Genomic DNA, 286,988 nt, shown 5'->3' on the forward strand with positions numbered 1-286,988 from the left:
AAAAACAGGTGTAAATTTACAGAGAATAATGTATGAATTGGACCTTAGAGGCATTAACACAGCTTGTGGAAACTCCCTTTAGTGATGGAACTTGGGAGGATAGGGCTGGTAGGTTCAGCTTTCTTTTAATTTGCCAAAGGTCATGAATACAGGTGTGCTACCGAATAAAAAAGGCAAGTTGGTGAGTGAAATCAGATGAATGAAGAAAGACAGCCTGGGTGATACCATGGCACCAGCACTTGTCTATCATAAACTACTCTTTGCATTTGATTCTTGATAACTCCTCCAAAAAAGAATAACATTTGTGGGGAAAGGCAATTTTAGAAGGGTTATATTTCACCATTAGAGGCAGTTACTACATTTATATGTGTTCCTACTGATATGGTGAGAGTACCTGCCATTCAGGTATCTGTCACTAGTTTTTACAGCATTTTGATTTTACTGTTAGTGGTGAGGTGTAATTTACTATCATACGGCCATTGCTTAATTGTAACCTGCGTATTACGAGTGAAAATTCTAACTAAATTATTTTATTTGTTGGAGTGTATTTTTTTTCTTTTTAACATAGATTAAATTAAAGCTGAAGCAGTGGCACAAAGAAAATCAAAAGCAGTTCTTTGCATGGAGGTGTGATGTTGAAGCATTCATTTTCCTAGGTATATATATCAATGATAGATACATCGTATTTCCTATTACTATGTATGGGTGTGAAAGCTGGACAGTGAAGAAAGCTGATAGGAAGAAAATAGATTCCTTTTAAATGTGGTGTGGGAGAAGAGTGTTACGGATACCCTGGACTGCCAACAAAATCAGTGGGTTGTAGATCAAATCAAGCCTGAACTGACCCTAGAAGCTAAAATGACTAAACCGAGGCTATCGTATTTTGGTCACATCATGAGATGACAAGAGTCACTGAAAAAGACAGACATGCTAGGAAAAGTTGAGGGCAGCAGGAAAAGAGGAAGACCCAACAAGAGATGGATTGACTCAATAAAGGAAGCCACAGCCCTCAATTTGCAAGATCTGAGCAAGGCTGTCAAAGATAGGACATTTTGGAGGACTTTCATTCATAGGGTCACCATGAGTCGGAAGCGACTTGACGGCACTTCACACACACACACACACACACACACACACACACACACATATCAATGGCTCGTATTTATATCTAGATCCCTGATGTGTGTCTGTCCAAGGCATGAGAACATTTAATGCATACTCTTTCTTTCCAAATGAAGGAGTTATTCCAGGTGCACAGTTTCTTTGCACTTGGATTGGCCCCATCGAACAAAAGAGTCTCTCTCTGCATGCTCATGGATATCCATGTACACATAGGAGTAAATACAGATCTATTCATTGGAGCAGCTGAGATTATTCCTGTTCCAAATTAGGAGACTCTGTTACCAAAGAAGGGATCATTCATGGCAGATCAAGAGTAGATGAGTGAGACAGAAAACAAGTGTCAGAAACTCTTTATTAGCATATTAATATCCCATATAGTGAAAAATCAGCAAAAAAATATCCAAATCAGTTTTAATTCTGGAATGAAATACAGTCCCAATATCTGTATAGAACTATCTGATATTTCTACAGAAATCAGCTCAGGTAAAATATCCTTAAGTATGTTACAAGCTGGAGGTGAAAGGACTTGGCCCATGGTATTGCAAAGTGTCTGCTTAGGTGGTTCTAAATAGTTTCCTTTCATCTGAGTACCCATCATAAACATCACAGGAAACTTTCCAGCTGACTGGTACATGATACTATGTATACACTTGATATAAATATTTCTTCCTTTCTTAGATAAAAATACTTTATAAATCTTTATAAATCCAGTTCTGCACACTGGATGGTTCCAGACATGTATTCATGACATTTAGTGAACAGAGAGAAGAGCATGTGGGATAGTTTGTCTCCTGATAAACTGTGAAAAGCAATATTTCTGGAACTATTGGAACTATTGAGTTCCATTAACATTTTTTCCTATTGCATTTGAACTAACTCTTCTACCAAGCCATGTGATTTGACTGGTTTTGTGTTGTGCACTATTTGAAAGCAATATTTAGGGTCTGCCTTTGCTTATCAAGGATAGGAGCTTGCTTTGTCTTATGTCAATAAGCAGGGTAAGGACATTGTGGATGCATGGAAACTATGCTGATTGTAGGCAGATTTATTGACTAAAAATCCTGTAATGCAGTGGGACTGTGAGCAGATTTTGCACTTGTGAAGACATTTGGGGTTGAAATAATGTTTTAAAACTGCAGTGCAAACAGAAGGTCAAATGGATTTTATGCAGTGATCTATGGTTTGTGGTCAAAGTAATGGAAGCTGAAGTAATGGGGCATCCCCTGCCCATACAGACATCTATGAGTACAGCTTTCTGCTTTCACACCTTTCACACATTTATGTGGTGTGATTAAGGCATTTGAATTCTTTAGAAAAAGTGTAGCCTTAAATGCTTCTAAATAATAATTCAGATAGTTGTAACATCTTTTTCGCAGTAAAATGGAAACTAAACTTTGAAAAGTGGAATTTGGGTTGGGGGAGGCTGATCTTGGTAGACCAAACAAACCACTCATTAACCTTTTTCCCATGATTTCCCATTCAAAATTGCGCTTGCCAAGCTATTGCTCTATCCACAGGAGAAAAGATAGAGACCAGAGGGGAAATGATTAAGGAGCCTCTCCTGTTTCATTCCTGTGGTAACAAACTCATAGCCTTCCATAACCACTGTTCAGGGGTAGGGAGGAGATGCATACATCTCTCATGTAATAGCTATGCCCTAATTACATAGGATTGGTGTCTATGTGCCACCAGTTGAAGGTGCTGGCAGAAATAGATTGTGTCTCTGTCCCGGGTCGCCCTCCTGCCCGGGCTCCCGGGCTGTCCCAACCACCCCAGACCCCAGCAACAGCCCCCAAGGGGGGGGAAGGGCCCGGGAAACCCCACTCACCGGGGAAGGAGTCGGGAGGGGCGGCAAGCAGAGGCGGGCCCGAGCCTCCTCCCCGTGCCCCGGCGAACGGGCCAGAAGCCCCCGCGACCGCCGACGGCCCCGCTCGTCTAATGGCTGGAATGCATTATTCCTTTGGTTCCAGGTTACTTGCCATGCCTTTCAGCCATGCCTTAGGAGATAGTTTGCATGGCCTTTTGGTCTAATTACCTTGTTCTCTGTGGAGGCTGCTTTGAATATATGTGAAATGGTCATCCTTATATCAGTTGTTTGAACTTCATCACAGGATCTTCGCAGGACCCATAATTGGGAAAGGAGCCATTTGAGTTTAGCAAAACTAGCACCAACATTTTTAAAAACCTATTTGTGGTCACAGTGATCAAACAATTTTATCTGAGATTATAACTTTTAGGTTTGCCCTGTGGGGATGTACAGGCACCACATCACATTAAAATGATCTGGTAGACACTCTGTGAGGACTTCGCTGCATCAGAATGTAAAACTAGGTTTTAAAATCATTTGATAAACTCCTATTTTGATTTTTTTTTTTTAAACAGCCATTGGACTGGTTGAATCCTGGTGCTGCAAAGCCCTTTGTCTCTTTATCTACTGTGGCAAATATTTTACAGAGTGCTTTGAAATGCAAAGCACCATTGGTGCATAAACTGGGGTCTTGTCTGCTTTTAAGGCAATCTGTATTTATAGTGAAATGTATTATCTTGCTTAAATGTGCAAGTAAACTGGTAACTTGGAGATTTGATCAATACAGTACATTTAGGATACTGCATCTTCAGGATGTACTTATGGAAGAGTGGGATAGTCAAGTAAGTAATGATATGTTTGCCTTCAAAGCCTTGATCCAGTGATTCTTATTAAAAGACTGGTTGAATGCAGCCTTAATAGATTGATGTTAAGTAACTCTTACTGCAGCTGTTGACTTTGTAATTATTCCTTATGGAACATCGTCATGGTATGTGGTGCTAAGACTAATGGAGGAGGAGGAGGACTGAAAGGCACCAGATCTTACACATCAAGGTAAATAAGTAAATGAAGTTGTACATGAGCCTGTCTTTTGCACTGATTTCTATATAGGTTAAGTACGACTTTTCATTAAAAGGATCATCAATTGAATCTCTGGTTCACACCTGTACTATATAGCATAACTGGCAACTTTCATATTTCAGAAATGTATTTAAACAGGCTTTTGCAAGAGATGAAGTGAAATATAGAAGGACTAGTCATTAGCTATGGTGCAGTGGGTTAAATTCAGTCACTCAACCCAAAACAAGTCAGATATTCACTTTATTCCATTAGAAAAACTTATCAAGGATAGTTTTCTTAATGACTTGATATGCTAACTAAAAATGGGAAGCAAAAGCCAGTATGTGTCCATCTGCCAGATGCGAGTAACAATGAACCAGGGGTCACTAACCACAACATGCCATTAGAGCTGGTCTAGTGAGACTTTTGTTCTCACCCACCATGACAATTTTTATATCCTAACTCAGGCAACTGTACAACTATAAAAATGTCACCAAGTTTTTAAGAATAATGTTAAATAAAGACATGCCATGCAATTTCCGTCTTGGGCACTTCTTCAAACTTTGTAGACCGATTGAACCACGATCTGTCACATTTTACCTTTGTCCTTGATTTGCAAAAGTTCTTGAATCTTTGTGATTGGGAGTTTCAGAACAAATTTGTCTTGAGAGTAAAGGCCTGCTGTTGTTAGTACTAGTTAAACATCTAACTGTCTTCACTGAAATATGAACATAGCCACTCTTTAGCCAGTCAGCTGCTACTAATGCTTAATCTATAACTGTGAGTATCTCAATAATGAGACCTGGATGTCTGACAACTGCTATCACCCTTTTGATGGCCCACTATTCTATGCTGAAAAATAATTATTAAATCCTAATGGGAAAAAATGGCCTCACATGCGCATTCACATGGTGATACTTTCCACATTCATGGGTACTTCTTGCATGTGATAAAAGGTGGCACAACTTTTGAAGAGGTACATTCTGTGCACTGAAAGTTGTTGTAGAAATTATAATATATATATTTATTGCCAGTTCACTGAGATGTCTCTTTGTCATGTGGGGCTTCTGTTGTTCTCCCCCTGAGTTCGGACTACATCTTCATCAGCGGGTTTTGTCGTTCCTATGCTCAGGGAGGCAGGATCCAAAAAACCTTTGCTTCCTGTCACATGTGCTAGGACCGCCCTCTGATATCCAGTTCTCTTCCTGCCGTAGAGGGAGAAGCAGCATTTGTGGTTAGCTCTGTAGCAAACCTTCTTTCCTAGCCTTTGCACTTCAATAATTATTCCTGTCTAACTTTATTTCTGTGTTTTTTCTTAGTCCTAATCTTCTGTGTGCACCCAGCAGCCTTTTCCTCTTGTATCTACTGTTTTCCCTCATCTTTGCCTCTGTCTTCCCCTCCCCTCCCCCCTCCTCCATTTACAATATGCCTGAGAGTGGAGGTAGGGCTTCAGAGGAATTAATGTCAGGAGAGGAGGAGCAAGTACATCCTAGAGATTAGATGATCAGTATTATCCAAAAGTGTCTGTTGTAGAATTGATTTTTCTTTAAGAAATCCCTTTTTCATATCTTGGATGTATACAGATTGTACTTGATAATATTGAAGCCATGTTAAGTGGTCTTTAACCTCATCAAAATCCTTCAGGGCACATTTATTCTCTTCCCATTTTAAAAGATTTTGGTATATTATAAATTGTGATGGTCTTAACGGTCGCAAAGTTAACATTTCTTGAGAAGATATCCATAGTGGTGTCTTTGTCTCCAACAGATGTTTATATCTCAACCAGGTTTTTATCAATGATAATCTAATAATATGGTGTTGAAAAGCCACATGTATTTTAGTTTTGTCATACCACAAATACCCATGCCACCCAAATCTATTGTCAAAGCCTTCCAAATCCAGTAAAGGTGCATTTTTCAACATTATCCAATCTTTTAACCATACCATAGCTGAAGCTTCCGCATAAAGTTTAAAATTAGGAAGAGCAAAACCACCTCTCTCTTTTGCATCTACCAAATATTTATATGCAGTTCTTGGTTTTTTCCCTTGCCAAATAAAGTTCAACAGGTCTTTCCTCCATACATCAAAGTATTTTGTTTGCGTTAGTATTGGTAAGTTCTGAAACAAAAACAACATCCTTGGCAAAATGTTCATTTGTGTTACAGCAATACGACCCAATAAAGAAATATTTTTATTTGACCACAATATCATATCTTTTTAAACTACTTCCCAAAGTTTAGAATAGTTATTTAGCAATAAATCCTTAGTTGTATTTGTAATCCAAACTCCCAAGTATAGTACCTTACTCATTTTCATCCAATTAGAGATCTCCAAAAAGTCCTTCTGTTGTTCTTTAGAAAGATGCTTAAATAATATCTGAGTCTTGTCTTGGTTCCTCCCATTTGGTCTCTCATTGGCCCCGAGGTTCTTTACCAAGGTCCTGGTGATGTTGGTGGCTCACCTGAGAGAGGTAGGGATCCTCGTCTTCCCATATTTAGATGATATCCTGGTGAGCGCTCCTTCAGAACAACTGTCCTTACAGCACACGGAAACCGTCCTCCGGGCTCTATAACTCCACGGTTCCCTGGTAAACCAGATCAAGAGCACCCTCTCTCCGTCCCAGTTCATCCATCACCTGGGGGTGTTAATAGACACGAACCAGAATGCAGTCTTCCTTCCGCCAGACAAGATTTCCTCCATTGTCAAATTGACAAGGACAGTGATTCTTTCCAAATCCTTCGGCCTGTCGTCCTTAGTCAGACTGCAGGAGAAAATGGTGGCATGCATAGGGTTTGTGCCATGGGCTCGCCTCCACATGAGGGACCTGCAATGGTTTCTCAAGCCATTTCAACTGCCGATAACTCAAAAGAGGAACCCACTCCTCACCGTCCCAAGACAAGTGAAGGACAGCTTAAGGTGGTGGACCAGGTCCCACAACCTAGCCAAGGGCCAGAACTATCTCCCGATCTCCACGATCCAGATTTTCACCGATGCCAGCTTGGAAGGCTGGGGGACGATTCTGCACCAACAAGTAGCACAGGGTCATTGGACACGGGAAGAGAGTCACCTCCACATAAATCGGCTGGAGTTACAGGCAATCCAGAAAGCCTTGATAGAGTTTCAGCCAAGAATCGAGAACAGTCACGTCCTGCTGAGAATGGACAATGTCTCAGCAAAAGCTTACATAAACAAGCAAGGTGGTCTCGTTCCTCCTCCCTTCACGCAGAAGCCATAACAATTCTGAACTGGGCAGAGGCTCACTTGGCGTCCATCAAGGCAGAGTGCATAAAAGGAGTACTAAATGAGCAGGCAGATTGGCTCAGCCGACAGCAGGTGGACAAGGGGGAGTGGTCCTTGAAGAGAGAGACCTTCCTTCAAATAACGGAGAAATTCGGAAGACCCATCATGGACTTCTTCGCAACAGGCAAAAATCACCAGCTCCCAAGGTTCCTGTCAAGATTTATGCATCCAAGGGCAGAGGGAATAGACACACTGTTGTCCCCGTGGCCACGGGGTCTCCTTTATGCATTTCCACCTCTACCAGTGATCTCCAAAGCTCTACAAAAAATCAGACAAGAGAGGGCCCTGGTCATCTTCATAGCCCTTCAATGGCCCCGACGACCTTGGTTCGCGACACTGAGAGAGCTATCGATCCAGGAGCCATGGTCCCTACCTCCAGTCCAGGACCTTCTCAAACAGGGCCCCTTAGTACACCCAGATCCAGCCTGGTTAAAGCTGACCGCCTGGCTCTTGAAAGGTTAAGGTTGCTAGAGACGGGCTATACCTCAGAGGTCGTCGACACCATGTTGGAAGTCAGGAAACACTCCGCCAGGTGCATATACGATTTTTCCTGGAAGGCCTTCGTTAGATGGTGCGGGAGAAAACATACTGATCCAGTGACCATTTCCACTGGCAACTTGCTTGACTTTCTCCAGGAGGGATTAGCTCAAGGGCTGAAGGCATCTACTCTTAAACAACAGGTGACGGCGATCGCGACAGTTGTTCCACAACTGGATGGCTACCCAACGTCAAGGCATCCCCACATAGTCACTTTCTTGAAAGGAGCCTCGGCCATCTCGCCTCCAACAATTCATAGATTTCCGACTTGGAGACTTCACGTGGTACTCCAGGCTATGACTCGACGCCCATTTGAACCCTTACAGGAAGCTTCCCTGGGTCACCTTAGGATGAAAGTTCTCTTCCTCACGGCTGTTGTATCAGCTAGAAGGGTGTCGGAACTGGTGGCTTTGTCATCTAGAAAAAGCCTCTGCGTCTTCCACGCGGATAAAGTAGTACTACGTCTAGATCCGGCCTTTATCCCGAAGGTAAATTCTAAGTTCCATAGACAAAAGGAACTCCATCTTCCATCCTTTTGCTCTCACCCTTCTCATCCAAAGGAGAAAAACTGGCACACTCTGGATGTGAAAAGAGCTTTACGCATCTTTTTGAGAAGGACGGAACCTTTCTGGTGCTCGGAGTGTTTATTCGTTTCTATTTCATCACCCAATAAATGTCAAAGGCAGCTATCAGCAAGTGCATCAAGCAGTGTATCCAGCTGTGCTATCAACTTAGCAACATACCAGTGTCGTTAGGAATTACCGCTCGTTCAGTCCGCAGTGCCGCTACTTCAGCAGCATTTGATGGCCATGCATCCATGGAAGAAATCTGTAAGGCTGCGACCTGGTTGAGCCCTTCTACGTTCATAAGACACTACAAGATAAATGCCTATTCTTCATCTGGCATGGCATTCGGCAGGAGAGTCCTCCAGAATGTTGTATCAAATGATCAATGAAGACTCCCTCCCAGTAAACATCAGCTTTTGAAGATCCCGCTGATGAAGATGTACTCCGAACTCAGTGGGAGAACGGAACCTTGGCTTACCTGTGAAGGTTCCTTCTACACTGAGGGAGGAGTACATCTTGCCTGCCCAGGGTGAAGAATGGATCAAGATGAAAAATGTCAAGTGTCCAGATAAAGCTGAATTAAAAAAAAACATCAAAAATGGGAAAACAATATGTTATATATAGGAATAATAAATAAGGGGAATTAGAATAAAGTATTTTCATGTTCTACTTGTTACTAATTCTTGGTTTTAAGCTATGTTTTTTGCAGTGGCTGCTCCTTGTTCTATTGGGTGCACATCTGTCTTTCTGTTTTTAAAAATTCTGCTATGGAAGTCCTCGAACTGGATATCAGAGGGCGGTCCTAGCACATGTGACAGGAAGCAAAGGTCTTTTGGATCCTGCCTCCCTGAGCATAGGAACGACAAAACCCGCTGATGAAGATGTACTCCTCCCTCAGTGTAGAAGGAACCTTCACAGGTAAGCCAAGGTTCCGTTTCCAGCTTGGTAGAACATAAATGCAGTATATCAAATCTGTATTTCTCACTGAGGTGATAAATCTGTGTCTGGGCTCCCCCCCCCCTTTTTGGGTGCCGTCAAGTCATTGCTGACCTATGGTTACCCCATAGGGTTTTCAAGGCAAGAAACATTCAGAGATGGTTTGCCATTGCCTGCCTATGCGTCACAACCCTGATATTCCTTGAAGGTTGCCCATCCAAATACTAACCAGGGCCGACCCTGCTTAGCTTCTGAGATCTAATGAGAGCAGACTAGCCTGGGACTATCAGGATAAGGGTGTAGTTTGTATTTACGATAGAGCATCCACGATTGAATATTTTCCCATATGAAACATTTCCTTCACACAGAAGGCTAGACATTAGGGAGATGAGTTCTAACCTAGTCTTTCCCCTGTTTTCTGTATGCAAGGATTTTTAGAATGTGAAGGATCATTTGATCATGTTTTAGACTGAACACAACCCAAACACAAGATCACCACAATGAGAACTGGGACATTGTGAAGGTATTTCATTAGTAGGTAATCTGTCATAAACAATTATACTAAACCTAGGGAGGGCTATTCTGCAAATACTTGATTTACTCAATGGAAAGAATGTGTAAGTCCATTTGAAGAAGAAAAGGGCAAGAGTCCCGTAGCACCTTAAAGACTAACAAAAATATTATCTGGTAGGTTATGAGCTTTCGTGAGCCACAGCTCACTTCTTCAGATACAGCTAGAATGTGAATCCATCTGTCTTTAAGTAGAGGAGAGTGAATTCAGACAAGCATTAGTATGTAATTGTTAACAGTATGTAAATGTGAATAGCAGGCATGATGGGATTAGGTGTGGTATGCAGAAGAGTCTGTGATGTCCAGGGGAGAGATGGGTGTGGAGAAATCAGCATTGGTAATGAGCCATGAATGCCACTGTGAATTATCTCCATTTGAAGAAGTATTGTTAGAATGATCCTTTTGCTTGCCTGACTGTAATGCTGTTCAGTCATTAATGTTTTTGGGTGCTCTGCATTTCATTCTAGGAAAGTGTTGTGTGATTCTATCAATATATGTGGTTGCCATTTTATATGAATAGAGCAACCCACATATTTTTAATCTTTGGTATGCATGAATGTAGGAGCTCCGTGGTGCAGAGTGGTAAGCTGCAGTACTGCAGTCCAAGCTGCTTACGACCTGAGTTCAATCCCGACAGAAGTTGGTTTCAGGTAGCCGGCTCAAGGTTGACTCAGCCTTCCATCCTTCTGAGGTCGGTAAAACAAGTACCCAACTTGCTGGGAGTAAAGGGAAGACGACTGGGGAAGGCACTGGCAAACCACCCCGTAAACAAAGTCTGCCTAGTAAATGTCGGGATGTGACGTCACCCCATGGGTCAGGAATGACCCAGTGCGTGCACAGGGGACCTTTACCTTTTATGCATGAATGCATACCTGCAACAAACCTGGTTTTCTAGTCACGCATATCAAAATCTGAAAATATGCCCATTGCCTATTCACACAATGGTGACTTCACCTATTGAGAGGATCACATATAGAACACTCTCCCAGTACATGAGATAGGAGCTCCTAAAAAGTGCGTGTTTCCAAAAGGTATGTAAAGGAAAAGTCACATGTGGGCACTTGCATGCAGGTGCAAACATACCATAAAGGATGAGCTATATATTAGCTTGCTGTGTAAATGCTGATGTGTTAAAAAAAAGTCCAACATATTGTCGAAGGCTTTCACGGTCAGAGTTCATCGGTTCTTGTAGGTTACCCGGGCTGTGTGACCGTGGTCTTGGTATTTTCTTTCCTAACGTTTCGCCAGCAGCTGTGGCAGGCATCTTCAGAGGAGTAACAGTGTTACACCTCTGAAGATGCCTGCCACAGCTGCTGGCGAAACGTCAGGAAAGAAAATACCAAGACCACGGTCACACAGCTGTGGCAGGCATCTTCAGAGGAATAACAGTGTTACTCCTCTGAAGATGCCTGCCACAGCTGCTGGTGAAACGTCAGGAAAGAAAATACCAAGACCACGGTCACACAGCCCGGATAACCTACAAGAACCGAAGTCCAACATAGTTCGTTCATTAGGAACAAGTCACAGATTCATAGAATTGGAAGTGGCCATATAGGCCATCTAGTCCAACCCCCTGGGTTGTTACCTGAGATCCTTGTGAATGAAGTCTGTTTGAAGGAATCCAAAGGTGCAGAGTTTTTCATATTTAATTTTGGTACACATGAAGCCTATGTGCTCCAGCGGTCCACTGGAATATTCTGAATTTAGGGAGCCATTTGCTTAAAAACTGGCCAACTGAATAATGCAATTTTCACAGATCAGAAATCATTGTGGTGTTAAATTACTGTGTGTTTTCCACTATTCGCATAATAATGATTCAGGAGAGAAGAAAGCTCTTTGTTAAAAGACTTACTCTCCATTAGTTAAATGCAATTTTCTTAACTGTCTCTTAGCTGATTGATTAGTCAGTTGTCACAAGAAAAATATGGCTTTGGTTTCTGTACGTTTGTAAATACACAGGTTTATATATCTATTTTTTGTGAACTGAGTCGTTGGCAGGTCCAACACCAAAATTTGTGTTGTGAAAGTTGTGATTTTTTTTGTTTATTTTTGCACGTAGAAAATGTGGATGTTTTGTGATTATTTCAGTGCATGTACAATGAAAGCAGAAGGAAAAATACACAATAAAAACGCAGTGACCAACAAAGGGTTTTTTTCCTTAAAAGATTTGTTTCCTGTTGAGATTTGTTTCCTGGTTTCTTGCATCTTGCTACCAAAGATGTTCCTTTCTGAGTTAGCTTTTGTTAGAAGTTATTGCATACATAACTTAAATTATATTGTAGGGGGGAATGATCTGTCACCCACATGTAGCCCCTGCCAATTAACTGTTCAGCCCTTTGACCCTTCCTTATGTCTTGGAAGTGCTGTTTCTCATCTGGTAGATGCCCCTTCCATGGTAGTAAATGTGAGAACATAAACAAGCAGCCTGCTGAATCAGAACAAACTGGTCCTGTTCCCTAAAGTGACCAGCAAGGCTCTTGTGGGAAACCCTAGAAGGAAACCCTTCTTATGTTCTAACCCTCAAGTAGGGCATGAGGATACCAATCCCGCCCCACTGTTTGCCCTCCAGCAACTGGTATTCAACAGTATACTGCCTATGAGCATGAAAGCATTACTTAACTATTGCGGCAACTGTAGACCCATCCTCCATGGATTTGTCTTTGTCACCTTTGAAGCCAGGTGCCATTGTCAAGTCTGGGAGCCCACAAGGACTTGTGGATGGCATCTCATTTTCCCTTCCCCATTATTTCTTTTTCCCCCTTGGCCTGAGAGCCCCTTTTTCTGCTTCCTTCTCTCCTTCCCACCCACCAGCCAACCGATCTGCCCCCATTATCAGATTTCCCTCCTTCCCTCCCTGGGCAGCCTCTACCTTTGCTTGGTGTCCGCTGCAGAGCTGAGGCAGGCCCAGTTGTACCATGCCGGATGCAGAACTGCGGCGTGCCAGTTGTGCGGTGCCAGCTTCTGGGCTGAGGTGGGCCCAGCTGTGCGGTGGAGAACCTGCAGGGCCTCATTGGGGACATGTTTCCTCTGTATCCCCCTCCCTACACTATTCCGTCTTTTCCTCCTGGTAGCCCCCCTATTCTCACAGGGTTGTTGTGAGAATAAAGCAAAGAAGGGAGAGAATATTGTAAGCTGCTTTGGGTACCCATTGGTGAGGAAAGTGGGGTATAAATATCTAAATAAATCAAGTGGCAGCCCACTTAAATACTTCCTCCTCTGCCTTTTGTAACATCCTAGCAAATACCACTGCTTTAAGAAAGCAGAATTATCATGCAAAGGCCAGCAGCTTTTATTTCGTTATTGTGCAAGCATTTGGTTTTGTGTTTGCTGTACAGCCCACAGAGAAGCAAAACACCACATCTCCCTGTAGAGCTGGACATAGCATGACCAGCAAGATTTTTTTTTACTACTTTGAACTGTGCCTGTTTCGCTTAGGTTTGTTTAAAAAAAAAACACCCAGGAAGCAACTCTTCAAGATGTAATTGGGGGAAAAAATTTCACAGTGTGTTTCATCAGAAGAAGTGCTTAAGAACTGAAGATTTCCCGTCCCAGTTTTAGAGGGGATAAGCTGACCTTTTACTATGGATGATAAATTCGCAGCTGAGACTAGGGAATCCAGGCGGGTGCTGCCATTGCATTTGATGGAGTTATAAATAGCAGCTGCAATAAGGAGCTGGGATTCTCTCATTTGGCAGGACACAGGGGATGCATAATAACAGTATGGCACAACTTTGCAGAGTCTTGTTCTTCTCAGGCCCTCTTTGCAGTGCGCTGTTCAGAAATGTCCTCTTACGCTCCAGCAGCAAAGGAAGCTAAATGAATGTCTGAAGCCACTCACTTCGTCTTGAACAGCAAAGACAGGCAGAGGCATTTCTCAGCTTTGTTGTTTCTCACGCTTCCAAGTGTTTGGGTTCATCAGGCTGGAGTTTGTTGAGTTTATCGATGCAGAATAGGATGAGAGTGAGAAACCACAGACTCCAGCCAACCGCAGCGGCGACCCAGCCGTAGTCATCTACCCCGAGCGGGCAGCATTTGGCTGCTTCTGGGCAGTAGTCTACATCTGATGGCGGAGAAAAAAGAGGCCTACATAACTAACTGACGGTGCATGTGTCTGTACCTCAGCTGAACGCAGAATGTTGGGCCCATATATCACTGACTTGACAGTACCACATGTCATGGCCCTGCCTGCACTTCTCACACAGGAACTAGGCGGTTCTCCTACACCATGAAGGCTTTTGCAATAGAGTGGCCAGAGGGGTTGTATTTCAGTGTAGAGAACAGTGTAAAGGCCCTCCTGGATCAGACCAAGGCCCATCAAGTCCAGCAGTCTGTTCACATAATGCCAACCAGGTGCCTCTAGGAAGCCACAAACAAGACGACTGCAGCAGCACCATCCTGCCCGTGTTCCACCGCACCCAAAATAATAGGCATGCTTTTCTGATACTAGAGAGAATAGGTATGCAGCATGACTAGTATCCATTCTAACTAATAGCCATGAATACCCCTTTCCTCCATGAATATGTCCACTCCCCTCTTAAAGCCCTCCAAGCTGGCAGCCATCACCACATCCTGGGGTAGGGAGTTCCACAATTTAACTATGCGTTGTGTGAAAAAAATACTTCCTTTTATCTGTTTTGAATCTCTCGCCCTCCAGAATCAGGTGCAAATCCTCACTTGGCCATGAAACACATTCAAGGAGTTACCGTGGGCTGATCTGTAAGTTTATCTGGTGGTGTGCAAATTGTTTTTCATATGACTGGAACCCGTTTTACTCTAGTGCCATGTGATTTGGATGTATGACAGTGTTCTGTCCAAGCCCTGGTTATATATATGCAAACGTATTTGTCCTGAATAAAAGTTTTCCTTATTTAAGAATAGTTCTGAGATTTGTCTTGGAGATTCATACACACTCCTCAGTTCTTCAGTAGTGTTCCTTTCTTTAGCAGGGGTACGTCTGGAAATCCCTTTTATTAAATAAGAAAGGCTTGGTAGCAGTTTAGTTTCTGTTTTGTGGTAATTAGTGACAAATTGTAAGGTGTGCTGGTAAACTATATCCTGCCCCTGTCATCCCAGAGTTGTTTCTGAGCACAACAGCCATGGCTCTTTAACTAGATCAGTATCTGAGCTTTCAACACTGGTGTAAACTTATAATTCTGTATATTTTGGGTGAAGTTCTTTGGTGACTGGGGTATGGCATATATTTTGGGGAATCTGGTCATCAGTTCTGTGAATTTTCAAGGTGGTTTAAGGTTAAACAAACCTAGATCTGAATGAGAAGCAGAGACAGAATTGGCAGGAAATTAGTGGCAACGAGAAAGACCTTGGGTGTTTATAAAAAGGGGTGCTGGCAGGATGAAGCAATTGATTAGCTTTAAGGTATGATTATCTACCATGCCATCCATTTCAGTTCAGGTCTTGAAATAACTAGGATTGTATCATTGACTCTACAACAATTTGTAATGTTGTGATGGTGTTCTATTGGAAAAAATATATTTTTCAAAGCTACCTACCATGCAATCAGTGGCTGATTCTGCAAAGAAGCACATTGCATTCTACCACAGTCGCACCATAGGAGGAAGCCCTAATCAGCAGTAAGTTCCCACAATGTGTGTACCTTCAGCAAAACAGATCTGTGGTCATTTATCTCACATGTGGTTGTGTGCACATTATCCTCTAAGAAAAAGTGATATCAGTGTTAGAAATTAATTGCTTGTGGAGCAGCCCTCTGAAACAGCAGATACTTGGAGGATTTGGCGAAACCACAGGATTCTTTTACCTAAGTGCAAGGCAATTTCTGTTAGACACACACGTACACACCAGTTTTTTCAGAATGTGTCTGTATCAAGAACACTGCGGCACATCAAGGAAGACACACTTACGAAGGCATTCGATCACTTTTGAAGAATTTTCAGAGTGTTGTTCGGTCTCTAGAAAGAAAGAGAAGAAAGGCATTTTTGGGACGAGAAACTCAAGGCTTAGGCTTGTAGGATATAGTCATTCCATCCCAACCCATACATATCAGGGAAAGAACGAATTCAGGAAAAGTGATGGGTTTTGAGAACGAATTTAAAGTAAAAGAGAGCTGGCCCCATGGGAATTTTGTATATATATATTTTGTATAACTGGTTTAAACAAGATGTAGCCAACAGGATTTGACAGAATCCAGAGATGTCCACATTGCATCGTAATAATTTCTCAGTCCTTTCATATGTTCAATTGCTTTGCATTACTCCTCACTAAACTCTGCCAAGTGATTAATATTCTGTGATTAATGCTCACATGCTCTCTCCTCCCTTTATGCCGCACATTAAGACTAAAGACAGTGTTGGAAAAGCAACCAGCATGTGAGCACTTTAACATTACAGGGTGTGTTTTGTCCACTAAGAAGCGTTGGCTGGGGGTTGAGGGTGGGATAAAAATAGAAAAATATATAAGTCCACAATTTCTTTTTGAGTAAATGTATGGTTCCTTTCCAGGCAAGTGTTCACACATCCAAAGGACTCGTTTCCAGTACCACTCCATTAAGCATCCTGTGTGACTAGAATTTAACCCCTTCTGGGCAGGTACCAGTGTACTTTGATGGGAGCATTGGTGAAGGAAAATGTTGTCGGGTCGCAGCTGACTTATGGTGACCCCGTAGAGTTTTCATGGCAAGAGACTAACAGAAGTGGTTTGCTATTGCTTGCCTCGGCACGGCAACCTTGGATTTCCTTGGTGGTCTCCCATCTAAGTACTAACCAGGGCCAGCCCTGCTTAGCTTCTGAGATCTGATGAGATTGGGCTATCCTGCGCTATCCAGGTTAGGGCTGATGGGACCATCAGCATGCTCAGATTTGTGCATGTAAATCCAAATCATTGCTTTGTAACTAACTACAAACAAGAATACAACCACAGAACACCAGCCCCAAATTAACCCACAAAGAAAGAAAGTTAATCATTTAGAGAGAGTTGTCCTAGACTTCTCCGCATTTCAGATCACGTAAAATTATTTGTCAGACTCACAATTAGATCTGGTTATAATAAACAACCCCAATATTGCTTACACATTAGTGGTGGAAAGTGCTTTCAAGTTGCAGCCGACTTATGGTGACCCCATAAGGTTTTCAAGGCAAAAGGTGGATTTCCATTGCCTCACTCCATGTCATGACCCTGGTACTCCTTGGAGGTCTCCCATCCGAATACTAACCAGGGCTGGACCCTGCTTAGCTTCTGAGATCTGATGAGATCAGGCTAGCCTGGGCCGTTCACATCAAGGTGCTTACACATTATTTCATTAAACCTTACACATGGAATAGATGGCCTTATTTGCCATTTGAGCTTTAATGTATCCAGATTCAAAACTTGGAGTTTTACTGTGACTTTTCCTATCATTCCCACCAAAATTTCTTTGCATCCTCTGCCTACACAACTGAAACTTGAAATAGTGCCCAGTCCCGTTAGTACCAGCAATATTTTCCAGCTCCTGTTCAGTATCACTGCACCAAAATTATTTGTCCCATGCTAAGGGCAGTTTTCATAAACCCTATGATCCCCAGAAGTAAACATTGTAGGATAGTCCAGGCAAACTAGTACTCAGAGTCAAGATCTCATTGCCAATCACTTTTTGCTAAATTTGTTTTTTTTTTTAAAAAGATCATCAGTAATCATTACCCCTACGACTAATTGAAACACCTGTCTGCTTATTAGGTATCTTGGAGCTCTTTTACTTGAGCCTGTTGCCATGTGGTATCCCCCCAAAAGGCTGGAGAATGACAGCCGCAGTCCTTGGTGAGCGAATCATGTTTTCTAATGTGTACTGAAACCTGGGGCCGATTATTACTCCTTTGTTCTCATCCTCCCTCCAGATCCATGATATAACTTCATGAGTCATTGAAAAAAAAACCTGTATTATTTCCAAAATGTCTTAAACAGACCGTGTCATAATAGGCATGCAAACTGGGCCAAACACCCCCTCCTCAGATTCCACTCTCTCTGTTATCCCCTCCCCCATTCTTGGCTGAAACCTGAATTTGACACCTGACAGCATCCATGCATGAGCCATGAACTTTTCATACATTTTTCCCCTATGAGGGCAAGGCGAATATATTTTTAGTTACAATGCACTGGATTTTTGTTTTATCTAGCCTGAATTTAGACAAATGGAAGGGGGGACACCCTTTTTGAGTCCCAGCCTTTTCAGAAGAGACGAATACTTGCTGCACTGAACAACCCCATAAATATATTAAGATGGTAAAATATTCCAGGCATGTTAAAATGCTGCCACAGTGGTTTCCTCTAGTTGTCCAATTCCACTCCCTGCCCCCAACCCGGTGCTGATATCCTAATTACAAGTATAGTTATGATAAAAGGATCACCTTTTGAAAAAGACAGCCGGCAAGCCAAGGACAGCAAGAGGAAGGCGACAGCAACACGGTTCAGTAGATGCATCCTGGAAGTTCGGATCAGTGGGCCTCCTGATCGGGACTGAAGCCGCCGGCAGCTGGCAGATAGGTGATTCCAGGAATTCTAGACAAAGTCAAATGCTGTGTTCCCAGAGCAGGGGGTGGAGATAATTGCATTCCTGCAGTACTCGGGACACCTTGAATTCACCTTTTGTATGTTGCTGGAAGGGTTTAACCCAAAACAAAGAAATCAAATACACATACACACACACAGCTGTGTGCTGTTGCCAGTTATAGGAAAGTTAATACCAAAGAGTATTAAAAGCGCATTCCTTTGGTTATCACTTTTCTGCAATTATGCCTCCACCAAGCTTTTTGATTTTATTTTCCTTATCTAAGGGTATGCTATGGGCACCATCCTAATACATTTGCAGAACATGTAGGAATCAGTGTATGGGTTAGACCCTAGCTCGGGGTGTTAAACTCAATAGTTATGAGGGCCGGATATGACATAAATGTCACTTGGTTGGCCTTGCCTCACCAGTTTAGATCGAGAATGGGGGAGTGGCTGCCTCGACCAGCTCATGAACTGGATAAGAGCTCTCAAGGGGCTGGATCCGGCCAGTATGCTTTATGTTTGACACCCCTGCCCTAGATAAAGACCAACAGCTCAGAATGCAGGGTGTTTTTTTTTTTTAAGGCAATAAATAAATGCACCTTTGCCACTCCTTTATAGCTACTGTAGGAAGTACTTCTGGGTTTTGTTATTTTCCAGAGAAAACACTTCTGCTATACTTCAGATGGCAAGCAGGGAGGTTTGGTATTCCCCCCCCCATTATGAAAGGGGCATATGTCTATGTCAGTCTTAATAATAACTGCACGAATCTTACTGTTCATCAGAGTGATATCAGAAGTACCCCACAATGTACTACAAAACTGCTTCCCCCCTTCCTCTGCCCTCCAGCTCTCTCCAGATGGATTCAGACAATCATTTGTGTATGTGTAAAGCACTGTCAAGTCACAGCCGACTTACAGTGACCCCAGCTTTCAAGACAAGTGAGAAGCAGAGGTGGTTCGCCATTGCATTCCTCTGCAAAGCCTTCCTTGGTGGTCTCCAATTTAAGCACTGACCCTGCTTAGCTTCCGAGAGCTGACAAGATCTGGCTATACCATGCTGCCTTCCCTGACAATCATTTACCAAGTAGTAATTTATCACTGTAGTCATACAAAAGCAATAGGGACACTTTTACCACACAACTGTACCTTGTTAGAATAGCAAGGAGACCTCATGATTTATCTACAGCACCTCTGTTTTCTTTAGTTAATATACTTTGAGCCCACCTCAATAGGCTACAAGGGCAGCTTACGACAAAGATGACACATACTGTGCTAAGATTCTTAAAGCAGCAATAATATACACAGCAAAAGCAGTCCAGTAGAAGGTTAAAGTCAAACAGCTGCTGTCAACTAAAACCATTCTAATCTCTTTAACCATCCTCAGAGAAATGATGCCACCCGAACAATTCTGAGGAGAGGTCATCTCCATTTTTCCTCAGATGAAAATACAACCATTACTTCTAAGTTCTATTCTTGCACCAAAGTGGTTACAGAGTTGGACTAGGCTCTGTCATGGAAGATTGCTGGGTGAACCTGGGCCAGTCACGCATTCTTGGAGTTGCTGATGATAAAGTGAAGGAGGGAAGAATGATGTTGTAAGCAGTTTGGGGGCTTTTTTGAGGGACAAAATTAGTATAAGCATAACAAATAAGGACAATGACTTGACTGCCGGTCCTTGCCACACACTGCTCAAGGCTTTTTTTTCTACCTGCTGTACATTACTATATCCTGTGCTCATTTCAGAATAAAGTAGAAGTGGGATTAGTAAATCATACACCCTAAAGTTTCTTCTTTTCTGTAACAGAAATGTGTGTAGGGTTTTCAGGGAGGGAAGGCTGCATGGTATAGCCCGATCTCGTCAGATCTCAGAAGCTAAGGAGGATCAACCCTGGTTAGTATTTGGTTGGGAGACCACCAAGGAATACCAGGGTTGCTATGCAGAGGAAGGCACTGGCAAATGATCTCTGTTTGTCTCTTGCCTTGAAAACCCCATAAAGGGTCACCATAAGCCAGCTGTGACTTGACAACACTTTACACACAAACAGGGTTTTCAAGGCAAGAGATATTCAGAGGTGGTTTGCCATTGCCTGCCTCTGTGTCACGACTCTGGTATTCCTTGGAGGTCTCCCATCCAAATACTAGCCAGAGCTGATCCTGCTTAGCTTCCAAGATCTGAGGAGATCGGGCTAGCCTGGGCTATCCAGGTCAGGGTCAAGCATGCCTATAGCAAACCTATAAATGAGATTGACAAAACAGAGCAGGAGTCATTCTGGAGAGCTTCCCTCTGGACTGATCAATTCTGTTCCAGTTGAAATGTCACGTAATATACAGATGATGGTGTTCCATAACTGTAAGTCATATTGTGTACTTCAGTCCCAGATAGCTACTGCAAGGATGTGGACTGGGGCCATCAGGCTAGAGCAGGGTGGTTTAACTCGTCCCCCCTGCCCAGCTCATGCTGATTCTCTATTTTAAAAATGGCCCCCTGGCTGCTTTTAGTGCAGGCAGGGGGAAAGAGAGGCACAGTACAGATAGTGGAAGACTTATTTCATTACCAAGGGTCAAAGCAACTGAGGTGTGGGTAGTTTTGATTGGGGAAATGGTTTGTGAGAAGAATAAACCCCCTTCCCCAATATTGCAACCTGAATCCACATCCAAACTACCCACTGAGGAATCGGTATGAATTCCCCCAGACTCCCATGTTCCTTTGCCCTGTGCAAAGCAGAGTGTAAGGACATTGCATTTAATGGGTTTGGGGGTAAAGTCCTTGGTGCCTCACCTCTTGGGAGAGCTGGCAGAAAGAAACTCATAACACGCTGATAATCAAGCGTTAGAACAAATGTATTACAAGTCAAGGCCTCAGTATAAGAAAGGGCCATTATTATGGACCCGATGGTGCAAAATGCAGCTCACGATATGTTCAAGACTTCTTTGGCAGCAGCACAACCCAGAAGAGTTGGGCAGGAGGGCAGGCCTGTCTCTATGCTGCAACCAGGCAAGTAGCCTCTCCTCCCCCTGGCCAGGAATGCCATAAATTCTGGCTGTTTATGCTGTGGGGTAGACACATGCCATGGAAGAGGGAATCGAAATATGAGAGTAACACGCCTTGAAAAGTTCCCTATGGGGTTGGTCCAGCAATACCCCTTTGCCAAGAGGTGCTGTGCATGAATACTGCCACGTGTGGTCATTTGATGGACTGAAGAGTGCATATTTGGGCCACTGGTGAATAGTCATTTGTGGCTAACAGCAGCCAGCTAGTGATCTGGTTCCCTGTGTTACTAATGACTGTAAGTAGCACCATCCTGCATTACTCTGTGTCCAGAGAGCACAGATCTTTGAATACATGAAGCCACCTTATACTGAGTCAGACCTTTGGTCTTTCAAAGACAGCATTGTCTATTCTGTCCGGCAGCAGATCACCTGGGGCTCAGGCAGAAGACTTTCACATCTCTGTCATTCTTCCAATTTGAGATGTCGAGTGGGACCAGGGACCTTCGGCATGCAAACTACTGAGCCACAGCCTCTTCAAATACCCTCCAAAACCATCTTTGGCCTCTTTATCAACTGCACTCCATGGGACAGGTGTTTTGCGCATGCCCCTTGGGAGATGGATGCAGAGGGTGATGGGTTTTTGTAATGATGATTTGAAACCAGCTATTTCCTGGCATTTTTTTTTTTTTTACACAAAGAAAATAAGTGTCCATAGATCACTGTGGAAGGCACAGGTGTTCCCTCTGTGTTTGGTGTTTCAAATGAGCTTTGTTTGATGTTTCACCTTGTTGGCTCTGCTTAAAGTGGTTGCAGCTGCCTCCAGCCAGACTCCAGTGGGCTGTTCTAGTCTGGTTTGTTTTTCTATTGATATTCAAGCTAGTTGAGGATGGCTTTTATTTGGGGACATCCATTGCACAGAAGTTGTGATCCAGTGGACATAGTGAACACTCTCATCTCATGAAAATCTAAATGACAAAACTTAAAAAACAAAAACCACCTAAAATTCTGAGCTTTCTCACTTAAAAAAAATTAAATTAATATTTTAATATAAACATAAAGTGTTTTTGTGTGTGTGTGTGCGGGGAGGCTTTTTCTGTAACCTGCTCCTAAAATTGGCAGGGTTTCCAACAGCATAAGTACATTGCATCTTCCAGGCAAAGAAATATTAACATTCACTGTGATTTTAGGGATGTAAAAAGAAAGCATCATAGTTTCTGCTGCCTTGATCATGTTGCCATTTGTGCATTTTTCTCCCCAGCAGAAAATAAAACTGCATCGTTGGATCCTTTATACCAAAGCTGATTTCATCCCATTGTCCCTCTTCTCTTTCTTAATGTTTCCTGTTCTGTTAGAGTCAGGGGGTGACTTTACACAGTAGCCCATGGAGGGGGTCCCTAATGCTAGATTCCACTTGGCTGCATCATCATAGTGAAAGGTGACAGTGAAGCTTCCTCCGTCAGCCTGTTTGATGCCAATTACCCTTTGGCTCCATGCCCGCTCGGAAATGTTTGCCCCCTTTTCCTTTGGCACTGTGTGCATTGTAGGTATTACTTTGAATTGTAAGCTGCCTTGAATGCAATGGCGGAAAGGCAGTATAGAAAAGTATCAAATAAATAACAGTGGTTGACTAAGGAGTTGACAAAGGGCAGCTGCCATTTGGGAATTCTTGGGTTTTTTCCCTTCAGAAACCTGATTTGAGGGGAGGGACCCAGCCTCTTCCTGTAGCCTTCCTCTTTCTCTCACCATAAGCCATTGCTTGGAGAAGCACAGCTGGGCTGCCCCATTCCTTGGAGATTTTTCCCTTTTCCACACAGACAAATCAGCTGGCCTTTCATTCCACCTAATTTAAAAGAATATAGCCTAAATAAGCGAGGAAAGAACTGTCCTTTGCACAGCAAATCACCCTTGTTTGAAGGAACAGTAGTAAATGGTTATCCAAACCTGGAACTGATGCCATCATTTGAGAGCCATGATTGAAAGCCGTCAAGTTGCAGCTGACTTATGGGATTTTCCCAATGGGAAACCCCAATGGGATTTTCAAGGCAAGAGACTAACAGAGGTGGTTTGTCATTTCCTTCCTCTGCATAGCAACCCAAGTTTTTCTTGGTGGTCCCCCTTCCAAATATTAACCAGAGCTGACCTGGCTTAGCTTCTGAGATCTGACAAGTATAGTGTCCAGATCATGCGAAGTGATGGTATCGCTTTACTCTGCTCTGGTTAGACCTCACCTAGAGTACTGTGTTCAGTTTTGGGCACCACAATTTAAGAAAGATGTAGACAAGCTGGAACATGTCCAGAGGAGGGCAACAAAGAGGGTGAGGGGTCTGGAGACCAAGTCCTATGAGGAAAGGTTGAAGGAGCTGGGTATGTTTAGCCTGAAGAGAAGACTGAGAGGGGATATGATAACCATGTTCAAGTATTTGAGGGGCTGTCATATAGAGGATGGTGCTGAGTTGTTTTCTGTTTCCCAAGAAGGCTGGACCAGAATCAATAGGTTGAAATTAAATCAAAAGAGTTTCCATCTAGACATTAGGAAGAATTTTCTAACAGTTAGAGCGGTTCCTCAGTGGAACAGGCTTCCTCAGGAGGTGGCAAGCTCTCCTTCCATGGAGGTTTTTAAGAAGAGGTTAAATGGCCATCTGTCAGCAATGCTGATTCTGTGACCTTAGGCAGATGAGAAGGAGGGCATCTTGGCCATCTTCTGGTCACTAGGGGTGTGTGTGTGTGTGGGGGGGGTAGTTGTGAATTTCCTGCATTGTGCAGGGGGTTGGACTTGATGACCCTGGTGGTCCCTTCCAACTCAATGATTCTATGATTCTAAGATCAGGCTAGCCTGGGCCATCCAGGTCAGGGCAAAGCCATGATTAGGGTGCCATTATTATTTACATTACAAGCTGCCTTATACTGAATCAGACCCTTGGTCCATCAAAGTCCATATTGTCTACTCAGACTGACAGCAGCTCTCCAGAGTCTCAGGCAGAGGTCTTTCACATCACCTATTTGCCTGGTCCCTTTAACTGGAGATGCCGGGATTGAACCTGGGACCTTCTACATGCCAAGCAGATGCTCTACCACTGAGCCACAGCCCCTCCCATTCTATATTGTCAGCCGCCCTGAGCCTGGCTTTACTTGGGAAGAGTGGGACAAAAATATAACAAACAACCAAACAAACAAATAAAATGGAAAAAAAAACTAGCAATCCAACTATTTCTCCAACATGTGACTTGTTTGGACACTCCCTCACTACAGGATGCATGAAGCTCTGTGATTGGCTGTCCCGACTACATGGCAAGAGGATGCTAATTTCTTGAAAAGCGAATTTCCCCGATTAAAACTGTACATACATGGTTGTGGTTTAAATGTTACATATATAGTCCAGCATCCTGTCTCCCAACCAGTTCCTCTGGAGATCCAACAACAGGGCATAGAGGCCAAGGCCTTCCCCTGCTGTTGCCTCCTAGCACTGATATTCAGAGATTTACTGCCTCTGAACTTGGAGGTTCCCTTTAGTCACCATGGCTAGTAGCCACTGATAGATATATCCTCCATGAGTCTGTCTAATCCCCTTTTAAAGCTGTCTGTGCCTATGGACATCACTACATCCTCTGGCAGCAAATTCCACATTTTAATCACTCGCTGAGTAAAGAAGTATTTCCTTTCATCTGTCTTGAATCTACTGCCCATCAGCTTCATTGGATGCCCCCAAGTTCTAATATTTTGGGAGAGAGGGGGAAAAGTTCCCTTTGTCAACTCTCTCCACTCCATGCATAACTGTGTAAACCTCTTTCATGTCTAAAGGGGGGGGCAGAAGCCCTCAGGAGGCAGTGTGTCCCCGGTGCCAGTGTAAATGCCACTTGCACCAGCTAAATGGGCATTTACGCCAGCACAGGGCCACTTACGCCAGTGCTGGGGAGCAACGTGGCACCGCAACGGATGGGTGCCGGTGCAGCCGCGGCAACAGCGTACCTCCAGTGCAGGGGCTTGCACCAGCGCCAAAGGGAGTGTTCCCAGGGCAGGGTTGACTTTAGTCAGCTCCCTGAGCCCTTTCACCCTGGGAATGCTCACTTTTGCTAGCATGAACTTACACCAGCAAAAATGGTGGTGCAGCCCATGCCACTGCATAGAGTGGTTGCACGGGTTTGGGGGGAGTTTTCCTGTCATCTTGCTGTCTGTGGCGCAGCAAGCCACCCAGGAGGCATCTCGGCTGTGCCATGGCTGTGCCATCCCCGGTCAACTACCACCCCCCCTCAGGATTGCGCTGTTAATAATCTTGCCGAGAAAGCCTTTCGATTTACAACTCTGCTCAACAGGGACAGTTAATTACAGGTTTATTAAGCAAATAGAAGCAGAGAGATAAGACTGGAACTTTACAGCTGTTTCCTTGGAGATATAAAACAGATAGAAAAGGACAGATAAAATGACACCACTACCGCTGCCTCCATATTGGCGGGGGAGCAGGGAGGAGATCTGCTGTCAGAGACTTTTTAAAGGTCAACTAAATAAAAAACAATTATCCGGGACCTGTTTAAATACTAATTATATTTTGTATACTTGGGCATGCATGGCTGGAATCTCTAACTGCCTCCTGAGTTGGTGAAAAAGCAAGGAAGTTGGATTTATAATGCTCTCAGACTGTCTGAAGACCTCTCCCCCCCCCTTTATTTTATTTTCTGCAACTGGACAATTTTTGTTCCTATTTCTCTTTATTACTTTCCCCCTTTTTCATTTCCAATGAAACGTTTAATTTGGGTGTGTTTTAAATAAAGACTTGATCCAAAAGGACCAGAAAGGATTACACAAGACCAAGACGGAACCATATAGAATACAGTTAAAAATTTATGTCGCAGTGAAAATTGCAGCTGGCTGGAGCAGACTTGGAGAATGGAGATCGATTTTGAAGGACTTGTGGGCCGTCTGGTGGGCAGATAAGTATTTACAAGGAAGGCTATTTTAGAAATGAGACCATCTTGTAGTCATAGAATCACAGAATCATATAATTTACTTTTTTATAGTGTTTGGTTTTTTTTGTTTTTGTTTTTTTAACTACACACACCCCACCACTACAGGACAACCTGGAAGAGCGGTGGGTAAATGCATAAAAGAAAGGGGTTAAAGACCCCCATTGCCAATGCGCTGGAGAAAGTGACAACATCTATTGACTCTATTTTAATGAAGACAAAAATCATGGGAGATCCACTTGTGGATTTCGTGTTTAATGTCTAGCTTTGCTCTCGATCTGTTCACTCTAAGGGCTGCTACCTCACTACCTGTTAGAGCAGTCCTAAACTCTGATATTTATGTGCACAGGTGCAAGATTCTCTCCTGCTTCGTATGGAGCGCCTTGATTATTATTCCATGTCTGGCAAAACTGTGGTTAAGAAGTCACTTCAGGACTTAGAAGAATGTGACTCTGCTTAGGACTGCACCGGAAATCTCTGAGGGCCAGGATAGACACCACGGCATACCCAGTAGAGGCTGTGGAGACACCGCTGCCATTTTAAAGTGATTTTAAAATGCCCTGAGACTCAGCATGGTAGGTTGAGGCACACTTGTTCCCTCCCACATGCCTTTACCAAGTGCCAAAACAGCTGTACACAGATACACACACAACACAGAAGAAGAAGAGCTGGTTTTTATATGTCGACTTTCTCTACCTTTTTTAAAAGGAGAATCAATCCGGCTTACAATTTCCTTCCCTTCCTCTCCCCACAACAGACACCTTGTGAGGTAGGTGGGGCTGAGAGAGTTCAGAGAGAACTGTGACTAGCCCAAGGTCACCCAACAGGCTTCATGTGTAGGAGTGTGGAAACCAACCCGGTTCACCAGATTAGCATCCGCCGCTCATGTGGAGGAGTGGGGAATCAAACCCGGTTCTCCAGATTAGAGTCCACTGCTCTTAACCCCAACACCACACTAGCTCTCTCTGCTTTGGCATTTGAAAAGGTGTGTGTTGGGGGGAGGGGGTAAGCACCATGCTGTATTTTAAAATCTTTTTAAAATGGTCAGTGGCATCTCTGTGCCGGCCTGGAGGACACTGTCACATCTAGTTTGGTCCTAATAAGTGGGGAGTGGGCTAGGGTTGCCAGGTCCCTCTTCACCACCGCTGAGAGGTTTTTGGGACAGAGCCTGAGGAGGGCAGGGTTGGGGAGGGGAGGGACTTCAATGCCATAGAGTCCAATTGCCAAAGCAGCCATGTTCTCCAGGTGAACTGATCTCTATCCGCTGGATATCAGTTGTAATAGCAGGAGATCTCCAGCTAGTACCTGGAGGTTGATAACCCTAGAGTGGGTGCTTCTTATCTCTAGCACAGATGCTAGTGAATTTGCACTCATGAACACTGGGGCCCTTCCTGTCACTTCACACCTTGTAGCTGCCAAGATAGGGTCTTAATTCTATGATATGATAATTCTATGATATGTTTTTTCTAGGATATCCTTGCCAAAAATCACTCGTTTGTCTTTCAATCAATTGTGTGGGAAGGGGTAGACCATTTCATAGTGAGCCAATGTCCCCAGACAAGACCTTCAGAAAGGGCATTACAGAGGATTTGAGCAATGATCCTTGCGATGAGAAAAAGGTTGTTAGAAGAATGTCCTATTTTCATTGATAGAAAGTTGGAGGGTTTCGCTGTGTATAGAAACATACCTGTGCCAACAGAGTACGGCGAGTCTGTTAGTAATGGCAACACTGCTTTGCTGACACAACACTGGTAGTTCTTGGCACACAAATAGGAGGTGGAAAACGTAGGCCAAGCAGGCTAACTCCTGATCCTTCCAGCGACAGTTAACAGCATCAAACGGTGGTGGAAAGACCTCTTTTTCTGGCCAGGACCAGTTCAGCTACACTAAGGACACACAGCTAAAAAAACGCCAGGTAACCCACTGTTTCATTTGCTGCTCAGTTAAGCTGGAGGTAGTTGCGGGATATTTTTCAAAGTCAGGCTACACAGAACAAAGGAAACTGGAGAGGTGAGATCCTAGTGCGGATAACCAAGGTAGTTCCTTAGGAGGCACAGCGGTTGATCTGCATGCCTACTGAATTTTCCTAAAAAGGGGAATCGCTTTATCGTACGAAGGTTGCTGAAAGATTTTGCCTTTCACCTAAAAGGAAATGGCTTACTAAAAAAATTAATGTAGGCCTTGACTAAATAGCTAAATATGTATTTTGAAACTAGCAATTAACATTTAACAGCACAGGATTTTGAGGCTCTCTAATTGCTGGTGTGTTTGATCTAATTATAATTCAAGTGCGAAACAGGGAACAGAGTGTAGCAGTCGTGAAGGTGAGTGATTCTTCATTTTCATCCATTGATGTGGATGAGGAAGCTAGATGGTATCTTGAATGTGATGAGGAGCAGAGAGACTAAGTGTGGTAATATTTACATTGTAGTGGGCAATATATAGGACACCTGTGAACTTTTAGGCTACTATCTGCAGGTCATAAATGCTGTAAGCTGCCCTGAGGGCTCCTGGAGAGCAATGTAACAAAGGTACAAATCTTGGCTAAATTGAACATTTTCTAGAGTTGTCTCCATCTATTGACTTTTCTTGAGCAATCAGGCTAAGGAATGAGGACTTTAATGTCCTCAAGTTAAAGTGTGGCTTCCTCGAGGTACCTGGCTGGCCACTGTGTGAACAGACTGCTGGACTTGATGGGCCTTGGTCTGATCCAGTGGGGCCTTTCTTATGTTCTTATCCTACGGATTTAAGGGGGTGTTCTTTTTGTTTGACATTCTGTTTGAAGCTATAGTGGGCAAAAGTGCTAAAAGTTCTGAAAAGCAGAGAACTGTGATAGGTTGGAAGCCCATAAAACAATCTGGACCCCTTTTCTATGCGTTTTCCCATAGATGGTAGAACATCAGTCTTTAGATTGGGGTTCAAATCTCCACTTAGCCCTATATAGCTCACTGGACTTGTCTCAGTATCTCAGCCTACCCTACCTCACAAGGTTGTTGTGAGGATAACATGGAAAAGGGGAGAGCCATGTGTGCCACTTTAAGCTTCTTGGAGGGAAGGCAGGATTTGAAAAGGAGCAATAAAGATTGTGAAAGTAAAAACCACTTCCACCTGCAATAATTGTGCTTTTCAAATGTTGCAAGTGGAGGACCTGCAAGGACTCACAGGCAAAATGTCATATCCTCACTCCCTCTTGCTTTTCCTTGTTGCCTCTCCCATTTTTCTCTCTCCCAACCACTCACCTATATACTTTTAACTCTTTCTCCCACTGGCAGCCTTTGTCCCTTCCTTCTCTCCTCTACCTTTTCCCTTTCCTCTCCCATCGTCATCTTTCCCTTTTTAGTTTTTCTGCTGCTCTCCTTCTCTGCTCCTCTCCTTCAAGCTTTACCTTCCCCCCTTTTCACCTTTTTAGTATCCCTCCCCCCAGTGACACAAATTGAGGCTTGGAGTCTTCAGCATTATTTTTGTGTTGCCTAGAAATCCCCCAAATGGTCACCAAGACATCACAACATAGTCTTGTGAGATCTCAGAGGCACACTTTTCTTAACAAGTTTTAGGTTTTTTAACCCCCATGTATTTTTTTAACATTAAAAAAAAAATTCCTGCAAACCTGCAGTTCTACCAGCCTAGTAAAACAATACCTGCTCTCTGTCCCTGGCCTAACTATGTGAATTTTTTTGATTCACACTCTATGGCCTGGTTCAGAATCAAATATAATGGTTTGTGTCCCTATTCCATATGGTGCACCCAGAGCTAAATCATAATGCAGCAACCTTGCTGAGGTTGGGCCATTCTGGGTGAGGATGGGAGACTGCCTGGGGAGCCTAAGTACACCAACCTCGATATATAGGGTTGCCAACCTCCAGGTACTAGCTGGAGATCTCCTGCTATTACAACTGACCTCCAGCCAATAGAGATCAGTTCACCTGGAAAAAAATGGCCACTTTGGCGATTGGACTCTATGGCGTTGAAGTCCCTCTCCTCTCCAAAACCCGACCCCTCAGGCTCTGCCGCAAAAACCTCCCACCGGTTGTGAAGAGCGACCTGGCCACCATATTGATATAAGAGTTATAGAGAAATCCCAAGATTCAAGTGGTGAGTTTACATTTGGGACTATTAATAGGAGTATTCCAAGTCTGTTACCTCCACCATGGTTCGCATCAATCATGTTGATGCAAACAATATTGTTACGTGTGCTCCACTTCTTTGAGCAGCAAGAAATTGCAGAGGTGGTCATTCTAGGGCTGGTCCTCTTTGGAGGAGCAAACCGAAAAAGGAAAAAAGATGGCAGGTGAGAGGTGACAGCTTTATTGTCATGTAAACCCCCTTCATGTTTCATTGTTCAAGCTTCATCCGAGGATCAGAGTTCCTTTGTGCTGAACAAAAGAATTATGATCCCCCAGATAAAGCTTGAAATGTGGGGTGGGGGGGGGGATTTACTGCCACTTATCATCAGGCATCTTTTTTCTTTTTTTGGTTTGCCGGCATGTTGCAGCCCTATTTTTCTTTCTCTTTGGAGGAAAGCACACTGGAGTTTTGTGGTATTTTTGCAAACTTTTCTTTATTTGCACATAAACAAGTAAAGCATAAGGGGGAAAGACACTCCTGTAGGGCAGTAGATCTACTACCCCACAACTCCTAAGAGACAGAAATCTTGTATCCTATTTGTACAGAATCCCTTCCTCTCTCTCTCCAACTCAAAACTGCTGTTTCTTTCTCTCATACACGCTCTCTGTTTTCTGTAAGATATGATGGGTCACTTGGGGGTCATCTCCTAATAATTAGGGCCCATTAAAAAAACTAGCCAAAGGTTCTGAGCCATTAACCTGACAAAGGAATGGTCAGCTAGCAGCTGCTGTGATCTAACAACTCTGTTACTTGTTCCTCGATTATCTGAAGTCCAGAGTGATATTCTGAAGGCAAATTCTTTGTCACAGCAAGAGAATTTGACTGGAATCTAGACTCAAACTCTTGTCTAAATCATGGGTGGGGCGGTATTTGTCAGACGGGGGTGCACTTGAAACACCCTTGTTTTCCTACCAGAGATCCCTTTCAGAGATGATACTCTTCACCACCATCTCTGCATTACAGAATCCCGAAGGCTCTTCTCCACCTGTTGTATGCTGTATTTATTTACTGTACAATAGTCTGTCCAGCAGCCTGATCTCATCAGACCTCGGAAGCTAAGCAGGGTTGGCCCTGGTTAGTATTTTGATGGGAGACCACCATCCAGAGTTGCTATGCAGAGGCAGGCAATGGCAAATTACTTCTGAACGTCTCTTGCCATAAAAATCCTAAGGAATTGCCATGAGTTGGCTGTGACTTTATACACACACACACACACACACACACACACACAGAGAGAGAGAGAGAGAGAGAGAGAGAGAGAGAGAGAGAGAGGGCTTTCCCACATTCTCAATTTCCTCACTTGTAAGTTCCTGTTTCTTCAGGGGTTTTTTCCAGTTCCACTTGTATTTTACTACCTTTAGTGGTCGATTCGATATCAAATAAGTTTATGTGCAGCGTAAAAACCTGCAGTTTAAATCTGCAGGGAGATGTGCTGGGTATAAACTTGTTTGATATCAAATCAACCACTAGAGGGAGAAAAACATGTGTGGAACTGAATGCCCCTTCCAAGAAACAGGAATTTACAAGCGAGGAAACTGAGAATGCGGAAAAGCCTACAGTCTAGCTTTGAAAGCAGAGGGTGTGAGCAAATTGATCATAAATTTACTAATACATTGGGTTGCCAGGTCTCCTTTTTTCACCAGCTGAAGCTTTTTGGAGTGAGGCTGGAGGTGGTGACCCCACGTGTGCAGCAGTGCATGACATAATGATGTCAACTCCGGTTTTACCCCGAAAGTGTTGACATCACATGGGAAGCTCTATGGAACCTATAGAGTTTTGGGGGAGCATGCTAGAGCGTCCCCATCATGATGCTGACACTTCCAGGGTAAACCCAAAAGTAACATCATCACATCATGCACAGCTGTGGGATCGCTGCTGCAAGCAGCCCGGTTAATTGGAGGGCTATTGCCCACTGGAACTGGCAACTCGGTAAGCCTACTCATACCAGAGGGCCTCAGAGATGATTTAATAATACTTAGCATTTCTCAGTAATCCTTACAATAACCCTGTAAGGTAGGACAGGTTGAGAGTATGTGATGGGCCCAAGGTCACCTAGTGAGTTTCCTTGGCAGAAGTGGGGATTGAAACCCAGGCTTCCCAGGATACTTGTTCAACACTTTCTCCATTATGATGTGTCAATCCACCAAATAGCCTGATTAAAGTGGACAGTTGTAAAATAAAATCACACTCTTAACTAAGCCTGTATAAAGGTAAAGGTCCCCTGTGCAAGCACCGGGTCATTCCTGACCCATGGGGTGATGTCACATCTCGACGTTAACTAGGCAGACTTTGTTTACGGGGTGGTTTGCCAGTGCCTTCCCCAGTCATCTTCCCTTTATCCCCAGCAAGCTCCGTACTCATTTTACTGACCTCAGAAGGATGGAAGGCTGAATCAACCTTGAGCCGGCTACCTGAAACCAGTTTCCTTCGGGATCGAACTCAGGTTGTGAGCACAGCTTGGACTGCAGTACTGCAGCTTACCACTCTGTGCCATGAAGCCTATAAAACCACAGCCCAAAATCACAAATAAGTAGCTGACTAGGGTTCCCAACAATGCCTTGGGAAAACACCAGGAGATTTGGGGGGGGTGATGCCTGGGGAGGGTGGAGTTTGGGAGGATTTGATGTCATATGCAGGTGACACTGTAGGCTACCTCCTTAGGTTGTCTCCCCTAGTCTGTGCAGTCTACTGTCCTATCTTTAGAATGTGAGGGCACAGAGACCAGGGCCTCTGATGATGACCACAGCTCATGGGCAGGTATGGATGGATGGTGGCAATCATCTGGGAAAGTCCAGCTTCCCCTCCACTAAATGTAGAAAGGACCTGAACATGTGGCATCAAGCCAACCTCTCACAAGCTGATACCATGCTGGGCTTAGAAACATACTCATAGAGTTGGAAGGGTCTGCCAGGGTCATCTAGTCCAACCTCCTGCACAATGCAGAAAATTCACAACTACCTCCCCCCACATACCCCCAGGGACCCCTTCTCCAGCCCAGAAGATGACCAAGATGTCCTCCCTCTCATGATCTGCCTAAGGTAATAGAATCAGCATTGCTGACAGATGGCCAGCTAGCCTCTGCTTAAAAACCTCCAGGGAAGGAGCGCTTACCACATCCCGAGGAAGCCTGTTCCACTGAGGAACCACTGCAACTGTTAGAAAATTCTTCCTAATGTCTAGACAGAAACTCTTTTCTTTCTTCTTTTCTTGTCACAAGTGATGTTATGTGCGTCTTTGCAAAGCTGAGAGGATTGTAGTGATGGGATCTCTTGTGTGAATAAGCCCTTAGATAAAAGTTTTCAGTATATATTTTTAACATCCCCAGAGAAGAGTGTGCAAGATGGCATCCGTCTTCCGGAGCGAAGAGATGTGTCTGATGCAACTTTTTCTTCAAGTGGAATCTGCCTATTGCTGTGTGGCGGAACTCGGAGAGCTGGGTCTGGTTCAGTTCAGAGATGTGAGTAGGCTTTGGGCGGACACCGAGTGTGGTCAGTGCTGCTTCGGGAACCAAGAGCAGAGCAGGAAGTCCTTCCAAAAGATTTCCCTTCCTTATTGTGCACTTCCTTGTTGTGCACTATTCCTTTCCTTATTGTGCACTAAGGATTATCAGGGAATCCTGTTAGGTGCATACTATTCTATTACACCTTCCTCAATATCATTACAATGGCCCTTGCGGAAACAATTCTGCTTTAACTGAGTAATGATCAAATTGGCTTTGGTACTTCCATATGTATCAAGGGAAGCTATAAAATTAACAATTGATGCTTGAAAATATACGTGTTCTGGCTAAAAGCCTGAACACAGTTGCATTATCTAAGTATATAGATAGATGATAGTTAGATGATAGTTAGCTAGACAGACAGACAGACAGACAGAGTAGGAAATAAGTAGGAAATGTAACAAAACTCTAGAACAGGGGTGTCAGACTCAGTTGTCACGAGGGCCGGATATGACATAAATGTCACTTGGTTGGGCCGGGCCATGCCTCGCCAGCCCAGATTGAGAGCTGGGGGATGGCTGCTCGGCTGGCTCGCGGGCTGGATAAAAGCTCTCAAGGGGCCGGATCCGTCCCGCGGGCCTTATGTTTGACACCCTTGCTCTAGAACCTTTACATTCAAAACAAGCCAGAAATCTTTTATTAGCATTGCCCAAGTTGATCCATCTATGTAATCCAGTTGTGTATGTAACAATGGAAAATTTCATTCAGTACAGTATTCCTTTTTTAAAAATTGTGTTGTGTAAAACTTCCACAGTTGAATCAAAATGTGAACAGCTTCCAGAGGAAGTTTGTAAATGAAGTAAGAAGATGTGAATCCTTGGAGAGAATTCTTCGTAAGTGATTTCTGATCATGTTCTAAACAAGCAAGCCACTGAATGGCCATATACATATATACATACACACATACACACACACACGCACAAGACTGAACTGAAGGTGTACAAGACCGAACCGAAGGTGTACAAGACCATTCTTTAGGGATGCCAGCATCCAGGTGGGAGCTCATTTCCAGACTACAGAAATCAGTGCCCCTGGTGAAAATGGCTGCTTTGGAGGGTGGGCTCTGTGGCACTGCACTCAACTGAGCTCCCTGTCCTCCCCGGGCTCCATCCCCAAATCTCCAGGAGTTTCCCAACCTGGATCTGGCAACCCCACATGGCCAGGGGGGACCTGGCAACCCTAGTTCTGTTCCAAGGGCACTTGGTAGGGTAAATGGTTTTAGCCATGTCAGTTCTGGGCTGAACTACACGTTATACCTACCACATGATTGTTACGGGGACTTGCAGCAGGACAACAGCTGTGAGTTCCCCTTGGGCACTCAATTCAAAAACACCACAGTCACCCTATTTGGATCAGAACTGCAGTGTGTGGGGGAGGAGGGGGTCCTACCTCCCCTTTTATTTTCCCAAACTGAACTGGCCCTGGGGGTTATTTACCCATGGGGCCTGCACATGACAACAGGGGGTGAACATACAGTCCCCTGAAGGAGCAAATAATGCCCCCTTGGCAAATTCAGGTCAAGAAAATGGCATGGGGGGAGGGAGGCAGGGACCAGCAGTCACCACACAACTGGGCCAAGTTTGGCCCTAGGGACCACTGCGTAACTCAGACTTTTTCCAGGAAGACGTTGCCAGGGGGAGGGAAGGTGGGAAAGCTGGAGAGAAGGGGCAGATAAAGGTAGGTTGGCTGGTGAGTGGGAAGGATGCAGCAAAAGGGAAGTGGCTATGGGGGCTTTCAGGAAAGGGAAAGAGGAAATAGTGGGGAGGAGAAAAATGAGATGCAGCCCTGCAAGCCCTTGTGGGTCCTCTTCACTTGTCATTATATATTTATGAGAAAGGTACCTAGCATGCCTCTGTTTGGTTTGCCTGCAGGTTTCTTGGAAAGCGAAATGGATGATGATGTACAGCTTCCCAAGTCTGAAAAGTATCCAGAGACTCCTCTACCTCGAGAAATGATTGACCTAGAAGTAAGGGATTTGGGACTCCCTCATACATGCCTCAGTCATGTACCAGGGATGGACAGCAAGGGAGGAGCTATTGGCTTTATGCCCTATTTGTGGCTTCCTGAAAAGCTAGACTTGATGGACCCTGGTCCAGTTTTTCTGACTTTCTTATGCTGATTTGGGCATTACACATCAGCGTTGGCTCATTTCATATCTGGGAAAATAGTACACTACTTAGAAAGCAAAGGAGCCAGTTCAGAAACGCACTAGGGCAGCTCCCAACCTTGAGAGGGAGAGCAGAAATTACAAGCCAGAATGATTTTTAAGTCAGAGTAGTTTGATCACTAAAAGACCTTTCGCTATTAGAAATTAACCAGCTGGGATTCTATAAGGATTCATAGATAAGAGAGAAACAATTTGGAAACCCCCCCCCCATCCCCTTTTAAGATATTCTAAGCTCTTGAGCAGGCTAATTTCTTTCCCCTGCACCTTTTCCTGACACTCACTTTTTCCCAACATGCCACCCTTTCTGTAATATATTAAGTGCCCATCAGGTTGTTTTTTGAGTGTCCCCCCCACCCCGTTTAGGTAATTGACAGGTCACATTTCATTTGCATCCCTGGGGAGTTTCCCAAGTAGCTATGTGGTCTAGTGGTTAGAATTCCGGACTAGGATAGGTGAGATCTGGGTTCAAATCTGTACATTTTCATACAGTTTGCTGGATGACTTTGGACTGGTCAATCTCTTTTACCTTCACCTACATCACAGGGTTGTTGTAAAGATAAAGCAGAGGAGGGGAGAATGATGCACACTACCCTGAGCTCCTCTGGGCATCACCATTGCGTGTTTTTCACTATCTGCATAGGGCACAACTAGTTTACTCTTTTGCACGAATAAAGCTGTGCAAACTCAATTAAATTTACAAATCTCTCATTGCTTCTCCTTATGCAGACTGGAGAAGGTTTGCTGTGGGGTTTTTGTGTGAGTGCATGTTATTTGATTAATTCATGAATTTTTCTCAGAAACAGTGATTTTAATATTCACTACAAGGCTGCCGAATACACTGAGACATATGTGGAGATATTTGCCATATAATAATCCATCTCCGTAGTAGTCTGCTTTGCCGGCAGTGAGGTGTGCAAAGGAATAATCGGGCTTGACTTTTTGTTCTGCTCTGGCTTCAGACGATTCTGGAAAGATTGGACGGGGAGTTGCAAGAAGCCAATAACAACGTGCAAACTTTGAGGCAGAACTTTTTAGAACTCACAGAACTGAAACATCTCCTGAAGAAAACCCAGGACTTCTTTGAGGTGATGTAATCTTTGAATATGCCATTGGCTTTCCAGAATATTTTTTATGTGAAGTGCCACCACTCCATTGCTGTTGTTGTTTGTAAATACCAAGCTTAGGGTCAAAGTAGACACGGTATTAATAAATTCATGTGTTTAAACCAAGGCTGGTTCTAGATTTTGGGGGCCCATAGGCAGACAGTGCCCAGGGACTCCCCATCTGCTCACCACCAGCCCCTCTTATGCCTTCTTTTCTATCTCCCACCTGCCCAATCATCCTTCTTCCACTTGCAAGCCCTCCCACAGTCCATTCTCAGTTCCCCTGCCCCATCTTAGCTAAGTTCCACAGGGCCTGCAAGATGGAGAGAATTAGGGTTGCCAACCTCTCAGAAAGTTTGGTAGGAACCTCACGTAGCACATTTGAATCAGATTATGCGTTGGCTGATGAAACTAATATATTAGCGAAAACGAAAGATCAATTCCGGAAAGAGCGTTTTTGTGCCCTGCGGTGTAGCTGCCGTTGCTGCGCGCGCCGCTTTTTTCATCACCGCCAATCGGAACTGTAAGATCTTTTTGTTCCACCCACACTTTCACTTTCCTGGATTGGGACCGGTTAATTCCGTCTACCTCCATCTGTCTATGAAGATACACAGGAATTAGCCTTCCTTATTAGGACTGTTTGAAAATTTGTGTTTATAATTGCATACTTGCCTTAGACACTGGATTATTTTCACTGTTAAGTAATGTAATCTTATAGGATTTTGTAAGCTGAATACAGCTATTTATTTTCATTTGAGCTTCGTGCTGTATTTCTTCTCTACTACTTCCAGTTGCAGCATTGGTGTTGTTTGTTAGTACCAGGAGGTTGGCAACCCGAAAGTGGGGCCTTGAAATCTTTTGGAATTACAACTGATCTCCAGACCACAGAGATCAGTTTCCCAAGAGAAAATGGCTCTTTTGGAGGGTGTATTCTATGGCATTATACCCCAGTTTCCTCAGGATCCTCCCCCCAAATGTCCAGGAATTTCCCAACCTGGAACTGGCAACAGTACTATCCCATATTTGCTAGGGTTGCCAGGTCCCTCTTCACCATCGGCAAGAGAGTTTGGAGGCGGAGCCTGAGGAGGGCAGGGTTTGGAGAGGGGAGGAACTTCAATACCATAGAGTCCAATTGCCAAAGCAGCCATTTTCTCCAGGTGAACTGAAGATCTATTGGCTGGAAATCAGTTGTAATAGCAGGAGATCTCCAGCTGGTACCTGGAGGCTGGCAACCCTACATATTTGCACAACCACAATTTTCAGGGTTCTCTATGAAGGACATGTTACTATTAAGCCAATTTAAGTCTGAGTTGCAGATATCTCACGTGACCAAAACCTGCCCTAAACAGGGTGGTCTCCTTTTCCCGCCCCCCCCCGGTCCCCGGCTCGCTCACCTGCTAACTCATCGGGCTCCAGCGTCGATCCTCAGCCCCTTGCCGCTTCGCCCACTACTTCGTGCTGTGCGTGATCGACGAAAACCCATTTTCTGTGCTGGTGGTTTTCAAACTCGACCAGGTTTTTTGTTTTGTCTTTCTAATTGTGTATCTTTTATTATTATCTTTAGGTCCCTCTGGGGAATAAAGCAACCTTTAAAATGCTTAAATAAATAAAGAACATATCATTGTTTGCTTTTAGAGGGAAACTAATTTGCCTGATGATTTCTTCAATGAAGACACTTCTGGCCTATTGGAATTAAGAAGCACTCCTGCAGCAGTTGCAGCAAAACTGGGGTTAGTAGCATTGGAGCAGATTTGGTTTAAGGAAAAAAATTTTTTTCCCCCTAGGGACATAATGTGTAATTTATTGGGGACTTTTCCTTGAAATATCTCATTGAAATGGAAGGCAATATGTTTCTGGCTAGCCCCAGAAATGGTTGAGTAGGCCTTCTTTTGGTTACCTAGCAACCACAACACACTTGACTCTTTCTCTTCCTCCAGCTGCAATGGTTCTTAAACATCACTCCACTACCGTTGATCAAATAAACAACATTATCATCACTACCCAGGCCCACTGAGCCACAAATAAAAAATTAGAACATAGAGACTGCACTCCAGACATGACAATATATATATTGTCTCAGAGCTCAGACATACATTCAGTGAGACTTTTAATCCTGACGGCCAGCAGTGAACTCCTTAATGTTAGATCTGATTCCAGTTTGCTGTGTGCCACTTTTTTAAGGGTCTGGGGGAGAAATTTAGAATCTGGGCTTTTATCCTCAGAGCGGGGTCATCAACATAAAATAACGGTCCTCCATTGACTATCAGAAGTCTTTGCAAGTGGGAAGATGGGGTTGGCTGAAACCCCAAATTGCCCCCATTTTCCCTCAAGCGTTCTGAGTTCCCCTAAGATTTGTAGATTGCCTTGTGGGATGCTGTTTGGTTTAAGTTAAGAATAATAGGGTGTGTTTGAACCACAGTTGTGAGTTGAATAAGTAGGTCCATTTCATCAGGAAAGCTGGGGAACTGTGGTTCTACAGACTGATTGTAGGTTAGAGATTTCAGCCAGGGGATTTTCTGTCCCCTCACCAAACTACCATGCCTAGGAAACGTAGGGGAAGTCCTGACTAGGGTTGTGCATATCGATATACCCAAACTGAAAATAAACTTGATATTTTGGCAATATTCGGGTTTCGGTTTTACTGACTACCAAAACCTGGAAAGCTTCCCGAAGCCGAACAGGCGATTTCTGAAAAAGCTGAATAATTATTTGGCTTTTTCGGGTTTGGCTATTTGCCTTTGCTCAGATGCACAGCTCTGTGCTTTCTCCCATTTTTCTATCGTTTTCTTTTTTGGACTGGTTTTGTTAGGGCCCCATAGTTGGAGCCGTTTTTCTCAGTTTGGAAGCTAATTTGCCCGGAAATCATGCTATGTGCCCCAGAAATGAAGGGAGCCCCAGACTTTGAGGTTCCAGCCTGCCAATTGGCTCTTTCCCCCAGTCCTCAGCAATGCAGACCTTCTGAACCTGAAAATCGATGGACAATTTGGCTTGCAAATGCCTGGAGCAGAGGTTCTCAAACTGTGCTCCAAGGAGCACTTGGTGCTCTGCGAAGCATCTGCTAGTGCTCCATGAAGAGATTGGAAAGAAAAATACTACTGTCATTCAGTTTAGTATATAAGTGCTAGGTGAAAATTAAGTGCTCCGTGATGAATTTCTCTCCTGAAAAGTGTTCCATGGCTCAAAAAGTTTGGGTACCTCTGGCCTGGAGGAATGGGGGCCCATAAAAATTGGACCCCCTGTCCCAATGTTTACCTAACTTCGTTGACCATCGAAGGAGAGTCCCTTGCAGCCATGCTGCCAATTTGGTGACTACCTCCAAAAATGCTCCCACAGGAGCTTTGAAAAAAATCCCCATAGACTACAATTGACCTGAATTTTTTCAGTAAACCTGGAAATAAAGCCGAAATCAATCTTTACCGATATGGCTTATTTCAGGTTTACTGAAAAAAAAATCAGGCCCAATAAACTCGAACCGAAATTTACCCCCCTTTTTTTTGTACAATCCTAGTCCTGACAGTTAAACTTGTATAAAAAACAATGTAAGTGCATAATGTAGATATAGCTTGGAAGGGAGAAATGAAGCAGGGCCAGAGGTGACATTTTTCTTTTCTAAACCACAAAGTTTTTATTGACCGCACTGTACCCTAACTGAGAAGCTTCTCATCTACACTGTATTGTTTCAGAGTCTGGACTGATGAAGCTTTTGTTGCCAGGCTACTAACCCTCTTTATGCAGCACATAGTTAGACAAATATCTAAAATATGTTATATAACTTTAAAAAGTCTGAAATGAGTATGCTATCAACCTATTCTTACTATATCTATTATTAATAACATACCAGCTGTTCTCACTTCAATCACCAATTGGATACCACTGGTATGCAAAGGCATTGATGATCCTTGAGTAGAGAACATGTGCTCCAACATTTTGGTTGAGTCACAGTGCCATCCTAAGTGGTGTTTACACTCTTCCTAGCCCATTGACTTCAACGCTCTTAGAAGGTTGTAATTCTGCATAGGAATGGATTACATTGTAAAATAGGTATGCTTACTTGACATTACACGCATATGGGGGTTAGGGAACGGAGGCAGTTTACTTGCTGATTCAAAGCTGGTGTGGGTGGGTGACGAATTAATGAATGATGCGTAGGCAAATGTCAAATCAGCCCTGAGATCAAATGCATAATTAAACATTATGCAAACTTAACATCTAGTTTTATGTAAGATATGGAGCATTATTAATTGTGTGTTTTACATTGCCTTTTGATCAAAAACATTTTCCAAAATGCTTCACAGCTATGAAGATCTATTACAAATATCCATTACAAACAAAATATAATTCTAGTGACATTCTTGCGTGATGGGAGGGTGCCTGACTGCTTCTCTTTCTGGTCCGAGGAATGGCAGTGAGTTAACTAGGAGGAGGGGAACTCTCAGCTGGAGCACCTGGTAGGTGGGAAGGCGGCATCTCCTTAGTATGTCATGGTGCAATTCTTTGCAGAACCCTATGAAATCAATGGGCTCAGACTGGAGTAACTCTGCACAGGACCGCACCATTATTACAACTTAGTCCTGAGTTCAGAAACAGTATAAAGGTAAAAGGTAGGTAAAGGTAGTCCCCTGTGCAAGCACCGTGTCATTACTGACTAGGATCGCCAACCTCCAGGTACTACCTGGAGATCTCCTGTTATTACAACTGATCTCCAGCCAATAGAGATCAGTTCACCTGGAGAAAATGGCTGCTTTGGCAATTGGATTCTATGGCATTGAAGTCCCTCCCCTCCTCAAACCCCATCCTCCTCAGGCTCCACCCCAAAAATCTCCTGCCGGTGGCAAAGAGAAGCCTGGCAATAGGGTTGCCAACTCCAGGTACCAGCTGGAGATTTCCTGCTGTTACAACTGATCTCCAGCTGATAGATATCAGTTCACCTAGAGAAAATGGCCACTTTGGCAATTGGACTCTATGGCATTGAAGTCCCTCCCCTCCCCAAACCCTGCCCTCCTCAGGCTTCTCCCCCAAAACCTCCCACTGGTGGTAAAGAGGGACTTGGCAACCCTACCTGGCAACCCTATTACTGACCCATGGAGTGATGTCACATCCCGACGTTTACTAGGCAGACTTTGTCCAAGGGGTGGTTTGCCAGTGCCTTCCCCAGTCATCTACACTTTATCCCCAGCAAGCTGGGTACTCATTTTACTGACCTCGGAAGGATGGAAGGCTGAGTCAACCTTGAGCCGGCTACCTGAAACTGACTTCTGTTGGGATTGAACTCAGGTCGTAAGCAAAGCTTTGACTGCTGTACTGCAGCTTACTACTCCGCACCATGGGGCACACATACCTGCAGTTTATCCATCTTGTTTGTGCTATGCAGATTCATAGCTGGAGTGATCAAAAGGGAAAGGATGGGCCCCTTTGAACGTCTGCTGTGGAGAGCCTGTCGAGGAAACATCTATCTGAAGTTCAGTGAAATGGACACTCCCCTGGAGGACCCGGTCACTGTAGGTTTAGATGAGTCTTCCATTTTGTTACCTCTGGGTTTATATTTGCATTGCCTGTAAATTTCTAACAGGCTGTTTGGTTATGACTATTTTAAAATTCTATTTGTGTTGCATTTCTTTCTCTCAGAAAGAAGAGATGAAAAAGAACGTCTTCATTATCTTCTACCAAGGGGAGCAACTCAAACAGAAAATCAGGAAGATTTGTGAAGGGTAAAACAAACAAACAAACAAACCACTATTGAGACAACAGTAGACTGTGTTTGTCTGTGTGATAAGCCAAAAGGGTCTGGAAGAGAAGTAAGAGTTGTATGCGGACGTTCACTGGGAAGGGTTGTGGCTCAGAGGAAGAGCCTCTGCTTTGCATGTAGAAGGTCCCAGGTTCAATTTCTGGCATCTCTGGTTAAAAGGACCAGGTAGGAGGTGATGTGAAAGATGTCTGCCTGAGAGCCTGGAGAGCCGCTGCCAGTCTGAGTAAACAATATTGACCTTGATGGAGTAATAGTTTGATTCGGTATAGAGATGTAAAAGCCTAGGAAAAAAAACCCCTGGAAAATCATAAAAATATTTTTAACATTTTTCCTGAGGTGTTTTTTTCAATTTTTCTGATGGAAAAATAGGAAATTTGGGGGAGTATTGGGGGGGGGGAACCTCCTATGAAATAATCTCTGTTTTAGAAGAAGTGAAATGCTTTTAAAGACAAGGTAGGCATGCTGTCAACATATACAGCTCTTAAATCCAAGGTGCATTCCTGTACCTAGAAGAGCACCTCAACAATTGCACGCCTTCTGTTCTTTTGAGGTGACTTGGTTGACTTTTTCACCTCTCCCTCAAACCACTGTGACACAGACTGGGTAAAAAGTAGCTTTTTACGATATGGAGTAGGGGTCATTGGGGGTGTGGGGGGAGGTAGTTGTGAATTTCCCGCAGTGTGCAGGGGGTTGGACTAGATGACCCTGGTGGTCCCTTCCAACTCTATGATTCTATGAGTCTATGCATCTATCCACCCAGGAGCCCCACACTGAATAGCAATGCACTCTGAGTTATGGAGTACCGTAGACAGGCAGCCAGCTGCATTGCAGAAAGCTGCATTAATAGGAAAGAGCTCTGGAAGCGCCATGCAGTGAGCCAATGGGTGCCTTTCAGAGGAGGTACTCCACCATCCTTCACTTGATCAGGCACAAATAGACCCTGACAAATATCAGAGCTTTCCTATCAGTCCGGAAAAAGGAGTGTGTGCACGTGGACACACAAAGCCGTGATTCAGATCCAAAGAGAGAAGGGATTTAATGCTTCATTCCCTGCTCAGTTGTGTTCATCAAAACTTTGCTCCCCGCGCAGTTGTTAGCAGTTTAAAGTGAAAAAATGGTGTCCTTAAAAATATTTTTTTAAAAGTCACTACTTAGTCTGAGTATAATCAGTGGGGACTTACCTTCATGAGGTTTCATTGCTCCATTGGGTTCGAGGTTGCTGCGAGGGGGGAGAAGGGGTTTCAGGCTTCCCTCCCGCACTGTTTTTACCCATGGAAACAGCTCCAGGGGGTTGTTTGCCCCTTCCTTAGGCACCACATATCTAGTGCAGCACACATGAAGCCTAAGGAAGGGGGTAAACAGGTTGGTAAAAATGATGTGGGGTGGAAGCCTGCATGAAAGGTGAGTTCTGATCATATATATGACTACAAGTCAGGTAGGGCAGTTGGGACCCAATACTTGTCACACTTATCAAGCATTTTGGCCCTTATAGCTAAACTACAAATGCTTTTCTTGGAGATGCTGTTGTCACATTATTTTGGTAGAACTGAATGCAGCCATCATCATCAACCAGAAGAGAGAATGCAACCAAGAAATGGGAAAAAAGATTAGACTGGGACGGGCAGCCGTGAAGGAGCTAGAAAAGATTCTTAAGGGTAAGGTTGTGTTGCTGGCAACCAAGATCAAGTTAATTCCTTCCCTTCCTCTCCCCACAACAGACACCTTGTGAGGTAAGTGAGGCTGAGAGAGTTCGGAGAGAACTGTGATTAGCCCAAGGTCACCCAATAGGCTTCATGTGCAGGAGTGGGGAAACCAATCCAGTTCACCAGGTTATTTAAAAAAATTTTTTTAATTGCTTTTTATAAGTAAACAAAAATAAAACAAAAATAAAATCATAATACAATACAATTCAAAAAAAATACAAATACATATATATAAAAAATACAAAATCACACAAAGAGCACTATTACATCCATTGCTAATACATAATAAACTATCCTTTATAAAATATATAGTGCCCATACCTCCACCACCCACCTGTGTGCCCTCCACCCTAGGACTTCCGGAGCGGTGTTATAACAGTATTTTTTTTAAATTATTATATTATTATATTCACTTATTAACAACACTTTAGTCTATAATTCCTTAACAATACCTATAAAATCCGTTTTTGCCAATTTATCCCAATATGCAGCGGCCTTAGACCATATTTTTTTTAATTCATCCATATCTTTAGCATGTAAAGAATCCGTAAGTTTGGCCATCCACATATATATCCATAACTTTTCTCTCCATTCTTTAATTGAAGGTTTATTTGTTTGCTTCCAGTTCTTAGCAATTACAATTCTTGCCGCAGCAAAACTATATTGACATATGACTCTATCACCTGTTTATCTAAGTTCATTTTAGGAATACCCAATAAACCAGGTTAGAGTCTGCTGCTCATGTGGAGGAGTGGGGAATCAAACCCGGTTCTCCAGATTAGAGTCCACCTCTCTTAACCATTACACCACACTGGGAAGACCCAACATAAGATGGATTGACTCAAGGAAACCATGGTCTTCAGTTTGCAAGACCTGAGCAAAGCTGTTAATGGTAGGACATTTTGGAGGTCATTAATTTGTAAAGTCTCCATAATTTGGAAGCGACTTGATGGCACTTAACACACAAATGCAGCCATAAATAGCTAATGTTTGGTAGAAACAGAAGATAGCAGAACTAATTCAAAACAGAGTTATCAGTCTGTGCCACATGTTAGCCAAAATGCCCGGTTATGAATTGTTATATGGGGGAATTAGCGAATCAATAACCGGCAATGGGCCTAACTTGAGCTGGGATGCAACCTTTATCTACCAGAGTCCATACCATGACCAGTAAAGAGGCAGAAGCAATGGAATTAGGCTAAAAGTAATTTACTCAGATTATATGTTCACATGCACATACAAAACTACACATACACATCACACAACATACAGAGTCTAGGAATCAAAGAGAGGAATAAAGGGACTTTTGCCATGTGGCAGGCAGAGGAGAAAATATACTGTACCTCTCTTCAGATTAGTTGTCCGTCCTGAATTCCATGCAGTTTTGGGGGATAAAAAGGGGACAGGGGGGGGGCTAGGTGTCCAAGCATGAACACCCACTCTGGCAGAGTGCCAGGCAGTATGGAGGGGAAGGCCCAAGGAGAGAGAGAGCGAATGGGCTCAGAGCACCCCAATTATACTGTTTTTCTGGGGGCGGGGAGAACTCCTCCTAGGTTCCCAGGTGGCAAAAAGGTGACAAAGGATTAAGCTGTGGGGTAGTGAGAATTTGGAAATCTATTATAATTCCAATGGCTTTTGCAATCCCAGGAGAAGTCAGGAGTCTCACTGATTGGCTTAATGGCTTGAAACAAAAGGTGCGATCACTGCTAATGTCTGGAGATCGTTGCTGAAGAGCGAGTCATTGTTATCTTAATGTCTGCTGAATGGCTTTGCTGAACTAGTCTGATGTTGCAAGAGGGGGGGGGGTGCTGGTGCAGGCTACATGCCTGGACATATTCCCTACAATATGGCTTTCACTAGAGCAGGATACACAGGAACATGGTTGCCCTCTGGTTTGCTGGAGGGACTGCTTTGGCTGCTGCTCTTTGACTGCTGGTTTCGAGGGATGAAGAGAAGTCCTTTCCATGGCGGCACAGGCTTGCCACTTGGTCTGGAGAGGCTGCTGCACACATCTGCCAGGGTTGCCATGACCAGTCCAGGAGATTGGCAACCCGTTAGGCTACAATTCCCCCCCTTGTTGACGTCGACACTTCTAGTGGAGATGTCAACACAACTGGAGAAGACGACCTGGATACCTGCTTGAAGACCTTGAAGATGCATAAACCTGAGATGCACAAGCCAAAGGGGTCTGGGAACCATTTGACTAATCTAAAACCAGGCCAGGTTAAAAAGGGGACTGCCTATGGAACTCAGTACACTTTAGAGAGGAATATGAATTCTTGAATTTGCAAGCCTATTTAAAACAACTACATTGGATGGCTCAAAACAGCAGGTTCAATCTTCAATACATTCAATACTGATAAACAGCAAATAAAGCAATGCTCTTACTAAACTCAAATTACATTTCTAAACTATGAAACTAAAATCTGGAATGTAGATATCATACAGGCACTTAATGATTAAAGAATAACATGGTTAAATATTGTGCAAAGAGAAAAAAACCTTGGGCATGATTGCTGGCAGGAGAAAAAAACTCTGTGCACTTGAAGTAAAGGATAGTTAACAAAAGAAAAAGAAAAAAAAAAAACCAACCCGCTGGTTTCCGAATGCATTGTGGAAAAAGGAAAAGCATAGCATCTCCCCCCCTGGAGTCTCAAAAGAGCTCAAAGTTCTACAGTCGGGAAGGGTTAAACAAAATCTTAATGGTTGCTTTCAACTGGCTGGAATTGGCTCTTCTTCTCGAGGCAGATTGGCTCGGGCACTGCACATCTCATTTTCATTCTTGATCATATGCCTTGCAAGAAAACGATTTTATTTGGAAAAAAAATAAAGACTTAAACCTCAAAGAAAATTCACACGGAAAGTGCATGTCTCTAGTTGTAGGGGACTAGGGTCTTATGCTTGAAAGGTTACTACACAATGATATAAAAACATATGGGAGATTCACAGACTTAAACTAGGCAAAACAAACATAGTGGCTCCAAGGGGCAGTCCCTTGCAGCCTGTATTGTACACATTGAAGAATACACATATGAAATCACCCCTCTCCCTCCTTGGCGAGAGCAATCAAAGCAGTGGCCGCTGGATCTTGGATGTTTTCTTTGGGGCATGTCCAGGTCTGTCCAGGAGGTTGGCACAAGAGAGAGCCCTGGATATTAATGTCAGCGCAGGGTCCCACTTGAACTGGTTACAGCAATGCATAGATACGAGGGTTACACAGAAACTGCTACCCTGGCTATATGGGAGGGGGAGACACTTGGTTTTAAAGCAGAGATCCAGTTTTTAATCATGCCCTGTTAGCAAGGAAAGATTTCTTAGTTGTTCCCTTCCCTGTGTATTCTCGCAAGCCCATTGTTGACTATTCTCCCTCCTTTGGCGACCTTTGGGGCACCTTGCCCACAGGCTGGCTGCAGCAGGATTGTTGCTGATCAGGAGTCTCCTGCCTGGAGGTGGCATAGAGGAACAAAGGAGGAGCATACAGCAGGGAGTTCCAGTAGTAGTGGTGGGTGCTCGGGAGCAGAGGCTTGCATACTTAACAATATTACTTAGACACATTGATGGATTGGGGGGGGGGTGCTCTGCACTAGCATTGCACCTGAAAGCAGAGTCAATAAAACAAAAGTCATTGCAATGGAGAGAGCTGAATGCAGTCCGTTCTTCTGGTAGAAGGGACCCTTGTAGGGAGAAATCTAGCCAAAAAGGGGCTAGCAGGCATACATAACTAGCATTGGTTGCTGAGAGCAGTGTTGCAAAGCTAAAATAGAGCATGAAGACATTTTGTTCCTCTTTCCCTTGTTTCCCAAGGAGAGAGAGAGTACCTGGTTGCTATTAAGTTTTTTACAAAGCAGGCAGATATTCATATGATAGAGACAAGTGTTGTTAGGAACAAGTTAGAAAATATCAGGGAGCAGCCTTCTGTAGGCTGCCATTAATAATCAAAGACAGTACACATTGTAGTATGCATAAAGCATTGAGGTTTCTTAAAGGAGAGAAAGTTGAATACTGTAAACAGAACAAAATTGGTGGGGGGTTACTCTTCTTCCCGGTTCTCCTGGTTGGTTGGCATTGATCAGAAAACAAGACTGTTAATGAATACCATGCAATGTGTAGGAAGAGACCCTTCCATTGGCGGTTTGTTTCTCCACCCCCCCTTCATATCCCAGATAGCCTTGTTAGCATACCAGGGAATGAAGGAGCTAGGTTGAAACAAACAAAAAGCAGGGCTTTTCAAAATTCTCAAAAATAACTTAAAAACAGGAAAAAAAGATCAAAATCATACAACAATTCAAAAGAAAATGAACCCAGCTCAAAATCTGATATTTCTCTCTAAAAAAGTCCAAAGTCAAAAACTTCAAATCAACTTCAAATCGAGTAAAAACTTCAACTCAACTTCAAATCAGGCATAAAAACTTTCTCAACTTCAAAATTAAAAAAAATTGATTATATTTCTTTCCTTTAAAGAGTTCCAAGTTAAAAAAAAATAACAGTTTTTCAAAAATAAAAGTAGATTGTATATCTTCTCCCCCCCTCCTTTCCTCTGAATGCATGAGGAGGAAAGGATTGTTTCCATGAGGTGTACCCCGTGCCAGAAGGCTGTGTGGCACCACTGGGCATATGCAGAGTGCACTTTGGAAGCCGGGGTGGGTTCCAGTTTGTCTAAAGAGCGAGGGGAGGGAGAGCAATGGGGCTTCCCCTGTTCCTAATGAGATTTTGGTGAGTCTTGATACTCAGGGGTTATCCACACAAAAATCAAATTCAAAACTGTTTACCAAATTAAAGCAAAAATCCATCTTTTAAAAATAGAGCACCTGGGTTTTACGTTTAGTGAGGTCCTGGTGTGAGTTTGCTAAAACTGAGCAAATCACAAGGTTCTTACAGAGCTTAAGTTGCAAGCAAGCATGAGAGCTTCCTCCTGAGGAAGGATCAAGGGTGAGAACTAAAGGGTTACCAAAAGGGACTGTATCTCTGTGCACGTGCAGAGTGCACTATGTACATTGAGCTGCATTTAATGGGATCTGCCATGACAGGCAAGAACCAAAATGTGCAACTAGAATGAGAGCTTGGGGGTTGCTTCAGGGGGCTATAGAGCCCAGGTTGCTGTTTTCCTGAAACAACCCTAACATTTTGGAGGAACAAAAAGATAAAAATGGGGGGGGGGGATCCTATTGCTTGGATTACAGATTATTACCATGTTGGATGAATTCATTCAGCTGCTGCATCACTTAGGGTTGCAGCCCCAACTTATTTTTAGTCACCACTCTCGAGACCATCTTATTCATGTACACTTCAAAACTTTTCACTGACCTTCTTATAACAATACAATCCTTTTTGGCCGCTGCTTATGGGCTGCAGTCCCAAAGCATTAGCCATACCATTCTTTTATCTTTTATATTCTAAACACCTTTTTTCCTCACACCATGTCAACATACTTTCACCTTCAAGTTTCTCCAACACAGCAATAATAGCTATAAAACCGAATGAAGAGGGGCTGGGAGCTGTGGGGGGAGGTTGTGGGGGGGAGGGGCAGAGCACACGGGGCTCTCCCCTTCATTATTCACTTTTCACATATTTACACAAGGCAGAATCTAGGTTTACAAATATACTACCATTTACTAAAGAGGAGACTTTTACTGCGCAGTAAAATTTACTTTATATATATATATATATATATCTTATCCTATGTGCAAACAGAAATAGTTTCACACACATATTAGTTTCATTTGCAAACATACAGGCACTCGGGGAAGCGCGCTCCCTTGCATATTTCCATTTGGTGCCCCATGCCAATTTTGCGCAAACCGCACTGTACTTTTGGGGAACCAAGGCAGATGTTTTTGTGAGATTGGCCGGATCTTCACAAAAGCATGTACCCTAAATATCAATTTATCATATTTACCACATACACAACTCTATTTCCTGTAGGAGAAAAACACGTTATATAACACAAACTGGATCAATTAGGTCAAAATAACACAGTCACACTTTCAAGAAAGTTACACACTTAGGAAAGAAACACAAAATTAGAGAAACCAAGAAGCTGTTCTACTAGGGTGCTTGTTTAGAACAGCTCTATAAATTTGTTTGCTGAAAAACAAAGTTGAAAACATTTGAACTATCAGCAATAACTTAGAATGAATTTAAAACGTTAGACTCAAAGTAAAAGGATTAAAGCAAAATACAACACATGAGGTATTAGCTTCTTTCAGAACACCTATAAAATAAAAATCATGGCACACGAACTATATTCCTAATGAGGTTGCATCTCTGTGCCTACACAGAGTTCCTTTTAGAAGACAGGCAGAGGAGTCTGTGTATATCCAAGTGAATTCTGTAAAGCAAGGGTTAAATAAAACACAAATTCAAGACTCTGCCATGTTTGTGGTGGCTTCTTCCACCAGGGCTGTGGTCCTTTCCATGTATCGAGTGGGTCCAGTAAGCAAAAAGGTGTGTTCTGGACCCGTGCTTTCCAGCCTTTCTCTTGCACTAAGGGTGAATAGCTCTCCCAAATATGCTGCTTCAGTCCTGGGAGGCTCTGAGGCATAGTTTTTGCGTTGGTCCTTGAAGGTTCCACTTTGCATCCTCTCCCATTTAGGCTTGTAAGGTTGGGAAGAGGAAGAGGCTGACTTGAGTCAGAATTCTGGTCTGACTGAATGGCTGGTTTGGGCTGGGTTTTCTTTAATGCATTTGGAAACAGAGAGCCTGCCTGAGATTTGGCAGGCAGTCCTGTTTCTTTCAGGACTACCTCTGCCACTGGAAATCCTGCTTTTGCTTTGCCACCTTGTAACATTTTTGACTCCATTTCCAAGTAGGATTTCTCTAGAGTTTGTAATCTAGCCTCTGTGGTTCTATGGCACTCCAGAACACTTTGCAGTTGTGATTTTAAATTGTTAGTCTCCACTCTGTTCCTTTCTAGTTGGAGGTGTGTTGTATCAAAGTCAGTTTGGATTTGTTCTGTGGCTTTAAGAACATCGGAGTCCTGATTTTTCTTGGTGAGACTCTCAGTCTCCAAATCTCGTTCCTTGGTAAACTTTGTTAATTCCTGGATTTTATTTTCCCTATGGGCTAGTTCCAATTTAAGAGCCTTGTTCACTTCCGTTAAGGTTTTTAGCTGGTTCTGGGTTCGAATTAGTCTTTTGATTCTGTCCATTCCCTTAAGGGGAAGACCTTTAGTGGTAGGGTCAGTGGTTGGAGCGGGGCTGTCTAGATCAGCAAGAGCGCGGAGTAAGACCGCTGTGGGCTGCATGCAAAAGCTCTCCATGTTTGCCCCTCTGCTTTGCAAGCGACCCCATGCCATTGATCGAAGGGGATCCTGACCTGCAGCGGAGGAGGGCTTATACACAGAAGACCTGCGTTGCTGTGGGAATTCTGCTTTGTGCCCTGTCTCTGCAGGCAAGGAGGGAGCGTTTGGAAAGGAGTTGGCTGGGCGAGAGTCGCCTGTGGGGTAGGGTTTCCGAGAATGGAAGGAAGAAGGCTGCGAGTGTTTAAAACGTGAGCTTCTTTCTCTCCAGCCTCGGCTTGCCCCTTTTCCCTGAATTTGGTTCCAACCTCTCTTTTGTGAATGCTGTGGAGTCTGATCTGGGCTGGCTTGAGAGGGGGGGCTGATATTGGAATATGTGGTGGCCTGGATAAGTTCTGGAGGATGCTCCCCTTCCTCAGTGGTTTCGGCTTGTATTATTCTTTGAAGCTCAGCCGCATCTCTAATTTTCTGTTTTACTCCTTCCCAGGTCATGTCCCCCACATATATCAGGTTGGCCATAAATCTGGTGTCGCGGTTCAACCTCTTCACTAACGGCTCTGTGAATTTTTTATCATTGTAGTCTGGCTCTCCATGTGGATCGTTATTGACTATCTTAGCTAAGCGTGCCAGCAGCTGTTTGCGCATTACATATGTCTCAGGGTCCTCTTCTGGAGCTTGGTGCTCTTTGCAAAAGAGGATTGGGGGCGTTTCTCCGGGTTTAATGAATTCCAGCACCTCCCTCATCCAGTCCAGCACCGGTTTGTTGCGCAACTTACGGCTGGCAATGAATGAGAAGAGCCGTGCCTGCTCATTGAGAGAGGTACATTGCAGAGCTAATGCAGTTAAGTCAGCCTCGTCAGCTGTGGGGTAGGAGGCGGAAACCGTTGCGAGCCATGAGACTGCTGTGTCTTGGTTAAAGGGGCCCACGTAGGAGGCTATGGTTTTTAATTCCTCCACTGTCCATCGCTTAGTTTCCTTAATCTCCTTATTAACCAGATCCTCCTGTCTAACAGTGGTTTGCACTTTCCGGGTAGAAACCGGATTGATGGGGAGTGGATCTACAACAGGGGCAACGTTGGGGGAGTGCTGGGGGGCATAAAAAGTCTCGCTCTCTCCAAAAATGGAATGTATGGGGAGAGACTCCATTTGCTGGGGCTGCAGAGTGCTGATCAGCGCCTGTTTGAGACCTAATTTATCTCTGAGGGAGTTGATTTCCCTTTGGCATGCTTCATGGGAAGCAGCCTCATATTTTTGCTGCGTTTGATTTGCTAGAAAGCTGGCAGCTTGGGTAGCTTCATCCGTTTGGGCTTTTGCCGCTTCTAGTTGCTGGGTAAGGTGATGGACTTGCAGAGCAAGCTCATCTTTTTCTTTCCCAGTTTTAAGGAGGACTTTGGTTAGGCTTTGTTTCTCGAGTGCCATTTGCTGGCTTTCCGTATTGAGCAGGAGCTCCATACGCTGGTTCTCAGCAGTTAGCTGCTGGACCTGGGCTGAGAGTTGCTCAGCTTCATCAAAAGCTCTGTGTGATTCCTTGAGCATGGTCATGCAATCCTGGAATGCCGTGAAGACACCCCAGGCAATGAATCTGCCCTTTTTTGAGGAAGACGGTTTTTCCTTATTACAGAAAACTGTTAAGGTTTCCTTCAAGGTGGCCATAGGATCGGGGCCCTGGAAGGCTCCTGCTTTCCATGGGCATTCGCCCTTCTTGGAGAGCCATTTCTCTAGTTCATCAGGTTCCGGGGCATGTTTAAACAGGGGGCTCATTTTTAATGCGAACCGGTTTCAAGCTCTCAAAAAAAAAAAAAATGTCTCCGCAGAGGGGACAGGCACTTGCACCTTCCCTGGCAAGATTGCTAACTTGTGCTGTTGTCTTAGTGGACACACAGGAAAGTTCACCTTCCTGGTCTCCAATAGACTTATTCTCTCTCTGGGGAGCCTTACCAGAACTGCCAAAATAGTTTTACCTGTGTTCTGTTTCAGTCTGCAAAACCTTGGCAGAAGTGGGGATTTTTTTTTTCTTCCCACTTTCAAAAAGACTGGCTACTCTGGCACTGAAGTATCTGCAGGACTTGGGGCTATTTACTTTGCCCAGTCCTGAAAAGACTATACTCACTCTCTGGAAAGTCTTGCCACCCACCAGGGTAAGGCTCTTTTAATCTGTGGGGGGGGGCATAAGCTATCCCTTTGCTTAGCCCTTGCTGCAAAGTCTCTGCTAGGGGGTTCTGAGTTATATCCTTGGCTCAGCCCTAGAGACTATTTCCTTGGCACCTAGCCAGCACAAAACAGAATAACTACTCAGGCTCTCTGGCAGTTTAAAAGGGGTAGCCTTGCCTATCTCCTTCAGCTAAGGGTCCCTGACAATTCAAACTGCTCTCCTGGCTCTCCTGGCCAGTTTGAAATGGACTCCTGCTTTATTTACTAAGCAGGCTTCCACTGGGCAGATTCTGTGCTGTTTAGAATCTGGGCTCTCCTGGCCGCTTAAAAGAAACTGGGGGCAGGTATTTTAACCCTAGTAAAATGGGGGGGTTTCCTATCGAGCTATCTTCCAGGAAGGGGATATTATATTTGCCTACATGTAGGTGCAGGATGTCTACGTGCAAAACCTACTCTGCAGTAACCCATCCCAGATAGCCATTCAAAATGGGGAATCTCAAGAAAGAGATGCGGTTCCCAGGGCGACACACACCCGTCTCCCTTGCATTGCCGGGAAGGTGGCCCGGCGGGCGGCTGAGACAAGTGGTGGGCAGAGATGAAGGGGGGAAAAGCCAACCCACAAAATAGTGCTCTCTAGAGCCACACACACATACACACACACGCTTCCTTGCCAAATTTACAAGGTCATGGACTTTCTCCTACGTCTGTGTGCCTGAAATGCTCACAGGGTTGCCCCGCAATCTCCACCAATAATCTGTTAGCCAAAATGCCCGGTTATGAATTGTTATATGGGGGAATTAGCGAATCAATAACCGGCAATGGGCCTAACTTGAGCTGGGATGCAACCTTTATCTACCAGAGTCCATACCATGACCAGTAAAGAGGCAGAAGCAATGGAATTAGGCTAAAAGTAATTTACTCAGATTATATGTTCACATGCACATACAAAACTACACATACACATCACACAACATACAGAGTCTAGGAATCAAAGAGAGGAATAAAGGGACTTTTGCCATGTGGCAGGCAGAGGAGAAAATATACTGTACCTCTCTTCAGATTAGTTGTCCGTCCTGAATTCCATGCAGTTTTGGGGGATAAAAAGGGGACAGGGGGGGGCTAGGTGTCCAAGCATGAACACCCACTCTGGCAGAGTGCCAGGCAGTATGGAGGGGAAGGCCCAAGGAGAGAGAGAGCGAATGGGCTCAGAGCACCCCAATTATACTGTTTTTCTGGGGGCGGGGAGAACTCCTCCTAGGTTCCCAGGTGGCAAAAAGGTGACAAAGGATTAAGCTGTGGGGTAGTGAGAATTTGGAAATCTATTATAATTCCAATGGCTTTTGCAATCCCAGGAGAAGTCAGGAGTCTCACTGATTGGCTTAATGGCTTGAAACAAAAGGTGCGATCACTGCTAATGTCTGGAGATCGTTGCTGAAGAGCGAGTCATTGTTATCTTAATGTCTGCTGAATGGCTTTGCTGAACTAGTCTGATGTTGCAAGAGGGGGGGGGGTGCTGGTGCAGGCTACATGCCTGGACATATTCCCTACAATATGGCTTTCACTAGAGCAGGATACACAGGAACATGGTTGCCCTCTGGTTTGCTGGAGGGACTGCTTTGGCTGCTGCTCTTTGACTGCTGGTTTCGAGGGATGAAGAGAAGTCCTTTCCATGGCGGCACAGGCTTGCCACTTGGTCTGGAGAGGCTGCTGCACACATCTGCCAGGGTTGCCATGACCAGTCCAGGAGATTGGCAACCCGTTAGGCTACACACACCTTTTTAATACAATGGCTCTTAATCACTAACACTGGGTTGCTGGTTATGTGTGTGTATAAAGTTCCATCAAGTCGCAGCCAATTTATAGCGGCCTCTTAGGGATTTCAAGGCAAGAGACTAACAGAGGTGGTTTGCCAGTGCCTACCTCTGCATAATGACCCTGGAATTCCTTGGTGGACTCCCATCCAAATACTAACCAGGACTGTCCTTGCCAGTTACAGTGGTGGTAGAAAGTGCCATCAAGTCACAGCCAACTTATGGCGACCCCTTAGAGTTTTCAAAGCAAGAAACATTCAGAGGTGGTTTACTGTTGTCTGCCTCTGTGTTGTGACCCTGAATTTCCTTGGTGGTCTCCACCCAAGAACTAACCAGGGCCGACCCTGCTTAGCATCCAAGGTCTGACATGATCAGGCTAACCTGGGCTATCCAGGTCAGGGCTTTGCCAGTAGTGACAAATTAACATGCAATATTTTCATTCTTTTTAATGCAATGGTGCGTAATTGTTAAAGCTGGCCTGCCAATTTTGCAAGTGGTAGTAAATTCATATGCAGATTTGTTAAAAAGAGAAGGTGGTATAAAAAACGTTAGTCATTTCCACCCAAACCTGCTCTCTTTATCTAGTGAATGCTCAGATGCTAATGTGAACGTTGGAGCAGATTGATCAATGTGAGGGCTCCCTAGTGAATTCTCCTCCAGCTTTCCTAGATGTATGTGTCATTAGGGTAAAACTGACATTTTGTATGCAAAAGGACTGCTAGGAGATCAAAGCCGCACTGCTGCAGTAACGTGTGGGGGGGAGTGTGAAATCTGTGGAGTGCGGTAAGGAGGAATAATCTTTCAAGCATGATTAAAAATTCCCATTTAAATACGGGCTAAGAACTCTGAAGCATATGAAACTGAAATAATAATGAGGAAGAGCTAGGAAGCTTGAGTTGTCTTTTCCCCCCCGAACAAGATGATTTCATTGGAGATCCAATTTCAGAGTTGGAAAAGGAGTGAAGAAGATGATTATGATTCAAAATCTTCTGCCTGAAACGAAGGAGGCAAAGTAACCATGTGACAGATTGCCTTCCCTTTGCACACAGAGTAATGCAAATGCAAGGATGGCCTTGTGATTTGGGATTACCTGTGTTTAGCTTGGCAAATTATGGTCAATCCGAACCTAATGGGGCAAAACACAAGAGGATATTGGGGGACATTATTGCGCCGACAGTCTAATCATGAGTCACACTGTTTTAATTGCTTAATACCTATTGAGAGATAAGAGCATGTTATCAAGGACATGGTTAGCCAGCGTGGCATAGCAGTAAGAAAGTTGGGTCTAGGACCAGGGAGTTCAATTTTTTTACTCAACACTGAGTGACCTTGGAGCAGGCTCGTTCTCTCAGTCTAACCTACCTCACAGAGCTGTTGAGAGGGCAGAAGGGGAAAGAACTGTATGTACAACACTGAGCACCTAGGAAAAAGGATGGCATAAAAATGGATGGATAGATACAGGGCTACCATTGAAAATGTCGGTTCTTCCCTTCCTATTCATAATATTTAGTTCCCCATTATAGCCAATGGGGAATCTTTCTGGGGCTCTGGGTTTTCAAAGATAGAAGGACCAAATTTGCAGCATTGCTATGGATGGCTCTCCTTAGAAGAACCCCCAGGTTTGGGTGAAGATTGGGCCAGGGGGTCCAATTTTATGGGCCCCCCAAAATGGTGCCCCATCCACCCTCCGTTCTTTCCTCTTTTCCTGCTGCCTTCAACTTTTCCTAGCATTATTGTCTTTCCAGTTACTCTTGTCTTCGCATAATGTGACCAAATTATGATAGCCTCAGTTTAGTCATTTTAGCTTCTAGGGAGAATTCAGGCTTGATTTGATCCCCCAACTCTCTGATTTGTCTTTTTGTCAGTCTACAAAAAAAATCTGTAAAACTCACTTCCAACACTACATTTCAAATGAGTTAACTTTCTTCCTGTCTACTTTCTTCATTGTCCAATTTACATACCCATACATAGTAATGGGGAATACTATGGCATGAATTAACTTGATCTTGATTGCCAGCAACACATCCTTACACTTTAGAATCTTTCCTCTCTCCTTCATGGCTGCCCCTCTCAATCGCCTTCTGATTTCCTGGTTACAGTCTCCCTTTTAGATGATGATGGAGCCAAGGAATAGAAAATCTTGAACAATTTCAGTTTCTTCATCATCACCCTTAAAGTTGTATAATCCCCTAGTAGTCATTACTTTGTCTTATTGATGTTCAGCTATGATACAGTTTTGGTCCTTTCTGCTTTAACCTTCATCAGTAGTTGTTTCAAGTCTTCACTATTTTCTGCCAGTAATGTGGTGTCATCTGCCTATTTTAAATTGTTATTGTTCCTTCCACCAGTTTTCACTCCACCTTCATCTGAATTGAATCCAGTTTTCCTTATGTTATGTTCTGCATATAGAATGAACAGACAGGGAGATGAAATACATCCTTGTTCTACAGAACAATTTATTCTTGGTAATTTTGATGTGGAAAGTAGGGCTGTTGAAAAACAAATTCGGTAAAATTCAGATTCGGCAAAATTCGGCCCGTTTTTATTTGGGAAATGCCGAAGTCCAAACTCCCCCACCTTGGGTCCCTGCAATTCGGCATGAGGTCCGGAGTTCAGGGGAAAATTGGGCCGAATAAAGCCATTAAAATCACAACAGCACCTTTACGCGGCTCCGGGGGGCATTTTTGGGGGTAGAGGTCCCAAACTCTCAGCGTAGCTTCAAAGGACCATTCTTGCAATAATCCCCAAGTTTTGCAAAGATTGGATCAGCGGGGGCTGAGATATGGGACCCGAAAGGGGTCCCCCCTCCTTAATGTGTATTTGCAATTAGCAGAGCTTGCCGCCCACTTAAAGCTCCCAGCCCCGACAAACAGCTGAGCTGCAGGGAGCAAGGGCGGGACAGGTGCGAAGAAGTTTGCAAACCATGAAAAGCAACACAACCATGCAAACCATCACGTTTGCAACCATGCAAAGCAACACCTGACACCTGGGAGTTTGCAAACCATGGAAAGGGACAGAAGAAGTTTCAAACCATGCAAAGCAACACAACCATGCAAAGCAAAATGTTTGCAACCATGCAAAGGAGCACCTGACTCCTGGGAGTTTGCAAACCATGGAAAGGGACAGAGGCATGCTAGCTAAGCATCAGGAGCAGGAGGGGGTGGAATTTCCCCTTTTGCATCAGACTCAGGACCAGGCAAATGCATTCTTTAAGTCACAATTTAAAAACAATTTTTGAGCAAGCATCAAAATAGACCTAACTGATCTTGTGAATGAGGGAAAACCTGAGGACACACAACTGAAGCCCCCCCTCAAACCAGGGAGAGAGAGACTCGAGGGGGCACCCCCCCCAAGACAGAACGGGTGAAAGCCCCCTTTGGCTTCCCCCCCCAACCACAGAAACTGCTCCCTCCCCCCACACACACAGACTCTGCTCCCCCCCCCCCCCACACACACAGGAGAAAATTATAGATTAAAGCCCCAAAACGGGTCTTACTGTGGATGTCTTCTGGGCTCATGCACTCAATCGCTCAAACTGATTGGCCAGAAGAAGACCCACCTTGGCCACCGATTGGCTGCAGGAGAATGCTGCTTACTAACTGACGGTTATGCTGCTGCGCCGAACCCTGAATTTGCTGAATTTATTCACCGAACACCCCAAATTCGCTGAATTCGGCTCCCCGTTTTCCCGCCTTTTTTGAGTTCGGTTCCATCCAAACTAAAAACCGCCGAATCAGGGGAAATTTGGCTGTTTTTCGGTTCGGGACGAACCGAATTGACAGCCCTAGTGGAAAGTATATTTGCTGTTATTCTTTACAGGTCCTCCCCCTTCCCTCAACACGTGTTTTTCAAAAATGAAGGCATGTTTGTCTGGCTGCTTGGTTATAGGTCATTCATATTTTGGGAGCCTAGGGTTACCAACTCCTGGTTGGGAAATACCTGGAGACTTTGGGGAAGATGAGGTTTGGAGAGTATAGTATGGCATTATAATGTCCTAGAGTCCAACCTCCAAAGCTGCCATTTTCTCCAGGGGAACTGATCTCTGTAGTCTGCTGATCTGTTGTGATTCCAGAAGATCTCCAGGTCCTTCCTGAGGATTGGCATTCACAGGTAGGCCACCGTATCATTGAATGCACCACAGGTTAACATTGTTCATAGCAGAAAAACACTGCATTTGGGAGCAATACTGAAATGGTGATGGGGAGAAAAGCCCACCCATTACCCCTGGTAGTACATGGCCCAGCTTTCCTCCCATCCCCTGTGTAGCTCTGTTGTGCCATCAAAGGGGGGGGGTTATTTGGGCCACCCACAGCCCACTGTGTTGGGTCCTGAATCTTGAATCCCATTTTAAGAAACTTGAGATCTTGTTTGAGATAATACATGAGATGCTGCAGTGGCCTACACCCGCCTTTCCACTGCTGCAAAAAAGGATTGCCTTTTCTTTCTCTTTGTAATGGATGGGGTGATTGCAAGAAGAATGACCTAGCAAGTACAGACTGCTGGACTTGCTGGACCTTGGTCTGATCCAGCATGGCCTTTTCTTATGTTCATAAGTAGCTAGCTATATTTTTTTGCAATGAAGGCATGATGTGATGGTGTTGTGAAGACCTGGTGGCTAGGTAGAAGCATCTTTTAACCAAGGACTAATGGACACACATACTAATTTCCGAGGTAGATCATGAGTATATTCTTGCTTTATTGTAGAATTAGTGCTACCATTTTCCCATTGGGAATGGGGGATTCTGTCAGGCCTCAGCAAGTCGATGTGTTCCTGGCAATAACTTTCCTCCAGACGATACAGCGAGTTAAAAGTGGGGGAAACCATCTTGTTTCTATCCGGGGCCGGCGGAGAGCCTATCTGACAGATTCCCTGCCTCCAGCTCCTGTTTCCCACGACCATACGATTTTACCATGGTGTTTCCAGCGAATTCTAGACAGATATGATGTTACGTCTGGGTTTTCCCCAGAAGTGACATCATGCTTGCTGATGGTGCCCTTCCATGTCCCTGCCCCCCTGGACTCCCACGTGTTGTCAAACCATGTTTGGCAAAACTATGTCGAACAAATAACTTTGCACACAGTGGCAGCTGTTTCTTTGTCTTTCTTCCTCACCAGATTCCGTGCTACAGTGTACCCCTGTCCTGAGTCCGCTGCAGAACGTCGAGAAATGGCTGATGGGGTGAATACAAGGATTGAAGATCTGAACACAGTAAGTGGCTTTGGCCTTGCAATTGTAGTCCTGGCATGCTGACATTCAGCTGATCAGTGGGCAGAAACCAGGGCCAAAGGAGGGGGCACAATTGTTGTAGGGAGAAAAATCACAAAGAAAAATAAGACCTTGTATGCTTACAAGAAGTTCTGACCATGAAGTGCTTGGTGATTCCTAAAACTACCCAGAAGTGATAAGGGTAGCTCTAGCAGTCTCCGGAAACTCTATGGTAGACCAGAGTTATTAATCCTATATTGTAGAAGTGAGGATGTGGCTTTCTAAGACCACCTAGTTAATTTAGAGCAGAAGCATACTGGATTATTAGGGTTGCCAGGTCCCTCTTTGCTACCGGCAGGAGGTTTTTGGGGCAGAGCCTGAGAAGTTTGGTTTGGGGAGGGGAGGGGCTTCAATGGCGTAGAGCCCAATTGCCAAAGCAGCCATTTTCTCCAGGTGATCTGATCTCTATTGGCTGGAGATCAGTTGTAATAGCAGGAGATCTCCAACCAGTACCTGGAGGTTGGCAACCCTATAGATTATACTAAATGTGCTCTTAGGCGAAAAGTTGATAGAACATGCTGAATAAAGACAGGAAGCGAAGATGGTGTCAAGTCATTAGAAAGAATTAATGCGGAAAAAGATGGTTGTCAAAGTGTTCAGTGACTCAAGCTATCAGCTTAATAGGTGGGCCAGCCGATCAGAAGCGTATACATCTTCTGTGGGACAGATTTAAAATTTGGGGCATATTCCGAAGATAGCACAACTGTATTTGATATCACTAAAATCAGTTAATTTGTTTAGCACTCCTGTAAAATCCAGCTGAAACCACACATATTTAAAATGGTGCTGGTATCAGGTAGTACCCAGTCTTTCTGGGAGCAAGAAGTAACCAATGGTGTCTCCCTCTTACAAAAAAAGAGGCCAGCAAATGTCCCTAATATCTAGGGTTGCCAACCTCCAGGTAGTGGCTGGAGATCTCCCACTATTACAACTGATCTCCAGGTGACAGAGATCAGTTCCCCTGGAGAAAATGGCAATTGGACTCTATGGCATTGAAGTCCCTCCCCTCTCCAAACCCTGGCCTCCTCATGCTCCACTCCCCAAATCTCCAGGTATTTCCCAACCCAGAGCTAGCAACCCTGCTAATATGCCTCTAACACTGGGCAAGGTTAACAAATCCCTTGTAGACTTTTTTTTGGGAGGGTCCTAATAAAATGTATTACAGGGATTGCATTCTTGGTTTTGGTTTCTGCAGATGAGAGACATTCTTTGGAAACTAGTATAGAATCATAGAATCATAGAGTTGGAAGGGACCACCAGGGCCATCAAGTCCAACCCCCTGCACAATACAGGAAATTTACAACTACCTCCCCCCCACCCACAACCCTAGTGACCAGAAGATGGCCAAGATGCCCTCCCTCTCATCATCTGCCTAAGGTCACAGAATCAGCATTACTGACAGATGGGTGTACAGGATTCTTTCTTTTGGTGTACAGGATTCTAATGTAAAAGAATGGCAAATTGTGAAGGAAACATGAACCGCTGGTGATATTGGCAGGGGTGAAAACTTCTGGCAATATTTGAGAGATCCCAATAACTGTGGTTTAGGAATGGGGGAACCAGAGTCAGGTGATCCCAAGGATGAGAAAGGTGTGGCAACCTGGAGGCACACACATAACTCTCAAATAAGTGTTGAACCTTCATTTCTAGTGAAAAGTTTGACAAGTCCAATGCTTTCCTTCCAGGTGATCACCCAAACAGAGTCCCTCCGCCAGGAGCTGTTGCAGCAGGCATTTACAAACCTGTGGACCTGGGAGATCAAGGTGAAGAAAATGAAGGCCATCTACCACATCCTTAACTCTTGTAACATTGATGTCACACAGCAGTGTGTTATTGCTGAGATCTGGTTCCCCGTGGCAGATGCTGGTCGGATAAAGAAAGCTCTACATCAAGGAATGGTAAGATGCTGCATCTGAGACGCGCTTTTTTGAAAGGTTTTTTGTTTGTTTTTGCTTTGGATGAATAGCCACCAAATCCAGATTTCCAGATTTCATATAACTTAATGACAGCATAAATTGAGTCTGCATATGTTGGGATCATGTTCAGTTCTGGGCACCGCAATTTAAGAAAGATGTAGACAAGCTGGAATGTGTCCAGAGGGCAACAAAGATGGTGAGGGATCTGGAAACCAAGTCCTATGAGGAAAGGTTGAAGGAGCTGGGTATGTTTAGCCTGAAGAGGAGAAGACTGAGAGGGGATATGATAACCATCTTCAAGTACTTGAAGGGCTGTTATAAAGAGGATGCTACCGAGTTTTTTTCTGTTGCCCCAGAAGGTCAGACCAGAACCAACGGGTTGAAAATCGATCAAAAGAGTTTATGTCTAGACATTAGGAAGAATTTTCTAACAGTCACAGCTCATTCCTCAAATGCGCTGGCGGCAGAGGCGAACGGCCTTAGGAGGCTGACGAAGGCCTCCACCGGCACAGGGGCCCACACTGCTGGCGCCTGGATGGCACACGCCAGTGTGAGTTGCCCCAGTGCCGGCGTGCAGGCCCGGACGCTGGTCCTCAGCTGAGGTGGCGAGCCGGAAGGCGTTCCCAGAGCGTTCCGATGCTGGCCGGGGGGTGGAACTGACGTTAGTCGGCCTCCCGACCCAGTTCACTCGGGAACGTCCTTTTTTGTTTTTCACCCTATGAAGGCTGCATGGGTTTTTGGCGCCGGGTAGAGGTTTCAGCGGTGCCGAAACCTCTTTAGGAGGCAACACCGCTGGGTTGCCTCCTAAGCCCGGCATGGGCATTCCTTTCAAGAATGTGCTGTTAGAGCAGTTCCTCAGCGGAACAGGCTTCCTTGGGAGGTGGTGAGCTCTCCTTCCCTGGAGGTTTTTAAGCAGAGGTTAGATGACCATTTGTCAACAATGCTGATTCTATGACCTTATGCAGGTCATGAGAGGGAGGGCATCTTGGCCATCTTCTGGGCATGGAGTAGGGGTCACTGGGAGTGTGGGGGGAAGGTAGTTGTGAATTTCCTGCATTGTGCAGGGGGTTGGACTAGATGACCCTGGTGGTCCCTTCCAACTCTATGATTCAGTTGTGTAGGTTTCATGCAAACAGGATACCCATTTGTGGATGTCCAGTAGACCTGAGTAGGCAGGATGGAGCAGGCACAATGTTACAGTTTCCATCGTGTGCAGCTGTATCTGAACCAGACACTTTTGCCGTTCTTCCTACACAGTAAAAAGTCTTTATAACAAGAAAAAGAAAACAAAGGAAGCAGCTGCTGTCAACTCGATGAGATGTAATTGTGGGAGCTTTATAAAAGAAATTAATGATCCTCAGAATGTGCCAGGCATCAAACAAATAATCTGTAGACTCTGCTGACAGTGGCTGTTTTCATTTTCATTTTCTTTTTGCCATTACCATTTTACAGCTGTTTGACCCATGATTCGCTATATATAGAAAAACCTATATCGCAAGCATTCCATCATAATAAGCTGCTGCTTTTGATATATGAGTAGGCAAGCTGAGAATTTTTCAGCAAACCTGCTTGCCAGGTGATCCTATCTTGTTTGAATTCCTTTGCTTACACTTAAGATGAGCTCCTTATTGGGTCCCCTCCACATTCCCTGGTGAAGTTTGACCCAGTCAGCTTTTTACCTGTGCAGTAGCTGATTGGTCACTGCAGCCTGCAGCTTCTCTTGTCCAGTCCAAGTACTAAATTATCTTATTTACAGGAAGAGAGGCTATGTTGCCCAAGGACATGGTCATTCAAGTTATTACACTGACTGACTTGTATACAGCTTAGAATTACTTCCCCTCTTTGTATCTGCACAGTCAGACGCAACATTTAAATGACTGACATCACATGGAGTTCTTGGCTTTATTTTATTTTTTTGCACCTCTGCAAGCTGTGGCATCTATTCAAGAAGAAGCCATCTCAACTGATTCATAAGATTATCTGGCTTCATGGGCACAAAACAGAGGCACACTGAGATACCTAAGTAGTAAGTTTCAACTCAAAAATATCTAAGTTAAGTACCATGTGATTCTTAAAACTGGAGAAGGCTTCAGCAGGCCAGCTGTAGTGGCAAGGGCACCACTATCAGAAAACTGTCTAATCATGCAAGAAAGAAGTGTAATCAAATAAATGAAAATATATAAATTCATTCAGATGCAGTTGAAAAGCTCACTGAACGATTGGCACCTTGCTAACTGGGCAGCAAGATGTGAGCCAAACCACACACTTTTGATCTCAGAGAAGTGATCCAAGCATTTAGAGAATCATCTCTAAGTGCAAGGATCAAGTCTGAGACTTGAACCTGGTCAAATGGGGGAATGGAGAACTTGTTCATTTTGTGAATCCTATCTAATCAGATTTTATCATAATCACTACTTGAAATTTGATACATTCGAGACCTCCCTTATGCCCATGGTGATCTGTACAATAAACAAGAGTATGTTGTGATTATAATTTTTAATGTTATAGATTTTGAAATTTATGTTGTTGCTATTTCTTAGCTTTGTCAGAATCCACTTTGAATCTTTGAAGCAGAGTTAGTTTACAAATAAACAGGTGAAAAATATGAATACTTTGAATGGTTTACTGTGCAGTCCTAAGCACAGTGATATCCTTCATGATAATGTACTGATTTCAACAGACTTAGTAAGGCTGCTTAGAGCAGCACTATTAGTCCCTTATGATAGAGTTTGGGCGTATCCTCAGTACAAACTTATTCCAATTTAAGTAAGGAATCCTAGGAGTTCATTTGAGATGCCTTTCTTAAAACTCAAATTTTCCCAGGGTTCCTTGGTAGATTCTATGGTGGTCAGACCAGGTTTTAGATTGTGATGTATGACCCTAGTTATCAGCATCTTATTACAGGAACGTAGTGGCTCTACAATCAACCCTATCCTGACAGCAGTTCAGTCCAGGATGGCTCCTCCTACCTTTAACAGAACCAATAAGTTCACTGCAGGCTTCCAGACAATTGTGGATGCCTATGGTGTGGGAACTTACAGAGAGCTCAACCCAGGTAAATTGAATGTTTTATTTTTACTGTTCCCTATAATTGAAGATTTGGGATGATGGGACCTCTCTTCTTGTTGATTGCTGTTGCTTCAGCTAGGTCGCTTGTCTGATATGCATGAGCATTTGGGCATTGGTAGATCAAATGTTGTGAGGCAATGTGGATTCAAGATTGTTTTTTATTCCAGCGAGATGTATTTCATTTTATCCCAACTTTCCTTCAAAAAGTTGAGGGAGAACATACATGATACCTCCTCCTCTATTTTATTTATTCTCACAACAACCTTGTGAGGAAGGTTATGGGGGGAATTTGCCTAATGTTACCCAATGAGCTTCATGGCAAAAGGAAGATTTGAACCAGGGTCTCCCCATTCTGGGACAACATTTAAGCACTAGTAGCCATGCCTGCTGCAGTAAAAACAATAGATCCTTGTGTCATCATACAAAATAAGAACTATATTGTGGTGTAAGTTTTTATGGGCTAGAACCCACTTTGATAAATGCATGAAATACTGCTAGGAAAGCAACTTAATGTGGCCTGCAAAACATGCTTTTTTCTAACTCAGGTTAGCTTGGAAAGTGGCCCCCTAACTTGACTCATCTGATCTGGCCACCTTGATCCATGCCACAGTAACACTGAAACTAGACTACTGTCATGCACTATACATAGGCCTCCCCTTAAAATCAACTCGGAGACTCCAGTTTGTGCAGAATTCTGCAGCTTGGTTATTATCAGGAGCCAGGCAAAGCATTACACAAAGAATTACACAACTTTAAGGTAGACAAGGAGGAACTTGAAATTGTTGAAGACTTTCTGTTCCTTGGCTCCATCATAAACCAAAAGGGAGACTGCAGCTAAGAAATCAGAAGGAGATTGAGACTGGGAAGGGCAGCCATGAAGGAGCTAGAAAAGATTCTGAAGTGTAAGGATGTGTCACTGGCCACCAAGATTAAGTTAATTCATGCCATCATATTCCCTATTACTATGTAGGGGTGTGAAAGCTGGACATTGAAGAAAGCTGATAGGAAGAAAATAGATTCCTTTGAAATGTGGTGTTGGAAAAGAGTGTTACGGATACCACGGACTGCCAAAAAAAAAAAAAATCAGTGGGTTATAGATCAAATGAAGCCTGAACTGATCCTAGAAGCTTAAAATGACTAAACTGAGGCTATCGTATTTTGGTCACATCATGAGACAACAAGAGTCACTGGAAAAGACAGTCCTGCTAGGAAAAGTTGAAGGCAGCAGGAAAAGAGGAAGACCCAACAAGAGATGGATTGACTCAATAAAGGAAGTCACAGCCCTCAGTTTACAAGATCTGAGCAAGGCTGTCAAAGACAGGACATTTTGGAGGACTTTGATTCATAGGGTCGCCATGAGTCGGAAGTGACTTGACGGCACTTAACACACACGGGAAAAGCATGCCTATTATACCCATTCTGCAGTCACTCCATTGGCTGCCCATCACTAAGCTCAATTCAAGGATTGGCTATCCTTCGTGGCCTTGATCCCTTCGTGACCACATCTCCACCTACGTCCTGCAATGACAGCTTTGCTCATCTGAGCAGGGCCTTCTGCAGGTGCCACCCTGCAGATGGGCAAGATCAACAACTGCCCGTACCTGTCTTCTCTGTAGCTGCCTCGTTCTGTGGAATGGCCTGGCTGAGGGGGTCAGGAAGGTTCCTGTCCTCCTGGGATTTCACAAATCATGTAAAACAAAATTGTTCAGGAGGGCATTTTTGTAAATTAAACTGGGCTACATCACAGCAGATTGGCCCAGAAAAATGCAGTGTGTTTCTGGTGATGCAATACGGCGTCCTGAATTTTTTTTAACATCATGTTTAATACTTATGCTTTGTTCAGATGACAGCTCTGTTTCAAATTTCTACTGTTCCTAGCCCTATTATATTGCTTATTAAATGTCTCATCCCATTAGTTGCATTGATTAACATTGTGTAATCCACTTTGCGTCTCAGTGAGAAAGGCGAACTATAAGTAACATGAATAAATAAATGGTTACTCTTTGTATTGTATTCTCTCCTTGAAGGGAAAGCAATGCTCGGTTCTCAGAAGGCAGTTCTGCATCCAGAATTAATTTCTGGTACAGAAAAAACACGCTTCTTGAGATATCTTGTTTGAAAAACAAACTTAATTAAATAGCCTTCCTTTACTCTTAAAGAGCTCATAACAACTCTGTATAACAGCACCACCTACTGATTCTAGGTGAGACCACTTTTTACAGTCCTCTTCCTATGATCCAGGTACATCTCCCCAGTATACTCCCAGTACTAGCTGTGTTCCTCCAACAACCTTCTGTTTGTGGTGTTCTTTTTTAAGATTATCTGTAGGGCAACATTTAGATCGCAGACTTGCTGGCCTAGCACCAAATTGGGGAGTATCTTGGAGCCGGCTACTTACTGCAGCCCCCCAAACCTGTCCATCCTTGGCACACAATTTCCACCCCTGGACCTTTTTCTGTGGTTGAGCTAGTCTTCTGGAAGGTCTTGCCAAAGTGGATGAGAAGGGAGCTTTTTAGGGTTGCCGGTTCCCCCGTCGCCACTGACGGGAGGTTTTTGGGGCGGAGCCTGAGGAAGATGGGGTTTGGGGAGGGGAGGGACTTCAATGCCATAGAGTCCAATTTCCAAAGTGGCAATTTTCTCCAGGTGAACTGATCTCTATTGGCTGGAGATCAGTTGTAATAGCTAGTACCTGGAGGTTGGCAACCCTAGTGCTTTAACTTGCTGCATTTGAAGAGGCATGTAAAATGGTTTTGTTTCAGAGGACACTGGGTGGAGGCCAAATTGTTTTGGTCGATTTTCCTGCCATTTTAATCTGTATGTTTTTATCTGTGCAGTGTTTTCCTCTTGTGAGGGGACTGGTAGGTTGTGTCATGTCCTTGCAATTTGTTGCTGCATTGTTAGCTGCCTTGAGTTGAAGGACATAAGGCTAGATATAAATATTTCCAATCAATCACTCAATGAATAAAGACAACATGACTTATAGCAGGGAATGCTGAAACTGTTAAAAGCTGGGCATGGACTTCTGGAGGGTTTTGGCTCAGGTCATAATGGCTCACTGTTTTCTGAACTAGGTGAGTCTGCTTCTGACCCACCCACAAAATCTGAACGTTGGCATCATCACTAGGGTTACCAACTTCCAGGTAATAGCTGGAAATCTCCTGCTATTACAACTGATCTCCAACCAATGGGAGATCAGTTCACCTGGATAAAATGGCCGCTTTGGCCATTGGACTCTATGGCATTGAAGTCCCTCCCCTCCCCAAACCCCATCCTCCTCAGGCTCTGCCCCAAAAATCTCCCGCCGGTGGAGAGGGGGGACCTGGCAACCCTAATAATCATACATGTTGTAGTAGAAGCCCAGCATGTCCAAAGGACAGAAGTCTGTTGTATCTGACCTGGACATTTGCTTTTATGCTTACCATTATAATGCTTTAACAACCAACTTCCTTTTTAGGCAGTAATGTTAAAGTTTCTTTTTTTCTTTCCCACAGCTCCCTACACTATAATTACCTTTCCCTTTCTGTTTGCGGTGATGTTTGGCGATTGTGGTCACGGTGCTGTTATGCTTGGTTTTGCCCTCTGGATGATCCTGAATGAAGAATCCCTTTTATCCCAGAATAACGATAGTGAGGTGAGTGTCCTGAGTGAAATGTCAAGGATTGTTCCAGGACTGGTGAACTAATTCCTTTCAAAACTGGCAATATGGGGTGGAGCAGGGATAGGAAGAAGCACAAAGAGCTGCCTTTGCAGACAGTGGCAGGCACCACTGACTATTCTAATGATTCCTTGGATGTGCTGATCATCACCAGGATGTGGGGATGGCTGCCAGCTTGGAAGGCTTTAAGAGGGGAGTAAAAATGAACACATGAAGCTGCTTATACTGAATCAGGCCCTTGGTCCATCAAAGTCAGTATTGTCTACTCAGACTGGCAGCTGCTGTCTAGGCTCTCAGGCAGAGGTCTTTCACATCACCTCCTTGCCTAGTCCCTTTAACTGGAGATGCCAGGAGTTAAACCTGGGACCTTCTGCATGCCAAGCAGATGCTCTACTACTGAGCTACCACCCTTCTCCATGTTCATGGAAGATAGGGCTATTCATGGCTACTAGTAAAAATGTATACTAGTCATAATGCACTCCTATTCTCTCCAGGATCAGAGGAACATGTCTATTATATTAGGTGCTGTGGAACACAGGCAAGATAATACTGCTGCAGTTGTCTTGTTTGTGGGCTTCCTGGAGGTTGGCCACTGTGTGAACAGACTGCTAGACTTGATGGACCTCGATCTGATCCAGCATGGCTTTTCTTATGTTCTTATGTTTCTGTGCAGATCTGGAAGACCTTTTTTGGCGGTCGCTACCTGATTCTGCTCATGAGCATCTTTTCCATCTACACTGGCTTCATCTACAACGACTGCTTCTCAAAGTCATTCAACATTTTTGGGTCTTCCTGGCATGTCACCCCCATGTTCAATAGTACATGGAAGTAAGTGGTAAACTGGTTGTTTATTAAACAAGATACTCAAAATCGGTACCTCATAAAATAGCAGTCATGTGTTCTAGTGCCCCACTCGGCCTCCATAATATTTCATGGGATTTGCTTATTGTCATGGCATCAAAACATTCTACATTTCCCTCCCCAAGCTGGCAGTGGTGGCCAGTTACTGTACATGGTGCACAGGCAGAGAAAAACAGAACGTCATGATCTGGGATACAAGATAAGTTCTGTTGGCTATTTTAGAATGTGGGGAGGGGGTCATGTGATTGCCACTATTATCTACAGTCTTTGGACTTGGTGTAGAAAGGAAAGTGGCACAGAAGGGGTGAGTGGTGCAGAAGAAGTCGACGTAACCAATAGATGGAGATTGAAAGGGGCTTTCAATGACAGCCATCTAACCGTTGATGGTTGCATTGTTGTTACATGGGTAGAAATGGTGATTCATTTAAGTTTGGGGGATTTCGGTTGCCATGGTTGATAATTGTTTAAATATGTTGTATGAAGAAAAGTTATTTGCCTTCCACTAGTCCAATTATCCCCAATGTGGTGTCTGCCAGGGAGCTGCCCAGTACTTATTGGCTTCTTCCTTAAAGCAATAGGCCAGCCCTGGCTTTCCTCCACCTCCTTGGAACAGAACGTGCTTTAAAAGAGCCCAGGAGATATCACTGTTGAGTATACAAGGAGCAACCTGACTCATGGATCCAGTCATGTTGTAAGGAAAGCAAGTTGGTGTTCACCTGATATTGCCTGCTAGGGAAATCTTCTGTGTCAGCTACACATCTCCTGATTCTTCCTTCCCCTCACTGAACTCTACTCCAGACAGGCAGGTGCTATGATATCAAAGAGATACACATCTGAATGCCATGATATCCCCTTCATATGATAACAATTTATATTATGGTTTTTATGGTGGTGGTTTTACATGTGAGCTGTTTCAAGGTAACATATAATTTCCTCCAATAACTAAAACGAAAACATTAACTAATAAGGGTCTATTTAGGATTTTTTAAATGTCCACGTATGAGCAGATCCCTAAAGAAAAGGGTGTTTGTAGAACTGGGGACTGTGGAAACCAAAGGATCAGGGTTGGCAATTGATGGCTTCTATTTCAGCTAGGGTTGCCAGGTCCCTCTTCACCACCAGCGGGAGGTTTTTGGGGTGGAGCCTGAGGAGGGCGGGGTTTGGAGAGGGGAAGGACTTCAATGCCATAGAGTTGGCAACCCTAATTTCAACACTGTGTACAACTTCTACTACACAAGAACCAAGAACCAGGCAGCCAGGTGGAGCAGGCAAAAAGTGGGGGAGAGGGAAGGGGTGAGCCTGAATGTCACATATTGATTTTGCCTACTCCCATGTATATCATGCCACTTGCATCTGGTCTAAGCAAAAAAAAAAATTTTTTAATCCTCCTGAGCACTGGTGAATGTGCATCTCATACATTTAGGGTCAACTAAGCCCCTGACGTTTCTGCCTTTCTTCCTTTATAGTGACGAAATTCTTAAAGAAAATGATTTTCTGCAGCTGGACCCAAACGTGACAGGAGTGTTCTCTGGAAATCCCTATCCTTTTGGAATTGATCCGGTAATCAAATAAAGATCTTCCTGTCTCAGGCATCTGGCAGTGGACTATCATCAGGAGGAATAAAGGCTGGTTTGTCAGGGCAGCCAAGCATTTTTTAGGGAAGATACTAGCCAAGCAGGGACAGCTGTTCAGAAGACAGAAGCTAGATCCAAGTCTAAAGCTGCCATCTTTATTTTTCGCCAGGGCTGCTGCATCTTTTAATGAGCGGGAATTCTACCGAAAAAGGTTTTCCCATAGTCTGTGCAGTGTGCTAGGGAAAACTTTGCTTGCAGAAGGTCTGCCTGCCACATAACTGATAATAACATAGCACTGTGTGAGATGTCAGAGATTGAGCACAGGGCAACTGCTCTTTGGGACAAAGCTTTTAATGAGCTGGGTTTTAAAATAACAGACATGATCAGAGCCCCAAATCTCAAGGCCGAGATAGATGTGATGCCGGGGATCTGTGATAGCTGCCTAATTGTTTTATTTCCAGGGTTGCTTAGTTGAGGTAACCTCTCCCAGCTGATGGGAGGAGGCAAGGGCATGTCTATATTTGCAGAGATAAGAATGAGCAACTGCTAGTTAAAACAAAGTCAGTCACACCCTGTTGATCAATGAAAAACCTTGGATGTCTAAAAAGAAATGTGTTGATTCTTTTAAGAAGAGAAAGAGAGTAGCATGCAAATATTCATTCTGGGTGGAGTAGCGTTGCCAGCCTCCAGGTAGTGGCTGGAGATCTCCTGGGATTACATCTTCAGGCGACAGAGATCAGTTCACCTGGAGAAAATGGCTGATTTGGAAGGTGGACTCTATAGCATTATACCCCACTGAAGTCCCTCCCCAAACCCTGCCCTCTTCAGGCCTCGCCCCCCAAATCTCCAGGTATTTCCCAACCTGGAGCTGGCAACCCCAGTGTGGAGAGGGGGGATTGAGTATGCAGTAATATCCACTGATGCCTAGGAGAGGAAGGGTCTTTTTAAGTGCTATTGATTTCCAAAGGGGAGAATAATAAACTTTTGTCTTCAAGTTTGCCATAGGGAGGGATATGAAAGCAAAACAGGATAGAGAAATACAGTGCCCCAGCTACCATTGTTTTCATTCTATTAAAGGTAGTCCCCTGTGCACACACCAGGTCATTACTGACCCATGGGGTGATGTCACATCCTGATGTTTACTAGGCAGACTATGTTTATGGGGTTTGCCATTGACTTCCCCAGTCGTCTACACTTTACCCCCAGCAAGCTGGGTACTCATGTTACCAACCTCGGAAGGATGGAAGGCTGAGTCAACCTCGAGCCGGCTGCCTGAAACTGATTTCTGTCAGGATCAAACTCAGGTTCGTGAGCAGAGTGTTGACTGCAGTACTGCAGCTTACCACTCTGTGCCACGGGGCTCCTTTTCACTCTATTGGACAAATAGTTAGAGCGGTTCTTCAGTGGAACAGGCTTCCTCGGGAGGTGGTAAGCTCTCCTTCCCTGGAGGTTTTAAAGCAGAGGCTAGATGGCCATCTGTCAGTAATGCTGATTCTATGACCTTAGGCAGATCATGAGAGGGAAGGCACCTTGGCCATCTTCTGAGCATGGAATATGGGTCACTTGGGGTGTGGGGGGAGATAGTTTGGAATTTCCTGCACTGTGCAGGGGGTTGGTCTAGATGACCCCAGTGGTCCCTTCCAACTCTATGATTCTATGAAATAATATTATCTCCCAGCCCAAATAGCAGGACTGCCAGACCCAATTGAATAAACAGTTTGAAGTTGATTGGTGGCTTTCCCTTTGAAGTATTAATTGTTGGATCAAATTCATTCATTCATTTATTGCGGTCAATAGTCCAAAACCTGTATCAAATTTGAATAAATGTATGCATACCACCAAGCCCTCAACACAGGTGCCTTTTTGAAGGATATTGAAAGAAGTCTGGAGATCAGATTTGAAAGAATCTGATCTTCCAGCTTTTTGGCCAAATCATGCTACTGGTGTGGCTGACCATTAGATGGCAGCATTGGTTACAAATGGGCCTCTTCACTGACTCTAGTCTCAGATGTTGAATGGCAAACTCTTGATGGCCCTGAAGAGGGTTACATACCTGCACACTTACCTTGATTTACTTAATGAATTTCAGTTCTGTGCCACCTTTCAACCACACTGGTCACTATATCAGCTTGCAGCAACGCACACACAGTAGTATTAAAAACCATTGAAAAATTCACACAGAATCATATTATCTTAAGACTAAGGGTATCCAGAGGAGGGAAGGCAGCATGGTACAGCCCGATCTCATCAGATCTCGGAAGCTAAGCAGGGTCAGCCCTGGTTAGTATTTGGATGGGGGACCACCAAGGAATACCAGGGTTGCTGTGCAGAGGAAGGCACTGGCAAGCCACCTCTGTTAGTCTCTTGCCATGAAAACCTCTTAAGGGGTCACCATAAGTTGGCTGCAACTTAACTGCACTTTGCACACACACAAGGGTATCCCGACCAACCAACTAAAGGCAGGAGAGTTGATTGTACTCTCACAAACACATGAAGTTGCCTTTTACTGAATCCAACCACTGGTCTAATAAGGACTGCATCTAGACATAGCTGGGGGTTTCATTAATTTGCAATACAGCAGTCATTCACTTCCTGAATTGTCTTGTCCGTACGAGCAAACACAGTTGTGAATGATGTCTATAGCGATAATGATCGTTTAATAGCCAATGATTAATGTATGCAGCCGATTTCAGTATTGTTTATTCTGGACAGGCAGTGAGCCTCGAAGGTATAAGTTGGCGGTCTTCCATATCATCTGACCCTTTAACTGGAGATGCCAGGGGCTGACAAAACCTTCTTCATGCAAAGCAGATGCTGTACCACTTAGCCATGCCCCGAACTGGATGGATCAGACTGCTACACAATCTAATCAAGGGTGCTATAGGGCAAGAGTGGGCAGGCTGTTGAAATGCCTTTACACTAAACCTTTGTTGGGTTTGGCATTGTCTTGAGGGAAGACACTGTTCTTGGAATGGGGGCAGCTGCTGAGCTGTGAATATGGCTGCTCAGAGACTATTGAAATCATATCCTGTGCTATTTGGTGTAGGTTTGTGGGGCATACTAGGGTGGGCTGAGTACTATGGTAAACAAAGAACTACCAAGTGATAGATACTTCCTTTGGGGAATATAGCAGGTCAAGAATGACGCCTAGCCAAGTCTAGGGACCCCTGGGACCTCTTTTTTATGAGTGGCAGATTTTAATATTATCTCACACTTCCTTCAAAATATCCTCTAGAGCACAGTCATACTGAAGTTTTGGAGGTATCCAGATTTAATTTACAATTGACTGGTGAATTAGAAAGCAGATAATCAATCGCCTGAAAAGGGTTTTCGTCTTGATAAGTGGCCATGGTGTAGTATACTACAAATCATTCTGAAGGAATATGGATAGGTAAAAGAATGTAGCATGAATAGTGACCCCCCAAAAAATCAGTGCTGTTACAATAAAAAGTTCAAAAATTCACACGTAGTAACTTTTGTTGCAAGATACTAAGGCCATAAATTCATCTCAGCATTCAGCAAAAATCTTCGCTACATGAATACATGAAGCTGCCTTATATTGAATCAGACCCTGGGTCCATCAAACTCAGTATTGTCTACTCAGAGCCGGCAGCGGCTCCCCAGGGTCTCAGGCAGGGGTCTTTCACATCACCTACTTGCCTAGTCCTTTTAACTGGAGATGCCGGGGATTGAACCTGGGACCTTCTGCATGCCATGCACAAGCTCTACAAACTGAGCCACAGCCCCTCCACAATCCGCTTCAGGGTAAAGGTGGAAAATTGCATGCTTGAGCTCCCCCCCCCAAAAAAACTCCCTTCCTTGTATACAGAAAACTAGGCTGAACCCTCTTTCCTGAAATCTTGTTTTTGTATGTGTAGGGAGGGGTTATCCCCACACACACACACACACACACACACACACACACACACACCAAGTGGAGCAATCAGATATTTAACCCAAGGCCAGCTGTCATGGAACACACCAGACAAATTATTGTTTCATTCTTGCTGAGTTTAGGAAACAGCCCTCAATCAACTAGTGATAAGAAGTGGGGGGAAGTTATACTTTTTGTGCAAGGTCTCCCTGAGTGATGCTCCATGCCGATTATGTGTGGTGTCCTTCTCCAGCCCTTATGGGTTTGCCCAACTCAGTGATGGGTGGAATTTTAAATCCGTTTGATTGTCTGGTGCCTTATTTTCCTTATTTGTCAAAATGCTAATGTGTTCCTTTGACATTCTTGGATGAACAGCAGTTTCCCAGCCACAGAAAGCTGCAATCTGGCTCAGTTTGTTGGTGTAGTCCTACTGAAGAATTTTGTAATTGATTTGGATAAGGTAGATGGCATTTCTGTGAAACTGGGTGGGATTATGCTTTCTCTATGACCAGATAACTTCGAAAGTCCCTTCATTTCTCACTTCCTTATTTGTTTCCCAAGGTATGGAACATTGCTAAGAACAAGCTGACATTCTTGAATTCTTTCAAAATGAAGATGTCTGTTGTCATGGGGATTACACACATGGTCTTTGGCGTTATTCTCAGCCTCTTCAATCACATGTAAGTTTTGCTACCCCATGACTGAAAATGTTGCTGATGATATACTGCCACAAGCCATGTCTTGAACTGATATCCTATTTTACCTTGAAATGTCACAGACCACCTTCCTGTCACCAGCTCAATGTGACTTATTTGTGATTCTAGCCATTTCATTGTATTTTCCTCTAACCAACCATTCAGGGTACTGAACCCCCAGCTGTAGCCTGGGGTTTACTATGGGTTGTTATAGTTACAGGCCCTGGGTGGCCTCTGCTCCTTGGGCCGCCACTTCTCTTCAGGAAACCAGAGACATACTTGGACCCAAGTAGCTTTTTTAGCTTGCTCTAAACCTTCCCATCATGCTTTGCCACGGCTCTTTCCTGTCCCTGTAGAGCTCTCCCTTCCTGTTAGTTGACTATTTCAGCTCACAGGCTGTACTCCTAGCCCTGCTCCTACCTCTTCCAACTGTGCTTCCTGACCCTGGAAGGTTTTCCCTAGCTTGTCTGTCCTGCTAACATCTCCTAAACCCACACTTGCTTTAGCTGTTCAGATTCTCTATTTGAGACAGACTTGACTTGCTTTCTTGTCTTAGCATTTAGCCTTACTTAGGCCTGACCTCTTGGTTAGACAACTGAGCCCAAAGCTCAACTGTGGAGAGGTTCTGATCTCTTCTTCAAGAGACCCTGGCCCTGCAGCAGAGAACAACATTTCTCCAGTGTATGACAGGGAGGTTGCTCTGAAGGCTTTTTTCCTCGGGAATTGAACGCTCAGATCTCTCCAAAAAGAGGCGGGGGAAACAGCAGGACACTTTCCTCTGTGCATCCCTATTGGGTATATTTGGTTAATATAGCAGAGTTTTGTCCAGTCATGGAAGCATGATATTGAGTGCAGTAAATAATCCTCCCAATAAGTAAATTGCAAAAAAGTAAAAGTTACATTTAATCAAGTAGATTATGTTCACATTCTTGTTGCAGTTGAAAGAAAGAAAGAAAGAAAGAAAGAAAGAAAGAAAGAAAGAAAGAAAGAAAGAAAGAAAGAAAGAAAGAAAGAAAGAGTACATTTCTCTAACACAAATGGCCAGCTATTCTGGCATCACATGTATGCAAGTATGAGATATTTGTTTCTACAGGAGAGGCCTGCAAAAACATCTGTCTCCATTGCAGTTCATGTGGAAAGTGATACAAAGAACAATGGCTGCAGAGAGAGAAGGAGGAGGGGTCAGAGGGCAGCTCTCCGGTTCAGACAAAGAGAGGAACACCCCATTTGAGAGTTAACACTTATACACACTTAGAGTGAATTAGTGTCCCCGATGTCCAGGCATGCTGAGTCACTCACTCCAATAATCCCTTCCTGCTAACAGAAGGAATGGAGGAATTTTTCAGAGATGCCTAGTTTTGCCCATCACAAGTATTTGCAAGCCCATATAAAGTAATGGCCATAACATGGCACCTAGGTGGCCTTGGATGAGTAACATTCCAATGGCCTAATCATCCTCAGAGGTCTGTTGTAAAGTAAAATGAAATTTCTTTGTCTGGTATGCTACTTATCCTTCTTAGAGGAAAGATGGAATATAACTGTATGGTGTGAGCCTGTTCCTCACAAATATTTTAGTTAGCGCCATGAAGTTCAGGTAAAACTTGCCAAGCTACCAATTAAACTTTTATTGGGAGGAAAATAGAGGCATTCTGAAGAGACCTATCACACACATTATGTTCAGAGCATACTAGAACTTTAACTGATCTTTTTAAAAAAAGAACATGACCTGAGAGAATCGCAGTTCCCACACTTCAAGATTTACCATACCTTAACTCTCAGAACTCTGTCTAGATAACCATATATGGTTCTATTCACATAATATTCCTATATTTTTAATATTATCGTGTATCAAGGTTCCAAAGTCCCAACTGGCTATAATTAGATCAGTGAACATTCCAACTAGGGCTGCTTCTAAACCAGGATTTCCCACATTTCAGCCACCTGACTGATGCAGGTTTTTTCATGTTTCCGTGTGATGTTGGACTCTACTATTTGTGTACAGACTATTAACAGACTGTTCTAGCCACCAAAAATAAATAAATAAAAATAATCTGCTCTATTTTAAACCTGTAAAATAATATTTCCTATCTGCACAAACAGTTTCTTGTGTCTGAAGGGGATACGGCATTAATGCAGGACTTTGCTGAGGTGCTAATCAGTTCCTCTTTTAATCTGTTGATTACCACAAGTCCCTTGGAGCAGTTAGTGCAGCAAAAGAAAATTACTTAACCTGTAGACTGTGGGGAGAAGATTGTTGGAGGCTCTGCAAATACGAGGAGTTTTTTTTAAAAAGGTTGTTAAAGGTATCATGTTATTCCTATTCAGTGTTACTCGTAGTAGTTAAAAAAAGAAGAAGAGAGAATCAGCCATAGCTCACCCTGCCTTTTAGAAGTGGGGAAGGGATCATCAGAGGTGTTTGCAAATACATGGAGTTTTTTAAAGGTTTTAAGAATATGTATTTCATTATTTATATGCATTGCTGGGTTACCCATGCTCCTCAAAATTACAAAAAAATTCAAATAGGGTGGGCCTAAGAGTCACATGAGAACATAGTGTGTGTGTGTGTGTGTGGGGGGGGGGAAGCTGCAACGCACACCAGGTATAAAAAGGAAACCATTGCTAAAAATGGAGAGAAAATGGAATTTAATGAATTGAATTTATTGAATTTATTTAAATCAGAATGAGATTAAATAGTGTCAGTACTGAACTTTTAAAAAGTTGTGTAAGTGATAGTCTTTTCTCATAATAATTACATTCACATAGTGTTTTAAGCATTCACAGTGCTTCACATACTTTCAGTAGATTTTATAATACCCCTATAAGGTAGGCAACTATTGTTAACCCCATATGGGGACCTGAGGCTGAGTGGGAGTGGGTTGCCTAAAGCCACCTAATTAGATTATGGTAGAGGTGAGATTTGAACTGGGGATTTCCCAGGTCTGTGTTGCATCTCTTATTCACTACATGATAACATTGTACATGACCCTGTAGGATACTTCTTGATGCAGTGAATTCAACTGAATGAGGGTCTCCATCTGGTCATCCATACCAATTTCAGCATTGTCCAGATTTTTTTTGGTGAGCCATTTTTAAAGACTTCCTTCAGCAAATCTGATTCTGTACATTGTCAGAACCCTATTTTCACTTTTTATCACTATATCAACGCAAGCTAAAAAAAATGGTGGACTCTTACAACTCTACCTTTCTTTTTCTTCTTTGCTTGCACAGCTCATAGAATCCACATTAATGTTTTTCCTTCTTCCAGTTATTTCAAGAAAACCATAAACATCGTCCTCCAGTTCATCCCAGAGATGATCTTCATCCTCTCCCTGTTCGGTTACCTGGTTTTTATGATTATTTTCAAGTGGTGCAAGTATGATGCCAGAGTGGCCCAAACTACTCCAAGCATCCTTATCCACTTTATCAATATGTTCCTGTTTAGTTACAATGATGAGACAAACCTCCCCTTATATCAGCATCAGGTATGGACTTTTCATCTTCTGTTAAGTATTAACCTTAGGGAGGTATATTTCAGTCAACCCAGACTGAATGTACGTGAGGGATTTTGCAGGGGAAATGTTGCCACGGAGTGACATTCCCCAAAGAAAGTGTGTTTTTATGAGTGTTACTGCATACAATGAGACTGAGATAGGAAATGTAACATTACATTGTCTCTGTGTTTTAGTGACTGGATTCTATGTGGTTATATGTCAGGTTCATCATGCAGAACCACGGGGAAAGCAAGTTAAAAAAATACAGGAAAAGGTCACCTGGTGGTAATAACGATCTAGGGCCAAGAAACTGAGAATAGTTTGATACAATTTGTTTCACAGAATAAGTCACCTTGATGTGACTTTCCCCTGTGAAATAAATTGATTGAGCGTGTCCAGAGGAGAGTGACCAGAATGGTCAAAGGTCTGGAATCCATGCCCTATGAGGAGAGACTTAAGGAGCTGGGTTTGTTTAGTCTAGAGAAGAGAAGGTTAAGGGGTGACATGATAGCCATATTTAAATATTTGAAGGGATGCCATGTTAATGAGGGAACAAGCTTGTTCTCTGTTGCTTCAGAGACTAGGACACGGAGTAATGGATTTAAACTAAGAGAAAAACTATTCCACCTAAACATTAGGAAGAACTTTCTGACGGTGAGGGCAGTTCGACGGTAGAATGCGCTGCCTGGGGGGGCAGGGTGGAGTCCCCGTCTTTGGAGGTCTTTAAGCAGAGGTTGGATGGCCATCTGTTGGGAGCGCTTTGATTGTGGGATCCTGCATGGCAGGGGGTTGTACTGGATGGCTCTTGTGGTCTCTTCCAATCTTGTGTGATTTTGTGATTTGTGATTTTGAGTATCAACGGCCCCTTACTTCATCCTGTCCACATACCCCATTGTGTGTGGTCGTACTTACTTTGTGATAGAGAGATACTGTTTGAGAAGATTCAGGAATGAAGGTTGGCTATTGTTCCAGAATGTTCATAATTCTGCGAGTCTGTCCCAACCAGCCAGCCATTTTTTTCTGTTCATTTCTCTATGCCAGTGCTGATCGCTTCAAGTTATTCCACAGTTCCTCGGGAATGAAGAGCAGGGCCACAGTTAGCTAACTGGAAGGCAATGGTTGGTTGACTGCTGCTCATCCAGTGGCTCTTATCTCTAAAGTTGTTCTGTGGTTAGAATAACAAACACATTCAGCCACTTCCCCCTTGTTTTCCTCCTCCAGGTTGAGACTGTAATTAAGTGTGACCCATTGATAAGGATTCATGTGTCTACCTGCATGAGTCTGATAATTTCAGCTGAGTCAGAATGCGCCTCTAGGGGTGTAAACAAAATTAGCACCCACTCACTGCTTGTTTTGAATTTCAAATTACTGCAGGATGGCATTTCTGGATTTGCCTTCACAATTTACACTGGTACTTTTGCTCCTGCTCGCAAGCAACTGTTGATTCTAAGAATGTTCACTGTGATTAAAGGGATAGATGGGAGGGATGATAATAGAAAAGGTCAAGGTTGATTACTATGTAGATCAAATCTCTCAGATAGGAATCATCACATGATAGTGCTCCATGGAGACTTGGAGTATGAAGAGAGAGAGCGATTACTGAAATTACAACATAGCTGTGCCGTAGCCACCAATGGCCTGGTGTTCAAGACATACCCTACAGGCAAGGAGGTGGCCTTTCATGCATAGCAAACTGGCTCACATGAAAGTTTCAGAGTCATGCTCGCTCAGTAGTATGAGCAACCAGGAAAATCCGCTCTTCTGCTGGCTCTGGACCATCTGTGCTTACATTCATTTCTGCCTCCCTTCAACTGACCCACTGGTTGACTAGTAGCCATAGTAACTAAAGGGGAGCTCCACATTCAGAGGCAGCAAATCTCTAACTACCAGTGTTAGGAGGAAGGCCTTGGTTTCCATTTCTTTTCCTGGCTCTCCAGGGCAACTGGTTGGAACAGAAGGACGGCCTAGATGGATGCCACTGGTCTGCTCCAGGAGAGCTTCTCTTATGTCATTATTTATTTATTTAATTCATAATTTGTACCCTGCCTTTCTCCCCAGTGAGGACCCAAAGCAGTACATCATTCACCTCTCCTCCATTTTACCCCCACAGCAACCCTGTGAGGTAGGTTAGGCTGAGAAAGTGTGACTAGTCCAAGGTCACTCAGAGAGCTTCCATGGCACAAGTAGAGAGTCACGCCTGGGTCTTCCAGATACTAGTCCAACACTACTGAAGCTAATCCCAAATCTATTCCTTATAGTGGCAGAAAAGGAAGTGGAATAACCAGGAACAGTTCAAGCTATGTGGGTGGACCTGACTGGAAGAGTTCATGGCTAGGGCTGCCATAGTAACTAAAGTAGTAACTAAACTCCAGGTGGTTGCAGGAGATCTCCTGTTATTACAACTGATCTCCAGCCGATAGAGATCAGTTCACCTGGAGAAAATGGCCGCTTTGGCAATTGGACTCTATGGCACTGAAGTCCCTCCCCTCTCCAAGCTCCACCCTTTTCAAGTTCCACTCCCCAAATCTCCAGGTATTTCCCAATCTGGAGCTGGCAACCCTATTCATGGCTCACCTTCCTCAAAATTGCACAGAGCTTTAGCTTTAGATTTGTAGGCCTCTTGCCTATCACAGGTAAGGTTGCTAGGTCCCTTTGTTCCACCAGCGGGGGCTTTGTGGAGGCGTGGCTGGAGGCGCAAGACACGCCCTGTGTGATGCGCATGCTCTAGCAATCTCCGCCGAAACTCTATGGTTTTCATAAGAGTTTCGGCTGAGGTTGCTAGAGTGTCCGCGTCACGCTCCTCCCCGCTACCTGTTGCTCTTTTGCCAGCCAACCCTCAGCTGGTCGACAGGCAGCCTGGTGGATTGGCGGGCTTTTGCCTGTCCCTACCAGGCAATTGGGAAGCCTAATCACTGGCCAGGTCTAGTTGTTTGTTTTGATGGCTCCTGGAGCTAGAAGATGGGGAGAAGGAAGTTTACAGACCAGCTGCTGGAAGAGTAGAACATTTTTATATAAGCAGAGGTGCAAGGTTCTTTCCTTATGAAAGGCAGATATATAGATAAGCATACAGAGATTTAATAGTGTTGTCTCAGAATTAATGAGAAGAGCAAAATCCAGCTACTTTGTACAGATTTATAAGTAAGACATTAACGTATCACTTTCTGCTCCAGATTACACAAAAAATGTCATACAGAAGCTTGCAGGAACCAATCAGCTCCGATAACGATGATTAGCAACCACAAATGATGTATTAGAATACTCCTGAGCAAGGAATGTACACATCTCCCATGCCAAGCAAATAATCTTTAATTCAAAACACTTGTTAGAAAACTGAGAAAGATCTTTCCTAACAGATGTAATTAACCATGTCAGTAGCAACTTCTAAATTGAAGGGTCTCTCAGGAAATCTCTCAGTAACTTCACCGTCTCTAGCCTGAATAACAGTGTTCCCAGAAGCCACAGAATAATTACTTTCAACAGACCGAGTCTCCAATTTAAAGCAACTTTTGAGTACACTAGATGGTAGACTTGATGTGCTTGACAGAAGCTTTCAGCATTCCGGTAAGCCTTTTAGGCGGCAGAATTAGAAACGTCTGGCTTTGGTCAGACTTAAGTTAGGAGGTCACATCAGCCTTCGATATTAAATATAATGGGAATGTGTTGCAAAGGGATATCTATCCAGATCTGCCCCTTCTAAGTCTATTTTGGCCCTTGGAATCTGTGGCAAAGAGACTGGCCCAAGAGATGGGGCAGAGGGCGATAGAGATCATGGAGCCATGCAATACATCCTACAGGTCTGGGCTTTAGATAATTATGCTGTTAGCACTGAGAGTCTGGTGCCAGTGACTGCAGAGGGGCTTCATAATAGTTTCTTCAAGCTTTGAGCATGTAGCAGATGGTCAATGCCTGAGGTAAACTCGCCTTATTTAAACCAATTCAACTAGGATATGGAAGGGCTGCTACATGTGAAAAAAAACCTTTAAGAGAACTAGAAAGAAGAAACTTTTCCTGTGAGCATGTTGGAACGGAATGTTGAATGCTGTCTTCATCACTGACAAGATTGCCTGGTGAAGCAGGGTTGCCAACTGCCAGGTACTAGCTGGAGATCTCCTGCTAATTCAACTAATCTCCAGCCGATAGAGATCAGATCACCTGGAGAAAAATGGCCGCTTTGGCAATTGGACTCTATGGCATTGAAGTCCCTCCCCTCCCCAAACCCTGCCCTCCTCAGGCTCCGCCCCAAAAATCTCCTGCCAGTGGCGAAGAGGGACCTGGCAACCCTATGGTGAAGTCAACCTTTTGCTGGCTCTGTGCAACTTCCGGCTTAAATCTCCTGTTGTCGTGGAGTTGGGGGTGGGGGGGCTCATAATGAATCATAAACCATTTGGTATTGAATTAAGCAGTCTTTGAGCACATTTAGATGATCACAATCATAAAATTTCATTGCGGTCTTTAACCAGTTTAACATATATAGAGAGTCTTGTCACTTGTAGCCCTCCTGTCCACAGATGCATAATAATGAGAGCTGGCACCAGAGCTGGGATAATCAAAGGGCCAACTTTATTTATCTGCTCAAGAGGGATCTGCAGCAACACACAAACTAACACCCCAGAGCTAACTGCCATTTTCTTCAAAACTGAAGCACTTTTTTTTAGATTCCATATGATATCATCTTGTAATCCTCCTCTTTTTAGGTGCTGGCTTGAAGGAACGGTGAGCGTTTTCTTGCCCTGCTCATGTCAGCACCATTTCCCTGCCAACAGCCCCTCACAGTCACCATTTTCCCTGCCTTATTTCCCTGCTTTACCATCAGAAGACTTTTTGAGGGCTTTAAAAACAAAATCAGTAACTGCTATAGCACTATAATGCTATAGCACTAGCAACTACTGATTTTTTTTTAAAGCTCTACAGTAACTCGTTGGTGGCTCAGTGGGAAAAAAATGCAGGGGAAATGGCAGCCATGAGGGGCTGACCGAGGAAAGTGCACAGAAAACTTTGTGTGCGGAAGCTCTGTCGCTAAAGCACACGCCTCTGTGTTCACAGTGGCAATGAAAGCAATGTGGAGAATCCTCACCATGTTGACATCAGCCTCCCTCACAAACACGCACATATGTGAGTGATCAGTTTCCCTAAGGTACTATCCCACAAAACTGCAGAATGGGTGTGAGTACCGCACAGGCTGGACAATTCAGATGGGTCTCATCGCCTGTCCATTGCTTTCCCTCCTAGTGGGATAGTGATTGGATAGGAAACATCCATGCAATCACTGCACCCATTTTTGGTCCTACTTTGGTCATTGTACGGTTTTACATCAAATGTGTATGAGTTTCATGTATTTATTGACTGTGAATGACTCACCTATGATATAGGCCTTATGTTTTTAACTTTACTGTGCACCATATTCAAATTTATAAATTTGTAATTTTAGTATTTTTTAGCTCAACCTTTTCAGTTTGAATTTAACATTTCGGTTGAGTTTAAGTTGTTTGCCCCTCCTTTTGTTGTTATTCCAAAAATATCCTATAACACATGTGCATATGTGTAGTAAATAATATTATCTTGATTTGTTGAGATTCTGAATGCAAACTTTCAGTAGACCTTTTGGGTGAAATGGTGCTGCTGTTTCCCAGTGTTTTGTTTTTTAAAAAGACAATTAACTTGAAATTATTTATTTATTTATTTTAAACATTTCTAGCAAGAAGTGCAGACCTTCCTGGTAATTATTGCCGTGCTTTCTATTCCGTGGATGCTATTGATTAAGCCCTTCATCCTTCGTGCTAATCACCAGAAAGCTCAGCGTATGGTAAGAATGACTATCTCTGGTGGCACTGGGCTTTTATATGCATTGAGGTTGTGAAAATTAATGTTATTGAGTCAAGTTAGCTGAGTCAAAGATTAGAGGCAAATATTGGGGTGCTGTCTCTGCTTCTGCTTGACTATCAGTACCTTCAAAGAATAACCAATGAAATTATGCCAACTGTGAATTATCTTGTGAAGTCTCAAGTAGCTTGGATATGGAATTGTGAGGACTATGCGGTAATGTGGCATGCAACAAAATATACAGTTGGTTGTGATCACAATTCCCTCAAGTGGGCATCTGTATACCACTCTGATTCCCAATATTTTAAGTTAATTAAATACATTTAATGGCTCCTCCCAGTTCACCAAGACCTAGGGTTGCCAACTGCCAGGTAATAGCAGGAGATCTCCTGCTAATTCAACTGATCTCCAGCCGATAGAGATCAGATCACCTGGAGAAAAATGGCTGCTTTGGCAATTGATCTCTATGGCATTGAAGTCCCTCCCCTCCCCAAACCCCACCCTTCTCAGGCTCTGCCCCAAAAATCTCCCACCGGTGGTGAAGAGGGACCTGGCAGCCCTACCAAGACCCCTGAAAATGGTAATTTGAAGTGGAGACTGGTTATTGTTAAGAGAATTCTCATTATGCTTACCAAAACCATAACACCCAGGAGCCATGACAGCCAATCACTTCTAATAGTAAGATTGATGGTCAAGTGCCTATCAATAGGGCAGTGAAACAGGGCCATCCACAAACAAGGTAACAGTTTATAATGTTGGGGACTCTCCAGCTTTACAGGAAATCATTGCTTGCAAAAATGGCAGACCCTTCCCCCCCACCCACAAAAACACACACCCACACACACCATTGAGGACTGAGCATGCTGTAGGAGGCATGGAGTTCTGAGGACAGTTGAGCATCAGTTAAAGGAAAATAGAGGGAAATGGGGAAATTGGTCTGTTCAACCTTCTAAGTGTTTATATAGTATCCTGGATGACCCTGTGAGCCTCCAACATGTCTAGTATAAAACTGATATAAATAGGTAGCATAGATATGCCCCAAAGTAACTTCTGAAATTTGGGAAATAAAAAAAAGTTTCTTGTTTATTATGTGTAACATTTGTGTAAAATAGAAAGGGAAAAGAACACTCTATTTATACCTTTCTTGCTCATAATCAGCACCCAGCATGTTTTAGAGAGAACACAGATAAAGGTGGTTCTAAAAGCAAACTAATCTGGCATTTTCTGGAAGGTTACGGTAACTCCTGGTCTGTAAGTGAAAGGCGGGTCCCTTGACTGAGATTCTTGCATTTTCATAGTGAAGGGACAAAGTAGTGTGGGATTGTGGTGGTTTTTTTTTTTGCAAAGGTGACCAAAAAATTAGAGTAAGATATGGTGGTTCTTATGGGTTTTTTTTTTTGGGGGGGGGTATTTGTTTTTACTGAATGAGCTATCTTGAGCAGATCTCAGAAAAGGTAGCATATAAATAGTCTAAATAAAGTGATAAATAGAAGTAGATCCCACTTCAAAAGGTTTGAGAACCATTGCTCTACAAATTAATGAAATCTTCAGAAGGGAAAGAAGACAGACACAAAGCAACCTGTGGGAAATAATACGGGGGTGGGGGTTGGAAGAGAAGAGTTAACCCCCCTTCTCTATATCAAGCCCCTCTCTCAAGCTGCTTTTTAGAGCCAAACAGGTTGTGAGTTCGAGTCATCGAACTCCAGTGTCACATTTAGTTTGATCCCGAGTTGAGCTTACTAGGTCAAACAGACTAGTGGTGTGAATAAGTGCTTTTCCTGCTTTATCAGCATGTGAAATGGATGGTGTATAAATTCCTTGAAAGATACATGATGGAGAAATTGATAGACTTGACATAATACATATTATATGTATTAATTTTATTACCAATGTTGGCAATGGCAATATGTAATCTCTTTAGACTCATTTATTTGTACTTGTGAAATCAATATTATGTCACCATTACTGCATGCATATTAAAAACTTATTTCTACTACTTTCTGGAAAAGCCAGAAGTCAATGGTATTGGGATATTAGCAGAGTTTGCCCAGTCATAGAAGCATGATATTGAGTGCAATAAATAAATATCCCAAGAAGTGTATTGCAAAAAGTAAAACTTACATTTATTCAAGAAGATTCTGTTCACATTCAGGTTGTAGTCGAAAGGAAGAGAGAGAAGGACTTTCACTATCACAAGTGGGCAGCTGAACTGGCATCATGTGTTTGGAAGTAGGAGGCATTGTTTCTACAGGAGATCTGTAGATATGTGTGACTCCATGAAAAGCCGTGTGAAGAGTGGGAAAAACAAAGCACACACAGAGAGAAAGGAGGGGTCTGGGGGCAACTCTCAGGGTAAGACAAAGAAAGGGATATCCCATATAAGGAGATAAGACTTGTACCCACGTAGAGTGATGCGCCCCCGCCCCCCATGGCCAGGCATGCTGATTCACTCACTCCAGCACATGGGGCTTTCACTAACATGCTGGTAATAATGTCAGGCATTCTTTTTCTTGTAAGCTGGTATCTCCTGAAATATCAGAGAGTCCCACCGGTGACATTGAGGTGGAGATCATTAAGTCTAACCTCTCCGAGAAACCAAGCCAAGAAGACCACAGTGATGGTGGCCATGAGGGACATGATGACAACGATGAAGAGGTAGGATCGTTGAATAAGAAGACTTAAAGAAAGGCACTGGAGTATTTCACTTCCCTTCCTTCACATTTGTGCATGTTTAAGTACATTTACTACTCTGACAAGGTTTGCAGCTTATCTGGCTATTACCATAATAATAAAATCATTCAAGTACATTTACTAACATAAGACCTGTATTTTACAAGCATGGATTAAGCATTCCTGGCTGCCACTTGACCCCCTCCCCCAACTCAAGGATAAAGGCTGAACTTGCAAGCCCCTCCATTCTGATGTGTTCCTGGCTGCTACCATACATGGTAAAATCTGGTTTGCTGTTTGATAAAGTAGTGGCTGCCAGTATGTGCTTGATTTTTTAAAATATATTTTACTACATTTTAAATCTATTTCATTACATACATAAGAAAAGCCATGCTGGATCAGACCAAGGCCCATCAAGTCCAGGAGGCTGCTACATTCTTGTAGAGGCAGATGGAATGAGTACACAGCCTCCAGACTGCATCAGAAAAGAGATAAAAGAAAACCAAGCACCATCAATTTTCCCTTTCCAATGACTTCAGTACACATTACTTCTGAAGATGCCATCTACAAGACCCATGAACTGCCAGATTTACTTAAATTCATTCACAACTCATTACACGTCTCCATACCAAACTTGGGGCCACCCAATGAAGCTGATGGGCAGTCAGTTCAATACAGTCAAAGGAAAGTAGTTCTTCAGACAATGCACAATTACCACTGCTGCAGGATGTAGAGATAGCTCTAGTTTAGATGACTTTAAAGGTAAAGGTGCAAGCACCGGGTCATTACTGATCCATGGGGTGACATCACATCCCAACATTTACTGGGCAGACTATGTTTACGGGGTGGTTTGCCGTTGCCTTTAAAAGGAAATAAATTCATGGAGGGGGTAGGTCCAGCATGATGTAGTGGTTAAGAGCAGTGGTTTGGCGCAGCAGACTCTAATCTGGAGAACTGGGTTGGTTTTCCCACTCCTCCACATGAAGCCAGCTGGGTGACCTTGGCCTAGTCACAGCTCTCTTAGAGCTCTCTCAGCCCCCACCTACCCCACAAGGTGTCTGTTGTGGGGAGGGGAAGGGAAGGTGATTGTAAGCCGGTTTGATTCTTCCTTAAGTGGTAGAGAAAGTCGGCATATAAAAAACTCTTCTTCATCATCATCATCCATCAGTGGCTACTGGTGACAAAGACTAAATGGAACCTCCATAGTCAGAGGCATACTACCTCTGAATAATAGTTGCTGAGTGGCAACAGCAGTTGGAGGTTTTTACTTTATTGGCCTTCCAAGGACATCTGGTTGGCTACTGTGGGAAGATAGGATGTTGGACATTGGTCTGAGACTGCTGGGCTCTTCTTATCAAAGTATGGAACTAGATGTTACATCAGATTTGTTGCTGCTGCCAAAGTCAGCAGCTCCATGTCTTATTCTCTACTCTAAATCTAGGGATGCCCTAACCTGGATGGCCCAGGCTAGGTCGATCTCGTCAGATCTCAGAAGCTAAGCAGGGTTGGCCCTGGTAGGTACTTGTATAGGAGACCACCAAGGAAGTCGAGGGTTGCTACGCAGAGGAAGGCAATGGCAAACCACCTCTGAAAGTCTGTTGCCTTGTAAACCCTATAAGGTTGCCATAAGTCAGCTGTGTCTTTATGGCACTTTCCACCACAACCAAGCCAAGGGATACCAAGTACATGACTTTGATGTCATCATGCTCTCAATTTCTCAAAGGGGAATAAAAACAGAACCAAAGAGGAGATGGCGGCTGGAGTCAGAGAAAGAGGGAGGGGAAAAAGAAGGAAAAGGGAGAAGCTGCAGTGACTGTAAGGAGGGAAAGTGGAGATAGCGTGGGGACCAGGTGGGGGAGTGTGTCTCCAGACTCCTACTACATGAGTCCTTACAGCCCCGCTACTTGCTGAATACTTACTTATTAGTGCAATACTTCCTAAGTGTTCCAAATGCTTAGCTTTGATCCCAGAAATTCTTCTAAGGCCACACAGTATGATTATTCCCTAATTATATATAAGGGACTGACTCAGGGCCAAACTCTGTTATGTTTTGCAAAGAGTATGATCCAGGTTATTTGGTTGCTAACCTCCAGGTTTTGCCTGGAGTTCTTCTAGAAATACAATGGATCTCCAGACTACAGCTCTCCTGAAAAAAAAAAAGGCAGCTGCAGAGGACAGATGGCTGATGTGATATCTGAATCCAGGACCTTTTTGCTCACGGCTTATTCTCTTAATCTGTTTCAGTTCAACTTTGGAGACATCTGTGTGCATCAGGCTATCCACACCATTGAGTACTGTCTAGGTTGCATTTCCAACACAGCCTCCTACCTTCGGCTCTGGGCGCTCAGCTTGGCACATGCGCGTGAGTTTTCCAGTTTGGTAGTGGTATGAGGACCGGCTGTGTTGCCCTGACTGTACAGAATAAAAAAGAGATTGATATCTGGTTCTACATAGAAATACCTGTTGAATTGATAGTCAGTTGCTAGAAACTAAACCATACTGGACAAAATCCAGGCAAAGTTAGCCACTTTTATGCTAAAATAGAGATGGGAGGTATGCTTTTTGTGAATTTTTTTTGGCAATGTCAAAACGTGCTCTTCCTTTTGGCTGATTTTTTTTCACTTGTATCGAAAGGAGAAGAATGTGTTTATCCAGGTGTAAGGAGTACAATTGTCGATCTGATCCGCCCATGCCTGTGACAGACTGCCGTCACTCTTGGTCTCCTTTGTTTGCCCTCAGTGATGTCTTTGCATAGCCAAATCTGATTGGCTATATAGTACTGTGATATCATTACTTTCACTATTGGCTGGCATCACTGCAAGACGATGAAAGAAGGAAATGGGAAGGGTAATGACACAGAAGCTCCAACAAAAGGAAACAATTGCAGTGTCAGTATGTTTTTTTTCCCTAGTCAGTTGGCAACCCTAGCAGGGCCTCCTCCAGCCTTTTACTTATTTATTTCAATTTATTTCATCCCACCCTATGGAGTTTGAGATTAGCCGATGATCTTTGTTGCTCAATAGGGATTTGAATCTGAGGTTTTGCCAATGCTCCTGCTATTGGTCCACATTACATTACATTCAGTAAGAATGGAGCAATTCAAAACTCTTCTGGGAAGCAGGAACCAAAATTGATTTACAGGCTTAGGATTCTGGAAGACAAGTTTATTTTCCTTAATGGTGGCATCAGTGAACTACCAGTAGTTCTTAACCCTGGTAGCCAAGGATTTCTTTGCCATATTTTCCAACTGTATATATTACTTAGTATACTGTGAGAACATTACTAATTATTATGGAAATTAGTAGTCTGTGCCAAATTCGGTCTGAATCACTAAAAACCAGTGCGTTCTTCTGTCACAATCTGTGTTAAAGTCGACATCACCATAACGTTTTGAAATCTCTTTTGTGACTCGCATAGCTCAGGTTTTTGCGGGGTGTCTGAGAAATCCTGGAGGAAGTTTTCTATTTTGGTGGGAATATCCCTCACAATAAAAAAAATGTCTTTTTTATGGTAGTGCTGCATTTGTTTTAACTAGGGTTGCCAGGTCCCCCCTGGCCACTGGTAGGGGATGGGGGGTAGGGTTGCCAGATCCAGGTTGGGAAACTCCTGGAGATTTGGGTAGGGTGTCTGGGGAAGACAGGGACCTCAGTGGGGTACAATGCCATAGAGGCCACCCTCCAAAGTATCCATTTTCTCCAGGGGAAATGATCTCTGTAGTCTGGAGATGAGCTGTAATTCCAGGGGATCCCCAAGTCCCACCTGGAGGCTGACATCTCTAGTTTTATTGATATTTGATAACTAACTCCCACGCCATATTCTCCTGTCACAAGGTAAATTTAGATAACTGAGTGGACAGAGATTTACTTAGGAACTGGCCTAAAAGTGCTTAGAAATTCTCTGAAGATTAGTCACCGATGAGGTAAATTACACTACTTTTTAGTGGCACAGTCCCACCTTCTTCAGGTGTGCTGTGGAGGTACACTTCACCTTTCCCCTGCCTTGTCCACTCATGAAACCCAAGAAGGAGACCAGAGGTAAACAAAACAAGAACTTTATTTATCTTCCAGCATGGCGTAGTGGTTAAGAGCCATGGACTCTAATCTGGAGTACTGGGTTTAATCCCCTACTCCTCCACATGAGTGGTAGACTCTAATCTGGTGAGCTAGGTTGGTTTCCCCACTCCTGCACATGAAGCCAGCTGGGTGTCCTTGGGCTAGTCACAGTCCTCTTCGAGCTCTCTCTCAGCCTCACCTACCTCACAGGGTGTCTGTTGTGGGGAGAGGAAGGGATTTGTGATTGTGAATTGCTTTGAGACTCCTTACGGTAGAGAAAAGTGGGGTATCAAAACCAACTCTTCTTCTTCGTCTTGCCCTTATGAGGGTTTCTGGCTGCTTCTGGCTTCTCCATTATACAAACAGGGTGAACTGGTGATTGGCAGGTAAAGGGGAAAAAAAGAAAAGAAAGACTTAACCCTGTCAGTCGTGCCCACTCACACGTACCCTTGTGATACAGTGAAGGCTTCTAACCAATACAGGGGGGAGGTATTTAATTGCATATTTATATCCTCCCTGCCAACTGTAGTTTTTGAGCTGGCTTGTTTAGAAACAATGAAATAGAAAACAAAGAATATACAACCTCCAGCAGGGGAGTTAATTACTTAAAACCATTAAAGGTCTGGTAAAATGACAAACTTTTTTTTACCTGGTGCCTAAAATTCATCAAAGGAAATGCCAGATGAATGGATAAGGAGGAGGGAATTCCACAGAAAAGACTGTGTCTATGGTTAGCTTCCTACCTCATCCCTGTGGGAAGAGTTGTCCAGAGACAAGCCTCCAATGAAGATCTGTAAAGTCTTATAGCCATCTGTTGTGGAAGGATCGCATGTCTTAGTGGATTTTAATATTGTTGCTCAGGACTATTTTGCCACATTCTTCTTCCTTCTTCCTTCCTTTGCCCTTTTAGAGCTCTCAGAGGTCCTCTGGACCATGGTGTTCCACATAGGACCTTCCTTTAGTGGCTGGGGAGGACTCATCGTCATCTTCATTATCTTTGCTGTCTTTGCTGTTCTGACTGTAGCCATTCTGCTAATCATGGAGGGCCTCTCCGCCTTCCTGCACGCTCTGCGACTTCACTGGTAAGTAATACCAAGCATAGAAGGTGGCAACAATAATACTTCATATTCTGTAGCTTGTTCAAATTGTTTCACGTGCTCCGTGATTTTGGGTGAGCATCTGCATGGAAGATATGCACATATGTGCAAAGTGCTCTCTACATACAATCAAGATCCTTGGAGAAATGGATGAGGGTTTTTTAAAATATGTGCCCTGACCTGGATGGCCCAGGCTAGCCTGATCTCGTCAGATCTCAGAAGCTAAGCAGGGTCAGCCCTGGTTAGTATTTGGATGGGAGACCACCAAGGAATACCAGGGTTGCTGTGCAGAGGAAGGCACTGGCAAACCACCTCTGTTAGTCTCTTGCCATGAAAACCCCAAAAGGGGTTGCCATAAGTCGGCTGCGACTTGAAGGCACTTTACACACACATACAAGCTCTATGCAGATGTTGAATTGCATGTGTGGATGATAGGAGCAGGGACATTGTGTGTGATTCTATTTCATTCTCTCCATCACAATACAGACAGAGCTCAACAGATTGTGTTTTCAGAAAATAATCTTTATGGTTTCAATAAATGTACTTTGTTAGTCGGTGGTTGTGAGAGTTTGTGTTTTCCCAGGGCTAAAAATGTGAAGGTTGTTGCCCACTGTGTTTCTCCACATTTCTGTTTCATTACAGACATTCCTTGCTTCTTAGCTTTTAATATAGGTCTGCTCTCTATCCCCGATAACATATCCCTTTGAAAGAAGTATCGTACAATAAGTACTCCCTGTAGAGGGATGATGATGTTTTCACTTAGCTTCAGTGGGTTGCTGTCCTTACTTTAACTATTACTTCAACCGTATGCCCAAAAGGGATCCATCAAATAAGTTATATGGTTATTGATTTACTTACACAGTCACTGGCACGCTGTTTGGTCCAACCAGGAAAATAAATAAGGAAGGCAGTCCTATGTCACGGGTAGGCTGGTGGGACAAAGTGAAGGTCTAGGTGGATTCCTCAGTCCTGTACCTGCCTTATAGTTAACAAACAGATCAAAACACACTTAAGCAGAGGTACACTTTTCTAAGCCAGGTGGATTCCTCACCTGTACCTGCCTTATAGTTAACAAACAGATCAAAACACACTTAAGCAGAGGTACACTTTTCTAAGCTTGGTGACTTCAGTGGATTTAGAAGGGTGTTAACTGTTTGCAGTTGCACTGTATACATGAGTAGATACACGAAGCTGCCTTAGTGAATCAGACCTTTGGTCCATCAAACTCAGTATTTACTCTGACTGGCAGTGGCTCTACAAAGTCTCAGGCAGAGGTCTTTCACCTCACCTACTACCTGATCATTTTAACTGGAGATACCAGGGACTGAACCTGGGACCTTCTACATGCAAAGCAGATGTTCTACTTCTGAGCTATGGCCCCTCCCCTCCACTGTATACCTTTGGTACAATCGTGACCCAAGGTCACAGCTAAAGTTGACCCAAAAGGCAGGGTTAAAGGGGTAGGGCAGTTCTAAGTTTCCTGGCATGTGTTCTGATGGTCATTATGGTAGTGGGGGACGCCCTGTCTCTAGCTTCATGAATGACCATGATGTTGTTGCCCTTTTATGGGAAAGAGGACCCTGCTTTAGACCCTACTCTCTTGTGTGTTGTATGATAGCTCTGCTACTCACAGCTCTGCTTATTTAATGCTTTTTTTTTCTTTCTCCCATTAGGGTAGAGTTCCAAAACAAGTTCTACTCTGGGTCAGGCTATAAATTTATACCATTCTCTTTTAAGAACATCATAGAAGGAACAGAAGAATGAAACTTGATTAGAGCAAAGAAGTCTGAATCTCACAGGCTTGCTGCTGTTTTCCTGCTTTTTCCTTTTTAAATCCCCCAAGGATTTATAGTGGTGCAGTGTGCCATATAACTGCATGTGGCTACATGAGAAGATTACCTTTGCCCTAGCAAGCTGATCCAAAACTTTGCTATGAATGTGTGTCAGGAACAATTTTTCTAGCAGAATTCCTTCTTCTGTAATCATTGTAAAAAAGTGATTCAGTGGGTCAATTCAAAATAAAGATCTCAACATGGAGTTTCTTTTGTGCATATTATTATATGGCAATGTGCCCCATTGTGATTGTTATCCTGCTTCTTGGCTGTACCATTTCATTTGCATTTATGATCTTCCATGCAAACAGTTCCCTATCTCTCTCAAGAGATTAGGCTAGGGCTCCCTGACTTAATGGTGGTAGGTAGAAAGTGCTGTCAAGTTGCAGCCCACTTATGGTGACCCCATAGGGATTTTACAAGGCAAGAGACAAAGAGAGACAAACCATTACCTGCCTCTGCATAGCAACCCTGGACTTCCTTAGTGGCCTCCCATCCCAGTACTAACCGGTGCCAGCACTGCTTACCTTTTGAGATCTAGAGTGATCAGGCTAGCCTGGGCCATCCAGGTCCAGGCATTGTAACTTAATAGCATCATATAAAGGAGGTGGGTGCCCCAGTTGCAAATTCTTCCATTGGGGCACTATGACAGAAGCGAATGGACCTGCCAGTATTTTTTCATCGACGTTAAAGCACAACAACCCTAATCATATTTCCAGCCCAGATTTAAATTTAAATAGTATTAATGATAGCAAATGTTAGAATCGAGCTAATGTACTCTGATCTTTAATTTCCAGATATCCCCAATCCCACTTTATGTGTTTTATGAATTGATGATGTAAGAGGCTTTCCCTCTGAACAGTTCTCTTCAAAATATTAATGATCATAGGTAATAAGAGAAAGGAATGAGACCATAATAGTGGTGTGTTCAATCCAAGGCTTTTTAGACATTCACAAGTCTGAAAGGATGTCACAGTCCTTTGTTTCTGTGCTCCCCTTGTGTAAACACCCTTCTTTATTCTGGCACAAACCTAGTGAACTGTCCTGAGTAAGTTTGGGAAAAAACCATCAACAGCTCGTTCATCAGTTTGATAACCAGAAGGAATAAATTGTTCAAAACCAGCTCCCTCCCTTATCTCAGCTTGAGAACATTTTCAAAGAAAATAATCTCAAGGTGTTGATTTGGTTTAAGGCCTTAGTTGATCAGATGACAAATGGTCATTAATCCTCTTACACAATTACAGGCCGTTTTCTTGGCACCGGAAGAAGACAAACAGGATCTGGGAACTGCATTGAATCATTCAAAGTTCAGAAGCATACTTCATTACAGGAATCCCTATTATTGTCTTATTTTTTTTCATTAACATTAACTGGCAGGAAGTTTTCTCAAACATCACAGAAATGGGGTTGGTTTGGATCCTGAAGGAATCAATCTAAATATAAACAAGAGGAGGCAACCTTATCGGGTGATGCTTTTGACTTTGCTATCTTGGATCGGTCCCACCTTGTATTGAGCCCTACGCATGAGAAGGACACAATTCTCGATTCTGGACATTGGTGGTGGGAGATGGTATTATAGGATTATCCTCATTATAGGATGGCAGTTCTTCACATAAACATTCATAAACATTACTACGTGGACGTGGGTTCATGCAATGCGGATGTTCTTTACAACAGCATTCCTGTGGTAAATGTAATGCGTGTGCATGATCCGGTCATAAGCCATCCAGGGAGCTGCCATTATTTTTAGTTAAATGCAGCTGCCATGAACTTTACAGGGTCATTCATACATAACATACATATCAAAAAATTATACCAACTCCTTTGATTGTGTTCACACTTTCTTTACATTTACTGCAAGACAGATTTCTTTCTTTAATTATCTCTGGCTAGGAAACAACTTTCCCTCTTTTTTTGCACTGTATGATTTTTGGCTTTTTTCCAGATGGAAAGCACAAAGAAGATTATGTGAAATGCAATATATGGCACATATTTTTTTTCTTATAAAGCTTGTTGGTTTTATCAAACTGGCATTCACATGGATAGAATTACTATTTGGAGCAATTATATTGAAGGTGAGCCTTTTGGAACGGTACAGAATAGAAGTTCTCAAATGATGTATAAGATGGGTTCTTTCTAATCCCTGCTCCATCAAACGTAATGATATAGGATGCTGTTACTCAAGAAACAAGGGCTACATGTATAGGTGCCATTTATGTGCGTCTCTCTTCGTCCTTGCTTTGGGACCCTTAGAATCTAAAATATCAGCCCAAGATGTGCCTGTATATTCAAGAAAATAAGTGGATAGGGCTGTCAAAAAAAAAAAAAAATTCGGTACAGTTCGGATTCGGCCGAATTTGGCCCTTGTGGGTTCGGTACGTGCCGAAGTCCGAACTCCCCCACTTCGGATCCGTTCAATTCGGCGGGAATTCAAAGTTCGGGAAAAAAATTCGGCCGAATAAAGCCATTAAAAACACAACCGCGCCTTTCCGCGGCTCTGGGGGGGCATTTTTGGGCTTAGAGGTCCCAAACTTTCAGCAGAGCTTCAAAGGACGTATATTGAAAGACTCCCCAAGTTTTGTAAAGATTGGGTCAGGGGGGGCTGAGATATGGGCCCTGAAAGGGGTCCCCCCCACCCTGAATGTGTATCTCTCAGCAGAGCTTGCCAACCACGCACAAAGCTCCCAGCCCCGACAAACAGCTGATGAGAGCAAGGGGGGGCAGGTGCTAAGAACTTTGCAAAGCAACACAACTGAAAAGCAACACCTTTGCAAACATGCAAAGGGCGGGGCAGGTGTGAAGAATTTTGCAAAACAATACAACTGCAAAGCAACACAAGCACGCAATGCAACACCTTTGCAACAGTGCAAAGCAACACCTGACACCTGGGAGTTTGCATACCATGGAAAGGGACAGAGGCAGCTACCTATGCATAATGAGCAGGAGGGGGTGGAATTTCTCCTTTTGCATTGGACTTGGGACCAGGCAGATGCATTCTTTAAGTCACCATTTGAAAACCAGTTTTGAGCAAGCATCAAAATAGCCTAACTGATCTTATGAATGAGGAAAAACCTGAAGAATAAAAATGAAGCCCCCCCCCCCTCAAACCAGGGAGAGAGAGACACACCCCAGGCAGAACCGGCAAAAGCCCCCTTTGGCTTCCCCCCCCCACCCACAGAAACTGCTCCCTCCCCACACACACACACAGACTCTGCTTTCCCCCCCCACACACACACAGAAAAGAAAAATTATAGATTAAAGCCCCCAAAGGGGTCTTACTGTGGCTGTCTTCTGTTCCAGCAGGAGGGGCTGGGAGGCTGGGTAATCCAATATGATTCCATTTGTATCCAATATAAGATCCGTATGTATGCATCTCTCGAGGGTGATCCATTCATCCCAATAGGGAAAAGGGGAAAGCCCATATCTCGGGGGGCCCTGACCCAATGTTTACAAAACTTGGGTGGTCTCTTAAAAAGCCTTGTATGAAGCACCGCTGAAAGTTTGGGGTCGGCACACCCAAAAATGCGCCCCCTGCAGCCACGGAAAGAGAAAAGGGGGGGAGCCGATATTTCAGCCCCCACTGAACCCATCTTTACAAAACTTGGGTGGTCTCTTAAGAGGGATGGTCTGAAGCTATGATAAAAGTTTGGGGGCTGCACTCCCAAAAAAGCACCCCCTGCAGCCACGAAAATGGAAAAGGGGGGAGAGGAAAAAGGGGTGGAGCCCATATCTCGGGACCCCCTGACCCAATGTTTACAAAACTTGGGGGGTCTCTTAAGAAGCCTTGTCTGATGCTCCGCTGAAAGTTTGGGGTCGGCACACCCAAAAATGCGCCCTCTGCAGCCATGGAAAGAAAAAGGGGGTGGAGCCCATATCTCGGGACCCCCTGACCCAATGTTTGCAAAACTTGGGGGGTATCTTAAGAAGCCTTGTCTGATGCTCCGCTGAAAGTTTGGGGTCGTCACACCCAAAAATGCGCCCTCTGCAGCCACGGAAAGGAGCGAATGTGCCCAAGCACCCCCTCACACACACATAAGGATTTCCCTCTCTCTCTCTCTTTCCCCGGCCGGCCGCACATCAGCTGATTCCTCCAGTACTCGATCCTAACTGATTGGCCAGAAGAAGACCCAGCTTGGCCACCGATTGGCCGGGGGAGGAGAATGCTGCTTACTGAAGGTTATGCTGCTTACTGACGGCCCCGAATTGGCCGAATTTATTCGCGAACTCCCGAATTCGCTGAATTCGGCCCCCCGGTTGCCTGCCAGTTTTGAGTTCGGTTCCTCCCGAACTAAAAACCGTCGAATCAATGGAAATTCGGCTGATTTTCAGTTCAGGCCGAACCGAATTGAAGGCCCTATAAGTGGAGATGTTCCTATATTGAGATTAATTTTATTAATTATATATATACCTAGATGAATCCCACCCATAGTTAGTTCTAATGAAATCAATCAGTGAGCATTCCCAAAGAAGCAGGGATCCTAGTCCATATTTCACCAGTACTGACCATCCTATTACTGTGGAGTTTGAGGATTCCTGGAGCCACAAAGACTAAACTGGTTTTCTTCATTTCTCATGGGTCCCACATTACCTCATCATGAGAGTAGAATTTTATTCAATATTATTTCCTGCAAAGGTTGATTAAAGGTTCTTGGGCATGCTAAAATGAACTCTTCCCTACATCCCAATGGTAGATAGATAGATAGTTTATTTGCGGCCCTTGGCCAGATAAAACAAGATACATGGACTAAAATGGTCTTATCGACAAAGGTTTACAGTCCAAGTCTTAAAAAAATTAAAAAAATAAAATACATAACATCTGAGTTACATCTGCCATTTGGACTAAGAGACTACTCTGTGGCAACGAATTTTCATTGCAGCCGCACAAAACTTTGCTACCTGAGAGGTGATTGAGGGATTATCTCCTTGTAGGAGCTTTTCTAACTTTTCTCTTTCCCTGTCGGGTCCCATTCTCAGTTTGAGGGGCTCAATAAACTTAGAATGGGGTATAGTGTAATAGTTATAGTTCAGGAGAACATGTTCAGTGGTTTCTAAATCCCCAGATTTGTAGGGGCATAGTCTCTCTGCCCTGGGTATCTTCTTGAATTTCCCCTCTGACATAGCAGAGGGTAAGGCTGCACACCTAGCCAAGGTAAAAGCCCTCCTATATTTGTTTATCTCTAAGTAACAGAGATAGGCTGCCGGTGCAAGGATAAATTTGGAGTGGGGGGGAGCCATAAATAGGGGCACTCTTGCTAGATCTACTTGTCGCTCAATATCTTTAACTCTTTGGTTTATAGTTGACTTAGCTTGATCCCACCCTAACAAGTAGTGCTAAAGGGGTAAAACCCAGGTTATTTAGTTTGTCTTCAATGGCTATTATCCACTTCGAAGGTATCACAAAGAATCAGTGGAAGAAGACCCTTGGGGTTGAAATTAATTTTCAGCCAGAGATAAAGCGAGGACAAGACAACCCTTGCCTCCACCTTCAACATGCCAGTTTCTAAATGGATCATAGCATTTGATACACATCTTGGCAATTGCAGGGCAGCTCTAAGAAACTTGGATTGCACTCGTTCCATGGGAATAAGACATGAGGGTGGGATTCAACTGTATCTACAGTGGAATACATGAAGATACCTGCAAAAAAGAAAAAACAAGAAAGAATTATAGAAAGTATATAATGAAATTTGCAGTGACTTTGTACTTGATACTTACCTCCAGATAGGGACTTTTGTGTTCTGTCTTGCTTGTCATATTGTAATGTTGATATTATGTTTGTGATTTGCACTGTTATGTAAAGTGTAATAAGTATATCACTGTGTTATGCACTTTCACTTATAAATTTTGAATCATGTTTCATATCATTTCAGAGCCTAGTACTGTTACTTTTCTTAACCTCCAGGTATTAGCTGGAGATCTCCTGCTATTATAACTGATCTCCAGCCAATAGAGATCAGTTCACCTGGAGAAAATGGCCACTTTGGCAATTGAATTCTATAGCATTGAAGTCCCTCTCCTCCCCAAACCCCGCCCTTTTCAGGCTCTGCCCCCAAAACCTCCCACTGGTTGTGAAAAGGGACCTGGCAACCCTAATCTTTAGTCCATTTTCACAGTGGTTCCAACCAGACCTCTTCCCTATTTGGGGCGCCTGCTTTCCTCCTATCCTTTTCAATCCAGACCGATACAGCCGGCACACACCAGATGATGTGGCTGGTCTTCCTGAATCTCAGCCCAGGGTGTCATTCCTTCCTTCTCTCCAGCTTTCCAGTTCCACAGAAACAGATGCATCAAAGTAGGTGCAGAGGAAACACAATCCCTCCTGTATTTCACCAAAGCAGAAATGATCAGATGTGCTAAACTTGAAGAGGCAGCTCAGTTCTTTCAGAAGTTGAATTTGCTGGTCAGAGAAGGGGCGATTTGGTTGGCCAATCAGTTCACAAGCTGATTACATCTTCACAACTCTGCTATGTTCCCTTCCTTGGTTTCTTTCAATAAACATCTACATTGTGTTGCCCCTTTAAGGAGGAGGAGTGACAAATGAAGTTCTTGCATTATTTTGTGAAAGTGGTGGTGTTTGGTTTGTTTGGGTAATCCAATAATGTAGCCTATGATTATGTACTTGTTAAGATACTGCAGGTGCAATCACCTGCTCTCCAAAAACAGAAAACAAGGCACTTGTTTCAGAAGCAAAAGATTTTCAGTAAAAAGTGTGTGTGTCAGGGTCTAAAGAAAGCTGATGCACAGAGGATTAATCCAAAAAAGCAACCAAGAAAAGGCACTAAAATACAAATCACTGCACATTCAGATAGAAGAAAAAGGGAGAGCAAGATTTTCACCAAATTTTTGATCATTACAAGGTAAACACTCAAAAGGACTCTAAACAAGTCAGTTGCTTGAATTGTTTTGTTCCATACAAAAGACTTGAATTAATATTAAATCATTATGTTATATTTGTGGGGGCAGGAGCAATTCTGATGGACATCTCAGTGTTTCCTTCTGTGTCTTTGTATCCTCTTCAGGAATCTCAGTGTCAAGGCGTTTAAGTTTCGTTGTTACTATAAATGAACTAATCTGTGCATACTTACAACTGGTTCCTTCCTAGAGGTCACTATTATTCTTGCCTAAGAAAAGGGTGAAAATTGTTTGCTTTTAAAATAGCGCTTCATGAACCTGTCACAGTCTACACATAATGCACCCACTTTGAGCATCGCAAGTTATAGGATGGGAAATGCCATCATGGGGCCCCAGTCAAAGATTCCCTCTGTCCCCTTCTTCATATCATCCTTGCACAATCTAAACATCATAGGAAAACAATCATAGGACTTGCTGTTGGTAAGAATAAGGAAATAGCTGGTTCTCTCAATATGCAACATGTATTTTCCCCCCATTAAGTTCCTCACATTTATATGCCACCCTTCCTACAAGAAATTTAAGGCAGCATATATGGTTGCCCCTATTTCCCCCCCCCCAACTGTAAACAAGGTTAGGCAGAGAATCAGTTACTGGCCAGGGGGTCACACTTTCCCTTAATAAAGAGGTCTTTGAAGATATAGTCACGCAGCAGCAGCATTGGTCCAGTTTTCTGATCAGCAAATGTTCCCTTCTACTGTTCTTTTCCTGTCCTGGATGGCCCAGCCTAGTCCGATCTCATCAGATCTTGGAAGCTAAGCAGTTAGTAATTGGATGGGAGACCACCAAGGAATACCAGGATTGCTACACAGAGACAGGCAATGGCAAACCACCTCTGAACGTCTCTTTCCTTGAAAACCCTATGGGGATGCCACCACCACAGTTCTTTTGCTATTTATTTACTTTTGTCAGTGTTCTTTGGTTCCTGCGTCATACTGTTGGCTTTGTAGATTCGCTGAACTGTGTAGGTTTATACAGTTTATATTCGTAATTTATATAATAGTCTCTGTGTTTAAAATGGTTGTTATTTATATGTAATGGGCTGGATCCTGCAGAGGATTTTCACAAATAAAAGGGGTGTGTGTTTGCTGCAGATTCCCCCCTGCTACTGCAGACCACTTACTCCACCCTCATGCTGTTTCTGGGGTTCCCCTGTCCCCCAGGAGGAACATTTGGATGATTGTTTTGTGCTGCAGCTAGAGAGGGGAGAGGAGAAAGATCCATCTGCTGATGGAAAACCCTTCCATCAGCAGAATTGTTCTGTGGGATTCCAGCCATAACGTTGATTGTGAGACATAATTAACACACACAAAAAAACAAAGCATATATTTTGCAGATGAAAATGGTATGGAGGAACAGAAAATGGTACAAAAATAATCACTGCTCTCAATTGCGCAAGGGCGGATAAAAACCAGTACAGATATTTGGGGTTGATTTCCCAACCTTTTCTGGATAGGGATGCTACCTGATTGCAGACAACTGGCGGGAAACTTGTGTGTGGCGGGGAGTCAAATTGATGTCCTTCCAATAGCGTAAGTAACTTGGGGTGTGTCCCCTGGAAATAACATCACATTGGGGACACACCCCAAGTTACTTGCGCTATTGGAATGACATCATTGGTTTCAGTGGAATCCTAGAATGTCACCCCAATGTGATGACGTCACTTCCACGGTCATGCTGGAAGTGATGTCGCAGATTCGCGCTATTTGAACAACAGCAGTGTTCCCAGCACCACTACCACCATTGTCCTACTGAGTGGTGGCGGGTAATTAGGGGCTGTCAGTTGGGGGTAGGGCACTGCTATGGTAGGAGACCTGAAAGCCCTCTTTCTGAAAGGCAATTCCAGGGCATAGGGGCTACTACAGAGAGAGCCCACAAATGGACTAGGGTAGATCTCACAGCCTTATATGATGGCACAGCCACCAGGAGCTGCTTTGAGGGCCACAGTTGTTGCATGAGTTCATTTATTAAAGACTGACATAATTAAAACCAGGATCATTAAGAACATAAGCCCAACTCATAACTAATAATCATCAACATATCCATCAAAGATCTTCCTAAATATAAATGTGTTAACGCAGTGGTAATCACTCCATGATTCACAGAAAGCCATATTTATAATCGTCATTTAAAAGAGCCCCGGACTACCATATGCCCCCCCACACACATATCCAATACTAAATACAACTATTAATATTAAATATACAACTATAAATATAACCACACACATTTTCAGTGCAACAAACTTAAATTCCAGTAACATTCGTTGCATGCCTTTACTTCGGAGCATGCGGCTGGAGATGCAAAGCCTCAGAAACCAAAATCAGAAGATCCAAAGGCGGCATGTTAGGGCCACATGAAGCTCTTGAGCCACGTAATGAGTATTGCTCTCTTACCAAAGGGAAAAAAATGAGAGCAGAGATGGTGTGAGATGGACCCTATTGGGAGGGAAGCCCATTATAGAAAAGCCAGTAAAAGCCAGTGCATGAAAAAGCCAGTGTATGGAGAAGGATCTAGCAGATTTAGCAGAAAGAGAAGATGCCGTGACACTGCACACACAGAGAAATAACAGGATCAGTCTTCAAGCCAGTTTTTTAATAGCATACTTTGGAGGACAGACACACAGTGTGGATTATGGAACATACCTCGTAGATGTTTCCTGTCATTTTCTTTCTGCCTACATACGTTGCTGGTGTTCCCAATGCGGTTATTTCTTTGTACCATTTTATATGTGAAATGCCATTTGCATACAAAAATAATGTTGAGAAATTTAAATAATAATTGGTGAAAGGAAACAAAACAAAGACCTTGAATTCAACTTGTACATGCAAGAAAACAAATTGAAACAGGGATTTTTGAGATGGAATGGCAGAGTTGTAGCATTCGATAACATTCAGTGTTTGTATTCTGTTGACGTACCCTCGCTCAGTAGATTAAAATGTCCTATCAAACCTGCTCACCCTGTTCATTTGTACAGAAAGATACTATCATGGACGGACCATGGGTCTTCAGTGCTTCTTCTCCTTTGATGGAAGCATAACTTGTAAAGTATCCATTCAGTTTCCTGGTGTTTGGAAGGAGAGCTTACCATGCTGTGCTTACTATATGACATATAGTTATGTGAGCATGGTGAGCAACAATCGAGTAACATATGTGATAAAGTAAAACTGGCTCACCACACCCATCCCTTCCCAAGCTCTGCTAAACTTCATGATTTTTTTTAAAAAAGTTTTTATTTTTACTATTTATTCCTTTTCTTAATTCTTTGCAGACTGTATACCCTGGTTTAACTCTTCTTATTCCATTCTGTGAATATATTTTTATTTAGTGATTATTAAATAATGTTTGCTGTCCAAAGTGACCTGAATTTTAAAAGCTTTTTAAATCACCCACCTAAAAAAATCGGTAATAAATATAGAAGTTTAGATTAGCAGTACTTTGTATTTATTCCCCATATCTGAAGATACTATTGCTCTGCTCCTCCAGCTGATCCTCACAACAACCCTGTAAAGGTAAGTTTGGCTGGGAGCGTGTGACTGGCCCATGTCTTCCATAGCAGAGTGGGGATTCGAATCTGGGTTTCCCAGATCCTAGTCTGACACTTTAACCACTACACCCCCTTGGCTCTCATTATGGTCTGCTCTCCCCATCTGTCTACATACAATTAAAAGATTATACCTTATGGCAAAGTTTATGATGATATCATTTATCGTCTTCATCCATCTTTGTTTTAAAGTGAATACGAGACCTTCTCCAGCTGAATTCTTGGGGGACTTGCATAACACTGAAGATGACTGAAAAGAAAAGAAAAGGAACAAATACCATTGATCTTGAAGAAATGGGGACCCAGGGACAGGAGACGAAGAAAGGTAACCTCGTTTTATAGCTTTTCTTTTATCCTATTCTCATATTCAAACTGGACTCCTTCACTAACCCCCACCCCAAGGGTTCCCAACCTCCAGAAACCAGCAGGAGATCTCCTGCTATTAAAACTGATCTTTAGCCGATAGAGATTAGTTCACCCGGAGAAAATGGCCATTTTGGCCATTGGAGGCTATGGCATTGAAGCCCCTCCCTAAATCCCACCCTCCTCAGGCTCCGCCCCAAAAACCTCCCACCAGTGGCGAAGAGGGCCCTGCCAACCCTACCCACCCCCGAAGTTCTGATGGACTACTGTACCTTGTCTTGCCTTCTGGATCTAATTAACTCCATGAATCAATCCTTGGCCTACTGATTTCTTCACCCACCCCACTACAATGGCCACAGATCATTTGGGTTTTGCTTCTATCTTCTCTCTATAGCACTAAGTCCTCTGTACTACTTTCTGAAGCCAGAATTCTATCTCACATATATTCAGCATCTGACAACATTAAAGAATTTGAACATATCTTTTTAATATTTTCAAATTAAATGTATGTCTTGCTGCTTATTAAGACAGCCCTACATGCTACTAATAACTGTCCTTTTTCTCAACGTTTTAGAGCAGAAGACGTTTACTGTGGAAGAAGCTGTGGAAACGATTGGGTTTGGGAGGTTCCATATCGCGCTTTTCTTGATCATGGGCAGCACTGGAGTAGGTTTTGACTAGGGGATGTAATAATCTGACTCTGAAAATAATCATCATTAGAGTCAGTGTACACACAGTTCAAAGTGTTGCTAGCTCTCTATGGATGACATTATGTATGCTGAGAGCAATGCATGTAGAGAGAGAACTGGCACAAGTCCACTGACCCTATCCACAGCCTATGCATAACCAGTGGCTCATAAGAACAGAGTGTAAACATGTAGGAAACATTTGCACTAGGGTTGCCAGGTCCCTCTTTGCCACTGGCAGGAGGTTTTTGGGGTGGAGCCTGAGGATGGCGAGGTTTGGGGAGGGGAGGGATTTCAATGCTATAGAGTCTAATTGCCAAAGCGGCCATTTTCTCCAGGTGAGATCAGTTGTAATAGCAGGGGATCTCCTTCTAGTAGCTGGAGGTTGGCAACCCTAATGTGCACACAGACTTGTGATTTTGGGCCTTTGCTAGGTCTCACCTTGTGAAGACTATAGTGATTTTAAAGTTCTTTTATTATCATTCCTGCATGTCACCAAGAAGTCTTATTATGTTTGACTAAGCCAAAGCTCGAATTGTCTCATTGTTATGCAATGCCATTGAAAATTTTTTGACATGAATGTCTTCAGTGAAAACTACATAGGAATGGATTATCTGTACTGAGGGGGAGAGAGAAGACTGTGGACCCAGGAGAAGAGATAGACATTGACTTTATGCTTTGTACATATGCTCACACTCCTTTAAATAAATATTTTTAACATGCCTTTCTTGACCCCATCTTTTAAATGTTAGAACAAACATTCAACCAGGATCAGTTTCCCTTCTTGCTGGCAAAGTTTCAGCAGGAATGGCCTAGATAATTCAGCTTTCCTTTTTCAAAATGTGCTCTTACGTCTGGCAGTTATGCTTCTTCAGAAGGGCTATATGTGAAACTAGAACCCATCTATTTTTTTAAAAAAAAAACCTCACCACCATCTCTTGGAATATTAAAGTGAGGCTTAGGCACCAATTCATGTTATCAGAACTGGTATAATAGCCTTTGAATGTAGGAGAATTTGAGATTAATTTGCCACAGTGGTTCATCTGCAACTTTGGTGAAAGGATTTTTTTTTCTCTCAGCAAGCACGACAATTGCTTTACGTGTTAATTTTGTAGCTGTGCTAATGAAGGATGTGTGTTAATTCCCGAAGGTGGCAGAGGCCATGGAGATTATGCTTATCGCTGTTGTGGGTCCAGTTATTCGCTGTGAATGGCAGCTTGAAAATTGGCAAGTGGCGTTGGTGACAACAGTAAGTACAGCTTTCACTGTCTGCTTCTGGACTGATACAGCTGGGGAGAGAACATCAGCACAACTTCTATTCATTGAAGGGTCCTTGTGAATTTTTGTCCATTAAGCTAAAAATGTTTGCTTTTGTATGATTTATATTTCTCCTAGCTTGATATTCCCCAAAAGATCATTTCTGGCCTAATTCTCACATTATGATGCGACAATATGGTTGCTTCTTTGTAATTTTGCCACATCCATTCTGTGTAGGGTTGCCAACCTCCACTTGGTAGCTGGAGATCTCCCGCAATTACAACTGATCTCCAGGTGACAGAGATCTGTTCCCTTGGAGAAAATGGCCACTTTGCCAATTGGACTCTGTGGCATTGAAGTCCTTCCCCTCTCCAAACCACACCCTCCTCAGGCTTCACCCCCAAAATCTCCTGGTATTTCCCAGCCCAAAGCTGGCAACCCTAATTCTGGCAATGATCACTTCATTTTGAACGTAGAAGGTGAGATCGAATATTTACCAAAGCTAGCTATTTTCATTAGGTTTCTTTCACATGGTAAATATCACTTCACAGGCTTCCCAAAACAGGCATTCATGGCAGCCCCATGGCACTTGGGTCCTCGAGCTTTCAGTGTGGGGTAGAGACCTGAACTGTTAGAAACAATCTGCCAAGAGGGAGAAACATGTTAATTGCTAAATTTTATTTTTCTGTACAACTAAAAGTTCAGTAGACTTCTACTCATCCTAGAAGCAACTTGAGAGTGTTTGTGCTTTGATTATTCATTGTGTAATTAAGTTTAGGGCTATTCCATAGTGTAAAACATTCATACTTGTGTTCCAATCATTTTCAGATGGTCTTTTTTGGCTATATGGTATCCAGTGTAATCTTTGGAGTTTTAGCTGACCGATACGGCCGCTGGAAAGTAAGTGACATTAAAGGGAATACATTAGGTTGCCTTTTGGCCTTGCTCCCATGGGTTTAATGATAACCTGAAATGTTGAAATTTAGCAGATTAAGCTTCTCCTGACATGGAATTAAAGTAAATTAGAGCTCGGCCCCACCTACAACGTTTGAGAACCACTACACTAGAAGCTAGACATTTAGCTTTCCTGTGGCAGCTTGAGCAAATGCTGTCACTGCCCACTTTTGTTTTTCTTTGAAGGAGCCTCAAATTTAGTGGACACTCGTATACATATGTTAGCTCTTAGCATATTAAACACAGGAAGCCACCTTTTACTAAGTCAGACCATTGGTCTATCAAGGTCACTATTGCCTCTACTCTAACTGGCTGTGGAACTCCAGGGTCTCGAGTCAAGGTCTTCCACATCGCCTACAAGCTGACCCTTTTAGCCGGAGATGCCAGGGATTGAAACTGGGACCTTCTCCCTGCAAAGCAGATGCTCTCCCCCCGCTCCACACGCACATGATACATTGCCCTGCAATGATCGTCAAGTTTTTTCATAGCTACTGTGAAATTTCAGGTTTAAAATGGGGACACTAGATATGGATGACAGGAGACAGCTGATAGGAAGAAAGTAGCTTCCTTTGAAGTGTTGGAGGAGGCTGTTACAGATACCATGGACTGCCAAAAAGCAAATCAGTGGGTTCTAGATCATATCATGCTTGAACTGACCCTAGAAGCTAAAACGACTAAACTAAGGCTATCGTACTTTGGTCACATTATGGGAAGACAAGAGTCACTGGAAAAGACAATCATGCTAGGAAAAATTAAAGGTAGCAGGAAAAGAGGAAGACCCAACAAGAGATGGATTGACTCTATAAAGGAAGCCACAGCCCTCAGTTTGCAAGACCTGAGCAAGGCTGTTAAGGATAGGACGTTTTGGAGGACACTGATTCATAGGGTCGCCATGAATCAAGTCGGAAGCGACTTGACAGCACTTAACACATACACAGATATGGATGAACTTTAAGTCAACACCATTCAGTTTTTTTCAGCAACTTGCACTGTTGTTTTTTTCTTTGGAGTCAGCTTACAGTCTTCTTTTTAACACATTTAATATTCCTTTCCATATCCCTGTTCCAGATTTTATTTATCTCTTTCATCTGGGGAGCATATTTCTCTTTGCTTACGTCGTTCTCTCCTTCATATATCTGGTTTGTTTTCCTCCGGACCATGGTGGGATGTGGCGTGTCGGGTCATGCTCAAGGGTAATGTATTGCAAACACCTTTTCAGTCAAAACATTCTCTGACAATGCTGGGCAGGGTGTATGGCTGGCAGCATGGCTGGCAGAGTGCTTGCAAGCAAGTGGATGGAGGAAGGGCAGGTAGGCAGCATGGGGTGCACAGCAGAAGCCCTGGGTCCTGGCAGCTGCCCCACCTCGGGATATGCTGATGCTAAGCCCGACTTGAACTGGTACAAAACATGGCAGTTTTCCTTCCCAAGACAATGGCATTAGTTCCTCAACATCTACACTGGATCCCTGCTGTCTTCTAGTTACAATGCAACATAATGGCTTTTACCTATGAAGCCCTAAATATTGTAGATCTAATATGCCTAAGGAGATGTATACTTTCTTGTGTCCAATTCCAGTTTCTGAGCTCAGCAAAGGATGCTCTTTTAATGTTGCGCCAGAGGGCAAAGGCTCACAGAGATGTTTTAGGTAGTTACTCCCAGCACATACTGTGGAACTTCTCTCTAAAAAACTTTCCAGACTCAGCATCTTTCCCCAAACCTGAGAGAACCTTGCTAGGTCTTGGTCCAGCTATCTCAAATGGCAACCGTATGCATGTATACACTGTGCTTTCTCAGCCTATTGGATGAATCACATCAGTGGATACTGATGACCAGTATTGTCTACTGAGTCTACTGAAGTCAGTCTCTGGAACGTAATGTGAGTCAACCAGAACTACGTATAGAAATCACGTGGTGAGCTGGGTTGAACATTTCGTTGTCTCTTCTTAACCTTCCCACTTTATCCTGTTTTTCTCAGGCTTATAATAAAAACGGAATTCTTGCCTACAAAGTATCGGGGCTATATGCTGCCATTATCACAGGTAAGCCCTGTCTGCTGTTTCAGAATTTCATCTTGAGAAACAGACAAGTCATCCTATTGCCTCTGTGGGTTGTTTTTTTTTTTTAATCGTTCTTGGGATTCCACCATTTACACCAGGGAACCCCACACGGTACCTTTGGGCGACATGGTGTCTGCCAATGTATTTCCCATTTCCGCTTGCTTCATCCCCCAAAAGCCTCTTCTCTAAGAGAAAGGAGCCAATCATGGCTTTCCTCCAGATAATTGGAGGAGGTGCTTTGGCAGAGCCCAGGGGGCATCATTTTTGGGTATTCAGGGAGCTCCCATTCAGAAATACCAGTGCCCATCATAGGAAGGTGCTTGGCTTGGCACCTTCCACCAGTGTGTATTTGACCCACCTCATTAAAATAGTGCTTTGAATCCTGAGCCAACAATTGTGGATGTGTTTTACAGCATAGTGTAGTGGTTAAGAGCAGTGGTTTGGAGCGGTGGACTCTGATCTTAAGAACCGGGTTTGATTCCCCACTCCTCCACATGAGCGGCGGATGCTAATCTGGTGAACTGGATTGGTTTCCCCACTCCTACACGTGAAGCCAACCGGGTGACCTTGGGCTAGTCACAGCTCACCTACAGCTCCACCTACCTCACAGGGTGTCTGTTGTGGGGAGGGGAAGGGAAGGTGATTGTAAGCCAGTTTGAGTCTCCCTTAAGTGGTAGAGAAAGTCTGCATATAAAAACCAACTCTTCTTCTTCCCCAGTTTTAGTGTTAGTTTTAGCATGCATTTTGGATTGACTGAAAGACACCTAAGGAGATCGGATGAGATGGGATAGAAATATATAAGTCAAATGAAAAACCTCAATATGTTCCAGAATTGTACAAATACATACTTCAGCCAGGGAAATATCCTTATCTTTGGTGATATGCTTTGCAGCATTAAATGTGTGCACTGCTATGCACTGAAGAAATTTATTTTCCAATAATTGGATACTCCTTGTGTTACGCTCTGGAAGTGATTGGCAGCTGACATTCAACCTTCCATAGCCGAGCAGAAGAACACATTGCTTGCTTTAACGAAATCTGTATTGACAGCCTGTGAGTTGGAAACTGGCACTAACAGTGAAATCTCTTTTCCTAATAATATTTATGCCTCAGCAAAAGCCCAAGGAGGAAAGACATGAATGCTGATGTTGCTAAAACAAATAAGAAGTAGAGAAAATTCATCACCTCCTGTTTTAACCTCTTATTTTCCATTTGACAGGTATTTTGGTTGGCAGGATCCTTGTTAATTATTGGACTGGCATCAGTGGTTAACCCAACCCTTGGATGGCGATGGCTGATAAGAATGGCCTCTCTCCCAGGCATCGTTCTCCTTTTAGCATTTAAGGTTAGAAATAGTTACTACTGAATTAATAATATATTGTACAGTTATTTTAATATAGACTACACTGGTCCTGGTGTAGGTAATCTTCTCAAGTTAAGTAACAAACTATTTCACCGTGAGTCAGATCACACGCACACAATTCTGTCCATTGTAGATATTGGGTTGTATGTTATGACTCCATTCTGCTAACGCTAGAGCTTTCCTTCTGCATCAGCAGCAGAAGAAGAAGAGTGGTTTTTATACCTCCCTTTTCTCCAAGGAGTCTCAAAGTGGCTTACAATCACCTTCCCAGCATGGTGTTGTGGTTAAGAGCGGTGGACTCTAATCTAGAGAACACGGTTTGATTCCCCACTCCTCCACAAGAGCGGCAGAATCTGTTGAACCGGATTGGTTTCCCCACTCCTCCACATGAAGTCAGCTGGGTGACCTTGGTCTAGTCATGGTTCTCTCTGAACTCTCTCAGCCCCACCTACCTCTCAAGGTATCGGTTGTGGGAAGAGGAGGGGAAGGAGATTGTAAGCCTGTTTGATTCTCCTTAAAAGGTAGAGAAAGTCGGCATATAAAAACCAATTCTTCTTCTTCCTTCCCCTCCTCACGATAGACACTTTGTGAGGTAGGTGGGGCTAAGAGAGTTCGGAGAGAAATGTGACTAGCCCAAGGCCACCCAGCAGGCTTCATGTGGAGGAGTGGGGAAACAAATACGATTCACCAGATTAGCATCCGCCGCTCATGTGGAGGAGTGGGGAATCAAACCCGGTTCTCCAGATTACAGTCCACCGCTCTTAACCACTACACCATGCTGGCTCTCGAAGGGTCCTTGCACCAAAGGAAAGCTCCAGCATCAGCTGAATGAAGCCATATGGTACCGGGGAGTGACTGTGGCTCAGCATTAGAACATCTGCTTTGCATGCAGAGAGTTCTTGGTTCAATGCCCATCATCTCACATTTAAAAAAATATGTAACAGGTGATGTGAAAGACCTCTACTGAGACCCTGGTGAGCTGTTTACAGTCAATATTGGCCTTGGTAGACCAGTGGTCTGACTCAACGTAAGGCAGCTACATCCTGTAGTCTGAAAAAGTTGTGCCACAATCACAGTAATTGTTACAAATTATTGCAATCACCAGAATTATTTTTGACTGTAGCTGGGATAGCTTAAGTCACACGTTATGTTTTTCCATGCCTGCAAATGACTCACAAGTACTGTGTGAACCACTCAGCAGTATATATTTGCAGGTGTAGTGATGTGATTACTGTAACCTTAAAGGAAGACCTCACTTAGGTTTGTTATTTAAGTATCCATGACAAAACTGGAAAAATGCTGCAGCTCATCCATCTAACTCATTTGTATTTGTAGTTCATCCCTGAATCCGCTCGGTATAATGTTTCTAGTGGAAATGACAAAGCTGCTGTTGCGACTCTGCAGTGGATTGCCAAGATGAACCGTTCTGCTATGCCTGAAGGAAAGTTGGTGGAACCTGTTAATGTAAGACTTGGAATAATATTATTATAGTTGGTGGCTGACCCTAAGATGAAATAAATATTCATTACTAAGTTGCATGATCTGTGGGGATGGTAGTTATCGTATAAGACTAAAGGTATTTATTTAGATATTTATATCCCATTTTTCTCCCCAGTGGGGACCTAAAACAGCTTACAGAATCACAGGGGAGGGGCTGTGGCTTACTGGTAGAGCAACTGCTTGGCATGCAGAAGGTCCCGGGTTCAATCCCCGGCATCTCCAGTTAAAGGGAGTACGTGATGTGAAGTACGTGATGTGAAAGACCTCTGCCTGAGACCCTGGAGAGCCGCTGCTGGTCTGAATAGACAATACTGACTTTGATGGACCAAGGGTCTGATTCAGTATAAGGCAGCTTCATGTGTTGCCTCCTCTTCCACTGTATCCTCACGAGAACCCAGTAAGGTAGGGTGGGCGAAAAGAGAACAATTAGTCTAAGGTGATCCAGCAAACTTCCATGGCTAAGTGGGGATCTGAATCTGCACCTTTCAGATCCTACTGCAACACTCTAAGCATGACACCATGTTGCCTCAAATGACACAATTGGGAGTATTGCCCTGCCAGAAAAAGATGGCAGCCCTGATCATTTTCTATCAATATACCTAGAACCAACATAGGGCACAATCATGACATGACATGACAAAGACAGAGCAGTGTAGCAAAGTTAGAATTTCTGAACACGACTGGAGAAACCCTGGTTCAAATCCCTATTCAACCATGGAACTCACTGGGTGACCCTGAGTCCCAGCCTAACCTTCCTCACAGGGTGGTTGTGAGGATAAAATAATGGAGAGGATAATCAGGTTGAATACAGCACTCTGTATGAGAGACCAATACAACCCAGTGTAGAACAATTTACAGGTATTCTACCTAGAGGGATTTCTAATTTGAAATGTATTATGCATCTTATACGCATGCCTGGGCTTGTATAAAGTTATCTATCTATATATGGTGATGCATTTGTATATTACTTGTGTGTGCATTATATGGGTTTTTATTTGACCACTGATGAAGGCCTGTAGGCCAAAACGTGTATGGTGTGTAGTTTAAGTCCATCAACCTTATGAGTTATGAGTTTGGCGAAACGCATGTGTTCGATCCTGGCTGAATCCTGGCTGAAACAGGGAATAAAGGAGGCTAAAGTGACCAAAGTCAGCATATAAAAACCAACTCCTCTTCTGTGAGGCTCCCCATAAGCGCATTCACCATGTTGTCTGAACAGAGGTGATGTATATATTTTGCATGTGTGTACAGCTTTGGTACAAACAAACCAGAACCCTGGAAAGTCCAGTGGTGGGTTCATGCATACTGAAGCCTGATGTGCATGCAAAATTCATGCATTGCCCCTGTTAAAACAAAATGGTGACCATTTGCATCAGGAGGATCCTTGCATAGGTGTTGGGCTCCCAGTATGTGTGAACACAACATTTAAAAATGACTATAGCGTGCCTTCTGTTGTTTGCCCCCAACCCCTGGGATACTGGGAGCCTCCATACATGGAGGTTCCAATTAGCTGGCTTGGTGAATTGTCACTGATGGACCCATCCTTCCATCACCTGCTTGACTTCATTAAAGTATAGTCACAAAATAGTTTCTAAGCAATTGTTTCAAGCAATCATACTGAAGCAATAGCATCTCTAGGTTTCAGTGGTGCATTCCTAACTTTTATCTATTTGTACTTTTAAAAATTATTTCCAGGAAAGAAGAGGTCAATTCAAAGACTTAATGGATCCCAAATACTTACGGACAACTTTGCAGATATGGGTTATATGGTAAATGTGTTTGAGTTGTTCCTTTCAGATGACGATGTGCCTAGGCTAACTAAAATCAATGGAACAAGCCAAGGGAGTCAGTTCAGATGCATTTTAAAGAGCAAAGTCATTGTTCTCAAGATAGTCTATTAGAATGGGAGAAAATTGGTTCTGATGATTGAATTCGCCAGTCTTTTTCATTAAAGGACCTATGCTCTACCAGCTGTCTCTCTATCACAGGTCAAGGACCCAAATGACAGCTGATGATATTATGTGGAAAGCCTATTTCTCTTCCTGTTAACTGGGAAATTACATGTGAATAAAAGATGAACACGCAGCAGATAATGAAGCTGCACAAATATCCCTTGCATACCTCCTGATCCATTGAAATGGCTCTGTTGTACAGCTCTGCAATGCAAACACTGGGTGCCAAAGAGTCAGCCGGCAATCTTATTCTATCGTATCCAAGCAATTTAAAACTGTTTAAAGACACGCACAGCACCGCAAATTAGATCTATCATTGGGATATAATGGAAGGTGTGTTTTGTCTAGCAGTAGCAGGTACTGTCTTCTGCTTTCCTCCTCCCGTCCATTCTATAGCTGGTTTTTGCATTCCTGTCTTGCTGCGGTTGATGGAATTACTAGAGGAATATTGACACAATAAGCACCCAGTATTGGCCCATAATTCCATTTGCATGGGCACATTCCCTTGCCTACCTGTTCAGAATTGCATTTCTTTTTAAAACAGCCCAAATCCAATAATCAAGATATGCAAATATTTCAGCTGTGAATTGTTATACACACTTTTTCTAAATTATCTAGCTAGTAGGCTATTCTATAAGTACATATGCATGCATATGCCAATTTGAACCTTCTTTTTTAATTTTTAATTTTTTATTATATATTATTATATAATAAAGGGGTACAAAAGGAAAACAGGGAAAGGGGAAGAATAAAAGTGTCTAACATGCGATTTTAAAAAATTATGAGTAAAGATTTGAATTCAAATCAAGCAGACGACATTACTTTACGCTTCAATATTTGGACAAGTTGCACAAGTAACATAATCGATAAATGGTTGCCATCTATGACCAGTTAATATAGCCACAAACCAAGTAAATGTCTAAATATAAAATTAAAACTACATTACAATTTCTGTTACTTGACTTCTGGGTAATATGCTCTTCTTTCCCTGTAGGGGTCATTGGTCTTTTATGCATGGCTGTTTCCCTCACTGTCACCCCTCTGACGACTTCGGGTCCTTTTGTTGATTATGCATGCTGTTTCCAACCGTCAGAGGTCGCTTCACTCTCCCCCTGCATTTCCACACGTTTTGCCCATGTTTTCAAATTTGAGATAAAACAGGTCTCTGAAAATGCAGGCAAAATGTGGGGAAACGCAGGGGGAGAGTGAGGCGACCTCTGACAGTGGGAAACAGGTGGGAAACAGCATGCACAATCAACACAAAGACCCAAAGTCATTGGAGGGGTGACAGCGAGTGAAACAGCCTTGTATAAAAGACCATAGTCACCAGGGATAGAAATGTTTAGAAAACGTTTCATCTGACAATTATTCTGGCACCTCACTGATTTCATTTACTTGGGCAGCAGGGCAGGAGAGGAAATGTGACAGAAAATAATGACTTCACATTCTGTAGCTTGTTCAAATTGTTTCACGTGCTCCGTGATTTTGGGTGAGCATCTGCATGGAAGATATGCACATATGTGCAAAGTGCTCTCTACATACAATCAAGATCCTTGGAGAAATGGATGAGGGTTTTTTAAAATATGCGGCCTGACCTGGATGGCCCAGGCTAGCCTGATCTCGTCAGATCTCAGAAGCTAAGCAGGGTCAGTCCTGGTTAGTATTTGGATGGGAGACCACCAAGGAATACCAGAGTTGCTGTGCAGAGGAAGGCACTGGCAAACCACCTCTGTTAGTCTCTTGCCATGAAAACCCCCAAAGGGGTCGCCATAAGTCGGCTGCGACTTGACGGCACTTCACACACAGAGATATGTTCCTGACAGGAACATCATCCACCCAAAACAATTAACCCTGCCAAACTGGATCAACCCTATTGGTGTTTCTTTATAGTGTTTTCACTTCCTGTCAATCATTGCCCTATCTCAGTGGCTGTGGGGAGGGCTTTCTGATTCTGTATAAGTTCAGGTTGCATGTACATGTGCACCACCAGTACATGTGCAACCCCCTAACGGGGCTAATAGTGCCGCCAGGGCCAATTCAGATGGAGGAAACTGAATAAAGGGAAAGCTGAAGGCCCCTTCTCTCTGTATGCTATTTGGATTGAAAAACAGTGTTGCACTGACCTGTAACTGTTGTTCATCAAGTGGTCTTCTGTGCAGGCACACATGGGAACTGCGCAATGCTGAAAGCCATAACGGTTCTAGGATTTTCTCAAGTCTGAGTAATCTTTATTGAATTGAAATGTAGCCAGGAAGGACCCCTCACCTTGCTATGCACTGCCCTTTGAACCATATTTTCTCTGAGCTAGGCTCCAAAACTGGAAGTCTGTCATGCTGGGAGAAAAATGCTAAAGGCAATACAGCTCAACAAGGTAAAGTATGCAGAGTTGAGGGTTTTGCTGTTCTCTCTAATATGCTCTGATGTGGAGGGGGAGCTGAATGCAGAACAAAGTAGCTCTAGAATCTTTTCCTCTTAGGACATTGTCACCCGTACCATAGTAAGCAACTACAGCCACTTACTACTTGCAGTGTACTTTCTGTGGGGGGAAAGCCCCTGACTAGAAAATAAATCCCAGATAATCTATGCATTTTTGCCACTGGGGTATTTTAGTACCCCATTGGGTATTAAATGGGTACCCATTGGGGTACTTTAATGGGTACTAAATGGGTACCCATTGGGATATTTTAGTACCCCATTGGGTACAGTATCCGTTGGGGTACTGGGGTATTTTACCCTACTGGGGCATTTTTCTACTCTGTTAATTTTTTAAGAAAACAGTGATCCAATAAATCATTTGAAGTGCTCTGGAGAGATATAGCCCTTCATGACAACCATAAACAAACAAAAAAACTTTGTGGGACATTTTTACCTCTAGATATATGGCGAGTTTGGTTTGGGATGGAAATATGCCCCAAATGCAATATTTCTACGTTTATTTCAGAAGGTTTGAAAGTTAAGTTAACCCTCTTCCCAACCTACTACTTGAAAAGTGGGTGGTGTAAAACTAACTTGCATAACAGTGTTGTTATACCTCTGCAAAGGAGAATTTTCATTGCCTTTAAAAGAGGGATGCTTTCTTTTAGGTGTCTGTCATTTTGCAGGGAGGGTCCTACAGCTCTGGGGTACATCCTCTGAGGATTTTATCCCAATGGGAGGGATTACACCCCAAAAAGTGTTTCTCACATAAAACCATCTTTTGGACTGATTAACTGATTTTAATTCTGAAATTTAAAAGCCCATCTCAAGTTTTTAAAATGACACAAATCCAAATCTGATTTTTTTCCTTTGAGTGTCTATAACTGACAAATCACAAGTCTTGTGTGAACAAGGAATGAGGAGGCAATGCGTCTCTGGGTATGGTATTTCTTTCCCTTCCTGGGATTCCTCCATGTGTGTTTTTGAAAAGTTACAGCCATGCATACTGGAAGCCCAGCAATGGGAGTGCACGTACCCACAATGAATGCTCCCAGTGGTCCATTTGGTGGATATTTACAATAGCTGTACACATGTAAAAAATCTGTGCATATCAGGTGCATTGTGAATCATGTCGGCTCCTGGTATCCATGGTGGTAACCTTTAAGAAGGACTACTGTTTGTAAGTTTCCCTTCTTTACTCAATAGAACGCTCTCTGTAAATACTTACCCTTATTCCAACATCTGTTTTGCAATAAAACATGGAGCAATTTAATAGTAGGCCTCTTCTCCAGACTCTATTTATTTATTTATTTATTTATTTATTTATTGGACTTATAGCCGGCTCTCCCTGGCAAAGCCTGGTTTAGCATGACCACTAAGCACTAGTCTACTTAATGAGTCCAGAATACTTTCAGTTCTAACACAGCTCAAGTTCCCCCGAGTTATTTATTGACAGGATTACTGTGCTTTATTCCACACTGTCATTTGTGGTCCTTCGTGAAGATCTTGTCCTACACACCAGACTAGTTTCATAACTTATGCTGGTTCTTTGCCCTTCCCTTTCACAGGCTTGGGATAGCTTTTGCTTACTATGGTGTCATCCTGGCTAGTGCAGAGTTACTGGAGAAGAACCTGGTCTGTGCCACAGGAGGAGGTGGAGCTGAAGAGGCTACAGTCGGCAGTGATTCCGAGGAGATCCGGAGCCCTTGCTTGTGTCATTTGTTTGCTCCTTCAGATTACAAGGTCATGATCATCAGCACAATCGGAGAGATTGCATGTAACTTCTCCTCTTCTTTATTTGAATACAGGATTGTCTGAAGGGGAGGGAGAGAGCACTGCAAAATTAAAGAGGAGGAGCTTGGGAACCCCCTACTGTGTATGGAGGGCGCATTGCATCAGCTTTCATCATCCACAGGACTCGATTCTACTTAGCTTTCTGGTGTTACCTGTAAACCAAGAGTTCATGGCTCTTAGGGCCAAGCTAGAGGGAGAACTGTGGTCAAATCTCCTGTCTTTTCTTGGAAAGCAGCTGCAGGGATGGGTGAATGGACTGGGTCTGTAATGTGTGGTGGGAAAGGGTTTAACTCTCTCCCCTGTGTCATTTTCCTGATTTAAATCTCCCTCTGTCTCTCCCCGCTGGCTGCTTTTAAAAGAAAATAGAAACGATGAGACATGCAATCACAGATTACCAATGTTTCATCTGGTTTGGCCGTAGGTAACAAGTTCCATGATATGGAAGGGGGGATTTTGCCACCTCAGAGATTGGCTGCAGTTGCAGCAGCCGAGATCAGTGCACTTCAATTCGCATACCATGTGGTTCTTCCATGAATGAAGAGTGCTGCTTAAAGTAGCATTTGATCAATGCATGGATATTGCTGTTTCATCACCACATTCCCTCATGATGTGTACTCCAGAAAATATCAGTGGCGTTCTGCCATGCATCCTATTGCCCACATCTGCATTGCAAGAGCCATGGAGGTCTGAACAGTTCTTACATATATGTACAGAAATTATAACATTCATAGCTGTTCATAGTACCTTCCCTGAATCAGGGAGCATAGATTACTGGTAAAGAGGGCTTAACAGCCAGGCTGAGTACTCTGGTTTTGCAGTCTTGACATTTCACCCCGCCCCATTCAATGTTTTCCAGTAAACCCTGTAAATATTCTGGGCATTAACTTACTGGGAAGGCGACTGAGCTTGACAATAACGATGGGGTGTACAGCACTGTTCTTCCTTCTCCTCAACATATGCACTTCCAGGCAAGTATGTCGTATTGGTATATTAAGATGAAAAAAATGTAATGGTTGCATATTGCATGTTGTACACCCTAAAGTTGGTGATGTTCCCAACGCACTGCCAAGACATTCTGAGAATTTAATACAATTGAAGACATTGAGAGTTTAACACAATGGACATTCAAATGTTGTTGACAATTTGTATTTCTTGACCGTTATGAATAGAAAGATTATGGTGGATAGGGTTGGTTCATTTTGGGGTGTGAGTCATGCCTTCAGTTTTATAAACATGTACGTGTGTGGAATCGGTGGCTTCCGGCATGTCACTAAGAGGAGCGAACATGTTGATTAGTAAAAGCTAATAAAGGTAAATTGCTTGTTTCATGAAAATACAATATAGCATCTTCTTGTTTGGTGGGGTTGCCAGGTACCCCCTGGCAACTGGTGGGGGTGGGGGATTTACCGGCAGGAAATATAGGCCTAGGCATGTGTCACTGGCAAGGTGGTGACATCACTTTCTGCACACACCAGACCAAAATGATTTCTACCATAGAGTTTTTTGCTTAAATACCAGACTGTCCCTGCCTTGCTGATGATGTGATGGTGTTACTTCTGGTGCAAACTGGAAGTGACATCACCATGTTGCCAATGATGCAAGATGAAGATTAGTTTTCCTGCCAGTAAGTCTCCCTCCAGCCAGTTGATCAGTGCCAGGGGAAGAGGACCCCCTGGCCCTGGTGGGGGACTGGCAACCCTACAAGCCAAGTGGTGAAAAGTGCTGTCAGGTCACAGCTAACTTATGGCAACCCTGTAAGGTTTTCAAGGCAAGATACAAACAGAAGTGGTTTGCCAGTGTGTGCCTCTACATAGCAGCTCTCAACTTCCTTGGTGATTTCCCATCCAAGTACTAACCATGGCCAATCCTGGTCAGCTTCCAAGATAAGACAAGATTGGGCTAGCCTGGGCTATCCGAGCCAAGACACATCATATCCTTCAACGTTTCACTTGTGACATACTTAATCTCATCCCAATAATTTTGGCTCAATATCCCTTTTCCCATTATGCAGCAAGGAGAGCTTTACCCCACCCACTGTATTCATTTACTCTCCAAGAGCTTGTCTTCCATTAATTTAAAAGTGAAGAATGTATTAGTTCAATAAATTAGATGTCCTGGAAAAACATAGGGTTGGATCCTATGAAGCCATGCTGCTAACAGCAGTGCTTTCCTTCCTTTGCACAGAGCCTTCAGCTGATTTAAAAGGTACTTCAGTGGACGAGTATTTGTGCAGGAGCAACTCCACTTGCTTTAGTGGAATGGATCCATTCTACAGTTGTTCTACAATCTATTATCACAGTATTGAAAACCCAGCTCACTGGCTGCCATATGTGCCATATTGGCTGCAAGCTATGCACTGCATGAGGCCACGTTGTTCATGTGCAGGCACTTACATGCCTGTTGTACTAGAATCAATATGAACCTGTTAGAGGCCTGAGAGCCAGCATGGTGTAGTGGTTAAGAGTGGCGGACTCTAATCTGGAGAACCAGGTTCAATTCCCCACTCTTCCACATGAACCCTGCTAGGTAACCTTGGCCAGTCACAGTTCTCTCAGAACTCTCTCAGCCCATGCGGAGGCAAGCAATGGCAAACCACCTCTAAATGTGCCTTGAAAACCCTATGTTTTCTGGAACATACTACAGCATACATAGGGTTGCCAGGTCCCTCTTTACCACCAGAGGGAGGTTTTTGGGGTGGAGCCTGAGGAGAGTGGGGTTTGGGGAGGGGAGGGACTTCAATGCCATAGAGTCCAATTGCCAAAGTGGCCATTTTCTCCAGGTGAACTGATCTCTATCAGCTGGAGATCAGTTGTAATAGCAGGAGATATCCAGCTAGTACCTGGAGGTTGGCAACCCTAACCATACACCTGGAAATAGATCCTACAAGACAAACACCAGCGTGGTGCCAGCATGGTGTAGTGGTTAAGAGCAGTGGTTTGGAGTGATGGACTCTAATCTGGAGAACTGGGTTTGATTCCCCACTCCTCCACATGAGCGGTGGACACTAATCTGGTGAACTGGGTTGGTTTCCCCACTCCTACACATGAAGCCAGCTGGGTGACCTTGGGCTAGTCACAGCTCACTTAGAGCTCTCTCAGCCTCACCTAACTCACAGGGTGTCTGTTGTGGGGAGGGGAAGGGAAGGTGATTGTAAGCCGGTTTGATTCTTCCTTAAGTGGTAGAGAAAGTCGGCATATAAAAAACAACAACCAACCAACCAAACACCAGATTTGCATCTCTGCCATGTGTTTGACTCCTGCAAATATCTCACCCCCACCACCCCAGCTACTTCTGGAAACTCACAGAACCAATCAGATACTATGATTTAAATTTCTTAAGATTTCCTACCCAGGAGGGACAGATGGGAGGCAAATGCATAGTAGCTGGAGCAACACTGTGTGCCGCCGGATCACAGTGACCTGAGCCAGTGTGGCAACTCATGTATGAAAGGACAATTACGTGAATGATGGAGCCACTTGTAAAACTTCCCACAAGCTTATTCTGATTCCCTGCTCTCTGAAACTTAAGGGATGCCAATTAAACAATGTGTGATCTTTGACGTACAATCCTTAATCCTCTTTGATGATCTGACCTGTTATATAATCTTGCAAGCTCGTCATTGTGAAACAAACGAGGTGTTGCTGTTCTCACTAGAATGTGAGGCCCAAGAGCTTACAAATCCCCATGTTCAGGATTGCAACAGAGTTTGGGCGTTTGGGTGTGTTGTGGTATTCCTGTAAATGCATAAAAGCAGCTCTTAACTGAGGCTGGATGTATTCAGGGCTAAAAACAAAATAGATTTCTATGGGTGGAAAAGCAGAATTCTATGCAAATGAAGCAAGTTTGCATCGTTTTGGTTATTCTGCACAAATTCTGTTAGTTGAGAAGAGGTCAGATTACTCTGTAGGGCAGAGTCCCAAAGCATTTTCTTCTGAGAAACTCCTCTTCAGCCTGTTTGCTGGCTTCTTACATTCACGAACCTATTTTCATAGTGTTATGGGAAAAGACAAGAGGCTTGATCTGTTCCTTCCTATGCACCTATTTCTCCATCTTCATTTCCAGAAGGAACGACTCTTAACTGTTCTCAGTGTTCTGAGAAAAATAAACTTCCCAGTTGGGGGGAAGCAGGAGTTCATTCTTTTTTTAAAAATTACCATAGGTATATCTTGGAAGTCCCCCAAATATGCAGAAACCCCGGTCCTGTCTGTGGAGGGGTTTTTCCATTAGCCTGGTAAAGTCTGCTGTTAAGAGGGAACAAGCTGAGTGCCCATGAGGAAGTGTGTGTGTTTATTTACATCACTCCTCACACTTCACTTTTCTCCCTAAAGGGAACCTATAGTGCAGTGATGGCGAACCTTTTAGAGACCGAGTGCCCAAACTGCAACCCAAAAACCCCTTATTTATTGCAAAGTGCCAACATGGCAATTTAACCTGAATACTGAGGTTTTAGTTTAGAAAAAAATAACTCATACATTAACATATTTGTCTTAAAAGAAAAACACAATAACAGAGCTTTCAATGATACAAACAACTTTTTATTGAAAGGTAAAAGTTTGCATTTGGCATGCTTTTGAACAATTAATGTGATTTTTACTGTTTTATGCATGCTGATAATTTGTCTAACCTTGGCTCATACTTTGTAAGTTTGAGAGCAACACATGCAGCACTCAGGTTATCTGTTAGTCTGTTTCTGGTGTCAGATTTGATATACCGTATTGTCCGGCGTATAAGACGACCCCCAACTTTTCCAGTTAAAATATAGAGTTTGGGATATACTCCTCCGCAGCCGAGGCCCACCCCTCGCGCGCTTCGAGCCGGGCCGGGGGGAGGCGGCGCCTGTTCCTGGAAGAACCCCGCCTGGGGAGTTAGTCACATTCTTGGCCGCGCTGCAAGAGTGGAGCCAGACGCACCAACGCGCAGGCGGGGAGGGAGGTGGGGAGGGATGCAGGGAGGGAGGGAGGCAGTGGGAGCGAGGAGGAGGAGCGTGCAGCCCGCACGCATTCGCTCAGCCCGGAACCACCCTCAGTCTGGGCTGGAGCGCGGCTGCAGTCACGACGCCGGAGCGGGTGGGCAGGAGCCAGGAGGCGGAGAAGGACGCGGGGAGAGCGGCTGCCCTGGCCAGCCGGCCAGCCAGCTGCCTGCCTGCCTTGCGCCGATGCCGGAGCGCGGCCGAGCGCTTCCCTCTGTGTGCCCCGGCACGCCTGGCTCCGACTCCCAGCCGGGCAGCGAGCGCCCTCGCCGGGCTCGCCTCCCCTCCCTCCTCCAGCAGACATGGACAGAGAGGAGGCAGCTCCCCAAGCAGATTCTCCAGTCTGGCTCAAACGTTTCAGCACCCGCCCTATAAGACGACCCCCGGCGTATAAGACGACCCCCGACTTTTGAGAAGATTTTTCCTGGGTTAAAAAGTCGTCTTATACACCGGACAATATGGTAATTCAAAGCTGAAAACAGCAGCTCACAAGCATAAGATGATCCAAATAAAGTAAGGAAAGCAATCCCAAGTGCTTTCATTGACTTAAAATTATTTGGCAGAGAATTCCACACTTTAAGGATTTCATTTTCAGAACTACCTGTGCTGTCCTTTGTCATCCCTTCTATCTTCTCAAGTGTTTCACGCAGGTCATAGAATTTATTTTTCCAGATAGAGCTTTCTTGAAATTCTAATAGCTCCATTTCCAGATTTCCTAAATCTAACCAGTGTAAGCAGGAAAGATCAAGTTCTTCAAATTTGGCTTAATCTGGAGAAGTAAGAAAACACAGGGTTGTCTCCATCTTACGGAACTGTAAAAATCTGTTACTAAAATTCACCTTTGCAGCTGCTACAATGCTAGAAAATTCCTTGTAGATTTCCTGATGCAGATTCCTTGTAGATTTCCTGCCGCATGTGACAGGGGAGGGAGGAAACGCTCCCATTGGGATGCTGGGCAGAGGGCTCTGAGTGGCTTACAGTATTTTCCCCCTATTTTATCTCTGTGAGATAGGTTAGGCTGAGTGTATATGACTGGCCCAAAGTTAGCAGGCAAGTTTCCATGTCAGAGTGGAGATTTGAACCTGGGTCTTCCAGATCCAAATCCCACACTGTTACCAGTACACCATGCTGGGGACAAATTTTGCGAAATACTCCTCTTCAAACTCAAATCACCCTCTAGGATTCTATAATACCTTAACAGCTTTAAAAGGCCCTTTCCCGCCCCCCTTTGGTCCCCCCTTTACTTTTTCACAACTTTCAAAATCCCTTGCCTCCTAGCATATGCTCAGCCCTGATAGTGATAGTGGTGCTGGTGTTTTTATTTTGATTCATTTATTTTGATTCATTAGATTCATGTGCAACATCCTATTTTCCTGCATTCTTAGGGAACAACCACAGTATTTAGAAACCCAAATGCTTGTCTGGGGATGGCCTAGTCCTGCTGCTTTCATGATTGACACAAGTCACCCACTTTACTGCTATAGTAAAAAACAACAACAAAAGACCAAAATTGAACTCTTTTGGCGCAAACTGCAATCAAGTAATGACACAGTCGCCATGCAATCATCGTTGCACAAAAAATTCATGCATCTTTTGTTTTTTGTTTAACATCTAGCTCGGGACTCATTGGTTTTCTTTTCATGTTGCGTGCCTTGGTATCTGCAAACTTCAACACCATCTACATTTATACAGCAGAGGTAAGACTTTTTAGAATCCATGATTTGCGCAGGGAAGCAATCCTTAACTGGGGGAATAGGGGGGTATATATCTTGCACATGCTGTTTTCATACCTTTCCCTCATAAATGCAGAGTTCCACTTATAAGGGTGGAGTTCATTCATTAGGCCTTATCACAAAATACCTAGAGTTTCGTTCACAATCATCCCCAAACCAGATTTATTTTGGGGCTTGGGCTCTCCTTCCCATCTCTCAACTGCAAATGAAGACTTCCTGGTTTAGGAAGTCTTCAATCGAAATTAAACGTGTTGTGACATCCTAATGAAATGAAGGCATCTTAAGATATTGGGGGGTTCTTTTCTGGGAACTGAGATTCTAAAACAGGATACACGTATAACTTAGGCTCCAGTTTGTTGAAGTGCTTACATGGACATCACAACAAATTGGAATAAGATTGAACTGGGCAGTCTTTGACCTTGGGTCAAGCACATGCGGGGATGAAAGGGGGAATATGCAAACCCACTAATAAGCCAGGTTCATGTTCTTCATGCATAAAGTTATTGTGACAGCCAGTCACATCTACATTACTCCATTTAGCAGAAAGCTCTGACGGGAGGGGGGGGGCTCCATGGAGCTGATTCTTCTAGAAGCTTATTCTCCATGGCTGGCCTGTGACTGGGCAGTCCCCATGTGTGCCTACACAGAAATCACGACAATGAACTGATTAAGGGGCTCCTAGGAGCGAGATACAGCAAAGACTAGTGTCAACAAAAACTCCTGCTTGATAAGCTATTATGTTCTTTGCAGTCATGCAAAAAAATGCCCTGGGCTGGATAATTACAGAATGATCTACTCGTAAATTAAGTCCTGTTTTCACAGCCTGTCCTCGTGAATAACAAAGCACAAAAGCAAAGAGCTGAGGTAGATTTTTTACCCTTTATTACAATTTGATTTCAAATTCAAAAAAAAATCTGAAGTGGAACATTTGCCAAAATTTCTTTTCAACTGTCAAAAAATTAGTTGTGCTTTCAAAGTTCCGCAATTCCAAAAAATAAACAAAAACATCATTTGGGATCATACAAAACTTTAAGGCACCGGGGCTTAGAGAATATCATTAGTAACGTTGGAAGTTGCACAGTGTCACACTACTTCAACATGAGACTACTTTCAACTACTGTCAACAAGGATGAACTCTCTCCCACTGAAATCAGCGGGACTCTTAAGTAGGCTTATCAGCTGCCTGCTAATAGCAGGCAAACTCCTGGTAATTGTTGCCAATGCCTGCCGATGCTCATCTGGTTGGCGGGTGGAAGCAGGCTGGCAAAACTGGGTGGCGGCACCGATCTTTGAACAGAAGCACCGGCATCGCACCAGGGCATCACTAGCATTTGCCCCGAAACTCCACAGATGCCTGCACTTCCAGGTTGCATTGGAAATGACATCATAGTGTGGTGACGAATATTCTCTCCTGCAGTAAGTACCCTGACTCAAAGGCCCTTGAACTTTGGCCGAACTATGCAAAAATATTTCTTACCAAGGACACAATTTTCAGCGTATCTTGTCCAGGATTGCTGTGCCTGGGTGGCAATTTGTGTTTTGACACCTCCTCCTGAGGAGTTTAGTTGCTGGCCAGGGGATATCCCAATTGAACCCCCACCCAGTTAGGGTTGCCTAACTTCAGACGTTGTTCAGAAGTTCCTCAATTGGGGGTTCTCGCAGGATATGTTATTAGATCTTGGGAAAACTGAAGCTTTCACCAAAATTAAAAAGCACATTAAATATATGCTGCTCAAGATCATTTGATCAAGGAGCTTCTAAGGGATAAAAGGAAAGGAAAGCACATTAAAGAGCTTGATTATAACAGCACTACTTTTCGTGCTCGCCACGTTTGCTTATACATATTATTTGACAACTCCTCGTCTTTCTACAGTCTTCTGTTTAGCTAGATTGAATGCTAACCCCTCTATGGTTATGCAGAGCAGAATTTTGAATATACCATATCCAGACAGGACCTGTCCTTGCTCTTCTGGCACTATCGATTCACTAGCTCATCCCTTTTGGAATGCCGCTTTTACGAGAATCACATTATATCTCCCCCCTTTTAACATACAAATCTAATGCCTGTGTCTGACATAATGCCTTTTCTACTAAGCGATAGGGATCCCAAGGCTACATTGTCAGTGGCAAGATTTGTTTCAGTCCTTATATCCCTCAAACACTAGCTATATGCTGCTCAAGATCAATGGATCAAGGAGCTTCTAAGGGATAAAAGGAAAGTTAGGGTTGCCAACCTCCAAGTACTAGCTGGAGATCTCCCGCTATGACAACTGATCCCCAGCTGATAGAGATCAGTTCACCTGGAGTTTTGGCAATTGGACTCTATGGCATTGAAGTCCCGCCCCTCCCCAAACCCCTCCCTCCTCAGGCTCCACCCCAAACCTCCCACCGGTAGCAAAAAGGAACCTGGCAACCCTACACCCAGTAGTTCATCTGTACTGGACTGTGACTTTGTCTCTGGAGTGGTCTGTCCCCCAGGCTTGGTACCCAACTGCAGTTGGCTTTAACCTACTCTGTTCTAGCGTACAGGCCTGACTGACACTGAGTTAAATACTGCTGTCTCATAGGTTTATCCTACTACAATGAGAGCCCTGGGGCTGGGGACTAGTGGATCGCTGTGTCGCATTGGTGCTATGGTGGCACCTTTTATAGCACAAGTAAGAATACTTCCTTTTATTAAATTCAGCATGCCAGTAAAAATAGATGCTGGACAAGCAACTTCAGATAAATGGCACAGGCTGTTTCATTTCCAAATATGTGTGAATTCAGGCTTTTTAAAAAAAAGGTGAGAAAGATAAGCTGAACCATGCTAAGGCACCCTGTGGGGAGGGGCTGTAGCTCAGTGGTAGAGCATCTGCTTGGCATGCAGAAGGTCCCAGGTTCAATCCCTGGCATCTCCAGTTACAGGGACTAGGCAGGCAGGTGATAATATGAAAGACCTCTGCCTGAGACCCTGGAGAGCCGCTGCCGGTCAGAGTAGACAATACTAACTTTGATGGACCCATGGTCTGATTCAGTATAAGGCAGCTCATGTGTTATGGAGGAGCTTCCAAGCCACAGCAATATTATAATTTGCAGTGAAATTAGAATTTATGCTGGATGTAGTTTTGGTTGCAGCGCTTTAAAAAAGAGGTAGACGAGGTTTGGAGTAGGGCAGCTAGAGCGATAAAAGATTTAAAAATATTTTATTCCTCTTTTCATTAATGTACATCAAAGAAGATGCAAGGAAAACTGTAGGATCAAATGGTAGAGGGTCCCCATACAAACAATTCTGACAAGCTTTATTGGCAATAGTTGGAAAAGTGTTACTGGAAGGGATTCTGTTGAGCAAATATGCTGGAGAAATATTGTGAATTCTTAAGTTCTGACATTACATTTATACCAAAAAGGGTTTTACCTCTAGCCAAATGTATGATCCAGCCCAAACTAAGCATCAACCCTTTTTCTTTTAATTAAAAACATTTAAGCATATTGTTAAGCATATTCACTTAAAGTAATAGGGTTTCAAAGTGTTTGGAATCTGCTCAAGGACTTTCAGGCAAAGTTATAAAAAAATAGATAATTCCACAGGGGTAGCTGTGATAGTCTGTTATAGAAAATTTATACAAAAGTCCACTTTTTAGCACCTTAAAGACACCCCCGTCTTCTGAAGTAAGCTTTTGTGAATCAGAGTTCATTTAATCAGATGCATAAAGTGTACATAGTTTAGGCTGATGCATTTATACTTAAACCTACAAACAACAGATGGGTGGGAGATATTTTACAGAAAGATCAATTTAAAACAAGATCTAAAGAAAATAATAAATCACTGTGTTTGTAAGGACCACTCCCAAGTGCTGTTACAAAGGTAAAATGGAATTTACATAAAGGCTAATCTAGGAAAGTACAAGGTGAGACAGGATAATTAAATAACTACAGTTATATAACTACAGGGACTACACAGAGAATAATTGATGTTATTACACATCTATAAGGAATGGATGATGCTAGCTGAGAATTCCCAAATTCTTGTTCAAATCTTAGGAAGGGGAAGATAGTATTGAACTTCTCAATGAATCCTAATTCTGCATTTTCACACTTCAGTCTCTCTTTGAGGTTTTCTGTAGAATGATGTTGTATCTCAGCAACATAATTTCCTGAAAGATTAAAATACATCAACCTTTACAAATATTATGTTCTGCTAAACTCTATATGGTACCTGTACTTTTCTAATTGGATGTTTATTATGTCTCATCTTGTACTTTTGTGATGTAGATCTTATATTAATCCCATTTTTCCTGTCAACCAACAACTGGGAGTGGTTTATTACCGTGCTGGTTGGATCCTGTTTTAAACCGGCTTCTCTTTATAGCACATTCTCTGCTCGTATAGATATAGAATGACTGTTAGTCAACAGGTTTTTGAGATTTTTTTCCTACTAGAACTAGAAAGATTCTGAAACTTTTCTTTTGTTGTGAGGAAAAAGAAATTTTGCACAATGGCCAAAATCTAAAGGCATGCTTCAACCCACTAGGCTTAAGTATGCCAACCTCTTGTGCTGTACTGTAGCCAGAATGATTATTTTTGGTGAAGCAAAGAAAGGATTTCCATAGTTAAGCTTTTTTTTTTAAGTTAAGTTTGTTGCATTACAACATTTGTTCTAATTTTTTTATTTGTAGGTGCTCATGAATGCTTCTTTCTTGGGAGCGCTTTGCCTGTTTGCTTCCGTCTGTGTTGTATGCGCTATTTCTGCTTTCACTCTACCCATAGAGACCAAAGGAAGAGCACTTCAGGTTGGTAAACCACCAAGGAGAGCGAATGAAGCTCCTAGCCTGCAAAGACTCGGGGGGGGGGGGCAGCTTCCTCAGCTATGTAAAGCCAGGAGCCCTATAAGAGCCACTTGTTTGTCAGGAACTGGCAACCTTAAATGTCATTTAATGAGAATCATAGAACCACAGAGTTGGAAGGGACCACCAGGGTCATCTAGTCCAACCCCCTGCACAATGTAGGAAATTCCGAACTACCTCCCCCCAACAACCCCAGTGACCCTTACCTCATGCCCAGAAGATGGCCAAGGTGCCCTCCCGCTCATGAGCTGCCTAAGGTAATAGAATCAGCATTGCTGTCAAATGGCCATCTAGCCTCTTCTTAAAAACCTCCAGGGAATGCTTACCACCTCCTGAGGAAGCCTGTTCCACTGAAGAACCGCTCTAAGTTAGAAATTTCTTCCTAATGTCTAGACGGAAACTCTTCTGATTTAATTTCAACCTGTTGGTTTTGGTCCGAGAAAAAACAACCCTTTCTACATGAGCCAAGCACAAGTGGCCTTGTCCCGCAAGGGAGATCCATACCCTAAAGAGACCCTCTAGCTGAACAGCTGATGGAGATGTTTCTCTAACACAATGCAAACAAGTCAAAACTTTGTATGAGCACCCCTACAAAGAGCGTACAGTAGACATTCACTATTCACAGGAATCTGTTTGTGATCACCATGGTGCAAAAGGTGCAAATACTGGGTAGCAGGCTTCTGCTGCCTCCCAGTAGCAAAACAAACAAAATTTTCACAAAATTTAACAATGCAATGATTAGTAGGGTTATGGTGTGATAGGAGTAAAAACAGGCTGGGAAATGCATCACACTAACAGACCGTAAATGAGATCACAAATCATAAATCTGTGAATGGTGTAGATCTACTGCACTGTTGGGATTTTCAAATACTGACATACACCCTGTAAGGTTGATAAGCTCCAGTTTCTATCATTTAAAAGTGAATCAGTAAAGTGTACATGAGCTAGTAGGATATGGCCAATCCACAGAAAAAAAAATTAAAGACACTGAACCACAAAGCAAACTGTTTACGCAACTGTTAATAAAATGCCACCTTTTAAGCTTCAAGTTCCTCATATGAATTGGAAGTAACCCCCCTCCCCAACACTCTTGCATTAAGGACAACAGTAAGCTAGATAACGTTTGTGTACTGAAAGTGCTTCATAAACGATAGGCTACAATTTAACAGCTGCTTTGAGCTGCAGTGATAGTATTGATCCAAACCAAACTAATGTCCTCCATCACAAGACTGTAGCTCTGATTCTGATTTTCTGTACCAGCACCATGCTGGCATGGTTTGCTAACCCTCTGCGTTAGCACATAAACCCACTTGCCATTTATATCAGGTGATTTTTCTCCATGCCACTACACACCTCAAGAGGCAAAGGGAGGAAAGAGGCTGAAATGGAAAAACATGTCAAATACATCACAGATGCTGGGGATCATAGGACCTTCATGGGCAAAAGCCATGTGAGGCAGGGGTCGTAGTAAGCAGAACAGGGGGAGACTGAGTAGAAAAGGTGGCTGGAGCCAACCCATTAACTGTACTAAATGTTAGCTACCAGGTCAACATCACTTTCTTTCTTTTTATTCTCTGCTCTTATGACAACAGTCTTGAGCACAAATAGTTCCAACAACAGAACGACAACAAAAAGAGTAACGATAATAATAACAATAAATATGCCTATGAAACTAGGGCATCAGGTTGCTCAGATCTATCTAACTCAGTGGTTCCCAAACTTTTCGGGCCACCGCTTCCTTGGTTCCACAAACTCAACCCCAGTGCCCCCTACCCTATGCTATAAAAAACATTATTCAAAATAGGGGTTTGCATGACTCACTAAAGAAGATGACAATAAAATTTCAAAATCAAATTAAAACTTTTTAGTTGAAATTTATTCAACGAAACTGATGAACCAGTTTGATCCAGTGGTACCAGCTCTTCAAAGTCTGGAAAAAATGTCTGACAGTTTCCACCAAATTTGCCAGCATGGTACCATAGCTTGACCTATTGTAAATTAGTGAACAACACAGTTGAAGGGGCCCACCTCTAGCACCCCCCTGCTGCCCCCTTGCTTCATAGTGCTCCCCTAGGTAATCCCACCGCTCCCCAGTGGGTGATACTGCCCACTTTTGGAACTACTGATCTAACTGTTAGATTTGATTACATGGGGGTGGGGGGGGGGAACTTGACAACTGCCAGGGTAATATTATAACTTCCAGCCAAAAGGGTCTGATGCCAAAATCACTTACAAAGCCTTTTCTGTGCGATTGTGGTGAGTTGTCTAATGGTTAAACTTGGGTTTTTTAAATCTTCCCTTTTAGCAATCAAAATGAAGATGCCGATGCTGGGAAAAGGCAAGATAAGGAACCTGTTAAGATTATCAGAATGATTGCAGCCATTTTCCAAGGCAGCAAGAATGGTGTGCTTTCTTGTTTGCCTTTCCCCAAAAAACAAGTATTGTGTCACCTGGTTCCCTTCCCTCAAATAAAATGGCAAAAATAAAACATGCCTGCTGTCATGTTTAAATCAAGGCCGGTTTCTATTCCAGTGCTGCTGTTGGTTGCGGAGCCAAAAACTGAAGGGGAAATAAATTTTTTAATACTTGGAATACTTCATTTTCTGCTTCAGCCCTACAGCTTTCTCTGAATTTTAGCCAAGGTCATGGGGGTTTGTATACGTAATGGAGAAAAGTGGAAAAACACTTGAAGTGAGAGCAGTGGTTCAGGCACATTTTTGTACTGTACTGAAGATCAAACTAAGAACAGGAATGCTGCTTACTGCACTAGGTAACCAAGGTATTCCTAATGAAAGCAATCTCAAACCATCTTAACACAAAATGTTTAACCTGCTAATTCAAGAAAAACAAGGGTGAGAACATCTAGTTTACCAAACAGGCGAAACACGAGATAAAAATCGACCTTTGTAGAAGTCACTATGAAGCTGAATTAAGGTTTCTAAATGTTAGGCTGCAGGAAATTAAGTAGTAGTATAAGATTTATTTTCATATGACCACAATAAGACACATTTAAATACTTTTCAAACTATTTTAATCCATTTTTTCCACTCCTTACACTTTAGTGCACAAGTAACTCTCTAGGGGCAACTACAATTCCATTGTACCAATCAGAATCCTAGGACAATATCAAATCATGTTCTTCCCCCCACCCCAATGGCTAATGGTTATGTACAGGTAAACAGACAATTGAAATTACGGCCAGTCACATGCCTTTGGTAAACTAATGTCTGGTGGATTCACATTTTCTTGAAACAGCAAAAGCCATTAAATTCAATTCCAACTTTTTTTTTTTTTTTTTACAAATCTTTTTTAAATAAAAGATCTGAACAACAGTCGCTCTGGAGTGGTGGAAGAATGAGCTTCCAAAGAGGATAAAGTTTATAGAAATACTCTAAGGTCTTCTAGATGCTTCAATTCTTGGTAGTACAAAGCAGCAAAGTATGAGTCTCAGTAAGGGTCCACAGGGGTAGAAGTCATCTCAAAATTTCCTCCAGAAAATGAATGTTGATAAATATCAAATTAAAAAAACAACAACTTCTTAGCTGTTCACACAACCGGTTCATTTAAAAAACTGCCGCTCTTCCCCCTTGAGGCGTTTCTTTCGGGGCTGTACAAAGTCATCGTCTGAGTCGTCTGTTAAATCTGGACTACGTCTATCAGCATGGCTATAGGGCTGGGCGGGGAATTTTTTGTCCGCATAAATGTTCTTCAGAAGTTCCTCAAAGTAAGCTTCCAATTTCATGCCAGCATCAGCCACTTCTGAATCAGGCTGTTGGGGAAATTCAACATACCATCAAGTCAGGTTTTCCTATTTGCAGTACCATCAAATTAAGTAGTAGAAAAGGGCAAGAGTCCAGTAGCACCTTAAAGACTAACAAAATTATTTTCTGGTAGAGTATGAGCTTTCGTGAGCCACAGCTCACTTCAAATTAAGAATAGACTTTTCAAATTAACAGTCCAAATGGAATAATTTGCATTTGTTTCAAGGGGAGGGGGACCCAACACTAACAACTCTTCTGTAACCAGAGAATCATAGCATATAATGAATAGTTTCTTGTATGTCAATAGCATGTACAGTACAGAGTAAGCACTTTAGCCCATTGGAGCTTCCAATCACGACAGGTAGTCATTTCCTTGGCTAAGGTATCTTAAAAGAACTTATCCATACAGAATTGCTTCGAGTATCAGAAGACTTCCTCAGCATTAATGTTGGAGAGATTTAATCTCTCTCCTCCATCTGCGTATTCACTATTGCTACTAAATGCGCCGGTTGTGGAATGGTATAGCCCAATCTTGTCAGATCTTGGAAGCTAACCAGGGTTGGTACTTGGATGGGACACTACCAAGGAAGACTTTGCAAAGGAAAGCAATGGCAAGCCACCTCTGCTTACTCACTTCCTTTGAAAACCCTACGAGGTCACCATAAGTCAGTTGCGACTTGTCGGCACTTTAAACACACAGACAAAATGTGGCAGTTGATGAAATTTCTGATTCAGCTCTGACACATAATATCTTGGTCAAATCCAAGTGTTCTGGATGGCTTTTGTCAGGTTAATCAGCATAAAGGTTTGCACCTGAGAATCGCAAGTTTCTAATTAGGTGCCCAACAACTGATTATTCACCTCTGGGAAAAAGTGAGTGACTCTAGGTTCACATCAGGCTTATTGCAAGTTTATTGTCAAATAACCTTTGTATTCATTTTCATTTTATTCACCTATATGCACACACAATGCCTGCAGCTTTTATTAAATCAGAGCATCCAATATTGCTTACCCAAAAAGTACAGGCAACTTCAAACTCTGGAAGCTGATTCCAGTTCCATAATTATCATATTTATATTTTTTGAAAAGGTTACCGCATATTAAAATAATTTAAAGTCACCTGACTACCTCACTACTTGGGTTCACAACCTTCACTAATTCAGCATTTCTACAGAATTAAAACATCTTCTAAGATCGCCCTCGTATATTCTTAGATAAGGTGAACTAAATACATTCATGTGTCTCTTCTGATAGCATTAGTTCATTTTTACTATTTTTAATTTTCTCAGAAATGGATCAGTTTTATAATGATTAAACAAGCATATAATTATTTTTTGGCCATTAACTCATAATCTGTATCTCTAAATAAGCTTTTCTCTTGTCCTTGACTGTCATTCTCACTCTTCTGATAATCCTTGATTTTAGTTTCCCAGTTAATATATTCCCTGTATTCTGATACTGTCAGACACCTTTTCAGATTACCTCATGGTGGCATCAGTGTGATTCCCGCTTATTCTTCAAAACAGATATTAACCAGAATGAGGTATTCCCTGACCTCCAATTGCAGCAGCCTCATTAACAAGCCCGTTAACTGTTTTCAGTTCTTGGTTGCCAACGGTCTTTGCAAGATCCCTCACATAATGCTGGCCAGACATCATGAAAGAGAAGACCAGCAATTATATTCCATATACAACAACAAGTTGTGTCTCTCTCAGATTACTGCAGCACCCAGAATCAGATTCCCTGAGAAAAACCGCCCTTTCCTAAAAGGATATATATGAGAACACATCACAGAATTTCCAAACCTCATTAAATTCAGCACAGTTTTGGAAGATCAGTCGGAAATCAGCTACAACATCTTCTGGTTTTGTGTATGATGGGTGATGAACCTGTAACCTGTTCTTGATTGTTGACAAGTCCATTGGCTTCTTGATAATTTTGTAGTAGTCAGGCACCTAAAGAGTAATAGACCAGTATTCTCAGAAATACTCCCAATATATTTTCTGGGAAACAGAATACCTGAAATTCAGAACTGCAACAACTGAATTCTGTTAATGGATGATTCCTATAATTAATGAAAATAAATGGAAATAATCGATAATATTTAATTAATTAATTTGATTTCTAGCCTGCCCTCCCCGGCCAAAGCCAGACTCAGGGTGAGAAAGTAAAAATCAATATAAATTCCAATATCTAAAATTCTTCAACTATACAAATTTCAACAGTCTAAAAACATAATCTAAAACATTAGATACCAATTAGCTCCATATCTATTAACTAAACCATGTGCTCGGTAGTTCCCACAGCCATTGTACTCAGCTGAATTCTGCAACCACCTCAATAAAAGACAGTAAGTCCCCACTGAGCCCATATCTTATATACACCCTTGAAGGCAATATTAGCATAGCTATCATTGGACAGCTTCTTCCAGCATACATCACACATTGTTACAGTCATTTATTCAAACACGTGAAAGGCTCCTATAGCTTAATGAGCTGCTCCATTTGAAGTTCACAGTAAAGCAAGCTTAAGACACAGCTGGAATGTAACAGTGAAAAGGAAAGATTCCTTTTGTGGCTGTGATACAATACAAAAAAAAAAAACTAAGGGAGGGAAAAACTGAAAGGCAAAGAAGAAAACGCTTATGAAAAGCACAACTAACTCAATCTATAGCAAACAATGCATTTGATAGAACACAGACATGGTTCTGTACAAACGCTTGCACATAAACAATCTACTATTTGCATTGCCGCATGAAAATACAATAGTACTCAATTACGGGGCGGGGGGGGGGACCAACCCCAAAAATGCAATGCAGAAGAAAGAACTGACAACCAATACAGTGAGGTGGCTCCAAAGTAGAGTTCCTGCAGGTGCAAGGAGATTGGGGGGCATTTCAGGGTGCTGCATGACAGGGGAGCTGCAAACTTCATACACTATGGGCAGAAGTTCTTGCACCCATGAAAATGCTGAACCGGATCAACCCCATTATATGATTAAGTAAAGTAATCCGATATGCTCAGCATCAGAGATGAAGAGAAATGACCTCTCATGGTCTACTGTCATTGGTAGTTCATATGACAAGTTTTCTAATTGTACCACTATATAGGTGTGGTTTGTTATAGTTAAGCAAGGCCGTTCTGCATCCTGCAAAAAACGTTTAACATCTGTCTAACATTAAAAATAAGGTTTTAGATAGTCCCCTAGTGATTATATAGAGAAGGGACATAATTCCACATATTTTAGTTCTTTGTTAGCGAGATCTTCCATTGCAATTCATATAATTGGGATGATTTTGCAATGTTGCTGTTACACAAGGAAACAGAATGGGTTTTAAATAGGGCACTGTGTTCCCAACGGGTCCAAATTGTAGTTCAAGTCTGGTCAGTTTTGTTCAAATTACAGTTGCGCTTTATAATTTACTTTTTTGCTTACAGTACTGAATAGTCTTTGGAGACAGATCAGATATACCATATAATTCTTGATCATTATTCTGACATTAACAAGGTCACTACAGTTTCAGTTCTTGCCCATTCAAAAAAGGTACATTGGCCTTTTGTAACTTTATTTGTCCAAGCTAAACAACTGTGGGAGTTGCTTTCATTTTTTAAATGAGAACTCAAGTCAGTAGACCCAACAAAAGATGGATTGACCCTATAAAAGAAGCCACGGCCCTCAATTTGAAAGACCCAAGCAAGGCCGTTAAAGATAGGACGTTTTGGAGGACATCAATTCATAGGGTTGCCATGAGTCGGAAGCGACTTGACGGCACTTAACACACACACAAGTCGATACGAAATGATTCTCTAGCACATAACCATTCAAGACAACAAAATACACTGCATCCCCTTTAGAGTTTACTTCAATGACATTCAGTAGAGATATGAAGACCCAACACTGAGTTACTGCCTCAATTAATGTAGTTTTAGAAACACATTATCAGTTTAGGGAATTATTAACTCAATAAATGACTGTGTGTGTGTGTGTGTGTGTGTATGTGTGTGAGGGGGGAACCCAACCATGATTCAACTGACATGCTAGTTAGTATCAATGGTGGAATTATTTACTGCACTCATAATAGCAATTTGACTGATGATGGGTGCCAATTTATATTACAAAACTCTAGCGGAAAACAATAAAGTGACAACCATACCGTAGGAGGGACAGGATCTTGAAAAGCAAGGCTCATTTCATGGCAGTAAAGGTACAGCAGTAATCTTTCACACTTCTGTACAACGAAAGAGATCACAGTTACTCAAAACACCAACATGAAAAGCTAAAACTGATCGTCTCCAGAGAAGAGCTTTTACTTTGTTAAGAAGTGCCCCTACTGAAATTCTACCATTGTGTGGATTTCCCCTCCAGTTCCCCCAACAGAAAATCTTTGATAGCACCATATTTTCAAGACACATTGAGAAAATGGAGTTTGAATAGACAATGGGTCTATTTTCTTTTCAAAAGGAAAAGATGTTCTTCTAATTAAGGAGTACATTACCTAAACCTATGAAGAACCTGTACACAGTGCAACTGAATAATGCACACCTAAAACACATTATTACAGCTTCCTAAAAACTGTTTCATATAAAGGAATCTGAGAATAAAGGGGATGAAAATGTTTTACCAGAATAAGGTACAACTTCAACTCAAAAGTTATATCAGAGCTCGTCTGAACACATTTAATTGCTCATTAAATAGAGCCCTAATTACATTATACAATTAGTCTAGTATAATCATTTTTTTTCAATCATGAAATTGTAATATGTTTTCAATAATATAGTTATCAAAATGGCAAAAGGATGTAGATGACCACAGCAAATGCCTAGGTGCAAGATGTCTTCTGGGTACATTCTCACACTCTTGGTGCCTATTTTATAAAAACCTACTGATGTACCATATTTATTTTTGTCACTGACTTCATTTCCAAAAACATTCACAAAATGAACAGAATGCAATTAATGTACATTCTCACCCTCCGATCTTTAGGAGACAGTCCAACGTTGCCTTCCAGTTTTCTTTTTTCTTCGGACATATGACTGGGGCCATCGCAATCATATTCTACTTGTGGTCTGGACAAATCACGGCAGAACGTGCAAATCCACTCTCCACTAAGTAAATGGACAGAAGACAGACAGGTGTCAGTGTGCTTTCTTGAGTTCTGAAAGATCCCAGGGGAACACTTTAATCTATGATGAGTTTTAGGAGAAGATGCCCAGAGAGCACGATGTTTGAACCCACCCCACAGTTTCTCATCCTTTGTACCTTGGAAAATTCCTGAGTGTGGGGACATGGCAAGAAAGGTGAAACACTTTAGGACATTTGTCACAACACAACAGCTCTCCTCCATTCTGACACACTGCACACCAGTCCTCATTAGGGTCATCTTCTTTTCTACCGTCTCCACTATGGCCAGCCCCTATCCATGCTCCCTTGCCGCTGGATGGCTGGTCACCTGTACTGTCTGGTGCTTCAGTTCTCAAGACGGTTTCTTCAGAGGAGTGATTACGATTGCTGTTCAACAGCAGCGAGGTAAGCAAATTTCTAGGAAAACTGGTCTGTAGAGAAAAGGGGGAAACGATGCTTAGCTTGGTAAACTGTTTTTTATAGACATACATCGTCTTTTAAAATACTGGAACGTGTCTCCTTTGCAATAGGGCAGTTATAACCTAGCCAACTGAATCAACTGCTTTCACTAGTTCAATGCATGACTTTAGAAACTGCATCATCATCATCATCATCATTAGTGTACCATCAAGTTATAACCAACTCATGGCAACCCTAGGGCCATGGGGTTTTCAAGGCAAGAGATAAGCACATGTGGTTTGCCTCTGCCTTCCTCTGCATAGCAACCCCATCTTCCTTGGTGGTCTCCTATCCAAATACTAACCATGGCCGACTCTGCTTAGTTTCCAAGACTGGGCTAGCCTGGGCAATGTAAAAAACAACAACCCCAAACATTTACCTTCTCAAGTAAAAGAGCAGATGGCTCTTCTAAATGAACAAACAGAATAAATAAATAGCTTGAGTATATTTGATTTTTCAGAAGTCAATATAAAGAGATCAGTTCCCAGTAGGTTTTTAGCTCTGAAGCAGAATCCTAGCAATTTAGTTGGTTTTCCAGCAAATTAACATTACTCTCCTACACTCAGACTAGTTTTTCTATAAAAGTGATTACATTTTGATTCCGGGATTCTTCATCTGTTTCTTGCTTCACAATTACAACTGGGAAATCGTAATTCTCGCTCGGCATACCAGACTCTTGTTTTATTCTGATAGGCTCCAACATGACTACTGGGGGCTTCTGGGTTGAATCAGCACCTGATGGTCTGCTAGAGGAACCAGAGCTGTAAAACAAAGATGTGTGTGTGGTGGTGGGGAGAGAAGAACAAATAAAGATGATTTCGACATACCCTTGATCTTCTGCAGTAGAACACAACACTATTTTCAGGTAGGAGTATGAAGTTTATGAGAATAAACCTTTTATTCTACAGTTTTTCTACCTTTCAACTGCACAATGAAAGCACTAACCTAACTGCTACAGCATAAGAAACACACAGCCAAGATGCAAGAGAAAATTTTGACCCTGGCCAAAAGCAGTCTCACAATGCCTTAGCCAACACTGCACAGAAGCTTTCCTCCTACAGTGCTTTGACTAATGGACCACAAATTGGGGGAAGGAAAAACAAGCATCTGAACACAGAAGATTCTTTATATATTTCGATTCAGATTCTAAGACACAGATGTGCCCTTCCTTGCACCAAGGCAATTTTAATATTTTCTCAAGCCAAATCAGTCTGCCTTCAAAATCTCCAGATGACAACCGGGCTTGTCCTCTGATTTAATTTGTCAGTACCTTCTTTTCATTTTGCTTTGGTGAATCAAGTCGAAAATACTCATATGTCCCAATTTTCTGCTATTTATAGATCCACTCTTTCTACCCGATATATTTGGTGGTGGAAAGTGCCATCAAGTCACAGCTGACTTACGGCCACCCCTGGTGGGGTTTCCAAGGCAAGAGGCGTTAGAGGTGGTTTGCCATTGCCTGCCTGCGTGTGGGCTGAGAGAGTTCAGAGAGAACTGTGACTAGCCCAAAGTCACCCAGCAGGCTTCATGTGGAGGAGTGGGGAGTCGAACCCAGTTCTCCAGATTAGAGTCCGCCACTCTTAACCGCTACACCACGCTGGTGTGGTGCTCTATTGTTCCATTAATATGCCAGCGTTCCTAGGATATTTTGCGGGAGCCTCTCTTCAGACATAAAAAGGTCAGTTCACTCTTACATGAACCACTGATAATCAAATTACACATTCACTGAATAATACTTATTTTGAGGCTTCCCATTCTACACCGTCTGCTTACCTGCCTCGGCTCCCAACACTGGAGGCACTGGGTGAACGAATTGGAGGATGGATACCCGAAACAGAAACTGCCCCTAAGTCACAGGTGAAAAAGAAATTAGAAACACATCTTGCCACACATATCTCTTTATATTTTAAAGCTTCTAACAGTGTGATCTAAAAAATCAGTTGAATATGTTTTTATTTTCATCTTAATAGTAGAGGAATGGGCAGAGAAGCCACCTGACGGGAACTGAGGCTTAGCCCCTCCCCTTTTTAGGTACAGCTTTCAAAGCCAGAGCTGGATGGAGGTGTGAGCCTTTGACTAACATACTAAGATTTCACTGATGTACACCAGCAGGGGCAACATGTGCCCAGGACAATGTGACAGTGGCTATTTTCTGGAAGCCATATTTTAGTAGAACAAACTATTCCTAAAACAGCCCCTTAACAGTGAAGAAATACTTCATGAAATTTTGTCTGTACCAATAAATAAATAAAACATCATCTGTACAAAGCCCCCTGTCCTACAGGAGAGAAAGGGGAGGTGTGTAAGGGACATCTCTGGACAAAGGGGAGAATGGTTCTTGGCAGCCTCTCTTTTTTGGAAACTGAAACCAATGTCCTTTCCCCAAAGCAAAGAGCTAGTCTTGGCTTTCCTGTGCCTCCTTCATGTAGGAGGGGCTTTAGAAGAGCCCAGGGGGGCATTGCCTTTCTGCCTACAGGGAGCACTCACTCAGAAGAAGCTTCCTCTGCTGTAGTAAAATGCCTGGCTCAGAACAGGGATGCCAGTCTCCTGTCCCTTTTCTTCTCCTTGAATGAGATTCTTCACCCTTTCATTTACATTATACACCACTTTGTCTAGCTCTTTCCCCCTTCGGATAATGATTTTTTCATCCAGCAAACCAGCAGAAGTACTCGTTTATGATAATGGCGGTCTATCTAATTCTTCCTTCTCTTTCCCCATTCCTATCATTGCTTATTTTGTTAAACTGTTGGCAGAGACCCATTTCTTTTTACTCAGCATGGGGCACACGAGCTGTACGAAGAGCAGCAGCCCTACCTGAGAGGCCTGGAGATGGGACAGATGAATTTGGGGACTGGACGGTTTTGCGGGAAGGAGGTTTGGATTGGCTCTGCTCCAAAACTGCATCTCTCCTTACAAGGTTCTCCAGGGAAATGGTTCCTGAACAATCAATCTTTTAAAAGGATGAAAGAGTGAAGAAGGATGAAAGGCAGGTAGAATATAATCATGCCCTTACTTAGAATTTATCGAATTAGCTCTGACTCAGGATTACAAGTCAGATTTTAACATAGCCTTTCATTCCAGGAACATGGAGCTATGCTACAGATGGCAAGGCAATATACATACAACCCAACTTTTCAGCATCGGTGAATTATTTAGCATACCCACAATAAGTCCTGGCAAGACACGTTTGTTCACTAAACGTTTGTGCTGTAACTTTTTAAAAAGCATAGAGTGCTAAATGATAACATACATATCTGAGCCCACAATTAATGCCATTGTGACTGTTTTACAAGTCTTAGTCTACAGACTGGAGAGAAATGTCTCTGCATAACACTCAGCAAACTGTTATGGAATAAGGAAAGACCCCCTTTTCCAGAGCTCTTCTGAAGTGTATCCATCAGCTGAAGACATCCATACAAATCAATTTAAGGTCAAAATTTCCAACACAATTCTGCCATATAAGAATTTCTATAGTAACCAATATATGGAGGGGAGTGGTACCTAGGAATAAACAAATAGAAAAAAGTACCACTATGCAAACATGCAAGTGTTTTATATGTATTCATTAATAATGTACCATTCTATTTATGAGCTTAAATACAGAAATTGTAACATGAATCATAAATTTATACACAAACAACATTAATCAGATAACATTAATGACAAGGTTTCGCGATTTTTCCTTTTCACTGTAGCTGCTTCAGAAACCTGTCATTTTAAATTGTGAAATACTTTTTTTTCTATTTGTTTATATCAGAATGTCTAGCAAGGCTAGAAGACAGCCATATAAAAATGCATACTTGCTCTGTTCTCAGGTGTCGGGAGAAAACAACGATCAACTGGCTGTATCCCAAGAGACAATGCTAACTATATCATGTCTAATATGCTATGCTTATTCAGACTTCTGAAATCTTAGTCCTAGTACATTGCGTACTGGCTGTCTCTCTCATCACACTGACTGTATTGACTTACACCGTGCAATCCATTTTGAGCTGCAGTGAGATAGGTGGACTATACATGGAGTAAATGAATAAATAATCCTCCCTTAAAACCTCCACAGAAGCAACTGTTAGCACGCAAAAAGCTAGGAAAATGATACGCTTCCGGAGCTAGCCTGTTTTGCAGATATGCCATCAAGGTCCCAGATCTACCAGCACAACGCACATTGAGCAAACGTAATAATTTTTTATGAAGGCAAAATATCCATCTTACATCAGGAAGAGAAGGTAGAGTATAGGAACCGCTCATTGTTGAACTCAGATCTATCATGGGTGGAGCAAATGTCTTCCCATCGTATCCAGCAGTGGGACTGGAGGCAGTTGAAGTGGTACTGCTAGCATTTGAGGGGGAGGCAGAAACTTGCCCACTATGGATTTGCCACTACAAAAGAATGGCACACATGTTAAGCAGAAACAATGATAGACGACAGTAGTATAAGAACGGGAGAGATGCAGTGGATCTGGATTTAATTCATGTTTCCTTTCCTTTATCCATTAGAAGCTCCTTGATCCACTGATCTTGAGCAGCGTGATTTTAGATCTAATGTTTGAGGGATATAAGGACTGATATAAATGTTGCCACTGATTAAGCCATGTTTCAGTATTATTTGCCTAATAAGGCTAGTATAATTAGGCTGTATAAATCTGAGAGCCCTGACCTGGATAGCCTAGATTAGCCCGATCTCGACAGATCTCAAATCTAAGCAGGGTCAGTCCTGGATAGTATTTGGATGGGAGACCTCCAAGGAATACCAGGGTTGTGATGTGGAGTGAAGCAATGGCAAACCACATCTGAACGTCTCTTGCCTTGAAAACCCTATGGGGTTAATATAAGTCAGCTGTGACTTGACGGCAATAAATAAATAAATACATCTGAGAAGACTTAGCAAGTTAAATCACAATTTCATTCTGAAATCGGCTTACAGGATTTTTCTTCAACACTCAGTTTTCTCAGTCATACTGAACACAAGTGTTATTATTTATTTATCATATTTTTCGCTCCATAAGATGCACCTGACCATAAGACGCACCTGGGCTGCTGGGGCAGGAAGGCCCCGCCCCCCAGCTAGCTGTCAGCTTCCCAGCCGGCTCCCGGGCATGCCGGGCTCCCGAGGCGCGCTGGGCAGCAGGGGGGAGGGCCCCTCGCCCCCCAGCTGGCTGTCGGCTTCCCAGCTGGCTCCCGGGGTGCGCCGGCTCCGCGCTGGGCTCCAGCGGTGCTGGGCGGCTGCCCCCCCCCCCCGCTGGCTGTCGGCATCCGAGCCGGCACACACACACATTCACTCCATAAGACGCACAGACATTTCCCCTCACTTTTGAGGAGGAACAAAGTGCGTCTTATGGAGCAAAAAATACGGTTCAAATTTATGCCTGCCTTCCTGCCCTCAGAAGGGTTACCAAGGTGGTCAAATAAATTAAAAGCATACATAATACAAATGCACCTTCAAAACTGTACAGAATCATAAAAACTACAATTCAAACATAGGGCAGGAAGGTGGGATCACTGAGTGAATGCCAAATGAAACAAAAACACATTACTTGCTGGCAGAAGATGGCAACAGAAGAGTCTTTCTGGGGAGTTTTGGTGCCATGATTGAGAAGGCCCTCTTCCGGTTTGCCACCCACCTACTGTCAGAAGGCACCTGAAGAAAAGCCTAAGAAGATGACTGTAGTGGTTGGACACGGTCATAAGGGAGTAGACGGTCCTGAAGGTTGCTGGTCTCAAGCCATTTAGGGCTATAAAGGTCCACACCAGCACCTGAAATTGTGCCTGAAAACAAATTGGGAGCCAGTGTAGGTTGACCAAGACTGGAGTGATATGGTCCCTACGACACACTCCAGTCAACATCCTGGCTGCAGCATTCTGCACAAATGGAAATTTCCAGTATACACATACAGCTCTCTAGCAGACAACGTCCTTCTACAGAAGGGGAGAAGATTCACATATGTTTTTGAGAGATTCCTAATTTTGTTCCCCTCTCCCCTAATCCTTCTTCAACAATTAAAGAGCCCAGGAGGCTGGTATCATTGTAGAGGAGGGATGGCAAATGATATGAACAGCTTACCTGTTTAATAGCTTGCTGTGCCAAGAAGGCCATCTGCAGTGGATTGGGCCTCACAGCTGGATGTGGTATATTCTGGTTCTGAGGCACTCTCATTGGCTGACTAAGAGGACCTGAGCCATTTGATTTGGGGTTGTGATTCTGAAAGTTAACCAAACGTGGAGGGGGCTGCTGGAAAGACAGAACAATTTTATCAGCTAGTTGGTTTTCCTTGGATGATATGAGTCATGAGTTGTAACAATTTACAGAACTGGAGAACCGGCATGGTGTAGTGGTTAAGATTATTGGACTGGGATTTGGGAGACCAGGTTCGAATCCCTACTCGTGCCATGGAAGCTCACTGGGTGGCCTTGGGCCAATCATACTCTTAGTCTAACCTACCTGACAGGGTTGTTGTAAAGATAAAATGGAGGACAGGAGAGTGATGTAAGCCACTTTGGGTTCCCATTGGGGAGAAAAGTTATAAATGAATAAAATAAATGAATAAACTGTGTGATTCATCTTCAGCATAATGCAATGTAGTCTAATAACACAATTTCATAATCTGCTTAGCTGACAGGGGAACCTACGCAGCAGCATGAGAAAAAAGATACCCTTACAGAGTATTCGAATTCTAGAGAGGGCACTGAACTTTTGGGACAGAAACAGTAGACACTGGCGATGATATCATATGGACAATGTGTGTGTGTGTAAAGTGCCGTCAAGTCGCAGCCGACTTATGGCGACCCCTTTTGGGGTTTTCATGGCAAGAGACTAACAGAGATGGTTTGCCAGTGCCTTCCTCTGCACAGCAACCCTGGTATTCCTTAGTGGGCTCCCATCCAAATACTAACCAGGGCTGACCCTGCTTAGCTTCTCAGATCTGACGAGATCAGGCTAGCCTGGGCCATCCAGGTCAGGGCCATATAGACAATATCATGTAGATAATTCTTCGATAAAAGCATAAAACTCAAGTTTGGTATAACGCCTTGACACACTACTCTGCTGACTCCAGCTTTCCCTCTGAACAACAGACAGACGTCTCCTACTCTGGTCTTGCCCTAATTTACCTGAGGTGGTGGTGGAGGTGGAGGAGTCTGGTGCACGGGCCCTGTCACTCTAGGATTTGGGAGACCCACAGGACCTGGCCTCCGTTGAGCCTGCTGCTGCCTCTGAGCGAGGACCTGTTGCTGCATGTGCTGAAGTCGCAGCTGAGCTAAACTGATCTGTGTTGGGAACTTAGAGAGTTGATTTGAAGGTAAGCCACTTGGTGCCTGCATGTTGGGTTCCATCACAGGGCTTTTAGGCATATGTGGTGGGGTCTCATTATCTTCAATTACCAGGGAACCTGGATGAAAATAATTACTTCATTATTTACAGGTTAAGATTTACACTATTTCCACCCTATTCTGCCATTAAGCAATGACCTCTGACAAACTATTCCTGTTTGGCATTAACGTCTTGCCAAATGTATAGTCTAAGAACTCATCTGTTGCTATGAAGCCAAGTTGTCTAAATATGTTTTGTTATGCAGTTGCTGCCTAGAACCACTAATAGTCAGGGACTGAACAGGTATTTATAAAAAGTAGATATTGTCTGACAGAACCCTCTTCTTTAGCAAACTCTTAATCACTTTCACACCGAAAATAATTTCCTACATACCACCACTCCCGCATAGGTAACTGCATTTGGTCCACATGCATGCAATCATGAGTGACAAGTGAACTTCACCAATGTACTTATGAACATACCGTGAAAAACTATAACCAGTTGGGACATCCTGCCACATGTGTACACAGCAATTTATGCATTCTATGTACAACCAAAGAATATACAATCTCCTTCACGGAAATAGGTTTGAAAGCCAGGAATGGTTGTGCAGAAGGAACATTTGGGGGGCAGAGAGTGGGGAAAATGGTCTCATGGTGTTGCATGATGCTCTAGGAATCCCCCCAATCTCTATGGCAAAACCATAGAGATTAAGGGGATTCCTAGAGTGTTATACAGTGCTGTTTCCCACTATTCCCCGGTTTGCTCCTGTTGCTCCATGGTGTGAGGGCACTGGCTGGAGCAAGCAACCTGGTAAGTTTTCATAGAAATCATATTGCAATGCAGGAAATCACCCTGACCCAGCGAACAACTCAAAACTAGAGGCAAGAAAGAAAAAAACCCTGAAAGTGTGTACTGTTGTTCTAAGGAGGATATCAACACCACAAAAGAAGAAGCTAGCACTCTGAGTTTTCTAACCATTCTCAGGATATTTAAAAGAAATCAAAACCGGATTATTCAGACGACAGACATATTAAGTTACATCAACAGTTTTGCTACTAATAAAGTGGAAAACAAGAAATTAGTCATACCTAAGTTGAAAATATTTTGGGCCCAGAAGCTAGGATCACAGTGAAACTGAATAGTGGTGTTGGACACTGGTAAGGCATCACACCTTGCTCTAAGGAGATAGCGCAACCGATATGTAATCTAGAACAAAATCAGAAAAAAAATAGAACAAAATCAGGAATACTGTATTAAAGTTAAACTTTCAATATGTTTTTGCACACCACTAAGTGCTTGGGGGGGGGGGAATGATAAACTAAAAACCAAACCCTCCCCATCAAATTATTATTTTAACTAAGGGAAAAAAACGAGTTTCTCATTGAATTACCCCTTTTCTTAGCAGGTCATTTCACAATCGCAGCAACTCCCATGACAGAAGCAATGTAATATATTCTATAATGACATATAAAGAAGCAGCAGCATCCTCAGTGACCCAGTAGGAATTCTGTCAAACCTATCCACTATTAAAGACAGATAAGTAAAAGAACCACCTCAAAGTAAAGAACTAATTAAATTACAAGGGAGGGAGATTGCACATGTGCATGCAAACACACACACACACACACTCATACTGTGACCAATGTAACAAACATTTCTAGTACAGGCAGCTCCAGAATCAGATAGTGTGAATATGTTTCTAAGACACGATTACATATCACACATTATAAGGAAGGAAACTCATGTTCACCTTTCAGGTAGCTAGCTAGCTCAGGAGCCACAGCCAATCTCAGCCCACAGGCAAGTGCACTTATGCACACTTTTGCAAAAGAGCTTGTCACATTCATTATGTACACTGTTCTCAGCAACACAGAGCAGCTGTTGACCCACTACTATATGTTAACACCATCAGCAACAACAGCAATGACAGAGGTTAGCTTTTGCCAGGCCCTTAGCACACCTGCTGTCCTGCATCCTGCTAACTGAGTCGTTCTCTTGTATTGACAGGGTCTCCAAAGGTAACCAACTTGCCAGGGCTATGGCCATCCTAGACAAAAGGGCAACAGTTCTCTGTTTTGTTTTTTTTACCAGCCGTTTGCTGTACAATAAAGCTGTGCTGCTACCGCTGGAAACCGCCCACTTCGAAAAGTTCATGACATGTTCCAGCTGCTTAGAAAGCCCGGCCACTTCCTGTTGTTGCTGCAGAAGCTTCATCCGGTGTTCCTTAGCGAGACACTGAAAGAGGAAGAAAAAAACCAAAGTTGTGAGTGGCTGAGCCTTGACGCAGATTGCATAGCAGCGCTCCATCTTTCAGCAAAAGCACAAGAACAGACAAATTCCCAAAAATGACAATGGCCACTAACTCAGGTTGCCCTACTTCAAACACAAGAGAGCCATTCACTTTTTAGAACTAATTAGAATCCAAACCCTTACAGCTACTTAGGTAGCCTTTAGGCTTGCCAAGCCCCCACAGGTCTAGAAATGAATGGAGAAAAACACCAATGCTGCAAAGTGTGTGTCACAACCCAAGAAGCAGCACAAGACTCCAATAATAGCAAACTGCAAACCAAAATAGAATTCCTATACCAATTCAAACTGTATTGTTAAATAACAATATAAGCATTAATCTATCAATCTTTAGGGACGTGAAGCCTGCACACTAGGCTCTTTATTCAGTATATTTTTCCTTCACAGTTATTCATACATCTTTGTGGGAGACTGCCATTACAGTGTGGGCTGTAGACATTATTATCATTATCACCATCATAATTGTCAATAACAGTTGTTAGAACATAGTGGCTTTGTATAGTAATATCATTGTATTAGACATAGGAATATTTATTGTCATATAAAAACTGCAGTAGTGTATGTATGTATTAATGCTTATATTGTTATTTAACAATACAGTTCGAATTGGTATAAGAATTCTATTTTGGTTTGCGGTTTGCTATTATTGGAGTCTTGTGCTGCTTCTCGGGTTGTAAGCCCCCACAGGTGGCGGAGGGTCCCCTGCCGGATCCCCTGCTAGTAGGGATCCCAGTGGGTTCTTCCCACCAGTGCTCAGCCGGCCAGCATGGGGGGAAATGCTGAGAAACCGGAATGGGTGGGTGGGCATTAGCAACACCCCAATGTGCTGGGGTCACTCCCCATGCATCCAGAAGCAGCCCTATAGAGTTTTGTCCAAATGCCAGAGTCCCCAACATCCCCTGGCGTTGCACCGACATCACTTCCAGGCACACAAGGAGTGATGTCAGCATGTTCCCTACATTGCTGGCAGTAAATCTCCTGCTGGTTGCAAGGGGAGGCCTGGCAACCCTAGTAGCCTTTGACCTGGATAATTTCTCTGTAACACCATACTGAGTACCCAGCTTGCTGGGGGTAAAGGGAAGATGGCTGGGGAAGGCACTGGCAAACCACCCCATAAACAAAGTCTGCCTAGGAAACGTCGGGATGTGACGTCACCCCATGGGTCAGGAATGACCCGGTGCTTGCACAGGGAATCTTTACCTTAACACCATACTAAAAAGTAATCTAGGAGAAAGCGAAGTTACACTGGAAAGTAATCAGCATACTTGGAGAATATTATAAACTAGGCCAGTTTCTAGACATTAACATTCATGATTAATTTCAGAATTCTTGCCTGTTTATTAAGAGACTCATCTAAAATGTGTTATCGTTGCCCCCAAGTAGAGAGGAATTTACCTCTAGCTGATGCAGTAGAGCTTTCCCTTTCTTATTTATTTCTACCATCAATGTGAAAATGGCAACTTTAATGTCCTGTTCTACCAACTTTTGATTCCGATTCACTTCCAGGATCCTGTACAATGAATTTTTTAAAAGAGAAAAGAAAAAGAATGTAGAAATGCTATTTACAACAGTCTGTATGAGAAAGTGGCAGAACATATTTGAAAGATGATCAAGGAAAATTTAGTCATACCTAAGTTATACTGACACCTGAGGAACAAGTCATGACTTAGTTCCATCAGTCTCCACAAAACTTTGTTGCATACCTTTTGACACATCGTGCCCACAGTCTGATTTCAAAACTTGTGTGAATGTGCAAGCCCCTTCTATTTTACAGCTAAAAGTAAAATTCTCGACGATTAATTTCCCTTGTTGCATTAGCAATCTCATTCCACATTTTCCTTTTACTTTCCCCTATCTGAATGATCTTTCAAAACATACCTCTCCCACTTCCCTTTTAAAAAGGAACACATCAAATAATCACAGCCATGTTGGTCCGCAATATAAGATTCGAGTCCTGTAGCACTTTAAAGACCAACCAGATTTCCAGGGTCTGAACTTTCAAGAGTCAAAGTTCCTTTTGTCAGATATGTCCAGAGGGTCCTTTGACTCTTGAAAGGTTACACTCTGGAAATCTTATTGGTCTTTAAAGAGCTACTGGACTCGAATTTCATCAAATAATCTCTTTTCCCTGTCATATAATTTTATTTTTCTGATTTTAAAGCTTAATTATAAAGCAATACACAACATGCATTAATACTCTGAATCTTAGTATATTATGTGCACATTTCTACTACATCTCCCATTCTTAGTGTTCCTTCTATATATGTGAGCTATTTAAGTATGAGAGGCAGCATGGCGTAGTGGTTAAGTGTGGTCGACTCTCATCTGGAGAACCAGGATCAATTCCCCACTCCTCCACAGCGCACGCACACACACACACACACACACACACACACACACACACACACACACTTAAGTATAGAGAGTCTAATTTTTGTCTTAGTTTTTTCTCCAGCATTTGATATATAGTACAAACAGGGTTGCCAGCTCCAGGCTGGGAAATACCTGGAGATTTTGGGGGTGGAGCCTGAGGAGGGCAGGGTTTGAAGAGGGGAGGGACTTCAATGCCATAGAGTGCAATTGCCAAAGCAGCCATTGTCTCTAGGGGAACAGATTTATGTCGCCTGGAGATCAGTTGTAACAGCAGGAGATCTCCAGCCACCACCTGGAGGTTGGCAACGCTCAGCACAAATACAAAAGCGTTTTTAAGACATAAATGTCAAACAATTTTCCATTTACTAAATCCAATCAACTGCACTTCATCTAAAAAGTGCTATTTTACTCATGTAGAACAAGATAAATACCTGTTCTGAACCTGCTCGCCTGTGTAGTTTATGTATTTACTTTTCTCCATCAGCTTCGTAACAAGTGTGTCAATTATCACCTTTTGATTCTGAAAGGCTTCTTCTATAAACTGGTACCTGCAGTAAGATTAAAAAATATACCATGCATATAGTATTCCACATGTAACCCTGCTTTTAAAAAATGAACTGACCTTATGGCACTAACAACTAAAAGAAAAATCTTCTTAAGATAATGCAAGACATTATGTGTTAGCAACAAGTTTTATATTTTGAATATGGTTATTGGTTTCTGTTGTATTTTGTCTGATTTACTCAGCAAGACTATTGCTGTGCACAACTGCTTGGTGAGATGCATATGAGATCAACTCATATTTGTGGAGAATGAGGGGGTAATCAAATAGTTTAAACTGATCTAGAAATATATTGGGTGATAAAGCACAACTCCTAGTATTGTGTGGCATGCTATCATAAAACCTTGCTCAAGGACAGCTTGTGGCCTAGTAACTTCCAAGTTTTTTAAAATAGTCCATTTTACTTCTTGTAAAAAGTGAAATCCAAAATGATGCACATAAATGACACACTAAATATTTAAAAATCTCTGCTAGGTTTCAGGAGAACTAGAAAAATCAGACACATCTATGAACATATAATAGTTTACTTATCTTTTGAAAATTCATAAAACCAACTTGAAAAACATAGAAACAGGGGGGAAAGCAAGAGGCTATAGGGCATGTCTAGGAAGGGAAAGGGGAAATAATGGAGGGGGTGAAATGAGGTGCTCCCACTGCAAGTCCTTGTGGGTCCCCTGCTTGTAACTAAAAATTCACTTATATTAACAGTAGTAGTAGTAAAAGGAGTGGAGAACGACACTGGAAGTTACATGTTTGGGTCTGTTGCAGAGTGAAGTCTTGTCTCTACATGATTTATATACAATACGCTAAAGTTTACTGTTTGCAGCCAAAGGCCATTACAATTTGTCATATAAAACATAGTCATAAATAATAACATTAAAATAGCCTGATCAAAAAATGCTAATCATGAAATGCATTAAATGCCCATATTAAATACAGCTTTTGCCCAGGCAACTGGATCAGCATCTGAGAGGAGAAAGATGAACTTCGCTGAATCCGACAAGAGATTTAGGTCCTTTAGAAACGCTGTAAGAAATTTAGTTCTGGGTTCTGTATAAAGAGGACAGAGTAAAATATAGTGCATTGGGTCCTCTGGAACTGTGGCTCCATAAATACATAGACGAGAGGCCCATGGTGTTTGGGAGTAACATCCAGCTAGCAAAGCTGTTGGCCCAGTTTGAAATTGGATTGAGGTGAAAGCTATTTTAAGTCTGTGGAAGGGGATACTGACCAGATATGAAGCTCTGACATGATCCCTTTTAAACTGTTTAAACCATGGGGAGAATTGGGATTGGAAGATTGATTGCCTGTGATGCAGCGTCACACTTCAACACCCAATCACGAATGTTGGTACCTGCTATGGGGACAGCCAGAGTGTCATCCGATATAGAGTAGCAATGAAGGATGTCGTTACAGCAGGCTAAATGGGAAGCACACATGATTTATATAGCAAAAACCACTACAGACAAGACACCGATTACTTTCCTTGATGCTTAAAAGGTTTTTGACAGTGTAAAACAGCTAACGAATATAAGAGGTAATTATTCTCGGTGGGAAATTTAAAAACTGGAATGCACTTGTAATATTCTTACAGAGCATTTCTGACCTTTAAGGGCAAAAGCCCTTTGGAGACCAGGAAGGCGCTCCACTGGCATTGGGGCCCTCCATGCCAGCGTCCGGGCTACTTATGCATATGAATAGGCTTACCATGTCCCTCTTCTTTGGCGGGAGGTTTTTAGAGTGGAGGTGGGGGGGGGGGGGTCACGTGCGCCCAGAAGTGCTTCATCACTTCCGGTTTACACCTGGAAGTGCTGCATTGCAAAGGGCCGGTTTCCACTCAAACTCCCAGTTTGAGTGGTAAAGGCCTTTTGCGATGCGGCACTTCCGGGTGTAAAACGCATCACAAAGTTGGAATTTTCCACACAAACTTCCACACAAACTTTCCCACAAACTGGGAGTTTGAGTGGAAACCGGCCCTTTGAAATGCAGCACTTCCGGGTGTAAACCAGATGTGACGTGTCGCTGGTTGCACAGATTGCCCGCTGACCCTGACCTGGTCAGCGAGCAGCCAGGTGGATTGGTGGGGGTTTGCCCGCCACCACCTAGCACTTGGCAACCCTACATATGAAGATCTGCTGGAGTTGAGCAGGGAGCGGGCAAAGCAGGAAATCAAGCAAAGGCTATTTGACACTGAAACTCCCCAGCATTTATGGCACCCGACAGAACTAGATTTGTCCGAGCACCAGTGGAGTATTTACCCCTGCCAGAGGTGAATAAGTATAGGAGGGCCTTTATGCTGGCAAGATGCGCAGCCCTACCTTCAGCGATTTTAGAAGGTAGATATGAGAAGCTACCGAGATCAGAGACTCTGCCCCTGCAAGTTGGGAGAAATAGACACAGTCGAACATGCTTTCCTTAAGTGTCCCTTTAATGAGGAAGCTAGACTAAAGTTCATAGTTCCCTCACTTAAAAAAACTACTGCTAGCTCCGAAGAGGGAAAAACTAGGTACTTACTTTGGGAGGGGGATGCCTCAGTCACAAAGCAGGTTGCTAAATTTTGTGCATTCATCTGTAAGACTTGCTCATAGAGTGGGCCTCGGGAACTTAAATGAATATTAATCTTTTAAATTCTCGCTATGTAAGGAATTTTATATTGTTATTATGAGTATGCCAGGTGTCTTATAACTGCATTTTATAAGAGTATATATTTATTGTTGTCTGGATGGTGCCGTATCAATAAACATTTACATTTACACATATGAAGTCCAACCCTTCTTCTTCTAGCTACGGCAAAAACATTTTCATAATGCTGTTCTCATTTAGAAGAGAGAATTGGAGGTATAGGATCCACTTGGGAACTAAAGGCACTCGTGTATGACCACCCACCAGCAAGAGTTGTTGTTTTGGTGATATATCTCTGAAACGTTTTTCTTCACAGGTGTATGTTTCAAAGTTGTCCAGTTGCAGTGCTTTTGTTTGTTTTGTGGTTATTCACAATAATCACGATGTGATTATTATTTGGAAGAACTGAAAAATACCGGAGTTGCTTATGAAAATCAAGTATCAAAAATATATTTGCATGATGTTTCTCTTATTATAATCAACCAATAGAGCCTTAGTTAAAATATGAAATTTGATTAATTATTTTGGGGCTGTTTCTGGTTCTAATGCGAACCTACGTATGAATGGTTAGTCTGAATCGCATAAGAATGTTATAATAAAAACTTGTTCCACCCCTTGGAGAAGTCTTGGAGGTTGGATCCAGCAAGATTTAGAATCCTTGGTACAATATAATCCTCATAAATTACATCTTAAAATCAAGTAATCGATTTATTGTTGTACATGGTCTTTATCATGGAAATGCAGAATAACGTATTAAAATGAATGTGTTACCAAAATTATTTTTTATTTACTAACATAATATTTCAGGTGAATGTACACATTGGTACATCCTGGGAAAATTAAACAGGAAGTTTATATGGTTGGATAACCTTCAAGGGTTCCTATGAGTATAAGGGACAACTCAGGATTACAAACAAAAAAGATATAACCATACAACTATGAGATTGGCAGATACGACAGAAGGGTATTTCCTTGATAATGATGTGTTTATTTTGGAGTCCTTCTTCCCAAGAAATTTTCAGTTAAAGAATCTAATTCTGTTTTAAAACGATTAGAATTGTGTAATCCGATTTTTAAAACAATATATTCAGACTGGTTGTATGGAAGTAGCAGGTGTATTGCTTTAAGAATGTTTCTGGGCGGAGAGTGACTACGTGTTCTTTTTTTATATAAATTTTTATTGACAGAATTTTTTTTTTAACAATAGAGAAATTACAGAAAAAATAAAAAGAAAGAAAATTTTAAACAAAATTAAAACAGGTTAACAAAAAAACAAACAAGTAATATAGAGTTGAAAGTGAGAGGGTGACTACGTGTTCAACCTTGATTGGTGGGAGTGTTTACTGAGGGCGCCTGGTTCTGAGGGGAGGATCTTTTTTTTTACACACTACTGACGGCCTTTACTAGTTACTAGGATTGTTTTTTGCTTGTTATGAATTGAGAGTGTTTTCTTTATCTTCTCAAAATAAATTGTGTTTTATAAAACTAATGGGAGGGGCTGTGCGTGTTGTGAGTGCAACTTTCCTGGGAAATAACTGAAGGCCAGTGAGATACGGTTTTGGCAAGGAAAAGCTCTCAACCTTATCGTTGAACGAACCATACCCATTGGGAGTCTGAAAGGGCTATTGTCGGCATTTCAAATCTGGGCAAGAGGTTGCCGGTTCACACATGGTGGCAGCGAAGGAGACCCTGGTCTTTCCCCATTAAATTCTGATTTAGTTCATGAGCAATCACAGCAAGTTTAGAATCTAAATTAATTTAAGATCTGAAAAAAGAATAATCTGGATGTAACGGAAAAATCTGGTAAAGGATAATTTCTTATTGAATTATAAAGACATGGTTTTAAAATTAGTAGACCACCATTATTTCAGTTTTTTTCAGATCAATCATTTGACAAGCATTAGAGTTAAAGGGCAAGAACAAAAATTAGAAAACCATATAAACTGGATAATCTTTTGCTCAAAATGTGTAGTATGAAAATTATCTAAAACAGTCTACAGCATTAGATAATGCTAATTCCTGTGTATACTGCAGATACACAACATTTTAATAATACGTTTCTGTTTAAATGTAAATAATTTTGGCAACAATTAATACACTATATTGTAGTTAATGATAATATGTAGCTCCGTGTTTTCAATGGTATAAAGTTTAGCTTGATATCCAAATATGCTGATAGTCCTACCCATTGTTACGGTATAGAGTATATCTGTCCAAATAATGCACTTGTTTTATTTACAACAGAATTAGTTTTCTTCCTTCATCTTTTATTCTTGACAGCCTCTCAGATGGCAAAAATTAAGATCTATGTGCTATGGTAGAATTAGGGTATGGCAGTTTGCAACTCCTTATCAAGTATTGGTGTCCTTGCAGTTTCATTTATAGAAAATGTTTACATTCCATAAATATGTCAAAAGTAAAATTTTATATACTAAGATATAATTGATACATTTTATGTTTTTAAACCACTAAAAGAAGTTTAGGTTTGACTGAAAAGTATAGCATAAATTCCAACTCCCCCCACCCAAAAAATGTTTTGTTTTTCCCTGGAAAAAAACAAGGGAAAAAACAGTTCTAGGCTACTGTACACTATGTCATGGTAGCTAGTTTTATACACAATTATTTAATAGAGAAAAAGAATTTTATTCTCTTTGAGGTTTACAGTGTTATGTAAGTAATTCAGAAATGAGATTATGCAATCTCTCTTCTATATACTTCAGTGGAAATGACCAATGGCTTACATAGCCTCATTGTTGCAAACTCCCTCTTTTAGACAAACTATCTTGCTTTGTTTGTTGAGCTGCCATTCTACTATGCAGGTTTGTTGGTGAAAGAAATACCCGTCTGCCAATCATCCAGAGGCTGTTATAACTGTTTATTAAAACAAAGTTAATCAAGTCACATGAATGGATTTTGTGTGTGTTGAGTGCCGTCAAGTCGCTTCCGACTCATGGCGACCCTATGAATGAAAGTCCTCCAAAATGTCCTATCTTTGACAGCCTTGCTCAGATCTTGCAAACTGAAGGCTATGGCTTCCTTTATTGAGTCAATCCATCTCTTGTTGGGTCTTCCTCTTTTCCTGCTGCCCTCAACTTCTCCTAGCATGACTGTATTTTCCAGTGACTCTTGTCGTCTCATGACGTGACCAAAATACGATAGCCTCAGTTTAGCCATTTTCGCTTCTAGCGTCAGTTCAGGCTTGATTTGATCTATAACCCACTGATTTGTTTTTTTGGCAGTCCACGGAATCCGTAACACTCTCCTCCAACACCACATTTCAAAGGAATCTATTTTCTTCCTATCAGCTTTCTTCACTGTCCAGCTTTCAAACCCATACATAGTAATAGGGAATACAATGGCATGAATTAATCTACTCTTGGTGGCCAGTGACACATCCTTACACTTCAAAATCTTTTCTAGCTCCTTCATGACTGCCCTTCCCAGTCTCAGTCTCCTTCTGATTTCTTGGCTGCAGTCTCCCTTTTGGTTGATGGTGGAGCCAAGTAATATAAAGTCTTGAACAATTTCAAATTCCTCATTGTCAACCTTACAGTTGAGTAAATCTCCTGTAGTCATTACTTTTGTTTTCTTGATGTTCAGCTGTAGTCCTGCTTTGGCACTTTCTCTTTTAACTTTCAGCAGTAGTCGTTTCAAATCTTCACTATTTTCTGCCAATAATGTAGTGTCATCAGCATATCTCAAATTATTAATGTTCCTCCCTCCAATTTTCACTCCACCTTCATCTAAATCTAATCCAGCTTTCCTAATTATATGTTCTGCATATAGATTGAAGAGATAGGGAGATAAAATACAAAGGTTGTCTGAAACCTTTGCCAATTGGAAACCATTCCGTTTCTCCATATTCTGTTCTAACTATGGCCTCTTGTCCAGAGTACAGAATGGATTTTACAAGCACGGAAATATAGACCACCCAATACCAAATGTTGTAAATTTAACAGGGTTTATTTGTAAAATGAAAGGGGTTGACCTCTTTGAAAGGGAAAGAAGAATAGCATGGTAACATTCATTCTGGGTGGTAAAGGTAGACTCATTTTCGATGAAATAATATCCACTAGCAGGCGAGAGTGGAGGAAGGAACCTTTTCAGCCCCACTGATTCCAGAGGGAGACATGCCTTCCTTTCATGCTCCACAGGGAGGGAAACCAAACAACAGAGGATAATGCCAGCCTATTCACACCTTTGCATCCTCCAAAAAATCTATCTATGCAAAATATGCAGACTTTGTCTCAAAGCTATAATTCTTATAAAGAGAAATGCGTTGTCAGTGCATCACCCTAATATACATATATAGGCATCACAATGTCCACATGGTGAACACTATATTCTGACTTTAACATTCTGATACCGAGACAAAAAATCCAAATACATCAGAGTTCCAAATAGAGATCTGAGGACGAAGGGGCAGGGAGGAATTCAACATAGCACTTGTTACAACTACCTTTTTGATAGCTGAGTTTTTTTATTTACAAATGTTACAGGCAATTTACCGAAGGTTAACATTGCTAAATAAATGACTGAAGCAAGGCTTAGTAGTTATTTCTATCACATTTAACCACTAGCAGTGAAAATATACAATTGTAAGGTGGAACTATCGATCTCTGTCAAGCAGACCGGCTTGACAGAAATAATGGATTAATATCTAGTCCAAGAGAGGAAGATTTAACATGAAAAAATTATCTTATTAGAGATGTAGATGCAGCTTGGATTTGTACCTATGCTCTTTGTGTTCCAGCAGCTGGCAATCCCGACACGTCAACTTGTCACAAGTCTCACAGTAGAGCTTCAGCTGTTCCTTTTTGTGATAAGGGCAGAACACAGGTCGCTGACTAGTTATACCAACAGCCTCTGAAGAACAAAGGGGGGAAAATCCCATTTTATGATCTCTTTATTATAGCTGAGAAATTATGTATTTATAAACACATAAGGTTTCTCACAGCAGGAATCTTATATTCTCAGCTTTTCCAGAATCTGGAAAAAAAAGGAATGGTCTACCAGCAATTTCTATACCTCTGGCATTGAACTCACACCTAATGCCAAACTAACAAGGGGGTAGGGAGTGAACAAAAGGATAGATTTCATCTTGAGAGCAGAACTGAATGTGTCTAGCCAGAGGATTTAACAAGCCACACTCGAGCAGTAAGAATCAAAATGGGAAGCCAGACCTTCAGGCAGTTGGACAACTATTTCATGGGTACTGAAACACTGTCTTCTCATAAAGTTCTAAAATATTCCCTATTATTCAGAACTATCTGTGTGGGAACTATTTTCAGATGCAAGGACTCAATTTATTGTCTACAATCTGTCTATTCCATGTATCCACAGTGTGAGCTAATAAAAGACGGTGAAGGTTTGGTTTCATACAACTTTTTAAAATCTTTGCATGACCTTGCATAATTTTTCTTGGTATAAACACGTGCATAAAATTTGACAAGATAATCTGTTACCATTCTTCAGGTCACAAAACCTGAAAGAAAGGAAATTGTTTCTGAAAATTGAAGCATGTCATTTCCCAACTGGCATCCCAGTTTCCCACTCAGAAACAGATAGACACCCTTCAGTAATATCAATTTAGTTAAATACCAGTGGGGGACCCACAAGGGCTTAAGGGGGGCATCTCAATTTCTTCTATTATTTCCTCTTTCCCTTCCCTGAAAGCCCCCACAGCCTATCCAATTTTCCTGCTTCTTTCTCCAACTACCTCACCAACATTGGAATACGTGGGTCAGCTCTCCAATGGCTGTTTTCATTCCTCCATAGCCAGGGACAGAGCGTGGCAATTGGGGAGAGGCTCTCCACATGCCACACATTGGTATGTGGAATCCCGCGATCCTCTACTCAATGCTTTTTAACATCTACATGCACCCCCTCTCCCAGCTGGTCTGGAGTTTCGAGCTTGGGTGTCACCAGTACGCTGATGACACCCAGCTGTATCTGATGATGGGCGGCCGGCTGGATGCTGCCCTGGAAAATTTGGCCAGGTGTCTGGAGGCCGTGGTGAAATGGCTAAAGCAGAGCTGTCTGAAATTGAACCCTTTGAAGACAGAGGTCCTGTTGCTAGGTCGGGGAGCCTTGGATGGGAGATTCCATCTGCCCACTTTTGATGGGGTGCAGCTAAGTCTGGCTGCCTCCGTCAAGAGTCTGGGCGTAATCCTGGATGCCTCTTTGTCTATGGAAGCCCAGGTCATGCAGACTGCCAGGGCAGCATTTTTTCATCTTTGCCAAGCCTGGTAGCTGGCCCCCTACTTGTCTTATACCGACCTAGCCATGCTGATCCATGCAATGGTCACCTCTAGGCTAGACTACCGTAATTCACTCTACATAGGGCTTCCCTTGAGATTGCTACAGAAATTGCAACTGGTCCAGAATGTAGCAGCATGGGTCCTAACGGGAACATCATGGACTGCACATATTCATCCAGTGCTCTGCCAGCTGCACTGGCTCGATTGAATTCCAGATGAAATTCAAGGTTCTGGTTTTAGCTTACAAAGCCCTAAACAGACTGGGACCACTGTATCTTCAGGACCGCCTCACCCTATATATCCCCCAGAGAGCCCTACGATTGGCTAATAGTAACTTATTCGAGATCCCTGACCCTAAGAGTATCCGATTGTCCTTGACCAGGGACAGGGCCTTTTTCGCCTTGGCCCCAGCCTGGTGGAACTCTCTGTCTAATAAGACCCATTCCCTGTGGGACCTAGCAGACTTCCGCAGGGCCTGTAAGATAGAGATGTTCCACCAGGCCTATGGTTGAAGGTAGCAACAGTATCATCTAGCAACTGGCTCCCTCCCCTTCTCTCCCCACCCTCCCCCTTCCACTCTCTTCCCCGCTTCCCCTTAGGTTATTTTCACATTTAATTCATTAGTTGTTGTCCACTCATTCCCGAGGCATTGGTGCTAAATTGGACAAGAGCCGCTATAACCTCCTTGCAGGAAATTGTATCGTCCCTATGGAATTAAGATGATTTAAATTCATCGTATTTAGACTGTTTTAAAATATTGTAAGTCTGATGGCATTTCAGTGTATTTTAATTTGATGTAAACCGCCTTAAGCCCAGCTTGCCGGGGGAGGGAAGAATATAAATAAAAGCTTATTATTATCATTAATTATTATATTATTATTATCTCACGGTTGGATTACTGCAAGGTGCTCTGTGGGGGACTGCCCTTGAAGACAATCCAGAAACTGCATCTGGTCCAGAATTTGTCAGGGGCTAGTCAGGGGCTAGCCACTGGGAACATTTTGAAACAGCTTCATTGGCTGCCAGTCTGTTTCCAAGTTCAATTCAAGGTGCTGGTTATAACCTTTAAAAAAGCCCATCATGACCTTTGAACCCAGATATTGAAGGACTGCCTCCTTCCATATGTCCATGTATGCCAACTATAATAATCAGACATCCATCTGTCGGCTATCCCACCGCTTAGGGTGGCCCATATGGCATCGACTAAGGCCTGGGCCTTCTCCATCGCTAGGCTCCGTTTTGGTGGGAAAATGGACGCATGCGCAGATGGAGTGGCGCCCCCTATTCTATTAGAAGCTATGGAATATTCCCGGCGGCAGGCCTGCGCATGCGTAGTCCCCAATGTGGGACTGCACTGAAGCCTGTAGACGAAGCCACCTTACTATTATTGTAAGCTGGAAAGGCGAGATATAATTGTTTTAATAAATAAATAAAACAAATAAAAGTGAAGCATGATCCAATATTATTTGTTCCAGAAGTTATTTTTGGGGTAAATTTATATAATGAAAGGAGACAAAACCAAGAGGTGAACACCCATAGAAAGAACTGAGCTTGATCAGAAATGCCCCAAGTATATTTGAGCTGTGAATTGACACATTTACCTGGAGATACTTCTTCTTTCTGTCTGACTGTATGATCCTTTGTGAATTTCACTCTCTGATGAGCTCGGATGCAGGTCTTGCATAACCATTCCACACATTCCACGCAGAAGCCGTTGGCTTCTGCATTGTCTTCACAGCTTGTACAAACCTGGCAAAATATGGGAACATAAAAGCTTTCATTGAAATAAATCGGCATCTTTGTAGTTTGTTTTCACTGTGTACTTTATTAATTCATAATGTTTCAAAATTATGTTTATAATGAAAGAAAATTATGTTTGAAACTTGAACAGCATTATTGAAGGAAGCAATGGGGGCTAGGTGAGGATCAGCAGCATGCATCCCAGTCAGACTTTCAGATTTTTCACCCGTGCACAATTATGTTGCATGCTTCTTAATAAAACCAATACCTCTCTGTGCCTTTACAAAACAGTTAAATGGGAAGCAAAATCAAAGCACTTTAACATGCAGAACATTTAAAATATGTGATCTAAAAGAACCAGAGGTGAAATCCAGAGACTTGTGTGCCATCTATGTACATGCTAGTGTTATTTGGTGTAAAATTCTTTTAGATTTTGTAAGGTTCTCTGAGGAAGCCCCAATCTACTCTATCAAATGCTTTTCCAGCATCAATAAAGTATAACATTATGGGTTTCCCCCATATCTGATTTAAATTAATTAGATTGATCAATCATCTACTGTTCCATGTCATTAATCTTCCTTTTATAAATCCTGTTTGAACAATACCTATATAATGTGCCTAATTTTTTATTTAGTCTCTTAGCCAATACTGCTGTAAAAATCTTGTAATCTGAATTTAACAATGAGATGGGCTGATAAGATAATGCATCCAAACAAGCCCATTCCTTCCTTCTGTATCAATGTAATATTTGCTTCTGCCCAAGTATCTGAAATGACACTTGAGGTCTCTGTAATGTCGAATGACTTTGTCCGATGTGGAGCAAATATATCTGGGGATGATTTATAAAAATAATTACTAAACCTATCTGGGCCTGGGGCCTTATTAAATTTTAAATCTCTTATTATTTCAGTTACTTCTGATGTTAGAACAGTTGGTCTAGAAGTTCCTGGTGTTCCTTAGAAAGTCTAGGCACATCATTTTATTCAAGAATTCCTTTACAGCCTTTGAGCGTATTCCTGAGCCTCGAGGGCAAAAGCCCTTAGGAGGCCAGGAAGGTGCTGCGCCGGCATTCAGGCTCCCCCACACCCGGGCTACTTATGCTGGAGTTAGTGGCCCCAGTGCCAGTGTGGAGGCCCAGATGCCAGGCACCGCCACTGCAGTGCGGCCATGGAACACCGGCAGGGCCTTTCGCCGGCGTCCCACTGGTGTAAAGTCCCGTGTTGGCATTCTGGGGGCATTCCAGCTTCCCAGGAGGTGATCCTGGGGCGTTCCGGGGGGAGGAGCTGCCGTTAGATAGCCTCCTGTCACCTTTCGCCCCGGGTACGCCGGCAGCAAGAAGAGCGAAACTGCCTGCTTTTCAGCAGGCGCAGCCTTGCTTTTCTCTATGGGGCGAAAAGCCCCATTTAAAAAGCTTTTAAAAGGCTTTTTTTGAGTTTTTGGCGCTGGGGAAACGAGTTAGGAGGCGCTGCAACGGCACCTACTCCCCGCCATCCCTGAATGCCAAACTCTCAGGAATGCTCTCTGAGTGTCAATACTTTCCGCAGTATATAATTTTTCATAGAAATTCTGGAATACCTCCAATGTTTGGGCAATTGTTTGAGTTACAGTTCCTTACTCTGTTAACCCTATTTCTCTCTTTATTTTCCACTAGAAGCCGAGCCAAAAAATTTCCAGGCTTGTTTCCATAAGCAAACATGGTTTGTTTAGCTTTAAAGAAGGATTTAGCTGCCTTAAAAGCATTGTGCAATTTCAGTCTTTCTTTTGAAGTTTCCTACTGGATTCTATCCTCTCTAGTTTTAGTTACCTGAATTTGTGTATTATTATTTATCAATTCTTGTATCAATTTTTCTCATTATTATAATTAATTTGGGAGATTAGATATCTTCTCCTGTAAGCTTTAAATGAATTCCATACCACTATGAAACTGACATCCTGAGTGTCATTAATTTGAAAGTGGAGATTTCTATTTTTATTTTTTCAATTAGCTTTATTTTTAGTAGAGAATTATTTAATTTCCATTCTTTTTTAAAAAAATCTCATTTTGAATTTTAAATTAATAAATCAGAGGGGAGTGTATTAGAGCGTACTTATTTCTCCCTATCAAGGCCAAATTTAGGAGGGGGGCAGCTGCCCTGGGCAGTGGTTGGCAACTACTCCTGTTGGTGGTAGCTCCGGAGCGCGCTTCCTCGGGGGCTGGACAGGAGTGGCTACCGAGACTCAGCGTCCCAAGACTCAGCAGTTTCTTCCAGTTGTGCTTGCATGCCTGGAGGAGCCTGCTTCCAGTCGTCTTATATGTGCACGCTCCACCCCAGGCAGGCCGCCGCAGAAGAGTCCGAGCTCTGGTCTCATGCGATCTGCTTGGCACAGAAGATGCCGTGGAGTGGGAATCAGATGGAGGCTGACGCTGGTCAGGGTCTGCCTCATTGTGCCTCACAGCTGCTCCTGCTCCGTGTCGCGTCGCATGGCTCTCTCCCCGGTCAGTCCTCCAAGGCACGCGCAGGCTGCTCTGCCCCTGCACTCGCCCATCTCTGCAGAGACCCATAGCCACAGACAGCTGTTGGAGGTAGGTGCGCAGTGCAGAAGCTGGCAAGCTGGGTCTAGGCAACTGCCAAATTTTCCTGGATGGCCTTCCCCCACCCTCTCCCCACTTCTGCAGCACATTTGCAAATGCCTCTGGCTACAAGCATCTTTCTCTGTCGTGCCTGCAATCCATCTCACTCTTCTCTGCACAGACAATGCAAGAATCCTCACTATGTAGGCATCTTATATAGTCAGGCTCAGGCCTGACTTTTTTCTGCATCTCCCATCCGTATGCTTTAAGGTGCATCCTTTCTTTTTCTAAGAGTAAATGGGGAAATATGTGCAAAGACTAATAAATCTTGTTCATCTTGTCCTACGTGTTTAATAAAAGCACATGCAGGTAAATTTCTGCATGAGTACTGCATGCCTATTCCCAGGCCAGACAAAAGGCCACAACAAGACTGCTTAGCACCTTAAACGAGAAGGACAAAATACTGATCTTAGATTAAAGTTTCAGTTTAGTAAAAGGTCAAATGCCTTTTCTGGTATATATACCATGTTCCACAAAAGCACTTACCAGGTTGCCAATGTCAAGTATGTTTTTCCTCTAGGGATGACTCTCTTCTAAGACAAAGGAATTTGCTGCACTGTGCTCTTAAGAGCGCCATAGCTCTAGGCCAGCAACCAATTTTACTTTCATTTTCAGACCAAGGCTGTTCTGTGCCTCAAAGTGATTTCAGCAGTCTTTGGGGTCCCTTCCTGTTTATCTTTCTATCCGGATATCTTTTAACCTTTCCACATTAGTTTAGCAGACAAGGATTAAAAAAACATGTTTACTGCCGTGAGTACTCAAGAGACACACTCACCTGATTTGACTTCTCCACTGTACTACTGGGAACCTCAGTAGTATCCTTCACAAAAATGTTATCTATAATGTGTCTTTCTGCACATTCCTGGCCACAAACTGGACAACGAACAACACCAACTGGTAAGAAAGAAAAAATGGGAAGGATTAGTAAGCATGTAAATCAAAGCTGAGTTGCTCCACTGATGTTTCAGAAGGTTCTTTCTCAAAGAGCTTCTTATCTGCTAACAGCAAGAAATACATTATTCTCAGTCAATGTACGGGTTCTCTTATCTGAAGAGAAAGTTTGAATGGAGTTCTATTTTATAGAAGAAAATTCCTGAGAGAAAATGTTTTGTTCAAATGGGATACAGTGAGGCCCCTACTTCCAATTGGCTACTGAAAGATTCTGCAGTTACAAAGAACCTCACTATAAATGCAGTTCTTGGAGAACTAATATTTATTCACAACTGAGAAATCACACACTGTGATTCAGCAAAGATGATTAAATGTACCTATCTATAGAGTTCGAAAAAGTTGTATGGTGGGCACAGAATGTTAGTTAAGAGTTATCACAAAAACTGTAGCTCGATTTGAGTCCTGTTGCACCTGAAGGGGGAAAGGTGAAATGTGAATGAGCCATAGTGCAGCCATGTCAGTGAAGGCCAAGTAAAGAACTGAGGGGAACGTTTGACCTAGTGCTGATCCAGCCCCGTTATCTGTGCTTTTAGCAGCAATCTCCAAAAGTCTGCATTCCTCACCTTAAGGGCAAACTAACCTTTAACACATATTTTGTTTTCTTAAACATCGCACTCAGCAAGGTTCCTTATGCTAAAAGAGTGAGATGGATAAGGTAGTAGTATTCTTAAAAGCATGTTAAGAAGGAAGAATTGATTGCTTTTCTATTGGTTACAATTTGGTGAAGTATTGAGTTGTTATTGTGTAATTGGTGTAAACGTTCTGCAAGATCCTGTTGTCAGTTTGCCTACACGTGCTCATGCTTTTGCCTGTCAAGTTGTCAGCATCTTGAACTTTCTTAGGAATGGATGCTTTCCTTGATCATGATCATTCAATAAAGAAGAGAGTTTCTACTCTAATTAGTAGTAATGATTTGGACCCCTTCTTTGAGCCCAGCTACAATTTGTAATTTTCCCATCAATTTGTAATTATCATCTGTGGTGAGATAAGAATCCTATATTCCTATTCAGTCCTGGGGAGGGGGGGTCCATTCTTCCATTGGTTTTTGAGTGTTGTAATTTTTTAAAGTCAGATTTATGCCCATTTACTCTTTTGCATAGGGTTTGACTTGTTTGTCTGCTGTAGAGAGTGGAAGGCCATTGCTGACACTTGATGGCATGCATCACACTGGAAGGTGAAAAAGTGAATGAATCAGAGACAGTGCGGCTGGTGTTGTTAGGTCCGGTAATTATGTTGTAGAGTGAATATGGGGACAGAGTTGGCATCTTAGTTTATTGCAGGCCCTGGTCCCAAGGACCATTTTAGGAAGTACATTGTTGTGTGTGAAAAGTTGTTTAAGGTTAGGAGGCTCTGGCTTTGTCGATCTGTTTCTCGACTACATCAGATGGGTACTGTAATTCCATAAATGTCTATCAGAGGGGTTGAAACAGACTTGATTGTAGTGTAGAGCCTGGCTGTAAACAATGGATTGATTGATGTGTTTCAGATTATGACTGGATATTTGAACCATACTTCCTTTAAGCCATCATCTCAGGTCACTGCAGGCTTGTAGGTTATGCAGAGGCTCTTTTCCTTTTTTTTTGTCCCAAACCTGGTAAAAAGGTCCTGTGCAAGTCATTACTGACCCATAGGTCAATTTGGGGTGACGTCACATCATGACGTTTACTAGGCAGACTATGTTTATAGGGTGGTTTGCCATTGCCTTCCCCAGTAGTCTACATTTTACCCCCAGCAAATTGGGTACTCATTTTACTGACTTCGGAAAGATGGAAAGCTGAATCAACCTTGAGCTGGCCACCTGAAACCGACTTCCGTCAGGATCGAACTCAGTTTGTGAGCAGAACGTTGACTGAAGTACTGCAGCTTACCACTCTGCATCACAGGGATCCTACCTTGATCTGTTTCTTAATCACGCAAATCAGCATAAAGATGAAGCATGCTAAGGTCTTACATTAAAGCAAGACCTCAGAAATATTCAAAACGTTGAGCAACTTTATTTCTTTGCAGTAGTTGTGATTAGTTTCCTTCATTGTTATGTTACACCAGGCTATTATATACAGACAGTTTTGTAAACCGAGAATAATCTCACTAATGCTTCATCTTCAGTGGTTTTATACATCTACATGCAAGGTGAAGGGAAGACACACACGGCTGTATCTTGATTGGTGAGAGAACCAGCTCTGCCATCTGAGTGGAGCTCTCAGGTTTTTATTAAGAAAGACACATAATGAATAGCAAGGTTGATCAGTTTTTAGACAATGGAACTTAGGCAAGGCATACCACGATTAATGATTAATAAGATCAAGGCATAGAGAAGACAATGAAACATTCCTTTCTGAGGACAGCATTCCTCAAGCAAACACTGGCTGTCTGTTACATAGGATGATGAGTTTAGTAGACTTTAATCTCTTTGGAGTTGCTAATCCCTTTAAGGTTGCTCCACTGAGGTCATTATGCAGCTAGTGAACTTTGCACTGTACTATGTGACCAGTATTGAAAGTGTACTTTGGCCGGGAGCTTTCCAGAGACCTAGAGTTTGTTATAACCAATATCTCAATGTGGCAAGAATCAGGGTTCTGTGGAACCAATATTAAAATGGTAAGCGTGTGCCCAGCCGCCAATTAATTTGGCTTCAAAAATCACTACAGCAAGGGCACAAATAAATCAAACTGAAGTCCTATGGCCCTAATGTCTAACAAAATTTATCCCAGCATAAACTGTCATGAGCCAGAGTTCATTTCATCAGATACATGAAGCGTACATCCACAGTAGTTATTTATACTGAAGTTACAAGCAACAGAAGGGTGGGAGTGGAGAAATGTTGCAAAGAGCCCAGTTGGAAACAATAGCCAACCAAAGAGAAATCAATCCATTCTCAGCGTGATTGAGACCATTACCAACTTCAAGCAATCAGGAACATTGTCCCTGATAATGCCATAGCAGATCTTGCTACCAAACTTTGCCACTTTGTACCCATTAACTACTTCAGATCTGACACCAGCTTATATATGTTACATTAACAGAAGACCTATATGTATCTACTAGGCACATATTGTCATAGTTGAATTGGAACAACACTTTCTCAGCTCCCACCCATTTACACCTGTATTTGAGATTTATACATAGTATTTTCATCATCTGGACACAGAAAAAGAAAGATCTCATAAGATTCCACCAGGAATTCCTGATCAACTTGAGCAGGTACCAGTCCACACAACAGTACATTTTCTGGACAACACTGTGCAGCTATGCAATGGATAAAGTGATGTAATATTTATGAAAATGTTGAAGCCATGAGGGGGAAATTGGAAATTTTTGACAAAATTTAAATAAATGCAATCCTTATATTCCTATCAAACTTCAAACAAACTTCTTTGATCAATTTAGCAACATAAAGTGCATAATTTAACATTTAATTAGCATAAACATGCCATCTGAGATGTAATGTAAAAGTTGAAGGCAGATAACAAATGCTGTGGTAAACAAAAGGAAGTATGTTTGGACAGAAACTTTAAAAGAGGGACTTTAAAAGAGGGAACTTCTCTAAAATGAGAAAACTGGTAAAGAGGAAGTTGAAAGGAACAGTTAGGAGGGTTAAATCTCCTGAAAAGGCTTGGGGGTTACTCAAGTCCACATTACCAAAGGCTCAGCTAGCTTGTATACCGCAGGTCAGGAAAGGTAGTAATAAGTCCAAGAGGTCACCACCATGGCTAACGGGTAAGGTGAAGGAAGCAATTAGAGAAAAAAAGTCTTCCTTCAGAGACTGGAAGGTTTGCCCAAACAAGGGAAACAGAAGCAAACACAAACTTGCACAAAGGAAATGCAAGCAGATAATTAGAGATGCAAAAAAAGATTTTGAGGGGCATATTGCTGAACACATCAAAACAAACAATAAGAAATTCTTTATTAGGAGTAGGAAACCAGCTAGGGAAGCGGTTGGACCATTGGATGACAATGGGAGTAAAGAAACTCTAAGGGAGGATAAAGCGATTGCTGAAAAACTAAATGAATTCTTCTCATCTGTCTTCACTGTTGAAGATACAGGGCAGATTCCTTCTCCTGAACAGAGATTTTGGAGAGGGGAAAATGAGGAACTGAGGCAAATAGTGGTAACAAGGCAGGAAGTCCTAGAACGTCTAGACAAACTGCAAACTAACAAGTCACAGGGACCAGACGGTATTCATCCTAGAGTTCTTCAAGAACTCAAATGGGAAATTGCTGAACTTCTAACTAAGATATGTAATATGTCCCTTAGATCAGCCTCTGTACCAGAGGACTGGAGAATGGCCAATGTAACACCCATTTATAAAAAAGGTTCCAGGGGGGACCCAGGAAATTACAGGCCAGTTAGCTTTACGTCCGTTCCGGGTAAATTAGTGGAAAGCATTATTAAAGAGAGAATTGTCAAGCATATAGAAGGGCAAGGTCTGCTGGGCAAAACCCAACATGGCTTCTGTAAGGGTAGGTCCTGTCTCACTAAGCTATTAGAGTTTTTTGAAAGTGCCAATAAGCATGTGGACAGGAATGAGCCTGTGGATATTGTGTATTTGATTTTCCAAAAAGCTTTTGACAAAGTCCCCCACCAAAGACTGCTAAGCAAACTTCATAGTCACGGGATAAGAGGACAAGTCCTCTTATGGATTGAGAGCTGGCTGAAAAATAGGAAGCAGAGAGAAGGAATCAATGGTCAGTTCTCCCAATGGCGGGATGTGAGCAGTGGGGTGCCTCAGGGATCTGTGTTGGGACCGGTGCTTTTCAACCTGTTCATCAATGACCTGGAGTTGGGGTTAAACAGTGAAGTAGCCAAGTTTGCAGATGACACCAAATTATTTAGGGTGGTTAAAACAAAATCGGACTGTGAAGAGCTCCAGAAGGATCTCTGCATACTGGAAGAATGGGCATTAAAATGGCAAATGAGATTCAATGTAAGTGTAAAGTGATGCATATTGGGGCAAAAAATCCCAACTTCAAATATACACTGATGGGATCTGTGCTGGCAGCGACAGACCAAGAAAGGGATCTTGGGGTGGTAGTGGATAGCTCAATGAAGATGTCAACCCAGTGTGCGGCTGCTATAAAAAAGGCAAATTCCATGCTGGCCATAATTAGACGAGGAATAGAAAATAAAACAGCTGATATCATACTACCTTGTACAAATCTATGGGGAGACCACACTTGGAATACTGTGTACAGTTCTGGTCACCACACCTAGAAAAGGATATTACAGAGCTTGAGAAGGTGCAGAAAAGAGCAACCAAAATGATTAGGGGACTAGATCAACTGTCCTATGGGGAGCAGTTAAGACGCTTAGGGCTGTTTAGCTTGGAAAGAAGGCAGCTGAGGGGAGACATGATAGAGGTCTATAAAATTATGCATGGTTTGGAGAGAGTTGGCAGGGAGTTGTTTTTCTCCCTCTCCTATAATACTAGAACACGAGGTCATCTGCTAAAGCTGGAGGGTGAGAGATTCAAAACAGATAAAAGGAAGTATTTTTTTCACACAACGCATAGTTAAATTGTGGAACTCCCTGCCCCACGATGGGGTGATGGCTGCCAGCTTGGAGGGCTTTAAGAGGGGAGTGGACATATTCATGGAGGAGAGGGGTATTCATGGCTATTAGTTAGAATGGATACTAGTCATGCTGCATACCTATTCTCTCTAGTATCAGAGGAGCATGCCTATTATTTTGGGTGCGGTGGAACACAGGCAGGATGGTGCTGCTGCACTCGTCTTGTTTGTGGCTTCCTGGAGGCACCTGGTTGGCCACTGTGTGGACAGACTGCTGGACTTGATGGGCCTTGGTCTGATCCAGCAGGGCCTTTCTTATGTTCTTCAGCTCCTCATAGAGTCACAGTGGGTCATATTAGTGGCATGTTTGGATACTAAGCTAACCTTCATAACATTGAAAACACATAATTCTTTAATAATGTATCATTATCAAGCACATTAATTGTTGCCAAAATTATTTCCACAGAAACAAAAACCATGATTAAAATGCTGTACATGTCTACAGTGTAAGGGTTTTTTTTCCAGTGCTCCCCCAAATTTGCCATTATGCACTTAAGGGTGCATAAATTCTACCTTACATTGAAAACCTACCAACTGTCATGAATATCTCTATTCTTTCAACTATCAACCAAAGCATAGAAAATGTCATAGTTTTCTACAGTCAAGCAGATTACAATCATATTTGCTCCAGCCCCTCAGACAGGGACCCTCACCTGAAAGATTTACAACAGGTGTTCTCAGGATTACAATACCCACCTAATGAAGCAGAGAAACAGACTGTTTCTGGTACCCAAAAACAGTCTGCTGCAAGACAGGTCTAAAGATAACAACAGAACAGTACTGGTGGTCAACTACAGCTTGCAGTTCAAACCAGTCCACCACATCAGTGACCAGCAGTCCACCCTGGGTAATGATATTTATTTTTCACAGGCCTTTCCTTGCTTACAGACAACCCTACAACCTAAAAGAGCATCTCACTGACAGCAATGAACCATCAGAGACACAAATCCAGGAAATAAACACTGCAACAAACCTAGAGGCCAATTTCCTCCTGAGATGCACTTAGTCATAAATAACATCACCTTGAGCACTTCCACTCCAATGTACTTGCTCATCCTCCAATCTAACATATGACACCATGTGCCAACAATGCTCTTCTGCGCTCTACAACGGGCAAACAAGACATTCCCTAGACAAAATAATAAATGGACAAATATTTGACATTAAAATCACAATTTTAAGAAACAAGTTAGGGGACATTTTAATCTTCCAAGACATACTGTTTCAAATCTAAAGTTACTGTGCTTCGCAAACTAATTTCAAAGGGAGAATCCAACACAAAAGTGCTCAATTAGGATTCCTCAAGAGATTCTCCTCCAGGATTGAACAAGACTCACTGAAAATGCTAATAGTGACTCACTCTTTAGAGATGTTAAGTACTTCTGCTTATCATGCTCCATACTGCACCCTCCTTGCTTAGATCTGATACAATGGTAATTAGACATATGGGATTTTTTATCATTAATTAAAATAATTATGAAAATACGACTTTTAATTATTTTAATTAATATGAAAATGAAACAAATTCTCCATCTGAACAGCCTATAATGGAAAAAACCCCACGATTATCTTTAATTTTGTTCTCGTTTCCTTAATTAGGTGGAGTTAGGAAACGTATGCAGTTTCCCAGTTTACTTCTTTAAACTGACCTGGGATCACTCTTTTACTTAGAACTATTTTCCATAAAAACACTTTGGGATCACCCTCTCTACAACAGTTATTCCCCTGTATAACTGGTTATGGATCCTGCTTGATCCTAAAATCAATGCGTGTTCCTTTCACTCCCAAGGAAAATCGTTTACAGATAGTTGAGTCAGCTGTCTCCCAAACTCTGTTAACGGTCTCCTTCAACAGTCAGCCCTCAACTGTCAATTTTCAACTGTCCGTGTTAGCATTCTCTTTGAACTCCCTGTCAATCACATGTCAATTCTATGGCCAGGACAACTCCTTAGAATACAACTGTCTGTCACAGAAGGATTTCTTATCTATCACTCCAGCTGCTGTACCCAAACCTTGAAAAGCTGCTCTTGAGGATCAGGAGACTCTCACAGATAGCTTGGAAGGGGACAGAACAGGCACAGTTACCTTGGTTCTATGGAAGAAGCCACAACTTTATAGTATGCAGCAAAATTTTGTTATTTTTTAAGTTGCACACTGATGAGGCAACAAATGGGGAAAATCACCCAGCATCATCAGACACCAGGAAGTGGAAAAGAAAAAGGCTAAGCAGGGTGTGAAAGAAGTAAGCATTCCACTCAGCATCAATATACGTTGTTGGTGGTGGTGGTGATGCTAGGGGAGAACAAGAGAAACAAGTCAAGATGGAGGCTGTTGGAGACAGCTGGAAGTGACAGTCCGAAAAAGTACAACTGTTGTAAACTGCTGTAAGAGAAAGAAGACGTAAGACAATGACAGGGAGAGGGGTGGACAAAGAGGAAATATCACACAAAGCCATAAAGCAACAAAATTATAAAAGATGAAAGCGTAATAAGCCCTGTTCCCAACTTACAGTGAATGCATGTACAACCGATGTACAGTACACACTTGATTTTCTTTATACAAGCATTGAGTAATTCTCATGTTTCATTCAATGCATGTACAGCTCGACATGTGATTGAAACCCCATATTTATCCAAGTACTGGTCCCTCGTTTCATTTGTAAAGTGAATGCATGATGTCTCTTCCTTACAAACAGGTATATGCACATAGACACAAGAGCTTGATTCAAGACCAGAAGCACCCTAGAGGCAACAAGATTTTCAGATATCTGATATATCTACGAAGGGAGCTTTGGCTCTCAGAAGCTTATACTCCCAAATTCTTCTTGGTCTCCAAGGTGCTACTGGACTTGAATCTTGCTCTTGAATCTACTGCAGACCAATGCAGCTACCCTTTGAAACTGTCTTCATGGAATACACATACATGCAAGTTGAAAGTTCATTCCCGGTAATTTGTGAGCAGGTCTATAGTACATACTGTCAAAGTCATTTACAAAGTGATCAAGTCTGGACAGCAGTAATTATTTAAATGTAAAATAAATTGCAGGCAAGTAAAAAGACATGTGAATGTGTGTGCAAAAAGAAATTTTGTGCAATGAAAAAAAGTGTTGACAGCAGTGCTTAAATGTAAAAGGATCAGCGCACTATGTAGAAAGTTAATAAAACAGTGAAAGAAAAAAGTACATAAAAACAGGTTTTAGAAGGCTCTTATCCTCAGCACAAAAGTTGAAGCATATAAAGCAAAGGTGGAGGTGGGGAAATGAAGCTCTTACGTTCAAAAAATATGGAGTAATACTTGCCCAATCAGGAATAACAAAAAAGTGCATTTGCGGGGAGAGGGGTATTTAGTTGGAAAAATTATATTTAATAGTACACTGTCAAATAAAAAAAAACCTTATTTACTTATGTGTGGTCTGAAGTGCAATCATATGGTGTAATCACTAATCTTTTTTTCTCCCATCATATCATTATAATCATTACATCATTAAACTTTGAGGGGAATTTGGATGTTCGGCTACATCACCCCTGGCTCCCAGTATTTGTGGATTTCATCATTTGCCGTGATGCTGGAAACAGATCCCCTGCAATGGCAACACAGTTTCCAAATTCAGAAAACAGCTTATAGAATCATAGAACCATAGAGCTGGAAGGAGCCATACAGGCTATCTAGTCCAACCCCCTACTTAATGCAGGATCAGCCTAGAGCAAAGCTTCTTATGGGGCTGCGTAACAATGTGGGGTTGCAAAAAATTTAGCAACAGTAAATGGTAAAATTATATGTATAGCAAAGAATTGTTTTAAAATAAATTTCTTTATGATTTATTATCAGTAAATGTTTGATTTATATACCTATTTTATATACCTATATACCCGGGGTCGCGTAAAAATTTCTCGGGTGAAAAGGGGTTGTGAGTGGAAAAAGTTTAAGAAGCTCTGACCTAGAGCATCCCTGACAAGTGCTTGTCCAGCCTCTGCTTAAAGACTGCCAGTGAGGGGGAGCTCACCACCTCCCTAGGTAGGTGATTCCACTGTTGAACAACTCTTACTGTAAAAAAGTTTTTCCTAATATACAGCTGGTACCTTTCCTCCTGCAATTTAAACCCATTATTGCGATTTCTATCTTCTGCTGCCAACAGGAACAGCTCCCTGCCCTCCTCTAAGTGACAGCCCTTCAGATACTTAAAGAGAGCAATCATGTCCCCCCTCAACCGCCTCTTCTCCAGACTAAACATTCCCAACTCCCTCAGCCTTTCCTCTTTGGGCTTCGCCTCCAGGCCCCTGATCATCCTCATCGCACTCTGCACCCACTCGATTCTGTCCACATCCTTTTTGAAGTGAGGCCTCCAGAACTGCACACAATACTCCAGGTGTGGCTTGACTCTAGTTTACCCATCAGAACATCATGGGGAACCCTGTCAAAAGCCTTACTGAAATCCAGGTAAACAACATCAACAGCATTTCCTCCATCCAGTAGGCTCGTCACTCAATCAAAGAAGGAAACAAGGTTGGTCTGGCAGGACCTGTTGGGGACCAATCCATGCTGACTTCGCCAGATCACCAAGTTGTCCTTCAGATGCTCACCTATTGAGCTCTTTAATATCTGCTCCAGTATCTTTCCTGGGATAGAGGTCAAACTGACCGGCCTGTAGTTTCCTGGGTCATCCTTCCTCCCATTTTTTGAAAATTGGGATAATTTTCGCCCTCCTCCTATCTTGTGGCACATCTCCCATCCTCCAAGAGGTCTGGAAGATGATGGACAAATGTTCTGCAAGCTCTCTACAAAGTTCTTTGAGCCCTCTCAGGTGCATACCATTGGGCCTTGGGAATTTGTACTCATCCAATGCAGCCAGGTGCTTCTCAACTATCTCTCTTTTCATGTCAACCAGCAGCCTGGATGCTGTGGCTCGACTGCTATCATCTCTAGATGAGCTCCTTTTCAGGGAAAAAACTGAGGCAAAATAAGCATTGAGCCTTTCTGCTTTCTCTCTGTCTTCTGTCAAAGTTTCTCCATTTTCACCCAACAATGGGCCTGTGGCCTTTTTTCCCTTATGTTTGTTCCTCACATATCTAAAGAAACTGGCCAGCACCAGCTCACTGTGAGCTTAGGTCTCTCTGATGGGTGACCTACAGTGCTTAGCAACCCACAAATACTCTTCTTTAGAGGTATGTTCTTGCCTCCATTTCTTGAACATTTCCTTTTTCTCCCTTAGCTCATCATGGAGTTCTTTGTTCATCCACATTGGCTTCTTGGATCCTCTACCATGTTTTCTTCTTGTTGGAATAGTGAGGGCTTGAGCTTGCGAGAGCTTTTGTCTTATGAGAGCCCACCCTTCACTTGCTCCTTTCCCTTCCAGCAGTCTTGCCCATGGAATGACTCTCATCATGCCTCTGAGTTTACTAAAATCTGCCCTACCAAAATCTAATAGACACATGTGGCTATGAACTTCCTTGGTCCCCCACAGCAAAAGGAATTCTAGGAGGACATGGTCACTTCCCCCTAAAGTCCCCACCACCTTCACCTCATCTATCATCTCTTGCCTATTGGTCAAATTTAAGTCGAGTATGGCTGAGCCCCTCATAGCTGCCTCCACAATTTGATGAAGGAAGTTGTCAGCCAGGCAGGTGAGGAACGTATTGACTGTGGTCGCTTTGTGGAGTTAGTCTCCTAGTACACATCAAGGAAGTTGAAGTCACCCATAACTACCAGGTCTTGTTGTGTGGATACCATCAAGCTGCTCAAGGAGGGCAGCATCCACCTCCTTACCCTGGTCAGGAGGTCTGTAGCAGACTCCAACCACAATACTGTTTGTCCTTCCCTTATCCTCACCCACATACTTTCCATTGGGCTGTCACGTGCATCCTCCAGTATTTCTTGACAAGCAAACCCTCTCCTCACATACAGTGGCACTCTGCCACCTCTTTGACCTTTTCAGTTTTTCTTGAACAACTCATATTCATCCATAACTATATTCCAGTCATGGGAATTGTCCCACCAAGTCTCTGTAATGCCTATTAAATCATATCCCTCTGACTGCATTAGAAGCCCAAGCTCTTCTTTCTTATTGCCCAAGCTTTGGGCATTGGTACATAGACACCTGAAGTCCCACACCTTTGGCTTCTTTAGACGTGGCCCTCCCAGGTAGGCCTCTACTGTTTGAACTCCTTCATTTAAATCCCTACATTGGTCATCTCCTTCCCCTTGTGGTATTAGTTTAAAGCCTTCCTGAGGAATCTCTCCAGGTATTTTCCAAAAACATTCTTTCCTGACCTTGAAAAGTGAATTCCATCGTGTGCTAGTAGGTTATCATCCAGAAAACATAGCCTGTGGGCCAGAATCCAGATCGCTCCTGCCGGCACCACCAATGCAGTCACTGGTTCACCTCCACTATCTTTTGTTTCCATTGTATTCCCCTTCCTCTGACAGGAAGGACTGAAGAGAACACCACCTATATCTCTAAAGAACAATGTGTGCTGGCCTGATCAATGTTTCGAATCAAAAGAATTTTCTGTTTTATATACAGCTAAAAGTGGTTGGGGATACAAAAAGGACAGACTCAAAATACACAAAGTTATTTTTCCCAACTCCCAACTTTGCACCACTTCCCCACAGCAGCTTCGTATATAAGCCACACTTTGAGGGCATGAAAAAAAGAAACCAATAATTACAGGCTTGTATTTCTTGCCAAATTAAACACAATTAGAAGAAAAATGACTTGTCTAAAACAAACAAAAACATCTTTCTCAAAAAAAATTCCCTTCTTCCCTACTGATATGCATTATAAACCACTTATAGATTGTTCCCATGCTCTCTTACTCTTTAATATGGGTCACATAGAGCGCATGGACACCATTATTTGTCCACCAAGGCAACGGTCCACCATGTATATATGGATTTTCAGTGTTGCTATTCCCACAAACACTGCACAAACCCAGACAAGGCTCTACATTTCATCCTACAACTTAGTAACATAACAGTGACATTCAGCAAAAAATAACAGGTTTGGATAGTGTCTGGGTGGACAGACATGTCTTGTGTATAATGAAGTCCAAAATAATCTTACAGAAACCTCTGGAAGAGCATGTGTTAATGGAATTCATTTACCAAAAAATGTAAATATTGCATCAATATACAGCCTCATGCTACATAATTAAAAATGAACCCTTATTTCATGATGAATAACCTTTGGAGTATAATGTATCTTAGAAAGAAAAGTATCATTAGATATATTTTTCCTCAAAAAGCATTTTATTTAAAAAAATCCAATTTAAATTTTAAAAAACCAATTAAAAATTGTTTTAATCATTGCTTTTTATCCACGCTGCTTTTAACCCAACCCTCCTCTGACCTCTGCTCAGGATTCCTTCCATGCTACCATATTGGAACTTATTTTCTTTGCCACCAGAGCATACAGGGAGGTCCTATAAGAAACAAGCCCATCAGAGTCTTTTAACAAAAATACTAATTTCTCAGCACAAGTGTTTAGGCCCAAAATCAACCCAGCAAGAAATTTAGCCCTGGATTCCTCATATAGAGGGCATTCAAATACATAGTGGTATAAATCCTCCAGAGCAGACATTCCACAGATGCAAAAACTTTGGTCTTTGGGAATTTTGGCAATAACGCCCAGTCCATACAGCCATTGGCATTGTTTGAAACCATAGGGACATAAAGCCTGCTCTAAGCTTTGGATTTGGTATATTGACTAAATAAGAAACTCTAAGATGGTCAGTTTTGAAAAGTTTAAACCAAGGAGCAGTTCCCAGTTTCAGAAACTGTATTCTGTCCATCAGGGCATCAAATTTGTAGACCCAGTCTTTTAAGTTGGGAATAGTCTGCTGATAGTTCTAAAAGGTTGTCTGGAATTGAGTACAGAGATAATATCTTATTTAAGAATTCTAGCCGTGATGGATCTTTCATTAGCATGATATTGAATGACTGGCTGTTAAACGATCTTTAACAATATCATACACCCATTTACATATGAGTATGTATGGCTCAGTTGGTTCTTTTGTTCTGGATTACTCTGGACAGGTCCAGTTCAGATATAGGCATGCATTGAAGACATTTTTTCTCATTATGGTATAGTACACAAGTAACACTATTACAGAATCTTTGCTTCCATTTTATCCTTTTATTACAATATAACTATACACATTTGGAACAATGAGAAACTCAAAAGAAAATTATTCCATCCATTGTGTGTGTGTTAAGTGACGTCAAGTTGTTTTCGACTCATGGCGACCCTATGAATCAATGTCCTCCAAAGTGTCCTATCCTTAACAGCCTTGCTCAGATCTTGCAAATTGAGGGCTGTGGCTTCCTTTATAGAATCGATCCATCTCTTGTTGGGTCTTCCTCTTTTCCTGCTGCCTTCAACTTTTCCTAGCATGATTGTCTTTTCCAGTGACTCTTGTCTTCTCATAATTCTTCCATCCACTACTTCAACATAGATCATTAAAGGAGAGCAATTACATTCATCCATTAAAATGTCTTACAAACAAACATGAGCAGATCACAAGCAAGCAGCCTCTTCTAAGATAACGCTCCCAATCAATTTAGCTTCCCAAGTTTATAGGTTTTAAATATCATCTCTTAGCAACAGTTAGTTGCACCAATTGAGAACGGTACATATTCTTGGCTAACTAATCTTATAACTTCAAACACCATACATTACCACCTATACTGGGATACTTTCTTAAAATATATAGTTCATTCTTGCTACGTTTTATCATAACAAAGTCTATTTAAAAACAGAGATTACAAATTTCTCATACATATGAATGTCTGTTTACCCTCTACCAATACACTCCATCTTTCAACAATATCTTCACTTCTACAAAGTTGGACATGTTTGTCATTCGCAGACACTTCTGTGCCTGCATCTCAACACATAGTACCCCATTGATATGAGTTTGTAATTCCAAGCAATATGCATTAAAAATGTTAAATGTTAACAGACCCTCAGACCTAGTTTTGAGAACAGTATGAGTAATCTAGTTTCCATTTATCCTGAAACTCCTTACTTGGTCTTTTGTTCACATAGCTTGTCAATTTTGCTATTATCACATATTCTGCCATTTTACTTTTCCAGTCCTCCAGATCTGGACATTCTTCTGATTTCCATTTCATTGCCAATGTGACCCTAGCTGCTGTTACCAATTACTTGAAAAGTTCAACTGAGGTTTTTGTGATAATTGTTGGTGTAATCCCCAGCAAAATAGTCTTTGAGTTCAATGGAAATTTCATATTTAAGATTTTTTGTATTTCTGCATGTACTTCTTTCCAGTACTTCTTGACTCTGTTGCAAGTCCACCACATATGATATGTGCCTTCAATCTCTTTACATATCCGCCATAATCTTCTATAACCCTTATTCATCTTCTGAATTTCTTTTGGAGTTATGTACCATCGGTAAAACATCCGATACCAATTTTCTCTTAATGCTTGACAGGCCATAAATTTTATATCTTTTGACCATAAGGTCTCCCATTGTTGCATCTGTATTTCTTCCCCTAAATTCTGCATCCTTAACGTAACTGTTTTTGAGAGGATCAGACCCAAACACTGATGGTGGAAAGTGCCATCAAGTCGCAGCCAACTTATGGCAACCCTATAGGGTTTTCAAGGCAAGAGACGTTCAGAGGTGGTTTGCCACTGTCTGCCTCTGCATAGCAATCCCGGACTTCCTTGGCAGTCTCCCATCTAAGTACTAACCAGGGTCTGTCAAGAATATGCAAGCATGCTATAATATTATGACAGGACAGCTGGGTGAGAAGGAGCTGTCAGTGTGGTTAGATCCACTGAATCTAGCTGATGCAAGGGGTTTGTAATAACTTGCACCAGCAGGGTGGACTGGATACAACCAGATATGGCCGGCAGAGTGATGCAATACTGCAGGTGGCCAGGTAATTATCTGGGGAAGCTAAATGTATAAAAGAGCACAGCCTCTGAGGCTCAGTGTTGGTGGTTGGAGGAAAATGTATGAAGCCAAGCCGAAGGCTATGCTGGAGAGAACTGTAAAGTGTATACTGGATTTGATGCACTGTAAATAAAGACAAGCACTTTTGTAGCAGCTACCGTCTGGTGGAGAGTTCTTGGACCTACTGATAAGCACGCTGTACTTGCGATAGGGTCAACCCTACTTAGCTTCTGAGATTTGATAAAATCAGGCTAGCCTGGGCTATCCATGTTAGGGTACGCAAACCTTACTTATCTTCAAAATACCTGAAGTCCCTAATGGGTTCACTGAGTAACCGGCAGGCCTCCTAATCCTCCCACCAAAATACAACCCCCAGCTCCTCAACTGGCCAGCAGTTGAACTGCCAAACTCATCCTTTTTTTCTCCCATCATTCCAATCCACCATTTGAAAGTGATTGGCTGAGGCTCCCTGAAGGCCGAACGTGAAACTGTCCATCACAGGTACCTGTGTGACTGGTCCAAGATTACTCAGAAAGCTTGTTGATTTTGTTTTATTTGGAATGTCTTGATTGTATTTATGATCTCTTTTGAATCTGAAATTGCTGTAAATAAACTTCTGCTCTGGGCAGGCACAGTATAATTGTTATAAATAAATATGAATATCCTCTAAGAACCCCGGATACCACGTATCACTAAGCGATAAACATGAATGTCTAAATCCCCCTTAGCTATAAGCTAACAGTATCTGCCTCAATGCTGGTCACCATGGAAGTACTGATACACATCTATTACTTTGGAAGAATACATTTCCCTCTTCAAGATTGTACACATGACAATGTTATGCCAGTTCACTTGAGCTAGCAGGATAAAAAAAATGAAACAAAAAGCTCACAAAATCCCATACCTTGCCAGAAATTGTGTTAGTCTTTAAGGTGCTACTGGACGCTTGCTCTTTTCTAAATGCCCATATTTGGAATTCTTTCTAAATGCCCATATTTGGAATTCTTTCTAAGTTCCACACCCATAAAATTCAAACTTTCCAATAGGATTAAAGGTTTCTAGCCTGAACTCAACCCCATCACAGTAGAAACACCATTGCCTTCTCAATGTGCCCACATTTTAATATCTATCCCCCCCAAAAAAATATCTCAGCAAGTTTTTAAAGGGTCACCAGACGGTAGGCACCCAAGACAGCCTCAGTCATGTGAGAAAATTACTTTAAAAATTGTCTAAAAGCTACTGAGGGATTTGTGGACTGGAAAAGAGAATGGAGGGAAATAGTGGCAGAGAGCCTAGCCTACAATGCTACATAGCTATGATGTTGAAGAAATGTAACCTCAGAGACTGAATGACTTGTATTTCACTAAGGACAGAAAAATGAACACAGGTTGCTGGTAGAATTTTAAAGGCAATTTTGAAAATTATGTGGTGTGAACAAAGCTGCCTGAAGTCTCGAAGACTGTAGTCTTGAAGACTACATGGTTCAGTATAACTCTGGCCAGGCCTGATTCAGATATAAGTATACACTTAAGAAACCCTAAACATCTAGTTAACCTCCTATATCAGATCATTTCCTCAACAACGTTTTAGGCTTGTTATGGGTACAGTACAAAGTCACCTTAATTTTTTATTAAAACATAACTCCTGCATTCTTATCACTGACTAAATCAACAGAAATTACAGCATCAATTATTGTTACTTAGAGCAATTACATGAGTCAATAAAAGTATCCCACCCCAAAAGATAAGCAGATCACACGCAACAAGCCCCTTTTAAGAAACAGCTCCCCTTCAATTCAACTATCCATATTCACAGTTTTTTAAATCATCTCCTAACAACAGCTAACTGTCCCACTTGATAAGGGCACACATTCTTGGGTAACCAATTATCTTATAACTCTAAGCACCATACAATGTTATCTGTACATGAATATCCTCTTAAAATATAGGAAAACCGTTAGTTCATTTTTGCTATTTTTTATCTTAAAGTCTGTTTAAGAATAGTGATTACAAGTTTCTCATATTGGCCCTCAACCAATACACTGCATCTTTGAACTACATCTTCAGTTCTGTGACGTTGGACATTCTTGAGATTCTCAGACACTTCTGCACTTGGGCCTCAACAAATAGAATCAATTGATAATGGGGTTAGGCGGTTTCTAATCTATATAAGGCAATATGATTTCTGTTACTCCTCTGTTTCTTGTCCCTTTCTAAGGCTATTTATTCTGGGTTTCTAAACTCCGTTTGGCATGTTTTGCGGAGAGGCCAGGCTAGCTCTGTTTCTGTGTGCATAAACATCTTCCGTGACGTTTTTGGTGAAGTCCAGCAAGTGTTCCCCTCTATTTCTGGCCACATCTGTGTCAACGTGCACACAATAGCAATTTTAGACAAACTTATGCATTTTAGCCCACCATTATGAACTCAATCAGGGTGGCTCAAAAGTATAAAAGTGCATCTCTGCTTTTAAAAACTGCATGTATCCACCTCAAGAAGTGATCTGGTTACAAGAATTCAGGACTATTCCTTCTCACAAATGATACCACAATATTCTCTTTAAAATCACTTTAGGTTACATATACCATGGAAAAGAACCTAAAACATGTACACACTCCACAAAAGAAATTAAGAACAGTTTTGAATGTTTCTAGAAAGAGCAAAAAATACACACCACTCAAACATTTCTCTAAATAAAATACACAGACTTCCATCTCTTTCCCCTACCAAGCATCCACAAACTTAGTTGTCATGAAGAAAAAATACAACATATCCACTGAAGCGGGTCAGTGCCTTTCAGTTGACTATGCTCTTAGAATCGACCCCTTCCTGAGAAGTGGTATGTTATCTTATTCAGTTAGTCACCTACTAAGCAGGGCACAACTTAATTTACTGACACAAGTAAGTCTTTTTATTGAATAGCTTCAATGTAATATATGTGTGCCCTGACCTAGATGGCCCAGGCTAGCCTGATCTCATCAGATCTCAGAAGCTAAGCAGGGTCAGCCCTGATTAGTATTTGGATGGGAGACCACCAAGAAATACCAGGGTTATTGTGCAGAGGAAGGCACTGGCAAACCACCTCTGTTAGTCTCTTGCCATTAAAACCCCCAAAGGGGTCGCCATAGGTCAGCTGCAACTTGAAGGCACTTTACACACACAAATACATGTGTATATGCAAGTATTATAAAGTCTTTAAAGTGTATACAAGAATACAAGCAAGTTCTACATACTATTAAGTTTTAAAATCCAATACTTAAAATATAACAGTTAAAGAAGTCTGATTTAGTTAAAAGAATCTGATTCACACTATCTAGAATAGCATATAAGTAAGTAGTTCATATACCAAGCCAGTATCTTCTGAGACCCTCTTAGTCCAAAGACTGAGAGAGATCTAACTTTCAAGCCTTTCCCTGCCTGTATTTATACTGTCCAATATCAAATACATAACATGGTTTACACTCTGGGATGTACACTACTGCAAGTCAACTTCAGCTGCATACTCTCTGCCTACTCCCATATAAGGAGTTCCTCTTCCAGCAGGGTTATCTGCTGTCATAACAACATACTGAACCGTCAATACAAGATTCAGCTATTTTAGCTAATCCATACATCTATAATATTTCATTTTACAAACATCTTCATATTCTAAGGAACACGGTAAAAATCAGTATATTTTCAATATTCTACCAAAACTCTAACATGTATAAATCTTAAAACCAGTATAACATTTATATAGCATCCATTAAGTAATACATACATTTATTGTTACGGCCATTGGCCAGCACATCCATTAAGTAATGTTTTTGGCAATGTTCACCATAGAGTATGCTCCTGCTGATCGGGAGAAACACACTAAGGTCGCACTAAACTTAGAAGTCACCAAGAGCCGACAGAGGAATGGCAACTTAAAAGTCTTCCTCTGATAACAGACTTGGCACACTATAAGACAAATTCCATTTCACATTTCTCTTTGAATACTTTGCTGTATTCGCTGTCAGCTGCTCACTTCCAGCTGCAAGTTAACTAACCAGGCATTAGTAACTGTTGACTTTGGCATACTTCCAACTCACTTCACAGTTTCAGCAGAAATGCTTCTGTGAAGGAAAAAAGACTCAGACCTGTTTCTTAAATGGAATGGAATAAAAGGCAAGCCCAGGCTTGTCCAGATTAAAGGATTTTAAATGGCTTTTTATGAGAATTATGATTTCACAATAAGGAAATTCTGTCTATGTACAATACCAAAGGAAGGCACTGGCAAACCACCTCTGTTAGTCTCTTGCCATGAAAACCCCAAAAGGGGTCGCCATAAGTCGGCTGCGACTTGACGGCACTTTACACACACACACACACACAATACCAACATAACAGTTCATATGTTCCATATGTTGAAGCCTGTAACACCACAAATATCCATAACTCAGCTTTTTTAAGAGTGGCACTTAACTGGGAAATTTGGAAGAGACCCATTCTAACTGAACTGAGAATTACCTCAGTAGGGACAAAGGTCCTCCCAGAGTACCTAAGAAAGCCTCAGCATGACATTCCTTAATGCGGCTCACCAAATGCAATGCCTCTGCTTCAGAAATCCCCTAGGATATAACAGAGGCATAGTCTAGAGACACCACAAGTCTAATTTTTCTTTCTTTTGGGATACTGATTTAGTAGCCACAGGGTCTTCAGAAGGAGTACCAGTATTGTAGACAACAGCAGGGGCCAAAGACCATTAAGACAAAATGCTTGACCAACAATCATTAAGGATCTGTGGCTCACAGGTCAGCCCTGAGCCGGGACTTCCTGCCTGACATGTATTCCAACACAGGATGCTATAGGTAAACAATGGGTGTTGCAAGGAAACCGTGAATGATTGCAACAGACAGGATCGCAGCGCTCTGCATTTAAAAAATCCCCACGCCTTTCTTTCATAGCAGCATTAATCCAAGTTCTGCAGAGAGATGGAAAGCCTTCCTTTTCGCAGTTGAGTTTCTTGGCCATAGCCACCCGCCAAACCCTATTTAGTTGTTCAAAGCGGAGCGACCTGTCCCCTTCCCCTGTTGCATCTCCCCCCCACCCACCGCTCTTTCGTGCACCCGATCAAGCAGTTTCCAAACTATCACGACAGCACGCAGCCTTCCCTACCCTGCTTTGCTCTCAAGCCAGCCCCCACCGCGATCCGTGAAGCTGTTCCCCGGGAAAGCGCCCCCCCCCCCGCGGTTGTGTAGCCTGGAATAGCTTTCTGGAAGCGGGGGGGGGGGGCCTTAACTCGAGTCCAGAAATCTACTCATCCCCACCACCACCCCCAACGAAAAGGGACAAAAGAATGCCTTCTCCCCCCCCCCACGCTTTCCCTACCCTGGAATTGGGGGGGGGCGAGGGGGCGGGCCCCAAGACAAAGAGGCAAGCCTATTCAATAATTAAAGTATATAGGATGATTAGATGTAGTTTATAGAAACGATATAATGAATTATAATGAATTAGAAAACAAATACAGAGGGGATTCTATAGTTATTAATTTGATAGAGGAGGGGAAGTCAGAAAAGTCAATACCGATTAGGCTGATTAGTTTGAAATGGTTTTATTTCATGTCACTCTGAAGATGACAATATTGAAATTGAATGTGACTTAATAAGTAAATTTAAAAAAAAATATTATAAAAAAAAAAAGACAAAGAGGCAAGCCTCGGCCCCGGCACCTTTCCCTTTGTCAAGCCCAGTCCCTCCCGGGGACAGTCCTTTCCGGACAGAGCCTTCCGCTGGCCGATTCCCCCCCCCCCCGCCAACCCAACCCAACCCAACCCAACCCCGCGTCCCCGCCGTCGACCTACCCGGGCTGCAGTGCAGCGGCGAGGGCGGCGCGGGGCCCGGCGAGGAGGGGGCGGGCTGGAGGAGCGGCGGCGGCGGCGGCAAGGGGGCGTCTTTGGGGGCCCCGGCGGCGGGGGGCGGCAGCATGAGGTAGCGGTGCGGCGCGGGCAGGCAGCGGCGGCACAGCGAGTGGAGGCAGGGCAGCAGGCGGGGCTGGCGGCTCTGGAGGTGCTGCCCGCACCCCCCGCAGGCGTCCAACAGGTGGAGCGGCGCCTCGCCGCCGGCCCGCTCGCCGCCGGGGCCCTGCCGGCTCTCCGCCTCGTTCTCCCCCCCCATGGCGACGGCGCGGCCGGCCGGCGGGGGCAGACGGAGCGTTCGCGGCGGGCGGGCGGGCGGGCGGGGCGGGGAGGCGCGGCGCGCGCCGAGGGGGCCGGCCCGGGCGAGGATTGGCGGGCGGCCGGGCGGGCAGGCTCGCTTGCGCAGCGCCCGCCTATTGGAGGCGGGCTGCGGGCAGGTCCCGCCTCCGCGAGGGTGGGACTTGGGGCGGGCGGGGAGGCTGGTGTGCGCAGGCGCGGAGGGCGCGCTGCTGCTGCTGCTGCTGCTGCTGAGCCGCTCAGCGCCTTTCTCGCAGCCGGGCGCGCGGCTCCTTTAAAGCCCGGGCTGCGCCGCGGCGCATGCCAGCAGCGCCCATTGGAAACAATGGGAGCAGGCAGGAGGCCCATGGGCTTGAAGGGGCTGCCGTCGAGGTGCATTGGAGTCCGGCGAAAGGTGCCAATAAAACGCGGGACAGATCTATTTTTTTTTTATTTTTTTTTTATTTTCTTGATTTAAAATGTCAACATATAATACACTTCTCCCATGTTAAAGAATGCTAATCATACTAAAAAGTCAAATGATATTGCTAAATTAATCACAAGTTGACTTCCCCCTCTCCCTCTCCCATCTAAAAATAAATTGTATAATCTTTTGCTAATCCCAATACTATTTTATTGAATATATTCTTTTCCAGTCTAACATTATTAAATCACTACCTAATAGGAAATTGATAAAAAGTGTAGATAAGGGATTAGATCAAAGAACATCTTTTAAATGGTCCCATGAAGAATTAAATTTTTCCAAAAATATTAATTACATAGTTTAGCAATTGACAAAAACAATAAAAGATAAAAAGGAACCGTTATTAAGAATATTTATATATAATCAATGGTATATTAATTTCCCCTACACCTCCCTCCATTTCCATTAAAAATTAATTATTCTAAACGCGGGATGGATCTAGAGGAACAAGGGAATGGGTCGAACGTGAGCTCTGCCTAGGTAGCATCATAGAGTTGGAAGGGATCACCAGGGACATCTAGTCCAACCCCCTGCACAATGCAGGAAATTCACAACTACCTCCCCCCCACACCCCAGTGACCCATACTTCATGCCCAGAAGAGGGCCAAGGTGCCCTCCCTCTCATCATCTCCCTAAGGTCATAGAATCAACATTGTTGACAGATGGCCATCTAGCCTCTGCTTAAAAACCTCCAGGGAATGAGAACTCACCACCTCCCGAGGAAGCCTGTTCCACTGAGGAACCGCTCTGTTAGAAAATTCTTTCTAATGTCTAGACGGAAACTCTTGATTGAATTTCAACCCGTTGGTTCTGGTCCGACCTGAAGCAACAGAAAACAACTCGGCACCATCCTCTATCTGTCTCAAATGACAGCCCCTGGGAGTAGAATGACAACCCCAAGGCCATTTATGCAAGGTCGATTCTGCTCCTCGCTCAATGCTGATTTTTAAAATCTGGCCTTTAAAATGAGTATTCACGGTCCCGATGCAAGAGGAGAAAGAAAGAAATTACACCCCCCTCACTCGCCTGCTCCTTCGTTCCGTCGTTTGCATAGCCATTAGCAATAGTCGTTTGCATAGCTAAGCTGCGGCTGGGATTCTGCATGCTTCCTTCAGTGAATGCTTCGTGTGGGGGTGGAGCAAATACAAAAGGTCGCGTTAAAGGGGCTCTTAAGAAATGCGAAGCAGGTATGTGCCGGCTTCGCAGTGATGTCTGGAATGACAGTTCAGCGTGAAGAAATTAAAAAAATAGGCGGGGCGCTTCAGCCTGGAACGCGCCGCTAATTACCAAGCATAAACAGCCCAAGAGTGGAATGCCTTTCCCCCAGCCCTTGGCAACACATGAAGTTCTGTTTATTATTCTTTTGTGTGATGTTCTGAAAGTTTTCTGAATGCCCCATTGCCACTTTCCAATCAAGGAAACCCGTCCCAGCCACTCAACGGTATTGCCAGGCTTGAACTCTGTCAGTGGGAGAAATGGCTATTGTACTTTTTGGGATTTAGAAGGATCAAACCATGCAAGAATCCTTCCTTTCCTTTCTAGGGGAATTGGGTGTTGATCTGCCTCTTCAGGGAACAGAGATCAGCTCCACTAGATCTGATCCATGAGAACCTGTCCAGACAAGTATTTATTGGGCAAGAGGGGAAAAAATGAGGGACGGATCCGCAGGCCAAGAAAACAAATTGACATATTTCACTTCAGATTGCTTCTTCAGTGTTCTTGATTGTAAAGGGGCTCTTTATCATATTCAGACCTCTGGGGGAGAAGCTGCAACGGAAAGGAAAAGAATGAAGGTAGAAGAATGAGGTTGTAGGGAGCTGTGTTGGTACAAAGCAAAATCCAAAAACGGAAACCATGCCATAGCTTTTATTAAAGGTAAAGGCAGTCCCCTGAGCAAACACCGGGTCATTACTGACCCATGGGGTAAGATCCCGACTTTTACTGGGCAGACTCTGTTTACGGGGTGGTTTGCCATTGCCTTCCCTGGGCATTTACACTTTACCCCCAGCAAGCTGGGCACTCATTATACCGACCTCGGAAGGATGGAAGGCTGAGTCAACCTTGAAACCAGCTTCCTTCGGAATTGAACTCAGGTCGTGAGCAGAGCTTGGACTGTAGTACTGGAGCTTACCACTCAGCGTCATGGGGCTCCTAGCTTTTATTAGGACCAATCGAAATTACACAAAACTGGCCACGTTTTTGTGTTCTCCAGGATTTTTCGACAGGCTGGAGGTTTAAAGGGATGTGTGTTGAGTTTCATGATATTGACTAACTAGCTCAAGAGCTTGAGATCCCACCCTAAAACCTCCCCCCCCCCCTTCTATACATCTGGTCTGATGAAGAGCTCTGGAAAACTCAAAAACTTGCGTGCTGTTTTTTTTGTCATTTGGATTGGTCCTAATAAAAAGTAGTATGTGGTTTCTGTTTTAGGGGAGAAATGTGTATTTCAGTGACTAACAGCACTGGGGTTTTATTAATCTGTTTCACCACTCAGATGTTTGCTCGGTTTTATGACTCTGCTCTGGGTTGCTTGTGTGGTTTTTACGTTGTGATGTTGTGGTTTTAGCTGGTATTGTAAACTTTATGTGCCTCTTTGATTAATGCTGCTCTGCTGTTATGTGCTGTTTTATTATTCTTTTATGTCTTGTAAGCCACCGCTTGCAGAGGGTGCAGGGTTTAAATAAATAAGGGTAAATGAGGTGTGGAAGCCCTTTTATTAAACTGATGTTCTTACTGTACTAACAAGAGCTGATAAGCTGCTTAGAGGATCATAGTGATACTTCAATGCATTCCTATAGTCATTTCGAAGGAACAAATACATCCCAGTAGTCATTCTCTGTATTTCCTTTTTGCTGCCTTTATGTCTTGGCTATGGTGAGAAAGAGACTCCTTTCTCTATATTTTTCATCTCTGTCTCTAAATCCAGTGACTTCTTTGCGTACGACATGAAAGGAAAACAGAAACAAAATATCAAGAAGAAGCTTTTGAAGTTGGATGCAGGGGAAAAAAATGTCGGGTTGACTGACCTATTTAAGGTCAGTGGCCTTGAAGGTGATCATTCTGTGTCATAGACATCTGCAGAAAAAGCACAAGGACCCCAAAGTGCCAAAGTGTATCTTAGCACACATACATTGGAACAATCAGAAAAGACTGAATCCAAGACTTAATTCATATGTTTTAATGTTGTTACACACTGTATGCTGCATTTACTGAGTTGGAAGCCACCATGAGCCAGGCTGTGCCGGGGAGAATGGGATATAAATCTAATACACAAACAAACATGGGAACTGAAGCCAAATATGTGGTCTACCAACATCTCACTGACAATGAGCTACAAAATGATAATGCTCTTCTTCCTAATTCTTTTAAAAACCTTAGGTCATGGATAGGCAGTTATTCAGCCCCTTACCTAACTTCAGTTACTTCCCCTACATTAAGACGGGCCTTTTCTAGGGCCCGATTTGATGCCCTTCATTTTCGGGAAGCTTTCTTCATTGCCCAAGAGAGACCCGCAAATGTGCTTGCTCTATGGATGTGGTGGAGACACTAGTACATATATTGCTTCGTTGTCAATATTATGATGATGCCAGAAATCGTCCAATTACTCCCCTATTATCTCAGTTTGTACACTCTTACACCTCTGAGGCCTCTGGTGAAATATTTATTGGAAGATAGGGTGACTTTTATTTCACACTCTGTAGCAAAACTTTGCTCCTATGTCTGTTGGAAACGGAAAGCATTAATGATGAATAAAGGCCGTATAGCACGGGTGAGATGCTGTAAGCAGGATCTGTATAGTTTTATCATAGGATGTATATTTTACATTTTATTCTGGCCTTTGGCTGTAGTAAAGATGAGTGAATGAACCCTGAAACATGGGAACTGCACGGCTAAAAAAAGAGGCTGAAAGAAAATTTCCCGTTCTCATACAAATCAACTACCTGAAGACAGTTCCTTTCTGTTTTCCTCTAGAAAACATTTTCCACCAGAAGAAATGAGCCTCAGTGGCTTTGGATTTCATACTGCAACTCAAGAAATGCACTGTTCTGTGCTGTACCATATGATAAAGGTTCTGAAAGCCATGTTTGGATGGTATGAGGAGCTGGACGCATGTTTGCCATCTACTTCATGAACACGAGCACAGCATTCATCACAATTGCTCTGCAGAAGTTAATATTCAAAGCCCAAAGATACAGAACAACAGAGAAGAGGCGAAAGTAAAAACAACAGGCGAGTTGTGAAATGAAGTTGTAAAACGAATTGGGAAATTAGGACATAAGTTTCAGGGGAAGTGCCACTGGATGGGCCACAATGTCGTGGGAATTTTAGGCTGCTCAGCAAATATGGTCCATTATTAAACACGCTGCTTTTCTCTATGATCTTAGCAGCTGCAGGACATGAGCTGGAGATAAATATATTTAGAGAACCCCTGACGAAGCTGCATGCAAAATGCATAGGAGCTTTTTTTAGATTATAATATATTTTCTATTTCCCACTGGACCGTTGGCATCTTGCCTTTCCTGCTTTCACTGTTATTAAACAGACATTTAGGCAAAGTAGTGAAGAAAATGTAACCAATGGCCTCTCCCCTGTCTAGTGACAGACCACAGCTACGTGTCTCTGGCTCTCGCCACGTCGCTAATCAATTAGGCTCTGGCACCTCCTTCCAACTTTCCCAACTGGCAAATGCTTCACTGCCCTCATGTTGGACTATGCCCCCTTCCTTTTCAAGGACAATCTTGAACCTGCCCCCATACCTGAATATTTTCTACTGACTCCACCCCCTCTGTTAAGAATAAAAAAAGATTGTGAGCAACAATGGTGTTTGACAGGAGGCTAGATCTGAAAGCCAGGGCATGACTAGTTGACTCAAACCAGTTCTAGCCAGGTGATGCAACTCAGCGGCAACAGTGACTCAGCATTGTGCTGATTGACTGAGCATAGTATAAATGTGGTGAGCTGATAAGAGCTCTCTCTCTCTCTCTTCGCAGAAAACCAATTGCTAGCCAGAACCTTTAACAGATGGATTGCTAATGCTGAACTAAGGACTGTGTAACTGAACTCTGACTTTGTATTTACGATTTTGATTTGGTGACTATAACCTACGATTTTGATTTGGTGACTATAACCAATTTACAATTTTGATTTGGTAACTATAACTCTGACTTTGTATTTACGATTTTGATTTGGTGAATATAACCTATAACCTAGCTCTTAAGTAGACTGTATATAGTTTTTCACTGACAATATACTGATTTGGACTTCTGTGTGGTTTTTGTTGCTAAGTGTGTCTCCAACCCATACCTAACCGCAACACCCTCCGCTGTCTCACCCACATTTCCCTAATATAGGGAACATTTCCCTCTTTGAACTCCTTAGTGGTCATTATTAGAGTGAAGTCAGAGTAACCGTGCCTTTGTGTAAAGGGCTTGTTGCTTGACCCTGGCGCTACTGCACATTAAGTTGCAGGGTTAATGCTGCTGAGTTATTGTGGAAGGAAGGCAAATGTTTATTAAATTATATGGAATAGTTTGAGGATGTAAAGCTTTGCCAGCACTAGCATCAGCCAAGGGCCGCTTCTGCTCCATGTTAGCATTTAGACACTGTAGGTTAAAGAATTCATTCATTTAAAAAATCTCTCCTATTTTTGAAGAGCCTGGAGCTGTGTATATAGTCTACTTGTTTTATTCTTACATGTACCTTATTTTTTTAAAAACAGTGGTGAAACACCTCTTCATCAGCAAAAAAAAAAAAAATGACAACAAGATTGTCATGAAGTACTTGAATTTCCTGGAACTCTTCATCAAGTGTTGGCTGTATAATAGAAAAGAAATAAAAGCGGGAGTGAGTGGAAAATATTTCAGAGGGTGAACAACACCAAAGTAAGCCTTCTTAAAATAGATGTAGTTTCAGAAGGGTAGCTGTGTTGGTCTGCAATAGAAGAGCTGCTATAGAAGAGCTCTCTGATATCTGATGAAGGGAGATTTGACTCTCAAAAGCTTAGACCCTGAAAATTTTCTTGGTCTCTAAGTCACTTCTGGAATCTAGCTCTTAAAATAGGAGCTAAGAGGTGTTGTAAACATAGTTCGATTAGACAGTGCTGGGTGCAAAACAGCTTTAAAGATCCATCAGAGGCCAATGAGAGAAATGGAGGAAAAAAATAGCCACCCTCTCTTTGAAAATAGTGTGAGTGTGCCGCACAAAGCTGACTTTTAGTGAGTCAGACCACTGGTCTAGCCAAGTCAATATTGACTTTCTAGTTTCTCAGGCAGAGGTCTTTCACATCACCTACTACCTGATTCGGATTGAATTGAAGATGCTGGGGATTGAACCTGGGACCTTCTGCATGCAAAAAATATATTTTATTACTGAGCCACAGCTGTGTCTTATGTTCCAAGTTCATCAGCAGGCTTCCCAAGTGACAGGGGAACTTGAATTCATATTTTCCTATGTCCCATGTAGGATTCTATCCTCTACGCCAGGGGTGGGGAACCTTTTTTCTGCCAAGGGCCATTTGGATATTTATAACATCGTTCGCGGGCCGTACATTGTGGCCCTGTCCCCTTTAACCCCTCCATTGTCGCCACTTCTGCCCCCAGCCCTCTTGTAGTACAGAGGAAATAGTTTCTCCATGGCCCGGGTGGGAAAGGGTTAATACAGTTTCTTTGGCGGTCCTAGTAGCTCCATAGCTAATGACTCTTCTCCAAGGGGGAAAGAAGGTTCCTTTTCACGGCAAAACAAACTCACATCTGCCTTTAATAAGAGGCTATTCCTGTACCCGGGAGGGCGAATTGCCAGTCTTAGATCCTTCTGAGCTAGAGCTCTGCCAGGACCCACGAAGGGCAAGACCAAATGATTTCGCGGGCCTTATACAGCCCCTGGGCCTGACGTTCCCCACCCCTGCTCTACGCCATGCTGTATGTGATTCAGATTGTGCTGTAGTACAATAACTTGCTTTGCTGAGAACTAGCAACACAGGTAACGTAGGGCGAAAACGCATGGTTGCTTTATCCTCCTTCAATCCCTGTTTTAGCCAGGATCGAACGCACATTAGGCGAAACGCATGCGTTCGATCCTGGCTGAATCCTGGCTGAAACAGGAATTAAAGGAGGACAAAGTGACCATGCGTTTTCCCCCTTAGGCTTCTTAGGGGTTTTTTTTATCCACCTTGCCCCTGAACACTTAGACCTGGTGGAAATGTCATTATACAATTATTTTTAATTTCCACTCCATTCCACCCTCCTGCATGTTTCTTCTTTATATCTCTGCAGTTTGAAAGAGGAAGAGATGGGGAAATTGCTGGGGGCGGGGATTTGAACAGCTATTGTAATACATAACAAGCAATTTGTAGCCCATTTCCAGCTGCATATTTTCATGCTGGCACCGGTCACCACAGTAAAATGGTGTGTGGTGGAATACAGTCCCTTCTTTGGCTACAGTGCTGCAGGCTGTGGAAACACTCCGTCTGTTTTCATAAATGACTCTGAAATTGATTCCCCCCCCCCCACACCCTGTTTACTTCATCTGTAATTCTAATATAAAAACATTCTTTCGGTAGAATGTACATTTGATTTAAAATTGACTTCTACATTCTAGCCTACATTTCACTAACAATGTGTTGTTTCTGTGGCCTGATATATTTGGGCTTGGAAGAGGAACTCCAATATTTTACATTTTTGCTGTATTTTGTGGCCCCTTGAAGGCTAACTAATGTATTATGTTAAAAGCCTTCATGAATGAGAGAGTGCTTTGTCTGATGCGTTTTGTATTCCGTGTAGTTGGCAGATATATATACACAAGTGGGGGACCCACAAGGACTTGCGGGTAGTATCTCATTTTCCCCAACCCTGCTATTTCCTCTTTGTCTTCCCTGAAAGCCCCCATAACATCTCCCCTTTTCCTGCTTCCTTCTCTTTCCCACCCACCAGCCAATCTACCTTTATATGCCTCCCTGTCTTCAGCATTTGCTCCTTCACTCTCGATCAGCCTCTGCCCAGGAAAAGTATGCCCTACTTGTATAGTGCTGGACACTGGGCCAGGCCTAGTTGAATTGTGGAGAACTCGCAGGGACTTGGGGGGGGGGGATCTCACTTTCCCCTTTATCCCCCCCCCACGATTTCCTGTCTCCTTCCTGCAACTTTAATTTCCTTATCTTTCCCACTGACCAACCGACCGACCTTTTATCTGCCTCCCTGGTTATTAATTTACTTCATTTTCATCCCGCATTTCTCCACAATGGGGACACAAAGCAGCTGATTTTGTTCTTCTCCATTTTATCCTCACAACAACCCTATGAGGTAGATTAGGCTGAGAACATGTTACTGGCCCGAAATCACCCAATGAGTTTCCATGACAGATTCGAGATTCAGATGTGGGTCTCCCAGATCAGAAACTGACCACGACACCACACTGGCTTTCATGGGGTGGCTGCTGTTGAACAGTAGCAAGCAGCTGGGCCTGGATGAGTCATGCATGTCACATGGTATCAAGTCGCCCAGTGGTTGCTGCCAGGCCCAACCCTAATGAGTCATCCCTCAAAGGTCAAAATAGCCCTGAAAAGGGCCCTGCCCCTCCCCTTTCCTGCCTTTTACAAACAGAAACCAAGGCTTGAAAGCTGGCAATACTGTTGTGGTTTCCTAGCAATGGCCACTGAGAAGGAATTTGTTTCTTAAAGGTACAGGCACTGCTTTTATTATTTCCCTATGATTTTTTAAAATTTCAGATTTTCGGCAAACCTGGGGCATTGTCCAGGTTTTTAGTAAGAACATGTCTGTTCATGGCTCCAGTCTCTGAATTTAAGTATCCACAGATTAGGCCATGCTGAGAATAGATATATAGATAGACACAAACCAAAGACTGGGGGGATTATTATGAAGAGAGGCCCAGAATCATGAGACACAGGTTTGTTACATTTCATTGTGAGGGACAGATGAAAAGATGCATCTGGTATATTTTTCATGGTTTGGGGTTCTTTTACGTTGAATATTTAAGATTTTTTAAAATAAAATTATTGTGGAATGGGGGAATGTGGAATGGTTTAGTATAGCCCAATATTGTTGGATCTCGAAAGTTAACCAAGATTAGTACTTGGATGGGAGACCACCAAGAAAGACTTCTCAGTGGAAGATAGTGGCAAACCACCTCTGCTTCTCACTTGCCTTGAAAGCCTCTTTCTGGGGTCGCCTTCAGTCAACTGAAACTTGACAGTGCTTTACACACACACAGGATTCTTTTTCATTTTAAGCTGCCTCTAGCAGTGCTCTGGAGACGCAGCATATAAATTCTCTAAATAAATTAATTAATGGTCCCATCAGAGGGAGCACTTTCAAATACTAATGAATGAGCTAAGTAAGACAAATAAAGTTCAGGAACCTATGAGGAGCAATGATAACTTACTGTAGTGAGCTAACCATTTCCATTCCCTATTGAGTCCTCAAGTAGACTTCTGAACATACTGAGGTAAGCATGGAGCTGGCTTCCCTGTTCCCTGTACAACTGCCTTTCTTCTTCCCTGCCCCTCCTCTCTCCCTGCTGAAGATAATCTTTGAGGTCATATAGGTACCCGTCTTTTTCCACCATCACAGTTAATATCAGTTTCAGGTAGGGTTGCCAGGTCCCTCTTCACCACCACCAGCAGGAGGTTTTTGGGGTGGAGCCTGAGGAGGGTGGGGTTTGGAGAGGGGAGGGACTTCAATGCCATAGAGTCAAATTGCCAAAGCGGCCATTTTCTCCAGGTGAATTGATCTCTATCGGCTGGGGATCAGTTGTAATAGCAGGAGATCTCCAGCTAGTATCTGGAGGTTGGCAACCCTAGCTTCAGGGGTAGAGGTTTTGAGAGGAGCACCATAGCAATGATCTAAATGTACCCATTTCAGCTTTTAAGTCAGAAGGACTGATCACGGATTTCTTCTCTCACAATGGGTCATTTGCTGTAAGGCTGTAATCATATGCCTGCTTACTTGAAAGAAAGCCCCACCGAATTCAGCTTTCAGTTCAATTTGAGTGTAGCATAACAAAAGTCACGATTAGAGAATATGCTAAATACAACAACTGCCACATATTGTTTTCACAGAAGAAACTGCAAAACAGTGAAATGTTGGTTTTTTTTGTCAACTCCATAATGGAATGTAACTATTAATCTCAGATGTTTAATTATCAGTCTATTGTGTGGACAGCTAGAAAATTCTGGTGAGATTGAACAGATGGTATAGCAAAAATGGCCACATTTAGCATAACTGCTGCTATTTGTCCAGAAATATTCCAAACTTTTACACAATATAAATTAATACAAGTGCCTCTTCCAAAGCGGAAACTTCTTTCTCAGATTTTCTAAAATCACACAAAAACAAGTAGGGCAGATACTGCACTGGCATCATATGTACAAAATGGTCATCAGGCAGGGCAATCCTGTGGTCTAGCCTGAAATGATTTATGCTTGGAGTTCACGCCCATTCAACTTAGGGCTTTTCCACATTCTCCACATCTCAAAGTTTTGTTTTTTTTAAGTTCTGCATGTTTTACTCCCTCTAGTGGTCAATTTGTTACAGCATAAGATTAAATCTAGTTTATTTCCCTGTTGATTTATGCAGCAGCATTTTACTCTTCATAAAAATGGGTGTGATATCAAATTGACCACTAGAGGGAGCAAAACATTCACAGAACTTAAAAAAAACCCAAAGAAACAGAAGAAGAGTTGGTCTTTATATGCTGACTTTCTCTACCACTTAAGGGAGACTCAAACCAGCTTATAATCACCTTCCCTTCCCCTCCCCACAACAGACACCCTGTAAGGTAGGTGGGGCTAAGAAAGCTCTGACAGAGCTGTAACTTGGACAAGGTCACCCAACTGCCTTCGTGTGTAGGAGTGGGGAAACAAATCCAGTTGACCAGATTAGCGTCCACCGCTCATGTGGAGGAGTGGGGAATCAAACCCGGTTCTCCAGATCAGAGTCCACCGCTCCAAACCACCACTCTTAACCACTACACCATGCAGGAACTTTGAGACGAGCAAAAAGAGAATGCAGAAAAGCCCTTTAGATGGGGAGAGGCTCAGTGGTAGAGCATCTGCTTGGCATGGAGAAGGTCGCAGGTTTGATCCCTGCCAGTTTCAGTTACAAGGCACATGTATTAGGCAATGTCAAAGGCCTCTGCTTGAGATCCTGGAGAGCCGCTGCTAGTCTGAGTAGACAATACTGACATTGATGGACCAAGGGTTTGATTCAGTACAAGGCGGCTTCAAGTGTTCATGGTGCACTATGTTCTACCAGCAAATAAACTGAAGGAAAACCCATATCACTTTAAGCAACAGAGAGCATTGCAACATCTATAGCATCATACTGGACATGCACCAATCACAGAGCGGCAGGCCAACAATTCTTCCCTATGTTATCTATATGTGGAAAGACCCCAGTCCTCATATAGCGATACCAGCACTGTGACATTGCCACAGCACCCTCAAGACCTTGAATTACTGTGCTGTGTAAAACAGGAGCTCTAACATACTTCATGGATCTGGGGGGGGGGATGTTGAATGTTATGGCAAAGCAAAATGCTGTCCAAACTTCATTTTTCCCCAGCGTGCACATATCACTCAATATTGGGGGGGTTTTAAACGATTTTTTTAACCAACTAGATTTTCCCGCGAACCTGGGATTTCTAGTCCCATTCATTACAACCAGGGCTAGACCTGTTTTGTGGATTTATTTGATCTCCCTAGGGGTCATTCCTTGGCTATTAGATGTAATATTATGTCTGCCAAAGGAGGACCCACTTTAGTGAAATAAGCTTTGGTCCAGAAAGGTTTATGCTAGAATAATTTATTATTATTTATTAACTTCATTTATACCCCACCTGTCTCCCCAGTGGGGACTCAAGGTAGCTTACATTGTTCTTCTCTCTCCATTTTATCCTCATAACAACCCTGTGAGATGGGTTAGGCTGAGTGTGTGTGAATGGCCCAAGGTCAGCCAGTGAGCTTCCATGATAGAGTAAAGTTTCAAACCTGGTTCTCCCAGATCCTAGTCTGATGCTCTAGTCCAACCATATTGGTGTGTCGTGGGTCAGCCGGCTGATACCTCCTCAGATAAGGAGGAGGTGGAGGAAGTCTGTTCCAGCCCAGGTCTGATAACAAAAGAGAACTAGCAGGCTGAAGCTATAACAGAGGAGCAGCCACAAGCAGGAGCTGTGGCATCGTGCCCTCAGTCCTCCATATCAGGAACTCAAAACGTGCCTAATATCCAACAACCACCAGCCTCACCTTTAGGGTTGTTGGAGCCTTTAGAGCAAAGGAGGCATTTAAGATGCAAAATCCTGAAGAGAGGAGGAAGTGCAAGATTGCTGGCTCAGTGCAGATCAATTCCTGACAGCAGCTGAGGCAGATGAATTATACCTGGCTGGGAATGCCAAAACAACCTGATTAACTGCAGCTGGCTTATCTATCCCAGCAAGATAATTTCCTATTTAAACAGCCAGCGAAGACAACATTGTGTGGGAGTGATGTGTTGCTACTGCTTGTGTGCCTGCCCTCATGATAATGCTATATGTTGGAGTATGCAACCCTGACTCTTCTAAGCTGGACCTAACCATGCCTTTTGGATTAGCTCTCTCCTGCTTTGATACTTTGGACTCAGAATTATCTGTGCTTGACCTTGGACTGCATCCACTGACCACATCTCCTGTCTCCTGCTGTAGCCAGCTACCTGACTCTGGACATGGTGTTAGTCTTTAAGGTGCCTGTTTGTTTCTAATGCAACAGACTAATATGGTTACTGCTCTAGAACTGGTCTTCAGAGGTTCCGCTGTGCTATCGCAACTGATAGTGGTTTGTTGTTAAGTTGAGGTTTTAACGGGCTTTATTGTGTTTATTGTATTTCACTTGTTGAAAGCTGCCCCAAATGCCCTATGGGGAGAGGGTGCGGGGTATGAAATAAATACATAAATGGCAGGTCTATGTTGTATGAATGTGTTTAGTGATCCTTTAGTTTAAAGCCCTCAAAGCAAATTAATTTCATGAATGAAACTTGCATAAGACTGAGCCACACACACTATTGAAAGCCACGGGGTTTCCATTTGTTCACAAATTATTTGATTTGTTGGTTTCAATAGGGCATAATCATGACTAACAGTGAAATCCTATGCAAAGTAACTCTAGTCTAAGCGCATTCATTTCAGTGGGCTTGGACTGGAGTAACTCTGCATAGGGCTGGACTGAAAGTTTAGCTGGTATCAGCTGTATCTATATTAGTGACTTAAGTACGTTTATGAATTCTGCCTTGCAGGACCCCCAGAGTTTGGGGATATGTCTTTAGTTTATATGATCTGAAAGTATTATAGATTGGGCTTTCAAGTTTGAGACTAAGGAAGCATGGGAGGCATATTTGACAACTGGAGCGGGAAGGAATGTCTGCAGAATTTTATTAAATACTACAGTATATGGATGTCTTCTGGCATTTTTATTACAATTACATTTTTCTCCATCCCCTGCCCTTCTCTTTATGTTTTCCTCTTACCTTGGTAAAAGGTTACTGATTCCAGCTTGTAAAGATCAATAACCCCTTATTTTCAAGATTGCACATGTTTTTCAAGATTGTAGTCCTGTTCCATTTAATTTGCCATTTCAAAAATAAAATCAAACGTTTAGAAAAATGATAACAAAAGACAACAGTAAGAGCTAGGTGGAGGGAAAAGACAGATGCCTGAAGACGGTTGTCTGACCCTAGGATTGCCTGTTGAGGAACAGAATAATAGGGGATAAGCAATTTATCTCTAACTTGCATCTGTGAAGATAACAGAAGTAGGGGTCTACTGTATCACTCATTCCTTTGTTCCTTTGCAAAAAAGAGTGGTTGTTACCTTTTAGTTTACCTTCATGTAGAAACACTTCAGGTTTAGAAGGGCCTAACATGACTGGCAGGGAACATCTAATTCATTTATGATTTCTTGAAGAGATTTCTCTTCTGTTCTCTTGCAATGCCTCTTACAGCACTAAAACAATATAAACTGAAAAAAATAAAGCTAGCAGAATAAAATCAGCATCATAAAATTAACAACACAAATTAATAAGAAAGGCCAGAAGTACAGGATGTAATTTTGTAAAATTCAAATGTAATCAAGTAGTTACCCCCTGGAGCCTTCCTTCTTCAACAAAAGAACTCCAAAATAAAAATTGCAATGTGAAACTGCTGATTTATAATTCATCTAGAAATGTTATTGCATTTCCTGATTTTTGAACAAAGACCGGGCATTCCTTAGCTATTTCAAGTGTTAATCAGTTTAGCAAAACTAGAGTTGTGAATGGCTACTGTATTTCAATAGATGACATGCATCTAAAGAAATCAGAAGGAGACTGAGACTGGGAAGGGCAGGCATGAAAGTGCTAGAAAAGTGTAAGGATATGTTGCTGTTGACCAAGATCAAGATAATCCATACCATACTATTCCCCATTACTATGCATGGGTGTGAAAGTTGGACAGTGAAGAAAGCTGACAGGAAGAAAGTTGATTCATTTGAAAAGTGGTGTTGGAGGAGAGTTTTACAGATACCATGGACCGTCAAAAAGACAAATAAGTGGGTTCTAGATCAAATCAAGCCTGAACTCTCCCTAGAAGCTAGAATGACTAAACTGAGGCTATCAAACTTTAGTCACATTATGAGAAGACAAGAGTCACTAGAAAAGACAACCATGCTAGAAAAAGTTGAAGGCAGCAGGAAAAGAGGAAAACCCAACATGAGATGGATTGACTCAGTCAAGGAAGCCACAACCTGAGGAAGGCTGTTAACAACAGGACATTTTGGAGGTCATTAATTCATAAGGTCTCCATAAATCGGAAGCAATTTGAGGGCACTTAACACACACACACACACACACACACACACACACACACACGTACACAAAGCAGGCGACTGTTGTCCACAAAAGCCTTTAAGGTGCTATAAGACATCTCAATGGCTGTCCCAGAATTTCTGAAAGTTGTTACTATGCAAGAGAATTTCTGAAAGTTGTTATTTTTAAAGGATCCAGGTGTTCAAATAATATAAAAATTGAATGCAAGGAAATATTGTAAAGAGAAGAATGCAAGAGAATGAAGAGTGTAATGGAGGATGAAAGAAACTGTCACCACCAAGGATCTACCAGAGTCTAAGGACTTCACAGCCTGGCAGCTTCCATTGGTTCCATTTTATAGCTTTCTGTAGTCTGAATCATGCAGGAATCATAATTCTTTCCCCAAATATGAGTGCGAGTTTCTTAATGAAAAGTATTCTCTTTATTTCTGTCACCATTTGAACATTGTGCTGATCATAAGTTGCAACTGTTGACATTCCCTTTCATAGAAATGTCTTGCCCCCTATCTTTTCTGGCAATAAACACTTCCCCTTTCTGTGAGCTCAGTTCCCCTGTCCAGTATGTCACCCATCAAAGAAATTCTACAATAAAAGTAATAGCTACTTCCTAGCACAGTGAATGAGCTATTAATTCCCATTGCCCTTTCTTGTTAGCAAGAATATTCCCCTCTCCTCCAAACCCTATGTTTTTCACATTAGGTCTGATAATGTGTGCAGTATCAGATTAATATTACAAATTGGATCAAACCTGAATACAGTGCATACATTTCATCCTGTGTTATGTGTATTGGCAATTAACACCTTTACATTCATGCTCAGCAAATGATTGCAAGAGACCAGTATACGTTTTCAAAATGTATTCTAGAATATTTTTAAAACACCAATTAATATAGGAGCAATAAAAATGTAAGGCAAAAGATAATTTTACAAAGAAATCCCTATTTTTTCTCCTGCCGCATGCCTGAGATACTAAAGTGCGCTGCTAAAATGGAATTAGAACTGACAATGATAGGCTTGAATAGGGTTGCCAGGTCCCACTTTGCCACTGGGGGGAGGTTTTTGGGGTGGAGCCTAAGGAGGGCGGGGTTTGGGGAGGGGAGGGACTTCAATGCCATAGAGTCCAATTGCCAATTGGCCATTTTCTCCAGGTGAACTGATCTCTATCAGCTCGAGATCCATTGTAATAGCAGATCTACAGCTAGTACCTGGACGTTGGCAACCCTAGGCCTGAGTCACTAACTACAGAGAAGATGGTGTCCTTTGGCACTGTTTTCATGTGCTTATAAAAAAATTCATTTCTACTTCTGCATTCCCTTCAGTTAAATTAATCATCCGCTCTAGGTATGGGCGTTCACTTCCTATGGTATGGGCTTTCACTTCCTGTTTTCTCTCTCCCTTTCTTACCACAAACCGTTAACGCCAGCTGGGCGGCGGGCGCGTGCCCACAGAGGGAGTTCCACGTGCCGGACTTGGCACACGAGCCGTAGTTTCGCCAACACTGTTCTAGAGGCTCAGCGAGATTGTATACCGCCTGTCAGGAAAGGTGGTATTAAGTCCAAGAGGTCACCACCATGGCTAACGGGTAAAATGAAGGAAGCTATTAGAGATAAAAAGACTTCCTTCAGAAACTGGAAGGATTGCCCAAACGAGGCAAACAAAAGCAAACACTATCTTGCACAAAAGAAATGCAAGCAAACAATTAGAGATGCAAAAAAAGATTTTGAGGGATGTATCGCTAAACACATCAAGACCAACAATAAGAAATTCTTTAAGTACATTAGGAGTAGGAAACCACCTAGGGAAGCAATTGGACCACTGGATGAAAATGGGAGTAAAGGAACACTAAGGGAGGATAAAGCAATTACCTTGAAACTAAATGAATTCTTCTCATCTGTCTTCACTGTTGAAGATTTAGGGCAGATTCCTTCTCCCGAACAGAGGTTTTGAGGAGGGAAGAATAAGGAACTGAGGCAAATAGTGGTAACAAGGAAGGAAGTCCTAGAACATCTAGACAAACTGCAAACTAATAAGTTACTGGAGCCAGATGGTATACATCCTAGAGTTCTTCAAAAACTCAAATGGGAAATAGCTGAACTTCTAACAATGATATGTAATATGTCCCTTAGATCAGCCTCTGGGCTGGAGAATGGCCAATGTAACACCCATTTATATATAAAAAAAAAAGATTCCAGGGGGACCCAGGAAATTACAGGCCAGTTAGCTTCATGTCTGTTCCAAGTAAATTAATGGAAAGCATTATTAAAGATAGAATTGTCAAGCATATAGAAGGACAGGCCCTGCTGAGCAAAACCCAACATGGCTTCTGTAAAGGTAGGCCCTGTCTCACTAACCTTTTAGAGTTTTTTGAAAGTATCAGTAAGCATGTGGACAGGGATGAGCCTGTGGACTTTCCAAAAGGCTTTTGACAAAGTCCCCCACCAAAGACTTCTAAGCAAACCCTGTAGTCATGGGATAAGAGGACAAGTCTCCTTATGGATTGAGAGCTGGCTGAAAAATAGGAAGCAGAGAGTAGAAATCAATGGTCAGTTCTCACAATGGAAGGATGTGAGCAGTGGGGTGCCTCAGGGATCTGTGTTGGGACCGGTGCTTTTCAACCTGTTCATCAATGACCTGGAGTTGGGGTTAAACAGTGAAGTAGCCAAGTTTGCAGATGACACCAAATTATTTAGGGTGGTTAAAACAAAATTGGACTGTGAAGAGCTCCAGAAGGATCTCTGCATACTGGAAGAATGGGCAAATGAGATTCAATGGCAAATGAGATTCAATGTGAGCAAGTGTAAAGTGATGGATATTGGGGCAAAATATCCCAACTTCACATATACACTGATAGGATCTCTGCTGGCAGTGACAGACCAAGAAAGGGATCTTGGGATGGTAGTGGATAGCTCGATGAAGATGTCAACCCAGTATGTGGCTGCTGTGAAAAAGGCAAATTCCATTCTGGCCATAATTGGACAAGGAATAGAAAATAAAACTGCTGCTATACTGCCCTTGTACTAATCTATGGTGAGACCACAGGAATACTGTGTACAGTTCTGGTCACCACGCCTAAAAAGGGATATTGCAGAGCTTGAGAAGGTGCAGAAAAGAGCAACCAAAATGATCAGGGGACTAGAGCAACTGCCCTATGAGGAGCAGTTAAAACACTTAGGACTGTTTAGCATGGAAAGAAGGTGGTTAAAGGGAGACATGATAGAGGTCTATATGCATGGTATGGAGAGAATGGACCGGGAGAAGCTTTTCTCCCTCTCTCATAATACTAGAACGCGGGGTCATCTGCTGAAGCTGGAGGGTGACAGATTCAAAAACGATACAAGGAAGTATTTCTTCACACAACGCATAGTTAAATTGTGGAACTCCTTGCCCCAAGATGTGGTGATGGCTGCCAACTTGGAAGGCTTTAAGAGGAGTGGACATTTTCATGGAGGAGAGGGATATTCATGGCTACTAGTCAAAATGGATACTAGTCATGATGCATACCTATTCTCTCCAGGATCAAAGGAGAATGCCTATTATATTAGGTGCTTTGGAACATAGGCAGGATAATGCTGCCGCAATTTTCTTGTTTGTGGGTTTAACCACTGTGGGAACAGACTGCTGGACTTGATGGCCTTGGTCAATGTAACTTGACTTGGTCAGTGTAATCAAAGCAATATGCATACAACAAACAATGCAATAAAAACCAGATTACAAAATTAAAGAATGCATTAAGATAAATAATAGATACAATAAAGCAGGGTGATAGAACTGAAGCACAATGCGACAAAACAGTATGAGATATACAACAAGCAATAAAATGAAAAGTGCCTACAATTTCAAAGACATTAACTACAACCCTGTTCCATTTATAAAAATGCCCTCTTGAACAAATCCGTTTTACACATTCTGTGAAGTCTCTTGTTTTCAGGAGGGCATTTTTTAATAAGGGAACACAGAAGTGTGTACGAGCCTTCCTGACCTCTTCCAGTCCAGCACTGTTGCTTTATCAAAGGTTTATGTCACTGCATTCAAAGGGACATCTTAACTTGGGTCATTAGCAAAAATGTGTGTCTCCCAGTCAATGAAGGAGGCAGCCCATACCACCCCAATCCATCATGATAGACATAATTTCACCATTATGGTAGAGATCTGGAGCATTACTGATAGTCTGAAGAACTGAAAATTGAGTTATCTTCACATTTAATTCCTCATTCTGTTTCGGAAGACTTCCAGTTCCTCAATATGAAGAATGTGCCATGACATCAAAACAACAATATTCAGTGATAATTTTCTCCCTGTGTCAGGAGCAGGAGTAATTGCCTTGAGACAAGGACTTTCTGTTCATACTTGTTTACATGGACAGAACAGCAGAAGACTTCCACGTTGTTTTCAGATATACAAGGGTCAAGGTCTTAGAGAAAATTAATTCCAGATTGAAACTCTTGTTCCATTTCATAATAACGGTTGGTTACAGGAAATGATTTCAACGCAGCTTGTTTTAACTACTTTTTTTTGGCCTGCTTATGAAACAACTTGCAATAGTTTGTGGTTAACGACAGAAAGAGTAGTCTCAAGACCTGCATATATGCTAGTTATAGTGTAGACGTTTTGTAGTTTGTCTTTAAAGGTAGCCATATTGGCCTAGAAAAGAGGGGAATTAACAAGGGCTGTAAAATCACAAAAGATTTCTCAGGATAAAACGAAACATTGCAAACAACAACAACCAACAACCCACATGGCTACTGCCACCTCCGTGTTGCCACCTCCAGGCTGGGAAATACCTGGAGATGTTTGCGGCGGAGCCTGAGGATGGCAGGTTGTGGGGAGGGAAGGGACTTCAATGCCATAGAGTCTATGGCAAAATTAACATCTTTAATGTCTTTTTCAACTGTGTAGTTGAAAAGTAAGAATGACGTTAAATTAAAATAGAAGAAGTAAGATTTACTAACACACGTTTTACAATAAAGATGTTATTAGATATGAAGATATACCGAGGATGTAGAATAATGTAACTCAGAAGAAGTGAACTACTAAAATGTAAATTTAAAAAGCAAGCTCTACATACATTGTAATAATATAATTGTTTATGTTTAATGTTTATATGTTTCTTTGTGTATTGAAATAAAACTTTTAAAACTTACAAAAAGAGTCAGTGCAAGGTGGGAATGTGTAGGGTTTGAACCCCAACAGGAATGTAAACGCTTTGCGTTTTTGTTGCTACTCCATTAAAGAGGCAGGTTTTACTAATCAATCCAGTACCAAAACCCTGACCCTTTGGGCCCAGGAACGCCCCTTCACGCTGCAGTGGAGCTACGCCAGCAAAATAGCTGGGCTATTTTGGCGATATTCTATTTTTAACTGAATTTTATTTCTTTTTTCCAGCCGGGAAGCCTCACAGAAAGCGGCGTGACTGCACTGCTCCCGGCCGCCACATTTCTACCTCCCCTTAGGAATGGGCTGTTAGGGTGGGCCCATCTGGGATTGGCCAGAGCCCGGGCCTTTTCCCTTGTGGCTCCTGCTCTGTGGAAGGTGAAGGGAACCCCCTCCTTGGAGATCTTCAGGGCTTCCTTGTTTGCCAGGGCTTGTGAGGGGGGTTCAAATGGTGGGCATCTTTTAAAGGGGAGAGGGAAAGATTCAGGGTTTGTCATTTTATTGTAGTTTTAACTGGAAACGTTTTGTAACCATTTTTGTAAGGTGCCTTGAACAATTGGGAAAGGTGGGGTAAAAATGTTTTAATAGACAAATAAATGAGCACAGTCTGGATGAGAAGGGAGGATGGAGAGGTTGTTGGCTGACAAAATGCAGTCCAGCTCACTAAAGCATATAATAAACTTGTTAACCTGTAAAGACCCATGAGGACCTATTGAAATCAATACTATTTGCATGATAAAGCTCCTCAGAATCAGAGCATATAAATTAACTAGTGATCATATAATGGCTTTGGAACCACAGAACAGCCTCCCCTCATCCCCCCCGCCACACAAAAACTCTGTAGTGTGCCAGTGACATCATTAGAACAGAAGAGCTCAAAGCAAATGAATAAAATTCGGAGAATCTGTCATGTCCAAAGATAATATTTTCCAACAGATAATACTCCCATCTAAGCAATTTGTCAGTTGTTTCATCTTGAAAATGTTTTAACTGCAGAGAAAATGTGTTGGGATTTCAGTGTAGTGATTTATGATTCTGTCATAATGGCAGATGTTCCCTCATGTATCTTTGATATTACATCGCTGGAGTTATTGTGTGGTTTTCATATACTGACTAATAAAAATCAAGCCGGCACAATATCATGGAATCAGGCTGCTGATTTTGTTTTTTGTGAGTTTTTTTTCCCCTGTAGAAAGGTGAAATAAATCTGTTACAATCAATGGAATTGTTTGCCTTTTTTGTTCTTCCTGAGGGGTATTGTCACCTAAGCAGATTTAACAGTGTAGTCCCATGTAATTAAATCCTTCTATATCTATTAACATCAATGGATTGAGAAGAGTTTAGAACTCTTAGTGTAACAGTGCAATCCAATCTAAAGTTACTCCAGTCTAACCCACTGATATCACTGAGCCTAGTTCTGGTTCGAACATGCCACAGACTGTAGAGTGCTGAGATGGTAGGATGTCCTGACTTGGGCTGAGGGGTTACATTTTTCAAAGTTCTCCAACATGAACAAGTTCTCCAACATGAACAAGTTGGAGCGTGTCCACAAGAGAGCGACCAGAATGGTCAAAGGCCTGGAATCCATGCCCTATGAGGAGAGACTTAAGGAGCCAGGTTTGTTTAGTCTGGAGAAGAGAAGGTTGAAGGGTGACATGATAGCCATGTTTAAATATCTGAAGGGATGCCATGTTAATGAGGGAACAAGCTTGTTCTCTGTTGCTTCAGAGACTAGGACACGGAGTAATGGATTTAAACTAAGAGAAAAGTGATTCCACCTAAACATTAGGAAGAACTTTCTGACTGTGAGGGCTGTTCGACGGTGGAATGCACTGCCTCGGAGGGTGGTGGAGTCCCTGTCTTTGGAGGTCTTTAAGCAGAGATTGGATGGCCATCTGTGGGGAGCGCTTTGATTGTGGGATCTTGCATGGCAGGGGGTTGGACTGGATGGCCCTTGTGGTCTCTTCCAACCTTGTGTGATTTTGTGATTTTTGTGATTTTGTGAATAATTTCCTGTAAGTGGAACACGAGCACAGCATGTGAAAGATTAATCTAGAAACATCAATGAATCTCAAGTAAAGGAGAAGTGCCAATGGGTAGGAGTTCAGAAACCACTGTTCTAGATCCGCCATGAAAATGTTGGCATACAATGGCTGTGCCATTGATTTGAAGGTATAAGTCCTCCCAAACCTGAAGTAGTTGTGGGTGAGAATAAACCTGCAGAGTTCAGTGGCAAGATCTTCTGTGGTGTTGTCAGGAATGATGTTTCTAATGGCTTGTAGTCCATCCTCATGGGGGATGTTGGGGTACAGAGACTCAACATCCATGGTGGCTAGAATGCTGTTTTCTGGGAGATGGTTGATGGACTGCAGTTTCCTTAGGAAGTCTGTGGTGTCACAGACATAGCTGGGGATATTAATGATGTATAGCCTCAAAGAGTCCACTGTTAGAGTCCTGGATAAAAACTTTATTTTTCTTTGCAGTTTGTTTTTCTGTGTTTTTCTTTGCAGTTTGAAATCACTGATCTTCAAGTTCTGGTGATTGAAGATATATATAGAAAAAACAACAACTTATTGTTCACTTAATGATAAATAATGCCTAGTGTAATGGCTACTATGTTAGACTAGGGAGAGCCAGATTCAAATTCTTGCTTGGGCACCAAAGCTTACTGGGGCTTACTTCTGAGGCCATGAAGGGCTTTGCATATGATAGCCAACACATTGAAACTGGTAACTGATGGGCAGCCAATGCAGTGACTGTACAAAAGGAGTAATATGCATATTCTACCTTTTTCTTTTTTTGCCGTCGAATCACAGCTGACTTATGGCAACCCTGTAGAGTTTTCAAGGCAAGAGAAGTTCGAAGGTGGTTTGCAGTTGCCTGCCTCTGCGTCACCCTGGTATTCCTTGGAGGTCTCCCATCTAAATACTAGCCACAGTCAGGGCTGAGACTGTGACTGGCCCAAGGTCACCCAGCAAGTTTCCATGGTGCAAGTGGGGATTTGAACCTGGTTTTCCCAGGTCCTAGTACAACACCTTAACCACTACACCATGCTGGCTCTCTGTGCCTTGCCTAGCTCTTGATAATAGCTGAGCTGTGGCATTCTGCGCCAACTGAAGTCTCTGGGTTGACTTTGAGGGGAGACCTATGTAGTATGTTAAGTAGCCTAGTTTTGCTGTCACCATGGCGTGGATCCAGGTGGCCAGATTGGTCAAGTCAAGGTAGGGATTCATCTGCTGGGCTGAACTGAATTGGAAGAAAACGTTTTTTGCACCTACCTGGCTAAAATATAGTTGATTTTTAAATTAAATATTTCAGCACTCTATCAGCTATAAATAAACTTTTTGGCTTTTTCTTGATTTGCTAAGATAAATTCAAGCATCCCAATAAAGGCAGTCTTTTGATGATATTCAAGTTTCTCTTGGCTAAATAACACAGTCAATTTATTCTTTGGAACACTTATTTATATTCATCAGATGAGTATTGCAGTTCTATCTGCATCAACTCAATGAAAATCTCAGCTGTAATGAACTGAAATTCAATCAACAATCCATTTTTCTAATCTACGGCGAGTGCATTAACCCATTCATCAGTTGGTATAATTTGTTAAGTGAATGGACAGGCTGATAAAGTAGGAGACCGATAAAGAAGGAGGAGGAGAAGAAGAGAAGGTTTTTATACCCCACTTTTCGCTACCTTAAGGAGTGTCAAAGTGGTTACAATCACATTCCCTTCCTCTCCCCACAACAGTCATCTTGTGAGGTAGGTGGGGCTGAGAGAGTTCTGAGAGAACTGTGACTGGCCCAAGGTCACTCAGCAGGCTTCATGTGGAGGAATGGGGAATGAAACCTGGCTCTCCAGATTAGAGTCCACTGCACCACGCTGGCGGCAACTTAACCACTATACCACGCTGGCACTATTGCAAAGAGCAGTGGCCTGGTCTCAGTTCTGTCCCAATTACAATATGCTGTCCTTCCTAGGTCCTGTAGATACTGTCTAAATGCAGAGTTTGGGTCTCTCATTGCTTCCCACAGAAATAGCTACCTCAATTTGACCAGTCCAAAATAAACACTGTGTATGGCACAACCACGCCATTCTGAGGCAGGGGACTGGACCTGATGAAGCAACACCAAAGCTTGGACTGGGACTCATCTAGACAATACACATATGAATTGGTTCACAGGTCCTCCAACCTGACTCCTGTCACAAGTAAGATCAGGTAATTGACATTGCCAGGTGCTGCATGAGAATGGAGTGGAGGGAGGAGAGGCTTAAGCCTTCCCTCACGCACCATTTTCCTGAGCTGAAATGGCTGCAGGAGGGCCTGTTTGCCCTGCTGATGGGTGCCACAATCTGCAAATCTGGCCCCACTGCACATGTGAACATAAATAGGGGGACCCTCCCGACCTGATTCATGTCATACATATTGTCTGGTTGAGTTGTGAGAGTGGAACCCATTATAACGGAAAGGATCTTAGCTCTAGGATCTGTCACTCTTGGTCATTTGAATTTATGTGTGTGTGTGTGTGTGTGTGTGTGTGTGTGTGTGCATATATAATGTTTGTATTTTACTTCCTTTATACCCGCATATTTTCCCAATGGGGACTCGAAGCGGTTTACATCATTCCTCTCTCCTTCAAGTGAAAGTGGCCTTTAATCTATCTTTGGGTAAAATATTTTTACCTATATATATAGTGACATCTCATTTATCTTCTTTTGGGTTTTTTTTGGGGGGGTACTATATTTGATTCTCTCTCTCTCTCTCTCTCTCTCTCTCTCTCTCTCTCTCTCTCTCTCTCTCTCTCTCTCTCTCTCTCGTACTCTCTCTCGTACTCTCTCTCTCTGGTATACAAGATGTGTCCACCAGGGTATAACACTAACAAGTGTGCTTTTCAGCCATTGCGTTTTACATTTCCTTACTCTGTTCATCATTGTGAGATTATTTGTTATTCATCATTGACAAGCTTTGATAAATCTGTAACGCGGTGATTCTGTGGGGAAGAGGAATGGGAGATTGGGTGGGCACACATCCAGGTGTTTTGAATGTCAAAACATGCCTGAAATTTTTTCACTGTAATGACTTTAAAACTTATGGAATAAAATACGAATCAACAAACCAATAGCAGTCTGAAAAAATTGTTTCTTTTTAGTAAATTGGTGTCATTTCCCCCATCGCTTATCATCTTTTCAGAAAGATGGCCTCACGCCTCTGCTCTAAGTACTTGCCCTTAATGCATCCTCAGTCCTCATCAAAATGCCTTTGTGTCTGTCTGTATTCCATTACCTACAGCTCACTCCCTTTGGAAGGTGGCCTTATGCATTACCTTAGCAACCCTTTCTGTATGCATGACACATCTCGGCATGAAGTCCTAAGCTCTCCCTGCACCCCTTTTCTCTCATCTTTTGTGGAAGCCAGCATTCATTTTCAAAGAATGCCCTACGCAGCCTTTCATGTCAGACACTTTAAACTCTTTCATTCCTCTCTCTGCCTTCTCAGCCATCCATTCTCTCGCTTACTGGGAGGCAGATCTTCCTCAAACTAATTATGCAGCAAAGGAAGACTAGGCCCCATTATTTGTGGAGTCTGTGTTTGATTTCACATGCCATTCAGATTAATGGGATGGTATGTGCAACCAGTGAATTCTCATTAATACAGCACATTCAATCATGTCTTTTTAGTAGTAAAGAAAGGCCCCGATGGGTGAAAGAGAAGAAGAAGCAGGACTTGTGAAGCTTCCTTTTATTTCTGAATAAATATTAAAGGATAGCATAAATCCTATAGATACACTTTCATCCAAGTCCATAATAACCAATCATTATTTGTACAATAAAAAAAGAGCTAAGAATGAATGATTAGATAGTGATTCTAAAGATTTATCTTTTGATTTCAGTGATTATGGTAAAATACTAAAATGCTACAAAATCAAGTTCAGAGAGACATAGACAGGCAGCTTCAGCATCTTTGTGGGGAATGGATATAGAGGGCTACAAAACTGGGAAGAGGGAGATCTGCAGGGTAAGGAATAGTCTCTACCAAAAGAGACAGTTGCAGAAAAATAGCAGACAATTGAAATGGTCCTACCAAGAGGTCTATCAGATGCCATACTTGGCTTCCGCCAAGGGATTGTGCATGCCCTTTAGTTGCAGGAAATACCCAGGACATTAGAAAGCTTCCTGGAGGAGCAAGTTCTTGGTTGACTGGGTCCCCCCGTTGGCTTTCAGGCAGGTCTAGCGCAAGTCCTCATACTGTCTTAGAGGCTGATGGTGAACTTTTTCCATCCCTTGCCCAGTGGCACTGAACTCAGCACAGGAATAAGGGGGACTGATTTGCCTTGGGTTCAAGGGACAAAAAATTGGGTTCGTTCTGTGAACCTTCCCCCCAGCACATGCAATTGCTTAGGGGACATAGGGGTTAGGAAGAAGAAGAGTTGGTTTTATACCCCACTTTTATATACCTTTAAGGAGACTCGTGGTGCAGAGTGGTAAGCTGCAGTACTACAGTCAAAAGCTCTGCTCACGACCTGAGTTCGATCCCGATGGAAGTTGGTTTCAGGTAGCTGGCTCAAGATTGACTCAGCCTTCCATCCTTCCGAGGTTGGTCAAATGAGTACCCAGCTTGCTGGGGGTAAAGTGTAGACAACTGGGGAAGGCAATGGCAAACCACCCAGTAAACGCATTCTGCCTAGTAAACATCGGGATGTGACGTCACCCCATGAGTCAGGAATGACCCGGTGCTTGCACAGGGGATACCTTTACCTTAAGGAGTCTCAAAACAGCTACAATAGCCTTTCCTCCCTTCCTCCCTCCCTCCCTCCCCAACAGGCACCTTGTGAGATAGGTGGGGCTGAGAGATTTCTGAAAGAATGTGACTAGCCAAAGATCACCCACCCAGCAGGCTTCATGTGGAGGAGTGGGGATTGAAACCTGGTTCTCCAGATGAGAGTCCACCACTCTTAACCACTATACCTCACTGGCTGGCAAACTGATGTCCCCACCTTTACCTCCAAACCATCTGTGGAGACTGGACTGATTGTTTTCAGTGGATGGAGCCCAAGATAAGTCTTGGAAGAGCTTCAGAGCCTTAGGATTGCATTAGGTTCTTCACTGGAACTCAAGACAAATCTCCGCAAGTGAAGACCCACAAAGAAATATGTGGGTGGCTGGGGGTTACAGAGGGAGTGCAAAAGGAGATGATTATACATCAAAAAGAATATTTGTTATGGCACCTTTTAATTTAAAAAAAAAATAGGTTGGTGACAAACAATACTAGATTTTTGAGAGATTTGAAACTTTGTGGAAAGAGGGGTTGATGCTCCACTAACTCCACTTTCACCCTCACCAGTTAAGATGTTTTATGGGCTTTTGTATTTATTCAACAATCTCCAAAACCTCTTTGATCAGATGAAACATCAAGGCAAAATAAATAATGCTCTCTGAGAGCAGATGCCTTTCAAACTACTTTACATTTCAAACCAGATCCCTGGTCCATCTAGTTCTGTTACTGTGACTGGCAGTGGTTCCCCATGGTCTCGGATAAAGGCCTCTTCAGGCATCTGCTACTTGATCTCTATTCATTGGCGATGCCAGGTACTGAACCTGGAACCTTGGCATGCAAGACCTGCTCTCTATCCTGGAGCCATATCTGCTCCCCCAAAGTGTAACATTCCACATAACGTTGGCAGTAGGCTAGCTCTTGGGTGTCATGCTGGCCCTTTAGAAACAGTTTAGTCAACAATCACAATCTGTTTTAATTCTTGGTATTTTAAAGTTTTGACAGGATGTGAATTGTGTATTGAGATATTACAGAATAATCCTTTCTGAATATATATATTTTGTGCTAGAGTAGCCAGATGCTAGAAAAATCTAGGCAATGGCAAGTTCCATAAATAAACGCAACATGATTATGTCAGCTGGGTGGAGTTCACAGCTCCCTAGGGAAACACAGTGACCTTTAAATGACCGCAAATAGTGGATGTTTACTAATTTCCATTAAGATCAATGGAACTTACTTCCAAGGAAATGTTCACAGGACTGCAGCCGAAAAGATGGTTATTGTGCAAGATTTATACATAGGCACAGATGGTCATGTACAAAACATATACATGCTGTTTCAGTAGTGAAGGGCACATGAATTTAAAAGGAAAAGTGTCAAACACAGAGAATGTAGCAACTAGGAAATGACTCATCTTTTACATCTGTGTATTTTATACATGGAAAAGGAAATGTATATGTACTGCATCCTTTCTAGCTGATGCAGCATTCTTGTGCTATAGGAAGGCACTAGGGTTGTGCATATCGATATACCCAAACTGAAAATAAACCCAAATTAGGAGTTTCGGCAATATTTGGGTTTTGGGTTGACCAAATACTTTTTCGGGTTCGGCTATTTGCCTTTGCTCAAATGCACAGCTCTGTGCTTTTCCCCATTTCTCTGTCTTTTTTAAAAAAAACTGGTTTTGTTAAAGCCCTGTAGTTGGGGCCCTTTTGAGGTAGGGGTCATTTAATCGGTGCCAACTTGGTCTGACCAACCAGGCTGATCCGCACTTTATAGATGGGGCTCACCCAGCCCCGTCCAGAGGGATATACCCTCTAATTAAAACATGCCTTTGCCAGCTTCTACAGTTGCTGACCACCAGGCTTTTGAAGAAGACTCCTCACCCGCACGGATGAGCAATCTCCTTCACAGGAGCTGCCTTGGTATGAATTTGGGCTAAAGAGATGAAATTTTTGTTTCTAACGTAAGTACCAAATATACACATGCCTCATTAACCAGAAAGGGCAAACGTGTACTTTTCTTTTTTTAAAAGAAGTGGTGTACAAGCCAATCTATTTTCATTGTTTTTTATACTAGTTTAATATTCTGGTTGTTTAAAAATTAAAATGTAATCCCTTCTGTTTTCAAGATATGTGAATGGGTTGACATTATCTTCTTTTTTATTCTCCCCCCCCCCCCCGTGGCAAACTGAAAGAAAGAATGTTAATCTCTTCTTTGGAAATCAGTGGGTCTTCAGGGGATCCTTCCTCGCCTGTATGCTCTTGGTGCCAGTGGATAGTATGTAAACTGACACTCTCCTCCATACCCAGAATTAGCGTTTCAATGCCATTCTCTTTTTAAAGAAATCAATCCATTTCTTTTTTAAAAGTTCATTCCTAATTGCTTTTGGTACTGGGTGACCTCTATTTCTATCCAGGCATCAAAAGTTTTAAATTTATCAAAACAACCCAATTAATTTTGCTTTAAACAGCAGTTTTAGATGTGAGTGATTGACAGATTGGGATATTTCTTGTTCATCTTTCATCATGTATTGTAGAATGACAGTTCAACATGATCCTTTATGTTTCAAAAGAGATTTCAGTACTCAGATTGTGTAAATAAAATAAATGCAATTCCTCATTGCCACTAAAGTAAGATATGGAAGAGAGGCTGCACAATCTAATTTTTAAAATTATCTTTCACCTTCTTCATCTTCCTGTAGCAGTGGGAAAACAGGACCAGAAATCTGGAGACGTAATGGTTTAAAAATAGTATTACAGATCACAAGGGGAAATTCAATCTGATTTTCAGCCCATGAAGGAAGGCAAACAAAACTGGCCATTGCCCCCCCCCCCACACCCTCAAGAAGGGCAACACTAGACCACTACCCACATCACAAAGGAAACAAAGGCAATGAATTAATGTTCTTTTAAAAAGATGATAGGTCCATTTTAAATGTGTTTTTGTTTGTTTGTTTTATATACTCAAGAGGTGAGGATCCATTCCAGGGTTTAGAAGAACTCAGTCAAAATCATATTTCAAATTTATCTAATGAACCTGAGAATTTATTTTGCATCCCTGTATTAAAATACACAGGAGAGCCTTGATCCTTCTTATGCTGCTTCACATACCCATAATGACTGATGTTCATTAGAGGGCCATGTAGGAAATATTAGGAAATATATGTGTATTATGTGTGTGTAAAGTGCCTTCAAGTTGCAGCCGACTTATGGCGACCCCTTTTGGGGATTTCATGACAACTTGACAAGAGACTAACAGAGGTGGTTTGCCAGTGCCTTCCTCTGCATAGCAACCCTGGTATTTATTGGTGGTCTCCCATCCTAATACTAACCAGGGCTGACCCTGCTTAGCTTCTGAGATCTGACGAGATCAGCCTAGCCTGGGCCATCCAGGTCAGGATGTGTATTACAGAGGGCTTTATTAAGGCATAAGGGGGGTGATTCATCAATGCTGTGTCAATATATAAAAGCACATGCACACAAACACACAGCACAAGACAGCTGCCACTTGTCAGGGCTTACTGAGGGATGCATAAGCTAGTTAACAGGCCCAGGCATGTCTTTAGGCATGCCCAAACATATCTCTAAGTACAACCTCAGCACGCACAAGGCAAGCAAGAGTTAATTCAATCAGTTAGGAACACCTCAGGCAGAGTAAAGGACAGTTAGTGGTTTCGATAAGAAACACCTGTGAAACCTTGTGGTTTTTCTTACTGTCAATGTTTATAACACTGTATCCTGGCTGCCAGCAAATTAGTGTTTCCCCCTTGTGGCCAACACATTTGTATTGGGTAATGGTACCAGAATGCAAAGTATCTAAGAACATAAGAAAGGTCCTACTGAATTATACCAAAGGTCCATCTAGTTCAGCATCCAGTTTCTCATTGTGGCCTCATGAAGACCACAGTCAGTATGAAGGCAGTATGATCTATCACAAAGGCCACTAAAAGCAGTTTGAAGGATGCACCTTTGCCTAGTGCACCAACATTTATTTTGTCCCACAAGCAGGCTATGATGGTGATGGCCGTCCTACGAAACTGCCCTGAAACTCCTTACAATTCACCTTGTTTACATAAGCAGACTTCATCAAAGGAAGATGTCCTATAGTAATTTAGACTGCTGGTTTGTCTAGTTCAGAACTGGCTTCTGTTACAGATAGTAGCTCTCCTGGGTCTCTGACAGAGAATGGTCTCTGCTAACACCTCCTACTTGAACTCTTTTAACCAGAGATGCCAGGGATAGAACCCAAAACTTTCTAAATGGAAAACATGCACTGTACTGTTTAGCCACAACACAACCCTGACCATGCAAACCAACCTAGAGAGACACAGTGCTCAGGTTACAATTTCAAACACATTGGTCCACTTTCAAGGATGGGGATAGATGCATTTTATGATGTGACAATGGCCACACAATTGTCATTTTTACTGGCATGTGGCTGGAAGTAGAAGCCAGGGATTAGCTTTTCTCAAAGTTATAAAATATGTGAGTATGGACTTGTGTATATGATAGTATACGATGAAAAGAAGCCCTAGTTTTCTCTGTATTGGAAGCATCAAGCTACCCATTGTAAAACAGATTTTTTTCACAAGTAGTTATTCTGGAGAAATGTAGCCTCGCTTCCTTAGGTAAAGGTAGTCCCCTGTGCAAGTGCCAGCTCATTCCTGACCCATGTGGTGACGTCACATCCCAACGTTTACTAGGCAGACTATGTTTACAGGGTGGTTTGCCAGTGCCTTCCCCAGTCATCTTCCCTTTACTCCCAGCAAGCTGGGTGCTCATTTTACCGATGTCGGAAGGATGGAAGGCTGAGTCAACCTTGAGCCGGCTACCTGAAACTGATTCCCGTCGCGATCGAACTCAGGTTGTGGGCAGAGCTTGTACTGCAGTACTGCAGTTTACCACTCTGCGCCAAAGGGCTCTTTTAGCTTCCTTAACCATAGTTTAAAATCGTTTCAACTCAGAGAAATGGATGAAGGGTTAAATAATGTGATGTGACCGTGTTTTAGTTATGCAATATATGGAAAACCATCCTTAAAATCCACTGCTAAGTCAGAACATTTTGTTTTAGATCTTATTGCCTGAGGAGCTGGGAACATAGTATTTCAAGCCCTACTTGTGCAATTGAGAGGGTCTGAAATCCACCCATAATGGGAAGGTGCGCAGAAATAAAATGGACTTGAAGCATTCATGTGGCAAGCTGTCCCAGAGCCTGTGCTTAAAGGAGGGCATAGTTATAAGAGAATGGATGGGGCTACAAGACCAACTACTTGGAAGACATTTTTATATGTACACCATGGAAGCTAAGACAAGCGCATGGAAGAAGCGTGGGGTCAAGCTGTACTGGGACCAAAAGAATCAAAGTCTTGGAAATCCAGGTCAAACAGCAATGCACAGAGCATGCCCTTCTGTACACACAGCGAATACAGACAGGACAAGGAAGTACTTGGAAGGGAGACCACCAAGGAAGACTCTGCAGAGGAAGGTAATGGCAAACCTCCTCTGCTTAATCGCTTGCCTCGAAAGCCCCTTGCTGGGAATGCCATAAATAATCTGAGACTAGATAGGACTTTACACCCGGTTATATGACCAGTGTGGTGTAGTGGTTAAGAGCGGTGGTTTGGAGCGGTGGACTCTGATCTGGAGACCGGGTTCGATTCCCCACTCCTCCACATGAGCAGCGGAGGCTAATCTGGTGAACTGGGTTTGTTTCCCCACTCCTACACACGAAGCCAGCTGGGTGACCTTGGGCTAGTCGCAGCTCCCTTAGAGCTCTCTCAGCCTCACCTACCTCACAGGGTGTCTGTTGTGGGGAGAGGAAGGGAAGGTGATTGTAAGCCGGTTTGAGTCTTCCTTAAGTGGTAGAGAAAGTCGGCATATAAAAACCAACTCTTCTTCTTCTTGGTGCAGGCCAGAAAAATACTTATTGAGAAGTCTCATAACTGACTGTTTCTTCCTCACATGCATCAATCCAGAATTCTACTGTGTGGTTGCTGATCACTGGTGACTGTAGTATTCAGCACTGGTACAATTTTGTGTTTCCTGGGTGGCAGTGATCCAAAAGCTAAGAAACCTCAGGAATCCAAGATGCTGTGTTTTACAATTACACTAGAGATTAATATCCTGTCCCACAATTGTGGTTTCCCACCAGATTCCAGAACAGCAACAGTGCCCTAACCACAAAATGAAATAATGGCAGGAAAATAGTGAGCAAAACAGACTCTCTAGCTGATAGTATCCAAGTGCCTATCTGTTAGGCAAAAGTGACACACATAATATTCATTTCTTTAGTATATTTGAGTACCATGCCCTTAAATTTAAACATTTCAAAGGTGGTTTCCAACCATGGGAAGATGCAATCAAGAACAGTCGGTATAACAAGCAAACTGCATATATAATTGAAGTAGAACAAAATACACAGCAAATAAAGTAGGAAAAAATTAATTAAGTAACTCCGTTAAAAAACAAATAAAGCCTGTGATTAAAAAAAATACAGCCATAAAAAAGACGAATAGACATAAGATAGAAAAGGCGACAGTCAAGAGACTTGGCTTGCAAGTACAACATCTAACGAATGCAAAGGCCTGTCAAATAAAAATGGACGTAAACTAGGTCAAAATGACATCAGAATTGGCGCCAGGTGGGGGGCTATGGAGAATGCATTCCACAACAGTACATAACTATACAATCAACATCGGTATGCCAGTGAACAACACATGTCCTTCCAATGAGCTAAGATTTCAGCATGTGCCGAAGCACTCAAATGATTAATCAGCACTCAGTAGGCAGTAAATAACCACATGCCCTCTAAACTGGCCTTGTAACCGTACCCTAAGCTTTCTGAGGCTTGTACTACATATGTTTTCTTCCACGATCATTTTTAAAGACGTTTATTTTTCTATTCCAAATGCAGCCAGTGGACTCATTTGTTGAGCAGGAAAATGGCACAGAGGGAAGGGAACTTTTCAATCTCTTTTTTTCCAGTGCCATTTTCCCACAACCTGAAACTTCTTCTACCACTCTGGGGAAAACTTCTGTATAGCAGGCATTTCCCCCCTCCAGGTAGGGTATGTGTAAGTTGGAGTTGGCTCTGTTTCCAGTAGGACAATGGCCAGGGAGGAAGGGAGGGGGGAAAGTCCTCTTTCCATGTTGTTCTCCCCCATGAAAAAGAAGCCCCAACAGATGCATGTGATTGGGGGTGGGGAGTCTTCTAAAGTGATCATAGAAGAAAGTGTGAGATGTAGTTTTAGCCTAAGATCAGTTTTGAAGAGGAATAAATATGTTCAAAAATATACCCCTTTAGGTCAGTATTAGAATAGGGCAGTCATTCAACAAAACTGCAAGGGGGGGACCCTTGCAATGCTGTTCCTTAAGCATACCATTGTCTTATCTCCTGCAGTCATGTCATAATCAATATCAAAAATGGAAAGAAGAAGAGTTGGTTTTTATATACCGACTTTCTCTACCACTTAAGGAAGAATCAAACCGGCTTACAATCACCTTCCCTTCCTCTCCCCACAACAGACACCCTGTGAGGTAGGTGGGGCTGAGTGTGACTAGCCCAAGGTCACCCAGCTGGTTTCATGTGGAGGAATGGGGAAACAAATCCAGTTCACTAGATTAGCCTCCGCTGCTCATGTGGAGGAGTGGGGAATCAAATCTGGTTCTCCAGATCAGAGCCCACCGCTCCAAACCACCGCTCTTAACCACTACATCTCGCTGGCTCTCTCAGAGAGTGATTCTCTGAAACTGCTTCAGTTTGGCTGGTTTTGAGGTGATAACCATGAAACTTGAGATAGATAAACATGCTAATCAGATAACTTAGGATACACACACTTGCTCTTTAAGTTCTTTAATTTCTGGGTCCTGGATCATCCCTTTCCTGGTTCTTTTTCCAAGGCTCCAAGTTTCAGTGTTTTTTTTAATGGCTGCATGACAGCTTGATTTTGTGCTGCCTTTTAAAGAACCAATTAAACTGAACTGCAGCGTTTAAAAACATCCTACCTGTGTCCGAACCAATTATTTTTTGTTTGTTTTTAGAGGTGTGAATGAGTGTTCAGTGCTCTCTTTTGTTTTGGTTTCCTTCTCCAGTGCTGGCTCAACTTATTTGTTTGCCCCAAGGAGCAACAACTGGGAGGATATGTGCCCCCCCCCAATTCTTGCCACTGCTACCCAGCCCCAGATTCCAGAGAACCCATCTTGGAGCCAGGCAGCAGTGCCAGGAGATGGGGTCCATATGTCCACCCAGGAGTGCCCCACTGGCTTTAGAACCAGGTTGACAGTGTGTTGCATACAGGCAGGGACCAGGCTGAGGTGCTTGGCCTCTGACTCCACTCCCAGCAATGGAGAGTACTGGGGGGAGCAGAGCCTGTCACGGTTTACTCTTCCCAGTAGTGTGGGTGGACTGAGTGCGTAACCGAGGCAGCACTCTAAACAAGGAACAGGTTCACTTACCAATACGAGTTCCTTTGCGTCAAGGTCTAGGCTCGGTCCTCCCAGGTTCTGCAGGGACGCCAGAAGGGCAGGAGCTGGTAGCTGGCACCTAAGCAAGATAATACTGTGCACAGAGATCTCAGCACGAGCAGCAGAGCTTGTAGTAATTAGCAAAGTTGTTCCCACATTGACTGACTGGCCAGCCCAAACTTTATGGCTGTTCCTCCTCACTCCCTTCCAGGGCCAGCTGTTCTGCATCACTCGCTGGTGTCGGCACCTGCAAACACCTACGACCAATTGCCTGCAATCTCGCGCTGCGACGCCTCTCCTGCAAACTGAGCTGAACCTTTGATCTTTGCCGGCTAACTGGGCTGGGCGGGTCTGGAGGTGATAACCTTCTCTGTTCCTCTGCTCCTTCTCAATATGTACCACCTTCTTCTGCATCTGTCGTCTTTGCTGGTTCAGACCTATGGTCCAGTCGCCCTCGTAAGACTTCCACCGGTGCATCACCCTAGGTCTGTCGATTCGGTTCGTCCCGAACTGAAAAACAGCCGAATTTCCCCTGATTCGGTGGTTTTTAGTTCGGATGGAACCAAACTCAAAAAAGGTGGGAAAACGGGGAGTTGAATTTAGCGAGTTCGGGGTGTTTGGTGAATAAATTCAGCAAATTCGGGGTTCGGCCCAGCAGCATAACCGTCAGTTAGTAAGCAGCATTCTCCCGCGGCCAATCGGTGGCCAAGCTGGGTCTTCTTCTAGCCAATCAGTCGCGATTGAGTGCATGAGCCCAGCTGCTGCACGGCCCGGGGAGAGAAAGAGAGAGTATCTGTTTGTGTGTGTGAGAGAGATCCCCCTTGGGGGGAGGTGCATGTGCACATTCGAGCCATTCCATGGCTGCAGGAGGCGCATTTTTGGGGGTAGAGCCCCCAAACTTTCAGCATATAATTTTTCTCCTGTTGTGTGTGTGTGTGTGTGGGGGGAAAGCAGAGTCTGTGTGTGTGTGGGGAGGGAGCAGTTTCTGTGGGTGGGGGGGGGAAGCCAAAGGGGGCTTTCGCCCGTTCTGCCTGGGGGTGTGTGCCCCCTCGAGTCTCTCTCTCCCTGGTTTGAGGGGAGGGCTTCAGTTGTGTGTCCTCAGGTTTCCCCTCATTCATAAGATCGGTTAGGTCTATTTTGATGCTTGCTCAAAACTGGTTTTCAAATTGTGACTTAAAGAATGCATTTGCCTGGTCCCGAGTCCAATGCAAAAGGGGAAATTCCACCCCCTCTTGCTCCTTTAGCGTGCCTCTGTCCCTTTCCATGGTTTGCAAACTCCCAGGCGTCAACTATTGCTTTGCATGGTTGAAAACGTGTTGCTTTGCATGGTTTGCATGGTTGCAAACCTGTTGCTTTGCAAACTTCTTCGCACCTGCCCCGCCCTTGCTCCCCGCAGCTCAGCTGTTTGTCGGGGCTGGGAGCTTCGGGAGTGGGCGGCAAGCTCTGCTAATTGCAAACCCCCATTGTCAGAGATGCACATTAAGGAGGGGGGACCCCTTTCGGGTCCCATATTTCAGCCCCCCCTGACCCAATCTTTACAAAACGTGGGGGTTCATGCAAGAAGGGTCCCCTCAAGCTACACTGAAAGTTTTGGACCTCTACCCCCAAAAATGACCCCTGGAGCCGTGGAAAGGTTTGATTGTGTTTTTAATGGCTTTATTCAGCCGAATTTTCCCCCGAACTCTGGATCTCATGCCGAATTGCATGGACCCGAAGTGGGGGAGTTCGGACTTTGGCATTTCCCGAATAAAAATGGGCTGAATTTTGCCGAATCCAAATTTTAACGATTTTTTTTTCAACAGCCCTACATCACCCTGTTCTGCCACTCCTTCTTCCTCTTCTTCCGAGGAGAGTTCAGGCTGACTCATGACACAGTGGCATGACTTGGGAGGTAGTGTCAGAGCTGGGGCAGGAAGAGGCACATGCTCCTCCCTACTTATACCACCCCAGCTCCAAGGGGATGCAGAGAGTCTTGGCAGCCCACTGGAGCCTGGAAGCCCCTTGCCAATTTGTTACCCCCAAGCAATGATGAACTGGCCCAGGCCTTCCCCGCAGCAATTTGTATTGTAGCACAGGCAAGCACTTAGGCAATCTCCAGTCTGACAGGGCCCTCCTAAGCTCAATGACTTTAATGGACTTAGAAAGGTGTAAATGCTTAGGATGGTATTTGTTGTGTGTGTGTTAAGTGCCATAAAGTTGCTTCCAACTCTTGGCGACCCTATGAATGAAAGTCCTCCAAAATGTCCTATCTTTGACAGCCTCGCTCAGATCTTGCAAATTGAGGGCTGTGGCTTCCTTTATTGAGTCAATCCATCTCTTGTTGGGTCTTCCTCTTTTCCTGCTGCCCTCAACGTTTCCTTGCATGACTGTCTTTTCCAAGTGACTCTTGTCGTCTCATGACGTGACCAAAATACGATAGCCTCAGTTTAGTCATTTTAGCTTCTAGGGTCAGTTCAGGCTTGATTTGATCTATAACCCATTGATTTGTTTTTTTGGCAGTCCACGGAATCCATAACACTCCAACACCACATTTCAAAGGAATCTATTTTTAAAATTAATAATCATGTCCAGATTGACTTGTAATCAGCATTTTTTTCATTTTGAGTTGACACTGGCACCTGTGTTTGGTGAATGACTGGCGGTTGGGAGCATTTCCCTTTCTCCTAGCAATTTGCATTGTGGGATGCCAGCTTTACAAACAAGGCAGGATACTTTGTGTTCCAAAGGAGGGGGATGATTAATTAGCTGGAGGTACATGTAAATAATGCCGTAGGACGGTCATTGCCATAAAAATAAAAGAGGCTGTATAATCTTATTTATTAAATGACCTATTTGCTGTCATTATAAAACCTCTTAAGAGAGCCAGTGTGGTGTAGTGGTTAAGAGCGGTGGACTGTATTCTGGAGAACCAGATTTGATTCCCCGCTCCTCCATATGAGCGGCGCCGTGGACTTGAATCTGGTGAACCGGGTTGGTTTCCCCACTCTTACACATGAAGCCAGCTGGGTGACCTTGGGCTAGTCACAGTTCTTCCTGAACTCTCCCAGCCTCATATACTGAACTCTCCCAGCCTCATCTACCTCACAAGGTGTCTGCTGCGGGGAGAGGAAGGGAAGGAGGTTGTAAACTGGTTGGATTCTCCTTAAAAGGTAGAGAAAATCGGCATATAAAAACCAACTTTTCTTCTTCTTAAGAAAAAAAAAGTGTTGCGTAACTGTTGTCTGTGTTAGGACACCATACCATACTTTAAAGCAAACTTTGAGAAAACACCAGTCCATTGAGAAAACACCAGTCAACCCTACTTAGCCACTGACCTAACAAATGAATGATCAGTAAACAGTGATAGTATTAAGGATCACAGTGGTTCACTTGGTATGAGCCTTTGAGGAAACACACCCAGCAGGGGACCATAATGACATTCCAAGTCACGATATAAACAAAAATAGTGAAGGAATCTTTTTTTTTTTTAAGACAGCCTAAAAGAGGAAAACAGAGGATAGAAAAAACAATTCATTTTTTTAAACCCTCTTACGCAAATGGAGAAGAGAATAGAGAATAGTTATCTCAAGCAGAGGTCAACATGCGATGATGTGGCAGAAATCTTAACAATATCTTGCAGCATGTCTTTTCTCCTCACAACCCTTATGTAGTCCCGTTCTAAATTTTGTAGACTTCAGTTGACTTCCTCTCATCCCTAAGCCCTACATACATCAGTGCATTCCGCTCTTCTGTGGACTCCTTGCTTCCTGCTACAGGCTTCTCATTTTCAAAACACTCCACATTCCTCCTTTCAGATATACAAATGCACCCTCCACAGCCTTTCTGAGGAATGATCCGCAGTGCCAAATGGGTTTTGCAGTGTTCCACCTGGGTCAATTGACTTGGTAGATTCCCCTACTGTATTTTTAAAAAAATAAATAATGAGAATCTTTTAAATTAAAAAAAAATCCTCTTGAACTTCATTTGAGAGTTGACCATGTTTGATTATTAGGGTTGCCAACCTCCAGATGGTGGCTGGAGATCTCCTGCTATTACTGTTCAGTTTCAGTCACCTTTATTGGCATGATAATAATAATAAGAGTGCATCTATGTACTCCATCTCATTCAGAAGGGTCTCACACACAACAATTCAACTAAAACATGGCTATCAAATTAAAACTCTTCAGTTTAAACCCTGTAATAATACATTCTTCCGGACAACAGATAAGAACCACAGCTAACACCAACTAACACCAGCGCCCTTTTATTTATTGGTACCCAGTATCTATAAATTGACTGTTGGTTTTATTTATTTATTTCCTTACCCTTTTTTTTTTTTAATAACAATTGTCAGAAATTATGCCACATGTTCGAAAACAACAGGTGTCGTGTCCACTAATAAAAATGTGATGCCATCATATGCTAGATATTTTAAGGGCATAATGTGAGGGTTAATTAGTTCTAGACGTTGTTTATAATACAGGGAACAATATAGAACCTGCTATTACAACTAATCTCCAGGCGACAGAGATCAGTTCACCTGGAGAAAATGGCTGCTGTGGCAATTATGGCACTGAAGTCCCTCCCCTCTCCAAACCCCACCCTCCTCAGGCTCCATCCCCAAAATCTCCAAGTATTTTCCACCCCGGAGCTGGCAACCCTATTGATGATCAAGGACCATCCTTTGATTTAAAAAAAACAACCATTGGAAGCAACGATATACTGAACCATCCAACCTAAGAATTCTTTTACAGCCCTAATAGAAACAGGACATGTCTTCGTACTGAATAACATTATGGGTCCTTTTCCTTTGCTTCAATATATATTTGCGAGCGCTTACCTTTCATGCATGGGTTAAATTCAAACTGAAATCAAACCTTCTTCTGGGACAAATTGGGAGGTTAAAATGGCCAGGAGGAGTGTGAGGTCCATGCAGTGTTGGCCCAGCTACTGGGGCTTGCTCCTGAATGCCAACAGCCCCCCACTGTGAACTTTCCACGTGACTTAAATGGCCAGTCTGCCTCTGCTGTCTTTTTTTCTTAAATGGCATGAGACTCACTGGTCAGATTCTGACATTAGCATGTTTGTTTGTCCTTTGCCCATCATATGAATGCAGCCCTTACCCCTAGGGTTTTAGAAAAGCTCCGCTGCACAAAATCTCTCCCTGTTGGCAATTAAGACAGGAACTTGCAACAATGTTCCCTATATGGCCTTTGAGTGACCATCTTTTGTTAAGCTGATTGCTTGCTAATAAGGATGATTGAGTGTTACTTCTTGAATGGGAATGAAGGATTGGGATATGCGTTCCTAAATAGGCAATTTATATGCAGGGCAGGATATCCTATGAGACCAGTGCTCTGCAGACTGCGGTCTATGGAGAGAGAACGCAGAAATAGGCTCAGTTTGGACACTAAAGCCTTTCCCACGCGCGTGGTTTTCTTCAGTTCTTTACTCCAACTGTGTCAGGGTTGTTGTTTTTTCTGCACATGTTTTCCTCTGTTTGGTGGTCACTTCGATTCCTCTTTGGGATTTTCCCAGGGTATGGGGGAGTGCATCAGTCATTGTGTGTAATTCTGTCTTTGGGTCGTCGTCCCCCCCATTGCCCATAGCCTCCCATCCATACACTTCCAACCATTCCCTAACCTTACTTCAGCCAAATCTATTACCCCTCCTTTCTGCCGTTCCCCCTCCCTTCCTCACCACCTGTTGCAAAAATTATTTATTTTGCCTTTTTTGTTTTGATTTTAGAGCACAAAAATTAGCGATAGAACGCTAAGGAGAGAGTGATCACACTCGCCAATTATTTGTGAATGTCGTCTACTACCCTTTTGGATGTTTGCGGTGTATTCCACAGAAAATGTAAACATTCCCGTCAGCCTCCCGAGTGCACCCGCTTATTTCGCTTTCCCCCCACGATTAAAAAAAATTATCTTAATACTCCTAGAGATCAATCTCTAAGAGGAGCCTTATAGTGTAACAGAGAATCCACCCCATAGCATGCGCCATTTTTAATTTTCTCAATTGAATTAGTAATCCATACAGAGAGGAAGAGCAGCTATAAACACACTGACCCCACCTCTGTATAATCGCTGGCTTGTGAGCACAGCACCCATGCGCAGAAATCTTTCCCAGTTCACAATTAAGACAGGAAGTCCATGCATGTGCTACTCCCTTCCCATAACTGTGGAAAAATCCTATGTAGGAAATTTACTTTCAGTACACAGCCACTAATAAAATTAATGACACTAAGGGTGTTATTTGCAATATTCTATTATGCCCTTAACATTACAACGTAAAATAAACCATCACAGTGGATAATAATACAGTTGCTCAGATGCACAACCGGAACTAAACATTACACGAATAGTCCATGTATCTGACTGAGTCCATATGATAGACGTTTTAGATGAAAAATAACATCCAATCACTTGTGAATACTGTGGTAACATCTTAGAACACCAGGGAAAATGATTATGACTTATCCGGAAGTATGAGCTCTTCGTGCTGAGATGCACTTAATCCCGTGGTCAGTTGGTGGTTGCTGGCCAATCCCGTGCTGTAACTGGGAATCCTTCTGCTGTGTGTAACTAATACAAACACGCTGCTGGAAAAAAGCTATGCGTTTACGCTGCTGAAAAAAGCTTGCGTTTCAAACACATAGAACACTGCTGGAAAAAGCTATGTGTTCTGTGCACATAGAACGTGGTGACAAGATCCTGGTTTCATCTTGTTTAGCATTGTAATTACGTTGGCATGAAAATACATTGTCTTCTTCCAATTTTATATTCTAACATCTGACTGCTCATGAGGTAAACAATCACACGGGGACAGAGCCAGCACACTCGTGTCTGCTGTCCCTTTCTGTGCAGTAAGTAAAATGTGGAGGGGTGTCGTGGGTAGAGGGTTAGTGAGAGTAGCCAACGTTAAGCCAGGTAGACTTATGGTCTGAACTGGTATAAGGCCAGCTGACAAAGCTACTCTCTGGGAATGATGCAAGATCAGTGATTTTACTACCTACTTTAGGGCTATTTGCATCCACTATGTGGTGTTTGTGTCAATATGCAACCACATCCGCTAGAATCTTATATGCTACATATTGGAAATCGTCCACGTCTCCAGATATGGCTGAATGGATTAATAAACTACTGGACTTTGCTCTGATGGCAAAACTAACATACCTGATTAAAAAGAACCGTACAGAGGATTTTAAGTTGCAATGGCAACCGCTATATGACAGATATTCAAGTGTCTCAAGTCTTTCTGCTTTTTGGCGGGCAGAGAGATAGCCTTTTAAATTAGTATTTAGCGTTTGAAGTTTGTTATTTTAGATTATTGACAAAAAAGGGGTATGTACTAATAGCATTGTAATAGAGCTTATTTGATCATTAGCAACCAATTAAAAGCTCCCGATTCTTTGGCTTTTCAATATGTAATTTAGAAGAATAATTAACATAAGATTTTAACAGTGTAAGTCCAAAGTTGATGACGGATGTATTCACTAATATATGGAAGCTTGGGCACTGACATATTGTTTTGACTTGACTTTCTCCCCTCTTTTTCCCTTTTCCTTTTCTGTATACCAATATACAAAAATAAAAATTTATATAAAAAAATAAAGCAGATATTACAAATGGTGTTGCCTGTTCTCTAATCCAAAGGAAACTAAGTTTGCTATCCTGTTCACATTTTTCCTGGGAGTAAGCCACAGGGAACAAATGCAGTGGGACTTACTTCTGAGTAAACAGCATTGGGATACATTTTAAATCTTGTACTCTGAAAGCAGGGGGAACCTAGCAATGCATTTGCTTTCCAATATTGCTATATTGATGCTTCATCACGCCACACACACACACACACACACACACACACACACACACACACACACACACATTGTGCTTCTGTAAGGACAGAAAGAGCACCCCAGACCTATTATCAATGGGAAGCTCTCCAGATCTGTAGGTTGAATAATAATGACCTGTCACAGAAGGCTTGTAGGGCTTGGTGGTTGGGCTTAGCCAATGCTCTGTTGTTGAATATTAATTGTGGCTGCCGAGGGGATGATATCTTCAAATACCCAGGAGCCAGGTGTTTGTTACAGAGGGAGCGGAATAAGAGAGATAAAGGTGGATGGTTGCAATATCTGCAGACAAAACTGTGCTGTGGTGTGCCTGATTACTATGCCGTTCACTGTTGGCTCCAATGGGAATTCACTAGCTTAAATGCAAATCTTCCACACTAAGTAGTTTGCAGTTCTAACAGCTACAGTGAAACTATCAATTCTGTATGTTGGATCACATTCGCTGAAATGGTCAGCAAACTGTAAGGAACAAACATTAATCTTCTTGTTGGTAGGCTATGAGCTTGTTCGCATTGTATAGCTACAAATTCAACACATGGGAATGTGTCTCACTCATGTCAATGGAATATAAACAAGTGTAGCCACACAGCACCACAGGCTGTGGGAGAATATCACAGAGGCCCATTTACCAAGGAACAACTTACCTCTGTATATACATAAGCTTTCCATTTCCATCATTTCAATCATCCGGTGCCCTGCTGCCCAGAATATGGATGAAGGTGTTGATGTGTGGTAAATGTCTTCTTACTACTCCTTTTAAAATAGTATCAACTCTGTTCTGCGCAGAGATCCCAGGGCAACCCTTTCCTGGATCACTTCGTTTGGGGGGGATGGGCACTGGGGAGTCTATGGGTATTGCACCAATGGGTCCTGCATGCTTGTTTCCACTCTCTGATGCAACAATATGAAGCGCATTGAGAATGCAATTCAAAAAAATAAGCCATTTTCATTAATATTGTGGGATTTAGGGGGATCCACCACCCTTTCTCAGCAACTCCTTTGTTCTTCATACTCTTTCCTGTCCTGTTTGGGGCTTATGGAGGAGGAGAAGGAGAAGGAGAAGGAGAAGAGTTAATTTTTATATGTCGACTTTCTCTGCTGGACTTCACCAATAGCATGGAAGAGGTCCGTAGCTTGTTGCAAGTGATGTTATTCTAGGAGAAAAAACATATTCTGCGACAAGATTTATGTTTTACTGTAGCTGTTAGAATTGCAGACTACTTAGTGTGGAAGATTTGCATTTAAGCTAGCATAACCTCTTTCCTTACTTTGGAGTAGCTCAACTGGAATTGCTTGGCCGCGTAGTCCTTTTGCAACAACTAGTAGGTGTCATAAAGAGGATGTGTTTGCCAGTGAGTCTGGCAGAAGGGGCCACTGGAGGAGCCCTTTCCCCCTTCCTCCATGCTACTTGGGGAGCAGCTCCAGAGCTGGCAAGAAACAGCCGCTTCAGCTTTGCTGCTCGGCTTTCTTCTAGGAGCCTGAATTCAATTGACTGCTTCATTATCATTTTGCACAGCAGGAGAGAACATGGCTCCAGTCTACTTAGCAAAACACTCCGTGATCACAGGGCTTATTAATGCCTCTCATCAGCAGCCTAGCCAGCTCTGTTCTGCAGTTTATAGTGTCAGGCTTCATTTTTACAGAAGACAGATTGAAGCCTGTTATTTGAACAGAACAACATTTTGTTTGAGGTTTAGACTGCACAGAACTCCATATATACTCTCCATGTTTAAAACAGCCATTCTACCTCCCAAAAGTACATTTTACATTTTTAAAAGGTTATTGGTATTTCATTTGTTTAGAAAAGTTACATGTGGCCTTTCAGAAGGCTGCTTGGGGCAACTCAGAAGGTAAAACAAGATAACATGATTAGAATTAACCTATCATTAAAAGCCCAGACAATAAATACCAGAGCACAAAGCATTTAGTTGCCTAAATGATCTTTGTAGGCAGTTCTCAGCTGGAAGCAGACTATAAAAACCATTAAAAAGATCAAACCCCAATTTCAAAGATCGGGTTAAAAAAATGGTTTGGCCTGGCACCTAAAAAAGGAGTAGGGTACAGTATATATAAGAGTATATATAACCATATAGAAATTTCAGAGTATTTCAGAAAAAAGGGGAAATCTCTGTGATGGCAGGGAATGGCGACCCTAGGGGGCTGCATCAAAGAAAATGGCATCTATGTGGTGGGTAGGGTTGCCAGCCACCAGGTACTAGCTGGAGATCTCCTGCTATTTCAACTGATCTCCAGCCAACTGAGATCAGTTCACCTGGAGAAAATGGCTGCTTTGGCAATTGGACTCTATGGCATTGAAGTCCCTCCCCTCCTCAGGCTCTGCCCCAAAAACCTCCCGCTGGTGGTGAAGTGGGACCTGGAAACCCTAGTGGTGGGACCAGCAAAAATATGCATTTTCCCATCCACATGGCATGCTGAAAGTTTTCTTTATTGCGGTACATAACCAGCATAAGTCAAGTGAGACCATTATAGCCCCACACACAAAATACACAGCCGTCAATACAAAACAATACTTTGCACTATATACCTAAAAAATAACCCCTATAAGACCGAATGCATAAACACAGACCCAGAAAACCTAGAACCCATTAATCTTCTTCCTTCTTGAGTTCTTTGCGATCCTAACAGCTGCAGCCAGGAATCTGGCGCATGCAAGATTAACCTGAGGATTAGAATCCACTATAAGCAGGTTACCTAACTCCCAGAGAGACCTAAAAGTCTCCGTAGCAGGGGTTGTAAATACTTATCACGAATTTCTTTACAGAACCCACACCCCAACAGGATATATTCGATTGTTTCCAGTTTGCTGGTACTACACGAACAGATGCGCTCTGCCATTGGTACCTTTGTGTAGCTGCCCTCCAGAACCGCCAAAGGGAAAGAGCCACATCGGGCCATGGAAAGCGCTCTTCTATATGCCGGAACTATCAAATTAGATAAACAGGGAACTGGCAGAGCCACATATCTCTTCTGGGGGGGAGCTAGAAAATATGGAACCATCGCAATATCATTCTGTCTCTCAATATCAAACATTATCTGCTTGACTATGGCTTTTGCTTGCTCTGGAGAGACTCAGGTGAGAAACCCAGCATGAACACCTTCTGATGAATGGCTCTGAGCCAAGTGGAACAATGGTCATCTTTAAGTATTAACGAAGTAATATCAGAGGTGCAATGACTAAGCTTAAGCCATGCATTAATTGAAGCAAGACTTACCCTTGCCTCAATTCTTAATAACCCCGTTTCTAGGCGTAGGGTAGCATTAGAGACACTTCTCGGGAGTTGGAAAATAGCTCTTAGAAACTTAGATTGAGCCATTTCTAGAGGAACAAAACTAGATGGAGGTGGGGCCAATAAAGTCCCATATAAAAGTTGTGGTACAGTCTTAGCAAGAAGTAATTTTAGGGCCACGGGTACATATTTCCCTCCTTTTGTGTGGAAGAATCTAACAATGGCTTGGGCTGATTTCCTACCCGAATTAGCTGCATACTCAATGTGAGCCTTGTTTGCCCCAGTAGATTGAATCATGACCCCCAAATACTTGTAAGTCGTCACACATGGTATGCAAATACACCTTGACTTTGATATTTTCCAGAAGTTCATGTCAAGTTTAGGAACAATCAGAGCAAAGCAAGGGGCAAACTTGGGTAGTGGGTGATTTTGGGAGAATAATTAACACCGCTGAGGTGCACAGATTGATTAAAATGTAGATAAAGTTTTCTTCAGGAACTAACATACTTGATAGGAAAGAGGAGAGACAGAGACAGGTTCCTAGCCAGATCACCAGCTGAGAGAGTGAGTGAGAGAGAGAGAGAGAGAGAGAGAGAGAGAGAGAGAGAGAGAGAGAGAGAGAGAGAGAGTGTAGAACGTCTGAGAAGAAGCAGGATATTGCCCTAGGTAGCAATCTGGAGACAGACAAGGAATTACAACAGAAGAGAAGGTGCTGATCTCACTGTCCTACTTAACTATTCTCTTGCTGCCCCCTTCTCTTCTTCTGTGTACACCAGACATTGTCAGGGTTGCCAACTTCCGGGTGGTGTCTGGAGATCTGCCGCTATTACAACTGATCTCCAGCCGATATTTCACCTGGAGAAAATGTCCACTTTGGCAATTGGACTCTATGGCATTGAAGTCCTTCCCCTCTCCAAACCCTGCCCTCCTCAGGCTCCGCCCACAAAATCTCCAGGTATTTCCCAAGTCGGAGCTGGCAACCCTAGATATTGCTTGTTCCAACAGATGATTAGGAGACAACACCTCCCAAACCAGTCCAATCTGAATGTCAGCTGGAACAAGACCTCTTTGTGGATGCAACCTGACTCTGCAAGCCTGTTTAACCACTTTCCTTGCTCTCCTTCACACAACCAACCCTGACAGACTTTCTGCCATTATTACTACAGCCACCTACTGTACATTATTACTACCAGCACCAGGTTACCCTTTTTAATTTCAAACAGATTCCAACTGAACTATTTTATTTGTTCTCCTACGCAAATACATTCTGTGATATATTGTCTTCCAGTGGCATCAACTCAGATTTTGCCCAATTTTGATGTTCCTCAACCTCTGGCGTGGCAATGGTGTCCTAGGTGATTGACTAAATGTGCCTAATGTACAGTCCAGCTCTGTATTGGTACAACCTAGTTTTGCTGCTTTTATTCTTCCCATCCTTAGGATTGCCAACTCTGGACAGGGAAATCCCAGGAGATTTGGGTGCGGAACCTGGGAGGGCAGAGTTTGGGGAGGGTAGGAGAGGAAGCTTGGATGTGATGCAACGGAGTCCAACTTCCAAAGCCGTCATTTTTTTGCCAGGGGAACTGATCTCTGTGGTTTGGAGATCCGTCATAATTCTGGGAGACCTCCAGGCCCCACTTGGAGATTGACAAACCCTACAACTGTGTGTGTGTGTGTGTGTGTGTGTAAATTGCCCTCAAGTCACAGTCGACTTATGGTGACCCCTTTTGGTGTTTTCATGGCAAGAGACTAACAGAGGTGGTTTGCCAGTGCCTTCCTCTGCACAGCAACCCTGGTATTCCTTGGTGGTCTCCCATCCAAATACTAACCAGGGCTGACCCTGCTTAGCTTCTGAGATCTGACGAGATCAGGCTAATCTGGGCCATCCCCCTACAACTGGGATAGGTTAAAAGTCCCATAAAAGTCCCAGGTTCAGTCCTTGCTATCTCCACTTAAAGTGGTCTCAGATGTTGCGGGGAAAATTTTTTCTGACTGAAACCCTAGATAGCTGCCACCAGTCAGAGTAGATAATATTGAGCTAGATTGATTTGGTATAAGACAGCTTTATATGTTCATTAATAATGAAAACTCCTGCATGAGTATACATTTGCTGTTTTATATAATCTCCCTTCTGTGCTAGAATTAATCTCATATTCCTGTTCAGAAAGTTTATTATACATTGAAGCGTAGTTCCAGTCCTCCTGGTACAAATTTCTCTTTAGAAACAGAAACGTATCTGTGTCGCACGTTACACCACAATGCCTCATTCTTTCTTTCTTTTTGAGTTACTATGGCCATTTATGCATGGGAGGTTTTGCCTTGAATTTGCCACTCTTTAGATGCACATTTTTCCCATCCATACTTTCAGAACTCAACAATAAGCCTCCTTGCAGAGTTTTGAGAATTCGGATGGGGAAAATGTGCATCTAGAGAGCGGCAAATCCAAGGCAAAACCTCCCATGCATAAATGGCTTATGTATTCCATTGCAGGTAACTTTATTGCAGTGAGTTGTTATTGAGCTAATCGTGCAAGCAAAACATGCACTGATTATGTGTAATTAGAATGAACAAAGGGAACACTTATTCAGCACAACATTACTATTATTACCATTAATAATAACTCAGCATCTAAGCTATTCAGAGTGTTTAAACTGCTTCACATATATTATTACAATAAAACTGACAACACTCAGTAAGGTTGGGACCAGATGTTACATTGGAATAGACAGGAATAGAACCTAGGATAGAAAGGAGGGAACACCTAACCAGGGAGCAATGGGGAAAGGCAGGCAGGCAGTAAGGCAAGCTAGACCTGAACAAGGAGACCAGAATCATATGGCTCATTTCAGGACTGAAGGTAGAATGGGAGAAAAGAAATCATACCCTGCCAATCTTGATGAGGAAGGGTCTGGTAAACTTCGTGTTTGTGGCAATGGAAGATGGTTCTGAGGTGAACCGTCTACAAAGATAGAGGTTTTGGGATGCCTTCTTTTATATCTGGATTGACCTGTGTACCAATGGAGGAAGTCTTTGCTGTTGGCCTACTTCGGTGCAGAACTGGGATCTGCAAAGTCACTGGGCCCAAATCTCTGGACCTGGCTGGCTGCCCAACGGTGGACCTCTGATTGTATGGAGGGGTCTTGTATGGATCCAGGACCCCATTGGTGCAAGTCCAGGATCTCAGCTGTGTATTGGCAAGGGACAACGGTTTTTGTCCACTATGTAGAGGCAATCAACATATAAATGGTGAAGGAAAATAAGGCAGATTATATTAAAGATTTTGTGATTGACAAAAAAATCAGAAGGTTAATCACAAAAGATACATGCTTCAATGGTTGGGAACCCCAAACAACAACGTATAGACCCCTGAAACTGGCCAACTGCACAGCACTGCTCTATGGTTCCAATCTGAGCTGAGGTGCACTGTTGGGACATGTATACCATTTAGGATTTTCACCTGTGCTGTGATTATCCATAACTGACCTCGGAGGGGAGTAATACATCCCAAGGCCAACCGATAAGCAGCAGTACATGGCAAGTGTCCAGTATAGACACTAATGTTATCCTCCCTCTAGTCCCGTGCCAGGTGCACAAGTTTAACATATAAACAACCTACTTCCAAGTGCAATAACAAGGACATAGTGATAAGATGAGTAAATGTTTAAAGATGACGAAATATTCAAGCCTGGCCCACAAGGCACCTTGGGTATGGACGGAGAAACTGCGGTACACCAACCCAACTCCTCAGACTTACAGTGGTCTTCCGCCAGGAAACTATAGGCTGTCATAGGATGGTCATAGAGTCACAGAAACATAGAGCTGGAAGGGACCACCAGGGTCATCTAGTCCAACTCCCTGCACAATGCAGGAAATTCACAACTACCTCCCCCCAACTCCCACAGTGGCCCCTCCTTCATGCCCAGAAGATGGCCAAGGTGACCTCCCTCTCATCATCTGCCTAAGGTCATAGAATCAGCATTGCTGACAGATGGCCATCTAGACTCTTCTTAAAAACCTCCAGGGCAGGAGAGCTTACCACCTCCCGAGGAAGCCTGTTCCACTGAGGAACCGCTCTAACTGTTAGAAAATTCTTCCTAATGTCTAGACGGAAACTCTTTTGATTTAATTTCAACCCATTGGTTCTGGTCCGACCGTCTTGAGCAACAGAAAACAACTCGGCACCCTCCTCTATATGACAGCCCTTCAAGTACTTGAACATGGTTATTATATCCCCTCTCAGTCTTCTCCTCTTTCCTCATAGGACTTGGTCTCCAGACCCCTCACCATCTTTGTTGCCCTTCTCTGGACACGTTCCAGCTTGTCTACATCTTTCTTAAATTGCGGTGCCCAAAACTGAACACAGTACTCTAGTTGAGGTCTAACCAGAGCAGAGTAAAGCGATACCATCGCTTCGCATGATCTGGGCACTATACTTCTGTTGATGCAGCCCAAGACTGCATTTGCCTTTTTAGTTACAGCATCACACTGCTGACTCATGTTCAGTGTTTGGTCTACTAAGACCCCAAGATCCTTTTCACACACACTACTGCTCAAACAAGTCTCCCCCATCCTATAATTATGCATTTGATTTTTCCTACCTAAATGCAGAGCTTTACATTTGTCTTTGTTGAAGTGCATTTTATTAGTTCTAGCCCATTTCTCCAGCCTGTCAAGATCATCCTGAATCCTGGCTCTGTCTTCTACCGTATTTGCTACCCCTCCCAATTTACTATCATCTGCAAATTTAATAAGCATCCCCTCTATTCCTTCATCCAAATCATTTATAAAGATGTTGAACAACACAGGGCCCAGCACAGATCCCTGAGGAACTCCACTAGTCACTTCTCTCCAAGTGGACGAGGAACCATTAACTAGCACTCTTTGGGTACAATCTGTCAACCAGTTGCAGATCCATCTAACAACAATAGGATCTAACCCACATTTTCCCAATTTGTCAACGAGAATATTAAGTGGAACCTTATCAAAAGCCTTACTGAAATCTAGATAAACTATGTCTACAGCATTCCCCTGATCCAGCAAGGTAGTAACTTCCTCAAAAAAGGAGATAAGATTAGTCTGACATGACTTATTCTTGAGAAACCCATACTGGCTCTTAGTGATCAGATCCATCCTTTCTAAATGCTCAACGACGGACTGTTTGATGATTTGTTCGAACACTTTTCCTGGTATAGAAGTCAAGCTGATGGGTCGGTAGTTACCCAGATCCTCCTTTTCCCCCTTCTTGAAGATGGGGACAACATTTGCCCGCCTCCAATCATCTGGCACCTCACCTGTTTGCCAAGACTTTTCAAAAATAATGGACAGAGGTTCCGAAATTACATCTGCAAGTTCTTTGAGTACCCTTGGGTGCAATTTGTCTGGCCCAGAGGATTTTGAGGATGGTGCAGCCTTCCTATGGTGGAAGGGGGCACCTGAATAAGTGTATCTAAGATGGGTTTGATGGGAAATTATTGATTTAGACAAGGAGGCATTCTTGACAAAGATCTGCCAGTAGTAGCCGGGAGATGGGCAAATGATCTTTCCAGGATTTATGGTTGTATTATCCATGAACTGTGTTTGTGAAGGAGCTTTGAAGAGCTTTCTTTATTATCCTTCAAACCTGAGTTGTTATTTATGGCGAAGACGGGTGAGGAGCTCTGGAAGTTTAAAGAAGCTGTATTGACTTTTTCCGCAGAGCCTTCAGAAAATCAGGTTGCTCCCTGCCTTGAGCAGTGTTTTCTTTGATCGAGAGACCCTCCCTTAATTTCTCTAGATGCTTTCCCTATTTAAGGCATCTTAAGGCCAAAGATTGTGCGGTATACTTTTCCCGCACCTCTGGTGTCAGAAAGCCAGAGGATCTTGGGGGTGTCTCCACTAGGGGAGCTGGCCATGCAACAGGTTAGGTATAACAGAAATAGTTTAATAAACAAAAATATAAATAAAATTCTAGGGTTGCAAGGTGCCCGCTGGTGGCGGGCAAACCCCCGGTGAAGTGCCCCTCTGCCTGTCGACCAGCTGAGGGTCGGCGGGCAGTCATGCACATGCAGGCCTGGGTGCCAGCTGGAAAGCCTCTCCTCTCCCTCCCCCCTCCCCGGGGTGAGCGGGCCACCCACTTAGTGTTGCCAGGTGCCCGGTGGTGGCGGGTAAAATCCCGCCAAACCACCGGGTTGCCCGCCAGCCAGCCAGTGGTGAAACCTCCCACTGGTAATGAAGAGGGACCTGGCAACCCTAATCTAAGCACTAATATCAGCTTAATGGTTGTGAATGTTCATTATCACAAATGTAGCCACAAAAGCTTTTCTCCTACAATCACTAGCGCTGTTTACATGTTACAGTGAATGCACACATATGTACATGCATCCATCTGTTCATAAGAAACAGCCAATGTGGGCCCACTTTACAAATGTAATGGGGGGACAACGCCTGGATAAATGTGGGGGTTTCAATCATACATCCAGCTGGGCATGTGTTGAATGTAACTTGAGAATGATGCAAGTCTTTCCCTATAATGCATGCACATATCTCTGAATTCCTTCTCAAAATGGAATTTACAGATGCAAATTTTAATCAATTATTTTTCTGCATTAATGTTTAGCAGAGTCCCTTTCTTTTTCCCATGGGAATTCTTTTCTATATGAGTTTTTGGAATAAATTGCTCAGTGTATTCATTATTTGCACCTAGATGAGGAAGTACAAAAGGAAGTGCTGACGATATGTGGCTCTGAGCAACAGGAAATGGAGGTTCCTGTTAATGAGATATTTCAACCCACCAGACAAGCAAGAACTACAGCTGCATTTAAACCAGTGTTCATCATGGCCAGATGGTAATAATAACGCAAGTGAAATTAAACCTGGAAAAGGAAGCTAAAACCAGCAGAAGCTAATGAATTATTTATAGCCAAGCTTTGATTATATGGTCTAGTATATCCCCCTACCCAGCCACCCCCAAACCCAGCATATGGGACTATAGACATGACATCAAAAATGACTGGTAATGTCATATTGGGGTACCATTTTATAGGATCTTTTAACAATATTGGGCCAGTCACACATTCACATCCTAACTTACCTTGCAGGGTAGTTGTGAGGGTATGACAAAGGAGAAGAGAACGATGTTGTAAGCAGCTTTGGGGAGAAAGGTGGGGTATAAATGAAGTAAATAAATAAATAAATATTATCTACGGTTAATATTTTTTATTATTTTTTTCTCATGATGACATTAAAAAATTCAGCATGATACAGCACTCCAACAGTTCAGCCTCAGCCCTATAATTAAGACTGCTGGGCACCCTTTCTTTTCCAGAAGGGATAGGAATGGGGGTCTTACCTCATCATCAGCTACTGGAGGGTCTTCCTTTAGGCTGCAAAGTTCTGTTTCTAAGGACCTAGATTATCTGTCAATCAACAGTTCTCCCTGAGTATGTCTGAGTGGTTGTCCCAGATCTTCCTTTCTCACAGTGGTTCCCTGTCTGTTCTCCCTACCTAGGGTTGCCAACTCTGGATCTAGAAATTCCTGGAGACTTGGTTGGGAGAACCAGGGGAGGGCAGAATTTAGGAAGGGAGTGGGAGCTCAGCAGGGATGTGATGCCATAGGGGCTAACCTTTGAAGCTGGAGGCTGGAGATCATTTCTGGGAGAACTCCAGACCTCATCTGGAGGTTGGCAGCTGTACTGGGAATTGACTGGAGAAGGCATGGGAGTAGAGAGAATTCAGTTCTGCTCTCCAAGCCCTTCTTCCATTGTTAATATAATGGACACAAAAATGTGATATAAAATGGACATGAAAAGAAACACACGCCTGCCCCTATTCTGTCTTGTTTGGCCCTACAGCTTGCAAGAGAGTCTACCTAGGGTTCAGGTTGCCAGGCATGTTGGGGTGGGGGGTCATTGGGCTATGGTGTGATGTCACTTCTAGGTTTTCTCACACCTCTCTAGGAATAATTGGAAACCAGGTTTTCCCCAGAAGTGACATCACACTGTCTCCGGATTGTGATTTTTAAAAAAGATTATTTTTCTCCTACCAGCCACAGGAGCAGTGTTGGGGAAATTAGAGCCAGAGAACTAGGGATTCCCTGCCTCCAGCAGGAAAATGGCAGTCCAACTTCTACTACAAAAAATGAGCTTTCGGACGAACACATAATTAAAAATTAAATCCCAGTACTATAGTCAAGTGCCCTGACCTGGATGGCCCAGGCTAGCCTGATCTCGTCAGATCTCAGAAGCTAAGCAGGGTCAGCCCTGGTTAGTATTTGGATGGGAGACCACCAAGGAAGTCCATGGTTGCTGTGCAGAGGAAGGCACTGGCAAACCACCTCTGTTAGTCTCTTGCCATGATAACCCCCAAAAGGGGGTCACCATAAGTCGGCTGCGACTTGAAGGCACTTTACACACACACATTATAGTCAAGGCATGATCTGAAAGCACAAAATGTAGCATCTTTGCTGAAACTAAGCCAGCTAGGGTCTGAATTGAATCTGGATGGGAGACTCCCCTGCAAAATAAACAAAACAAAAAAACCCCTGTGTACCTTGGATTTTATAATGGAAAATTGGAATAAAGTAAATATATCCCCATATTGGACAGAACCAGCTTGACTTCTCACATAATATTATGTCTAAGGCAGGGGTGTCAAACATATAGCCAGCGAGCCGGAGCTCATATCCGGCCCGCGAGCCAGCTGAAGCAGCCCCCTCCTCCAATCCCAATCTGGGCTGGTGAGCCCACTGCAGGCTCGCCAGCCAAGGCAGTCACGCCCCCGCCCAGCTCCCGATCTGGGCTGGTGTGCATCACCCGGCCCAACCAAGTGACATTTATGTCATATCCGGCCCTCGTAACAAATGAGTTCGACACCCCTGGTCTAAGGCCTCGCCAAAGAAATGATGTCTTGCTGGGGGTTTTGTTTTTAATGGGGAATACAACCCTTTACAACACATTCCATGCTCTCAGATACCTTTTCTAAAGGAAACATATTGCCCTGGGGGTAGCCAGCTTTTGATTGTAAAAGTACTGACTCTTTGAGCAGGATTGGGGTGGAATCCTGGCAGAACCTGCAGGAATCTGGCAGGTTTATCTAAGAGAAAATCTCTCGCAGGTGGAATTTACTGGTTTTCTTGGTCCTAATTCTGGAGGATAGGAGGGAAGGCAGCATGGTACAGCGTGATCTTGTCAGATCTTGGAAGCTAAGCAGGGTCAGCCCTGGTTAGTATTTGGATGGGAGACCACCAAGGAATACCAGGGTTGCTGTGCAGAGGAAGGCACTGGCAAACCACCTCTGTTAGTCTCTTGCCATGAAAACCCCATAAGGGGTTGCCATAAGTCGGCTGCAACTTGACGGCACTTTACACACACACACTATTCTGGAGGTTACTGGCTTTCCGGGCAATATTGGCTTCTTGACAGCACACGGTTTACTGGCTGGTCCAGTCTGGTTGTCTAATTGCACATTGTTCAATTGCCATAAAATCCAAACCATTAAGAACATGCTTAGCTATCAAGGTGTGGGGGATGATAATATGGGAGTGTTATGTTGACTCATTGACTTTAACTAGATTTAATTGCCTTGGTTTTACGGAGCAGGCTGACCATATCCTTATCAACAGTGGTCATTAATCAAAATCAGTGAGTATCTGACTGTTGCCAGCACTATTCATATGGGAAGCCTGGGGGAAATGTTTTGTTTTATTTTTTTTGAGGGTTGTCTTGACTTCAGAGTGTTTTTTCCCAACCTTGAGAATGTATTACATACTGAGCCCAGTCTTATGTACCGTATATTGCACACGATAAAATTACATACATGATCAACTGTACAGTTTTTTGTAACATGACAATTCACTAAATAATTCGAGATTTGATACATGCCCAAATGATTATAATAATTTTAGTTTGACACTTTGTTTTCAACAATTCACTGCAGTAATCAGCTGTACAGGTCACAACATACATAATCTTCTCTTATCACTCTTATCTCATGGCTGCTCAGTCCCCTAATTAACATACTATCCTCAGTACAGACTGAGGGCTGAAATATACCGTACATTATGGGAGAGACCTGTAGTGTATTTTTAATGCTAAAAGGCAGACATAGAGGATCCTAATTTGGACCAGGGTCACTGTGCATGGAGTGTAATTTAACCTTCCTCTCACATGTGCTTCACAATGGAAATCCCCTATTATGAGCCTGGGGGCAGGTAGAGACACCCATATTGTATCTGTCTCCCCTCCCGCCCCTTTATTAGGGTAACAACAGTTCCAAAGGGGCAATTTCTATCCAAAACCCGGTGCAGTGGGAAGGTAAATCTCCTCACATCAATTTGCATTCTAATCTTTTTTCAACAGCAGTTATCTATACATCTTGCCCCTCAAAGAAAGAAGAAGACGTTATATCAGATTGCATTCATATAACTGAGAAGAGCATAGAGACTGGGTTGCTGGGATAAGCTATGTACAGCTGTCTAATCCTTTCTTTCTCCAAGAAACTCAGGGTGGCATACATATTTCTCCTGTCCGCCATTTTATCCTCATAACAACCTAGAGTTGCCGGCTATAGCTAGCAACTTGGCAAAAGAATCTCTTTGGTGTCGTGCCTATGGCGACATCACTTCCAGTGCAAAACTCTATGGTTAAACCATAGTTTGGGTTGAATCCTTGAGTGTTGCACCAACATGATGATATCACTTCTGGTTTTTGCACTGGAAGTGACAGCAATCATTGGTGTGATGCCAAAGAGACCATCCTCACTTTTTCCCCACACCAGCTTGTTGAGTGGCAGTGAGGAATGGCCCCCCAGCAGTAATACCCAAGTGAGGTAAATTAAGCCGAGAGGGAATCACTGGTTCAAGGTCACTCAACCAACTTTATGGTTGAACAGGGATTTGAAGCTGGGTTTCTTTGGTCCTAGTCTGGCATTCTAGCCACTATATAATGTTGCCTCTCTACTAGTACCATCCTGAGAATACTTTCCTGGTAGTAAGCCCCACTGAATAGATGTGAATAGGCTTCTGAGTAGACCTGCTTATGAATGCTCTCTATGAAGCTCTATGTGCCTTCTTAGACAAAGGACAATTTGATGGACTGTCAGAATAGGCCATACAAAGGAAAGAGCTACTTTGCATAATCAAACCCCCATTTGAAAAATATGAGAAACATTACTGCAGTAATTTAGTATGATAATAATATCATGATGAGAAATATAACTTCGTTATGTCAATTTGGTCCCTTCTGAATGGTTGCAGCTAAAGCTAATCAGTAAACTATATTATATACCTTGTTCAATATTTTACTAATTAACAAGATAGGGTTTCAGAGTATTGGGAATAATTTATAATGGTAACTAAACTCGACCTAGGTCTATATTAGTACTAAGTTGTTTGGTCATTCCCTCTATACAAAAATAAAGATTTATTTACAAATATTTAACAGTTTGCCTGTTATGGTTCCTTTTTCTTCCTTCCGTGGAAAAAAATATAATCTTGAACTGAGACGAGTCTCTTGTTCGCGGATGAAATGAAAAGTCATTAAGTAAATGCTGCTCTATTAGCATTGACACTAATGAGCCTGAGAAGGGATTGGGGAGTTTTGTTGGGGCTCATGAGAGTTCAAATAAGAGGTTCTTTAGCAGCTCAAGTGAGTTTGTGTGTAGAGAACTAAGCTAACCTTCCTGAAGCTAGCAGCTGCCTCTAAAGAAGGGGGGAGGGAGAAATCCTGTCTCCATGGAAACATTTGAGGTGGACCAAGCATGGTTTAATCAAAATACAATGAATCCTTTTTTTTTCTTTCTTTTTTTTTTTGCAAGATACTGGATGTTGGAGGGAGAGGAGAATTCATTCACACTTGAAAGAATGGAACACAGATGTGTCTTGAACATACATTTCAATGCATTTGGAATTAGTGCATGGCCATGGACTTCTCAGTGTAAAATATATTTCTATAATCATGAAAGAAAAATAAATTGCCCCCTTCCTTCTTTTTCTTCACCAGTGGCTCATGTATCAAATCCACCCTGTTTAATTTGTAAAAGGGGTTTGGAAAGCAATGCATAGCGCTGCTAGTCTTCTGTACTACCAATGGGTGGAGTCTATGCTCTCCCTAAGTAATTTCTGTTGATGACAATGAAGTTGAACTTGCAAATTAAGGGATTCTGTGTGCATTGTTCAGTCACATCTAAAAATTGTTGCTAGGGCTGGCAGCTCTCAACTGCCCAGTTGGTATTTTTTACTTCAGGTTTGAGATCAAATATTTTGTTGAATGAACCACATATTTTGAGCAGACTGGATTTTTTTTAACCTATTGACATGATATGATGATCCAGCAGGCTCCAACTACTATGAATCAAAAACTATTAGGCCCTGTTGCCTAACTGGATGAAATCCACCAGCCTTTAACCCCTGAAATGGCAAAAACTGCTGACTTCCATCATTTGGCGCACTCACATGCATTGGGACTCCAATTCTGACAAGTCAGAGATGTCTGAATCTGCCTGCTATCTCTTACTGTTGCTGAAATCTGTTATTTCTGTCTTTTGATTGGAGGGGTAGCATGTAATTCTTCATTAAAACAGTGAGTTCCGTGACAGGCAGGGAATAACCAGAATGACATGTCAAAATGTCGTAAATCTTTTCTAGGATCACCCCAACGTTAACACATTTTCATTTAAGAATCCAAATGATTTCAATGGAAGCATATCATTAGCATTGTGATTTAGGTTACTGTCTCCCCTTCACCCCAAAGTTGCCTCGTGGAAGACTGTGCTAAAATTGGTGGAGATTTGCTGCCTAATAGTCAATGGTGTTGTGAGACCCCAAAATGAAATCACCGAACAACAACAGTCCTTCTTACATCAATTTTTTTTTGGTGGGGGAGGTTGCCCTGCATTTGATGGGTTTGTATGCTCATTTTCGAGATTATCGTGGCTATTTTTATTGCCCAGCCTGCAGGGCTTTTAAAAATAGCTAACTGGTATTGCCTTATAGCACAATATCATTATAATAATCCGTTACCAAAATTGTCTAGGATATGCAAGTATCCCTTACTCTTAATGCATTTGCCCCTGCCAAATGGACACAGTCGAAACACTTGACCATGTGTTATTGTATTGCCCTTCAGTCTCTATACATAACTCCAACCTTTCAAATTTTCCAGGCAGATCTGATAAATTTTATATTTCCCTCCACCTCTTGAATTGTTCTAATGAGACTACCTTTATGTTGGCCAAATTTTGCGCCTCAGCATGTTTACCGAGGAAACATCTGGTTAGGGATTTTTATTAATTACATCTGTACTATTGAAATAAGCCTACTATGTGGCTTTGAAATTTTATTGTATGTAGATGTACTGATGACTCTGTCTATATGTCAGTCTTGGCTGATCTAAGATTGCAACAAATGAAGATGTGCAATTGTCTAGTTCTTCTGAATTCAAAGCTTTCTTTTTAAAGAAAGTAAATCTCTAGCCCTTTTCATTCCAGAAATCTGTATTGAAAAGGGCTAGAGATTCACTCTAAATGAAAGCTGGGAAATTAGAGGAAGTAGAAGACTGCAGCACTAGATTGTTATAACATTATTATGTCACAGTGCAATAGCAGTTACTGATTTTTTTTAAAAGTCCTCTACTGGTACAGAGGGTTGCCTGGTGCCCCAACCACCAGCAGGGGATGGGGGTGGTAGGGTGGCCAGATTCAGACTGGGAAACTCCTGGAAATTTGGGGTGGAACCTGGGGAGGACAAGGACCTCAGTGGGGTACAGTGCCACAGAGTGCACCCTCTAAAACATCAATTTTCTCTAGGGGCACTGATCTCTGTAGTCTGGAGATGGACTGTCCCACCTGGAGGCTGGCATCCCTACTGGTACAGCAGGGGAAACGGCAGCCATGAGGGGCTGACAGACAGGAATTGGCACATTTGGGTGAAACCTTTGTAAAAGCACAACTGCCTATCCAGGCAGCTTGCTAACAAAGCACTTCCACTGCTTCATCTCCAGAAAAGATAATAGCCAATCAATTTTGACAAGAATTTTTTTTTATAATTTTTATTAAATTTTTAACTAAACATACAATATAAAAAGAAAAAATACAAGAATGTGTTGAATGACAACAGGAGAAGCCTGGAAAGTGCAGCGGACCATCAGAGGACAAAGTAGGGTTGCCAAGCTCCAGATACTTATTTAGAAATTGCAACTACTATGGCTCAAAATAAGAAATAATATCACTTCGTGTGCATAATATTGAAGATTAGATATATTGGTGCAAAATATATTAAACTATAGCACTGTAAAAAGAAACTCTGAAACTCTGTAAAAAGAAACCCTAGAGAGCCGCTGCCTGTCTGAGTAGACAATACTGACTTTGATGGACCCAGGGTCTGATTCAGTATAAGGCAGCTTCATGTGTTCATGTGTTAAACTATTTCATTTGTATTAAACGCATACAAATAGTTTTACAATTAATTATAGGAGTATAGCTAATGTAATACTTCTTACAATACATCAATAGGACAAATAAATGAGCATCTTCTTACAAATCTGTTATACAACATATAACACAAAAACGTGGTAAGCATGAACCAGGACACAAAAGGGTGGGACAAGTCCCCTGTAAAAGATCTTGTTTCTTCCTTCTTCCGCCACCTGTGTCCAGTCCCTTGTCCTCTTCTTATGTTGCTTTGAATTGTATTAATTTCACAATTTCTTTTCAAAGCACAAGCTTTATGCAACGTGGTTGTAACAAGAGCCTAAGCTTCTTGTATGAAGACTGTTGACCAAAAGTAAAGACAATGCTTGCTAAGTGATATTATAGTTCTAAAGCAAAAAACTTTTTACATGTAATTTTGTAAAATTAACATACTTTGATGTAGTTTAAGGTCCCATAGGATCCTGGATGATCTATGACTCCACCCCAAAAACCTCCCACTAGGGCTGTCAATTCGGTTCGTCCTGAACTGAAAAACAGCCGAATTTCCCCTGATTCGGCGGTTTTTAGTTCGGATGGAACCAAACTCAAAAACGGCGGGAAAACAAGGAGCCGAATTCAGTGAATTCGTGGTGTTCGGCAAATAAATTTAGCAAATTCAGGGTTCGGTGCAGCAGCATAACCGTCAGTTAGTAAGCAGCATTCTCCTGCAGCCAGTTGGTGGCCAAGCTGGGTCTTCTTCTGGCCAATCAGTTTGAGCGATTGAGTGCATGAGCCCAGCTGCTGCGCGGCCCAGGAAAAGAAAGAGAGAGTTTGTGTGTGAGAGAGAAATCCCCGTGGGGGGGTGCTTGTGCACATTCGCTCCTTTCCGTGGCTGCACGGGGCGCATTTTTGGGGGTAGAGACCCCAAACTTTCAGCAGAGCTTCAAAGGACCCTTCTTGCGAGACCCCCCAAGTTTTGTAAACATTGGGTCAGGGGGTCCCGAGATATGGGGATGAATGGGATCAGCCAATCCTGTGTGCATCTCGAGAGCGGCAAATCCAAGGCAAAACCTCCCGTGCTTAAATGGAATTGAATTGGACTATCCAGTCCTCCCAGCCCCTCCTGATGGAACAGAAGACATCCACAGTAAGACCCCTTTTGGGGCTTTAATCTATAATTTTCCTCCTGTGTGTGTGTGTGGGGGGGGGAAGCAGAGTCTGTGTGTGTGTGGGAAGGGAGCAGTTTCTGTGGGTGGGGGGGAAGCCAAAGGGGGCTTTCACCCGTTCTGTCTGGGTGTGTGTGTGCCCCCTCAAGTCTCTCTCTCCCTGGTTTGAGGGGGGGCTTCAGTTGTGTGTCCTCAGGTTTTCCCTCATTCATAAGATCGGTTAGGTCTATTTTGATGCTTGCTCAAAAATTGTTTTCAAATTGTGACTTAAAGAATGCATTTGCCTGGTCCCGAGTCCAATGCAAAAGGGGAAATTCCACTCCCTCCTGCTCCTGATGCTTTGTCCCGGGACGGGCCTTCCCAGGAGCCGTCCGGGCCTTGCCCCAGCTCCTCCCGCTTTCCCCGGGGGAAGTCCCCCCCCACCGTGGCGACGGAGACCGGCGGCGGGAGTACCCACCCCTCCGAGGGCGAGTCCTGCAAAGGCCCCTCACCTGTTTTCTCCTCCCCAGGCTCCAGCCGCGGCAGCAGGGCAGCGAACCTCCCAGGGAGTGGCGAGGCCGGCAGCTGAGCTCCCGCGACGGACGCGACCAGAGTGACGCGCGCCGCTGAACCCCGCCCCGCGCAACAGCTGGGCTTCGGGAGGGCGCGGGCGGGGGGAGGAAGAGCTCGCCGGCCGACGGCTCAGCAGCCTCTCACGGGGGCGGGCCAAAGCCCTTATTTGGGACTTCCGGGGCGGGCGGGCTGGGGGAAGGTCAGGGGCAGGACCTCTCTGGCCTGGAGAGGATATAAGGCCAGAGAGGAGCCACGGCCGGGGAGGATTGCAGCACGAGGTGTGAGAGGTTGAGCTGACTCTCGACACCCTGGCTGCGTCCGAGGGGGGTGAGAGCTCAGATTCCCCCTCGGACTGGTCTGAGGCCGAGGAGGCTCCTCCGGCCCTCCCCCCCTCCAAGGCAGAGACCCCGGGGGCCGCAGGGGACAAGGCGCGGCACGACATGCTTAGCTAGCATGCCTCTGTCCCTTTCCATGGTTTGCAAACTCCCAGGCGTCAGGTGTTGCTTTGCATGGTTGCAAAGGTGTTGCTTTGCAGGGTTGTGTTGCTTTGCATGATTTGCAAACTTCTTCTGTCCCTTTCCATGGTTTGCAAACTCCCAGGCGTCAGGTGTTGCTTTGCATGGTTGCAAACGTGATGGTTTGCATGGTTGTGTTGCTTTTCATGGTTTGCAAACTTCTTCGCACCTGCCCCGCCCTTGCTCCCTGCAGCTCAGCTGTTTGTCGGGGCTGGGAGCTTTGAGTGGGCGGCAAGCTCTGCTAATTACAAATGCACATTAAGGAGGGGGGACCCCTTTCGGGGCCCATATCTCAGCCCCCGCTGATCCAATCTTTACAAAACTTGGGGGTTATTGCAAGAAGGGTCCTTTGAAGCTACGCTGAAAGTTTGGGACATCTACCCCCCAAAATGCCCCCCCCGGAGCCACATAAAGGTGCGGTTCTGATTTTAATGGCTTTATTCGGCCAAATTTTTTCCTGAACTCCGGACCTCATGCCGAATTGCACAGACTGAAGCAGGGGACTTTAGCATTTCCCAAATAAAAACGGGCAGAATTTTGCCGAATCCGAATTTTACCGAATTTTCTTTTCAACATCTCTACCTCCCACCGGTGGCAAAGAGGGACCTGGCAACCCTAGGACAAAGTCATGTGTATGATCCCAAAAAATTGCTGCGGCTTAAAAACCATGGCATAGAAAAAAACTATAACCTAAGACCAATTTTGTTCTGATGTTGAAATAGCAAAGCATTTCAAATAAATGACTCTTTGCAACTTACAAATTTCCCATGACTCTGAATGCCCTTACATCTGTACATTTCATTCACAGGCGTGATGTATCCTGGGAACTATAGAGCTGTAGCGTGAGTAAGATATTGTTATATTTATTGTAGAAATCTTTTCCTCAAGGTGATGTCCCTCCTTGGAATTCTTGTGAGGTGGGTTTGTTATAAAACTCTTGGGCAACTACAGGTTTTACTAGGCCCCATCAAGGGTTTACATAACTACTAACAATAGCATCTGTTATTACAGATAATAAAAATTACACATTGTGAGCCCATGAAGAATCACAAGGGAGAAAAATGCATGGGAAATTTTCCTCATAGCTCAAGAGTACCCTCAGCGCATATCCCCTAACCGTAATCCCTCCTACAGGATAGTATAAACTCTTAGGAGCTCATGAAGGCCAGATCCTCTCTGTTTCCCCTCTTCTTCTCCAGCTGATAATAAACTGCTTTCAACATTCCATGGCTCCTGAACGAAAATGAGCATGTTCAATCCTCCTCAGGCCATTTTGGGTCCTTCTGCCCCCCTCACTATAAACTAATATTTTTCTATATTCTTGGTGAGCCACTCCTAAACAGTGCAACCCTAAACAGAGTTATGTCTTAATAAGGGGTAACTGCAGAAGCCCCTTACTTTGAGAATGGCCTTCTTTTCTGTTCTCCTGATAGGCACGTGTAGTTTTATTGTAGAAGACCATTGTAAATCTGAGTTGTGTTTGGTGTACCACAGTTTCTCTTTTTGTGCCAAGGTTCCTTGAAGGCTAGGCCTGAATATCCTTCACAGGCTTGAAGATGTTTTTCTCTCTTAATACTCATTTATCTAATCACTATGTCCTTGCACATGGGAGTGGGTTGTTTGTATGTTAAACTTGTGCACCGGGTACAGGAGTTGGAAGGACAGCATCATTATCTAAATTGGCCATTTGCCACATACCAGTGTTTATCAGTTGACCTTGGGATGTATTACCCCCTTCCAATGTCAACTATGGATAATCACTGCACAGGTGGAAACCATGTATTCTAAACAGTATATAAACCCCAGGGGACCGCCCTCGTGGTGAGCCTCAGCCCAGGCTGCAACTAGGGTTGCCAATAGGGTTGCCAACTGCCAGGGAGTGGCTGGAGATCTCCTGCTATTACAACTGATCTCCAGCCGATAGAGATCCGTTCACCTGGAGAAAATGGCAGCTTTGGCAATTAGACTCTATGACATTGAAGTCTCTCCCCTCTCCAAACCCCGCCCTCCTCAGGCTCAACCCCAAAAGCCTCCCGCCGGTGGTAAAGAAGGACCTGGCAACCCTAGTTGCCAACCTCCAGGTAGTAGCTGGAGATCTCCTGCTATTACAACTGATCTCTAGCTGATAGAGATCAGTTCACCTGGAGAAAATGGCCATTTTGGCAATTGGACTCTATGGCATTGAAGTCTCTCCCCTCTCCAAGCCCCGCCCTCCTCAGGCTCCGCCCCCAAAACCTCCCGCAGGTGGTGAAGAGGGACCTGGCAACCCGAGCCTGGAACTATGGGGCAGTGTTGTGCAGTTGGCCAGTCCCAGGGGTCTGCCTATTGTTGTTTGGGGGGGTTTCTAATAGCAAAAGGGGTGTGAGCATGTATTCTCTGTGAACAATCTTCTGCTTTTCCTTTTTTGTGAATTACCAGAGAGATTTCAATAAAATCTGCCTATTTTTAGTACTTGTGTGTTTATTGCATTTGTATCCTTTCATGGAAAAGAACCATTGCCCCTTGGCGATATAGCATGGCACCTAGGGTTGCCAACCTCCAGGTGGTTGCTGGAGATCTCCCGCTATTACAACTGATGTCCGGCCGATAGAGATCAGTTCCCCTGGAGAAAATGGCCGCTTTGGCCATCGGACTCCATGGCATTGAAGTTCCTCCCCTCCCCAAACCCTGCCCTCCTCAGGCTCCGCCCCCAAAGCTTCCTGCCAGTGGCGAAGAGGGACCTGACAACCCTAATGGCACCTTCAATTTTGCAATAAAGAGTGCTTATGAATTAGAGATATTCCCATTTTAATGGGTGATTACAGTATTTTTCATGTATAAGACGCCCCCATGTATAAGACGATCCCTATTTTTTTGAACCCCAAATTAAGAAATAAAAAAATTTGGTCCAAAATTGGGGGTCGCACAGGCAGTAAGTGGTGAATGGCCGGCTGGCATTCAAACTGGTTGCTGCCCACCCTGCCCGGCTGGCTCTTTTCCCACCTGCCAGCTGTTGGGAGAGGGAGAGCCCCACCCTGCCAGAGTAGCCCCCAAGCCCGAAGGTAGGCCTTGAACTGCCCAGAGCCCGCGCCCCCCCTTACAACCGACAGTACAGTCAGCGGGGCTTCCCTCTCCCACAGCACCCTCCGGGCCTCACCTCACTGCAAGCGGAAAACGTCGCCCGTCTTGCAGCTGGTAAAGAGGTTGCTGGTGTCCACGGCCCAGCTGACGGAAGGCGCTGCATTGACCCTGCCTGGGGTGGAAGCATCGAAGAAGCCGGCAGCGGCCAAGGCCGGGACGGGTGCAGCGCAAGAGAAGCGACAGTGGTTGTAAACACGGCCGAGGAGGTGATACCAAGCAGAGCAGCCAGGGCATGCTCTCCTTCCTTCCTTCTCTCGCGCTCTCTCTCTGTCCGCCCTTCCTAGGTGCCCACCCCGCCCGACAGCAGCTGCCATAGAGCAGGCAAGGGCACAGGCCTCTCTGTGCGCCACTGGTTCGCTAGGAAGTAGCAAAAATGGAATGGAGTAGCAAAAACGGCAGATTTCTGCACAGTTGACAGGAAATATACTAACCCAGTAGAATTAATGCTGGTCATTCCAGACTAATAATTTTCAGCTACAGAAACGTTTTTACAACCAGAAAGAACAGCTAGAAATTTAGTATTCGTATACAAAAGCAAATTAAGCTACACATTTTAAACCCTAACTGAACAGAGCATTCCCCCCACCCAAGCTGTGAATGCAAATGTGAGTATTCAGAAGAAAGGCATAATATTCAAAGGTGACCATGGAATTGTGGAATAGAGATCAGTTCCCCTGAGAAAATGGCCACTTTGGCAATTGGACTCTATGGCACTGAAGTCCCTCCCCAAACCCCGGCCTCCTCAGGCTCCATCCCCAAAACCTCCAGGTATTTCCCAACCCAGAGCTGGCAACCCTAGGTTAGACCCAACCAGTTTTTCTGCTCATGAAAAGGAAAGAGCAAACCAAAAAATAATATAACAGACACTCAATCCACGATCAAGTAATTAGAACATAAGCCTAGACTCTTTCAATATTATGGCATGTATTATAACTCATACATAAATGTGAGAGGGGCCTGTAGAAGGAAGGGAAATTGGGTGAGATTCAGTAAAAAAAAAAAAAGGTGGCTGGATCCAATCCATTGCCTGGTGTGTGTGTGGGGGGGGGGATAATGACATATTCTGGTAACTGAGGGTTACCAGTGTGGTCAGTGGTAATAGCATGAGATCTCCAGCTAGTACCTGGAGGTTGGCAACCGTAGTCCAATCTAATGTCCATCCTTCCAAATTGCTTTCCTCTTTTCCTTTTTCGGGGTTTATTTTTATTTATCTCTCAGTATCTAACAAATGGTCCTCATGTATGTCTCTGTCTTTAGTAGCCTGTTGATTATCCCTAGACGAATACGGTCAAGGGATACGGTGTATTAATTAATCTGTTGGTGAAAATGGCTCTTAGCTGCTGAACGACACTCGACATCATATGGTTCTGAAGGGCCATCTAGTGGTGCCTTTATGTATGGGACTGCAGAACTGTGAAGCCTGGCTCACATACTTAGAGGAATAAGGTGGCAATAAGATGGAGGGTCCCATTTCAGAACGCTCACCTGTATTTAAAAACTCCCTGCAAACCTAAAACCAGCACAGCAGCCAAAGAGAGGGGACAGTGCCTTTGGGCTTGCTGTGCAAACTGAATGTTTCCACAGAGCTTTTCACACGAAGGAACACTCAGAGCAGGGGTCTACCTCCTGAAGTCTGAAACAGTCCAGTCCTTCCACTACCTCAGCACACTGCCATCATTCACACTTCGTTCTATATTTTATTTAAATTTATTGAGGGAAAAATGTATATGCTTCTCCTCCAGAGACCTACTCAAGGCTACTCACCAAGTAAATATAATACAATAAACGCAACATTAAAATTATCAATAACAAGCTGTAAAAACAAGACATTTAATAATTCATATCCTGCATCTCCATGTGCTCAGATTAGTTGAATTAACTAGCTTAATTAAAAGAGCAGCATCATTAAAATCACAAAGGTTTAAAAACACAATACCCCCCCCAAACACCTTATAGACCTCAGACCATTCATTCACTCAATCATTCATTCATTTTAGTTATTTATTTGCTTCATTTAGAAGAAGAGTTGGTTTTATATGCCGACTTTCTCTACCACTTAAGGAGGAAACAAGCCGGCTTACCATCTCCTTCCCTACCCCACCCCACAACAGACATAGAGTTTCGACAGAGATTGCTAGAGTGTTTGCATCGCTTCCGGGTAAACTCGGACGTGACGTAGGTGCACTGTGCAGGGTGCGCACGCACATAGGGCTCCCCAACCACACCTTTGAAAAGCTCCCGCCAGTGGAGCTAAGGGACCTGCCAACCCTATGTGGGCCAGTGCAGAGTACTAGCAAGGAAGTGGATGAAGGGATTCCCATCTTCTGCTTCAAGACAAAAGAGACAAACAGTAATAGTAAGAAATTTCAGCTACCTTCGCTTTAAGAGCAGGGTAAGGCCAAACCAAAAATGTATATGCCATCAGTGTGTTTTCCATCTACTTGTTTATTATTTCATCTTGCTATTTTTAATCTGTTAATCACGTTGGATCCTGAGATGCTCGGGAGAAATGAGGATATAGAAATAAATAATAAATAATTGGCAATGAAAGAGCAAATACAGCCAGGCAAAGGAATGAAACAAAGGTATTTAGACTTTCTGCTTTTAATTTATTCTTATTTGGTTTGGGGTTTCTCTGTTTTGTTTTGTTTTGTGCAGAGTATTCCAGTCTGGGCTTAAACCTAGTGTCAATATCTCCCTATCTAAGCTAGCAGTTAAAAACTTACATTATATATTTATATTAAAAGTATATGCACTTCAGTGCATTATGTATCTCAAAATAAAACTAAGTTCCACAGCATGCAAAGAATAGAAGTTTTTTTTAAAAAGAATAGTGACATGACATAGTCAAACAAACAAACAAACAAACCAAAAAAGGAAACTTTAACCCATAGGAAATCACTTCAAACAGAGTATATTATTAATTTATATTATTGTGATCGATAGATTTACTCAGGTTTTTAATACTAAAAATACAAGAAGTTGTTTTGATTGAAATATAATTTCAAGATTCTGAAATTCAATTTCTCTGAAGAATAATAAAGGCACTGAAAAATCAAATAAGGCATACTAGGTTGTGGGAAATGCAGACACTAATATAGAGGGAAGGATGAATGGATAATTATAATTTGTCATATTTTCAAAGAAGGTACCCGAATTTTTTAAATTTGTACGAAGGAATCTGTAAGGTGCACAGTGTAAAGATAAGGTTCCTTTAAGAGGTGGGCTGGAAGGCATAACCGGAGAGAGACTAAGGGCAAAATGAGACGAGATGGCATCCCGGAGTTCACCCTGGGGATGTGCTTCCATTTTGTAGAGCAGGTTCCCACAGGGGAACTCCTTTAGTACTGTGGAGGTCTGATTCTTGTCAAGACCACAGCAGCACTGGGGGGGGGGGCTCCTGCCATTTCCCTTCCCCTTTTTCCCTCACCCAAAATGGTGCTGGGGTAGGGTTGCCCCCCCCCGGGGCTGTTATCTGGCCCAAATCCCCAGTGGCCCTGAGGGTGTGTGACTGGCCCAAGGTCACCCTGTGAGCTTCCATGGCAGAGGGAAAATTTGAACTCCGGTCTCCCTGTGGTTGCCCTCAAATGTAGGCTTGGTGGAATAACTCTGTTTTACCGGCCCTGCAGAACTTCTGAAGGTCCCGCAGGGCCCTGATGTCACTCGGAAGAGCATTCCATCAGGCTGGGGCCAAGGCCGAGAAAGTACTGGCCCCTGTTGAGGACAACCGCACACTTTTAGAGAATGAACCAATACTTTTCTCCGCGCACTGATCTTGGGTGGTATGGCTTTCATTCCTCCCAATTTTCTTTTTCTTCTTCAAGTTTTTTCATTATCTTTGCTAGTGTTTAGGTTAAGGTGTGCTTATACGCTTGGTCCATAGACCTGGATTATTTCTCATTTACTGAATTTCTAGTGGTAGAATTCTTTGTAGACAGTTCAACGTAAGTATTCATGTGGGTCATGTCGAGGGTAATGCCTTTACAATGGTTGACCCGAATCTTTCTTCCTCATGGCATCTTTGGTCCTCCCCAGTGCCATCTATTGAGTTTTTATATAACTATTGTTTTGCTTCTATGACATTTTTTATTCACACCAGTGACTGACATGTGAGATAACCGAGTACAGCAATTTTAATCAAAATCTGAGCTGTAGTAGTTAATTTTTTAAACGTTGTGGTGATCTGCCATAGAACAATCCCACTGAAGAAGATAACAGCGGTTACCCAGACCTCATTGCTGGTGGGAAGGGGCTCACTGTATGGCCCATTTTCAAGGACTCCACCCCACCAACCACCCTGTTCTCCACCATTTGGGCCTCAAGGTCCTTGCAAGGGCAGCAAGGCCCTTTGGACCTTGTTGGATGTTGCCCTATTGGTGATGGTTGCAAAGGGGGCCCCATAACAGTTCAAGCTTCAGGGCCCCAAAAATGTAGGTCCACCACTGATCAGTGGTCAAATTCGCCGACAGGTCTTAACAAGCAAATGTTGGCAGGCGAACGGGCCGTGCATTGCCAGGAAGTCCAGCATGCATCAACAGGAATATGTGCATGTAATGACTTGTTTACAGTGCAATACTATAAATAGGCAACATGTATGAAATCTAATTTAGATTGTTTCTGAATTGTGTGACAAGCAGTTAACAATAGTGCAAGGTCAATAAGTATTTTAAAAAATTAATTCATATTCAATACCTTCGCTCTTTATGGATTACGGCTGCAAAAGCAGATGCCTACACTTTATCCTGGATTATGGGCTATGGCACAAAAGTTTTAATTGCATTTCCTTCATCATATTTAATGGTACATGGGTACAGTGCGGTCACAAATCTGTTAACGAAAAAAAGAAACTGACTGCAAATAGCTAATCATGGTGATTTAAGAATGCTGCTGACAAAAATAGAGCCGAACATTAATAAATTGATGGCAGCGCATCCTTCTCATTATTTTTAATGTTATTCATGATTTTTATTTTAATATTATGCTTCGGTATCTTAATTTTCTGTGTGTAATGCGAATGTTATTATGGTTGATTTTTTAAAAAATTACAATTTCAATCTTCAAGGTGTCTTATTTACAACATCTTTTTTTACTATGTTGTAGGATGTAGGTAGAAATATAGATTCATAAATGAATGCAAATTTGTCACTGCATCTTTCTGTTTGATTGCTTAAATAAGATAGATTTCCAGGGGGGCGCTGAGTAATTTTTTTTCTGAAAAGGGGGCGATAGGCCAAATAAGTTCGGGAACCTCTGACCTAGACAATTCTAAGCTAATTTTTTAAAAAAGAAAGACGATGCTGCAAAATTCTGGCGTCTGAACAATCTCTGATTTTACTACGAAGCAGAACCCAAAGTTCAGCATCAAAAGGGATATTTTGACCTTATTATCAGCTAAGCGGGCTGATGATTAATCAAGATTGATTTTAGTTTGCCAGTGCCTTTGATGGATGTAACCATTAGCACGCTACAGGGTTTCCTAAATTTCTGATAGCTGAAAGACAAACCGTTTTCAGCAGAATGAAAATGGATATAATTGAAGGCTCAGCTTGCCCCTACACCCAAGGCGTATGCCTTTTGAACATCATGTTAGCCCCAGGGAGTCTGCTTGAATGGGGCCTGGAGATCTCCTAGAATTACAACTGATCTCCAGTCTACTGAGATCAGTTCCCCCTGGAGAAAACAGTTGATTTGGAGCATGGAATCTATGACATTATACCCTGCTGAGGTTAGGGTTGCCAAGCTCCAGGTACTAGCTAAGATAATTAACAGCACGTGGGCTCAGAATAATTAATAAAGGGTAAAGCTGCACCAGTATAAGCCATGTGGCAATTTATTATACAATAATCAAAATCAATGGAATATTAATAAACATGTCAAACCAAAGAATCTGTATCATTAACATTCTGTTCAATTCACAGTTGCAAACAAAAGTTTGACTGGACAGTCAGAGTACACAGTGGTATTGTACATTAACCAAGTCACAATTTAAAGTAGTGAGCAATAAACAATAACAATTTCCTATGTATATATCTTGAACTGTTAGTTCCACAGTCCTTATGGTGTAAGAGTTGCTTAACCAAAGTATAATACACAAACACAAAAAAATTCAATTAGAAATTGTAATCAGTAAGTATAATACTATTACTCATGGTTATGGGGTGTATGTAAATTGCACTCTGGATGGATCCTCAACCCTAGTGGGCAACCCATGGATCGTGCTGTTGCGAAGAACTAAACATAGACCCGGAGGGAAGGATTCTCGGTTCTTGCGGAGGCAAGAAAGCTGTCACGACTGAAGGCAGGTCCGTGGGTCGAGGGTGGAAAGGGAAAGAGGAGGACGTGTAACCGGTCTGGACACGTTTCGGTGGCTTCGTCAGCTAATATTCCAGTCCAAGGTTGGGACTGTATCACATTGGTGGATTGCCTGAAGAACTTGGTGGCGAATTGCCTGAAAGGCTGTAGGGCAAGCTGCCTCTCTGTGACAGTCACAGAGAGGCAGCTTGCCCTACAGTCTTTCAGGCAATTAACACAACTAAAAGGAAATCATCCAGCCAGCATACCACAGAATAATTACTAGGAGCTGATGAAGCCACCGAAACGTGTCCAGACCGGTTACACGTCCTCCTCTTTTCCTTCCCACCCTTGACCCACGGACCTGCCTTTAGAGGAAGGGGCATGACAAATTGGATTCAACAGGATCATGGGTGAAGCTCTGCTGAAAATCTGCGCAGACTTGTGATGAAGGGAGAGGTAGTTGTGAAATTCCTGCATTGTGCAGGGGGTTGGACTAGATGTCCCTGGTGGTCATCACTCTATGATTCTATGAAGAGAGACCACACTCCCCAATGGCCCATGTTGTCTGCCCACAGTATTTTCAAGACTCCTTTTAGCAAACTATGCTAAGGGAGTATAAAAGAGCAAGAGTCCAGTAGCACCTTAAAGACTAACAAAGGCCTTTTATGCATGGGTTGGATCTCCCTGGTTGGAGCTGGGTTCATTGCACTAAAGTTACCTGGGTTGGGGGGAACTGTATGCATTGGCTTGAATGATCAGAGATGAAGCTGTGTGCTAATCGAGCCATGAATACAGAAAAGCAGTCTCCCAAGCTCAAATCAAGTCCCACCCCTTTAAATGCTGCTCTTTAATTGGCTTACCGTGAGAGAAGATTTCCTTCTCCCCAAATGCAACTGCCACATAAAAAAGCATTCTAAGAACAAAAAACAAAAAAACGGAGCTACCTGAAAGAAGGGGGGTGGAGAAATCCAAGCCTTGTTTTTAAAAAGCCTTTCTTTTGGTCAGAAAGAGCTCCGAGGTAGCAGGAAACACTTGAATCCCTGCCTCTTTACACACTGCTTCGTGATTGGCTGTGAGAGAAGCCAATCTTCTGGGTTTCCCCCTAATGTAGCATGCATGCTCTGTGACTCCAGAATGAGCCAGGATGAACGGTTTAATTTGGGCCAGAAGAGGAATGGAAAAGCTGGGTTCGTTTTGCATCAAAACAGCGTTGAGCTTCCAAGGAATGAGATAGCGTGCATACCCAAAAATTTGATCCTGGCTGAAACAGGGAATAAAGGAGGTTAAAGCAACCATGCATAAATGACCAAAATTTCTGGCAGGGTATGAGCTTTTGTAAGCCACTGCTCACTTCTTCAGAAAGCTCATACCCTGCCAGAAATGTTGTTAGTCTTTAGAGAGAGAAGAAGAAGACTTGGTTTTTTATATGCTGACTTCCTCGACCATTTAAGGAAGAATCAAACCATCTTACAATCACCTTCCCTTCCCCTCCCCACAACAGACACCCTGTAAGATAGGTGGGGCTGAGAGATCTCAAAGAGAGCTGTGAGTAGTCCAAGGTCGCCCATCATATACACAAAATACAACTGTACCATGGATGTATAAAGAGTTCAAAACCAAAAGGTAAGTGGAAACATATCCTAATAGTCTTAATGGTTACAAAAAATTCAAACAATCAATGGTTCATAGAAACCCCAAAGGTCTGTTCCCAAAGATGGCAAGCACAGAGGAGGAGGCCTTTCTAGAATGGAACTCCAACAGTTGCAGGGGTTGATCATGCGCAGTAGAGGTGATAGAAGCAATTCCAATACCAGCAATGCTGCTCATGTGCACTAACTGGTAGTTAGATTGTGCGCAATAGGAACTGCTGAAGGAACTCAGTTGCCCATAGCAGTAATCTTATTAATGGAACCAATGTGTACAATGAGGAATCCTCAGTCATACATAAATATCAAACAACCATGGTGCAGAGGGGAGGTTCATGGGTACGTGGACTCCGGATTGTGTTCACGTTTCGCTTGAGGTCTTCATCAGCCTGGGGGGAGGAATGTGCAAGGGAAAAGCAGGTGACTATAACATACATACATACATACATACATACATACATACATACACACATATAAGCAAACATTTAAAAACATGAAATAGCAAAGACAATTGCCAAGATGAAAACTGGCTTACCAATAGTTCACAATGTCATTCATCAGTGTCAAATTCTCTTAGACCCGCAGGTTCGGTATCACTCATCAAGTAATTGAGAAGTAAACTGTGGAACCCGGTTAAGTATTAGATAGATAATGACTCAACATTTTATTTAAAGAAACAGTATATAATTTCCAAAGTTGCTTGTTGACTACTATAGAAAGTATGTGGGGTCAAATTCAGTGTTCAGGCCATGTGGAGTCATGGTTTTAAACATGTGAATGAGGGAGAATGAGAGAGACATACTGTATAATGACCACAGGGAAGAGAAGTGTGAAGGGAACGATGTCTAAGGCTATCAGAATGTGTAAGTATATTGTTAATAGTTTTGGATTTGCGAAGGCCACAGGTGGGTAAGATTTCACAACCTGGAATAGACCTTAGTAGGTGCCAGTAGGGCTGTTGAATTTAAAAAAATTCGGTATAGTTCAGATTCGGCTGAATTCGGCTTGTTTAGATTCGGGATATGCAGAAGTCCGAACTCCCCCACTTCGGGTCTGTGTAATTCGGCGGGAATTCAAAGTTCGGGGAAAAAATTCGGCCGAATAAAGCCATTAAAAACACAACCGCGCCTTTCCGCAGCTCGGGGGGGGGCATTTTTGGGGGTAGAGGTCCCAAACTTTCAGAGGAGCTTCAAAGGACCCTTCTTGCCAGACCCCCCAAGTTTTGTAAAGATTGGGTCGGGGGGGCTGAGATATGGGCCCCGAAAGGGGTCCCCCCACCCTTAATGTGCATCTCTGAGCAGAGCTTGCCGCCCACGCACAAAGCTCCCAGCCCCGACAAACAGCTGATGAGAGCAAGGGCGGGGCAGGTGCTAAGAACTTTGCAAAGCAACACAACTGCAAAGCAACACCTTTGCAAACATGCAAAGGGCGGGGCAGGTGTGAAGAATTTTGCAAAACAATACAACTGCAAAGCAACACAAGCACGCAATGCAACACCTTTGCAACAGTGCAAAGCAACACCTGACACCTGGGAGTTTGCAAACCATGGAAAGGGACAGAGGCAGCTTGCTATGCATAATGAGCAGGAGGGGGTGGAATTTCTCCTTTTGCATTGGACTTGGGACCAGGCAGATGCATTCTTTAAGTCACCATTTGAAAACCAGTTTTGAGCAAGCATCAAAATAACCTAACTGATCTTATGAATGAGGGAAAACCTGAAGACATAAAAATGAAGGCCCCCCCTCAAACCAGGGAGAGAGAGACTGGAGGGGGAACACATACCCCAGGCAGAACCGGCAAAAGCCCCCTTTGGCTTCCCCCCCCCACCCACAGAAACTGCTCCCTCCCCACACACACACAGACTCTGCTTCCTCCCCCACACACACACAGAAAAGAAAAATTATAGATTAAAGCCCCCAAAGGGGTCTTACTGTGGCTGTCTTCTGTTCCATCAGGAGGGGCTGGGAGGCTGGGTAATCCAATATGATTCCATTTGTATCCAATATGAGATCCATATGTATGCATCTCTCGAGGGTGATCCATTCATCCCAATAGGTAAAAGGGGAAAGCCCATATCTCGGGCCTCCCTGACCCAATGTTTACAAAACTTGGGTGGTCTCTTAAGAAGCCTTGTCTGAAGCTCTGCTGAAGGTTTGGGGTCGGCACACCCCAAAATGCGCCCCCTGCAGCCACGGAAAGAGAAAAGGGGGGAGCCGATATTTCTGCCCCCACTGAACCCATCTTTACAAAACTTGGGTGGTCTCTTAAGAAGGATTGTCTGAAGCTATGATAAAAGTTTGGGGGCTGCACCCCCCAAAAAGCGCCCCCTGCAGCCACGGAAATGGAAAAGGGGAGAGAGGAAAAAGGGGTGGAGCCCATATCTCGGGGGTCCCTGACCCAATGTTTACAAAACTTGGGGGGTCTCTTAAGAAGCCTTGTCTGATGCTCTGCTGAAAGTTTGGGGTCAGCACACCCAAAAATGCGCCCCCTGCAGCCATGGAAAGAAAAAGGGGGGAGCCCATATCTTGGGACCCCCTGACCCAATGTTTACAAAACTTGGGTGGTCTCTTAAGAAGGCTTGTCTGAATATACCCTGAAAGTTTGGGGTCTGTATCCCAAAAAATGCGCCCCCTGCAGCCATGGAAAGGAGCGAATGTGCACAAGCACCCCCGCACACACACACACACACACACACACGAGGATTTCCCTCTCTCTCTCTTTCCCCGGCCGGGCCGCACATCAGCTGATTCCTCCAGTACTCAATCCTGACTGATTGGCCAGAAGAAGACCCAGCTTGGCCACTGATTGGCCGGGGGAGGAGAATGCTGCTTACTGACGGTTATGCTGCTTACTGACGGCCCCGAATTGGCCGGATTTATTCGTGAACTCCCGAACTTGCTGAATTCGGCTCCCCGGTTGCCCACCAGTTTTGAGTTCAGTTCGTCCCGAACTAAAAACCGCCGAATCAAGGGAAATTCGGCTGATTTTCAGTTCGGGCCGAACCGAATCAACAGCCCTAGGTGCCAGTGTTTCCGAACTATTTTTTCTATTTTTCTAGACCTTGGACTGTACTCTAAAGACCAGCATATTTTAGATCTATTTAAATTATGAGACTGTGTATGTGAAGAGTCAGGGGGCTGAAGAAGGGTAGAACGTGGTCGTGTGTTGACTTTATCTCTCACCTTTTTAAAGACGTTCATAGGGTAGCCTCTAGCTGTTAGGATTCCTTCATATTTGTCAGCTTCTTTATCAAAATTTTCCATATGTGTGGCATTTCTTTTTAGCTGTAACAGGTTACTATATGGTAAGTTGTTAATTAAATGCTTAGGATGGTAAAATGCATAGTGCAGACCTGCATTTTTAGCATGTGGTTTATTAAAGGGTTTAACATCTAATTTCCTATCTGTAGTAAGAAAAACTTCTAGGTCAAGGAAGGAAATTTTAGTGAGGCTGCCTTGCCCTGAGAAGGATGGATTGACATCACAGGTATTGATCCATGTTTTAAAGTCTTCAAAGGATTGTATGGAGTCAAACTGAAAATAAAGGTCGTCCACATACCTCCTGTATACTGTCATATGTTGTTTGAATGGATTATTATTGTAGATGTGTTTGAGTTCAAAATCTATCATGTAGAGACTGGCTATCACAGGGGCACTAGCGGCCCCCATTGCTACTCCCTTAGTTTTGGCAATATACTTACACATTATAAATTGGTCATTATAAATTGAAATTGGAGCTTGTGCTGCTCTTCTTGTTAGTACCTGGAGGTTGGCAACCCTAGCTGGAGATCAGTTGTAATAGCAGGAGATCTTCAGCTATTACCTGTAGGTTGGCAACCCTAGTTATAGGTGATGTAACAACCATCTTCCTAAGACCTTGAACAGCTGCTGCCAGTCTCAGTAGACAATACTGACCATGGTCTGATTCTGTATAAGGCAACTTAATCTGTGTATGTATCGACAGTCATTTAAGAGAGGACAATCTGCTTATAATCAAACCCAGTGACATTATTCTCCATGGAAATCCAACTCTGTGTATAAACATTTCCATAGGCATTCAATGACATATATGTAAAAAAAAAATCCACTTCTGCTTACTCTCAGCCGGTGACAAATTCAAAATGTTTTGAAAGGTGTAACTGCTTCGGATTGTACTGCCAGACGTGTACAAACAGGTGGAGAAGTTCTTTGAATTGACATCTTGGGTGGCAGCAGCCAACCAGTTACTAGACTGGTGTTTGTGAGTCATATGTTACCTTTGTTGCTGCTGTCATGTGGAATGGTTCAGTTTTAACCAGATCAGTAGAAGCTGTCGTCATGGTGTGGGTGCACTGGTACGGTTAATGCTGCCCTGCCCTGCAAGGAAGTCTTCACACTTTTGACAAATAATGGGCCTGTCCTCCTCAAATTTGACTAAACTTTTTAAAAAGCTATCTACGTTAGAGGCCATCACTACAGTCCGTTCAATGTTCCTCAAGTAAATTGTGTGAAGTTCATTCTTAATCTACTGCCTTTCCTACTGGTTCTCTTTATGTAGCTCATCAATAGGATTGCCAACCTCCAGGTTCTGTGAAAAAATCACAGCAGTAACAGAGCCAGAAAATTTCTTGTCATCAGCTTATTCTATTTAGAACAGGTGTTTTCAATTTTGCTACAGCATTTAAATTGCAGTGATGTTGTAACGGAAGAAGAAGGGGAGGGGCTGTGACTCAGTGGTAGAGCCTCTGCTTGGCATGCAGAAGGTCCCAGGTTCAATCCCGGCATCTCCAATTAAAGGGACTAGGCAAGTAAGTGATGTGAAAGACCTCCGCCTGAGACCCTGGAGAACCGCTGCTGGTCAGAGTAGACAATACTGACTTTGATGGACCAAGGGTCTGATTCAGTATAAGGCAGCTTCATGTATGTTCATGTATGTTCACTGGAGCTCCAGTCGTGTAAGGGCTTTGAGGGGGTTGGTTCCTTTTATTCAAACAAAATAACACAGGAAGATGCTTGGTTTCCTTCTTTCCCTTAATCCTGTCGTTGTTTGGCTGGGGTGTGATGCATTGAAGCTAGGATTCTCGAGCACACTGTTTTCTTTTTATTTTTTTAAAAAATCTGCTGCTAAGGTTGTTAGTATTGTATTGGGAAAGTACAGGGGGTAATAGTACATAAATGAAACTTTCCCAGTAAAGTCCACAGTTAAGGCAACATATGTAAACATAAAGTGCAGTATTTCTAGATTGAAAATGAGGTCACTTGTCTGCCTCCGGGCTTTTTCCACACTTCCTGTGGCCTCCTTTGGTTCTACACCCAAGGATAATGAACAGCTGGTATATGTTGCTGGGAGTAAGGGAATCTGACAGTTGCCTGGGTAGTGTCGGGTACCACAGATCTCCAGAGGATTATTGGCACGCAAAGCCAATTTGCTTATTCAACCACATTACCCAAACAACCCAGGCCTACAGATTTCAGGGACCTCAAAACACAGAGCGAAGAGGAGTTGATGTGTAGCCATGACCTCTTCAGTATTAAGGAAGCTTAGGCATGAAGGCCATGGGGAGCTCAAGGCAGTAGTTTCGCATCCACAGTGGCTCCTTCATGTTTTCGGTTCCTTCTGTTAAGAATTAGGCCCCCCTGTACAGTTCTGATCCAGCTCTTCCCTCAAAGGAAAGGGGGGTTTCTATGGTGATATCAGCAAGGCCAGCATGCAGCCATCACCTATTTCTACCTTTTTAAGAAGAGTTGGTTTTTATACCCCAATTTTCTCAACCTTTTTTTAAGGAGACTCAAACCAGCTTACAATCGCCTTCCCTTCCTCTCCCCACAACAGACACAGATGTGAGAGTTAGGAGAGAACTGTGATTAGCCCAAGGTCACCCATCAGGCTTTATGTGGAGGAGTGGGGAAACCAACCCAGTTCACCAAATTAGAGTCTGCCGCTCATGTGGAGGAGTGGGGAATCAAACCAGGTCCTCCAGATTAGAGTCCATTGCTCTTAACCACTACACCACACTGGCTCTCTGTCAGGCATCTCTATCTATCTGGGGCCTCCTGGTCAATTCCTTGGGATCTGGCACATAGATTCCCCCAGGGATTGGTTTTTATCAACCATGCTGTTCAAGGTTTACATAAGATCATTTGAATGAAGACTATAGCTTTGAAGTTGAGAGCCATTAATAGGCTGATAGTCCTTGGCCAACACCTGACCCCCGTGATCAAGTGGCTGAGGGAAAAACAAGCTGAAGCTAAATTTTGACAACATGGAGGAGGTGATGTTGGTTGGCAAGGCCAACTCCTTGGAAGGAGTTACACTCCCCACTTCTGGCTGTGACAACTGGTGTAGAAACATGACTGGAATCAAGACTGGAATCCAGTAGAAAGAGAGCCAGTGGGGTGTAGTGGTTAAGAGTGGCGGAATCTATTCTGGAGAACCAGGTTCGACTCCCTAGCCCTCCACACTAAGCCTGCTGGGTGTCCTTGGGCCTGTCACAGTTCTCTCAGAACTCTCTCAGCCCACGTGGAGGCAGGCAATGGCAAACCACCTCTGAATGTCTCTTGCCTTGAAACCCCTACGGGGTTGCCATAAATCAGCTGTGACTTGATGGCACTACCAGAAAAGTTTGAGTTCCATAGGCAGAACCACACCATGTATTATGCTCTCCTGTCTGCTGTCCTCATTTTGTAAACACAGATGGAAATATAAAATGTTGGAAATGTAAACAGAAATCTGGAAGTAATATTTCTCCTGTGCATCCCAAAGCAGTGTGGTGATGACTCATTTCCTGGAACATCAGAGTCCTCCCCACCCCATTTGTGTACTTTATGTCCTACCAGGTGAAGTAACTGCCATCACAGCCCAACTCTGCATGTCCTCCGGCACCATGTTTCCTCAGCCGTGGTTGTTATGCAACATGTACTCTGCCACAAGGAATTAGGTCTTACTCTGCCACCATGACCTGAAGCATCTTAATCCTCCCTACCCCACCTTTGTAGCAATAGCCTCTGAGCCCAGCTTGGCCAGGAATGAGGGCAGGCTATAAATGTAATAAATAAATAAATCAGATGTGACTTCTGTCACAGCCCAAAGACTCTCTGAGCCATTGTTTCATCAGGTCATGGTGTAACATGTACCCAGCTGTGGGTAATTCGGTTACTCTGCCATGCCCTGAAACATCCTAGCTATGGCAGTAGTGTCGGAAAATGCAACCAGTGTAGAAAGAGGGTGGAAGAGAGTTTTTGATGGCCACCCCAAAAGAAATGATCTTGCCATCTGAATCTGCATCCAGGAGAAAGCCATGTGTTCCTGTCTTCCACTGTGCATTTTGGACTGCCATGTCTTTTTAAAAATGTTATATCAAAGCTGCAGCCTTTGCTCACTTACTTTAGAGTAGCCCCATTGAAATTAGCAGAGGTTACTTCTGTTTAAGACTTCCTATGCCTTGGCTCCATCATCAACCAAAAGGGAGACTGCAGCCAAGAAATCAGAAGGAGACTGAGACTTGGAAGGGCAGCCATGAGGGAGCTAGAAAAGATTCTTAAGTGTAAGGATGTGTCACCGGCAACCAAGATCAAGTTAATTCATGCCATCGTATTCCCTATTACTTTGTATGGGTGTGAAAGCTGGACAATGAAGAAAGCTGATAGGAAGAAAGTAGATTCATTTGAAATGTGGTGTTGGAGGAGAGTGTTACGGATACCCTGGACTGCCAAAAAACAAACAAATAAATCAGTGGGTTATAGATCAAATCAAGCCTGAATTGACCCTAGAAACGAAAATGACTAAACTGAGGTTGTCATACTTTGGTCACGTTATGAGAAGACAAGAGTCACTGGAAAAGACGATCATGCTAGGAAAAGTTAAAGACAGCAGGAAAAGAAGAATACCCAACATGAAATGGATTGATTCTATAAAGGAAGCCATGGCCCTCAGTTTGCAAGATCTGAGCAAGGCTGCTAAGGACAGGATGTTTCGGAGGACATTGATTCATAGGGTCACCATAAGTTGGAAGCAACTTGATGGCACTTACAAACACTTCTGAGTAAGCAAGCACATGAACACATGAAGCTGCCTTATACTGAATCAGACCCTTGGTCCATCAAAGTCAGTCTTGTCTACTCAGACTGATAGCAGCTCTCCAGGGTCTCAGTCAGAGGTCTTTCACATCACCTGCTTGCCTGGTCCCTTTAACTAGAGATGCTGGAGATTGAACCTGGGACCTTCTGCATGCCAAGCAGAATGCTCTACCATAGCCCCTCATAGGTCTGGGCTGCAATCTTATGCAGTTACCTGGGAGTAAGCCTTATTGTAGCCACAGATTTACTTCTACGAGACTGCTCCTGCATTTTCAGCTATGTTAGAAAGCAGACCTGGCCTATAAATAGAGACACAGACAGAGCCGGCTCTAAAGAGGAAATGAAAAGTTGTTACTATAGAATACATACTGGCTTGATGTGAAGGATTAGATTATTTAAAAAAAACCTCGTGCTAATAAGTGACTGGTCAAAAAAGAGAAGAGAAAAGCATTGATGGCTGCATCAAAAATCTAATTTGTTGCTATGCAGTATGCTATAACACACAATTATAAGGACACAATGCAATTATCACAATACAATTATCATATATTCAACACAATACTGTAAAGTCCCGAAATAGTGAGAAAAGTAGAAAAAAATCAGCCTAGAAACCTAGGACTGCCACATAGCGTCTCTCAGTTCCTCTTGTGGAGAAGACTTGATCCGGGCGCAGTGTTCGTCAGCCCGGCCGTCGAGTCGCTCCTGCGTGTATAGAAGCACAATTTCTTCACCGGGAGCTGCCTTGCAGAATCCCGGACAATAAGAAATCTGATTAAATCTTGAGATAGGGACCTGATGTAACTCCCATTTCGCCAATGCTTTATCTATCGGGAAGATACCTTATGTGGCAATAGATGAACACCATCACACAGGGAATCCCCCAAACGCACCAATCACAATTCAGCATCATCACTGCCAAACAAAGCACTGCAGGAATGAAAAAATCCACCTTCCTAACAATATTAGATTCCAAATCTGATACCAAATTAAAACAACATCACAGAGCTCTTAGAAGAGATGGAGTTAGACCAATGTTTCTCCTTGCACAATATTTCGCTTCAACTGCAGACAGATTGTGAGTCTCGAGGCGTTTGATAACTGCTCTGAATAGCAATATGGTGTTGTGTTTTCTGCCACATGCTCTTAGCCTTCGGAAGTGAAAGGTTTAGGGGTAGAACATATCGCCAGGGCAGCTGCCAAACTTTGTTAATAGCAAAATTGGGTCACGGCTGCTCTGTCATCAAACCAAGAACATCATTCCATAACTGCAGGCACATTGCTTTCACAGAATCAGCTGGAAATTCACCCAGTATGGGTCACTGTGACTCAGTACAAAAGCACTTGTCTTGCCTTCAGAAGTTTTCAGGTCCAATCTCTGCCATTTCCAGTTAAAGGATCTCCAGGTCTGAGAAGGATAATTCTTTCTCAGGTGATGGTTGTTCGACGGTGGAATGTGCTGCCTCTGAGGGTGGTGGAGTCCCCGTCTTTGGAGGTCTTTAAGCAGAGGCTAGATGGCCATCTGTCGGGAGTGCTTTGATTGTGGGATCCTGCATGGCGGGGGGAGGGTTGGGGTCACTGGGGATGTGGGGGGAGGTAGTTGTTAATTTCCTGCACTGTGCAGGGGGTTAGACTAGATGACCCTGGTGGTCCCTTCCAACTCTATGATTCTGCCTGTGTTGTGAGAAAGCCTTTGGCTACGTCTTTTTTAATACATTTTTCCCACTTTAGGAGTATGGGACGAATTTGGGAACGCTGTCAGTTCTCTATGAACATTCGCCAATTTCTTTTATCAGTTTAAAATCAATGCTAGGTCCTCTTTATGTGCAAAATAGCATGGCTGGATTTAATGACTTGTTACGGATTTAATGACTCGGCCTCTTTGCAAGCTTTCAAGCTATCAAACGCCAAATGAAAGAAGGAGGCAAATTTTAGGAATGTCTGCATCAGCTGTATAAGATCAAAGCTGAGATTCTGTTTTCACTTTCTGTTGACAGCCTAACAACTTCATCAACATCAAACAAAAAACTAGAGCTGCCAATGTAGTTACAAACCAAAAACCTGCAGCCGCTATGGCTACTGATTTATACAATGTATACTGAAATGTTAGTAACAAAATAATAATAACCAAACACAGCTTCAATTTGTACAAACACTCACTGAGTACAAACACTCACTGGCAGTTTAAACCACATCCCTTTAATCAAACTGACATCAAACGTGTTCTGTTGCAACAGGAGTGTAAGTTCATCCACATGTTCAAAACCATGACTCCTCATGGCTTGAATACTGAATTCGACCTTTCATGCTTCCTATAATTGTAACAAGCAACTTCAGAAATTGTATACTGTGTCTTTAAATAAATTGTTAAGTTACTTTTTCTCTCTCATTCACATGTTTAAAATCATAACTCCACATGGTCTGAACACTGAATTTGACCCCACATGCTTTCTATAATAGTCAACAAGCAACTTTGGAAATTATATACTGTTTCTTTAAATAAAATGTTGAGTCATTCTCTATCTAATACTTAACTGGGTGCCACAATTCACTTCTCAATTACTTGATGACTGATACTGAACCTGCGGGTCTAAGAGAATTCGACACTGATGAATGACATTGTGAACTATTGGTAAACCAGTTTTCATCTTGGCAATTGTCTTTGCTATTTCATGTTTTTAAATGTTTGCTTATATGTATGTATGTTATAGTCACCTGCTTTTCCCTTGCACATTTCTCCCCCCAGGCTGATGAAGCCCTCAAGCGAAACGTGAACACAGTCCGGAGTCCACGTACCCATGAACCTCCCCTCTGCACCATGGTTGTTTGATATTTATGTATGACTGAGGATTCCTCATTGTACACATTGGTTCCATTAATAAGATTACTGCTATGGGCAACTGAGTTCCTTCAGCAGTTCCTATTGCGCACAATCTAACTACCAGTTAGTGCACATGAGCAGCATTGCTGGTATTGGAATTGCTTCTATCACCTCTACTGCGCATGATCAACCCCTGCAACTGTTGGAGTTCCATCCTAGAAAGGCCTTCTCCTCTGTGCTTGCCATCTTTGGGAATAGACCTTTAGGGTTTCTATGAGCCATTGACTGTTTGAATTTTTTGTAACCATTAAGACTATTAGGATATGTTTCCACTTACCTTTTGGTTTTGAACTCTTTATACATCCATGGTACATTTGTATTTTGTGTATATGATGTGCAAGTCCTTAGACTATTGAACATTGGTTGTGAATATATATATTTTGTATTTTAAAATAGGAGCTTGTGCTGTTCTTCTTGTTTGTACTTGCTATTTTACAGCACTATTTGTAACTTGTTGTTGCAACCTCCAGGTGGTAGCTGGAGATCTCCTGGTATTACAACTGATCTCCAGCCGATAGAGATCAGTTCCCCTGGAGAAAATGGCTGCTTTGGCAATTGGACTCTATGGCATTGAATTCCCTCCCCTCTCTAAATCCCGCCCTCTTCAGACTCCACCCCCAAAATCTCCAGGTATTTCCCAATGTGGAGCTGGTAACCCTAAGTGCATATCACATTCCTATCAATACACAAGTTTACAGATAGCTTGTTATTTACACCAATACATAGAGCAAGAGTGTGCAGAATACTATATCATACAACATAACAAGTCAATCATATGTACATCAATCATCCAAATGAGTCAAAGTGGCAAAATTATAAAAACCACCCCGCACCAGGAAAGATGTTGGCAGGTGCTGTGATGCCCATGAGCACCAAGCTGGTCTAGAATGTGACCAAAGCGGCATTGGTTTAAATACTTACACATCCAGGAAGTTCACTGGATGACCTTTGGTCAGTCACTCTCAATCTAACCTACAGCACAAGGTTGTGAGAATAAAATGGATTGGGGGGAAGGTATCTATGTACATCATCCTGACCTCCTTTGTTGGAATGATGCTATCTAAATAGGATAGGGTACCTCTGTTCTGCAACATGAGGATGATAATACTAGCCAGCATTACCAAAATGTTATGTTTACCGCAATAAAGGAGTCAAAAGTCTTGGAACACTTGGAATGTGCTTTTGGAGCTAGAAGGCAGAACCGGGCGGCCCTTCAGCCTGACCCAGCATGGCATTATTGAAATTCTTCCATTGTTTATAGCCTGCAAATAATCTCACACCAGTGTTGTCAGGTGTCTGAAGCAGTTAAGTTACATAGCTCATTCATACTGGGTTTTAAAAATAGCTCTTTAAATTATAGTGCTCATTTTAAAAAAAATGATTGTCAACTGTATTTTAAAGCACATTAAGGGAGCATTTACTGGTGGGTGAGGTAATGAAAGCTTTTGGTTGAACACATGAAGCTGCCTTATACTGAATAAGACCTTTGGTCCATCAAAAAGTCAGTATTGTCTACTCAGACCAGCAGCGGCTATCTCCAGCGTCTCAGGCAGAGGTCTTTCACATCACCTCCTTGCCTAGTCCCTTTAACTGGAGATGCCACGGATTGAACCTGGGACCTTCTGCATGCCAAGCAGATGTTCCACAAACTGAGCCATAGCCCCACCCCTGGTTGCAGTTGGCACCTGTCCCAGAATTCCCATGACTTTGAGGAACCTTCTCTAGATGGTCCCAGAGAATTGTGGGGAAAGCTGGACCTCTGGAAGCGGTCATTCTAACAGATTCAGTTGCCTTCAATAAGGATCATATAGAAAGTAGCTTTCCACCTTCATACCTATAGGAAACCCGTTCCACTTCTGAGGCCCAGTATGGTGTAGGACTGGAGATACCTGGGTTCAAATACTTACTTGGTCACGTTCACTGGAAGACTGTTAGGTCACTTGCTCTCTCTTGTCCTAGCCTACCTCAAAGGGCTGTTGTGAGGATAAAATGGAGAACAGGAGAAATAGGTATACTGTAAGCTGCTTTAAGCTTCTTGAAGGATGGACGGGATAAAAATATATTTTTAAAAAATCTGCTGAGAATTCTCTGAATGCCTACGGCATGTTCTAAATCACACATTCAATTCCTGTAGAGTGCTAGCCAGGAATATTAGCCTTTAGCTTATTATGTACAGTTTATTATTATCCTAGTACAAACCCACCATGCACATGCGGCTGCACATCGCCCCCAAACATCAGTATCATGAAGCAAGCAGCATTTTTTAAATCATAGGAACACAAAGGGTGTCCTGCTGGATCAGACCAGTGGTCCATCTAGACCAGCATCTTCTTTAATGCAATGGCCAACCAGTTGCCCTGAAGGACCAACAGAGCATACAGGCCAAGACCACCCCCTGACCCTCCCTAGCACTTATATTCTTGTCCTCTCTGTCATTACTGATCTTGTTTAGAGAATTTCTATCCAGCCTCGAGGTAGTTTGCACAACGACTTCAAAAATACAATAAAATCATAGAATCATAGACTCTAGTCTGGCCATACAGGCCATCTAGTCCAATCACCTGCTTACAAATACACAATAAAACTTGATAAACTAGCAGTAGTAGCCTAAAAGCTTCATAAGCACAGCAGCAAAAACATTGTAACAGTAAGAGAGATCGGAATGGACTTCACCTGGCACTTAGTGATGAATAGGGTGGTGATAGTGGAAAGTGCCAACAAGTCACAGCTGATTTATGGTGCGCCTGTTGGGTTTTCAAGGCAAGAGATGAACAGAGGTGGTTTGCTATTGCCTGCCTCTGAGTGGCAACCCTGGACTTCCTTGGTGGTCGTCCATCCACATAGCAAGCAGGAATGACTCTGCTTAGCTTCCAAGCTCTGGCAAGATCAGGCTAGTGTCAGCGAGGGCTAGCCAGGGGCTCCGTTAATTGAAACAATCCAGAGAATCCTGCCATATATATATATATATATTGCATGGACTAGATTTCTCCTTTGTTTGCTGGTGGTGGTTACATTTAGAATCACCAAAAGGATGATGTTGGGGGGCGGGGATTCCAGCGGCCCTGGTCACCAGCGGGGGAATGATCTGGCAAGTCATGTGATTTGTTTTCATATAGGATTGCCAACTCCAGCTTGGCAAATCCCTGGAGATTTGGAGGTGGTGAATGGGAAGGCTGGAGTTTGGGTAGGGGAAGGAACTCAGCAGGGTTTAATTCCTTAGAGTGCACCCCCTGATCCTAGCATTTCCTCCAGCGGATCTTATCTCAGTAGTCTGCAGATCACTTGTAATTCCATTATCCCGCTTGGTTGTTGACAACCATATTTTCATATGATGTTTACGCTTGGTGGGGGTGGTTTGAAGAGGCCTGATCTTTGTCTGGGGGCCCATGATAATATCTTCACAATTATGGTCAAGGTGGCCACAAATGGTCACTGAGCAGGTGGTGTATAATCCAAGGTAATGAACTGATCAAATCTGACCTGGAAGGCAAATGAAAATCCACCAAACAAGACAAGATTGTTATGTGCCTGAAAGCAAAGAGAATTGCAACTCTCCAAACAGCGAGGGAAAGTGGCAGCATGACACAAAAGAAGATTCCCCTTTTGAAAGGACAGATCCAAAATCAGGAGGTTTGCCCTTTTATGTCAATTATCCCAATGTAATGCTTGTGCCAGGTTGTCATCAGGCTAGCTTTAAATCAACTTGACATTTTTATTTGCCACACAGCTGGGCTCCTTTAGCTCAGTCACATTGCGGACAACAGACAGTTTAAAATGAGCATCCATTGTGACCATGATCAACAGAACATTCTTCCCCCCTTGGGTAAACCAGTCACCATTGGTCCAGAGACTGAATACTGGGCTTGAGTGAGCAGCATTTGCAGCTCATAGCTGCAATGAATTATTTGCATGCCCTCAGGCATGTCTTTGTAGTGTGATTTTCCCAAGCGCTAATGAGACTAACACCCATGTGGGACTCCTAACAAGTTTGAGGTGGGTTCTGGTGTTAAAATGTAGAACATATATCCAGCTTTGGGGGTACAAAATTAGTGAAAGAAAAAAGGTGACCTCAAGATGTACATTTTCCAGAAATCTTAAAGCCATAGCAAAATGTGGGTTATTTCTTGAACACTCATGAACACATGAAGCTGAATTATACTGAATCAGACTCTTGGTCCATCAAAGTCAGCATTGTCTACTCAGACAACAGCAGCTCTCCAGGGTCTCAGGCTGAGGTCTTTCACATCACCTACTTGCCTAGCCCCTTTAACTGGAGATGTCGGGGATTGAACCTGGGACCTTCTGCATGCCAAGCAGATGCTCTACCACTCAGCCATGGCCCCTCCCCAAAACATGAACACATGAAGCTGCCTTGTACTGAATCAGACCCTTGGTCCATCAAAGTCAGTACTGATTTTTAGTCTGGAAAAAACAAAACATTCTAGAATAATACCGATATTTGCTTTCTTAACAAACCTGAAGTTATTTTACTATTTGTAAGAACATACAGTATACCATTCATAACTCTGCTAGTATCTAAAATTGGGCTATTTCACATTTATTTTATTTACTTCATTTTTTTGTCTACCTTTAATTAAGAGTACAGTGATTCAACAAACTGGATTTTATAATTACAGAATGCTGAAGTACAGAGAGTATAATACATCTAGTAAACAGTACAGTATAAACAATGAAAGAAAGAAAAAACTATCTTAAGATTTCACAGGTAATTAAATTAATATCTTACTACCTAAATAGAGAGCATCCCTTCCTGCAGAATTCCAATTTATTACATCTGTATTCTCTTTATGAAAACTCCCTCCTGAACAGTTCCGTTTTACACATTTTCAGAAACGATAGAAGTGCAGGAAACTTGTCAGGTAGGTTATTCCACCAGGTCAGGGACAAGACAGAAAAAGGTCAGGTACAGGCTGCTGTTGCTTGTATTTTTTTGCAAAGTGACACAATCAGGAGGCTTTTCTCAGATGAGCAAGACTATTTCAAGTAGAGTACATTGAGAAAGGCGGTCCTAGGTCATGAAGTTCTTTGTAGATAATAACCACCACCTTGAATTGAAATTGGGAGCTCACTGGTAACCAATGGAGCAACTGCAAGATATGTGTAATGTGCATTCTCCACATTAACTCCCAATAGCAAACGAGCTGTAGCATTCTACAGCAGCTGGAGTTTCTGAGTTATCTTCAAGAGCAGACCCCATTACAATAGTCTAGCCTCAAGTTTACCATGACATGGATCCTTGTGGCCAGGTCAAGGTACGGAGCCATCATCTTGGCTAAATGAAGATGGAAGAAAGCAATTTTCATGGTAGAATTAACTTGCTTCTCCAGCAAGAATCCTGTGTCCAGAATAACCACCAGAATGTTAACTGAGTCAGCAAGGGACAGCTGAACACCATCCAGTGTAGGAAGCATAACACCCTGCTCTAAGACCTCAGCTTTCCCACCCAGCACCGCCTCTGTCTAGTCAGGATTCAGTTTCAATGTGCTCATCTTTAGTCATTTAACAACAACAGCCAAGTGCTAGTCCAGCACAGCTACACCAAATTCAGGCAGCCTAGAAAAACAAACATACAGCTGGATACAGTCATCATATTGATGGCACCCATCTCCATTACTATGAATGATCTCTCCCAAGGGATTTGAAGAAGAGTTGGTTTTTATATGCCGACTTTCTCCACCACTTAAGCAAGAATCAAACTGGCTTACAATCACCTTCCCTCCCCCTCCCCACAACAGACACCTTGTGAGGTAGGTGGGGCTGAGAGAGCTCTAAGAGAGCTGTGACTAGCCCAAGGGCACCCAGCTGGTTTCATGTGTAGGAGTGGGGAAACCAACCCGGTTCACCAAATTAGTGTCTGCCGCTCATGTGGAGAAGTCGGGAATCAAACCCAGTTCTCCAGATTAGAGTTCACCGCTCCTAATCACCGCTCTTAACCACTACACCACGCTGGATGAACAGCATGAGAGATAAAACTGGGCCTTGTGGGACCTCACTGCACAGGCCCCACACAAGTGACCTCCAACATCAACCCTCATAGTCCCATATGAAAGAACTATTTAAAGCATTCCTTGATACCTACTTCTGTCTCTAGACATCTTAACAGAATGACACAGTCCAACAAAGAATCACACCCCGTGTCCACATTCAGATGAAGATCATTAACTAACACCATCCTAGCACAGTCTCTGTCCCACAGCTAGTTCTGAAACTTGATTGAAAGGGATCTAGACCAGATGTGCCCTCTTGAAAGACATATTTATGAAATTAGTTTAAGTAAATAAGTTATAATTATGAAAGTATAAGTGTTTTAAATAAATAACATAACATAAATATAGAACTATACATGCTAGTGAGAGAATCAGTCTGTTGAACCCAAGCACATACATGTTTGCAGCAAACAAATGATTCATTGCTTGGACTTAGAAACACTCTTCATATGGTTACAGTAGTAAGGGCAATCAGCAGATTTATATACTCTGCTGGAAATAAAAAGTGAAAAGCTGACCCCTTTAACAACACACAGTATACAATCATATACACAATAAAGGCAAAGTGTGCAATCAAGTCACCACCAACTTATGGCGACCCCCACAAAGGGATTTCAAGGCAAGAGACAAACAACAACAACAAGAAGAAGAATTGGTTTTTATACCCTGCTTTTCCTCTACCTTTAAGGAGTCTCAAAGCGGCTCACAATCGCCTTCTCTTCCGCTCCCCACAACAGACACCTTCTAAGGTAGGTGGGGCTGAGAGAGTTCTGAGACTAGCCCAAGGTCACCCAGTAGGCTTCATGTGGAGGAGTGGGGAAACAAACCTGTTTCACCAGATTAGAGTCCACTGCTCTTAACCACTATACCATATTGGCTTGCCACTGCCTTACTCTGCATAGCAACCTCTGTCTTTCTTGGTAGTCTCCCATCCAAATACTAACCAGGACCAACCATGCAGAGCTTCCAAGATCTCACAAGACCAGGCTAGCTTAGGCTACATAGGCTGCACATATGTGATATTAAGGGCACTTTCACACAGCCCAAATAATGCACTTTCAATCCACTTTCAGTGCACCTTAATGATCGTTTGCAAGTGAAATTTGCCAGTTCACCTTCAAAGTGCATTGAAAATGGATTGAAAGTGCATTATTTGGCTGTGTGAAAGTGCCCATTGTGTGGACAACATTAATCACAATTAAACAATAAACCATGAAAATATACTGTATGTTTCTATAGTATATACTGGGATGTGGAATAGTATAGTATAGCTGAATTTTGTCAGATCTTGGAAAAGCAGGGTCGGTACTTGGATGGGAGACTACCAAGGAAGACTTTGCAGAGGAAGGCAATGGCAAACCACCTCTGCTTAATAACCTCCCTTGAAAACCTTACAGTCGCCATAAGTCAGCTGTGATTTGATGGCACTTAGAATCATAGAGTTGGAAGGTACCACCAGGGTCATCTAGTCTAACCCCCTACACAATGCAGGAATTTCACAACCACCTCCCCCACACACACCCCAGTGACTCCCTACTCCATGCCCAGAAGATGGCCAAGATGCCCTCCCTCTCATGATCTGCCTAAGGTCATAGGGGGTGTCGTCATATGGAACCTTATCAAAAGCCTTTCTGAAATCAAGATAAACTATGTCTACAGCATTCCCCTGATCCAGCAAGGTAGTTACTGTTACAGGCTTTGACATATTAGGGCATATAAACTACTGTATTAATGTTGTACATGTGCAGAATTGTTCAATGTAAAACCCTAACAGCTCATAAAAGCCCATTTAAAAAGATACAAGCCTGAGCATTCTTGGCCAAGGACAAATGTGACAAGCCAGAACAATGCTTGCCCTTTATCCTTGAAAGACTTAAATGTCACCTAGATTAATGCTCATCCTTTATCCTTGAAGGACCTAAAACACTGCTTGCATTCTATCCTTGAAGTGTGGTGCAGGAATTCCACTTGTATTCCTGTACTAAAAGGACATCACCTTCACATATTTTGCTGACTAATGAACTGTAACATTATATTGGGTTTTAATATGATAAAATGATGGTAGAAACTTATAAATAGGTTCATTTTATTCGTATTATCCAGGAGATGAGAATGATGGTAAAATTATTTTATTCGTATTATCCAGGAGATGAGAATGATGGTAAAATTATAGAGAGATAACAAGACTCAAAACTAACTGTTTAAGGTTTAGCAAAATATCCTGGTGGAAGGGGAAGTCCTTATATGGTAGTCTAAAGGGAAGCCACAGAGCATGTGCAGTACAACCGTAACCTGCTCGAGCTCAAGGTTCAAGCCTATTGAAGGTGACTTAAACAATACAAATAAAGGCACAGAAGGGCTAGAATCTCAGACCCCTCTCAGAGGGTCTCAGAACATTGACTATTGAGTATGTATGGATTTAAATATATTATTCTAGATATTGTGAATCAGAATTTTTGAACTAAATCAGACTTTTAACTGTTATAGTATAAGTATTGGATTTTAAAACTGAATAGTATGTAGAACTTGCTTGCTTTATAGTATACATTGTTACTGAATTTTAAGACTTTGTAATACTTGCATATACACATATATACATTAAATTACATTGAAGCAATTCAATAAAAAGACTCATTTTTATGTGAGTAAAGTAGTTGAGTCCTGCTTAGTGGGTGACTAACTGAATAAGATAACATACCACTTCTCAGGAAGTGATTGATTCTAAGAGTATAGTCATCTGAAACACACTGACCTGCTTTCTCAAAAAAGGAGATAAAATTAATCTGACATGACTTGTTCTTGAGAAACTCTTGCTGGCTCTTAGTAATCAGAACCCTCCTTTCTAAATGCTCAAGGACTGACTGTTTGATGATTCCTTCTAAAAAATTTCCAGGTATAGACATCAAGCTGATGGGTCGGTAGTTACCCGGATCCTCCTTTTTCCCTTTCTTGAAGATGGGGACAACATTTGCCTGCCTCCAATCTTCTGGCACCTCACCTGTTCTCCAAGACTTCTCAAAAATAATGGACAGAGGCTCAGAAATTACATCTGCAAATTCTTTAAGTACCCTTGGATGCAATTCATCAGGCCCTGAGGACTTTGTTTCATTTCAAGAAACGAGGTGTTTGTTCACTACCCCTATGCCAATCCTAGGCTGCAACTCCCTTCCCTTATCATGTTGACCACCATTGAGCCATGCTGAGCACCATTTCCCTCGCAAGAAAACACACAGTATATATTGAGATTATCTAACACTGTAGCTTGTCTTAAATGAATACTCTTCATACTACACACTTCGGAGAGAGCACTGATTGAGTAAAACCTTTAGAAACCCTTTCACTCATTCCAAAAGAGAAAATAGTTTATAGTTTTTCAGGTTCCCCCCAAATCTCCAGTTTTTGCTTTGCAGAAAACTGAAAACTAAATCGGGGGAGGGGGGGGAGGAAATCAGTGTCCCTCCCCCCTGAAGGGTCCAGGCCTTACAACTCTAAGCAACCCAACTGCACACTGTCACTGTGCCTTATGTTTGAAATCTTGCTTAGACAATTCTAGCCTGAAGCAACCCTTTTTACAAAGAAAAACATGGGAAAAACCTTTTTCATAACATATGTGCCCTGAGGGGGAGGAGAGAAGGCCAGCCAGGGGAACTCATGGGGCTCCTGAAGGAATCAGCTGGGGCCTGATTCTACTGTTTATTGTATTGTAGTTTCAACTTTTTAACTGTAAACCTCCAAGGCTTTCTTGATGGAAAGGCAGCATATAAATGTATGAATAAATATACAATAGAGAAAGTCAGAGAAGGAAAAACTATAGAGTTGCTAACAGGCCTGGAGAAGGTACCTGACTTTTTCTCTCCTGAGGCTTAACTACCCAAGTGGCCATTTATTAGCATGAAAATGTTGTATTTTGTGTATATGATGTGCAAGTCCTTTGACTATTGAACATTGGTTGTGAAAAATATATATATTGTATTTTGAAATTGGAGCTTGTGCTGTTCTTCTTGTTTGAACATCCAGGTAATAGCTGGAGATCTCTTGCTATTACAACAGATCTCCAGCCGATAAGAGATCAGAACACCTAGAGAAAATGGCCACTTTGGCCTTTGGACTCTATGTCATTGAAGTCCCTCCCCTTCCCAAATACCACCCTCCTCAGGGTCTGCCCAAAAAACCTCCCACTGGTGGGAGGAGAAGAAGAAGAAGAAGAAGAAAAAGAGTTGGTTTTTATATGCTGACTTTTTCTACCACTTAAAGGGGAATCAAACTGGCTTACAATCACCTTCCCTTCCCCTCCTCACAACAGACACCCTGTGAGGTGGGTGGGGCTGAGTGTGACTAGCCCAAGGTCACCCAGCTGGCTCGCGTGCAGGAGTGGGGAAACAAATCCAGTCCACCAGATTAGCCTCTGCCGCTCATGTGGAGGAGTGGGGAATCAAACCTGGTTCTCCAGATCAGACTCCATCGCTCCAAACCACCACTCTTAACCACTACACCATGCTGGCTCTCCAGGGACCTGACAACCCTAGACCTTGCTCAGGTTCAAATCTCCAGGTATTTCCCAACCCAGAGCTGGCAACCCTATTTGGAGGACAGCTCCCAATTCAACAGGCTCTTGCACCTATCAGAAGATCGCACCATGAGGGTCAAGGAAAGACTGAGAAAGCCACCTGGCAATGATACAAAGGTTGCATTGCACTGGCTGGTTCGCCCAGAGGAATCACCTCCTCAGCTATTGTTAACCAGGAGCAAAAAAGAAAAAAAGAAGGCTCTCCCTTAGAGGCAAGCCCAGTGCCACCATTAGGCGAACCAGGCGGTCGCCTAGGGTGCAGACCTCAGAGGGTTGCAGAACTGGCCTGAGGGGTACCGTTTTATTCCGATTAGTTTCTTGAAAAAAATGCAACTGACAGTTTACATTTTTTAGTTTAAGATAAGTACCACAACAGTGCTATGGAACATAATTAATTATAATGTCTTATAAAAAAGTTTTGTGCTTTTATTTTTTCTACAAGACATCTGTTTTTAAAAATTGGTTAGCAACGGGGGGGGGGGCACAAGTAGTTAGCCTTGCCTGGGGTGCAAAAAAGACTGGCACCAGCCCTGCTTAGAGGCAGTTATGCATGGAAGCTTTTGCCTTGAATTTGCCACTCTCTAGATGCACATTTTAAGGCACAAAGGTGAGACAAATTGGCTGTGCGTTAAACCCCTCAGTGTCAAGTGTGTAGGAAGAGTAATATATAGTCAGGAAGGGGTTGGGTTGAGCTGAATCATTGTCCTGCAAAAAATATCAAAGGTAATGTGCTAATCATTGTCCTGTAAGTATCAAGATAATGTGCTAATGAGGGTGTGGTATGTTCATATGGAACCATTGTATCCTGAAGTGATCTGTTAATGTGTGAAATCCAAAGCTAATCTGCAGGGCTATTGTGGACTGTAGTCTTTGTTAGTCTGGAGGTTTTCAGGACAGGAAGCCCAGCCTTATTCATTCTTAAACTCTCTTCTTTCCTGTTAAAAGTTGTGCTGACGTTTATGAATTTCAATGGCTTCTCTGTGCAATCTGACAAAATAGTTGGTAGAATTGTCCAGTCCTTCCGTGTCTTGGAATAAGACCCGGTGTCCTGTTTGTGAAGGCCGTGGCTCCCTTTATTGAGTCCACCCATCTCTTGTTGGGTCTTCCTCTTTTCCTGCTGCCCTCCACTTCTCCTAGCCACTTTTCCAACTTTTCCCCCTGATCTAGAGAGCGGCAAATCCAAGGCAAAGGCTAGCTCCAACTCCTCCCGACTC

The 286,988-nt window shown here is 43.0% G+C and overlaps 4 protein-coding genes across 4 annotated transcripts; 2 read left to right on the forward strand and 2 right to left on the reverse strand.

The window, feature by feature from the left end:
• Nucleotides 1–13,783: 13,783 nt before the first annotated feature.
• Nucleotides 13,784–18,324, reverse strand: TMEM213 (transmembrane protein 213). The gene is made up of 4 exons (XM_056847108.1): nt 18,252–18,324; nt 15,777–15,824; nt 15,158–15,163; nt 13,784–13,957 (listed from the first exon to the last, which is right to left on the reverse strand). The coding sequence occupies exons 1-4, from the start codon at nt 18,322–18,324 to the stop codon at nt 13,788–13,790; spliced, it is 297 nt and encodes a 98-aa protein (XP_056703086.1). The 3' UTR covers nt 13,784–13,787.
• Nucleotides 18,325–28,320: 9,996 nt separating this feature from the next.
• Nucleotides 28,321–95,713, forward strand: ATP6V0A4 (ATPase H+ transporting V0 subunit a4). Its single transcript, XM_056845787.1, has 21 exons — nt 28,321–28,354; nt 33,795–33,926; nt 34,723–34,801; nt 35,840–35,934; nt 37,095–37,220; nt 38,874–38,968; nt 42,610–42,773; nt 42,808–42,946; nt 61,002–61,095; nt 62,838–63,050; nt 65,973–66,123; nt 69,629–69,768; nt 70,466–70,620; nt 72,120–72,213; nt 76,663–76,781; nt 80,062–80,278; nt 85,983–86,090; nt 88,625–88,762; nt 91,022–91,139; nt 93,740–93,911; nt 95,600–95,713. Exons 2-21 carry the CDS (start codon nt 33,810–33,812, stop codon nt 95,688–95,690), a joined length of 2,625 nt encoding a protein of 874 aa, XP_056701765.1. The 5' UTR covers nt 28,321–28,354; nt 33,795–33,809; the 3' UTR covers nt 95,691–95,713.
• Nucleotides 95,714–106,445: 10,732 nt separating this feature from the next.
• Nucleotides 106,446–134,420, forward strand: SVOPL (SVOP like). The gene is made up of 15 exons (XM_056847186.1): nt 106,446–106,536; nt 107,149–107,240; nt 108,411–108,509; nt 109,346–109,417; nt 110,540–110,664; nt 111,448–111,511; nt 112,749–112,874; nt 114,228–114,356; nt 116,088–116,161; nt 120,328–120,536; nt 121,410–121,521; nt 127,138–127,219; nt 129,823–129,912; nt 131,914–132,027; nt 134,387–134,420. Exons 1-15 carry the CDS (start codon nt 106,458–106,460, stop codon nt 134,396–134,398), a joined length of 1,479 nt encoding a protein of 492 aa, XP_056703164.1. The 5' UTR covers nt 106,446–106,457; the 3' UTR covers nt 134,399–134,420.
• A 1,211-nt stretch (nt 134,421–135,631) lies between these two features.
• Nucleotides 135,632–189,777, reverse strand: TRIM24 (tripartite motif containing 24). The gene is made up of 19 exons (XM_056847000.1): nt 189,465–189,777; nt 167,982–168,100; nt 164,457–164,604; nt 161,329–161,461; nt 153,843–153,959; nt 152,434–152,548; nt 150,820–150,966; nt 149,820–149,937; nt 148,530–148,807; nt 147,484–147,651; nt 145,635–145,802; nt 144,237–144,372; nt 143,196–143,268; nt 142,015–142,183; nt 141,102–141,394; nt 140,812–140,947; nt 139,996–140,070; nt 137,648–137,797; nt 135,632–135,850 (listed from the first exon to the last, which is right to left on the reverse strand). Exons 1-19 carry the CDS (start codon nt 189,775–189,777, stop codon nt 135,641–135,643), a joined length of 3,066 nt encoding a protein of 1,021 aa, XP_056702978.1. The 3' UTR covers nt 135,632–135,640.
• Between the last annotated feature and the right edge of the window lie 97,211 nt (nt 189,778–286,988).

This window comes from Euleptes europaea, chromosome 3, assembly GCF_029931775.1.
Source record: "Euleptes europaea isolate rEulEur1 chromosome 3, rEulEur1.hap1, whole genome shotgun sequence".
Lineage (NCBI taxonomy): Eukaryota > Metazoa > Chordata > Lepidosauria > Squamata > Sphaerodactylidae > Euleptes > Euleptes europaea.

Excerpts from the sequence above, each read along its gene's own strand:
- TMEM213 (XM_056847108.1), bottom strand. The coding sequence starts at position 18,324 with ATGCATCTACTGAACCGTGTTGCTGTCGCCTTCCTCTTGCTGTCCTTG. Across the intron at positions 15,825-18,251 it reads CCGGCTGTCTTTTTCAAAAG|AGACCGAACAACACTCTGAA; the intron begins GTGATCCTTTTA and ends CTTTCTTTCTAG.
- ATP6V0A4 (XM_056845787.1), top strand. The coding sequence starts at position 33,810 with ATGGCATCCGTCTTCCGGAGCGAAGAGATGTGTCTGATGCAACTTTTT. Across the intron at positions 61,096-62,837 it reads GGATTGAAGATCTGAACACA|GTGATCACCCAAACAGAGTC; the intron begins GTAAGTGGCTTT and ends CTTTCCTTCCAG. Across the intron at positions 91,140-93,739 it reads GCTCAGCTTGGCACATGCGC|AGCTCTCAGAGGTCCTCTGG; the intron begins GTGAGTTTTCCA and ends TTGCCCTTTTAG.
- SVOPL (XM_056847186.1), top strand. The coding sequence starts at position 106,458 with ATGACTGAAAAGAAAAGAAAAGGAACAAATACCATTGATCTTGAAGAA. Across the intron at positions 106,537-107,148 it reads GGGACAGGAGACGAAGAAAG|AGCAGAAGACGTTTACTGTG; the intron begins GTAACCTCGTTT and ends TCAACGTTTTAG. Across the intron at positions 121,522-127,137 it reads CTCAACATATGCACTTCCAG|CTCGGGACTCATTGGTTTTC; the intron begins GCAAGTATGTCG and ends TTTAACATCTAG.
- TRIM24 (XM_056847000.1), bottom strand. The coding sequence starts at position 189,777 with ATGGGGGGGGAGAACGAGGCGGAGAGCCGGCAGGGCCCCGGCGGCGAG. Across the intron at positions 150,967-152,433 it reads CTCTACTGCATCAGCTAGAG|TGTCTCGCTAAGGAACACCG; the intron begins GTAAATTCCTCT and ends TTCCTCTTTCAG. Across the intron at positions 143,269-144,236 it reads CCCATCTCCAGGCCTCTCAG|GGGCAGTTTCTGTTTCGGGT; the intron begins GTAGGGCTGCTG and ends CCTGTGACTTAG.